The sequence below is a fragment of the Eschrichtius robustus genome, chromosome 1 (genome assembly GCF_028021215.1).
Source record: "Eschrichtius robustus isolate mEscRob2 chromosome 1, mEscRob2.pri, whole genome shotgun sequence".
Classification (NCBI taxonomy): Eukaryota; Metazoa; Chordata; class Mammalia; order Artiodactyla; family Eschrichtiidae; genus Eschrichtius; species Eschrichtius robustus.
Genome location: NC_090824.1, coordinates 180,609,378 through 180,853,994, shown reverse-complemented (window position 1 = coordinate 180,853,994; position 244,617 = coordinate 180,609,378). Strand labels below are relative to the sequence as shown.

The 244,617-nt window shown below is 41.0% G+C and overlaps 4 protein-coding genes, 1 non-coding gene and 1 pseudogene across 10 annotated transcripts; 1 reads left to right on the top strand and 5 right to left on the bottom strand.

The window, feature by feature from the left end:
• Positions 1-42,541: 42,541 nt before the first annotated feature.
• Positions 42,542-42,614, bottom strand: TRNAR-UCU (transfer RNA arginine (anticodon UCU)). The gene has a single exon. It is a non-coding gene; the product is annotated as a tRNA-Arg (tRNA).
• Positions 42,615-45,990: 3,376 nt separating this feature from the next.
• CDC123 (cell division cycle 123) lies at positions 45,991-103,055 on the bottom strand. The gene is made up of 13 exons (XM_068560269.1): positions 102,940-103,055; positions 98,209-98,280; positions 91,860-91,917; positions 91,573-91,605; positions 85,427-85,522; positions 82,382-82,488; positions 69,208-69,256; positions 65,877-65,952; positions 64,331-64,453; positions 63,417-63,445; positions 50,378-50,503; positions 47,036-47,173; positions 45,991-46,241 (listed from the first exon to the last, which is right to left on the bottom strand). Exons 1-13 carry the CDS (start codon positions 103,011-103,013, stop codon positions 46,215-46,217), a joined length of 1,008 nt encoding a protein of 335 aa, XP_068416370.1. The 5' UTR covers positions 103,014-103,055; the 3' UTR covers positions 45,991-46,214.
• A 105-nt stretch (positions 103,056-103,160) lies between these two features.
• NUDT5 (nudix hydrolase 5) lies at positions 103,161-128,809 on the top strand. 5 transcript variants are annotated; one of them, XM_068560230.1, is made up of 10 exons: positions 103,732-104,058; positions 113,388-113,471; positions 114,909-114,976; positions 118,857-118,906; positions 120,182-120,289; positions 121,712-121,807; positions 122,427-122,528; positions 123,981-123,989; positions 124,120-124,173; positions 126,291-128,809. In XM_068560230.1, exons 1-10 carry the CDS (start codon positions 104,035-104,037, stop codon positions 126,398-126,400), a joined length of 705 nt encoding a protein of 234 aa, XP_068416331.1. In that variant the 5' UTR covers positions 103,732-104,034; the 3' UTR covers positions 126,401-128,809. The 5 variants fall into 5 exon arrangements, with proteins under 5 accessions (XP_068416359.1, XP_068416339.1, XP_068416349.1 ...); XM_068560258.1 differs by lacking the exons at positions 103,732-104,058; positions 124,120-124,173 and adding an exon at positions 103,161-103,349 and having other exon boundaries at positions 123,981-124,067; XM_068560238.1 differs by lacking the exons at positions 103,732-104,058; positions 124,120-124,173 and adding an exon at positions 103,379-103,556 and having other exon boundaries at positions 123,981-124,067.
• Positions 128,810-128,880: 71 nt separating this feature from the next.
• On the bottom strand, positions 128,881-163,413 carry SEC61A2 (SEC61 translocon subunit alpha 2). Of its 2 annotated transcripts, none has more exons than XM_068560196.1 (12): positions 163,295-163,413; positions 161,098-161,165; positions 159,942-160,007; positions 153,406-153,484; positions 149,376-149,507; positions 149,141-149,250; positions 144,782-144,935; positions 143,634-143,794; positions 143,118-143,315; positions 132,716-132,907; positions 132,158-132,234; positions 128,881-129,944 (listed from the first exon to the last, which is right to left on the bottom strand). In XM_068560196.1, the coding sequence occupies exons 1-12, from the start codon at positions 163,299-163,301 to the stop codon at positions 129,758-129,760; spliced, it is 1,431 nt and encodes a 476-aa protein (XP_068416297.1). In that variant the 5' UTR covers positions 163,302-163,413; the 3' UTR covers positions 128,881-129,757. The 2 variants fall into 2 exon arrangements, with proteins under 2 accessions (XP_068416297.1, XP_068416306.1); XM_068560205.1 differs by lacking the exon at positions 163,295-163,413 and adding an exon at positions 163,060-163,140.
• Positions 163,414-166,234: 2,821 nt separating this feature from the next.
• LOC137761487 (large ribosomal subunit protein uL22-like) lies at positions 166,235-166,788 on the bottom strand (annotated as a pseudogene).
• Positions 166,789-168,689: 1,901 nt separating this feature from the next.
• On the bottom strand, positions 168,690-220,491 carry DHTKD1 (dehydrogenase E1 and transketolase domain containing 1). Its single transcript, XM_068560182.1, has 17 exons — positions 220,235-220,491; positions 205,948-206,103; positions 204,360-204,571; positions 203,401-203,595; positions 199,178-199,447; positions 194,634-194,805; positions 193,245-193,443; positions 190,505-190,817; positions 189,481-189,565; positions 188,861-189,000; positions 182,797-182,947; positions 182,311-182,417; positions 176,907-177,071; positions 173,723-173,805; positions 173,208-173,377; positions 171,061-171,146; positions 168,690-170,222 (listed from the first exon to the last, which is right to left on the bottom strand). Exons 1-17 carry the CDS (start codon positions 220,389-220,391, stop codon positions 170,118-170,120), a joined length of 2,766 nt encoding a protein of 921 aa, XP_068416283.1. The 5' UTR covers positions 220,392-220,491; the 3' UTR covers positions 168,690-170,117.
• Positions 220,492-244,617: the final 24,126 nt, after the last annotated feature.

The window sequence follows — 244,617 nt, the reverse complement described above, 5'->3', positions numbered from 1 at the left end:
CTCAATCTGTTTTTTCTCACCTTGATTCTCAGGCTCCCAAGCTGCAGTCTCATCCCTCCACACCCTGGCAAAATGCAAATTAATTTTCCATGTTAGCCTGAAGAAGACGAGTAAATCCCACGAATAATGGATTCCATAGCAAACAGGAATTTTTTTAAGTTGCTTGTTGTTTGGATTAGCCCTATAGGCATCCCGTTTATCCCTGTAAAGGACTGCAAGGCAGCTATAGGCAAGAGAGCCTAGTGGTTAGGAAAATAGGCTTTGGTGCTAGATAGAACTGGGTTTCAACCTCAGCTCTGCCTATGGCTGAACTTCCCTGAGCCATAGTTATCTCACCTGTGAAACTGGGGAAAATGTATATAAAGAGCTGGGCCCACTTCCCAGGACACAGAAGAGACTCATGAAATAAGAGCTATTATAATCATCAACAATAAAGAATTCCTTCTAAATAGGCACTAAACAAAAATAGGTAACTAGTAAGGACCTACTATATAGCACAGAGAACTCTGCTCAATACTCTGTAATGACCTACATGGGAACAGAATCTAAAAAAGAGTGGATATACGTATATGTATAACTGATTCACTTTGCTGTACACCTGAAACTAACACAACATGGTAAACAAGTAGACTCCGATAAAAAGTAAAAAAAACAGGAACTAAACAGAAAAGAGACAGAAAAGAGGAGATCACTAGTCCATCTTCCTGCTGCTAACATGTGAAAAGAGCCTAGAAAATGTATTCCTGCAAGTGACAAGTAAGAGTTAAAATATTTGATAACCCAACGATCCATTCTGTAAATGAGACCTCCCCCACGGGAGCCAGCACTTGAAACAGCACGGCTGACTCTGGAGAGTTATGTGTAGGAAGCTACTGGAAACCAGGCCAGTCCATGTGGATTGTCCAAAAGCATAAAGTCATTGCTGGAAGACTGCCAGACCCACTGACTTAGAAGAATGACACCCCGGATGTGTGGAAAATGAGCATCTGAGTTAAAGCTCTGGGTGAGGGCGGGGATGACTACCTTTCAACACAGCTCACCCCAAACAGACAGCCAGGGGCCCCACTCCCCACCCCATTACCAGCAGCCTGGACTTGACAAAGGAATGTCATTCCAAAAGTTCATGGATAGGTTGGCTTTTGGAACTCAAAACACACATTTCTCAAAAAAAGGTGGTACAAATAGTTGTTAGATTTTTTTTTTCTGATCAGCTCCATGAAAGACTCCACAGTTAAAGGTGGCACTGGAGGGGTACCCCAAAGCCTGACCCCCGAGGCCAATGGCTTACTTTATTAGCTGCGACAGCTAGACAGACAAATAAAGCATCCCCTGCCTCAGTTTCTCATATGTAAATTAGAAATAATAATACTTCTCTCTTGTTGCATAGTTGCAAGGATGAAGTAAGTGAATGCTTATAAAGCATTTAGATCATACCTGGTACATAACAGGTGTTCAATTAACATTAGCTGTCATTATTTTTACCATGAAGGCTATGAGGTCTCAAAGTAGGATACCCAGGCACAGTGGGGAATTTCAGCCTCCAAAAAGAGTGAGGAATTGCACAAGAGCCCCATGGCAAAGAGAAAGGACTTGGGGGAACCAGCTCAGAAGGCAGCTGTTCACTGAGCACCTAGTATGTTCCAGGCAGGGTGTGACAAGATTTACATGCACCATCTATTACTCCCCCCAACATGGCTTTAAGCAAATTATTAATGCGATCACTATCACCTCGAGTCTGTTCATGAGGAAACTGGGACAAAGGAATTCTTTGAACACCACTGGGCTCATTCCATTTTCCTACCATTACATCTCTTCCATTGCCTCCCTTCCAGTGCCCTGCCCAGAAAATGTGAGTAGCCTTTGTAAGAAGAATGTTTCTCAGTAGTTTTCATGTTAAGAGAAAGGCCAACAACCTTCACGCACCTTAAGAGAAAAAGGCTGAAAATATGAGCTTCAATGATCATCCTCCTCTCACTCTCCGAGAAATGTTCATTCCCTAGAGCATATATGTAGCGTCTCTTGGGAAGGGGTCTATTTTGCCCTCTTCTTTACTAGAACATTCTCTGCACACTGCAACTCTGTCTCATTAGTTCCTAGGTCCATTTGCAGTACCAAAAGCAGTGGGAACTATGTTGAGGCCACAGGTGGGGTAAACTGTGAAGTGGGAAGTGGACACTGAAATCTCTTTTGCTTGTGAAAACTGGGTCTACTTCTACTTACAAAGACAATTCAGGAAAGAAGAAGCTTTCATATCACAGGTTTTTCAAGGGAATAATCATCAATTATTGCTATATTAAGAGGCAAGATATAAACCTGGTCAATGCTGAACCACTGCTGGGACAGAGGTAGAAAGGGACACCTATAGGTGTTCACCACGATTTTTTTAGCAATCAGGGCTGGAAAGTTCAGCCAAGAACAGTTGAATGGAGTTGGGGTGGAGAGATGGGCAAGAGCATCTGAGCATGGAGGAAAAATCCCATCAACTGCAGGGGAAGCCGAAGAACTAGGCTCAGCCAACCCCTTGGGGTTTAGTGTCAGCAAGAATCTCACCGATCAAAGAAGAGAGAGAGGGTAATGACAAAGGAGCAGCAAATCCATTGAGACTAAAAAGGGTGAAATCCAAAAAGTTAAGAAAGTAAAAATCCTAGCTTTTTTTGGTGTCACACAGGACATCTGGTTTACCTAAGTTAGCAATTATTTATTGAACACCAACCAAGTGCCGAGCACTTGGAGTGTTAGGAAGAGTTTATTGGCTGTAAACACTGTGATTCACTGAAACATCATCACCCTGGAACAGAGACAGAATCTTCTTCACTGGCTAGAACAACTTATTTCAAAGTCAAGTTCTGCTTAGAAACAGAGAGGTGCCCTTTCCAGTCAAAGTTTCTCCAGAGTCAAAGACTTTGCTGTGGGGATTGCAGTCTCAAAACTACAGATTCTGAGGGGATTCAAATGTTGACAAATGGATATATCTTGCTCCTAATGAATATATTATTACTCTTTTCGAGGTTTAATTTGCCTCTTAATAGTTTCCAGTTTTGTCCGTTGCCATGGTTGCAAAGAAAACATCTTTAAATCCTTGAGAATCAAATTAAACTCAAGTCAGGAAACTTTTTCCTGCTTAACATCATAAGAACATTTGTCAGGGAAGCGCCCTGGCACTCAGTGAGAACACCCCGTCATAAATCGGAGAATTTTCTCGAGGCACATTACCATATGTTGGACAATAAAATCTCTACCCTTTGCAGGCTGTTTATTTTTCTTAAGAAAAATTCTCCATTCTTACATGGACTTTACAAAACCTACAACTGATTTTGCAGGCATAAGTGCACCAAAAGTCCTATGTATAATACTAACAAAAGGGGGTTTTTTTCCAGTAGAAAGAGCATATCAAATATGCACCAAGTTCATTTAGGATCATTTCTATTGGCAAAACACTCTATATTAAATGTAATATAATTAATAAATAAAAATCTTTTGTTAAAGAAAATTTGTATTTAAATATTCAACATCTCAAGATTACTCTATCAAATCACTTCATAGCATCATCAGCTAGCATTTGGGTGAGGAAGGGGCAATAATAAGGTGTAATCCTTGCCCTCAAGGATCTAAATTCTGTACTTGGAACCCAAGCTATTTTAATGAATACGGTAAAATAATACACAGCTTAATTTTTAAAACTTCCTAGGATTAGTCTTATTAATAAAACAAACAGGAGGCTTACTTGCTTAAAATTGTATTTGTTCTGATCCTTCAAGAAGTTGTCCAAATGGATCCACTGGGCATGCTGTTTGGTTGGATTTTTGAGTAGATAATTCATCCATTTATCTACTCAACATTTATTGAGTCTTTATTATGGACAAGGGACCACACTGAATGCTGAAGATTTCACAGCAAACGAGTCATCCTATGGCTTGTTCCGATGAGGGGTTGTGCCAGCCTTCTTGGTAATGAGGGTAGGGGTAATAACATGAGAGCTAAACATTGAACGTTAGGAGAATTTCCCTTCTCTTCACCTTAGAGTCAACCATGGGTATGCAAGATGCTCAGGTGCCTGAGATGGGACAGAAATGAGACCATTTCCTTTCATATCAGCTTCCCCAGCCTTCTTTGACAGAACCTCTGAACGCTGAAAGGAGCTGGTCCTGCCACTGCCTTTAAAAGCTCCACGTTTCCTCCTGGTGTCTCCACGCAGTGCAATCCCTCTCTGAAGACCAAACGCCCCTTGATGAAGTCTGATGCAGACCAAGTTTAAGGTTTGGAGCCTTCCAAAGAGAGTAGTGTCCCTTTGGGAGGGGCAGAAATATCCTGAAGGGGCTGCTCCTGGAGACGGGAGGCTGCCCTGGTTCAGCCCAGTGCTTTGTGCTGCCGGGTGTCGGTCCTCTTCACCACCAAGCCCAATAGCGCTGGAACATTCTAGAGCACGTTGTACTTACGAGGCCCCTCCTCTAAAAGTAAATTGGCTACTTACTCTCCTTCAAGGGCAGTGAAAGAGAGGTCCTGAAGGGAAGCTGCGGATGTAAATGACTGCCTGTCTTAGGACGCGTGTTTGTTACTACCCTCCCACTGGAGCTTTCAGCAGAAGCCCTAAGCTGCATATTATCAATTCCATGCAGCTGATGGTACTGAGTACCTACTGTGTGCAGGAAGTGTACTAGGGGACTGACAGATACAGAGCCCCCGATTAGGGGTGGGGAAAATAATCAGGGGAAATTTGTATGGGTTCTGTAATATGAGTATATGCCAAGTTCTGTGGGAGCACAGAGGAGTGAGACCTTTCGAACAGGTCTTAAAAAGTAAGTGAGGGACTTCCCTAGTAGCACAGTGGTTAAGAATCCGCCTGCCAATGCAGGGGACACGGGTTCGATCCCTGGTCCGGGAAGATCCTACACGTCGCGGAGCAACTAAGCCTGTGTGCCACAACTATTGAGCCTGCACTCTAGAGCCCACGAGCCACAGCTACTGAGCCCGCATGCCACAGCTACTGAAGCCTGCGCACCTAGAGCCCTGCTCCGCAACAAGAGAAGCCACTGCAGTGAGAAGCCCGCGCACCGCAATGAAGAGTAGCCCCTGTTCGCCTCAACTAGAGAAAGCCCGCGCGCAGCAACGAAGACCCAATGCAGCCAAAAAAAAAAAAAGAATAAATAAAAGGTAAGTGAGAATCCCATAGGCGGGGGTTAAGGTGGCAACATTCCAGGCAGAAGGAACATCAAGAGCAAAGAACAAAGATGAGAATGAGCATGACACTGGGGGGAACCTCAAATGTCTACAGCCTTAGTCCATTCAGGCTGTTACAACAGAATAACATGGACTGGGCAGCTTAACAACAGAAATTTACTTCTCACAGTTCTGGAGGCTAGAAGTTCAAGACCAGGGATCCAGCAGATTCTGTGTCTGGTGAGGACCCACTTCCTGGTTCATAGATGGCCATCTTCTCACTCTGTCCCCACGTGGTAGAGGGGCAAGGGAGCTCTCTGGGGTCTCTTATAAGGGCACTAATCCCATCATGAGGGCTCCACCCTCATGACCTAATCACCTCACAAGGACCCAATCTTCTAACACCATCACATTGGGGGTTAGGTTTCAACATATGAATTTTGGGGGGACACAGACATCCCATCTGTAGCTTACTGTGACCATGTATAATGTGCTGGGGGGACATTGTAAGAGATGAGAGTAAGAAAGAAGATGATGACAGATTACAAGGCTCTGTGTATGTCATGCTAAGGAAGGATTACAAATGGGGAAACTGAGGTTTGTAGTCATTACATTTATCACCTAAGGTCACTCTCACAAGAACAGGGTTTGGGGAAGAAATCTACCTTTCTCTTTCCTACTAGAGCAGGAATGAGGAAAGAGGAAATACCCAGAGGCAGAAGAGATTGAAGTCTTCAGTGATGAGCTATGTGGTCACCCCTTGCCCCTGCAGCCTGCTCCTTGCCCCCCTAGACTGAGAGCAGAACCGTCTTTGGGAGGTTCTTGTTCACACACAGCCCAGCTCCATCACCAGAATGGCTGGAAATCCAGCTGCTTCTCACCATGGACCCCATGTAGCTAAGCTGGTTCACAGGTTAAAGCCCATCTGTATCACCTACATCACTGACCTTCCACCTTGGGATCTGGGAGGCCCTCTCAGTAGGGAGGTGGCAGCATGCTCTGCATGCCTTTGCAGGCTGGGACCAAAGAGAAGTACTCCCTCTGTGCTAGCCCTCATTCTGGGAAAATGAACTCTTATCAGAATTACAGAAATTGTTCTCCAATCCTTAGGATCTCAACCACATTTACAACTGAGTTGTAGTTAGTAGCCCACGTGGCCTGGTGAGACCCTCGAGAACAGTCGAGCGTGATGGATTAGTGAGGTCAAACAAGAAGTCAGAACTCAAGTAGGGTTTATATGTGGGTCCCTTCCATAAGCAAAATTCTTCTTGGTTTTACCAATACAGCTCTACAGTATCTGTGACCACCAAGCCACCTCCTGCCCCAGATTGTTGAAAACACAGTGTTCAAATCTTAACTCCATCTCTGCTTCTGTAACTTTAAACAGATTACTAACTACGTGTTCTTGGGCAAGCACATACCCTTTCTGAACCCAACAGGAGGATGCTAGGACTCACCTTCAGTGGTTTCGTCAGGACCACATGAAATGATTTAGACAGAATAACTTTTAAAATGTCAAACATGCTGTAAAATGTTACTTATTATAATTAATAATAATTAATTATTATTGCCTTTGGCTCAAATCTCAGACACCTAGTGTTTTCAGTTTTGTGTGAAGGAAAGGACCCATTTTCATGCTCACTGGTGGAGCCTAGAAACAGTACAGAAAAGCTTGTTTCTGATTAATTGTCCCAATCTCACATCGGATGGCATTGTCACAGGTTTTTTTGGCAGAACTTCTGAATCCAAAGCTCAATTCAGCATAAACAAAGACCTGGCTCTGACCCAGTGTGCAAATTAATGAATTAATTTTTCCCCATCCATTAACCTTGGGCCTGAAGCAGTGACTTAGTGTTGGAGGAATCAAGAATTCTCAAGCTACTTTAGATGTTTTGAGGACCAGCAGAAAAAAAGCTGGTAGCCCTTGGTCTCCTGAAAATGGAGTGGCCAAAATGACCATGACCGCACTGCTATCTGGCCACCTTACTTTGTCTAGTCTTCCAGCAGGTTCTACAGATCAAAATGATGAGAGAAAAAAGGACACAGAGAAAAAAACGCAAATGAGAGAGAGAGAGAGAGAGAGATGCTATTGGTCTCATTATATTCTGGATACAGGTAACTCTATTATAATACTTCATTTTAAGTATTCTCTTTCCAGATAGGTGTTCCCCTCCTCCATCCTTCCTCCCTTACCTTTCTCAGGCTTTTTTTTCTTTTGTAATGTGGTTAAAAAAAAAAAAAAAACATAACATGAAACTGACCATCTTAACCATTTTTAAGTGCACAGTTCAGTAGCATGAGATATATTCACATTGTCGTGCAACAAATCTCCAGAACGTTTTCATCTTGCAAGACTGAAACTCTATACCCATTAAACAACTCCCCATTTCCCATCCCCCACTTCACAGACTTTTAAATCTCTAACACTTCCTTGCAACCATTTTGTTTTTTAAGATATCTTCCACCAATAGACCACTCTGGCCTTTTTTTTTTTTTTTTTTTTTTTGGCCTTTTTTAAGATACCACAGCTGGCCTTGTGATAATTGCCTTATAGTTCTAAAATCATGTCTGTTTGACTCAAAAACTAAACAAGCATTTCTTTCAGTGGTGAAGCTTTCTCTTTTGGGGAAGACAGAGGGTCAGCTGACATCTGTGTCGGCGTGTAAAACTGAGCCCCTCCAAGACGAGAGGGCCATTACTGGCGCTCAGGGGAGGCAGGTCTTGAGCACAGCTCTTTGCCGATTTCTAACAGACATTATTCAAAATGAAAATATTAAAAGGGAGGGGCCCTCTGGTCAGATTGACTGAGAAAACTTGGATGACTCAAAGTTGAAAGGGACTCTTTACTGGGAAATAGCTCAGAGCCTTGGCCATGCCAATGAGGTGGGCAGCATTTCACAGGGCACTTCAGACTCATGGTGTCTTGCTAGGGGTCTACAGAGGAGTTTGCCCACCCCCATGAGAGCGAGGTGATAGGCACAGAGCTCATGAGCTGGGCAGAATTTGGTGGCTCTTCTTTGGGTGAGGAAGGATCGCACTTTCTCCTGGGACATTTGCACACCTAGGAAACTGCATTTGCCAGAAAAAGCCACAGAGACCAGTCTCATTGTGAGTAGGGAGTGTAAAAGTTAGACTTGCCCAGTTTTAGAAATCTACCCTATCTTTCCCCTTGTCAGACAAAGAGCAGCCAAAACAGAGCACTGTGTCTACAGTAGGTGCCCATAGGTGCTGTTTGTTTTAGCTCAGGCTGCCATCACAAAACACCATTGACTGGGTGGCTTAAACAACAGACATGTACTTCCCACAGTTCTAGAAGCTGGGAAGTCCAAGACCAAGGTGGGGGCCACTTAGGTTCTGTATGAGAGCTCTCCTCCTGGCTTGCAGATGACCACCTTCTCACTGTGTCCTCACATGACCTTTCCTGGGTGTGTGCAGGTGGAGATCTCTCTCTCTCTCTCTTTCCCCCATCCCCCATCCAGCCCCCAGTCCTTCCTCTTCTTGTAAGGCCACTAACTGCATCATGAGGGCCCCACCCTCATGACCTCATCTAATCCTCCTTCTAACTCAGTCTAACCCACCTTCATGACTTCACCGCATTACCTCCCACAGGTTCCACCTCCAACTACCATCCTATTGGGAGTCAGGGCTTCCACCTGTGAATGTAAGGGGGCATGAGCATTCAGTCCATGACAGTGTTGATGGCTTTATTGGCGGTATGGTCAGCCCTATGCTGATGAAGGTAGGATGGAAGGGAACTTGAAGTTAAAAGACAAAAGAAACGGTGGGAAAACTGTGTTATGAAGTCCTTTACTAGGCTACAGCTTTGGATATACCAAGAGATAAATTATGTCCCTTGTTAGTATAATGATATCTAACAGATCTCTCTCTGTTTCATCTATTTTTTGCTTTGTTACACATTGTGTACTTCCAAAAAGGACTTAAGTCACCTTACAATAAAAGCTGAGACACCAGAAACTATGGAGAAAAAGGCAGTCGTAGTTATACCAGGAACCCAGGGTGGGCAAGTATTGTTATTAAACACTAAATTTAGTCCATTCTGACATCTTAGGGGCTAAAAAAATGTGATGGCTCCCTCTTCAGATACTGAAGAAAGAAGACGTTTTCCCCCACTAAAATTAAACTCTAAAAGGAATTTATTGTTAAACCTAAGTATGAGCAGAAACATACATTTACTTCATGTGACTGGATCTTGTAATTGGCCTTTGATAAAAGGCAAGGGCATGGAATATTGATTTGCAGCTGAGTGAGGAGGAGTCTACAGGACTGAATATACTTGTGTCTGACGACCAACCTTAGCACAAGGGTGAGAGTTAAAGGAGGCAAGACCAGGGTCTCCAAGTATGTCCCCCTCACCCCCACCCCAACCCTCCAGAACCTGCTTCACATTCAGCTGAAGTGCTGATAAAATGTAGATTCTGGGATGGACGCAGACCTACTGAATCAGACTATTGAGAGGAAAGGGTAGAAATCAACATTGTTGAAACTCCCTCGGTGGTTCTCATGCCACTAAACTTTGAGACACCGTGATCTAGAAAAGGATGTGTGTGTGTGACCGCACAAGCATTTTCTTTCATATTGTCTGCATTGCTAGATAGAAAGAGTTCCCTATTCTTTAGTTTCCTGATGCCAGAATTGACACAGCAGTGTGAAAATTAAGGGGTCTGACATATATTCTCTTTCTCAAAGAAAAGCCACTGCTCCCAAAGCAGCAGGACCCCCATTTTTCTGAACAAAGAACTGTGAGCCTGCCTAAAACCTCTCATGAGCATCTAGTTACAGCCCAGTGTCATGCATCATCAAATACAGAAGAGATGATGTAGCCTTACATCTCAGACAGGTGTTAGTGGTCCACTGCCATGATCACAAAATGATTTCATGGAGTGTCCAACATATACCTAATATTGAGGGGCAATTCCTCCAGTGTGCCCATCATAATAAACAGGTGAGATGGGGTGAGGAATAGCAGCTTTAAAAGAAAATTTGATTGTGAAAGCAACCACTGAGACTTGCGTGATGAAAGAGCTGATGGCTAAATAGTCAGGAGCGTGGTGAGCCAGTCATTAAACTGTTAGTAACTTGAAATCTGCCGCGGAAACCAGCAAATGCTACAAATCAGGCTCATTTTGCCCTTTGGAGAGCTGGTTTACCAGTGGACCGCAAGTGCGGACTGAGGCGTGGATCTGAAACACGCAGAGCAGTCATGTCACTTTCCTGAAACCCGTGACAAGGAGACTCACTTGTCCTTCCCGCAAGGTCACTCTCTCTCTTGTCCCTTGCCCAGCATTAACTCGGGCAACCATCTGTGTTGGAGGTGGCAATTTCCCAGGCAGTCAGGGGCAACGTAATTCTACTTAGATAGGCTCGATGGAGTTGCTTTTTAAGACTTGCTAAAAACAAAGAAAGAAAAAAGCAACCCTTCTGTTGATAAATTTCTTTCATTAAGAACAATGCTCTTTTTGCACCATTAGGGATAAATTTTAAAAGCAAACAACTAGAAAAATGAACTTGTTGATTCCAATTTATACCAAGGTGGGACTGACTGATACCACATCTTTTCCTGAGTGCAGGCTTGTAGAGGAAAAGGATGTGAAATGCAGTCAAGTTTGGGGGGTGAAGAAAGTGAGGAGCAGAATGGACAGTTGGAAGCAAAATACTGCAGAGCAGGTGTGCTGGGATGTGGGTTAAATGTGTCTGGCTGCTTCGTTATGTCCAGAGCATGTCCTGTGGAGAAGCTTTTCTTCAGGGCACAGAAGCACAAATCAGACACTGATTCCCACAGCTCTGCACCCTTCTACACTGTCTCAAGAGGGTGATGCCTGTCACAGTTTTCTCTCTTGGGACTGAAAACCAATACTGGGCTATTCTGTAAACTTGGATCTAGTTGTTACTGCTATAAAAACATTAGTTTGTATCAAAGTAAGAATATGTCAGATACAGTAAGAATGTATCAGATTAAAAATGAATAGTTTATTGTTGGCAAGAATCTTAGGAATGGACACTTACAGAGAGCATTTTGGCAATCTGTAGGACAACTCTTTTTTTAAATGCTTATTTATTAATTTTTATTATTATTATTTTTATTGGGGTATAGTTGCTTTACACTGTTGTGTAAGTTTCTGCTGTACAGCAAAGTGAATCAGTTATATGTATACATATATCCCCTCTTTTTTGGATTTCCTTCCCATTTAGGTCACCACAGAGCATTAAGTAGAGTTCCCTGTGCTATACAGCAGGTTCTCATTAGTTATCTGTTTGATACATATTAGTGTATATATGTCAATCCCCAAATCCCAATTCATCCCACCCCTCCTTTCCCCCCTTGGTGTCCATATGTTTGTTCTCTATGTCTGTGTCTATTTCTGCCTTGCAAACAGGTTCATCTGTACCATTTTTCCAGCTTCCACGTGTATGCATTAACAAACTATATTTGTTTTTCTCTTTCTGACTTACTTCACTCTTAATAGAATGCGTACTCTGACCTAGTAAGTCCGCTCATAAGGATTTAATCCTAAGAAGATCATCACACTAGTATCCAAAGATGTCTGTATGTAAAGCATGTTCACTGAAGCTTTATTTATAGAAAAAATGTATGATCCTAAAAAATATCAATTGACAAAAATGGTTAAAACATTATGGTACCTCCAAAGGAATTATTATTAGCCATTAAAAATGAAGATATAGGGACTTCCCTGGTGGTGCAGTGGTTAAGAATCCGTCTGCCAACGCAGGGGACACGAGTTCGATCCCTGGTCTGGAAAGATCCCACATGCCATGGAGCAACTAAGCCCATGCGCCGCAACTACTGAGCCTACGCTCTAGAACCCATGAGCCACAACTACTGAAGCCCGCGTGCCTAGAGCCCGTGCTCCGCAACAAGAGAAGCCACAGCAATGAGAAGCCTGTGCGCCACAACGAAGAGTAGCCCCCGCTCACCACAACTAGAGAAAGCCTGCGCGCAGCAACAAAGACCCAACACAGCCAAAAATAAATAAATAATAAATAATAAATTAATTTTTAAAAATGAAGATATAGATGATTATGTGAAAATAGGATTAAAATATATTGAAGAGTGAAAAACTTTATAACATATTTATTGTGATACCACTCATAAGTTTACATGTCTGTGTATATACATTCATGGAACAAAAAAACTGGAATGCATCTGGCAAAAGAGTAAGTGTGGTTATGTCTGGATAATGTGATTCCAACTGAATGCTTTCTTTTTGTTATCTACGTGTTGAATATTTGTGAATTTATCATGTTATCTGCATAACAAAAGTAATATAGCTTTTAATGCATCTTCACCAATGCAAAAGAAAATGCGGGGCAAGAGCAATCTTTGTTTATGACTGATTGTGGTTTTCAATTTTGTCCTTGTCAAACAAAGGTGTGTGCAGATGTACACACACCAAAGTTGGTCGAGAAAGAGTACCAGTTTCTGGGGTGCCCAGATTTTTAACTTTCTGTTTGTGTCCTCATCCATTAGCCCACGCACCTTCTATATTGGCGAGAGCATTCCGCCTTCGTTCATGGGTAAGAGAGGCGATGTTATCTGAAGGGTCAGCTAAATACATAAGACAGTAATGGACCACAGGTGTGGTCCCAACGAATGGACTGGAAATGGCCAAGTGAAAAAAAGCCAGGCTCCCTAAGAAAGTCAAACTCTCTTTAACTCCCTTCTCTTTGTGCATCTTCTTTCCTCCCCTTTCAGCGTGTTTTAATTAACTTATTCCTCTTGTTTCTTTACTTATGCCCCCCAACGGACAAAGCACTGAAATTTAAGGAGCAAGAATAATAAAAACGCCCCCTCCCCACACTCCGCTTTCATTCTCCTGCCCTTTTTTTTAAAAAAAAAGTCTTTATTGAATTTGCTACAACATTGCCTCTGTTCTATGTTTTGGTTCTTTGGCCTTGAGGCATGTGGGATCCCAGCTCCCCAACCAGGAATCGAACCCGCACCCCCTGCAATGGTAGGCAAAGTCTTAACCACTGGACTGCCAGAGAAGTCCCCTCTTACCCTATTTGAACAGTTGTCTTTAACTTAGAACAGCACTCGTAGCAGGATGGAGCTGCTGCCCCTGGGGTGAGTGCGCCATCTAAGATGGTAAGAGGCATATATATGGTGGTCAGAACGATGAACACCATACCCAGCTGGTGTTCCCTGGAACACAGCTGGGAACCCCTCGATTCAGTTCATCAATACCTAACATACGAAATCTCTACTCAGGCAAACAACGATTCAGTATGTTCATTTTCCCTGCGACCAACCCTAAGCTGGCGGCTCTCATGGAGAATCCAAAGGAGGTTGACCTCAAGCTTCTTTCTTCCATGGAACGAGCCAGCTAGAGAGCCCATCAGTAAAAACCACAAGACAGTGTATATTTAGCCACTAAATTAGCAGCAGAGCCTACAAATATTGGAGCTGGGGAAATAGAGTCTAGTGTGACATGGTATAATCCGGGAGGGGGTTCCAGATCAGGAAAGATGGATGGTTTGACTTGGGGAAGAGAGAGGCATGATAGGGAGGCAAACAGGCTGAGTAGGGCATGGCAGTGAGCAAGAGGGTGGTGTGAGCTGGGAGACTGCCTGGAAGAGGCAGCGTTGGTGTTGGTAGGAATTCAGAGATGAGGCTGGAAAGGTGGGATTGGATCAAATTAAAGAAGGAGGTTAAAAGTCTGGGAAACAGCCCAGGCCTGAGGGTGTGGAAAAAGGCAGACTTCACAGGGCAGGCAGGAGTGAGAGCTTGAGCAAGAGAGTAATGCAATGAAAGCACTGCTCCACCACGTAGCAAGAATGTCTCCACAAGGCGCCAAGCACAGGAATCCCTAGGAAACCAGTAAACACATGAGAGCGTGTTCTCTCTCTCTCCCGCACAAGCCCACGTTCCTTGTTTTACCAAACCTACTGTGGTTTCAAACCATCTAAAACAAAGACTCTTTTTACCTTAACCATTCACCAGCGTTCCTTTTTTTCAATCCACATGTGTTTGTTTGCAATTGCTTGACAGAAGTTGGCTCCATTTCCCTCTGGCCAGAGAAATACCTCCGTTGTTTTCTCTTGTTAGGAAACGAAACGGTTGGGCTTCGTGTACTCCCAAGCTTACACATGCTGTGTGCTCCAAGCCAGGTCAGCCAAACCTTCCTGATTGCTCCTAGAACTACTCACCCAGCCCCTCCTAGAGGCTGGGTGACCACACTCAGGGCACCACTGAGGCAGTGGGCTCCACGAGAGGCTAATGGGATAAACCTGAACTCCTAATGGGACAAACCAATGCCAAACCTCTATCCATACCGAAGCCAGCGTGACTGCAGCACAGCCCTCTTGAGGCACTTTGGCCTTCAGAGAACCAAAGAAGCTGCTTGGTTTGGAGAGAAATGACCTGGAGAAAATCCTAGTCTGACTCCTAGGCCATATGGTTCTTCCCTCAATCCTCTACTTCTCAAAACAGCCCAAATATCATCCAAAGAAATGCCACCCACTCTTTTGAGTGACCACTTTCCGAAGACCAAAATAGACCCTAGTTTCTGTTTCTAAGAGTAAAAGCAAAACATTCCTCTATATGGCTTTACTGTTGTCTCCGGTCCCCCACCCCAGGCCCCGTTCCCTGTTCCTGCTCTGTTGTATCACACTCCTCCGCACCAGTTCTCAGTCTTGAGTGTGCATTGTAATCACCTGGACCTGCCGAGCTTGTTAAACCTACAGTCCTAGGCCCCAGCCCCAGGCTTTCTGATTCAGCAGGTCTCAGGTGGAGCCAAAACTTTGCATTGGTGATGTATTTCTAGTGCTACCAATTTTCTCTGCTGTTTGACGTTCTCCATCCATGCTTCTATACACAGACACTCTTTCCAGTTCAAAGGTACCTTCCTCCTGAGATAGGGGAACAAAAAGGACTGCAAAGATGAAGTCCTTTTTGGGTGCGTACGTGGCAGTTGGCTGGTTGCATTAGCAAGGGAAATCACCCAGGCAAAACTGCTCAGAGGTAAAGGGGGTACTCAGTCAGCAGAACTTTGAGGTGAAAGAGTTAAAAATTTGGTCCCCAGCACCAGTGCTTGAGTCTGAGGACCAACACATTATAATCATAAAATCTCCAAATCTGAGAGTTGGAAGACACCTATTCTAATCCCTCATGTTAAATATGAGGAAAATTTTGAGGTTCAGAAAAGTTAAGTAACTTGTCCAAGACCCTGGAGCTAATGAGTAGCAGGAATGGGATTAAAACCCAGATTTTATGGCTTTTGTCTTTGTTTTTTGGGGGGTTTTTTTTGGCTGCACCACACGGGTTCTTAGTTCGGCAGTGGAAGTGTGGAGTCCTAACCACTGGACCACCAAGGAATTCCCCAGATTTTATGACTTTTGAAAATCACTTCAACTTGTTTAATGTTAAAAAAATGAGAGGAAAGAAGTTCTGCTACCAGTAAGTTGCATGGAACTCAGCCTTCTGCCAGAGAATAAACTCAGAGAAAAGAAAAGTTACCAGACAGGAACAGGTATAGGAAAAGGTGTACCCATTGGCAAAGGAACAAAGACAGCTAATAAAAGTAGACCTGCAGATGACCTATTTATTGGAATTTGCAAACAAATATGGTAAAAGTTGTGAAGGAAAAGATAGCTACAAAGAGGAAAGAAATGGTGAATTTAAAGAGCAATATACGGGCCTCCCTGGTGGTGCAGTGGTTAAGAATCTGACTGCCAATGCAGGCGACATGGGTTCGAGCCCTGGTCCAGGAAGATCCCATGTGCTGCGTAGCAACTAAGCCTGTGTGCCACAACTACTGAAGCCCATGCTCCGTAACAGGAGAAGCCACCACAATGAGAAGCCCGTGCACCGCAACGAAGAGTAGCCCCCGCTCACCGCAACTAGAGAAAGCCCGTGAGCAGCAACGAAGACCCAATGCAGCCAAAAATAATTAAAAAATTAATTAAAAAAAAGCAATACAGACACTCTAAAAACAGAACCAAATGGAAACCCCAGAACAGAAAAATATATCTGAAATAAAATTTTATCACATGGGATTAATAGGAGAGTGTTCACTGTGGAAGAATCAGTGAACCTAGACAGATAAGCAGAAATATTCTAAACGAAACAACAAAGAAAAAAGATTGGGGGAGAAAGATGGCCTGTGGGACTGCAACAAATAGTCTGACATAAACCCTGTTAATTACCCTATGGCATTGCAAATTAAAAGTACAGACCAATATCCTTCAAGAACAAAGATGCAAATATTGACAAGATATTAACAAAGTAAATATATATACATATACATATATATTGGCTTAGAGCAAATATATATACAATAATATATCATAACCTAATGGGGTTTATTCCAAGAATGCAAAGTTGATTTAATATTTGAAAATCAATTAAAGTATTTCACCACATTAACAGAATAAAATATGAAAACTCATACGGCTGTCTATGTGGATGCAGAAGAAGCATTTGACAAATTTCAACATCCATTCATGACAAAAACATCATACTTAAGGTCGAAATATTGTCTGTCTTCTCTCTAAGCTTGAGAACAAGGCAAGAATGTCTGATTTCACTACTTCAACATTGTACTTGAGTTCTAGCCTGTGCAATAAGGCATTACTTAATGCCTTATTAATTAGCCAATTAAATGGAAAGATATGTCATATCCATGTTCGGAACACTCAGTTTATTTAGATGTTAATCTTTCCCAAAGTGATCCAGAGATTCAACATGATCCCAATCCAAATCCCTCTAGGCTTTTCTGGTAGAAATTAGCAAGCTGATTCTAAAATATGAAGACATAGAACAGCCAAAATGATCTTGAAAAAAAGAAGTACTGGTTTAGAAGGGTTACACTACCTAACATCAAGACGTACTACTATAAAGCTACAAGACAGTGTGGTATTGGGGCAAAGATAGACAAATACATCAGTGGAACAGAATAGGGAGTCCAGAAATTGTGTGTGTGTGTGTGTGTGTAAAATGCGATCAATTGATTTTCGACAAAGGTGCCCAAGTAATTCAGTGGGGAAATTAATTTCAACACATCTTGCTGGAACTACTGAATATCCATATGGAAAAGAATATACCTTGACCCTGCTCATACCACATGCAAAAATTTTATTTGAGCTGGATCTTAGAACTAAAAGTAAAAGCTAAAACTATAAGGCTCCTAGAAGAAAACATAGGGGAATATATATGTTCATGACTTTGGAAGTAGGCAACAATTTTCTTAGGACACAAAAAGTATTAACCATGAAAGAAAAGATTGATAAACTGGAAATATTGAAAAGGCAAGCCATAGGCTGGGAGAAATACACAATACACACATCTGACAGGGGTCTTATGTTCAGAATATATAACGTGCTTCTATAAACCAAAAAGACAACCCAATTTTTATTTATTATTATTATTATTTTTTTTTTTTTGCCACACCACGTGGCATGTGGGATCGTAGTTCCCCAACCAGGGATCGAACCCATGCCCCCTGCAGTGGAAGCGCGGAGCCCTAACCATTGGACCGCCAAGGAATTCCCAATAACCCAATTTTTAAATGGACAAAGATTTTAACAGACGTGTCACAAAATACGCTCTACAAATTGCCACTAAGCACATAGAAAAGTGCTCAAAATCATTAGTCAATAGGAAAATGCTAATTAAAACCAGCATACATGCTACTTTATATCCATTAACAATTAAAATGAAAAAGACTGACCATATTAAATGTTAGCAAGAAGGTGAGGCAATTGGAATTTTCTTGCAGTGTTAGTGAGAGAGTTTAAAATGGTACAACCACTTTGGATAACAGCTTAGCAGTTATCCAAATCCAGTTTTTAATAAGGTTAAACATACACCTACCATATAATCCACCAATTCTACTCCTAGGAATTTACCCCACAAAAATGAAAGCGTAGGTCATTGGCAAGATGAGAGAGAGAGAGAGAGGTTTAGTTGGTATATCTGGGATGGATTCCAAACTGGAGGGGGTGGAGGTCTGAGTGGGAGGTGAAGAGATGGTGAAACGGCAATAGCTGGAGTGGGGGGGAGGGGATAAGGGTTTTTGTTTGTTTATTTGTTTGTTTGTTATGAAACAGCCTGGAGTATGTTAGGCATCTAATCACACCAAAAATCAATATAAATTCCAAATAGTGCTGTTTAACCACACAGAAAGATTACAGGAAAATAAATTAAAATATTTTTGAAATATCTGGAGAAGAGTTTGGAAGAGAGAACTTTGTCTAGAAGCAGTATATTACATTAAAAAGTTAGAAATGGCTATACCTGACTAGATAAACTTTTGAAAATATGTCAAAATGAATAAAACAAAGTGCAAACAGACCAGGAAAAATATTTGCACCAAATCTGACAAAGGGTTAATATCTTTCTTACTAGTATGAGAAAAGTCCTTATTGATTTTTTTAAAAATGTCTCCAATGAATAAATGGAAAAAGTATATAAACCTATGACTCAAAGAACTATAGCAGCTGGACAAATACATGAAGTAATGTTTAATTGTTCAAATAATAAAACAAGTTAAAATACTAAATTTTGGGGAGGGGGAGATGGGGAGGAAAGGATTGGGAGTTTGGGATTAGCAGAGGCAAACTATTATATATAGAATGGATAAACAACAGGTCCTACTGCAGAGCACAGGGAACTATATTCAATATCCTGTAATAAACTATATTGGAAAAGAAAGAAAACTAAACTAAATTTTCATTTTACTACTAAATTAGTGAAACAAAATTTTTAATTAACATAACTAATGCTGGCAAGGATATAAGTTTATAGATAGATGGATAAAAAATATATATCTAGGGCTTCCCTGGTGGTGCAGTGGTTGAGAATCTGCCTGCCAATGCAGGGGACACGGGTTCGAGCCCTGGTCTGGGAAGATCCCACATGCCGCGGAGCAACTAGGCCCGTGAGCCACAACTACTGAGCCTGCGCGTCTGGAGCCTGTGCTCCGCAACAAGAGAGGCCGCGATAGAGAGAGCCCCGCGCACCGCGATGAAGAGTGGCCCCCGCTTGCCGCAACTAGAGAAAGCCCTCGAACAGAAACGAAGACCCAACAGAGCCGTAAATAAATAAATAAATAAATTTTAAAAAAAATATACCTATAATTTATATATTATAAAGTGGCATAATTTTTTCAAAGTCATTTTGGCAGAAGGCATCAACTGTCATCAAAATGTCCACACTCTTTGACTCTGTTGTTCAGTGTCAACAACATTATACTGCAGATGGTCTGGGGATAAAGCTGTTCGGTTGTAGGGTGAGTTATAATAACAAAAGAAAATAAAAGGAAGCAATTTAAATGTCCAACTAGCAAGAGGAGTGCCCTGGAATCAGATCTGGACCAAACCCCAGCTCTGCCACTCACAGGCTGTGCTACCAAACTCTCTCTAAAACTCCTCATCTGAAAAAAAAGGGTAAGTAATATCACCCATCATTCTATAGCTGTGGGGAATAAATGAGATAAACATTAAAAGCTCAGGGCATTCAGCTTAGCATATAATAAACATAACACGTTAGATATTATTTTTCCTTCCACGTGACAAAATACCATTTAGCTGCAAGAAGCCAAGAGTGTGAAATAAAAGTTGGAAGAAAATATTTAGCAAAATGCATATGATACACTCAGTTGGAAAAATAATCCAATTACACACATTATATTGGCACTGCAACTGTCATAAACCATCCATCTCTAATAAACTATATGTGCCTGCAGGGAGCCTAGAAGGTATTAAACAGGCTTGAAAAAGTCACTGATAAGATTATGGATAAGTTATTTTTTTTGCATTTTCCTACAAACCTGTAATACTATTTTCGTACATAAAAATAAACTCACAAAGGAGGAAATATCCTCTATCAGACTAATTTTTGAATCGGAAACCAAGACAGGCGAAGGCAGTCTGCCTGGGCGGCCAGGTCCTTTCCTTGCCTGTTGCCCTTGACTGTCATCTGGTCATGCGGGCCAGTCTCCTCTTGGTGTTGACTTCGTGATGCTCATATGGGCGGCCTCTCTGACTCCTATCTGAAAGGCTCCATCCTTTCTAGCTTTCTCACTGAATAGATGGGCACCAACACCTGTGTCTCTACTGTCCCCACTCTTACAGACTACTTTCCTCATTGCACCTCACAAGCCAGTACACAAAAAAGTGGCAGATCTTCTTCAACCCTCGTGGACAAGAAAAGCTATATTTTCCAGGTCAAGTGCTGCCTGGAAGCCTCTTCCCTACTATTCAAAAGCCCTAATCCAAACAATTAAGTAGGGCTTTGCTGTTTAACTGCTTGGTGCCCTGTGCATTGCTTCTGTCTAAACGATACCAAGTTTGTGGTAGGGCCATAAATACTTCAAGCAGTAGAGTGCTTGGGGCCAAAATTGAGTCCCCAGTTCAAACTCGGCCACTGTTTGTGGAAGAGGCTCTTCTATTAATGTTTCAATGTAGGTAGCTCATGGTAGTTGCAAACTACATCCTGTTTAGTGTAGACTCGAATTATAGCAAATGAAAACAGGGATGCTATTCACCTCGGCAGCTGAGGCATAATGCAGTCCACAAACATTTTATTTAGCATTTATTGAGCATCTACTGTGTGCCAGGCATTGCACTAAGCACTGCAGACAAATTTTCGTGGTTGAAAAGAACTTAAAGTTCATGCATTCCAACTGTCCAGTAGGTTCTTGGATCTGATTTACACTATCTCCACTCAGAATAACTCTTAGGAAGAGCTCAGGGGTTTGCAAGGCTGCCCATCCCACTTTTGGTCAGCTCACTTTTTGGCAGGTTCTCCCTGGGGTTATTTCATAATTCATCAGTTATGCAGAGGGAACTATCACCATCTATCACCTCTTGCTAAGAACGTGAATTACTCCTGTCCCTTGTACCAGCATCTAAGTGTCCCAGCCATCTCTTACCCTGTGACTCAGCAAAATAGCAGATGGTTTGTTAGACCTGGAAGTTGACAATTCACCCAACAGGTGTTCTGTATCCTGACACTAATCAGAAATAGGTCGTTTCCAGGTGAGTTAACATGGTGTCTTGGTGCTAGATTTTAGACATCTAGCTGATGTTCAGCCCATACAATTAGGGCCCAACAGGAACAAATTAATCTTTCAGGATCTCGGATGAGTCACAAATTCCATAAAAGGCCTGCTTCCAGGCCCTGGTACTAAAGATTAATAGCTTTTCACCCTGACTATAAGCATTTGATCCTCTTGAGACAGACGCATTCTCAGAGGGAGTTCTGACCAAGAGTTCTGACCCCACCCTGGTTATGAGGAAATGCTTTGCCTAAGAAGCAGAAGTTAATAGGGGTGGAAAGGCTTGATGGCTGAAGGAAATGGCCTGAGAGAAAAATCTTATTTGAATTTTTAAAACTTAAAATAATTATGCTAGAAGATGATAAAGCAATGTGTTCAAAACATTTATGGGAAATGGCTCTGAATTTAGAGTTCTCTGCTTGCTCAAATTATCAATCAGATGTGAGGAACAAAAAGACACTCTTGGGCATGCATGCAGGAGCTCAGAAGGCTTACTGCGCATGTCTCCACCATGAAGAGATCACTCAGAAACTACTCTGGCAAAAGAAAAGAGGAATTTAAGAAAGGGAAAGAAATGGGATAGAAGAAACAGGGGCTGCTAAATATGGCCAAGAATATGTACCCTTAGGCTGGACAATTCAGAGAGCCTTCTCTCAAGCAGTGAAATTCTAGAACCAAAAGACTGAAATTCTGTTTCCATAGGTCCATTCACACTTTGAGAGGACCCTTCTTGAATAACTCAAAGCTCTCTAAAAATAGGTTTCTCCATTGAGCCTGGCCTTTGATCCATCTCATCTTCCTCCTCAGTGACTAACTCACTTAAGCATCCACAATAGTGTTCCACTGGAGTCGACACAAGCAATGTCCCACCCCTGGCCTGGCAGTTTTCCAAGTGATCCACCTCTGATCATCTTGTAGGGGATTTCCTACTGCAAGAAAGGAAGGACGGCTGAGTTCGAAGTTCTTGAGTCTGTCTGTGGTGGCTAAATTTCTGAGGCCAAAATCAGGACATAAGACTTGAGGGTCAAGTTAAAATATACTTACCTGAACAGAATGGACAGAATATTTAAAACCAGAAAATTTGGGATATACAGCTCTCATTATTGTCCCAAGATGCTTGTCTGAGAGACAAGGCAGGTGTGAAAAGCTGAGGCCCTGACCCAGCGGGCACTCAGATAATAATCCTGTAACTTGAACCTCTCCTTACGCTTCTCTTTGAGGAGTGCTCCCAGGGACCCTCTCTCACCTGGGCAGGGGGAAGACATTTGGTGCTTTAACAGGCTTATACCTGGGCACTCCTTTAAATCCACAGTCTTTAGGGATTTGTTTGATGATTATGAGAGCCTGTTGGTTGGGGGATAGGGGAGAGATAGAAGGAGAAAGTATCTGATAACTCAGTCTTTTCTCTTTTGTCCCTAAAAACAGGCCCCATGCTGTGTATCCCACTTAGCAAACAAGTTTTTCACTTGGAAGGCAGTTAGGCAGATTGCCGTTGTTACTCTAGCATGACCTCTGGAGTGGCTGGGCCAGGGCTGGGGGTCATAACTTCGCCTTACACCACTTATCAAAGTGTTTCTTCCTACTCCTTAGAACATCCTACTTCAGAACAGTTCTGAAAAATATGACTTTCCATCTCATTACTTTTCCATATGTCAGTGTTTCTTAGCAATGGATGCCCCTAAGAACCACATGAGCTAACTGGTCTACCCCTCAACGCCCTCCGAACACAAGCCCTGAGGAAATACTACAACTCTAGGAATGTGTATCAGAAGATGAACCTCTGGGCCTACCTCCTGTCTCCAGGGCTCCTGCAAAGGACCCACAGGTCTTGGCCACCAGAATGCTCCAGTGCCAGCTGAGAGAGAAGATAAGAACTAGGAGTCCTCCCTTTCCTCTGGAGGTTGTGTCATATTTGGTGAACTCTGCCGCAAGAGGGGAATAAAGGCTGGGAAGGCTCGCTTCCCCACAAAGATTGTTTCACACCCGGTAGACGCATGCCCCAAATCCAGAGAGGCAGTAGGCACTTTGCAAATATCTACCTAGCTACATGGCAACAGGGGAGTAGTAGTTAAAGTTCTATTTAACTTCAAGGACACACGCCCTGCACTTCATTCTCTCCTCACACGTAAAAAAGGCTACATCTTTTCCCTTGACTATCTTTCCAAGTGTTAAAAACCATGTGAAGGTTGGACCCCTTTAATTTCCAAATCATCCAGTTATCCAGGATTTGAACATCCAATGGAGATGTTTGCTTTCACACAAGAAGGGAATGGCTGCCACTCGGCCTTGGAGTTCAGACTCATCCTTGCATTATCGGAAAGGAGAATCACAAGCACTGCAGACTTTTCTAGATCTGCTGCTGATCTTCTACAGATAAATTAAGGACACCAAGTGTTTGGTGCTTACAGAAATCCACGACAACAAAACATGATAGAGAAAGGAACCGGAACATAACCTTCCTGCATTTTCCGTCAGGAGCTGAGGGGAAAACTTAAATGCCTTCTGAGACCCACCTAACTAAGTCACCTTCCCCTCAAAATATGTAACTGTGGGCTTGGTGTCGTGGCAATAGCATGTTGCCAGAAAAGCTTGTTGAAAGGTAGAGCTCATATGAAGAACAAGGGGAAGACCTTAGTCACTAAAAACTCACATAGCAAGACAAGCATTTGCCTCTGTGTAAACAGCATTCTCAGATGTGCCATATGCCACAGCTCTTATGTATAATATAAGGGCCTCGTGTAAGATGAACGGTACCCACAGGGGAAAACATTTTATTAAGTGGCACTTGCATGGTGCCATCTTGTGGTGAATCCCTTCAGCAACTTGAAAGAAACAGGAAGCCCATTTTTCTCACTTTATTAATTTTGTGAAGTGCAGTATTTAGACTATTTTTGACAAGTTTAAGAATACCTTGAGCTTCTACTTTCTAATAATAAAAAAGAGTTCAGCATACATTTTCCATTGGATCTAAGAGTGAATAAATATTGATTGAGATTTCCCCATCCCAAAGTCAGTGATTGTAAAATCCAGGAAACAGATACACACTACTATATACAAAATAGATAAACAACAAGGACCTACTGTATAGCACAGGGAACTAGATTCAGTATCTTGTAATAACCTATAATGGAAAAGAATCTGAAAAAGAATAAATATACATACATATATACAAAGAACTGAATCACTTTGCTGTATGCTTGAAACAAACATAACATTGTAAATCAACTATACTCCAATAAAAAATAAATATATAAAAAGTAAAAAATAAAATCCAGGAAATTTTTTGAGGAAGAAATTTGACTGTTTCACAGAAAATTATTTTTTAACGACAGTTACTTATTTATTTATTTATTTATTTATTTTTGGCTGCATTGGGTCTTCGTTGTTGCACACGGTCTTGCTCTAGTTGCAGCGAGCGGGGGCTATTCTTTGTTGCGGTGCACGGGCTTCTCATTGCAGTGGCTTCTCTCGTTGCCGAGCACAGGTTCCAGACGCGCAGGCTCAGTAATTGTGGCTTACGGGCCCAGGTGCTCCGCGGCATGTGGAATCTTCCCAGACCAGGGCTCAAACCCCTGTCCCCTGCGTTGGCAGGTGGATTCTTAACCACGGTGCCACCAGGGAAGCCTGACAGTTACTGTTTTATTTGAGAAAAAAACTTCATCCCGAGGTTCAGGCTCTAGATTAAGTTGTACTATCTCATTTCCAAACAATTTCAAAGATAAGGGGATTTTTCTAGATATGGTCATTGATGGATTGGTTTGAAACAACCTGAAAGGAAATTAATGGCCAGAGCACATGGACTCTGTATTTTTCTATTTTCCTTTTTCAACTCGAGAAAGGGTTAACCAGTGGTGTCTCCCTAAAATTTACATGTAAATGATGCAGGGCCTCCTGTTCACTTATGAAAACTTCACACAATTGAATGTGCACCTGCAGAACCAGAACTGAAACCAAGGTTCCCTAATTTCTAGGCTCATGGTCTTCACTGTAGATCTCAGGGCTCTGCTTAGATAGTGAACCCACACTGGTTAGGAGTGGTGTGAAGTTCTGCATTTTGTGTGGTGATGAAATCAGAGTTGCGGATCTGTGGCTAGGTAGTTGTGGGGAGACATCTGAGCAAGACGGCCAGACTGGTCAAGCTGGAGACTGGAAAAGCTCCAGGCCACATTCAGGATTCTTTATGCTGCCAGCCCAGCCTTACAGCAAACACCGCCCCCCCAAACCCACCAGCCTGTAAGACTCCCCACGCCACCAAAATCTTCTTCAGTCCTGCACTTCATGGTGATACCACAGTGCCAAGTTCACAGCAGGCACTCAGTGAATGCTCTTCACAGGTTACTGATGACATATCTCATCATGATGAATATCAGAAGACCCCCAATGCCTGAAACATATTGGCCATGAAATAAATACTGGGTTGACTGAATTTTTTTAAAAAATTTAAATCAGAATTCTCTCTGAAGTCACTATGGAGAACAGTATACAGGTTCCTTAAAAAACTAAAAATAGAGTTACGATATGATCCAGCAATTCCACTCCTGGCCATATAGCGGGAGAAAACCACAGTTCGAAAAGATACATGCACCCCAATGTTTATAGCAGCACTATTTACAATAGCCAAGACATGGAAGCAACCTAAATGTCCATCGACAGATGAATGGATAAAGAAGATGTGGTGTATATACACAACGGAATATTATTCAGTCATAAAAAAATAATGAAATAATGTCATTTGCAGCAACATGGATGGACCTAGAGATTATCATACTAAGTGAAGTAAGTCAGACAGACGTATAATATCACTTACATGTGTAGTCTAAAAAAGTGATATAGGGGCTTCCCTGGTGGCACAGTGGTTAAGAATCCACCTGCCAGTGCAGGGGACACGGGTTCGAGACCTGGTCCGGGAAGATCCCACATGCCGCGGAGCAACTAAGCCAGTGCGCCACAACTACTGAGCCTGTGCTCTAGAGCCTGCGAGCCACAACTACTGAGCCCGTGCGCCTAGAGCCCGTGCTCTGAAACAATGAGAATCCACCGCAATGAGAAGCCCGCGCACGGCAACAAAGCGTAGCCCCCGCTCACCGCAACTAGAGAAAGCACAGCAACGAAGACCCAATGCGCCCCAAAAATAAATAAATAAAATAAATAAATTTATTAAAAAAAAAAAGTGATATAAATAAACTTTATCTCGAGCAGAAATAGACTCACAGACATAGAAAGCAAACTTGCGGTTACCAAAGGGGAAAGAGAGGGGGAGGGATAAATTAGGAATATGGGATTAACAGATACACACTACTGTATATAAAATAAACAACAAGGAACTACTGTATAGCACAGGAAACAACTATACTCAATATCTTATAATAATCTATAATGGAAAAGAATCTGAAAAAGAATATGTAGGTGTGTATATATGTGTGTGTGTGTGTATAACTGAATCACTTTGCTGTACACCTGAAACTAACACAACATTGTAAATCAACTATACTTCAATTTACAAAAAAAAGAGAAGTCTCACTTGCCCAAACTCTGAGTTCTTTTGTTCAGATTAAGATTAAACACACATTTATTGACTGCCCATTGGTATGGTCCAGGCATGGTGATATATATGCTCATTGTGGCTAAATCTGTACAGCCAGCCTGGCTGACTGAGGCCATCCTTTGGTAAACATGGATCGCTGTGGTGGGAAGTCCCTCTACTGGAAGAAATAAGCAGGGATGGGTGAGAATTATCTCAATTAGCTTCCAGGGAATTGGGGGGTGAGGGTGCCTGAAAATGATGTTGGGGGTCAGGAGGGCATCTAACTCAGCTCTCTGGAAGCCAGGTGCTGGGCACAGCTTGAAAGGCAGGACAGAGAAAGCCACAGACAACGCCATCGGCCAGGTGGGAGTTGGAAGGAGGATGTGGTTGGAAGTTGGCCATCAGATTCCAGGAAGGGAGGACCATCAAAGGAAGCTGCAGGGAGCCCAGGAGCAGAAATCATTTTGGTGAGAGTCTTAAAGTGGAATAAAGGAGAAAACAGGAGATGGGAGATCGACTAGATCGATGAGTTTGAGGATTGTGTAGCTCCCCTTCCTGTCCTTCCTCCCCAATTTCACTGCTCACTCACGGAGGGGACAGATTAAGGGTCTAAAATGAGAAATGTTCATTTTTATTGGTCTTAAGAGCCAACATAAAATGTTAAAAGGAAAATAAAATTAACACACGTGACTAAGGGGAGGAGGGGTATGATGGTGACCAAGTATGGATTTCAGTGATCCATTTCCTTCTTTTCTGTTACCAAAATACTACGGCGACATGTCTGTGACGCACTAACCTGGAAGGAAGGGAAGAGATCCGAGAAGATACAGATACAGATGAAAGGAGAGATGCCTAGGGCACAATTAGGCGGTGAGAGGCAAGCTGGAGAAGGGAAAACAGATTTGGGAGAAGTCGTAGAAATAGTTGCAAGGCCCTAGAGAGGAGTTGAAAGCGGCACTTATGAAGTCATTTTGGGGGAGGAGTGAGACAGCCATGCGGGAGGACAAGGGGGAAGGCAGGAGGTGTGGGGGGAGGATGGGCAGGCAGGGAAATTATGGTGGGGAGGGCACCATCGCACCCCCGAGGGAATCCTGACCCTCCGAGGAGACCCGTTCCAACTGCCCCACCTCCAAATGCCCCTCCTTTAACTGCAGGCAGGGTCCTTGCTGCCACCCTCTTCATCAGGTCAAGGATTAAGTCAAAAACTCAGCTTCAGATGGAGTAGCTGCAGCTAAAACAGATGACACCCCATAAGAGGAAAAATATAAGGACTCTGCTTCTTACTCTCCCACCTTCATTCCCCCCAGAGAGAACATCCATTATCCTGGGGGCATCTCGAATAACAAACTTGGAGGAAAGACAAAAGGGAAAACAGAAGCAATGCAGATGTTTTTCTAAGAGGTGAATTTCCCATGAGGTGACAGTTACTCCTTTCTCTGCTGCCCACAACCCACCATGTATAACATATTTCCTGCTGGTGTGGTGGCAGGGAAGCCTCTTGAGATGGAGGGCTGGCTCTCCCTGGTCTGTTGAGGTCAAGGCCACTGGGTCTGAGCATCCTTTGGGAAGTTCCTTCTCTGTGGCCTCCCCACTTCCTCCACCCAACCCTCTAATTCCACTCTGATGGAAACACACACCAAGGTATACAAAGAGAGAGCACAAGTAATACAAGTGGTCTGTCTATAGCTGCTTCTTGTGCAAATGTCCACAGATATGAAAGAATAATATTCAGGAAAAATTATGGAGAGGATGACAAAGTAAGGAGTCAATGAACTTCAGGATAAATATATCCAATCTGAAGAATAGAAAGAAAATGTGTTTTCTTAAAAATGAACAAGACCACACAAGCCATAGAATAATAACAGAAGGTTTTAAATCTGTGTCATTGGAGTCCAGAGGAAGAGATTGGTACAGGAAATATTGAAAAAAATGACCCCGAATTCCCCAAATTTGGTGGAAGATATAAATTGGCAGATTCAAGAAGCTCAGTGAACCCCCAACAATAAGTTCAAAGAAAAGCACACGCAGACACTGAAACTCAAACTGCTGAAAGCCAAAAAAGGAAAACTAAAACAATTTCAAAAGCAGCTAGTGAGGGACTTCCCTGGCGGTCCAGTGGTTAAGACCCTGCACTTCCACTTCAGGGGGCCTGGGTTCAATCCCTAGTTGGGAAACTAAGATCCTATATGTCATGTGGTGTGACAAAAAAAAAAAAAGGCAGCTAGTGAAAACCACCTTACCTATCAGAGAACAATGACTGGAATTACTGCAGAGTTCACCTCAGGGACTATAGAGACCCAGAAGACAGTGGAAGGGCATCCTAAAACTTCTAAAAGGAGAGAACTCTCAATCCAAAATTTCTTATCCCATAAAAATATTCCTCAGGAGTGAAGGCAAAATGAAGATGAAGAAAAACTAAAAGAACTGCTAAAGGAAGTTCTTCAGACTGAAGGGAAATTATACCAGAGGGAAACTTGAACCTTCAAGCACAAAAGAAGACCTACAGATATGGCTGGTATCTGGGTCAACATGATTCAGGTTGGCTACTTCCATATGCGATCCACAGAAGCCTTCCCCCTTCTCCCAGGTATAGTTGTATGTGCACATCTATCTCTTCATCAGGATGTATTTCTCCAAGGTCTGCAAATGCTTTTTGATTATTCTCGTATTCACCAACAGTGGCTCCCATTGTTCTGTGTGTGTGATGTAGGAAATTGGTTCAAAGGCTCAGGAACCATAATATCTGGATTCAAAGCCTACAACTTCTACTTACTAGTAGGGTGTTCTTCAGCCAGTCACTTAACCTCTTTGTGCCTCAGTGCTCTTATCTTTAAAATGGGAGGATAATGTATTTCCCTTACATGTTATCATGAAGATTAAATTAGTTAATGCAAACAGAGTCATTAAATGTCCAGACATTCTCTATTATACAAATTTCACAATATAAATCCCGAAAGATAATGTTCTCTCCTGATAAATTAGTATGATCGCTTTCGTTTGATAATAAAAATTGTGTTCCGTGGTTTGCCACCCAGGCTGCATACCAGAATCACCTGAGGCAGGTTTTAACCCCTTTCTGTCCTAGGGCCTTACTTTGTACCAATTAAGTCAGAATCCTGGGGAATGGGACTCAGGCTTGATAGTTTTTTGAAAGTTCTCCAGGAGATTTTAATGTACACGTAGGCCTGAGAATCCCTGCTATAGTTTATCATTTTACCCTTTTAAAAATATCTTGACTTCTGAGAAATTCAAAGCCAAATTCCTTATGATACTTAGCCAAGATTTTTTATATTGATTATTCCTCATCCTCCGTGGTTTAGTATTTTCCATGTGACTTTTTAATTGTCATCAAACATGCCTTATGGAAAAAAAAAAAGTGTCTTATAAGTCACCTCAAATCATTTTTGGAAACAGGTAGAGAATAAGCTCTAATTTTTAAAAAAGGTCATCCATGATTTCATGGACATCCTTCTAAAACTTACTTGTTTTTTAACTCTGTCAATTCTTTGGGCAACAGTTTCCATAAATTTATTCTTGGGTGTGTGAAGTTGTGCTCACTTTTAACTTTTAGGTTCAAAAACGAATTTCCTTTGGGCTTGAAATGATGGACCCTAGTTCTAATGTTCCCGGATTTAGAAAATAACTGCTGTATTCGCTTTCTATTGCTATGTAAAACATTGCCAACAAATTTATGGCTCAAACCAACACACAGTTGTTTTGTCTGTTTCTGAAGGTCACAGGTACCGTCTGGCTTCTCTGCGCGGGGCCTCGGGAGGCTGAGATCCAGGTGCCGGCTGCGCTGCTTCTCACCTGGAGGCTTGGGCTGGAGAAGGCTCAGCTTCCGAGTGGTGCCGCGTCTCCGGAGTTCATGGCGGCTCCAACTTCAAGGCCAGCAACAGAGACAGAGATCCTGCTGCTTCGAGTCTCTCCCTTCAGGAAAGGCCCACACCTTCTTGTGAAGGGCTCCCCTGAACTGTGCACACAGCACCCCCCCAAGTGTAGTTGTGCGGGTGTGCATTTGTGTGTTTCTAATACCCTTTGGGACAACGTCCCAGCATTTATTAGTGAGTGCATCATGATGTCACCTATGGTGGTCTCTGACTCTGTTAACAAGTGGTGGGACTTCCCTGGTGGCACAGTGGTTAAGAATCCGCCTGCCAATGCAGGAGACACAGGTTTGAGCCCTGGTCCGAGAAGATCCCACATGCCGCGGAGCAACTAAGCCCGTGTGCCACAGCTACTGAGCCTGCGCTCTAGAGCCCACGAGCCACAACTACTGAGCCCGTTCGCCTAGAACCCGTGCTCTGCAACAAGAGAAGCCATTGCATGAGAAGCCGCACACCGCGACGAAGAGTAGCCCCCGCTCACTGCAACTAGAGAAAAGCCCGCGTGCAGCAACGAAGACCCAACGCAGCATAAATAAATGAATAAATAAATAAATAAATTTATTAAAAATAAATAAAGATTGTGCTACATTCCTTTAACCACAAAAAGTGGTATCTGACAGCTCAGAGCTTGTTAAGTATAATTTAGGTTATATTGTCTAAGCTTGGGATTTTAATTTGCCCACACCTTTACTTCACAACCCTCTCCAGGTGATGAGAATGTGTAACCAGGGCTGAGAACGGCTGGTTTCAATGGATGAATGAACTAAAGGAGGACTTCCCAGGTGAGGAGGAGGAAGAGAGGCGAGGGGCATGAAGGCAAGAATAACCGGGTATATCTGAAGGACTGTGAGAAGACTGACCGGCCTGGAGCTGTGGATGTGTTTTAGAAGTAAAGGAAAATAAGGTCACAGAGGTCAGAGTGAAATTACTATAAGGCTTGTGGAAGCTGTATACAGACAGGAAAGACAGGAGGGATGTAGACACCAAGTCAGCAAGCTCAGCTAGTTGGTTATTACTGAAAAATAGGTATAAGATGAGGACTTTGCCAAGTGGTGGCACTGAAACAGAAATGCAGAAATGGGCGTCAGGATTGGGAAGGAAGGATTGGGAGGACTTGCTAAATGGATAAGTTGAAAAGAGATATCCGTAAGGGAGATTAAGGAAAAGGTTGAGCTATAAATGATTCCAAGGTTTCAAAGCTGATGGTCTAGGAATACACTATTAACAAAAAATAAATGAAGACAAGAAATTGCTGGTGTGGAGTAAAGAGCATGAATTTGTCTAGGTCATGGGCTTCTCTATGAAATTCTAACCTTCTAAAGTCAGGGATAACACCTCATTTATTCACACTTAGCATGATGTCTTGTGATAACAGCTGCTCCATGCACTTTGGTCGGCTAGAGTTAAATGAGGTGGAATTGGAACACCTAAGTAGACATCCAGGTATGAAACTGAATGTGACAGAGAAGAGAAATTAACAAGGAAGAGATGAGTAGGAACTGAGGCTTTGCGCACGGCAGAGCCCTCTGGGAGACGTCCTGGATATCTAATAAGGATTTTAAGCATCTCTGCAGAACAACCCCATCCTGCATCCTCTTTCTCTTCCCCGCGGCTCGCCCATTGTAAGAGACACCTGCTGGTTTCATCATCCAGCATTCACTCCCTTTGCTGGTTCCTCAATTTCCCTTTGGAGAACTTCCCCCTCCCAGGGCACGCAGTCTGGTTGGGACTGTCAATCTCCGTGCCCTGCCCACTCCAGCTAGGGTGTCAAACCACTCACTACATAAATATTGGGCCAGTGCATTATATTCAACCTCCTCTTCCTGGAGGCCTTCCTGGACCACTGCACCATCCGTCCCCCTCCTCCTTTCAATGTCTACAGAGCTATAGCTCACATTGTTCAGACTAGCAGCAGTTGCCCTTTGACCTAAGCTAGGCCAATCAGACTCTCTATTCTGGGATTCTGAGCCTCCAGCGGAGTAACCAGCTCAGGAGCCAGAACCTCCTTGGTGGCTGACTCCTGGTGACACTATCCATTGGGTCTCTGAAATTGCTGGGGTCTCTGTCCTCTCTGTGGCCTGCCTACTCAGCTTTGCCGTGAATTATCCTTCCATTACATCCCCTTTCCTGTAGTTAACCAGAGTTAGTTTCTGTTGTTTGCTACTAAACCTTCTTAACTGATTGACCGCATTCCTTCCCATTATTCAAATTTTGCACAGCTTTGCTTTGTGTTCAAAATCCAGAAGTGAGCGTATCCTATCCTGTGGACTTTCTCCCTCCTTTTCTAAGGCTCATCCCAGGGATTCTCATTTTCATTTCAAAGAAGACAACTTCGTGACAACAAATGCTGATGGGAAACAGCCAGCTGACATCCTTGCACCTTCCAATTCTCATACCTACTGACTCATCGAGAGAGGTGCCTGTGAGCCTTCTGCCCTGGACTGGATCTTAAGGTGTCTGTTTAAAATTCTGTCTCTCTTCCTACTCCATTTATTTCTCCAACTCTAAATCCCCTCCCAATCCATGTCAGATGCCCTTCAAGAGTATTTGAGAATATGCTTCTCTGTCCCTTCTTTCCTGTGTCTCTACCCAATGTCCTCTTTCTTTGAGTGACCACTTTTTTAAAAATAACTAAAAACTGCAGTGCTCTCAGTATAACCAATATGCATACAGGAGGCTCTGCTTCTTTCATATGTGAGAGAAACAGATATAGATTCTGGCTGTGGAAGTTTGGGCTTCCATTGGACCCAGAGATCAACGCGTTTTACTACACTCAAAACAAACAGCCCTCACAGCGATAATGTTACTTGGTATTTATGCAACACTTTTCATCTCCAAGCAATTCATAGACATGAATTAGCTGTCAGTTCTTCCCACAAGAATAAGTGTGTGATGCTGGACCCGGTTCTGTCCTGTTCCTCAGACCTAAACAAAGGGCCCTGCCTATAAACTGTGGCTGAGCGAGATGACTTCTCACGAGGAAAAGAGGGGAAAGGCGGGGAATGAAAAGAGTAAGAAAGAAAAAAAGACCTACCATTCATCTAGTGAATATTTTGAGTCTGGGATGACAGTTTGAAGAAAAACACTCCAGGGTTCTGGCTCCATTTCCATTTATCACACTTTATGACTCCACAGAGGAGTTTCCACAGAGGCTAGGTCATCCCCAGCCATCCCTCAAGCTGTGGTCTTACATGTTTGATGATTCTTCCTTTGTGTTACCGGCCCACTACCTGATACCAAATTCAAGTGTTGCCTCACTTATCAAAGCAAATCAATTTTAAACTAACACATGTAACGTGTGTTTGTGTGTGCGTACATACACATACACACATAACATCTGTACCCTTTTCCCTCTGTTCTCCACACCCCCACTGCCCATTCTTATTCCAGGCCAAGGATTGGGGAGGGAGGTAAAGAAGGAACCTTGCCTATTAGCCCAATGTTTTGCAATGATGTGACTGGAAAGAACTCAATGAGATTAGGGACCGGCTTACTCCTTTTCAAGAAACCCTGCCGTCAAAAGGAAGACGAGCCTTCACCTGCTCAGAGAAATGGCTGGCTGAACTTCTTCACAGTGAGGCACCCTGTGAACTGCAAATAAATGCAGGGCGTGAAGGCAGAAGCCAAAGCCTTTCCACGGCTTTGCACACAGGTCTTCCTTAAAGATCACTCTATCTCAGAGTTTTGTCATGCACAAAGGATCCTCTTGTGCCCCGATTCTCCCATCTCAACCAATAATCACTCATGTCTGAGTCAGGGAAATCTGACACAGCAAGTACAATCCCTTCAACAAGCCCCCTTCTCTCACCTCTCAAATGTCACCCTGGTAATAGATGGAGCTGTGTGGCATTAAAGAAAACAGATATGCAACAAACCATGTTTAGGACTGGTCATCTGGTGGGTAGGTATTTGCGTAATGGGACAAAATGGGAGGATTTTTCTTTTTAGTGTAGAGTCTTGTTCTCATAAACTCAATAAATTATATTAAAACAACTTTTAATTTATAAAATTTCTAAAGAATTTAAAAACGTTTTACATGTTATAAAACCAACTATAAATCAAGGCATATCTTGACTGTTGTCTGTCAACACATAATGTGTATCCACATATCTTAGACATTCTACTTGTGTGTGCGTGTGTGTGTCTATTTCACCACTGGATTGTAAATCTCCTCAAGGTCAGGGACTATTGCCTCCTACCCACCCAGGGCTTTCAGAAACCTAAACTAAAGGAATCAAAGAATCAGGAGATGAGGAAATCAGAGGAAAAAAATAGAGCAACCTAAGACTCAAAAACAGGTGAAATTTCTAAAATACTGTGCTGCTGCTGGGGCTCCTTCCCAGCAGCCTCGGAGATGCATTGCGGTTATTATATTCCAGGGTGGAGAAGGACAAGAAGAGTGTACCCTCCCATCAACACATAAGCTTTCAGGGATTTTTTTTTTTCAGATGTGTAGTTATCTTCCTCAAAATGTAATGAAAGCTGAGTGATCTTTCAGAGTCCTTGTCGAGCAAGACCACCAGGGCACAATGCCCAGCCATGCGGCTCCGCTCCTGCTTTAGTAGAAGAGACCCCATTAACCAAAAGCTCAATGAGGGCACAGGATAAAAACGCACACGTGGAACCGTGAGCGTCATCACGGAACTGCAGAACCTGCAGCACAAAGCAGAGGGCGTGCGGGGGAGCCCGGAGCAGGGGCACATGCTCTCTGGCAGGCTCTCCCAGGCCACAGGGAAGAATGGTTGGCCTCTCAGAATTCCACTGCGGAACTAAAGCAAACCAACGTGACCGGCTTAAGCGGGTGGTGACTAGAATGGTGAGAGAATCATTAACTCTTGAAATGGGACAATGAAAGGAACCTGTTCTCTAAGTAGGAAGGAGGTTGCAAGTCTTATTTTCTATGCTTCCAAATTTGTTCCTGTACTTGGTCTCCAGTTCCCAAAAATAGGAACCACTTGGATCCATGGCCTCCAGCAGAATTTCTCAAGAAGGCTATATATAGTTTACTTGTAAGGAAAACTGAAAGGGCCACAGATTAAATGAATACAGTCCACATAAACCCTCATAGATTTCAGGTTATTCTTCTGTGGTTTTTGAAGTCTTCTGAGGTTTTTGATATATAGGGTGAAAAGCATAAGCTTTGAGCTTGGACGTATCTGGGTTTGAACCCCACCTCTGTAATTTACTGTTTGTTATCTAGAGCAAATTAACTGAGCTGCAAATTCATCTTCTATAAAATGGGGGAAATTATTGCTTAATTCATATAGCTATAGAATTAAGAGTCAGGTAACTTACATCAAGCAGTTGGCATTCCCTATCCTACGATTTTTGTATTACCAGGTTGGTCATTTCTTGTGTCTCCTGAATGGATGAATTTTTTTCAGTCCCCAATCTAATTCCTGATATACTGGATTTATTTTCAACTAAGCATTTACCTGCAGGCTGCTCCCTCCTGGTCCCAGGTCAAGTAGAGTGGCTCTGGAAAGGCATGCATTGTATCTCGGGCAGGAAGAGTGAGCCTTGGGGGGACTGTTGGTTCCACTACAGGCAATGCTGTGGCAGAGCAAAGGCCAGGTATGCAGGTAGGATGGGGAAATAAACACAGAGGGATCTCCCATTAAAACCCTCCCCACTAACACAGAGGAAAAGCAGAAGGCAGAAAACACTGTTCTATCACAGAGGTGGACAGCTCACTGAAATCACAGCACGGTAATGATACAGTGTCGTAGGTAAGAGTTTATATTCACCAAGCATTCACTATGAGGCCAGGAACTGTCCTACACTGACTTTTGGCAGCAGCCCTGTGACACAGGGACTATCGCCATCTCTGCTTTACAGATGAGGAAACACAGGGACAGAGGGATGCAATACCTTACCCAGGACAAAGCCAGTCCTAATGCAGGCTGCCTGGCTCTGGGGTCCACGTGAGAAGGCTATGCTGAGAGGCAACAGCAACAGAAGAGCCACCTTTTCCACTTAAAAGCAAAACCAAACCAAACCAGAACTACCTCCAAAGAGATTATCATTCGGAGTGTTTGGACACATAAGGAAGGCAGCGAATCCCAGGCAGTGGTCCTGTCTGTGCCTGCCTGGGACGGAGACCCTGCTTGCTGTGCTGGGAAGGGGAAGGGGAGGGAGGTGTGTCTGAAAAGATGAAAGGCAGACAGGCAGAACAGACTGAGGTTCCATAGAATTGTTTTAGAACAAGCAGGCAGAAGTAATTAGTTGGGGTTTATTCCCAGTTGAAAGGGGAGTACATGTTCCATCATGAAGGCTGTGGGATAAGATATTAGCAACAGGCTTTGGATGGTTTGGTTCAGTTAAAGAAAGACAAGAGCTCTTTTCTTTTCTTTTTCTTTTTTGGCCGCGTCTCGCAGCTCGTGGGATCCTAGTTCCCCGACCAGGGATCGAACCCTCGCCCTTGGTAGTGAGAGCTCAGAGTCCTAACCACTGGACTGCCAGGGAATTCCTGACAAGAGCTCTTTAATAACATTTTCAAATAGTGATTCCATAATGTGAATAGGAAGGACAGATTAACGCATGTAACTGAGTGCTGTGTTAGTCGAATTGTGGACGTTGAGAGTGATGCGTTAGTTTTGGTGACGCTGCTGTGCTGGAAAGCGTCTGGGGGACTCGTTTGAATTGCTTCTACGTCACAACCCGTCCCCGATGTGAAATCACATTCATTCGGCCCCGAGAGGCGCCACACCAACTGCTGTGAGAGCAAAGCTAGGACACCAGTCTTGCCCCCCAAAGTTCACTACTAGCAGACTGATGACGGCACCAACATCCTTAACCACTAAGTTCTAAGTGTAAAAGCGACAGTAACACCGAAGTGCTGTGAACATCCCAGCACAGAAAGGACTCTGTGCCACTGGAGCCAGCCTTGAAGGCTGGCTTTTAACAACCAGAAGATGGGTTGGGGGGGAGCAGGAGTGAAGGGGCAGAGCACAGTCAGAGGAACAGGTGAGAAAGATAAAGATATCCTCGGCTCCCACAAGTGACCGAGGTCGCCTGCAGAACAGTATGTGCTGGTGGGAACGGAACTGGGCCGTAGAGACAGAGTTGGGGCTACGCTGCTCTGGGCTTTGAACGCCTATCTGAGAAGTCGGCACATCAACTTCTAAGAAATGGGAAACCTCTGAGAGGCTTTAAGCGTTAGAATGACCGGAAATGTGCTTCGGGAAGATTAAAGTCCCAGTGGCACATAAAATGGATTAAGACTTCTTGAAGCTGACATCTGAATTTTGGAAGAATTCTGAACCAAGTCTGATGAATAAGAAAGAAAAATGATATGGAAGTGTGTATCAGTCTCAATCAAAACACAAGGTACTGAATAAAATAGGATAGATAGATTAGAAAACAATCTATAGATAGATTGTAAGATAGATTTTCTTCTGTGGCTTACAAATGGATCTGAAGGCACTTCCAAGAAGATTCAAGAAACATGAAGTTTGGAGTGGTGGCAACATCACAAAAATAAGTGTATGGTCATCCCTAAAGCACCTGCTTTCAAGGGTAACACCCATTCCAGTGCATAATCAGTTTGCCCCTTTTAAAACAATCGGAATTAGTCACAGTTACTCCTGAAATAATCCATCACCAGAACTAGCTTCTGTAAGTACAAGGGGACCTTCTTCTCTAGTACGTGGTGTCTTCTGATGTGTCAACATGGCAAGCAAGGGCCCATCCCCAGTTATTCAAATGCTAACCTAGGTCCTGCTGTGAAGGGAATTTTGTAGATGCAATGAAAGTCCCCATCTGTTAAATCTAAGGGAGAGCTCCCTGTAGGTTGTTTGGCCTGAGGCAACCCAACACTGGAGCCTACCTGGGCTCTTTGGTGGGGCTAACGGCAGATGCTGAGAAGGCTCATGCCAAGGAGCTCTTCCCAGAGCTTCTGCAGCCAGTGTCCTTGTCCTCACGGTGAGATACAGCCACCTCCTGCCCCTGCAGGAGACCCTCCAACACTAGCAGGAACTTTTCTTTTTCTGAAACCTTTGGGCAAACGGAGCCTATAAAGTAAAGAAAGGAGGGCCCTGCTCACTGGCTTTTGCCATACAACCCAACAAAATGAAATCATAGAGTCTGAAGTTCGGGATAAATATGGTCACGTCAAGATGGTGTTGTCTCCAAACTCCAAGCTGATGAAAAAAATGATACCCTATTGGAGCCCACTGTAATTAACTCTTGGACAGCATTTACATTATAAACCTAAGTTTTAAGAGGTTTGTTACTCAGCTGTAAAATTTTGCTCTAGGCTATGGCTTGGACATAGGCAATTTCAGCTTGAAAGAGGTTTTAAAAATAAAAGGACATTTTTTTCCATTGGGCAAGTGAAGTGTGGTTTTAAGAGGAATGAAATATCTACTACGCTCAGGCACTCTTTGCAACTCTATTTTTTCTTCAAGTGGTCTTGATTTCTAAGAAATGAAACCTAGTCTGTCTGCGTATTTTTAAACCAGATGTTTAAATTATCGAATGTTTGGTGGACTCTTGGAATTAAGGAAATACGTTTTGAGAGTCACAGCTCAATAAGAAGGAATCAAAATGTCCTTCGCTATTCTTTATGTGCAGAACGAGGGTGGGACAGGATTCTGTTCTTTGAAGGTCCTCAGTCTGTTGCACATTGTTTAAAAGGTGGGTTACAAAAGAAGAAAGCTAAATTGAACAACAGAAAACCTATTCACTATTTGTAGGCTTTCACTGAAAATTTCTGGAGTTTCTAAAATGTCTCTGTCATAAGTACGTGTTAAAATAAATGTTGGTCAATTTCATGACAAAAATCTATCAATTAATCAATCAATCAATCAATCTAAGGGAGAGTATCCTGGTGGGCCTGACTTCATCAGCTGGAGGGCTTTGACAGCAGGGCTGAGCCTTTCCCGAGAGAAAGACACTGAATTCCACCTGTGGACAAAGAGCTTCGTCCCGTGCCTGGAGTCCCAGGCTGCCCTAACGCTTCAGACTTGTGCAGCCAGCTCACCTCAACTGAGTAAGTCAATCCCATGTAATAAATCCCTTATTTACACACACACACAGGTGTGTATAACAAGTGTACATATATACATATATATGTCATAGGGCAATTTTATATATACACATATATGTACGTACATGACTCATACTAGTTCTGCTTTTCTGGTGGAATTCTAACACTCAGTTTACTTTGTTTATGAGAGCTGACAATCTGAGGGGAATGTACTATAAATTAATTAATTACAGAAACAACACTGTTGGAAACTACTTGAGTTAAAAGGGAAGCTGTGTGCATTACTTCTGTGAGGCACACTACACACTATGAAATGGCTCCACTCTTACAAGTGCAGAAGCTTTGGCTCCTAATCTGATCCCACACAGCTTTATTGTGGGGGTCTTAATCTGAGGTCTAAGACCCCTTGAAACTGTGTGTAAAGATTTTCCTCAGGTGAGCCTATATCTTTTACCGGATTCTCAAAGAAATCCATTTCTCCTCATGCTTATTTGGAAGATTGTTATGTTATTTACACTCAGTTCCCCAATGACTGCTTGTTCACACAATATGAATGGGCAGTTGACTCCCCAGCTGCTTGCCTTGTTCTGAAATTAGTGCTGACATTTTACAGACTTTTTTCAAGGTGGGGAGAACCACTTGCAACTAGTAGGGGAAATTCAGTTTAAGTCTTTCCTTGATTAAAAATCTATTAAGTAGGGCTTCCCTGGTGGCACAGTGGTTGAGAATCTGCCTGCCAATGCAGGGGACACGGGTTCGAGCCCTGGTTTGGGAAGATCCCACATGCTGGGATCTTCCAACTAGGCCCGTGAGCCACAACTACTGAGCCTGCGCATCTGGAGCCTGTGCTCCGCAACAAGAGAGGCTGCGATAGTAAGAGGCCCGTGCACCACGATGAAGAGTGGCCCCTGCTTGCCACAACTAGCGAAAGTCCTCGCACAGAAACGAAGACCCAACACAGCCAAAAAAAAAAAAAAAAAAAGTCTGTAAGTACACGTTGAGATAGTCCACCTAAGAACTCTACCCATTAAATGTGAGTGTCCACAGATGTAGAGAACAGACATATGGACACCAAGGGGGGAAAACTGCAGTGGGGTGGGTATGGTGGTGTGCTGAATTGGGCGATTGGGATTGACATGTATACACTGATGTGTATAAATTGATGACTAATAAGAACCTGCAGTATAAAAAAACAAACAAAACAACTAATACTAACCTTTCATTGGGTTATTTGTATGGAAATATGTTAATATAAATGTTTCAGACATTACATGAAATTTCTAAAAATCTTGTATGTTCTGGTATAATGTTATAAGTCATAATCCTAGTTATTACTTTAAAATGTATATCTCAGAAATAACTAATTTTCTTGTCAACTGCATTATTATGAACTTTCATCAAATCTTTAACCGTGGTCATTTTTAAGTCTTTTGTCATTTACAGGCAGTTCTGGGTGTACTCTGACGCTTTTGCAAATATGTTCCTATAAAAGGGTTTCATCTTCAAGAAATTCATGGAAAAGACTCTGACAAGTACAGGTTTCTGGTAACTGACTGTACTGCTGAACTGAATAAGCATTTTCAGAACTCTAATGAAAAACTGATGAACTCATAAAAGTGCTAACAAACAATCAAGATAAAAAAAAAATTAATTACATGGGACTGAGTGAACTGATGAGGATGAGTATAATTTTTGTGACTTTCTGTTTGAATTAAAAAAAAAAAAATCCCACAAGGACTCAGAGGCAAAGAATATACAAATCAATTTTCACTGCAAAGTAAAGGAGCTGTTACAGTGGAGGATTACTGGACTGAATGTCAATATTATGACATAGTATGAGTGTGTTTCGTGTTTGGTAATTGCAGTCATTGTTGCTTTTGTTGTGGTCATCCATGTACAAAAAAAAAAAAAAAGGTATGGCTGATACCTACCCACTGTGTTTTGGCAAAAATTAGGGAAAATCATGGAAAACAGACTTTTATTTGGGGTCCAGAGTATTGACATGACTTAACAAATGCTAGCACATGTTATTTTGGTTTTAACCATCTCTTCAAATGCTTATATATTATCTATCTAACCAGATAATAATTTCCATGAAGGTATGGACTAGATCGTACAAAAAATCAAATAAAAAATGCTATTAGTTATTTTAAGAAAAAAAAAAATGTGAGTGTCCAACAGTCAAAAAAATCAGTGATGCAGAAAACACAATTTAAGTCATCTTAGTTCATACTGAGACTTTAACAAAATTAAATGATCAATTAAAGAATCTCAAAATAATTATATTGCTAAATAGTAACTTCTGTGGTGCGAAGAGAGATTTGTACTTTATACATAAAAATCAGTAAGAATAACCGGTCTAAATTCACATTAAACGCCCTACATTAGGTCTTTCAACAAATTAAAAGATTTCAACCCGTAATATGTAAGAACTTTTTTTGTTGCCTTATCTTTTTTTGGCTGTGTCGGGTCTTTGTTGCTGTGTGCGGGCTTTCTCTAGCTGTGGCAAGCGGGGGTTACTCTTTGTTGCGGTGCACGGGCTTCTCATTGCAGTGGCTTCTCTTGCTGCCGAGCACGGGCTCTAGGTGCACTGGCTTCAGTAGTTGTGGCATGCAGGCTTCAGTAGTTGTGGCTCGTGGCTCTAGAGTGCGGGCTCAGTAGCTGTGGCGCACGGCCTTAGTTGCTTCGCGGCATGTGGGATCTTCCAGGATCAGGGCTCGAACCTGTGTCCGTTGCACTGGCAGGCGGGTTCTTAACCACTGCGCCACCAGGGAAGCCTGCCTTATCTAACTTCTTAGCAGTGTCCCACATAGCTGGACATAATGCTATCCCCTGGCTTTCTTTCCCAGTTTGCCAGGCCTTTTGATCTGCTCCTACTGTTCCACAGAAGTTCTAATTGTTTTTTGGGGTTTTTTTTGGCCGCACCGGGTGGCTTGTGGGATATTAGTTCCCCGACCAGGGATTGAACCTGGGCCCACGGCAGTAGAAGTGCCGAGTTCTAACCACTGGACCACCAGGGAATTCCCCAAGTTCTAATTGTTAAATCCAACTGTCTCTCGACATCTTTACTTGGTAAGTCACTGGAATCTCAAATTCTTCATGTCCAAGACGGAAGTCTTGATTTCCCTCCCTAACCTGGTTCCCTTTTATTCCTTCTCATGCTTAGAAAACTGCCTCACCTCCACCCGCAGCTCACACCCTCCTTCTCCTTCACGCCCTACATCCCATCTGGGCTTCCCCTTGGCTAATCTTTGCACCTCATGTCCTCACAACGCCTTCCCCTGCAGTGGGGGCCACCCTGACCACCACGAGTCACTGTCTCCTAACTGATCGCTCTGCTTCCCACACAGAAACCAGCATAATACCTCAAAGCCCTAAATTAGATTACGTCTCTCCTTTGCATAAACCTCCCAATGGCCTCCCGCCTCACCTGAGAATGAAATCCCAACATCTCACCTGGACGAGGCCCTGACCGCTCTTCCCGCACCCACAGAGGTCTTCAAGTTGCTGCAACTCATCAAACCCTCCTTCTTTACGTACGAGTCTATCATGGCGTCCTGTATCCTGTTAGGTCTCTGAAGGCAGGATGCTTAACATGTACACACAGCATCTAACACTGTCCTGGACCCGAAAAATGTCTGCTGGATGAACAAGTCACTGCCTCAGCACCTTTATCTTAATGTTCCACCTCTGTTAATTTTTCTGTCTATACGTATTTAGAAGTGTCATTTTATTTTGGTTTCCCTGGTTAAAAAAAAAAAGACACATTTGAATGCATTCTCTCTTCAGGTAATTAATGCCAGACTCACTGCCTAAGCTCATGACATGGGGCATTTAGCTGCTGCTTCAACCACTTTTTTGTTACTAGGTCTTATACTGCCATTCCTCAAGCCTCTTCTTAATGTGTATACATAACAGACCTGCAGTGCATATGGAGGGTGAGCTTATCACTATTTCTTTTTTTAGAACACTTACTGAAACTGTTTTCTATGAGCCAAGACAACACATGAATAAAACGTTTAAATAGGAATTCCGTCTTTAAAATGTTTAAAGATGGCTAAGTCTCCTCTCAAGATCAGCCTAGTTAATACAAACATGAAATTGAATTAAATCTTTCAGTTATTTCTTCATTTAACTTCTCTATATTTAGTATCTTTTTATTTAATTCCTCTGCACAGAGATGTGTGAAATGAATTTGTACTTACTTTTACTTAAAAAACAATTCTTTCTGAAAATTTTATTATTAAAATAATAATTTGTCCTGGTTGAAACTTATCTACAAAAAATATTAGGCTAAAAATCCTTAGAGAGCAGCATTAGACTAGAGGTTCTTTTGTGGTTCTGATTCGGCTACAATTTTGGACAAGTCTTAACTTTTGTGAGCAGTTTTCTGTAAAAAAAAAAAAGGGAGGGAAAAAGAGGAAAGGGAAGGAGGGAAAAAGGAAAAGAAACTGGGCTGAATGATCTCTGAAGTCCCTTTCCACTCAAAATTTTCTTGGTTCTGTTAAGAAAGAATCTGCCTTTAATCTACAGAGGTCTGCAAAGCAGAATGGTAATAATAGCTGCCATTTTTGGGGGGCTTGCGTACGATGCACTACATGAAAAGCTTTACATCTCATTTAATAGAGGCATGAGTTTATGATTATTATTCTCCCAATTTATAGGTAAGAAAACAAATTTAAGCCGAAGAACTCCGTCACACAAGCTTTGTTTGCTTTTTAACAGACATGATCCTCAATTTCCAAAAAAAAAAAAAAAAGCTGAGTAGATGGGAAAGATCTATGAACACAGAAAATGCAAATCAAAATGACACTTCTTTAAACAGAACTTTTGGCAAAGTCTGCTGTTTGGGAAGCCTGTGCTACATGCCACTGCCTGCAGGACAAAGTAAACATGTTTATCCCAACCTGTCAGAATCAAGGTCTGTAATGTCTTCTCTTCCGAAGGCAGGATTTCAGAACCAGACTAAGGAATCACACGTGCATCCACTCTCTAAATTCAAGCGCAAACCTGAGGTACCTCAAAGAAAGAATAGATAAAGCCAACATAATAAAAGGATAATTCGAAAACTAATCTTTAGGCAGGCATAAATGACATCTGAATTAGGAGAATATTTCCTGCATGTTATCCTATATTTAATATTAACACCAGGATAATCAACTAGAATTAAATATACTACAGAAACAATGTACCAAAATCACATTTTTAAAAGGGAAGTGTGAGTTCAACTCAATCATACCCTCAGGAAAATTAAAGTAAAAATTTAATGAGTTTTACACCAAGAATTGTCCTTTTTATAAACTGTTTGCTAAATTTTGCTTGAGTCTTTTTATTATACATAGTCTGAACTTTTTCAATTGGTATCAAATACGTTTCCTTTTTTTGACTGGTGAAGTGTCATCTTGGCGAACCAGCTTCGGAGCTAAGATGAAATCAACTCACAACGATAAATCCCTCCATTATGAGTTAACAGAAGCCCATGAGCAGTTTAAAAAACAAAAATATTTTTGAAGCACTTATACCTCAAACAGTTGGCCTCAGAAATGGCATTTGATACACTTGATCTTTGTATTTTGTATTCTAAACGCTAATATCAAGTGACTGTAATAGAGAAACCACACAGCAAGCTAGAATTCGAAATAACCTAACGAGAAATGATATCTTTCATCACTACACGTAATCTGCCTTAACCTCACAGAAAGGGGAGATTTTGCCCCACTTCTCTCTGTTATCTTTCTATGGGAGCACATGCTCTCTGACGTTGAGAAACATACCTCCGACTAGTAAAATATTCTTTGATACCACATTAGATAGATACCCTAGGAAACTGTAACGTCTGTTTCCTTAAATTGCTCCGTGATGTAAAATACCACATAAAGAGCACTTAGCAGAGTGTCTTAGCATTTAGAAAGTGCTGAGTAAATCAGGTATCACTGATATATCATCAGTCAGGACACTGAAGAATAACTACTAAAACGGTGGCCTAAAAAAAGTGAATCTACCTCCCACCAAATTCCAATAATCGTTTAAAAGGCTGAATTATATCCGTGATAGTTTTAGGGATACATATTAAGGTACTATACTGAAATTCATGGTTGACAGTTTGAGAAGTCTGTGTTATTTTAACTATACCCAAACCAAAGCTCAACTGATAGAAAAATTACATGAAAATCCTCAAAGTAGGAAAAGTATTTTCTATAGTAATATAAGGTTCTATTTTTTCAATGGGAAAAGTAATGATAAAGAAAGAACCCATTTCTGTATAACAAATATAAACTTGCCCAGCTACCTGCCAGGTATAAAAAAAAAATAGCACAAGGAACAGAGATAAATATAAATAGACTGAGCCTAAAGAACAAGGTATTTCATAGAAAGTATTTTATCATCAGAACAGGATGGTTTCCTATGTTTAAGATCTATTTATTGTGTTATTTTTACAAGTAGCAAAGTCCCTCCATTTCCCCCAGTTTTATACATGAATATAAAAAGCCACTGACTTCCACGCTGCCCCCCTCCCCCTCCCCTGCTGACTGGGTTAATAGGAGGTTGTGGACTATGTACGGCCTCCAGAAGCAGCGGTGGTTTCCTGTGTGACTTGACCTTGAACTCTAGCATGCTAATCAGTCATCCTCTTGCTGATTCCTTTTCTGTCAAAGGAAACCAAGATGCATTAAAACAGCACATTCTAATTGGGATATTTGTTTAGCCAAGATCGCTTTTTCTGTCAGCAAGTATAATTTTCTAGAGACCCCTAGCAAAAGATGTGGTTGAAAATTATCATGGAAAAAAAACATGCCTTATGTAGTTCATTAAAGTAGTTTATCACTTTGGCTCCTGGGCACATTATCCTCAAGATATTTGAACATTTTCTTCTCTTTCTTCTTTACGTACAAATATTCCCACCCAGAAACACACACAAATACAAATACTCACCTTCCCCCTGGAGTACCCATCGGAGAGAGCTGATCTGCTCTCAGCCCTATAACAGTATACAGTTGACCATTGAACAACATGGGTTTGAACTTCACAGGCCACTTACATGTGGATTTTCTTCGGTAGTAAATACTATGGTACTGAGGACCCACCGTCGGTTGAATCCGTGGATGCAGAACCGTGGATACGAAGGGCTCATTATAAATTATATGTGGATTTTCCCCTGGTTGTTTAAGGGTCAACTATACATACTTCTTCAAGATTACAAGTATTATGAAAATTACTCAAGCATACACATATAAAAACAGTTTCTGTCATTTTAATCAATAAATTAACCTTTCAGCTTACTTGACATTATGTCATTATAAAATGACCTCACTCAGTAATCCTGGCCCATTAATTCCCAATCATCAAATAAAAGTCTACATGGTATATGACTAAAATGAAATGTTAAAGAGTCAACCTGAAAGCAGAGCTGGCCAGCCTACTAAGTACACAGAAACTTTACCAGTTTAAGAAAATCGATGAGTTTGTGAGCGTCCTCCCCGGTGGAGAGGTCCACAAAGTCCTTGGGCAGCCGGTAGCTCAGGTAGGGACTCGGCTGAACTGTGACCTCGCTGTTGGTGCAACGGAAGGCCGGAGCATCCTTTACGGAGGAAAAGAAAAAGGAAAGTCCTGTTTTAAGTCTATTCTTCAAACTGAAAAAGATGCTGGCGTAGCAATTCCAACTCCATGTCCTCTTCTGTACTACGTAGGGAAGAAAATCAGGTTCTGAAGTAACAGAAAGCACCAAGGTTTTTAAAATAACTCCCCATGTTCACAAGAAAATACGCATCTAAGGCGTGTGAAGACAGAGCCCCCGCGGGGGGCGAGGTGGCCCCTGAGTGCTGGGTGTGCAGCCAGCGTGGCCACGAAGGGCTGCGGGTCTCTCCCGGCCTGAGGCTGCCTCGCGTGGTCCCACACGGGCCAGCACGCTTTATAAACACTGTCACTTTCCACAGGTGCACTGCTGGAAATACCGCCTTAGAGAACAGAGTTAACAGTAAGGGCAAGCGAGTGCTCCGAACCCCTAACACTGCTGTGCCTTTCTCACGTCATTTTACATACTTATTTGTAGATTCCTCTCAGCACCTATGTAAAACTGCAAATTCAAGGATCATATTTAACAGGTCTTCACATTCTTTACTGTACATGCTTAGAGTCTTGCATAGAATATTCACAAGTTGCCTGGCGCTGAAAAGGATTTCAGAGTCAGAGGCCTTGTGTTTGGGCTTCATGGGTGGCAGAGACCTAGGTGAGGGATGGATGGTGTCCAGCAGGTGGAGACAGGCCGGGAACTTGGATGGAACAGGACCGTGGAGCCCTAGAAAGCAGGCCATACCTTATGACAGACAGACCAGCCATCTGACAAGTACTCATGAAACACCAACTGTCTGCTGGACCTTGTTCTAGGGGTGGGAGAAAAACTGGAAAACAAGATGGCAGACAGCCACCAAGCAAGCAAATAACAAATTAACAAGCTTGTTCCAGAGACTAAAAAGTGTTATAAAAACAAAAGAGCAGGGCACTATGGTAAGAGGAGAACCATGTAGGCTCCTCTTCAGAGGGGGGGCCAGGTGGGACCTTGCTAAGGAGGGGACGTCTGGACTGAGAACTGAGAAGCAGGATGAAAGCAGCCTCGTGAGGCCTGGGAGTGAACACGGCTTTGGGGGCAGTGGAAACGACCAGTGCTAAGACCTGAAGGCCGGGCAGGGCTCTGTGGCTTCGAGGAACGAAAGGAAGGCAGGTCTCTGTGCGGCGGAGGACAGACAGGAAGTGATCCTGGGGAAAGGCAGGGGCCGGCTCCTGTTGCCCTTCTGGCATCCCCAACCTCCGATATGAGGCTGTTTACATTAAGAAGAAAGAAAGGGAGGGAGGGAGGGAAGGAAGAATGAATGAATTCGGATCATACAGTGAATCTTGTGCAAACTGTTTCTATCCAATAACTCTGTCCCTCATATTTAAAAATAACCTTGTGCCAAATCTTCTTCCTTGACGCTCAGATTTAATGGCCCACAACTCTTAAGATGCCAGCAGGAATAAGATCCCTTCATTCACTAATACGATCAACCTTAGCTGTGCCTGGCACTGTGCACAGCCCCACAGACACATGGAGAACAGGGATCCCATGAATGGGCTCGGAAACCTACAGCCCGAGGCAGGAGGCAGGCAAGTCCGCAGGCAAGGCCCACACAGCAGGGCAAGCGCCTTGATGTGGAAAACAGGGACCACAGTCAGATCTAGAAAAACAGGGCCCAGGACGGCCCGGGACAGAGTAAGGATGAAAAGGACTATTTCAGAGACAGACAGAAGGAAAGATGTTCACACGGAGGGCAAGGCAGCAGCCGGAGAAGCAGGAAGAAAGCCGGGAGGCAAGCAGGCGTCACGGAAACCAGGGGAAAGGGTGTGACAGGAACAAGAGGTGACAGCTCAGATGCGGCCCAGCGTTAAGGAAGAGCGGGGCCGTGCACTGCTCGCTGGAATTCCTGACACATTGGTGGAGCTCTCACCACAGGCAGTTTCTTTGGAACCGGGGGCGGGGGGTGGAGGGGTGGATGAGCCGAGGAGGCCCGGGCGGCAAGGGGCGTGGGGAGCGGTGGCCACAGGACAAGCGAGTGGCCCGACAGCAGGAGAGGCACTTGCAGGACCCCACTTCCAAAATAATGTGTGCACGCGCATGTGTATACACACAAAAATTGCCCAGAAAACCTTAACAGAGCCGGTAAGAATGGCCATTTCTAGGTAGTAGGATTTCAAGTCTCACCTCTTTCTAATTCTGTGTGATTTTAAACAACCGTGTGAAATAAAACTACTTTGTAAAAGACAGAAAACACTCAGGAGAGAGAACGAAATGAAGAGCTCCATGGACAGAACTGTAGACGCAGAGCACTCTCATTGACTTTAGAAAGCCTCGTGTGTATGTGTGCAGGCAGGTTCCACACCAGAATATTAACAGTGGTTCTCGAGGAGGTGGGATTATGGGTGACTTCAGAATTTCCTTTAAAAATGAGCAGGCATTACAGGGCTGAGGGAGGTCTTGCTTTCTAAGACAGGAGGCGTCAGAACACGGTTACCTGCTTACAGAGAAAGGAAGAGACTGGAAAAAGGAAAGAAGACAGACGGTAGCCCCAGGAACCTGGAGAGACGCAGGGGCAGAGATGTGACTCGGGAGGAAGGATGCAGGTTAAGTCTGTAGGTTTGACGACAGTTAAACGGAGTGAGTTCTCAGCGATGGATTCTCTTTTCCTAAGAGGGAAGACACAAAAGCAGCTGCTGAGGACAGGAGTGATGGACGGAAGCTCTGAGGAGCGTGCAGTGGGTGGAACGGCCACTGGGGACAGCAGGAGGGGACGCTGGCGAGGGCGACAGAGCCTGCGGTGAGACCCACGGGAAGCCAGGGGTGGTGACCGGGACGAGCCCCCTCCCCACCCCGTCTGCGCATCTGGGCTACATCCCTCTAACCATGTGCGGCAGCCCGGGGCCGGGACCAGAATAAACAGATGCGTGACCTGACCCACGGTCCGGATTCTCAGATGGGCAGGACAGAGGAGCCAAGAAAAAGAAAAATAACCAGAAAAGAAACTATCAGATGATCATCTTCACTTTAGACAAAGGGAAGTGAAGAAATCAAAGCGCACACCCTTTTTCTAATACAACTATTTTGTGAAAGACAGAAAACATTCACGAGAGAGTACGAAACAAAGAACTCAGCAAAGCATCTATGAGTAAATCTGTGTCAGCGCCTGGAGAACCAGCGAGCAGTTCCTCAGTGGACTGACAGGTTTCCTGGGGATCTTTCTGATCATCTTACCTGCTCCAGGGCTTCTTCACTAAAATCACCCTTTAAGTTTCTTCCAGATAACAGTTCGTCCCAAGTAAACAGCAGCGCGTCTGTGACTTCACCAAATGGATTAAAATCAATCAGCCACACCTTCCCCTGCAGTACAGAAAGAAAGATCAATAAGCATAAAATAAAACAAAGTCTGTAATCTGCCTTATCAGAAAGATCATCTTATTCTACCCAAAAGGTCATCGTAAAAATCATATCACTTCTTTCAAAAGACAGTTTCCTCCAGGCCCCATCTGAGAAGGGGCCGCCTGTCTAAGTGGTGCAGGCACAGTGCCAAAGGGAAGGCCGCCAGTACAGGCGGAGGAGAGACCCTGAAAGGAAAGCCCGACGAAGACATATATGTCGACTTCCGCCTCCAATCACATGAGAATTTTATGTCAAAAACCCAAGCAGGGAAAGGAAAATCTCACAAAATGGTTCCACCGAAGTAGCATGACTGGAATGTTCTCAAGGGTGACTTCAATGATCTTTCATGAAGAGGCCAGCAGTTCTCAGCACCATCCCTGAGCCCTGAGAGGCTTCTGCAAAGGCTTGTTTTTTATAAACACACGAAAGACATAAGAAAATGCTCAGCTGTCTTTCATTTCAGTGTAATAACTGTTTTCTCTGCATGATAGAGCTTGAAGGCACATGAAAGGGAGATGAAAAAAAGAAATCAACCTTTAAAAGAAACAGCCATCTTCTCCTACTCTGACAGTAGCGATGGCCAAAGTGATAGGTTCCAGCCTCAGGGAAAGGACACCTCTGACCCAGTCAGACAGAGTCTGCACCTTGGTATAAAGTGGCAGAGCACTGACGTGAAGGAGCTGGAGAATCTGTGAAATCCTGCCAGGAGATTAAAGCCAACACATTTGATCACGGAGACGTTATGTGACATTTTACTAGATAAATGTTTCGTTGAAAATTTTATCTTTGCTCCTTTTGATTTTTCTCACTGAGACATTTATTTAATTGTACCGTTTTGTTGTTGGTAGTTTTTTCTGTAAACATGTAGCAATCGTGTCTTGATCAGCCATGCATGTGTAAAATTAAAAAGGAACTGGACTGCTAAGCCAGCATTACTAATATCTAGCACTGTCTCTCATCTGTGTTAAAGGAAAAGTTTAAGAAAGATGAAACATCTTCCTAGGACTGGCTGCAAACTAGAAACCTCTAATAAGAGGCAAAGAACTACTACAGGAACTTTCTACCATATACCATTGACTAAGTTTCCTGGTTTCTACAATCCCCAGGAGAAATCCTGCAAATCCTTCTTGCCACTTGACTTGTATCCTCACTTCAATTTGGTGCCCACTCGTACCTTCTCTGACTACGTGAAATAATGTCAGCCATCAATCAACTCCTTGGTATGCTTTCAGCTTTGCTTTTTCAGCGATTACTCAGATGTCTCTGATATACTGTATGTTATTTTAACAAAATGAGTACTTTCTAAAATTCAAACCCTTTCGACTTGAGATTTTATAACCAGTAAAACTATCTCCTAATTAAAAGAAAGAAAAAAAAAACTTTCACACCTGTTAGCATCAGAATATTTAGCTCTGTAAACTAAAAATATGCCACATTGTAAAAAACAAATAAAATCACCACTGTGAGGACTGATAGCTGGCAGAATTTGTTCTGTAGTTCAGAAGCCATCCTCTAGTTTAAAGAAAAATAAGCCAGCTGTAATCAGGCATAAACTATCAAGATGAGGATTTCAAACCTATAACATGTTTTTCATGTCACACCTCAGGAACAAGACATCCTGAGAAATTCTGCTTTTAGGCAACCCATCAGACAAGCGTGGTCACACTGACCTTCCTAATATCAACCAACTGTCCACCGCCCCCATCCACCCAACTAAATCTCTATGCACCAAACACTGTGCCAGGCATGAGGGCATAAATCAGTAACACAGAGTCTATTCCTTGAAAGAGTTCAGTCCAGACCAGGACATGCACACATGTGCACACACCAGTATACGGATTGTTCACCATAGCACAGTGTGTAAAAGACTAGAAACAAGCTAAGCATTCATCCATAGGGAAGTGACTCATCAAACTAGATAGTAGATCCACATAATGAAATACTATGCCTTGTAAGAAAATGGAAAGCTCTCCAAGATACACTGTTTTTAAAAAGTATAAAAAGCAAGGTGCAAGTGTATATCATATGCTAACTCTTGCGTAAGAAAGATGGAAAAAAATAAGTATCTTGCTTGTTTTTGCATCAAGAAATACTGGAAGGATACATAAGAAACTAACACCAAAGGAGTGCAGAGGAGCAAGGTTAAGAATCAGACCTTCTATGTATATTTTCACACTAATGACATTAACAAGCTTAATCTAACAAATATCTAAAGAATACTTAGCACATTAGAAATTGTACTTTCTTTCTCAATCACTCGTAAGACAGAAATAAAAAAGTAACGAGACTGCAGATCCATTCTCAACAATATCAAAGATACAAGATGATATTCATCCCCAAAAGCAATGAAATTAATAACAAGACAATAACCATAGCAAAAAAAATACACAGGGGGACCTGAATCATTTTTCAAGTACCTAAAGTAGTTATTCTAAATTCTAGTCGTGCATTATCATCACGTAAGAAGCTTCTTAAAATACACATTCCAAGGCCTTGTCCCAGACCTACTGGATGGGGGCGCTGTAGCTCTGACGTACCGGGCAGGTAGAAGCTCTCAGCGCTGAGTCCACCTGCCCAGTCGCTGTCAGAACGTGGACACATCAGAGTGTCACCAAGCCTAGACACACTCTGATTATTCCTCAGATCAGACACCAACATAAAAGAAGAGTTAGGGCTTCCCTGGTGGCGCTGTGGTTAAAAATCCGCCTGTCAATGCAGGGGACACGAGTTCGATCCCTGGTCCGGGAAGATCCCATGTGCAGTACCGCAGAACAACTAAGCCCGTGCGCCACAACTACTGAGCCTGCACTCTAGAGCCTGCGAGCCACAACTACTGAGCCTGCGTGCCACAACTACTGAAGCCCACGCGCCTAGAGCCTGTGCTCCGCAACAAGAGAAGCCACCGCCATGAGAAGCCCGCGCACTGCAACGAAGAGTAGCCCCTGCTCACCGCGACTAGAGAAAGCTCCCGTGCAGCAACGAAGACCCAACACAGCCAAAAATAATAAATAAATAAAAATTAAAAAAAAAAGAAGAGTTAGCTTTCTCACAAGAGTAGCCATAAAATTATATATTCAAGACAATGTCTAAGAAACGGTGATACAAGTGCCACTGAATGAATGCAAATGAGTTTTACATCATGGCTGACATCTCTTCTCAGAAACCGTCAGGATGTTTACACTGGCGTGTTTTCCACTTTAAAAGCACGCAAACTGCTTTCAGTTCTGTCAGATCACAGTCATAATTACTGACGTCCATGTCCAACTTCACTTAAGACATTTATATAGCTGTTTCACCAAGTCACACATGTGCACGGACCTGCCAGCCCTACTGAACCACAGCAGACCTGGACATGTGCCAGGGAAATACTGAGACACCCTGGCAAACCCCAAATTTTCAAATGCCATTAAATATAACTGCATTAGAACAAAATTGCTTCAGACTGAATATCTGAACAATGGGAACAAATAACACACAACTCACAGGGTGGTATGGACTAAGGGAGATGCTGAATTAAATGAGAATAAAGCTCTTCTGAGCCGCACATTCAGGGCAATGGGCTAGGTTCCCTCCCTCCCTCACTGATTCCATCCTGCTCGCTACCAGGCCAATCCTGGAACGCTTAAGTCTCGAAGATAAGCTCCTTAACGGTCGAGAGATCATCTGGTTGGAAGCTGCTTGTTAGAAGCCCAGCATCTAACACAGGACAGGCTCTCGATAAACAGTGGTGCGTGACTGACTGGATGTGGCCGGAGTCCGGCTTTAGAACAGAGCCACGGGCGCCCACCAGCTCAGGTTCCTACCCATTCTACTGTGCCAGCTCCCCGTCGTTTCTCTAAGATTTGTTTCCACTAAGCTGAAACTCTGCCAGGTGACATCCCTCCTTTGTACCACATCTCAGTTCATGGCTCCTCTTCCTAACTCTTAACAGATGCCATCACCCGTGAAGACAGACACGTGGGAGAGACCTTCAAGATGGCGGAAGAGTAAGACGCGGAGATCACCTTCCTCCCCACAAATACATCAGAAATACATCTACATGTGGAACAACTCCTGCAGAACACCTACTGAACAATGGCAAAAGACCTCAGACCTCCCAAAAGGCAAGAAACTGCCCAAGTACCTGGGTAGGGCAAAAGAAAAAAGAAAAAACAGAGACAAAAGAATAGGGACGGAAAAAAAAAAAAAGAAAAAAAAGAAAAGAATAGGGACGGGACCTGCACCAGTGGGAGGGAGCTGTGAAGGAGGAAAGGTTTCCACACACTAGGAAGCCCCTTCGCGGGCGGAGACTGCAGGTGGCGGCGGGGGGAAGCTTCGGAGCCACGGAGGAGAGCGCAGCCACAGGGGTGCGGAGGGCAAAGCAGAGAGATTCCCGCACAGAGGATCGGTGCCGAGCAGCACTCACCAGCCCGAGAGGCTTGTCTGCTCACCCGCCGGGGCGGGCGGGGCTGGGAGCTGAGGCTCGGGCTTCAGTCAGATCGCAGGGAGAGGACTGGGGTTGGCGGCGTGAACACAGCCTGAAGGGGCTAGTGCGCCACAGCTAGCCGGGAGGGAGTCCGGAAAAAGGTATGGACCTGCCGAAGAGGCAAGAGACTTTTTCTTGACTCTTTGTTTCATGGTGCGCGAGGAGAGGGGATTAAGAGCGCCGCCTAAATGAGCTCCAGAGGCGGGCGCGAGCCGCGGCGATCAGCGCGGACCCCAGAGACGGGTGGGAGACGCTAAGGCTGCTGCTGCCGCCACCAAGAAGCCTGTGTGCAAGAACAGGTCACTATCCACACCGCCCCTTCCGGGAGCCTGTGCAGCCTGCCACTGCCAGGGTCCCGTGACCCAGGGACAACTTCCCTGGGAGAACACACGGCGTGCCTCAGGCTGTTGCAACGTCACGCCGGCCTCTGCCGCTGCAGGCTCGCCCCGCATCCGTACCCCTCCCTCCCCCTGGCCTGAGTGAGCCAGAGTCCCTCAATCAGCTGCTCCTTTAACCCCATCCTGTCTGAGCCAAGAACAGAAGCCCTCAGGCGACCTACACGCAGAGGCAGGGCCAGATCCAAAGCTGAACCCCGGGAGCTGCGCAAACGAAGAGAAAGGGAAATTTTTCCGAGCAGCCTCAGAAGCAGCGGATTAAATCCCCACAATCAACTTGATGTACCTGCATCTGTGGAATACCTGAATAGACAACGAACCATCCCAAATTGAGGAGGTGGACTTTGGGACCAACGATATATATGTATTTTTTCCCTTTTTCTCTTTTTGTGACTGTGTATGTGTGTGCTTCTGTGTGTGATTTTGTCTGTATAGCTCTGCTTTTACCATTTGTCCAAGGGTTCTGTCTGTCCATTTTTTTTTTTTTTACTTTAAAAAATTTTTCTCTTAATAATTATTTCCTATTTTAATTATTTTATTTTATTTTACTTTATTTTATCTTCTTCTTTCTTTCTTTCCTTTTTTCCTCCCTTTTATTCTGATCTGTGTGGAGGACAGGCTCTTGGTGCTCCAGCCAGGCGTCAGGGCTATGCCACTGAGGTGGGAGAGTCAAGTTCAGGACACCGGTCCACAAGAGACCTCCCAGCTCCACGTAATATCAAACGGCGAAAATCTCCCAGAGATCTCCATCTCAATGCCAAGACCCAGCTCCACTCAACGGCCAGCAAGCTACAGTGCTGGACACCCTATGCCAAACAACTAGCAAGACAGGAACACAACCCCATCCATTAACATAGAGACTGCCTAAAATCATAATAAGGCCACAGACACCCCAAAACACACCACCAGACGTGGACCTGCCCAACAGAAAGACAAGATCCAGCCTCATCCACCAGAACACAGGCACTAGTCCCCTCCACCAGGAAGCTTACACAACCCACTGAGCCAACCTTAGCCACTGGGGACAGACACCAAAAACAACGGGAACTACGAACCTGCAGCCTGCAAAAAGGAGACCCCAAACACAGTAAGTTAAGCAAAATGAGAAGACAGAGAAATACATAGCAGATGAAGGAGCAAGGTAAAAACCCACCAGACCAAACAAATAAAGAGGAAATAGGCAGTCTACCTGAAAAAGAATTCAGAGTAATGACAGTAAAGATGATCCAAAATCCTGGAAATAGAATGGAGAAAATACAAGAAACATTTAACAAGGACCTAGAAGAACTAAAGAGCAAACAGTGATGAACAACACAATAAATGAAATTAAAAATTCTCTAGAAGGGATCAATAGCAGAATAACTGAGGCAGAAGAACGGATAAGTGACCTGGAAGATAAAATAGTGGAAATAACTACTGCAGAGCAGGATAAAGAAAAAAGAATGAAAAGAATTGAGGACAGTCTCAGAGACCTCTGGGACAACATTAAACGCACCAACATTCGAATTATAGGGGTCCCAGAAGAAGAAGAGAAAAAGAAGGACTGAGAAAATATTTGAAGAGATTATAGTTGAAAACTTCCCTAATATGGGAAAGGAAATAGTTAATCAAGGCCAGGAAGCACAGAGAGTCCCATACAAGATAAATACAAGGAGAAACACACGAAAACACATATTAATCAAACTATCAAAAATTAAATACAAGGAAAAAATATTAAAAGCAGCAAGGGAAAAGCAACAAATAACACATAAGGAAATCCCCATAAGGTTAACAGCTGATCTTTCAGCAGAAACTCTGCAAGCCAGAAGGGAGTGGCAGGACATATTTCAAGTGATGAAAGGGAAAAACCTATAACCAAGATTACTCTACCCAGCAAGGATCTCATTCAGATTTGACAGAGAAATTAAAACCTTTACAGACAAGCAAAAGCTAAGAGAATTCAGCACCACCAAACCAGCTTTACAACAAATGCTAAAGGAACTTCTCTAGGCAGGAAACACAAGAGAAGGAAAAGACCTACAAAAATAAACCCAAAACAATTAAGAAAATGGTAATAGGAAGATACATATCGATAATTACCTTAAATGTAAATGGATTAAATGCTCCAACCAAAAGACATAGACTGGCTGAATGGATACAAAAACAAGACCCGTATATATGCTGTCTACAAGAGACCCACTTTAGACCTAGGGACACATACCGACTGAAAGTGAGGGGATGGGAAAAGATATTCCATGCAAATGGAAATCAAAAGAAAGCTGGAGTAGCAATTCTCATATCAGACAAAATAGACTTTAAAACAAAGACTATTACAAGAGACAAAGGAGGACACTACATAATGATCAAGGGATCAATCCAAAAAGAAGATATAACAACTGTAAATATTTATGCACCCAACATAGGAGCACCTCAATACATAAGGCAAATACTAACAGCCATAAAAGGGGAAATCGACAGTAACACAATCAGTGTAGGGGACTTTAACACCCCACTTTCACCAATGGACAGATCATCAAAAATGAAAATAAATAAGGAAACACAAACTTTAAATGATACATTAAACAAGATGGACTTAATTGATATTTATAGGACATTCTATCCAAAAACAACAGAATACACATTCTTCTCAAGTGCTCATGGAACATTCTCCAGGATAGATCATATCTTGGGTTACAAATCAAGCCTTGGTAAATTTAAGAAAATTGAAATCGTATCAAATATCTTTTCTGAGCACAACGCTATGAGACTAGATATCAATTACAGGAAAAAATCTGTAAGAAATACAAACACATGGAGGCTAAACAACACACTACTTAATAACCAAGAGCTCACTGAAGAAATCAAAGAGGAAATCAAAAAATACCTAGAAACAAATGACAATGAAAACACGACAACCCAAAACCTATGGGATGCAGCAAAAGCAGTTCTAAGAGGGAAGTTTATAGCAATAAATCCTACCTTAAGAAACAAGAAACATCTCAAATAAACAACCTAACCTTACACCTAAAGCAATTAGAGAAAGAAGAACAAAAAAACCCCAAAGTAAGCAGAAGGAAAGAAATCATAAAGATCAGATCAGAAATAAATGAAAAAGAAATGAAGGAAACGATAGCAAAGATCAATAAAATTAAAAGCTGGTTTTTTGAGAAGATAAACAAAATTGATAAACCATTAGCCAGACTTATCAAGAAAAAAAAGGGAGAAGACTCAAATCAATAGAATTAGAAATGAAAAAGGAGAAGTAACAACTGACACTGAAGAAATACAAAAGATCATGAGAGATTACTACAAGCAACTGTATGCCAATAAAATGGACAACCTGGAAGAAATGGACAAATTCTTAGAAATGCACAAACTTCCAGGACTGAACCAGGAAGAAATAGAAAATATGAACAGACCAATCACAAGCACTGAAATTGAAACTGTGATTAAAAATCTTCCAACAGGGCTTCCCTGGTGGCGCAGTGGTTGAAAATCCGCCTGCCGATGCAGGGGACACGGGTTCGAGCCCTGGTCTGGGAAGATCCCACATGCCACGGAGCAACTGGGCCCGTGAGCCACAACTCCTGAGCCTGCGCGTCTGGAGCCTGTGCTCTGCAACAAGAGAGGCCGCGATAATGAGAGGCCCGCGCACCGTGATGAAGAGTGGCCCCCACTTGCCACAGCTAGAGAAAGCCCTCGCACAGAAACGAAGACCCAACACAGCCAAAAATAAATAAATAAATAAATAAATAAATAAAAATTAAAAAAAAAAAAAGAAGTACATTGAGAACATTAAATGTTAAGAAGAAAAAAAAAAAAATCTTCCAACAAACAAGAGCCCAGGACTGGATGGCTTCATTGGCGAATTCTATCAAACATTTAGAAAAGAGCTAACACCTATCCTTCTCAAACTCTTCCAAAATATTGCAGAGGAAGGAACACTCCCAAACTCATTCTATGAGGCCACCATGACTCTGATACCAAATCCAGACAAAGATGTCACAAAGAAAGAAAACTATAGGCCAATATCACTGAGGAACACAGATGCAAAAATCCTCAACAAAATACTAGCAAACAGCATCCAACAGCACATTAAAAGGATCATACACTATGATCAAGTGGGGTTTATCCCAGGAATGCAAGGATTCTTTAATATATGCAAATCAATCAACGTGATACACCATATTAACAAATTGAAGGAGAAAAAACATATGATCATCTCAATAGATGCAGAGAAAGCTTTTGACAAAATTCAACACCCATTTATGATAAAAACCCTCCAGAAAGTCGGGATAGAGGGAACTTTCCTCAACATAATAAAGGCCATATATGACAAACCCACAGCCAACATCATTCTCAATGGTGAAAAACTGAAACCATTTCCACTAAGATCAGGAACAAGACAAGGTTGCCCACTCTCACCACTATTATTCAACACAGTTTTGGAAGTTTTAGCCACAGCAATCAGAGAAGAAAAAGAAATAAAAGGAATCCAAACCGGAAAAGAAGAAGTAAAGCTGTCACTGTTTGCAGATGACATGATACTATACATAGAAAATCCTAAAGATGCTACCAGAAAACTACTAGAGCTAATCAATGAATTTGGTAAAGTAGCAGGATACAAAATGAATGCACAGAAATCTCTTGCATTCCTATACACTAATGATGAAAAATCTGAAAGTGAAATTAAGAAAATACTCCCATTTACCATTGCAACAAAAAGAAAAAAATATCTAGGAGTAAAGCTACCTAAGGAGACAAAAGACCTGTAGGCAGAAAATTATAAGACACTGATGAAAGAAATTAAAGATGATACAAATAGATGGAGAGATATACCATGTTCTTGGATTGGAAGAATCAACATTGTGAAAATGATTCTACTACCCAAAGCAATCTACAGATTCAATGCAATCCCTACCAAACTGCCACTGCATTTTTCACAGAACTAGAGCAAAAAATTTCACAATTTGTATGGAAACACAAAAGACCCCGAATAGCCAAAGCAATCTTGAGAAAGAAAAACGGACCTGGAGGAATCAGGCTCCCTGACTTCAGACTATATTACAAAGCTACAGTAATCAAGACAGTATGGTACTGGCACAAAAACAGAGCTATAGGTCAATGGAACAGTGTAGAAAGCCCAGAGATAAACCCATGCACATATGGTCACCTTATCTTTGATAAAGGAGGCAAGAATATACAGTGGAGAAAAGACAGCCTCTTCAATAAGTGGTGCTGGGAAAACTGGAAGCTACATGTAAAAGAATTAAATTAGAACACTCCCTAACACAATACACAAAAATAAACTCAAAATGGATTAAAGACCTAAATGTAAGGCCAGATACCATCAAACTCTTAGAGGAAAACATAGGCAGAACACTCTATGACATAAATCACAGCAAGATCCTTTTTGACCCACCTCCTAGAGAAATGGAAATAAAAACAAAAATAAATAAATGGGACCTAATCAAACTTAAAAGCTTTTGCACAGCAAAGGAAACCATAAACAAGAAGAAAAGACAACCCTCAGAATGGGAGAAAATATTTGCAAATGAAGCACCTGACAAAGGATTAATCTCCAAAATTTACAAGGAGCTCATGCAGCTCAACATTAAAAAAACAAACAACCCAATCCAAAAATGGGCAGAAGACCTAAATAGACATTTCTCCGAAGAAGATATACAGATTGCCAACAGAAACATGAAAGAATGCTCAACATCATTAATCATTAGAGAAATGCAAATCAAAACTACAATGAGGTATCATCTCACACCATTCAGAATGGCCATCATCAATAAATTTACAACCAATAAATGCTGGAGAGGGTGTGGAGAAAAGGGAACCCTCTTGCACTGTTGGTGGGAATGTAAATTGATACAGCCACTAAGGAGAACAGTATGGACGTTCCTTAAAAAACTAAAACTAGTACTACCATACGACCCAGCAATCCCACTACTGGGCATATATGCTGAGAAAACCATAATTCAAAAAGAGTCATGTAGATGAGGATGATTATAATTTTTGTGACTTTCTGTTTGAATAAAAAAAAAAAAAACCCACAAGGACTCAGAGGCAAAAAATATACAAATCAGTTTTCACTGCAAAGTAAAGGAGGTGTTACAGTGCAGGAATACTGGACTGAATGTCAGTATTATGACATAGTATGAGTGTGTTTCGTGTTTGGTAATTGCAATCATTGTTGCTTTTGTTGTGGTCATCCATTTACAATGCTTGGCGTCAGTTTATATATCTCTTATAAAAATAAAATACAGTGTGTGTGTGTGAGTTGTGAGCAAAAAAAAAAAAGAAAGCAGATCCACATGAAAATGAAGTTTAAATGATGACCAAATGGTTTGTTTAAGGTACTGGCCAATTGTGCATTATTTTGTTACTCTTTGTGTGCATTAATGTATTTGTGTCAAATTTAAAAAAGAAAAATAAAAAAACCTAATAGTACTACTACTATACTATATACTATATAAATACATGTTTTATATATTAAATATAATATATATTTAATATGCATTAATAAGTACAAATATGATATAAATATATAATACATATTTTATAGGAAAAAAAAAAAAGAGTCATGTACCAAAATGTTCATTGCAGCTCTATTTACAAGCGCCAGGACATGGAAGCAACCAAAGTATCCATCAACAGATGAATGGAAAAAGATGTGGCACATATATACAATGGAATATTACTCAGCCATAAAAAGGAACGAAACTGAGTTATTTGTAGTGAGGTGGATGGACCTAGAGACTGTCATACAGAGTGAAGTAAGTCAGAAAGAGAAAAACAAATACCGTATGCTAACACATATATATGGAATCTTAAAAAAAAAAAAAAAATGGTCGTGAAGAACCTAGGCACAAGATGGGAATAAAGATGCAGACCTACTAGACAATGGACTTGAGGATACGGGGAGGGGGAAGGGTAAGCTGGGACAAAGTGAGAGAGTGGCATGGACATATATACATTACCAATCGTAAAATAGATAGCTAGTGGGAAGCAGCCGCATAGCACAGGGAGATCAGCTCCGTGCTTTGTGACCACCTAGAGGGGTGGGATAGGGAGGGTGGGAGGGAGGGAGATGCAAGAGGGAAGAGATATGGGGACATATGTATAACTGATTCACTTCGTTATAAAGCAGAAACTAACACACCATTGTAAAGCAATTATATTCCAATAAAGATGTTAAAAAAAAAAAGACAGACATGAAAACAGAGTAAGTGATGCCTTTGGCTTGATAGAGATGAGTAAACAGTTAACACTTATTTTGGGATATGACCATATGGGCCTCTCCTTTTGTCCAAAAAATGATTCAAAGGTATCACAAGCATCACTACAATGAGGCATTAGGAGCATGGAGAGGGAAGAAGATAAATGTGAGAGACATTTAAGAAACACAGGGGTCTCATGTTTAGAAAACACAACTGCTGTCCTCTGAACAGCTAAGTCAGTGAGCACTGTCACAGGACACCTAATGACCCAAATTTCTCTGAAAAGACTGCATGTCTTGATAGTGAAATCTCTGCTGCAGGATTTACTAGGTCAGGTTTTTGTTTTCTTTTTCATTACAGAAGTTTCCATCACTTCAAGGTTACAGAATAAATACAAACTACTCGAATCCTCATCTTCAGTCTAAAGATGCAAGTGACTCGAATCATGCTAAGGGCCTTTCAGGTGACTGAAAACAATAACTGTCTAAATATCCAATGACAAATTCCTGGCCACACCGAAGAGTACAAACTCAACTATCTTAAGTAGACCCAGGCCCCCGACAAAAGGGGAAAGGAGGACACAGGGTGGCCTTAGCCATCTGTTAAATTAATAATCCTTGAATTTGTGACACATAACAACGGAAGATATCATGTCTCCTAGTGTTAAGGATATTTTAAGGGGAGATTCTTGGCCATGGTGAATTTCAAGCACCTTAGCTGATTTGAGAAAATATGTGTTGAACGGTGAGCCCTTCCATAGAGAATGCCTATGTATTTAAAGCATATCAAATGTCATTTTTACTTACCCTACTGTCTCTATATATATCGAATACAACTGCAAAGGAGAAAAAACTTGAAGTTAGTAACAAACTTCTACTTTCACGATCTACGCCTCCTTTTGAAACTTAAAATGTGTTTTATTATTAGTTACTCAAAGGACTTCCTGCTTCTACATCTCAAAACTTCAAACATAAAACAGTATCCTGCAATGTTTTACTTATATAATTTTGTTTTCCTTTTCTTTATCCTCAGCCGTAATCCCTTCTGTTTAAAAATTCAAACCAAACACCAACATCGTCTCAACCAGTTCACAATTAGAGACAGGTTATCTGTATCAGAGAAAAGAACATCAGTCACTAACTGCTTGATGGGGAATAAAATGGGTAAAATCTTCAGTAGGAAAGCACACTATCTAGCCATGCTTAGGGCATGATTCATCTTTTTTAAAAGTCAAAACCTGCCACAGACCCCAGGCTTGGCAAGTAGAAAAACAGAAACCATAGCAGATATAATTTGACAATGCATGAAAACTGTCTCATACACAATACTTTCAATTCTTACTTTCAACTCTTAAAAACAACTCACAAATATTTACTTTGTAACTGGTGCTATCTGATCATTCAAATAAAATCTAGAAAGGTAGATCAGTCAACTAGCTAATTTAGTCCTAATAACAGAAGCATGTGGTTCTCTGTAGATAGACCCTTTGAAATGTATAATAAAATATCTCAAATGACAAGAGAGATAACCATCTCAGTATTAAAAAGGGACTCTGGTTAAATAAGATAAAATTAACATGCAAACCCATCAGCAATACCATCATATAATAAAATGCTTAAAATACAGTATTTTGAATCCAGTTTTAAAATATGTACCACCGTGAAATAAGGTTCAGTAACATTACGCATTTCATTTCACTGGGTCAATAAAAAATACTCACAGTCTTCATCTAAGAATTTATACTGTATGTGCTTCTTGAAAAAGTCTTGTATGCATCTGCAAATCTCTTCCTTTTGTTTAGAAATATGATCATAATATTGTGTGTAGTCCCTTTGAGAAATACCTGACAAGAAAATATTTTATATTTCATTATTACACAATATTCTTTTCAAAAACACCAAAATGTGATTTAAACCTCTTTTTGAGGAAACCATTAAAGTAGATCGAATGACTATGGCATCATACATTAGTCAGCATTTTATATAGTTATAAAGCTTATCAGCTGTAAAGGTTCAAATGGCTAGGTGAACCCTAAAATTCCATATTGCCATGCATTCTTACTTTAGAAACAGTAGTTATTTTTACTTAGTACAATGGGAAGAATTCAAAGTCATAAAAATGTTTCTTATGTAAAAAATGAAAGAAGCAATTTAAAACCTACCCACATAGTCAACTGCTTCTTCTTTGATTTTTCCAATGAACTGTCTAAAAATTGGCATTCTTTTCCACTTTCTTTGGGAAAATGTAAAATACCCCTCACCATACGTCTTCCATAATCATACTGCACTTCACGGTCTATTTTCCTTGTTCATACGTGCTATCCTGCCTTCACAAGCCTGATGTTTCAAGCCATGGAAAAGTAAACATTCCTTTCTTCAGAGTGACTTGCTGACATTATTCCAAAAACACTAAAGGGAGTATTGTAAGAACTCCTTTAATCTGCTCTAGACCTAAGAAAAAGTTCTCTGCTCTGAAAGAAGGGCTTCCAACCAATTTCTTAATCACATGCCAATATGACTCCCTTCTTTAACTGTACTTAATACTGCAGTGTTTCTTTCAGGGATATATAACAATATTATACAATAAATTCAAACAACCCCAGTGTATTTCAGGTAAGTTAAACGTCGACAACACATTCAATAAATAAATAGTGTTGATCTGATTCTGTTCAAATCACACTTTTCTTGGTTGAAGATCAACTCTACCTCATGGAAAATGTGCTTAGACAAAATAAGAGCAAATTATCTACAATATTTAGCTTGAATAAATCATAGCAGACAAAATAATAACCTCAGAGGAAAGAAAATGGGTGGCTTTTAAAGCAATGTACTTCTTTGCATATTTTCTCTTACTAGAATAATAAACAGTGCTTCAATAATAGAAATAAATGTTCAAAAACTGGGCTTTTTACGCTGCTTAAAATAAGCAGTGTATTGCTAGTAATACTTAGGAAAGCCCCAGAGAGAAAGCAGGTAGTATTACACATATCCTGAGAACAGTAAAGGCCACCACTTTCATCTCTGGAATCCAGATTGACGTGATTCAGCAACAAGACTATTTTCTGTGGAAACAGAATCTGGCCTCAAGACCCTTGTCAATACAGCATTCCAGAGAGTCAGTGCCAACTGGTTAGAGGTAGCATCTGAGATAAAAACTGATTGTTACCCTTGTCTTAATTAGTAAGTAATTTATTTCCATCAAAAGCTTGTCTTCTTTTAACAATTACTTTCAAAGGTTTAAAAAAACAAAAAAAACAAAAACCTCACCAATAAGCTTATTTTCCTTGACAAAACATCGGAACTCAGCACCAGGAATTAATTCACACCATTTTCGAAGAACAAGCTGTAGACAAAGGAAAAAAGGAACACAACTATGTAACAAGAGAATATCTACTAGTCTAATAAACAATTTTATGTTGAGACTATGTCTTAACAATTGCCATTATCAAGTGTTTTTTTTTTTAAAAAGGCATCATAAAACATTCCTGACATGATATGTAGGGAACAGAGCTGTGATCTATTAGTCTAACAGAATAGGGGAAATTGTATTAAAACTCTTTATGACAAAACGCGCCTTTGTCATTTATTTACCATTTTGGGAGTTCTGACATAACATACAACTCAAAGGATGATATAGTCACATCTTATCATCGTTGGGCCATAAATTTCCCTATAATTCATATGTTCCTCACTCCTTTAAGAACATCAAAAAGTAAAATAATTTCCAAGTTATCTACCTTAAGCATCATTCTGTAATACTCTGATAAAATTATTACGGCTTATCACAAAGACTCACTAAAACCCTTTCACGATTTTCCCATTATTTTAAAGTAATACAATTCTACTAATGGCCCAATTCATAAATGGGTCTTATTACTATAACTTATTATTTAATATGTGCAAATTCTCATATTGTTGTAATTTATAAATAGTACAGTTGACAAATGTATGCTTCTGAGTCTGGTTTTAAAATGTTCTTTGGAAAAAACTAGTCCTGTCCTTTTGAAGTATTAATTGTAATCAATGGCTAGAGCCCCAAACTCCCGAATCCTGGCATACACCTCTTTGCCCCTCAAGACCTAGGAGATGGGACTTGAATTACTCTAGGCCCAATTCCAGGAATCCCCCCAGTGGGCTCTGTACCTTCCCATGCCACCCAGTTTCTTGTACATAACATTCGAAAGTAAGCCCACACCCCATGTTGTACTAGGATAATCTGACACAAGTCTCTCTTCTAAGGGTGAGGAGCTGGGTCTTATTCATCTTTGCGTTCTCAGCACAGGTATGTAATACCTAGCAGGTGCCTAGGAAATGTCTGTCAAGTGAAACATGGAACGGCAAATATTTAAGATAAGCAACCACTAAAAATCATGATATAAAAAAAATTTAATGAACTGTGAAAATGCTTATACTATGTCATACGTGAAAAAAAAAGTGGCACATAAAGCATCTTATGGAGAGTGTATATGCGCACAGGTGCGCACGCGCACACACACACACATACACACACACAAATATCTCAAGAAAGGGAAGTTAAAGGTCAAAATGCTAATAATACTGAGGATATCTGGGTGGTAGGATCCTCATATTTTCTCGTATTTTTAAATTTTTGATAGTAGGTTGCTTTCCTTAAAAAAAAAAAAACAAAACTGTACTGCTGAAATATGTCTTAGAAATTTGAAGTGCGCTGATTCCAATTTTCATTATTGTGAGCTCTTGGTCAAGCTCTGTATGTGCCACCTTTTTAAATTTTTATTTATTTATTTTTATTTTTGGCTGTGTTGGGTCTTCGTTTCGTGCGGGGGCTCTCTCTAGCTGTGGCAAGCGGGGGCCACTCCTCATCGCGGTGCGCAGGCCTCTCACTATCGCGGCATCTCTTGTTGCGGAGCACAGGCTCCAGACGCGCAGGCTCAGTAATTGTGGCTCACGGGCCCAGCCGCTCCGCGGCACGTGGGATCCTCCCAGACCAGGGCTCGAACCCGTGTCCCCTGCATTAGCAGGCAGACTCCCAACCACTGTGCCACCAGGGAAGCCCCTGTGCCACCTTTTTAAAAAGAACCTAATTATTAGAAGAACCCCACACTAAAAAATTACACTGTCGTTACCTATTAAAAGCTGATACTGGCAAATATATTTTCTGACAGCTACAGTAATTTTTATGTAAGCAACAAATAAATCCGCAATTATTGCAAACTGTCATTAAGTTTTCGGAAAATTTGCATTATCTATTGAAATAACGTTTTGGACAGGTAATACAAACACTGTACTTGATTTTTTAAAAAAGGTAAAAGGTGAGTCTTCCCCCCAAACAGTCTCTCTGTCCTCCTCCTCACAGGCAACCAGTGCTGACAATTTCTCATACATCTTTCCAGAAGTATTCTATGAATACATGAGCATATAGTAGGTACCTTTTTAAATACACACAGATGCAAGCACACAATACATAGGATTTTGCTTGCCACTTTTTTCATTTTAATTACTCTCACTTTCCTGGGCTTTTAAAACTGGGTTTTAAACCCTATGCACTAACATGATGATGGCATATTCCCCAAAAAGCAATAAAAGAGCAAACTGCCGGTGAAATCAATCTCGGGGATAGATGATGACATTACAACAAACATGACGCCGCAGGGCAAGACTAGGAAAACAATCTTTTGCATTTTTGTGTTTCTAGCACAAATAAGATATAGCAGGTGCTTGATAGATGTTTGTTCAGTGAAACAAGATATGAATGTATTACATACACATGAATAATGTTATAAAAAATGTTTAATGACCTGGGAAAATGCTAATATATTACATACCCCTCACAAATGGTATGTAAAGATCTCAATTACAAGTGCTAAAAGATGGAGGAATTGTTTGGTGGCTTGGTGAAGAGTAAATTACCTGTTCACAGAAGATATGCCAATATATACACTCAACATACTAAGAATTACTTGGTACAGTGAGTCAGTGGACAACTTTTGAAAGCATGTGTATATACAAGTGACTGGAAGCAAATAGATGACGAAGAAATTAAACTAACGACAACATCCAAGAACACTGCCCACTTCAGGGGTGTGTGTGTGTGTGTGTGTTGTGTATACCTTCAAACCAGGAAAATATGGGTTTGCTATTGGGGGGCGGGGGAGGGAGTTGCTATGTTTAAACTCTTATTACTATTTCTAATAAAGTTTTCCGCTGTCCTTTTGTTCTTACTTCTATATGTAATCTGTAAAATGAGAGAACCATAGAAAAAATAAATAAAAATGGTAAAATGGTGGTGACTACTTTTCCTTGTAAATCAGGTTAAAAAGCTTAAACAGGTTAAGCTGGATGGTGAGTATGAAGGTGTTTGCTTCATTTCAAAATATGTATAATATTCCATAGTATGTACATACTGTGTATATACTGTATGTGTATGTATATGTACATAATACATGTATTTTATGTGTATATTTCATAAATTTAAAACTTCAATGGCTCTAGGTTCCCAGAGAAATTAGTCCAAAAATTTGATTCATTTCACTTAAGAATAAATAGAAATTCTCAATACATCTTCATCTAGAACTATCAATTTTATTCAAGATTTAAAAAAAAAAAAAAAGATTCTTACCTCATATTCCATACACGGATCTGGGGAATCATCAGTACAATGAATAAACCTTTGAGGGCAAGAAAGGCAATTGAATCTTTATTTTATGGTGTCAGTTTATGCATACACATTACTTATATTTACTTATATTTAAAGTGGGAGTAAGGTTTTACTAAAAGCATCCAGAAACAGGAGACTAATTCAAATTCAATGAACATTTATAAAGCACTGTTCAGTGTCAGGCGTTAGCCTAGGCACCCTGAAATGTTATTTGTTATTTCATTTGTTCTCAAAACAACCATATGAGCTACTACAATCTCCATTTTTCTGTTAAAAAAAAAGGGCTAAAACTAAGAAAAGAGCACATTTAGTGACCAAGCAGGAATATAACGCAAACCAACTCTAGATTCCAAATGAGGGTGAGATGGCACTGTTGTTTTATAATTCTCACCGTGTTCTTCATGGCTGAACCAGAAGTCTAGTTCTCTGCTGACATTAACTCTGCCACCTAAAGCCACAAAAAGTTCATCTAACCCTTCTCCCACATCCCATTTAAAAATAGCTGATAGAAGAATTATTCATTCCTCCATTAAATATATTGCTTCCTCCTCCAAAAATCCTCAGTTTCATGGACAATTTTTCACATCCTTTATTAAACACCCACCTATGCCAAGGGCTGGCGAGGCACTGGAATGCCAAAATGACTGAGAGTCCCTTGTCCTTTAGTCTGGTGAGGAAAGCCTAACAAGTACCCAGAGAATTTCAAAACACTGAAAATAAAAATACTGTGATGGCACAAAGGAAACACTGATTAGCTCTTCATGTTTGGGGGGAGGGGAGCTGATAGTCAAGAAGGCTTCATTTGACATGAAGAGAAGGGTCTGCGTTTGAGGCAAAGGGAGAGAAGTGACAACTACACACAGGACTACTGGAGGTCCGTACTGATGGGTGTGGAGGGAAGAACTGCCAAAAGATGTGGCTGGAGAGAAATTCTGCACAAGGAGGACTATCCAGATCATGAAGGGTCTTGCCTGCCTACGCAGAGAGGTTGTGATTTATTATACAGACAATGGGGAGCTAAAAACGTTTCTAAACATGTGAGGGAGATCATTGCACTTAGGCTTTAAAAATATCACGGGTGGCAATGGTGCTGGAGAGCCTGGGGGAATGGGTGGCAGGTTGGGAGGCTGAGAGCCCAGTTAGAAGGCTCATTGCAACAGCCCCAGGGGGAGATGAGGGGCCAACTAATGCGAAGGCAGAGGAGAGGGAGAGGAGAAGCTCTATATAAAGATATGTAGGAGACAAAGTCAAGGCTACTTGGTGCCTGATTGAAAGCGCAGGATGAGGGAGAAAGAGGCCAGATGACTGGGGTGGCTGCTTGATGACTCACTGGATAGTGATGCAAACACCATTCACTTAGAAGGAAGAGCAGGAGATGTGGGTGAGGAAAACATGGGAGATAACTATGTTTGGGTGTGTAGCGTTGGAGAAATCCTGGGAGAACCACAGAGCATGTCTAGTAAGCAACTGGAACAAGGAAACTCAAGAGTGGGTGGAGGTGAAAATAATTATCTGGAAGTAATCGTCCTATTGGTATAAGAGCTAACGTCAAGGATGGAGACAGAAGCGATCAGTCAGCTCATTCAGATAGAATCCTGGGGAATACCAACAATTCAAGAAGAAGCAAAACAGGTGGTCGAGACATTTTGATGAAAAAAATACACAAGCAAAACAAAAAATAGTTTTAAAGAGGTCCTAAGCAATTTACAAGTAGAATTAAATTTGAAAAGCTTTTAAATTTCCCTGAATGTTTAATTAGGTTGGAATTCTCTGCAATCATTTACGATTTATACTACAAACAATAACAACACAAATAAGGTGGCTGGCTAAAATCCTCAGAAAATAAGAACTTTTATTGCCACTAACAGTTGGGCACCAATGGATATAATCTGAATGACAAAGAAAGATACACACAGGGAGCTTTGTTAAAAGGCAGTGGGCTTTCTCCGTATTAGTGAACAGGCACCAAGTGAAGCATGTAAATCTGCTATCTCATTTCATCCTTGCAATAATCCTATGAGAAAGTGCTATTATTATTATCCACATTCATCACACAAGGAAACCTAGGCTCCGAATGTTGAGAAATGAAGTCAGTGGTGGGAGGGCACTAAACCACGTGTGGAACTGCTCCTCTCAGAGGTGGAGGTTCTAGAGCTGTTATCGCTCTCAGATTTCAGAGAAACCACAAATACCAAATGGATCCAGAGAAATACATATGTCCTGGATCATCTCCTTTAATAGTTCTACATAATATATTCTTTATTTTATTTTTTTTCAATTTTTTTACAATTAATTAATTTATTTATTTTTGACTGCATTGGGTCTTCGTTGCTGCGCACGGGCTTTTCTCTAGTTGCGGTGAGCAGGGGCTACTCTTTGTTGTGGTGCGCGGGCTTCTCTTGTTGCGGAGCATGGGCTCTAGGCACACGAGCTTCAGTAGTTGTGGCACACGGGCTCAGTAGTTGTGGCTCGTGGGCTCTAGAGCGCAGGTTTAGTAGTTGTAGCGCATGGGCTTAGTTGCTCCGCGGCATGTGGGATCTTCCTGGACCAGGGCTCTAACCCCTGTCCCCTGCATTGGCAGGTGGATTCTTAACCACTGCGCCACCAGGGAAGTCCTGTTCTTCTTTAGTGTAAAAGAGTCCCTCACCTTTTTTTTTCTGGTTTAACAGCCTAAATATTTTAAGTAGCAAAAAACACTAATTCATTTATGAATTCTATTATAAAAATTCATTTTATCCTTAAAACATTTTTCCTCAACTCCTTTCTAAATTCTAAATGAAAAGATGAAAAGTGTGTCAAAAATCCAGACAGTGTTATGAGGAATAAAAAATTGTGTGGTAAAAGAATTTTTCACAAGCGAGAAAAGTGTTCACAATACAGTATACTTTTAAATAATAAAAAAGGTCACAAAACTACACAGTACAAGCTCATATTTTAAACATACATGAGAAAACACAATACAATGTTAATTATTGGAATGTTAACAATGACTCTTTCCCAGCAGTGACTGTTCATTTCTTCTGCTGCTTTTCTGCAGTATTTCTAACATTATGTTTATCACATTAAATATATATTACTTTAACTTTTAATTTTGAGGAATTAAAAAACACATAAAAGTACAAAGTGGGGACTTCCCTGGTGGTGCAGTGGTTAAGAATCCACTTGCCAAGGCAGGGGACACGGGTTCGAGCCCTGGTCTGGGAAGATCCCACATGCCGCGGAGCAACTAAGCCCGTGCGCCACAACTACTGAGCCTGCACTCTAGACCCTGCATGCCACAACTACTGAAGCCCGCGCGCCTAGAGCCCGTGCTCTGCAACAAGAGAAGCCACCCAATGAGAAGCCCACGCACCACAACGAGGAGTAGCCCCCGCTCGCCACAACTAGAGAAAGCCCGCACGCAGCAACGAAGACTCAACGCAGCCAAAAAAAAAAAGGACAAAGTGTACATATAGTGCTTTTATAATAAGAAACCAAGTTTACTTTAAAAGTTAATATTTTACATTGTGCAATGTATACAAAATATCAAATTATGTTGTATACCTGAAACTAATATATACTGTTAGGCCAATTATACAATTTTTTAAAAAGTTAGGACTTCCCTGGTGGCGGAGTGGTTAAGAATCCACCTGCCAAGGCAGGGGACACAGGTTCGAGCCCTGGTCCAGGAAGATCCCACATGACGCGGAGCAACTAAGCCTGTGCGCCACAACTACTGAGCCTGCGCTTTAGAGCCCGCGAGCCACAACTACTGCAGCCCACGCGCCTAGAGCCCGTGCTCCGCAACAAGAGAAGCCACCGCAATGAGAAGCCCGCGCACCGCAATGAAAAGTAGCCCCCACTCGCCACAACGACAGAAAGCCTGCAACGAAGACCCAATGCAGCCAAAAAATAAATTAAAAACAAAAAAGTTAATATTTTAGCTTTCAACTAACCAGTAATTCTTATCATGATAAAACTGAACTGCCTATCTTTTTTTTTAATTTAAATGTATCTAAAATATACAAGGGAGGGCTTCCCTGGTGGCGCAGTGGTTAAGAATCCGCCTGCCAGTGCAGGGGACTCGGGTTCGAGCTCCGGTCCGGGAAGATCCCACATGCCGCGGAGCAAGTAAGTCCGTGTGCCACAACTACTGAGCTACTGAGCCTGTGCTCTAGAGCCCACAAGCCACAACTACTGAGCCCCTGTGCCACAACTACTGAAGCCCACACACCTAGAGCCCATGCTCCGCAAGAAGAGAAGCCACCGCAATGAGAAGCCTGCACACCGCAACAAAGAGTAGCCCCAGCTCACCACAACCAGAGAAAAGCCCGCGCCCAGCAACAAAGACCCAACACAGCCAAAAATAAAATAAATCAAACAAATAAATTAAATTAAAAAAATATATATATATATACAAGGGAGATGGGAAGAGAGAAATGACAAAGGAATTCGAATAAACAAACACTTCCAAAACACAGGTCTTCATTATCTAAATTTTTTAATGCTTCTATATTCCTACAAATATTGATTTCAACCCTTGGTTAATCCTCATTTGCTACTTTAAAATAGGTATACATTTTAATACACATTTGCATTCTACCATCCCATAACATTATTTTTTAAGTGGTGATTGGTTTAACATTTAACGTTAGTTAAAAACCTTGACTAGTTTCAGAAGGTAGATGTGAGAACATATGTGCTACATGAGATTACTGTACAAGGCTTTTTCTTATTAAGATGATTAATCAGATGGCCAAGTACAGCCTCTGAAAGGAGAGGAAAGTGCAGAGCCATCTAATTAAGACTGAATGTGAAGGTCAACAACATTTTTAGGAGCTCAGCTGAAATACTGCAAAAAACATTGTGTATGAATATTTAAATTACATTTATATTCTGGAGGAAGTAGGTTTAAAAAGCAAAAATGTGTTAAGATATTTAGAGTATTAACAACACTTGAATGCTTACAAATCCTTATATAAATTAACGGTTCAAAAATTCCAGGTTACATCAAAAAAGGAAAAAGAAAGAAATCCTTAAATCAAGACTTCTTACCACATTGAAAATACTAGTAGAAACAATACTAGCAGAAAATATGAGTATCCTAACAGAAATTATAAAATATCTTCAGTCATATCAAATATAAAAATGTTTGTATTATTCCCTTAACTGACTGAACCAAGGACACAGATGATCCAAACACTTGCATCTGCAATGGAGAAAAAAAAGCTGATTCTCTCATTTCCAAAAATAACACTTTCTTAATTGCTAAAAGAAAGCAGGACCTCAGAGAGGTAACAGCAAGTCACTGATCAAGGAAAGCAATTTACAGAGAAAGAATACTGAATTGTTAAGTCTACTTTAGCTTTTGTTTCTATGAACACATAATTTAAAAGTCATGGTAAGAACTAGTATAAATTCTCAAATCCCAACGCAGCATATAATATAAAATTATAATACATGTTATAATTTATGAGCCAAAGCAAGAAATATGTCACAATACCTAACACTTCTCCTGTGTTAACGAACACATTTAAATAACACTTGGAAAATTTGCCTGAATTATGAAATAATATGAAATCATTTGTGATCACCTTGGAATTTGGGCAACTGTTAGAGAATTCCTCAAGTTATAAACCGAAATTAGTCTAGGTCCAGATTGATAAGTGTCCCATACAGGTGAGAAACAATACAGGCATCTGCACTGTTCTATATCTACCTCCACCCTCCAGGACCCAGGCCCTTCCCAGCAGAGGTAGGACTAGATGAAATAATATTCCTGTTGAGAAACCTGCTGACAGTTTTACTGCTGTTTCTTTCCACAAAATTTGCCTTTGCTCTCTGGTTGTTTTTAAGAACTCCTTTTGTCTCTGGTGTTCTGCAGTTATACTATGATATGTTTTCTATTGGGACACTAGTGTTTATTGAATATGAATTTGTGTTTTTTTATTCATTCTTGAATATTCCCAACTACTTTTTCTTTAAATATGCCTCTCCCTCCTCATTTTCTCTATTCTTCCCTCCTAGAGCTTCTATTCTATATGTTAAACATTCTCATTTTATCCAATATGTCTCTTAATTCCGTAATTGCAATTCATTAATTCTCTATCCGGCATTTTGGGTAATTTTATCTCATTCAAATAACTATCTTCTTCAACTATGCCTTATTTACATAGGTAAATGCATTTTTAATTTTAATAAGCACGCTTTCCATTTCTAGAACTTTTGTTTGCTTCTTTTTTCCTAGTAACTTGTTCTACAAGTTTCAATTCTTTTTCAAGAGTTTAATCAATTAAAAGTCTTCCATTTCATTATCTTTTAGACTTCTGTTATTTCAAATGCATACAGTTCTACTCCTCTTGCCCACTGTCTGATCTTCAAGCAAGATGTGCTGCTTCCTTGCGTGTTCTGTCAGTTTTCTTGTGAGTGCTTATTTGGTGGGGCCTATTTTTTCTATGGGGCTCCCATGAGGCCTGGGTTGTGGAATTCTTTCCAGAGTACTTTGTATATGCATCTTTCAGGTGCCTCAGGGTAAAACCAGTCCAGGAGTGATATTTATGTTAATTTCTTAGTTTGGGAGTTCTCAAACCATGCAAATGATTTGAATTTTGTACTCCAAGTTCATTGCACGATACAGCCTGAGGTTTTAACTTTTTAAAATTAAAAACCCAAAGCCCAAGCAGTTTCAAGTCCTGTTTCCTTATCTCTTTGCCAATGGATGGACTTTTTTCTTTTTTACTGAAGGTGCAAAAGTCTCTTTCCTAAAGCCTCACTTTATTTTGGCTTAAGGCTTGGGCTCCTAACCGTATAAAGGCATTAAAACTTATGTTCTTTATCAGTTCTGACAATCACCCCTAAAGGCTTATCTACCTAACCCTCTGGTTCTCAATTCTCTTTACATTTCTTGCATTGGGTTTGCCTTTTGTTTCTTGTGAATTCAACTACATATTTAAATTTCTGTGTTATAGTTCATATTTTACCTAGCGTGTCTAGGTATCTGTAACAAAAGATTTTTCAAATTTTCTTAGTCTGCCACTTAGCTAAAGCCAAATATTAATGATCAGTTTCTTCTAGTTCTTTTATAATTACAAATAGGAACATTTTGAATTTCATTTGAAGATCTCTGACACCTTGAACAGTCTAGTTATAATTAGTACTTAAGAGCCATTTTCATGTACACATATAAGCATATCGGTTTTCTTTTAAATCCCACTTCTGAAATTTTCTCCTGGGTTAGTAAGTATTTTATACTAATTTGGAAGATTTCTTTGACTGAAATTTTCAACAAGGTACCAAGAGAAAGCAGTATTAAATCAAAGTCATTGACTGACAGTCTACGTAGAATATATTGGATTATAAACTCCTAATTCTTGGCAGATAATTACAGTTCCTCCAGCTAGCCATTAAAACTTCAAAATAGGGCTTCCCTGGTGGTGCAGTGGTTGAGAATCCGCCTGCCAATGCAGGCGAACCCATTCGAGCCCTGGTCCGGGAAGATCCCACATGCTGTGGAGCAACTAAGTCCATGCGCCACAAGTACTGAGCCTGCACTCTAGAGCCTGCGAGCCACAACTACTGAGCCCGTGTGCCACAACTACTGAAGCCCACGCTCCTAGAGCCCATGCTCTGCAACAAGACAAGCCACCGCAATGAGAAGCCCGCGCACCGCAACAAGGAGTAGCCCCTACTCGCCGCAACTAGAGAAAGCCCGCGTACAGCAAAGAAGATTCAACACAGCCAAAAATAAGAAGAAAAATAAAAAAACTTCAAAATAAACACAGGTATTATTGGGACTTCACTGGTGGTCCACTGGGTAAGACTCTGCACTTGGGGAACTAAGATCCCACATGCCAAGTGGTGTGGAAAAAAACAAAAACAAAAAACCCACAGGTGTTATTAAATAATTAATGTCATATAATCTACAGTGTGAATTACAAAATAAAAGTATTCTCAGGTACAATCACAGTAAAGACTGAAAAAAGCAAAAAACAAATAACCAAAGGCCTACTCTGTTGAAAGCTACTATGAAATTATGCCAGTACATTTTTAATATATTTTGCAGTGAACCAGTTAACAGGAATTTTGGAGACCGATGTGTTAGATACAAAGTTTTAGAAAGAAGAAGAAAAGAAAGAAAGGGGAAAAAAAGATCCTAACCTAAAACTGTAAGAACTGTGCTTAACTGCCACTGACGACTGACAGGAATGTCATCTTTCTTGTCTTTCTTTTATTTCTACCCAAGCTACTTTCCAAGTCATTCCTTCAACTTAAACTTCAGGTTGCATGTCCTACCAGCCAAATGGTCTTACTATAAATAGGCACATTCATGATGCCCTAAACATGTCTTAAGATGGACATACTCTTTTCTGTGAACTTCTTAACTGTGATCAACACATAGCTTTTATCATGATGTTCCAACTATTTCACACGTTGAAAGAGAACAAATGCGATACGTTCAATGGTAAGGATGCCCGTGTGTGGAACTAGGGGAATGCAGACAATGAGAAAACTATGGATGTAGTATATGCTTTGTTACAAGGAAAGAAGGATACGTGTATCTGATTCGCTGTGCTACAATTAAGAAATACACTGAACTAGAAAGAGCTCCATGGAAGTAGAATCAAGAGACTGCTCTAGTGGAGAACATTGAAGTTAAAGATGAATCTTATTTGTTACGGGTGAGGTGTTAGATTCTGGCATTGGAGGAACAGACTTACAATGCTACCAACTCAAATGGTGTGAGTTCTCTAGTGCGGGCCAGTCAACGTGGCAGGAATGGGGGAAAGAGAAATCACAGTATTAGTACACTCGGAGAGTAATAACTACGTGAACTGACTCTAGACAACTTAGGTACTGCCTAAATCCACTGACTAAGATCACAATTTGATCATTCCTATAAGAAAAAACATCATCATTAAACCTTTATAAGGTGGCAGTACACAAAATCACAATGCTTTAAAGTGGCAGACTCTTTACTGCCTAGCTATTTACTAGGGCACATCCTCATTCGTAAGCTTTCCTAAAACGTTGGAAGGTTACGGTATTATACCTCACAGAAAACAACTCTTAAGTATATAAGGAAAAAAAATTAGGTCAAGGGCAGAAATAAAAAAGAAAAACATGGCACCCAGGGAATATTAAGCATCAAAGTTCTGGTTCTGAAGATTTTATTGCTCATTAGGATCCAAAATGAGAGTTCAGGTACACAGATTCCATTTCTTTAGATCTCACTGGTGGTGGAAAAGGAAAGATAAAAAATGATACTAAATTAAGGGTGATTGGGTGAGTTCATTCGAACTTTCATAGAATTCTTCAAAAAGATAAAATATGCTATCTAAAATTATAACAATCTAACAAAACATTGTAAATCAGCTACACTTCAATTTAAAAAAATACAATAAAATTATAACAATCTAAAGTGGAAAAACTGTCACCTAAATAAATGGGCCTTAAAAATCACAAGGAATAGGTTCTGTTAGGTCCAACTTAGGTAGAACATTTTACTTCTGAAACTGTTTGCTGCTGAATTTTAGGATTAATAACCAGTTGTGTGATAATCTTAAGAACAAAATGTATAAGAATTGTGCTGATCGTAACTGTGGTTGAATTACTAAGACAAGTAAACTCTCCTGACCTCTAGTAACTCTAACTTCCTTAGTCATGAGCCTCTCAGAGAAACAATTAATGGATTAATTCTCGCACTCAGCCCTTTCTTCTAAATGCCAATCGAATACCAGATTTTTTTTTTTCTGGCCTTGGCCTACTGAAGTGACACCTAATCAATAAAATAATCAATGAAAGCAGCCTTCTGACTCAACAAGTCTAATTACATAGAAAGTTTATCTGGGCAAAATAATTCACTCAGCAAGTATAATGCAGACAGATTATGCTAACGGTGTCAATATTTCAATTTCCACTTTTTGAAGCTTCTTGTGTACAGTAACCATTTGACAAACAAAGAATAAGAGTACTTACTAGTCTGTGTCAAATTACAACTGTGGCAGACAGTACTGGTGGTCTACCCTCTAGCTATTCCCAACCTTCATCCTTGCCAACAAAACTGTGACTGTTCAGAGGAGGACCAGTGGACCTGCGGAATCCCAGGGATGCACACGCACATCTAAGCGCACAGCCCTCAAGGCGTGGGCCTGCACCCGCAGCATCAGGGTCACCTGGGAACAGGTTGGAAATTATATTCTTGGGCCCCACTCCCCGCCTAGTGAATCAGAAACTCTGGGGGTGGGGACCAGCAAGCCGTGTTTTACCAAGTTCTCCAGGTGACTCTAATCCGAGCTAAAGTTGGAGAGCCTCTGCTCTAAACCAATCATGGCGTCTCTGTTCCCTCTGCCAACTACTGGATGAGGCTGAGTAACTGTGTGACCGTGAGCCTATCAGGAAGTCTCCTGGGAAGCTTCCAGAACGCTTTACTTGCTCACAGACAGAGAAGAATGAGAGGAATTAGATGCACCCCCTCCTATTTTTGACTAAGATATAGTCATCTTCATGCCATACCTGCAAAATACCAGCCACCTTGTAACCATTAGGTGATAAACCCAAATACCAAGCCAGTAAGCCAAGGATGACAGAGAGAAAGACTGAAAGAACCTGGTCCCTGGTGACCCTGAGGAGCTGCCACTTAACCATGATAGATGGAAATAGCCCATCACAAGGCTCCTTGTTAAATAACGGATTTTTAAAAACCCTGTGTGTGAACTCCTTTCGGTTGGCCCTCTGTTAACCTGTAATCCTAACTATAACATCTTTGTTTGCAAGCTCTTGCAAGAGTATAACATAATTTTCATAATATTACATAATTTTACGTACATAATTATATGCTATAATATTCTATCTTTTATTATATTCTATAATATTTTACTTTGAAGCATTTAGAAAAGAAGGAATTTATAACTTTAAGTGAAAATACAGAGAACATTTAGAATGACGTTACTGAAATTATATTCTGGTTTTGGTTCTATTAACTAGTTGATGGGAACAAACTACTGAGCAGATTCAGGCCTCAATTTTCTAACTGACAGAAGAGTCAAATTAAATCACTGATAAGATCCTGTCCAATTTAAAGTATTGTATTCTTAATCTTTAAGGGGTACAGAAAGGCCTCTGTGACAAAAGTTCATCTTTCATTAAAGACCCAATCAATAGGGATTTTTCTGTAGTGACAAGACTTATTGTTACGCAACTGACTACCGACAAAGATTTCCACAAAAGGTGACTGTGAGTACCACCCGTCTGAAAGGCTGCAAGCTCAGGGCTTGGCGTTTGTCCTGCCAACTCCCAATTATTTACATGAGGAGAAGGATGGTATTCTGTGGATAAACACTCCTAATCCAAGGCCTCAAATGTACTTGCTGATTTAACTTCTTCCCCATGCAAAAGTCAAAAAATACAAAACGCAAAATGACTGACTGGTATTTCTAACCTTCACTGGAATCGTGGCTAAATTCATGTAAGACAAAGAGGGATAGGTGGGCTAAGAGGAGCCAGCAGGTCGCTAGGCGGCAAAGATGATTTAAAAACCATCAACCACAGAGAATTAGAAGTGATTTATAATTTTTGGAGAGGAAATGTCCTTATATACTCACTGCAACTAATATCAAAGGTGCGTAAAAACCCATATCCAATGAATTAACAGGTACAGAGTATTTTAATGTAATATATTCCAAGGCCTCTTTACAAAAGCATTCAATATCAAAAAGCTCTACAGTGGCAAAAAAAAGAGAGAACCACGACTTCCTCTAATCAGAGGGTATCTCCCAGAACGAAACTGCTGCTGCATTATTACTAAAGCAAACACCTCACGACCCCTGTGCCAACACAACCATAAAAGGCTGACATCTAAATGTCAGAACAACATAAAGCTTTTTCTGTAAGTGAACCAGAAAAACCAATACAGGTAAAGTCCTTTTATGATAAACTGGCAATACGATCACACTCATTTATTATTACTTAACTTCGTTTTCTTAAATTAATTTAATACTAACACCATATGCCCAAGCAGCAGAACCAGATGCAAAAGCAATGATGCACAACTGACCTGTGGGGAATGTGTTTTCTTTACGCCAGGCTCCTCTCCAGAAAAGGATCTGAGGCTGCAAGGGGATGAATGAGCGGGGCAGACTGAACTAGATGGATGGGGAAGAAGGGGCACGCACACACGATGTATGTATGTATTCACCTGTGTACCTGCTTAGTTTCTAGATGTTTTCATATGCTTTGTTTTAGAGATCAGATTAAAGGTTAGTTTAATGGAGATTCCGGATTTAAAACGGGGTAGGATAAGAAATCTAGAAGAATAACTGCTGTTTGATGACAGAACAAAAGAAGCATAAAGAGATCGCCTAGAGCACAGCAGGGCAGGTGGGCTGTCTGCCTACGATGAAGGATTAGTTACAGAGTAACTAGCACAGGGAAGAAAACAGCAAGTCTACGTCTAGGAATTTATCCTAAGGAAAAAAATCAGGAAAGCACGCAAAGACTTAGCTCAAGGATATTCGCTGCAGGACTAAGAAGAAGAGAAAAGAGACGAATAAGAAGAGAGAACTGGTGAAATAAATGATGCTGTAGCTGTCCAGTGGAATACTCTGAAGCAAGTTTAAAATAATGATGTGTTTAATATTTAATGACACACAAAGATGTTTGATATATACTGATTAAGGGCAAAAGCAGCCTCATAAACAATATGAACTATATGATCCCATTTTTGCTTTAAAAAACTGGAATACAGTTAGAGACAGGTGTATCTATACTATACCTATGCACAGACAGAATCCTGGAAGTATATAAAACCAACTGTGGCGAGATCATGAATGCTTTTACATTTCCTGTTTTTGTTTAGCTATAGTCCCCACTTTTATTTTTCTATGATAAGCATATATTAGCTTTATAATAAGAAAAAAATTACCACCATATTTACTGGGCAGATACACAGAAAGCCCTTGATATTTAGGGATATTCATTGTATAGCATTAGCTGTCAATGGAAAAGAAAGGTTTGCTTTAATAGGTCGTTTGAGAAAATGAAACAGCCTTGGTATGTGGATCTGTTGTTTACAATAGTACTAGAACTAATGGAATTTCATCTGTAGAAAAACTCACAAGTACTGAAACTACTGACATAAGAGAACAGGAGACATACTTACGGTTGGGTGAAGTCACGAGTGATGAAATCAGAACTCTTGAACAGTAGGAAGATGTCGCTGAGCGTTTTACATTTCAGAGAACTATTCATTGCTATCCAGTACGCATCCTAAATAATAGAGCACATGCTACTTAGTATATATTCCAAGTTAGTTGCTATGAATGAAGTTCGAGCCTATAGCCAAAATCAACAATGCATATAACCTGAAGGGGCTGAAGAAAAAAGTCAGGTAAGAAATTTTAGCTATACTGTCAAACGTCAAGTTACACTTCTAAACAAGGCACAGCGTCACCACTGCATGTCGGACACTCAGTTTTGAACCAAGATGTTCAGGTTCTCACCTTTTAGCTCAGGCCCAAGCACTGCCCTAAGTCTTCCTCACTGATGATGAAAGAAGGGGATAAAGAGATATCAGAAATGCTGACACTTCAGCTAGAAGATTCAGGCATAAAAAAACAGCCTGACCAGCTACTAAGAATATAGAGAACCTTCCTTTCTTCCTGTTTCTGGGGAGAGACGGCTGGAACCCTGAAGTTGGATGACTGCAACAGTTAAGACCCATGTCTATCAAATCTGGGAGGGAGGAGGTGACATATTCTGAACCATCACAATTTTAAATGGTGACAGCCTCAAATATATACACCCAAAAAAAGTAAGAAGAGCAGACACAGGAGGCACAAACCTCAGTGAAATATGCCTAAAAATGATAGAATAATTAAGTAGTTTAAAAAACGTACTTCTCCCATAGACAGATCAGACACAGGACAGTAACTGAGAAAACTAATGATTGCAAACAAAATGTCCAGTTATCCACACTGTATGAAAGAAAGCACTGGAACACAGTCGGCACTCAATAAATAAAAAATAAATGAACAAAGGAATAACTTAAAATCACAAATAATCTATCCATTTTAACTGGAAAGCCTCAAGCCAGATCAGTAGTCAAGAACAACTCAAATTACTGCTCATAGATAAACTAAAAATGAGTTTCAATAACTTCTTTATAATAACTTCTTTAAAATTTCTCCCAATGGAAAAGGATGATGAACTTCTGGTTAAAGGTGGTATACTGAACACACAAATTTAACTTCACTAAAACAACAGTATATACATAGAAAACCATGCAACTGAATAAACAAGACAGTTATTAACGCCAGGGAAAACAAAATGTTGAATAAGAAAACACAAGCAATGTATGGTATATTATCAGATGTGTATGTAGTGTTTGCATAAACATAGTATGAGAAACACTAAATACTGGCCTAATCAAAGTATGCCATTCTGATGATGAGGACAGTGGAACAGAAAGCAGTGGGGACAGGGCTTCCCTGGTGGCTCAGTGGTTAAGAATCCGCCTGCCAATGCAGGGGACATGGGTTCGAGCCCTGGTCCGGGAAGATCCCACATGACGTGGAGCAACTAAGCCCATGCGCCACAACTACTGAGCCTGTGCTCTAGAGCCCGCGAGCCACACCTACTGAGCCTGCGCACCTAGAGCCTGTGCTACACAACGAGAAGCCACTGAAATAAGAAGCCCGTGCACCACAACGGAGAGTAGCCCCCGCTCAATGCAACTAGAGAAAGCCCGAGCAGCAACGAAGACCCAATGCAGCCAAAAATAAATAAATAAATAAATAGATAGATAAGGTAGATAGATAGATAAATAAATAAATAAATAAAGTAGTGGGGACAGGAGATGAAACAGAGCTGAACCTTTCTGTTCTAAAGCAGGAAGTCAGTAATAAACACCTAAGACAGAAGAACAGAGAAGTAGAGGAAAAATAACAGAAGAAGGCACTAAAATATTTGAAAACAGCTGCCTCTGAGCAGTGGAAAATAGTGAAGCAAAATGGGTGTCAGAACTGGCTGATTTCTGTAGCAAGCTTCCAGATCTTCTGAAAATTTAAACTATGTATATGTAATACAATGGAATATTACTCAGCCATAAAAAGGAATGAAATAGGGTCATTTGTAGAGACGTGGATGGACCTAGAGAGTGTCATACAGAGTGAAGTAAGTCAGAAAGAGAAAAACAAATATCATATATTAATGCATATATGTGGAATCTAGAAAAATGGTATAGATGACCTTATTTGCAAAGCAGAAATAGAGACACAGATGTAGAGAAAGGGGGAAACGGGTGGCGTGGGATGAATTGGGAGATTGGGATTGACACATATACACTACTGATACTATGTATAAAATAGACAACTGATGGGAACATACTGTATAGCACAGGGAACTCTACTTAATGCACTGTGGTGATCTGAATGGGAGGGGAATCCAAAAGGGAGGGGATACATGTATATGTATGGCTGATTCATTTTGCTGTGCAGTAGAAGCTAACACAACATTGTAAAGCAACTATACTCCAATAAAAATTAATAAAAAAAGCTATGTATATGTGTCACTAATTTTAATAAGTAAAAACAAAAATTAGATTAAGTACAACTTATCATTCATATTAGAATAAGAAAAGATAAGCACATGAGATGATTTTTTGAAAATGCAGATAAGTCTTGATTCCTTAAATGAGCCTTGCTGACATAAAACTGTTTTCTACTGGAGTAGAAAAAATAACGAATTTTCCTCCAGACCTTAACTTTAAAAAAAATCTTGTCAATGAAATGTTGAAATGATAAAACACAATTTAAGAAAACGTCAGGTGATCTGTCAAACCGCTCTGTTTCTAGATCCTACGACATTTTAATTTTTATTACCTTTCAACAGAGAAAAATTTCTCTGTCAGACTGAACAGGTGAAGTTTTGAAAAGGGTAGAGAAAGGCTTTTCTCAGATTTCTAGCGCAATCAGCAACACAAGAGGTTGAAACTGTCAATTGGCAAAATATACAGTACTTCACAGACCCAGGGAGGTGTACTGCAAAATCAGGAAAATAAAATAACAGGGGGAAAATAAAAATAAATTCCACGGTATTTTCCCTAGAATTAGGAATATAATCAGACCCTCTGTGAGGATATAAAGCGAAATGGAATAGCAAAAGAAAGAGTATTCACACAGTGAGAGATTTACTGATGTGTTCCTACCCTTGGGGCACTCCAGTTAAGCTTCGGAAATACACTGCCCCCCAGGGAATTGATAGCTTCTTGGACTTTAGTGGCGAACTCAGGAAATTCTGGTGCCTACAGAGAGAAAGAAGAAATCATTTGCGCAAGTCAGTATCATCACAACAAACATAGAAAACAAGATCAAAATCTCAAAGTTCAACACTTCAGGGTGTAAAAAATAATTTAGAATACAAATTACTATCAGAATTTCTGAACTCAGCTAAAAAAAAATCAATGATCAAATAGCATTTATCTGAAAAGGAAAAAAAAATAACAAGTGCCAATAGCACTTTCCAAAACAATCAAGACCTAGAAAGCTGAAGAGACAGATGTTACAAGGCACCTGGGGATGTGAGGAAGGAATGAATGGTTCTCTTAGCACCTACATAAAACCAGTATCTATTAAATGAAAAGAGACGGATGGAATATCACCTGTGCATATACTCCAATTCTCAGAAGTAATACCTCGCATTTAAGGGCCAGAAGCCTTTCCATTTGCAGGAAAAGATTCTTGGGCATTTCCCCAAAAGGCTTCATGAGAATAAGAAATAAATTATGTGGTTAACTGTATTTAAACGCTGCTATTTCCGGATAAGTTTTAATATAAACAAAATTTAAAAATAGGACCTTGGTGAAGTTAAATGTTCTTTCCTTTCTGGTTGATTTTAAAATGTGTTTTTTTTTATTTTTATTTTTTACAAATTTATTTATTTATTTATTTATTTATTTTTGGCTGCATTGGGTCTTCGTTACTGCGCGCGGGCTTTCTCCAGTTGCAGAGAGCGGGGGCTACTCTTCGTTGCAGTGTGTGGGCTTCTCGTTGCAGTGGCTTCTCTTGTTGCAGAGCACAGGCTCTAGGCACGTGGGCTTCAGTAGCTGTGGCACATGGGCTCAGTAGTTGTGGCTCACGGGCTCTAGAGCGCAGGCTCAGTAGTTGTGGTGCACGGGCTTAGTTGCTCCGCGGCATGTGGGATCTTCCCGGACCAGGGCTCGAACCCGTGTCCCCTCATTGGCAGGCGGATTCTTAACCACTGTGCCACCAGGGAAGTCCCTAAAATGTGTATTTTATATTGGTGAGTAACCAAAACATTCTAAGTGTTGTTTCAACCAGGAAGTAAGCAGAAATACAGTGGTGACAGAACGTAAACGTAATTACAATTATGCTCTCCCTCGAGCCTTCTGTCACCATCAGGAGCACATGGACATAAAGTAGAGAAAAGGGGAGTAAGAGAGATGGAAGTGGGGCCTGCAGGAGAGACTAGGATACAAAAACACTAACACTGATGCTCTGCAGTCACTTTTTCCCTTTATATTTGCTGCCCCCTACTGGGCAACTGCAAATACTGAAAAAGTCCAGTCATGACAAGTTCTTCCACAAGGGGAAAAAAAGTTACAATAGGTCTAGAATAAGCTAAGGGAGTGGGAGGTACAAACTACTGGGTGTAAGAGAGGCTACAAGGATATATTATTGTACAACACGGGGAATGATGCATTATTTTGTAAAACTGTAAATGGAGTATAACCTTTAAAAATTGTATAAAAATTTTTTAAATTAAAAAAAGAAATGATTATTATTGTTTCAAGTCACAAAGTTTTAGGATGACTTGTTATTCAGCAATAAATAATCAAATACCAAAAAAGAAAAATGGCTTATGCTGATCCCCAAGATCTAATCCAGTTATGACAGAGAAAAAACTATGACTCAAGTCACAGAGACACAGACCAAAAAATGAAAGTTAAAAAAAAAAAAAGGTAACATATTCTCCAGACAAGATACCAGCTTTAAGCAACAGGCTAGTGAGTGCAGGGAGAGATCAAGGGCAGGTTGGACTTCCTTTCTTTCTGCTGCAGGTGTACGTGACCTCTGCACTGGTCAGCAGCTTCTTTCCGTTAGTTATCTGACAGCCTGCCACCGTCTCCATCCTCTGTTATTCTTCTTCTGCTTAGATACGTGAAACTAAACTGCAGCCATTTAGAGAGGTTTACAAAACGAATAACAGCCTTGAGTCCTTTATCTTCCATTCGTCTCTCCCTCATTTCTGTTAAGGCAGTAATTTCCTTAGAATCCCCTAAAATTGCTGGTTTGGCTCCCCTAGAGCTCTATCCATAAAAAGTCATCTAAGATCTGCATTAGCAATATTTTTGATAAATGGCACAGCTACACAAATTGTACAATATGAGGGGTTCGATCTTCAAAGACAAAACAATTTAATTTTCCTACCCCATAAAACTTCACATATAAGGATTGCTTTATATTTCTGAATTACATTTTTTCTTTACCATATAAGTTACAGGTGTACAATACAGTGATTCACAATTTTTAAAGGTTATACTTCATTTATAGTTATTGTAAAGTATTGGCTATTCTGTATCATTGATACATTTTAAAAGAGGCAATCGATTCCCTCAAATCCTCCAATTATTCAACTTTAAGAAATCCTGCCATAAGGATACTAAAACAAATTTAAATGATAAAAAGTTTATGTACTGCACAGAAAAATCTGTGCTTTCAGTGAAAGACTATGTATTCTACACATACAGCACTTTCCGGGTTACCTGATTCTAGCTGGGTCTGCAAGCTAGTTTACAACTTGGTGAATTATAGGTAAGTGAAAACAATGTGAAGTATTTCTTACAGACGTGAAAATTCTATCCTGTCTGGTGGAAATCAGCTATCTTCCCTCCCACGTATTCATCTCAATACTCCTAATCTATAAATGTGTCTGTCCTTTGGGTTCTCTTTTGAGACAGTTATAACATCTGCCTGGTTCCCTCATGAGTTAAATACAGCCTTCAACGTGTGCTAAGTCATTATTCTACTTTTTCCTGAAAATTATCTTTTAACAGATTTAACTAGTAATAGGGTTCTTTTAAGCTCACAGTTCAAGTCGATTTTAAATTCGCGGAACACCTCAGTTGTCTGAGAAAAGGTTCCTGTTTTAAGTCGGATAAAATCCACATTTTAAATCATATCCATGGACTTTCTATGATCCAAACTCACCTATCTTTCCAACTTTACCCACCACAGCCCCCCTGTATCACACCCATCAGAAAGGTTATTTCTTTAAAAAAATGTTTTAATCGTGAAATAAATGTTTTAAATATACAAAAAATATATACCTGGATCCATACATTCAACAATTTGGCATGTCTGATCCAGACCTTTAAGTTTCTTAAGGAAAAAACATCACAGATACTAATGAAGTTCCTAATCTCCTTGCTCTCCTCCCTAATGCTTCCCTCTCCCCACAGGCAACCAGCATTACAAGAGTGGGCACATTCTTCTACAGTCCTGATGTTATACTATGTGTGCCTGTCCATAAAACATAACATTTAAAAAATTTAAAGTAACTGTTGTCACTTGATATGTATACTTTTGGCAACCTGCTCTTTGAAATTCACCATTCTGCCTTTGGAATTAACCCATCTTGATTACTTGGTTCCGTTTTTAATTCGGCATTTCTGTCACTACACTAATTACTAATTACTTGCAGTGGTAATTTTCCCACCTTGGGTCCTGGCTCACATTCCTCTTCTGAGAATGCTCTTCTGCCCTGAAAGCTCCCCTGCCCAACATCTAGCTCTCCCCAGTGAAACCCAATCACTGTTTAATTTTTTATTTTGAAATAATTTCAGACTTTCAGAAGCATTAAAAGAAGAGTAACAAGAATTTCCACACACTCTTCACTCAGGCACTTTACCACATTACTTTATCATTCTCCCCCTCAACTCCCTTTCTATATATAGGTAGGCAGGGTTGGGTGTGTGTGTGTGTGTGTGTGTGTGTGTGTGTGTGTGTGTGTGTGTGTGTGTGTGTGTGTGTGTGTGTGTGTGTGTGTGTAAAGCAGTAACTTTTTTTTACATAACCCAGGAGGTAACGTGGATACAATACCATTGGCAGCGACTCTATGTAATTTCCAAAACGTTGAGTTTGCTGGCTGTTTCCTCATGACTGGGTTCAGGTTGTGCATTGCTGGCAGGTGATGTGTCCTTCTGTGCCTTGTACGAGGAGACAGGCGATGTAGGTCTGTCCCATCACTGAGAAGGTTAACTTTGGTCACACTGGTGCCTGCTCTTTCCACTGGGAAGGTACTATTTTTCTCTTTACAACTAGTAAGTAATTTTGGTGGACATAACTTTGAGAATACTCAAGTATCCTCATCAAATATTCACACATGAGTTTTAACATCTATTCCATCAATTACTACTATAATGGTTGCAAATGGTGATTTCCAATTCTATCATTCCTTCTACAATTATTAGTTGGTGTCTTTTCTACTATAAAGAAGGGCTTTCTCTTCTGCTCCATTTATTTAATTTAATCTTTTGTTTATGTCAGTATGGGACCATGGATTCTAATTTTAGTCAATGGTTATACTCCATTACTATTATGGTTTTGTTACGATGTTCACGTATGTGGCCAGTGGGAGCCCATTCAGGCTAACTTCTGGGTCCTTTGTGTCATGACCCATCATTCTTACTTTCTGACACAAGTTGCTGCAGGCTCATCTTTACCATGCCACCCCCATTCTTTAATCTCTCCAAGGAGTTTCAACTCCTTTTAGTGGAGAATGCTATTTAGACACCAAGATCAGGGCACTAGGTGTGCTCACTGCCACCATGATGTCATTATGTCACTTTTAGAGCTAAGCAGTTTGGTAAATACACACACACACATTATTAATTTCTGTATCTATCTATCTATATTAAAAAAACATGAGTTGATACTGATCATCCTTACACTTAGCGTCCAGGCCAAATATCACTTCTCCCTTGAATTATTTCTAGATGCCCTTGGTGGTAACCGTCCTCTCTTTTTGACAGCACTTTGTCATCACCCCCAAATTGGGGTATCTTTCCCCACTGGTTTATATACTCCCTAACGTCAGGAATCAAATCATAATCATCTTTGTTTACTTCATAGAACCCACTACAGGGCACTGAATATGGGCAAAAGCTAAGATGTATGCTGAACTGAACAGAATTTTCATAAAAGCAGAGGAACTGACCTGAGCGATATCCAGAGTAAAATAAAACATGTAAACTTGCCTTTTCTGCATGTGTGGGCACACTTTTTATACCTAAGGAAATGTTTAGGCACCTGCACTTTTTTTCCCTTCTACCCTGGACATCATATCTCTTCCATTAAAATAAACAGAAATATCTCCTTATTTAGAATTGCATTAGAATATACCCTCCTCTAAAACTAGTTTCCTTTATTGTGCCTTTACATTTATTTGTAAGCAATTTTACAGAAATCTTTCGCTTTTATCTCAAAGTATGAGAAGCTTCATTTGCCTCCCATATTTTTAGAAATACTCTCATTCCTTTAAAAAAATTTTTGTTAAAACATATTTTAAGTTGAATTTGACAACACTCTTAGCCTGAAAGACTAAAACATGCTCAGTCAACTTCTACAGGGACTTCCCTGGTGGCACAGTGGTTAAGAATCCACCTGCCAATGCAGGGGACAGGGGTTAGAGCCCTGGTCCGGGAAGATCCCACATGCTGCGGAGCAACTAAGCCCGTGCACCACAGCTACTGAGCCTGCGCTCTAGAGCCCACGAGCCACAACTACTGAGCCCACGTGCCACAGTTACTGAAGCCCACGTGCCTAGAGCCCGTGCTCCGCAACAAGAGAAGCCACCGCAATGAGAAGCCCGCACACCGCAACGAAGAGTAGCCCCCGCTTGCCACAACTAGAGAAAGCCCACGTGCAGCAACGAAGACCCAATGCAACCAAATATAAATAAATTAAATTTTAAAAACTAAAAATAAAAAAATCAAAGGGAGGGGCTTCCCTCACGGTCCGGTGGTTAAGACCCCGTCCTTCCAATGCAGGGGGCACGGGTTCGATCCCTGGTCGGGGAACCAAGATCCCACATGCCATATGGCATGGCCAAAAAATAAAATAAAGGTGTATTTTTTAAAAAACTGAAAGTAAAAATAAAAGGGAAAAAAGGATGCGCCATGTTTGCCTGTAAACAGTGATTTAAGTTATTTTTCAAAATAATAAATAAAAGCTTGAAAAGGTGAGTAAATGGGGATTTAGAGTGATCTGTGTTGAAACCCGGAAGCACCCCAGGGGGCAGCACGAGGTGGTCCCCACACCTCAAGGCTCTTACCGTAAGCGTGGCCGTGTTCTCGTCGTCCGACCACTGCATGGAGAGGAGGACAGAAACAGACGTTAAATGTGGATAGTGTACTGGGCTTCCAAAAAGCAGTGCTCCATCTAAAAATCACCCATACACAAGAGATAGCTTTTCCTGAACACAAAGTATGTGTCCAAGTGAAATTTTCATGTAATTTCTCACTTGACTGAATCTATGCTAAGATCTCAAAGCCAGAACCCTTTCAGAGATCATTTCGATTAGAACACGCTGCGCAATAGTTTATATTATTTTGAACCAACCTGTATTTCTTCTGCTTCATTATCACTGTCTGGCTGAGAACATGTTGGCGGATCTTCCCTGGAAGAACATAAAACGAAAATTGAGCAAGAGAAAGCTTTGGTGCTGTGCAGTCATAATTGCAGGTGTGCTGAGTATATATATTAAAAAAACAGATAGCCTTAGAATTGGAGGATAATGTTAGGAAAAGTTCACTTTTTGAGACAGAAACTAATAAAAACCAACATGAAATTAACGAGAGTACACGCCCTGTAAGAGACGGCGGAATAAAAACTTCCTGCCCTCTTCTCAGAAATCACTAGAAACAAGGAAAAGAAAAACTCAAACTCCACCTGTGAGGACACTAGGAATCCAGTCTCAATCCCGATATAAGAGAAAGTGCTGCCCAAGACAAGGAAGATCAGACGGGGTGAAGGAGCCACAGAAGGAATTGCTGGAGGAGCCGTCCGGGCAACTGCTGGACACCCTGCGGGCACAGCCCCAAATCTCTTGTCTACACAGCGAAAACAGCGCGTGTGGGCTGGTGGCAGGAGTCACCCTGGATCTGGACTGGCACCACTGGAGGCCATGGGGGAGGAAGAGAAAGAAAGACTCAGACACGCTGTCTTAGAAGGAGCCAGTGGGCAAAGTGGGTGTTGAAAAGGGCCATTAACAGCCAATCCTTACCGCCTGGGGCGAAGCAAGGGCTGAAAGACTGCAGAGGGAGCGACACTGCCCGGGCCCCTCCTCAACACTCAACGACAAACAACTGGCCTATGAAGAACTCACTCACGTCACTGAAACCGAATACTAATCAGAATAAGAACCGGCAGAGGATCTATACCAGGAAACTACAAGAAAAAAGGAAAAGGGAGGTTTCTGGTTGACCATGGGCATTTATCCATCCCTATGCTCCCTCTTGAAATGCTACTAAAATGATTTAAAAGATCCCAAGGGAAAAAGCACCAGAGAGGAGACAACTGCAGAGAAGAGACAACAAAAGTCTGGAAAACAGAAAGCCAGTGGGGGGGGGTACCCAGTGGGCAACAGGCAGACCCTGGAGCCATCACACATGATGGGACCACAGCTCCGACTTCAAAAGGGGTGACCTGAGTAAAGTCCATGAAGGGGGCAGGGAGACATGCCGAGTTGTCCTCAGCTGGCACACCCCAGCAACTCACCCTCCTCCATGGACCAAACAGGATAAGGGCCCCGGTCCTTAACGCCCCAGAGGAATATGGGGGTGAAATGCTAGAATACGACGAAGTCATAAGTGGAAGTTGTGTTAACAGTGAGGCCTCTAGTCTCCTTCCTCCCCCATTACAGACAGATTAGAGGATTCGTCTCTGTAGACACCGGAAAACCCCAGGGGAAAGACTCACAAATAACTGTCATCTGGGAATCTTCCATCAATAGCTGCCGATTGCTGGCACTCTTAGTCAACAAGCCCCTCCCGGGTACACAAAGTTTCTGCGTGTGTGTGTGTGTGTGTGTCCATCCCTCACTCTTAAATATGAATAAAGGCCTAGAATCATGAGAAAACTAAAGAAAGGCTCCAAGATGACAAAAGAGTTTTTAGAAAGAGAGAGAAAAGGTACATGGATGAAATAAAGACAATACAGGAACCAGATGAAAAATAATTTTTTAAATCATAAATATCCTCAAAGATAAAAGATACTGCATTCATGAGAGGAGGCCAGAGGACAAGGTTGAACTTGTTGAAACTGAAAACGTGGTAGCCAAAATTTAAAAATTCAACAGAATCAATGGCAAAATCAAGGAAATTTTCCAGAAAGTAAAACTAAGAAGACAAAGAGACAATAGGGAAGAAATGATAAAATTCAGAGAATTAATTCAGTAGACCCAGCCTCTAAATAATAGGAGTTCCAGAAAGAGAAGCAAGAAAATAAGAGGAAATTATCAAAGATATAATATTTTTAACTGTTCCAAAACTAAAAATCATAAGTCTCTAGAACGAAAGAGCCCACCAAGTACACATCACAATGAATGGGAAAAACAAAAACAAGAAACTCTGATGATGTATTTACAAAGATGGCCACAACAATTCTTCCCACCTTGACATGCCCCTTTGCAGGGTGACTTTGCCACTCTTCCCATCAAGAAATGGCATCTGTTTTCCCGCCCCTTTAATTCAAACTGGCTTCAAGACTCATCGTGACCAACAAAATGTAGCACAAGGGACACCACGTGATGCTGAGCCTAGGTGTCAAGTCTTTACAGCTTCCGTGCCCCCGTTTTTGGAATGTTGCCACCACCACGTAAAGGAGCTGAGTCTGAGGCTGAGAAATCACACGGAAAGAGAAGCCCAGGTGACAGTCAGCATCCGCTGCCAGACATGAGTGAGGCATCTTAAAACCATCCAGTTAGCTCGAGCCACCAGACAACTACAGCTGCAAGAGCGACCTCAGCAAGACCAACAGACTTGCCCAGTGTTGAGCATTACAGAGGCTCTGAGATTTTACCCCACCTGCAAGCTAACAAGTTAGCCTGCCAGAGTTCATGGACTATGGCAGAAGACAGGGGACTCCTGGGTCAGAAACAAAGGACTCTCACTCACAGTACAAAGCATGAGCTCCATCTTCGAATCAGTTCCCTCTGGCCCCTCAAGCCCTGTGGGAGGTCAAGGAGTGACCCAGGTTTGTGTTACAATTGAGGAACCCTGAACTTAGAGAAACTCATCTTTTACAATGAGCTGCAGGTAAACCTGGCCGGTCTTTGCCCCAAGGGGAGACACTGTCTTTATCTGTACTAGACAGTAACAAGCCTGCTCTCTGCTAGGGAGAGACACTATCTCTATCTTCCAAGGCCATCTGCTGCATAAACGTCTTCGAAAAGACAATCAGGAACAAAAGGTGTCAGTGCCTCTGCTCAAAAGACATGCAGAGACCCAAGGAGAAGTGTCTCTCAACACCCAGCTGAGCAAACATTGACACATAAAATGGTCACGTTTTAAGTCACTAACTTTAGGCAATACAGATGACTATCATGAAATAACAACACAAAAGGTACTCAATGAACTTGAAAATGCATTTATCACTCTAAAACACCACTTTTGATTTTTGTTAGTATAACAAAATACATTTTAAAAAAACATATTTGTAATCGGTGTATTCATACAGTTCTTTAGAAAAACTTATTGCAATTCCTACCATGAGATGTGTCACTGAAATGGAAAAGATAATGGAGTGTATACACTGGCAAGTTCACCAGACTTGCTTTCCAAGGTAAACCTCTAAATACTGAGGACTGAGTTGATGTTAATATTTAGAAGTATTCTCTGTTTTCTATATCACAGCTAGCACTGAGCTGGTACCTAAATGCCGTGGGAAACACGAGAGCACTGGCTTTGGAGGCAGACACACATTGTCAGAATATGTCAGTTCTGCCACTGTTAGTCTCGAGCGTGGCACCAGAATCCCATCTATAAAACCAGGATGACAGTAGCTACTCTGCAGAGTTGTGAAGATTCAAAACATGAACGAATCTAACATGTGTTTTATAATTGGCATCTATTGTCATTCTCCTTAAGGGAGACCATCAGGAAAGAAAGAACTCTCGGGCCAAAAGGGGACAGTGAGGACTGGCACTTACTTGGGAGCACTGAGTCAAACCACCTGAATCCGACCCAACCTGTGAGCCCAGGTCAGGCACTACCTCTTCTGTACAAACTCCCTGCATCACCCCAGCTTACAGTGATTATTTCAACTCCAAAAACATGGTTTAACAGAATACTGGGTGCTTTTATTCCAAAAACGGACACCTATTTATTTACATCTTTGACTTGGCGACTAACTAAGCCTGGACTCCCAAGGCAGGATGTCCCACCCATCTTTGTTTGTTTGTTTGTTTTAAATGGAAAGTTTATTTGCTCAGTACACCAGACACCCATCTTGTTATCCCAGTAGCATGCTCAGCACCCAACTCACGGTAGGCACCCAATAACGTGCCATGAAAACGAATCACTGTCTACACCAGAAATGCGTGTTACCAGCCTCCTTTCCCACACCAACTGCAGGCAGTGATAACCAAACCAAGCACGTCAAGATCTTCCATGCCTCAGAGCCCTCCTTAATGCTGCTCCCTCAGCCTTGAAGATTCTTCCCTCTGCCCTTCAACTGACTGCTTTCCACCCAAACTTCCTATCTGAGAGGCTCGTAAGTTACCTCTTCAGGGTATTCCCTGACCCTCCCTGAAATCCTCAGCCCCAGCCCACTCCCAGTAATTTAATACGTCAGTGACCACCCCATTTCCTTCACAGCCCTTACCACAATTTTCACTTATATATTTACTGGTGTGTTTGTTTAATGTTCGGACTGAGATTAATGATGATGGTGAGAACAGTTAGTATTTCTTAAGAGCATACAATGTACTAGGCATTATTATATTTATAAACATTAAATATTTATGGCTAAACATTTTATGCATTATCTCCTTTTATCCCTGCAACAACCCTATTTACAGAAGAGGAAACTGAGGCACAGAGAGCTAGAAATGAGCAAAGATAGGATTTGGCCCTAGGCAATGTGACTAACAGACCAGCACTGTGCTATTTGACTCCCATAAAATACAAAGTTGAACTGTCAGCTCCAAAAAGGCAGGGTCTCTACCTGATTTGTGCATTACTGGAGAGCAGAGTGAAGTGCTGTGTGCTGTATCGCGCTGTTTAAGTGTTTAACAGGCTTGCCTCTGCCAGAAGCTCACGCACACATCTGGCCAACGAAAAATATCACAGGAGCTCTTCCACAAGCTCAGAGTACTGAAATCTACCCAGGACTTTCTAACATCGGGAGGCATTTTCTTTACACTCCCATTTATGTAAGCTTATTAAGTGTTCTATATTTAAAAATAATAAAGTTACGTCTGTAAATATCCCAAGGTTGAGACTCACCTACCTATTCTGTTTCCTTATCCTGCAATTATTCCAAGTCAATGAGGCTCTAAATTAATAATTTTCAGGTTATTAAGGGGTTGAGAATACCAAAAACAGAACTATAATCTAGAAAGCTACACAGAAGATCCATCAGACAAAAAAATATATATGTATGTACGTGTGTGTGTGTGTACATATACATACACACACACACATATACACACACACACACATATATACATATACATACACACACACACATACATATGTATGGTAAAATTAGTGTTACTGAAAACACACACAATTCTAATTCTATTTCTGAGTTCATTTACTGAAGAAACGTTCATCAAGCACCTCTTGTGTATCAGGCACTGTTCCAAGAGCTGGGAACACAACTGTCCAAGTCCCTGTTCTCATGAAGACTGTATTCTAATAGAACCACTAAGGGAATGATGTCAGATGGAAAGAAGTATTATGCTGAAAAATAAAGTGAGGCTAGGAGATAAAAAGTGGTGCACCAAAATGTGGTAATCCATACAATGGAGCAGTATTTAGCCTTGAAAAGGAAGATAATTCTCACACATACTGTAACATGGATGAACCTTAGGACATTATGCTGAGGGAAATAAGCCAGCCGCAGGAGGACAGGTGCTGTGTGATTCCTCTTATATGAGGTATTCAGAGAAGTCAAATTCACAGGCACGGGAAATAGAATGGTGGTTGCCAGGGGCTGGTGGAAGGGGGCGATGGGGAGTCAGTGTGTAATTGGTACAGAGTTTCAGTTTTACAAGATGGCAAGAGTTCTGCAGATGAATGGTGGTGATGGTTGCACAACATTATAACTGTACTTAATACCACTAAACTGTACACTTAAAAATAGTTAATATAGTAAATTTTATGTTATGTGTATTTTATCTCAATAAAAAAAATATTTTTTAATAATTCTAAGGGAAAATTATTTCCAACCTAGAATGCTATAAAAAAAAAAGAGTGACGTATCAGCAAGGGTTACCATTAAGCTACTTCAGAAAGGAAAGAGAAGGATGAACACTTAGAAAACATGACTTCTGAGCAGAGACCTGAATGAAAAAATAGGAATGACATTAAAGTATATGATTCTTAAACTTTTTCCAGTTTGCCCTAAAAACACTGAAGCACGGTACTTTCCTTTATAAACAGAGGAACTACTTGAACAAAAGGAATAGTTATCATACACATTTTCTAAAAGTAGAGATGAAAGGAATTACTCGATTTCACAACTTGTAATTATTAGAAGAGGAAGTACTCAATTTTGAAAATCTTATCAATTGAGCATTACAAGGAATACAGGACACAGATCAGCACATAATTTTAACTAGGGAAAAACGGGAGAGAATGGGGCCAAAGTTAATGTACTTACTTTACATGGTAATCGCTGAGATTTAATCATTACAAATTTCTTTACGCTAAAAGTTAAAGAACTTTTTTCTGATATGCCTTACCTTCCTGACACCACCAGAGTTCCATCATCAAGTAAATAATCCTTCACATTCTGAGGAAGTGGAAGAATTACACTAAAAAAAAAAAAAACAAAAAATAAAATGCACAGACCAAAAAAAAGGGCATCAATTTAAAAGACCAACCATAAGCAGAGAAAAAAAGTTCAAAACTCAATTTCTGATTTACTTGTTCCCTTTATTTTAATATGAAGTGGGAAATGTTAATGATGGACATTTGGTAGCAGCAGACTGGAAATTAGGATAATATGAATAAATAATGTGGTAAACTAAATTAGGTGCATATAATTACCCCCACTGTCTCAGTGATAAAGAAACAAAAATCAGCCAAATCCAAAGAACTGGACTGAAATCACAGTATGAAAGCAACAAGCTCAGAAGAATTCTGAGTACAAGGGTTATGTGCCTTTAAGAAATTAGAGCCCTGCAGGTATTTGCAGCAACACAGGAAATGAGCAAACAAATCAGAAGATGAGCAGCACCTGACCACCTTCTAAGATACGGGGAGGAAGCAGGCTTAAGATGTGGAAACCGTTCTTTGGTTGGCAATGAGTGTGTAAGGCTAAGAATTCACGGTATGTTTGGATGTGCATTCTATTCACCTGATCACCAGAGTACACAGCTGCTTACCTGGGCATGCTTCAGTTGAATTGGTTTCAGACAATCATAATTAAGGAATGGCAAAGCCTATGTGAGAAAACTAGAAAGCTGCATGGGAAGGCATCAAATGCCTAAATAAATAAATGAATAACCTTTACTCTTTATATTTGATATACAAGCCTCATTTACCATCATCTTGATGTCTATTTAATAATCACTGATCATGTTATAAACATTCACTTGTGTTACTGTTTATTAAATACGTTTTTTTCCTTTGGGGAAAAAAAAAAGGGATGGCAAAGCCATACTTGACATCACTTGAAAAAACGTATGGGATAATTTGGTTTTTTATTCTGTAATAATCATCAAAAATCCTGGCACAGATACCTAAAATGCCATTACTTTGATCTTGAGGCATATATTTTTTAACAACTGAAAATGATTATGGCCTGCTTTCAGAGAGACCATCATTGACTTATAATAGTATGCTTCATTATTTATTGAATAAGTTTTTTGGCACATTACAGATGGATTTTGTGCACTGGAATGATTATTCATGAGCTACTTCAGTTTTAGAAATTAATATCTGATTTATCAAAATTACAATTTCACATTCAAAAGTCTACTTCTTCTTCAGGCTTTTAAGTTCAACTACCAAATCTTATTCTTCTATTTGGAAATCTGCTAAATTTTAATGAAATTTCAAGTGAGTCTTTGAAACTTAAAAGTTGCTTTAAATTTTTTAACTCTTGTAAAAATAATCTATTCAACTTTCTTTTTAAATATGTCAATTGTCTAATTACAGGTAAGCCTTTCCAAGTATTTAACTCTTACAAAACCAGTGAATTAAACTGTAAGTACAGTGACTCTAAGGTTCTTGCAAACATTCCAATTGAAATTGAAAAACTTAAAAAATTTTCTTATATATTTTAACGTATCACAATTCTAAAACAATTGAAAAACTTAAAAATTTTTCTTATACCTTTTAACGTATCAGAATTCTAAACCAATTACACAATTTAAATTGGAAACACAAGGCTAACTTGTTATACATATGCCAATTGTTCTCAAAAAGGCAAATTCTTAAGGATATTAAATAAACTTAACAGGAGAAAAAACCCTCAAGTTTGAATTATTTCATCACCTCTATATATAATTCTAGCTCTTCCTGGGGTTAAAGATACTTACCCAACAATGTCATCCCAAGAGAATTAGACATGACCTTCCTAAGAGAATTTCAAGTTTACCTTCTCATGGGCCTGAGACTGAGAAATATCGGCAGGGATGCTGGTTCCTAGACGTCTAGGGTGATTTTCCTGACCACAATAAGAGCAGAGAGAGCCCTCTTCTAGGTCAGTAACATCTCTGAGTCCCCAAATCGATGATTTCCAAGTCCACGTCCCTTGTTTCTGAGTTACACTAATTCTCAACTCTGATGTGAATCCTGACTTTCCCTCCAGGTTGCATCATCCCTTGACTGGATTTGAAACATCTATTTACTGTTTGATTCCATTGTGAATTCTCTGCATATTTTTCCTATTTGGAGGGTCTACAACTCTCACATGTATGAGCCTCACCGAATTAGATTCTGCATAATTCTCATGAGTCCCTGAGCCCTGCTGTCACAGTTCTAAAGTCGCCCTAATGACGTGACCTTGCATTGTTACCTAAGTCACGGAGGAATCCTAGATGACTCCATTAAGAACTGAACGCCTAAGAGTGGGAAAAGATACAAAAGAAAAAAAAAAATCACAGTACAATATGATAAGTGCTGTACCAAGTGCAGATGTACCAAAGGCCACCAAAATTCTGAAGCAACGGGAACCATGCCTGAGAGACTGAGGCCATAAACAAGTCATGGCCACGCGTACTTGACCGAAAGCTACTGAGGCTGTCGGAAAAGAGCTTAAATCAGTCACTGAAATCCACGATGCAGGCAAGACTCCATGAGGCCCGAACGAAAGATGTAAAAGATTTAATGACAAAGTACCTATCCCATCAAGTCGATATAATTCTATACACAAAGACAAGCTAATCTAATGGAATGGGGGTTGAAGGGGCCTTTAAAAGATTATTTATAACTTTCATATTTGAAGAAAGAAACATTTAGAAAGGAGAGTGGATGGCCCAAAGTCATCTAGCTACTTATTCTTAAGCCTGAGTCAAAGTTCTAGAACATGTCAAAAAATGATTCTATATTCTTTACTCCATAATCATCTCTGAACCTTGATTAATAAACACCAAACAATAAGGCTGAGTCAATAACCAGAATATGGTTTCTCAGCATTAAAGGTGACAATGACAATGACAAACCTAACACAACTCCACCAGAATGACCTGGGTCGTGGAGGGACATCCTGCCATATGTTGGGTTCCAGTGATGACACCACAGAACTAACTAGAGTTATAGTTCAAAGACAGAAGAGAGAATACTTTCAGGCAACACAGCTTAGTTGTAGACTGGTAAAAACAAAAATCCCACCCTTTGGTTTATTTTCCACTCCCAGCTTCACATGAATGGTACACATTTTAAGTGAACTAAAATTATTTTGCTTCAATGGAGCTTTGATTAAATCAAAAACATTAACAATGAGCAGCTTTTTGTGCTATATGCCAGAAACAGTGGTAAGCATTTTTAATGCTTTATCTCATTTAATTCTCATGACAATCCTACTATTTTCTCAATTTTCCAGATGGGGCTTAGAGAGATTAAGCGATTTGCACAAGATGCTGGTGGAACCAAAATTCCAAGCTAGACAGATGGCCCTGACTCTGGAGTCCAATTCTTAACCATTATACTTTACTGCTGAAGGCAAAGAAAAACTCCACCAGAGGTGACGAAAGGTGCCTGCACACAAAGCACATGGCAGTTTCGAGTGAACTCCGTGTGAAAATGTCTGACAGGTTCACAAATATACCTTCTATCACACCAATACAAAATAAATAATTCTAGCATCATCTCAGACCCTAAGCCTCTTTCAATTATGCAAGATAATGAAGGACTGGCACATCATATAAGAAGATAAAGTCCACTGCTGCTGTTGAAGCTCTTCCTTCTGTTTTGGTGTGACTTCAACCATCTTCAAATGCAAAGCTCATCCTCCTTCGAGTTGCTCTAACCTCCATTACACCCTGGATAACTGGGAGCTGATTCTATGTATGAATAACAGGATGGAAAAGAACAGTCTTTTGAATAATCTCCTTGGGCTCGTCCAAACACTCAGGATCTCAAAAGTTTCCCTCTCTGTATTCACACTCTCTGCACCGAGAATGAAAAGGGAAGATGCATATCTAAAAAAGTGGCAATCTAGGCTTAAAGGGGGAGCGCCAAAAGACAGAAAATCCTACCCGTGGATACACAGCTCTTTGATCTATCCGCCTTAGTGTGGGAAAGCCTACCCTTGCATCATGCTCCAGATGTCACTACTGCTTTTGAACATTTGGGGATATTCTCCAAAGCTGCCTTGCCTACATTACCTCGAATGACCGGGTGAAGGATGAAACAGTTAATCCTCTGCTTGCCCTGCAAACCGGTCATAGATTCCTTGTTGTGGGCCAGAGAACTAGAAAACAAATCCTGTTCCACTTCTCTTCCAGATGGCTTCCATCCCTAACAACACATAAGTATACTTTACTAATGCTTTCCATCTACACTATCATGTTGGAACTTCACAATGGAATTTGAGGTTGGGTCTGTATCATTGTTCTCATTTGATAGTGACCAAAAACTATCAAGTCCCCCAGCGGGTTAGTCAGTGGCAAAGCCCAGACTACCCAGTTCTGCTGATCATCTCCCCCCACTGGCAATTCTAAAGGCAGTGAAGGTGAACTCCCAAGCCTAAACTAGCTTCATCTGCTCCTCAGCCCGCCTCTGACCTTCACTGAGCCACGACACTGCCCTTCTACCTCCCCAGCGCCCTCCTTGACGCACAACAGGGGGCACAGCAAACATGGATCGACTTCATTCATCTCCCCACCCGAAATACCACTAGGAAGTCGAAATCTCGGCCCTGGCGCTCTCATCCAGGCCTGCAGTTTTTTTATGGAGCTGGGAGTCGCCCCAAATGTCGCAATCCCCTTTTGCCCATTGCCCCGGCGTAACCCCTCTCGTCTCACCTCTTGATGGTGAGGCTTCTGAACAGTGGATACCACGCGGAGAACTGACAGTGCAGCACATGCTCCTTCTTCATCCTCCAGCCACCCCCGCCGCCGCCGCCGCCGCCGCCGCCGCCGCCGCCGCCTCTCCCTCTCCTCCCAGCACCCTCCCGGAACCCTGGTCTCCCGTCCCGGAAGTGCCCGCCGAGCTGGTTTGGTTAAAGGACACTTCCGGTCTATTAAGCAAGGAGGAAGGAGCGAAGAAGGAGCGGAGAGAAAGAATCTTGGGGCGTGCTTTTTTAGTGTACACTCACACACACACACGCACACACACAGAGTTCTGTCCACGGGAGAGGAATTCCAGAACTGTTGAGACGAGGATTGTAAATGCAGGGCTCCTCTTCTCGCCTAGCCGCGCACTGCCCCGGAAGGTAATCCTCTGCGGCTAGGTCACCAGCGGGGCTGCTACGGGTGCCGCGAGGGGGCGAGCGCGCACCCTCTCTCATCACCGCGAGGCGTGCCTGCGGCTTCCGCAGTAGCCCCGCATCTCCTGAGACTGCTACCTTGGACCCGTGCTTTCTCCTTTCCTCCCCCTTCCTAAAGGAGTACCCATCCCTTCGCCCCACGCCTGGGAGTAGGTAACTCGGCGCGGGCCAATCACGTGCAGGGTCTCTTTGGCGGGGGAGGGAGGGAGCACACCTGGAGCATGCCGGCAGCGGAGCGCGTCTCCCCGGCTGCGAGCCCAGCTCGCGTCCCGCGAGGCGCGGAAAGGAGGGCAGGTTCAGAGGCAAACCAGGAACTGGGGTGGAAGAGCTGGGCTACTCGGGGTACTACAGAAAGTAGGAAACATCAGAGTGAAATGTTAGCGTGAGTGCAGTGGTGGAGGCATCTGCAAAGGGAGGCATGGCCCCGCTTCTCTGGTGGGGGAGCGTTGTGAGAGAGAGGGAACGAGCCCGTCTGTACGGTCCTGGGGAGTTGGACTTTGGAGGTGGTAGAGGAGGTAGATTTGGGAGAACAGAGGAAAGGAGAGGTGTCGCCTTTGAGCGTCAAGTTCATTTATTCTAGCCTCTCAAAAGTAGCAGCTTGCAAAAACACAGCCAGATCGTGTCCGTACCCATGCCATGCTGGATTCTCAAGACTGTAAGGAATGCTAGTCGAATTTGTTCTACCATTCTTTTTCCCTCTTCTTCGTCCGTCCCCTATCACCCTATCGTCTGTTTTCCCTACTCCTTTCGTGAGGGCGTATCAGATGGCGGTCAGAAAGTAGAGTAACGAAAAAGTTCACTTTTTTTTATTTCTTTAAATGAATGAAAAGAGAAATGACTAGGTGCTGAGAAACGCCTTTTAAACCTAGCCTTGCTTCTTACAGTTACGTGCCTTGGGCTTGTCCCAGGCACCTTTGCCTAAGGGCGCACATTTCGGATAGCTCCTTAAAATTGCACATTCTTACTGGCTCATCTTAAGTCGTTTTAAATTAGAAAGAGGTGAGAACCCCACCGATTACAAGCCTCTTTAGAAAGGTATTCATTCGTATAATTACAGGATTCTCTGCCCATTAGGCGTTTGAACCCCGCCCCGCCTCCCCCCCCCCCCCCCCACCGGGAATATGCGTTGTTTCCTGTTTTGTTTTGCTCAAAAAGTGTTCCTAAGTGGTTTAATTGGGAACAGTGCTTTTAAACATACATTTTCAAAGCGGAGGTAAATGGAGTGTGCCGTTGCAGAGTATGTTGGGGCAGGGGCGGCGGTAGTGGGTCGGTAGCACTTCTGAGATCCACGATTACGCAATCCTTTCTGTTTTGAGGGGGAAAAGAAGCAATATTCCATAGATGCTGGGAGAATGGTGCCAGGCTGCCAGATCTAAGAGAGACTTGATACCGGATGGAGTGGTCACTCAAATGTTTGTTTTTGATGTGACCTAGAAATAAACAAGTTGCAGCTGAAGGCAATGTTAGCACTGATGGGGTTAATTTGGGTAAGGTATTTTCTGTTGAAGATAGGAATTAATAGATGTATAGGAGAAAGTGGAAACTGGGAACGTAGTCAGTCTGGGAGGAAGCCCAGGAAACTTGCGTGTAGAGGTTGAGGTGAGAATTGCAGTTATTTGTAAAGAAGCAGCTAAGTTTGTAAACTTAAATATAGACACTACAGGGAAGGGATTTGATGCAGATGTCTTTTATTCAGGCTATATACTTTAGAAGTGCTGACATTTTAGTATTACTCACAGCTGATTTTAAGTAACTTGTTACACATTTAACCAGCATAGAATAAATTGACATTACAAATAGACACTCCAGTATTTTGAATGGGTACAGCTAAATTCGCTTTCATTATTAGCCACCATGTTTACCTTTTCTTCATTTAGCCATCAACTGTTTATATTCATCAAGTTTCTTCAATGAAACCTTTACAACAGTGGAAATAGTTGCTTTTTCTCGTGAGGGCCAAAAAAAATATCTGTAGCCAAAGTGATAGGGGGGTAATTGAGCAATTCCAAATTAAATAATGAAAAAACATTTCCTTCTCTGAATCCATAATTAATATTGTAGATTAGTGTTTCCAACTGCCTGTTGGTTTTCTCCACTTGGGATATCTTACCAACATCTCAAACTCAGTGTTTCCAAGTTTGAACACTGCACCACCCCTTTCTCCCAGTTTCCTTTAAGATCATCTCCTTGGAATTAGCTTTGGAAACCCCTTCCCCAGAAACTGTTTTAGGAAAAGTAAAAAAGTCTCATCTGCAAGGAATTAAATCTGCTTGCTCCTGGTCCACCCTCGTCCAAACCTATGTTATCTCTTTCCTGGGCAATTACAAGAGGTTCTTTACTGGTCTTATTACTCTGTGGCTGTAACCAATTAACTTTTCCAAGGGGTAATTACAATCAGTTCACTCTTGCTCAACCAGAACTAAAGGTAATGATTTAATTAATGTAAATCACTTGGTTAATGATCATAAATCACCAAGTATAATTTCAGTAAAATGTCAGTCCCTCCCTGCCCATACAACCCCTACACCTACAAGAAAAGAAAAGAAAAAAGAAAGCTTTCAGTGGCTTTGCATCATTAACAAAGTAACTTCAGGAAGTTATGTGAGAATAATTGTCAGCAAAGAAAAGCTCACTTAAAGTGAATCCATTTGATGTGGATACCAAAATTTTACCATAGATGGTACAAAAGAAGACTGATCAAAATATTATCTTTAAAAAAACTAAAATTTTTGAAGCTTTATGATTTTAACCAAGATTATTAAATATAACAAAACTAATTGATACTTTGTTCATTATAAATCAAGTGGCTTTTCTGTGTAATTTTTCTGAAAGAATTTAGAATAGCATTTTAGACATGCCTATTAACACAATCGTTATTTTTTGCAAATATTGATCTCCCACTTAATTTCTTTCAAGTTGCCTTGTTGATTTCTCTATTCAATTATTAAACTGTTCCAACTGCCTGACTTTCATTTGTCAATCAGAAGTTTTTGCTTACGATTTGAGCTCCTACATCTTTGGTTGAGTATAGATGGTGTTTACAATACTCAGCTATTAGCTGGGAGAGATTAACCAGTGTGTGATTTCTTGCTCTGATTTTTGCTTCACTTTGCAAGCTCAGCAAGCTGCAGGGACTCGGGTATGGTAATAAGTGAATGATGGGAGCCTGGGCGCAAACTCTGCAGCCTGACTTTTGCAATTCTCAGTTTAACTTCTTGAATCTTACTCCCACTTAACTTGAATCCAGCTGTTGTTCCTAATACTCAAATACACAAGTTTGTGAAAAGGTGATCGTTTATCTTCCTCCCTTCAGTGGATAATTGTACGTGTTAAACCCAGAGGAACGTGCCTAGCAGCAGGAGTTTGTGGCCTGCCGGTTAAGGTTGTTGAGTGCTTTGTTTGCCAGCAAATTTGGGGGAAAGGGGCGGGCATCCAGCCGAATCTGTGTAAGCCTGTGGAAATGTGTTTGTTAATTGTTAACATCATCCATTATTTGTGGGGTTTGTTTGGGGTTGGTTTTTTTTTTTTTTTTTTGGAGGGCGTAGGGAGGGAAAGGTTGAGAGCCCCAGGGCTTGCCAAAGTCTCCTGTAATTTCTCAACCCTTCTCCCAGTTAGTATCTCTGCTTTTGTTCGTGTGGTTCCTTCTACTCAGAATGCTTGCCCTGCCTTCTTGGTCTCTAAATCATATCTTAGTATCAAACTGCCTTTTAATAGTAGCTTTTTAAAAGTCTTTTCTATTTTCCCTGCCTCCCAAGTGGATGTGATTTGTGCCTCATTTAAAACACCTTGGTATTGCATTATCTTTCTAGCAGGCATTTGCCCTTCTGGTTATTTGCATATAAGGTCCCCAGGGCAGGAATAGTGGTCACTTTGCACTTGCTGTATACTTGAACTTTTGAACTGCCCATGCTCACAAAGCTAGTTAGACGCTGCTGCCTGCCAGTACAGGAATTCAAAGAATCCTGTGACATTTTCCTTCACTGGAGTTTTTTGTGCCCTGGAAAAATCACACATCTGACACATCATAGACCTTCTCTGCTCAAACCAAAGTAGGTTAAAACAGATTATGTGAATTAGAACACTCAGCGTTATGTACATGGGGGTTTTTGTGGGGTTTTTTACGTATAACATACACCTATTAGCAAAATGTAGATGACCTTAAGTTCTAGCTAATGAAGTGGATAAAATTCAAATTAAACTTTACTTTTAAATCTCGAAATAGCATGGGGTCGGCTTAGGAAAGCTCTATCACAGTGGTGTTGGAGGCAAGCACGCAGCTGGGCGTGGAGAGCTCTGGTCTCTGAAGAGCGGTGCTGGTGACCAGCCCCGCACCGCACTATTTAGCTTCTGTTTCTGAAATGGCGCTAAGAATAATATTCTTTTTCTGTTTCAGTAATATCTTTGACCTGCTTTCACAATCCTGAACATTTTGGGAATCGCGTGGTAAAGAATAGACTTCTGAAATCACTCTTTCATCCCATTTTTGTTTTTAACACAGTCAACAGATTGCCAGAGAATACTGTTCCCCTTGGGGCTGATTGCATTCCAAGTAATTACCCTCGAGAGGCCCAGCCATGTTAGCCACTTTTTTCCTTCTTTTTTTGTAATTTATGTCTGGAGCTTGTTTTTTGTTTTTCTAGACCTCTAACATTTTAGCTTAAACATTTTAAAATACAGTCTGTTTGAAACAACTGCTTATAAATAGTTTAGCATTTGCCAACTGAGGGTCGATTTTTGATTACTGGGACTGTTTTGTACTTGAGTTTAGCTAACTTAGTTAGATGAAGAGGGGTGGATGAGGAACCATCCTTCAGAATAGGGCTTTTTCACCTTTTTTAGCCCATCAACAATCCCTTTGAAAATCTGAGGGCAGCTGTAAAGAGAAACATTAGGGGACCCAACAGATAACATAAATGCCTTAAAGTGTCATGTAAATCTGAAGGAACTAGATGCCCCTTTGCCCCTAAAGATACTCACGTGGGGGTCGGGGGAGGACCTCTTCTTCTAAATTAGGTGTTACTGACATTTTGTCTCCTGGGAATCCAGATTATGAATTTTTTCATAGAGGAAAATAAAGGTTATGTAGCTCCGCCTATCTGCTGTTCTGGTGGCACGTGTACTTTTAAGGACTGCAGTTCTCTGCTTTTAAGAAGTTTGGGTCAGACGGAGATCAGCTCGGTGCTTAGTGTCTACCTAGAGGGGTGGGATAGGGAGAGTGGGAGGGAGACGCAAGAGGGAGGGGATATGGGGATATATGTATATGTATGGCTGATTCACTTCGTTGTAGAGCAGAGGCTAACACACCATTGTAGAGCAATTATACTCCAGTAAAGATGTTTAAAAAAAAAAAAGAAGTTTGGGTCAGAACGTCACTTTAAAGGAGGTAGAAATTTTTACTTAATCCAAGTGTTTTGTACCATTCTAGAAAGATTCTATGTTGTGCACTAAATGAGGTTGCTTGGTTGCCTGAGAGTTACTTTCTCTGAAATGTCAGAACTAAAAGTGGAGGAAACTTTCCTTCTCTGACGTATATGTTGTTAATAGAAGGGAATGGAAATCTAGAAGATAAAAATCTAGGTGGATAAAGTTCTTTTCTCTGGGTGTAGAACACTCAGGTGGAGACGGGCAGCCAGCTGTTGATGTAACTAACCTATGGTTCGTTTTCATCCGGGGCAGCACGCTACTGTGATTGCTTGTAACAATGTAAACTGTTTGTCTGATGTAAACCAATGCCGGTTAAAAGTTTACCTAATAAATTACCATCTGGGGTACTTTCAGAGGAATAGCTGCCTGTTTTCTTATGCTGTATGCATATAATTCATATGCTGACTGTCTCTAAATATCTAAACATACATGTAGCTTACTACTTTATTACTTTCATGCCTCTGTTCAACTGTCACCAAATTAAAGAGGCCTTTCCTGATCACTCTGTATAGATTAGCACCCTTCCCCCCCTTCACTCTTCTTCAATGAGTGTGAAGATGTATAGGCATTTCTTTCTCTCGTCCTCATTAAGTGGTTATTTTTATTTCTTTAGCATATAGTCATCTTTCCTTACCTAAGGCCTCAAATTTCACTTCTTTGCCAGAGTAATTTCTAGGTTGGCCCACAAAATACTGTGCAAGCAACAATGTTCATAATGTTTTAATAATATAGCATAAATACGTACTGAGCATCAGACAAAATGTGCACCCAGCAGACAGTAAAATGGTTGCGTGGTATAGCAGTGCAGTGTTGTTGAGTCCAGAGCAGAACTCTGCAAACTAGTCTTCTGGGCTTTGTCAGCCTTTGGACCCAGGGTGCCAGTCAACAACCCAACTATCCTACACACTTACCTGTTGGGGATTTTAAGACTGCAAAGGTGGTGGTTGTTAATTGAGATGTAATTCACAGACCATAAAATTCACCTTCATGATTATAAAATTCAGAAGGTTTTGTATATTCACAAGATGTGCCACCATCACTATTTAGTTCCAGAACATTTTCATCAAAAGGAATCCCATACCCTAGTCCCTCCTTCCCCCAGTCACCTGGCAACCACTAATCTGCTTGCTGTGTTATGGATTTCTCTCTTCTGGATATTTCATATAAATGGAATCATACAATATTTGGCCTTTTGTGGCTGGCTTCTTTCATTTAGCATGTTTCCAAGGTTCATCCATGTTGTAGCATGTATCAGTACTTCATTCCTTTTTATGGCTGAATAATATTCTGTTGTATGGAAAGACTACATTTTATTTATTCATCAATTGATAGATATTTAGGTTGTTTCCACTTTGGAGCTATTATGAATAATACTGCTGTGAACATTTGTGTACAAGTTTTTGTGTGAGCCTATGTGTCACTTCTCTTGGTTATATACCTATGAGTGAAATTATTGGGTCATATGGGAACTCTGTGGTTAACCTTCTAAGGAACTGTTTTCCAAAGCAGCTACACTGTTTTACATTCCTACCAGCAATGTATGAGGGTCCTAGTTTCTTCACATCCTCACCAACACTTGTTATTATCTCTTTTATTATAATCATCATAGCGGGAGTGAAGTGGTATCTCATTGTGGTGTTGATTTACATTTCCCTGATGGCTAATGATGTTGAGCATATTTTCACGTGCTTATTGGCCATTTGTATACACTTCTTTGGAGAAATGTGTGTTCAGATCCTTTGCCTATTTTTAATTAGGCTATTGTCTTTTAATTATTGTAAGAGTTTTTTACATATTTCACATACAAGTCTTCTATCAGATTTGCAAACTTTTTTCCCATTCTGTGGGTTGTCTTTCTACTACCTTGATGGTATCCTTTGAAGCACAAAAGTTTTACACTTTGATGAAATACAGTTTATCTGTTTTTTCTTTGGTTACTTGAGCTTTAGGTGTCGTATCTAAGAGACAATTGACTAATCCAAGATCATGAAGATTTAAAGTTATGTTTTCTTCTCAGAGTTTTATAGTTTTCGCTCTTACAATTAGGGCTTTGATCCATTTTGAGTTAATTTTTGTAGATGGTATTAGGTAGAGGTTCATTTTTATTCTTATCTATGTGGATATCTAGTCCCAGAACAATTTGTTAAAAAGACTGTTCTTTTCCTCCATTGAATTCTCTTGGCCCTCTTGTTGAAAATCAGTTCACCGTATATCTGTGGGTTTAATTCTGGACTCTCAATTCTATCCATCTATATATAGCCTATGCTTGTGCCAGTACCCACACCATCTTGATTACTGTGGCTTTTATAGTAAGTTTTGAAATCAGAAAGTGTGAATCTTTTAACTTTGTGCCAAGATAATTTTGAAATTGAGTTTAACTTAATTAGATAAAGACCAGTAGACGAGGAACTCTTCTTCAGAACAAGCCTAAGCAGGCCCCACACCGACCTGATTCTTAGGAACAGGTTGGCTCTCTAGACTTAGCCAGCCAGTTGCACTCTTTTCCTTCATTCATTTATTCATCAGTGATTTTAGGGAGTTTTTATAGTAACATAACTGTGAGCAATGTTGAAAGTTGGACAATGTAAAGAAAAATCTAGTGTCTGGGAGATAGTTTTGGACATCATTTCATCCCAAGTGGGAGACATTAAGGTTTTTAACCAGAGCAGGGATAGTAGGGGTAGGACACTTTCAGGAAGTGTTAGAGGTAGAATTTCGAGGACTTGTGATCGATGAGTTATGGTTGGTAAAGGAGTTTAGGAATCGGAGATACTTGTATTTCCAGCTTGCGGATGATGTGTGGGAGTAGATAGTGATGGCCTGAATAAAGATACACAGTAGTGTCATCTGGTCTTTCAAGAAGTCCCGCAAGCTTGGAGCAGAGAACAGGATTATGAGAAGGTTTATTTAAGTTTTGTTTTGTTGGTTGTGTTTTAGGGAAACTTGCTGTTTAATTATCACTTTAGGTCCCAGAAGAAACAGAGCAGACACTTTTCCTTCTAAGATGGTAAGAGAGTTGATGTTTGATGGTTTCTATTTTCCCTGGAGCTAAAGTTAGGAGGTGGGGTAGGTTAGGAACTGTGGAACTTCAGGGTAGTGAAGGGTTGGAATAGCCACTGAGAAATGTAGATAAAATAACAAGGAAACAGAAAATAGGAATGAAAAAGACAAGACAGAGGATCGATTCAGGAAGTCCAACAGCTAAGTATTATTTCCTGAAAGAGAGAAGAGAGAAAACAGAGGGGAGGAAATTATCGGTGAAATAGTTGAGGAAGCACAGAATGAAGTTTCCAGATTGAAAGGACCCACTTGAATCCCCTAAAATAACACCAACATCACCGTGAAGACGTAAATAACTGCAGGTTTCCAGAGAAAGAACACCGGTCACTTGGAAAGGATCTAGACTCAGAGTGACTCCAAATCTCTTAGCAGCAGCCAGTTTGCTTCTTTTTTTATATATATTTATATAAATTCATTTATTTTATTTATTATTTATTTTTGGCTGCGTTGGGTCTTCGTTGCTGCGCGCGGGCTTTCTCTAGTTGCGGTGAACAGGGGCTACTCTTCGCTGCGGTGTGTGGGCCTCTCATTGAGGTGGCTTCTCTTGTTGCAGAGCATGGGCTCTAGGTGTGCGGGCTTCAGTAGTTGTGGCTTGCGGGCTCTAGAGCGCAGGCTCAGTAGTTGTGGTGCACGGGCTTAGTTGCTCCGCGGCATGTGGGATCCTCCTGGACCAGGGCTCGAACCCGTGTCCCATGCACTGGCAGGCGGATTCTTAACCACTGCACCACCAGGGAAGCCCCAGTTTGCTTCTTAGAAGCAAGACACTGAACAGTGTCTCCAAACTGCTGACAGAAAATGATTTTCAACTCATAATTGTATATACAGCCAGATTATCAATCAACTTTGAGGGTAGAAGAAAGATTTTCAGACATTCAGGGTACAGAATTGAGGGAACATGCCAGGAGAAAGTAGTAGCCCATGGCCCCCGGGATGGGGCCTGCCCTTTCCTAACAGATCTTGCTTCTAGTTCACTCATTATGTGCAGCTGTGACGTTGACACATGTTAAAACTTTGGATGGGCCACTGAACTGTTCAGTTTTAAATTATTAGAATGGTATATCCATTTAACACACACACACAAAGATAAATGGGAGGGAGAAGCAGCCAGCCAACAACTCAAAGTTTCGCTGGAAAGGGTTGATAAGGGACAGCAGTTGAGGGGCGGGCGTTGGGAATGGTGTACAATCTTTGTACTGTTTCCCCTTGGAAAGCGTTTTAAAGATGGAGTCAGAACATCTCAGGCTGTGTCTAAGGGCCAGGTCTGTGAGCGTCAGGACGTGGGTTGGTCTCACCGGGACGCTTCCCATTCTTTCCTGGCTGTTCCCGAGGCCTTGCATTTCCTGTTCCACCTGAGGCAGCTCTCCCCAATCTTCACGTGAGAAACTCAAGCTTTGATGATACAAGTTTTTCCGCCATTTAAGTACTTTGACCAGTGACCTATGGACAAATGTGTAATTCAGAAAAATTAATGTAGCCTAAACACATCTCATTCTCTTACAGCCTGGGGACTATAAAGTGAAAATGGCACAACAAGAACCAGCAGAGTCTTCTCAAAATACCAAGCAGTCCATTATTTCAGAGGAGGTATACATTGTTTTTACTTCCCTTCTCCTTTGCCATATTAAGCTGAGTTTGAAAGAAATGTATAGACTATTTGCTGTTTCAAATGATTGTTTTTCATTCTTTAAGACAGGTTTTAAACACTGTTCCCGCTCCCTTTTTAGGACTTTTGCTTTTGTGTGGGAGCAGTGGTGTATCATTCTTAATTATATGTATTAGTGAAATTGAGGCTGTTTTTGAAGTGAGTTTTGACTGTTGATTTTAAAAATTCTCAATTTTTATTTATTTTTTTAATTTATTTTTTATTGAAGTAGAGTTGATTTACAGTGTCGTGTTAATTTCTGCTGTACAGCAAAGTGACTCAGTTATACACATATATACATTCTCTTTTATGTTCTCTTCCAGTATGGTTTATCCCAGGACATTGAATATAGTTCCCTGTGCTATACAGTAGGACCTTATTGTTTCAATTTTTATTAAAAGTTTCTCTGGTTAGAAGAAAATAAATCATATGTGAGTTTTAGGGCTTAGACATTTCATCCCTAGGTATCACATCTTGGTTAGCTATTTGTGGTCTCAATATGTGTGTTTAAGAAGAATGAAAACCTAAGTTGTTAGTTGGGGTCTAAATTCCAGAACTAATATATGTCTTGTGTGTTATCCAGTTTACCTTTTAAAAAGTCTCTTCCTACAGGAACCATTGCAGTGGATAAACTTTAAATCCTTCATCTTTGGAACTCTGAGCTTGACACCTTTCTGGAATTCTTTTTGATTTAAAAATCTTTCTGTGTTATCTGTGAACAGATCTGCTGATAATTATTAGGTTGCTGCTGGCGACAAGTGACAGATAAGAATAGTAAGAAAAAGGCTACTTACTGCTTTATGTACACAGTGCACCTTTGCGCTCAGTCAGTATAGTCTGTAGGTAAGTTAGTCCTGGTAACCTAACCTCAGCATCCAGGCAAAACGATGCTGGGTGCCCCTCAGACTGGGTGGTAAACCCATGTGTCATTATGGGAAATGTAGTCATTGGCCGTGGTATCCCTGTATTCAGCTTTGCTGTGTAGTCATTGACAGTCAGATGCCACTGAGTTTTCACATCCTAAACGCACGCACGTGACTGGCACCCAGATCAGAGGAGAGAAGGTTAGGAGCATCCCAATAAACCCCTCCCTCCCTCCCTCGTGCTCCCTTCTAGGTGCCCCCGTCCTCCCCTCTCCCAAGAATTTGCCAACTCTCATTTCTTTTCACCTCTTCAGTCCTACCTCCAAAACTCCACAGAGCAGCAGGCCCACCATCAGAAAAACAACTTTCAATTCGTTAGACACAAAGAAAACTTGGACACAAATTTTGGGGAAGGAAGCATGATCATTGAGAGCCACAAAAAGTTTGAAAGGAAAAAGAACTAAATAAAAAACAGCTCAGCTTGAAAGTTTCCCGACTTACTATCTGATCTTTTAGTTAATTTCAGAAGGAAAATGGGTCAAGCTTGAAAAAACAACTTACAGAGATCCTACTGGTAAAACAAGGTAAAGTATTTTTTTCTTCTTTTTGTAAAATGCTGAGGATTTGGGTTCTCAGGGTCTCTAGTGTTTGGCATAAACTTTGATATTTTCCTCACTGTAAACTCTGTCTTAAGTAAAGAATCTAGTTAAGCTGTTTTAACACCATTCTCCCAAGAAGATTAGGGTGAACCTAAAACTTTTGGGCCAAGCCTAATTTAAGCTGATAAAGCAGCAGAATAATTAACAGTACAGGTGACTTCCTTCTATTAAACCAGTTTTTATCTCTGAATTAGAATTTAAGAGAAAATGCTACTGGGTTTGAGGTAAAACTTACAGGCTTATACCTTGCTCATGGAAATGAAAATTAGGGGGAAAGAAGTTTTGTAAAGCATTTCACACTGTGTACCAGTCGCCGTAAAGACATATGTGGGTGAGGGCCGGGAGGGAGTTCCTGGGGCCTGGCGCCTGTGGTGTCTAAGACTATGCTAAGAAAACTATTTGGAATCAGATTTATGCATGAAAAATGTTCATCATAAATTTAAAAGACAAATAAATTGAAATTAACCTAAGCATCTTAAAAACAGAGAAATAATTGTTATAGTGTATTCATTTGGCAAAATCTACGCAGCCATCTCCACAGCAGATCATGAAGACAACCTAGCGGTATCAGAAAAGTTAATAAGCTGATAACAAAATAGGATATTGGATATATGGGGTTTTTTTGTTTTGTTTTTTTTTTAAACAGTACCAGAGATTTTTTTTTTTAAAGTTGCTTTCTTATTTATTTATTTATTTATTTTTGGCTGTGTTGGGTCTTCGTTTCTGTGCGAGGGCTTTCTCCAGTTGCGGCAAGCGGGGGCCACTCTTCATCGTGGTGTGCGGGCCTCTCACTATTGTGGCCTCTCTTGTTGCGGAGCACAGGCTCCAGATGCACAGGCTCAGTAGTTGTGGCTCACGGGCCTAGTTGCTCCACGGCACGTGGGATCTTCCCAGACAAGGGCTCGAACCCGTGTCCCCTGCGTCGGCGGGCAGATTCTCAACCACTGCGCCACCAGGGAAGCCCCCGGATATATGGTTTTTAAACTCTGCCAAATAATGTGTAAGAAAAGGCTAGAAGGAAAACTGTAGTAAAATATTAATGGCAGCTATGTGACTAGCCTTTTTCTTCTATTTTCCAACTTTTCTGTTTAGTAATTTTGTATATTATAAATAACAGAAAAAAATGTGCTAAACGTTTACTTATGAAATACAAAAAGGAGCAAAACAGAATGAGAAAATAGGAAAATATAACTAAATTTAGTATCCAGGTTATGTGATATAAATTCATTAACATAAAAACTCTATTTGCTAAGTGATCAAATAAGAATAAAGTTTCTTCGTAAGGAAATAAATACATCTATCGTCAGTGTGAAAGTACGTGAACTTGCCAGTGATTTAAACAACTTTTGACTATATCTACTAAAGTAGCAAAAAACAGTAATAAGGTTCAATGTTGGAGAGCCATCGGGAACACTAAGATATTCATAGCACTGGTAAACCCAAAGTAAGAAAGCTAAGTACACTACGCCCCATCCACAGAGCGGGAGGGGTACCTGTTACCTGCAGTGAGCTGGGTGTGGTGAGGCCCGAGACTTGGGGAACACGACAGGTGCACACGTACTTACACTTGTGAAAACGTAGCCAGAGCTTAGAGCCCAACCTACCATGATACAGCTTGGTTCTCCTTCCTGTCGAGTTAAGTTTATAACACAAAATAGAGCCCTTAACACTGGTTAGTGTGAAGAGTACGTGTTGGTTGGGGCCCATGTGGCTGTGCACCTGCCCCTGTCCTCTCTTCCTTCCAGCACTTCTTCATCAGGGATGTGCCTCGTAATCACTTGGGGATTTGTTTCCAAATACTCAGGATTCGGTCTCACCTTCGGAGAGTCTGCTTCAGTAGTCGGGAGTGGCCTCAGGTCTCCCAGACTCCACACTGTGTGGCCTGTTTACAGCATGGTCTTCTGCATCCGTCCATACGTAGGGCTGCCCTGCAGCCTCCGGAGAGCGCCTGTGTGAAACATTAACATTGCATACCCGAATGTCAAGCTTCGAAGAATGAATCTCAGTACTTTACAGTAGGCTATGACTTATAAATGTATAAACTATTGCATGTACAGAAGAGTTAAATTGCAGCTAGAAAATCCTTTGTTCCATTGTCTCATTCATGGAAGAGGGTATGGAATTGATTTGGGGAGAGTAAAGATGTGCCGGCTATGTGCCCCTGTATCGACATTCAGGAGAGAGCTGAACTCACCCTCTGTCGCCCTGCCTACCTCTTGGAGTTGGTTGACCAGAGGGAAGAAAGTAAAACAGGCTTTCCTTATAACAAAGACTAAAAATGGACTAACTCAACCAGAATCAGAATTCTAAAGCTACAAGAGGCTTTTAAGACAACAATCAGATGGACGTCTCTCCTCTCTGAGTCCCTCTGAGATGACTGGAGCTCTCAGGGGGCGCTCTTGTTCTACTGTTTCTTATAAATACGTACCTATTTTATGGCTCCATACTGCTTATTTACTTCATCGTAACCACTATAATGATGCTCCTCTTTTTGCTTCCTTTATTCCTAGTGTGTTGGGGATGGGACCTTCAGTGCTTTTCCCAGCACTGTCTTCTTCAGTCTTTAGGACTCTAACCGTAGGAGGCAGCAGAGAGAACTGGGCCAGAAGGTGTTTTGTCACTTGCGAGTTATTGACTGATCAGAATGGCTTGTTGGTTGGCTTCTTGCTACTAACAGGAATGTGGGCAGCTGTGAGTCGTCCTGGTAGTCTGGTTGATTTTCATAGGTTCATTTTTGACATATTTGCCCTTTAGAATTTGGGTGCAATACTAAAAGACCTACAGTTTACAGAAAGTTTTTTTTTTTTTTAACTTGATTAAATTCTGACACTTTTTAATAGAAATGTGGCAAGGTCCAAGCTTCAAGGACAACCAGATAAAAAGTACGAGGTTTCCTCCAAGGAGTACCTCTTATACTCAGTCTCACCGTAGGGAGACAGATGTCGGATGTGGATGCTTTCTTTCTCCGGAGCCACCCAGATGTCTTCCTTCTTTTAAATCAAAATTGTTTGCTTCTTTACCCCCATCTCTAACCGCTGCTTTTTTCTGTTGAAGGGCTAAGAGAGTGAGGAGGAAATTCCCTCATACGCCCTTCCCCCTTTAAACAACATGGTGTTCCAGTAACTGGATCGTCAGTACTGGGTTCCCTGAAACAAATAGCTAGTCAGGAATAAAGCTGTAAGGGGGGGTCAGGAGCCGCTCACCCCACTTGTTCTTCTAGGGACCATTTTCCCTTTAGACAGGATCTCACACATGCAAAGCAGAGTACTTATTTAAATTTATTAATTCCTCAATTAATAAACAGGAAGGTCCTACTTTCATAAATTGTGTAGTTGAGGTGACAGCTTTTAAAATCTAAACTATAAATAACCGTCTCAATGGTTTACATTATGCAGGATATCCTTTGGAATTTGCACAGGGGCTGGATTTGCACTGACTGATTAGTAGCCTTTAAAGCTGTGATCGCCAGCTGTGCTGCTCTCGCAAATTTATGATCCAAACTGAAGTGTTTTGAGTAAATGATTTGAAAGCTGATTTGAAAGGCAGCTCCGGTGATGAGCAGGCCCTCTATTTAGATGTAGAGAGTTAGATGTAGGAGGCAGTGGTTTTCTCTGATAATTTTTAGAAGCTGTGGGAAAGCACGGTTGGCTCTTTTTTTGATACAGATCTTTATTGCGTGGTGTTCCTGGCCGCTATCTTTAGCTCATTTGCATGCTTTGCACCTGTAAGGTGCTGGTTATACACACAAAACCTAAGAAGTCTCCTCTTCAGTAATGCTTTTGTTTTTTCTTGTCTGCCTGAACAGAACTTGGGAAACTGTGAAGCGGACAACGAGGAAAGGCCAGTCGGCTGATGGTATGAGTGCAAACCTGTTAGAACTCTCCCGAAAGGAAGTCCCACACAGGACTAGGAGACTGGGGGTAGGAGGGTTTTTTACTGTAACCAAGACCTCAGAGCAGGGTTATCTTCAAGTATGATCTTTTATCTTTAACTCTGGCGTTCTATTTTGCAACACTATGTAACTAAATCAAGCTTTCTTTATAAATAACTTCCGGTTCCTGTTACCTAAGCTCAGAACAGTGTTTTTGAGGGGAAGATGTCATCATACTTAAGGCCAAACATAAGTCAGTGTAATTTGAAGCCACATACTGTATCTAGATGTGTTATGACTTCTAGAAATCTTTTGCGTTCTGGTCAGAGGATCTGGGTGAGAGCCTTTCGTTTGGAAAACTTATTTGGCATGACTTGGCGCTTTCCGACCACTTGCTTTTATAAGTTGATGAGGAAACGACTTAGGAAAAGACTGTTCATTCAGTTCACTTTCCCTTCCAGGCATGAATGCTTTGACTGCAAAGATCCCAGAAACAGTCCTGAAAACCACCTCTGGTCTAGGGGAAGTTGGGCAATAGGTCTTTCTTGTTTTTCCCTTGTATTTTTCCATTTTGTTCTGTGTTCTGTTTTTCCTGGAAGTAGAGCAGCTGCCGCAGCTGCTGTGTTTTCCTACCGGGAAAGCGAGAGGAGCCGAGTGGTCCTCCTGAGCAGTTGTGTTTTCCAGAATCCAGTGGTTTTTGGTTTGGGTTTGGTTTGAAGGCCAAGTAAACTTGGGAGAAAGGGTCTTTTATCCTAAAACAATGAAGTTCAGTCTAGTTAGCATATACGACAAACATTGGAACTTACTTGATTTATTGCTTAAAGGAAATCCAAGAGCACAGAGATCAGTGTAGCTTCAGCAGCGGCCTGGCTGCAGCAGGGCGAGAAATGATGCCTGTAGAGGTTCGTGTAGACCAAAATTTGTCCTGGACCCTGGGCTAAATGTTTACTTCTAGTTTCAATTTTATTTTAAAGAAATTGTGGCAATAAAAACAAGCTTTTTATAAAAAGACAAATTAAGTAACATGGAAGTGTGATTATTTTTTCCTTGCTTTTTTTTTAACGAGAATAACTTCCAAAGTTAACTGCCAGTATTGTAGCTTAAATTAACTTCCTATTGCTAATGGCAAATACAAGACAGATTTCAGCTGCAGCATTTCTTAAAATGTGGGCTTTTATCAATAGTTAGATTGCTGTAAACAAATTCCTGGCGTTCCTGGCCTTTCATTGGCGTTTCCTGGTTTTATTTCCTGCTGGCAGGTGTGGCGGTCATCCCCTTGCTGCAAAGAACCCTTCACTATGAATGCATCATTCTGGTGAAGCAGTTCCGACCCCCAATGGGGGGCTACTGCCTAGAATTCCCCGCCGGTGAGTAACTGAACACTGGGGAGTAGAATGGCCCCTCAGGGACTATTGGACTGAGCCAGGGCAGAGCCTGAGAACGGCAGAGCTTAGACATTGAACACCTGTTCATCTGTCCATGCAGTGTTAAGTAAAACAAAACCACTTCTGCAGTGAGGCACTCCAGGCCACACTCCAGTGATCCGCTAACCCATAGCGGTATCACAGCTCACCTTTCCAGGCCACCTGCCCTCCTCTTTGCAGCGTTCTTTCTAGCCTCTTGTGAGTCATTGCTTTTTCCTAATTTGTCAAGGTAATTCGTTTTCCATCACTAATGACCTGCCTCTGGTGAATTTACGGTAATAACTAGGCCCGGCTCTTAACTCCAGAAACTGTGAATGGGAAAGAACCATGATCCTCCTGTATGTATACAGGCCAAGGAAATCATCTTAATTTCAACTAGAATATTTTTTCAGTTGTACAGGAAGTATCTAGAATTGAATGCAGTGCATCCTTATAGGACTTAATTGGCTTGTTCCCATCTGAAGAGGTTAGATCTCAGTTATCATTAGTGGTTTAAGTTCTGTATTTTCAGAGTCCATCCCATAGTAACACATAAGTAACAGCTTTATTTTCTTTCTCATTTCCTTGCCATTTCACTGAAGAAATTAATAACTTTAAAAGTAATTGAGGGCTTCCCTGGTGGTCCAGTGGTTAAGACTCTGAGCTTCCACTGCAGGGGGCGCCGGTTCAATCCCTGGTCGGGAAACTAAGATCCCACAGGCGGCGTGGTGTGGCCCAAAAAAACAAAAGTGATTGAATAGCCCACTTTTCACTTTTTCTTTGCATCCTGTAAATTCCTTTCAGGAGAAAGGATCTGCGATGCTGCTGGCCTCCTCCCACTCGGCCCGTTTACTCCTTCCTCACAGTGAACTAGTGTTACCCACAGTCCCCTCCCCCCTACTTCCCTCCTTTCCGATCTTCTCCCTCCCAGGTGACATTTATCCTAGCATTGCATTACAGGGCCCTCCATATGGCCCTGAGGGAGGAAGGCAAGATGGGAAACACTGTCCCCAACTCGCATGTGAGGAAACAAAAAAAAGCACAGGCTTCCTGTGCTGTAGTCACATGACTAGTCCAAAACTGGGGCCAGTTGGCCACCACCAAGCCACTTACCCGCCCAGGAGATCCGTGCTGTACAACAACCTTGATGCTGAGATGCTCACAAAAACATCTAGGTCTAAACACGAGGAACACAACCTACTAAATCTGCCCAGGGGTGTTCTTTTGCCTTTAATTTTTCTATAAAAGATCAAAACCTGAATCAGTTTTATCTGCACGCCCACTTTTCCCAAACCTCTTGCTTGATTATTCACACGTGGCTCGGCAGCTTGTGTGTTAGAAGAAGGGGGCTCCCTGTCCCACCTCTCACATGACTGGGACTTGCAGGTCTCATCGATGAGAACGAAAGCCCAGAAGCAGCTGCTCTTCGGGAGCTCGAGGAAGAAACTGGCTACAAGGGCGACGTTGCTGAATGTTCCCCAGGTTCGTGCTGCTTCCCATGTGTGTGCTCATGTGTTCGTGCTGCTTCCCATGTGTGTGCTCTTGAAAATTAGCCAAGCAGTTGATTGTTCTGGATGTGAAAGGGCTGATTCTTTGGGTGTTCTTGATGGTCAGGGATTTATTTATTAGCTAATTCACTGAAGAGAAATCCTCGATGAGGGCTGGTCACCTGAGAATGAACCTCCCTGCCCCATGAGAGCACGGCTGAGCATAAAGGACTGAAGTTGGAGAAGAATTATGAAATCAGGGTGCCTTTCAGGGTTCCCACATTCTAAGCGTTATTACTTACTCATCTCATCCGTATGCTGTGCTCCTCACTAGAAGACTTTCTTGATGTGGTGAAAGGATTTTACCGCATCTAACCCCTCAGATTTACCAAACTTTCCTCAGGAACTCTGGGGAAAATATGAGTACTAACTACACATGTGCTCTGCAGGCCTACAGCGTATATACTAAGGGAATAGGAGAAACCAGTTCCACTGCATAACTTCTACATGAACTATGAGTTACAAGCCCACTCTTCCTCTAAAGACATTTAAGTGATGAAACGAATGACACCTGAGTAGTGTCTGGAAAGGTGATCTGCTGCTTCTCTCCCCAGCTGTCTGTATGGATCCAGGCTTGTCAAACTGTACCACACATATCGTAACCGTAACTATCAATGGAGACGATGCTGAAAACGTAAGGCCTAAGCCAAAGCCAGGTAAGCATGTGTTGGCTACATTTACAGTGGTTGCATTGCATTAAATTTCTTTTAACTTGCTACTAGTTTGATTTTTGTTAATAGAATAATGGTCTTTCAGAGATGCTTCATTGGTACTCTTGGCTATTTTCCTAATCTTATGTATTTCAGCATTTTTCTCTTAGCGCTTCATTGATTTTTATGCTTTCTTTATAAAAAATGTGCAATTACAAATTTCCATACTTTCTATATGGAGTTTATTCCCGCTTAGTAATAAGCTACAGGCCTTAAATCGTAAACAGTGAAAATCTTCAAAATCACTCTGATTTCTGTCTCTATCAATATTGTAAGAATGGCAGAAGTGCTACAGCACAGTGCCATATTAACTGTTTTTGTTGAGTTCCATATTTAGTGAAGCTTTGGGGAAATTCTTTGCTCCACATTTCTTAGCAAGTTTGGATTCAGAGGCTTTAATGCCTCTGTCGGTTCCGTGTGCTCTCGCAGCCCCACTAGAAGGTGGTGGAGACACAGACACCACCGTAAATCATGTGTTAGAGTGGAGGTCTTCCATTTCCCATCCCTTTTAGTTGTTCCTGAGTGTTCCAGTTTCCCACTGCAGCTAATTTTAAATGCCCAGTTTTCAAACTAGCGAATATAACATGCTGAGGAAGAGTTTGGCAGTTCCTCAGAGAGCTAAACATGGAATTAGCAGGTGACCCAGCAATTCCACTCCTAGGTAAATACCCAGAATTGAAAGCAGGGCCTCAAACAAATACTTGGACGCCAGTGTTCATTCAGCATCATTCACAATACCCAAAAGGTGGAACAACCCAAGTGTCCATTAACAGATGGATAAACAAAATGTGGCCTATTCTTACAATGGAATATTACTCAGCCATAAAGCAACGAGGCATGCTGATACATGAAGCTTGAAAACATCTTGGTCAGTGAAATTAAGCCAGACACAGGAGGGCAAATATTGTGTGATTCCACAAATGTGAGATACCTAAAATCGCTACATTCATAGAGACAGAAGGTAGAATAGAGGTCACCGAGGATAGGGAATTCTTGTTCAGCAGGTACCACCTTTCTGTTTTGGATGATGAAAAAGTTCCGGAGCTGCGTAGTGCTGATGATTGCACAACAATGTGACTGTATTTAATGCCACTGAATTTGTACCTTCAAAAATGGTTGAATTGGTAAATTTTATGTTATGTATATTTTAACAAAGTTTAAAAATACATATATGCATATCACAGAATATGCTTTAAACTTGGCCATTAAAACATTTGATTTGGAGAACAATAACTTTGTACTGTTGGACTTATTTTACCACATGTATAAATTAAATTAGTAGAGACCCAGGTTTCTGTTAAACTCTTATAGCCTTTTTGATAACGTCTTGCACAAAAGCCTTGCAGTGTTTGACCATTCCGGGCCTTGCTGAGATGTCCCCCTTCTGTTTGTTTTCAGGAGATGGAGGTACGTGTCCTGCTCGGGGGCTGGCCTTGAGTGCCATGTGGTGCAGCGGGAGCGGCCGTGGCACTGTGAATTGCTCAGGTGGGCTCGCCTGGTGTCCGGCTTTATTTTCATTTGCACTTTGTTTGTTTAGAATTTGTGGAAGTGATTTCCTTACCAAAGAATGACCTGCTGAAGAGACTTGATGGTAAGCATTCTTGATTACCCCACTTTCTCTGTTTTCCCCATCCCCACCAACGGGGTACTAAATATAATTCTATTTCTTTCTCTTCTTCCTCATTAAACTCAAATACCTAGAAACTGTTATAAGACTGCAGTTGACCTACATAATAAGTTTCCTTTCCAGGTGGCATAGAGTTTGAAAATAAGAGCAAAACATTCCATGTCAAGTGAAAGCTTTCATTAGGGGCTTTTTTAACCCTACAGAACAGTCAAGATATAGGCCTGCTGATTAGCCAAAACTATTCTATACCTTAAATCTTTAACCCCTGCCATGCAAAGGTATAGTAAATAATCTCTTAACTGATCCTCAAATATGCCAGTATGTTGGACGGTTCTTTGTGTGGGGTCTAAGTTAAAGGAGATTTTAACAAACATTCAGGCATCTAATATATACGCAGTGTGATAAGCTGATATAATGAACTAACTAGCAGCGTGCCCCTTAGTAAACTACTTGTCATGTAGCTACATGTGGTTCCTGGTCAGCCCGTCTCATAGGACTTTGTAAAAATTAGTAAGGTTCCATGGACCAATGTCCTCCGGTAACCCTACACGAGGAGATACTGCAAAAGACGTGGCAGGGCCTTCGGGGGCTCCTCTGCCAGCTGGGTTCGTCTCCAGTCACTCACGACAAAGAAGTGGGTGATCTCCTAATTTGAATACTGTTAAGTTTTTATTTCAAAAATTAACTTGAAGCATTGTTTGACCTGAAGCTTTGGGAGCAGTCTCTTCCTTCCTCCCGTGAGTACCAGTGGCGTACAGTTTTATTTCTGACGTCTGTGTTTGAAAAGTCAAGGGGATCTTTCAAAAACTGCTGGGATTTCAGGTTCCCAGACAGCCTCCATCCCTACGTTACCTTTTTATAGACCAGACCTAAGGTAGAAACCACCTTAGGATCCCAGAGTCAGAGTTAGAAGTGCTCGTCGTGAGGAGATGCAGTGATTTATGAGGTGTTTACTCGGGGAGAGCCGTGGCCACTCGTCACAGCACAACTCTGAGGCCGACAGGCCTGGCTGGATTGAGGCTCAGCCAACTGTGTGTTAGTTACAGCTCAGAACAGGTTCCTAGCTCTTCTCATTAAACGGGAACAGTAGGACAGCCCCTACCTCTGAGGAGGCAGGAGTAAAATTAAATGGGAAAATGGTGACACACAAATGCTTGAAGGTTATGTGCTATTGTTTTTATTTTTTGTATTAGAAAAATGTCCTTTTAAAAATAATTCCTTCCTTCTCCTTTCCAGTAACTTCCCTTCCAGCCTTAAAAGGGGGAAAATAGTGAGGGAGGTAGAAGGATCTGTATATATAGGAAGAGGGAGGGGCAAAGAACCAGTGTTCCTGGCTTTACTAGTATCACAATATAGTAATCAAAATATTTATTCCACATGTACCATTTGAGAAGTGAGTAGGAAGGCACGTGGAGTTCAGTTTGCTAGGAAGAATGGCTTTCAGCACTCGCCCAGCACCTGCTGGCACAGATGAGCAGGACAGAACCCTGCCTTTGAGGGTCAAACCGACTCTGAGCTTGTTCCTTAACAAGTGGCTGGGAAACAAGGGGCGGATTGGAAATCTGGGGGCTTCCACCTGAGTAAAACAGAAGTTCTCATGAAAGACCCTTGTGGTCAGATTCAGAGACCTCATTCCAGTCCCTCCGAGCACACAGCTTAACTTGCACATGGAACGTGTGTGTCCCTGACAGTGGAGAGGATGCATGAATCATCATTACTGTGTAGTTTCAGCGCAACAAAGCCCTGTAGTGAGCGATCTATGAAGTAACAGTTGGATCTATAAACTTAAAGCTTTGCTGTTTAAAACATAGAATCATCACCTGGTATATGTGCTCTTCTGTCTTTAACTTTTTCTTGTTCTTATATCATGCTGGAAACGTAGTCCTGCTTTTACATCCTTTATTCTTCTGCTAGAGTAAGATCCTTGAAGGCAGGAAACGTCTTGTTCATCACTATACCACCAGCATCTAGCACAGGAACTGGCACATAGTAGCCGCTCAGTAAACACTGATTGGCTGATAAGGGGTATTATTATCCGTTATCAACTTCATTATCTGACTTGTATTCTTCGCCTCCTCTAGCTCTGGTAGCTGATGAACATCTGACAGTGGACGCCAGAGTCTATTCCTACGCTCTGGCGCTGAAACATGCAAACACGAAGCCGTTTGAAGTGCCCTTCCTGAAGTTTTAAGGCCAAAGGACAGTCGCCGTGTTTCTGTAACCAGGACACAGGCCTCCATCATTAAGACTTTGTATTCAGCTTAGTTGCAATGGAAATTTGAAATTAGTTTTTTCATAAAATAAAAGCACAGAATGCATGTGGTGGTATGGAATTGTAATTACAGGTAGATTATAGCCTTCATTTAAATGCTAGACTCCAGCTAATATTAAAGAAGAACAACATAAATGCAGGTAATGTTTAATACAGCTTTCAAAAAAGAAAGCTCAGCTGTTAACTTTTCTACTCTAATCCAGGAGATACGGTATTTTCATAGGAAAATAGCCCTGAATTCCAATTAGGTCAACTCTTCCCAACCCCCACTAAAAAATATGTGGCGAGGTATGCAAACAACTGTTTACGGCATTAGAGTTTTTTTTAAAAGACAGACCTATGTAGGGACTTTCTTGGCCTCTCCTAATTATCTGCTATACGGAATTCATCTGCATAGCAGAGGATATAAAAGAGAATAACATTCGTAATAAGCAAATGTTTCCAGTTAGGTAGTGTCCTTATAGCCATCTAACTACTGGAGGGTGACCAGCTGTTATGTAATGAAAAACGGTCGATTCATTCACGTACCAAGGTTCAGAGGCTAATGAAAATACAGGGCCCTTCCCTCAAGCACGTGTATATACTTCAGAATCTCATTTCCTATCCTTACCTCAAAAAGTACTTGAAGTTTCTAAAAACCAAACCCATAGTAATAAGATTTACATGGTTTGGGGCATTGTCTTGGTGTTGAACTGTGAGTGTAGCCAGCACAGTTAGCAAGTACCAGAAACCCAATACAAGCTTCTTTAAAGGAAAATATGGATTGTTTCTGGCTCATGCCATGCCCAAACCTCCCCTGCCCCCAATCCTCAAGGTCCACTGGTGTCATTGGCCATTTTCTTACCTCTTGAGCTTGGCTGTTGTGTGGACTTCTGTAGCCTCAGAGGCCCCAGGATTACTGCTTCTTTCTTTGGTGTAGAAGTCTCTGGATGGTTCTCATTGGCTACCCCTAAGTCATGTTTCCAGCCCTGGACCAGGGGTTCGCCAGGCCCCTCAGATCCAGATAAGATCAGGGGACTAATGCCAAAAGGGCTGCAGTACAGTTTGCTTGTCTGCAGGTTCACTGTCTTACCTAGAGATATTTTTATGAGCAAAAATAGATCTTTATATTGTACTTCCTAAAAAGAATGGAAAGAATCATGCAACTAGAGAACTGTATAGATGAAGTCTACTCTCCCTGTGAATACTATGAAAATTCAGCCCCAACTAGTTGCTCTAATAGTAGCCTTCCCCTGTGCCTCTTAAATCCTTATTTTTAGTTATGGGCATCATGATTCTCCAGGGACTGTAATCCTCTTCCCTGAGCACTCAAGGCCCTCGTTACTGCTCTTCATCAAAATCAAGAGACGCCAAGGCATACAGAGAATGCACAGGCTCAAGCACACAGACTGGTCTCCAAACAGCCTCCAACTCTTGCAAAACCACTCCCCATGCCAACTGATAAAGCTACTCAAATGCTGATGGAGGACAGAGGTTTGTAACCCCTGCGTGTCCTTTCTGCCTTCTTCTTTTCCTAAGAGTGCAGTTCAGAAGAGACACCTAAATCCTAGAACATCCCCTAATGCAGTTTATGTTCTCTGTAAATATCAAAGGCTATGCTTTGGAAATTCTGTCAGTTTGAGAACTGGCAGTCTGGGTGTTTTCACTGGCTGGCCCTATTAGTGTATCATCAGTATTTAAACGTTGAAGGTTTATTAGTATTTTTTTGAAGGTTTATTATTAAAAGCTGTATTTCCACCTTCTTTGGGGAAAAATAGCTGTAACACTGGGTTGTATTTCCATGGTAACAGTGGTCTGAGGCCCTCAGGAGATGCTCTCCAGTGGACATGGCTACCCTCCTGCCTGCCTGTATTCTCTCTGCCTTCCTCCTGAAATTAGTTGGTTTTGTGATCCTAAGCTAAATAAGATACACTTCCTGCAGTAAGAAAGTAAACAATGATAGAAAACCATATGAATGAGAAGGACTTCTTTGAAAAATTAAGTTTGATCTTTTTGGGCAATAAAGCACATACTTTGAAAAATGAATTAGGGAATTCCCTGGCGGTCCAGTGGTTAGGACTCTGTGCTTTCACTACAAAGGATTCCTGGTCGGGGAGCTAAGATCCCATAAGCCACGCAGCACAGCACCGCCCCCCCAAAAAGAATTATTTATAAAGAACTGTGCTATTTCAAAAGGAGGCTGGGATATTGTTTGTGACCATTTTTTTTTTCTGGTCTTTCCAAATGTTAGTCACAAAATTGAGTACCCTTTTGTTGGCCACTGTCCCTCAATATTTTTAGAATTAAACTAATACATTTGCAATAGGTATCTCAGGATGAATTTTGTATGAATATAATGAACCTATATAATCTTAGAAATCATTTAATACCAGATTTTATTTTTCCAACACAACCAAAAGTTTTATTAAATAAAATTTTATTGTCTACTGTTTACACTCATGTTGCTGCTATAAAGTACAACAACATACAGATTCCTAGCATGAATTATTCATTGTTCACCCCCACTGAACTACAGACATTGCTTGAGAATTAGATCTTTGCTTTAGGGATTTAAAAAAAAAAAAAATTGGGGCATAGTATCTTGAAGAGTATTCTCAAGTGACGTGTTGGAATTCGAAGGCATAGCCAACACGGTAAAACAGCACCAACTGTGCTGTCCCTGGGAGGAAAGGGGAATGGAAAACAAACAGGCAGAGTAATTATAAGCAGTTGTTTCTGGTGCCAGATTTGACTCTGAAAGCTTGATTCTGCTTATCTGGGCTAAGTGGCTGCTTTGAGGGGGAACAAATAAAACGGGGGAGGGTGGGAATGTGGATACTATGAGATAAAAAAGTATAAAAAGTAATTATGTCTAAAATATAGATTAGATATAAATGATCCAGAACTCATTAAATAAGCTCAAAAATACTGGAAAGTGGCAATTTGAACTACATTTATTTTTAAACAAGTGGGGGGAATACTGAGTGTCTTGAATGTTGTGTGCAAGACTGATCCACGTCACCGTCACAACCAAACATGGCAAGGCGGGTACATTGGTTTCCAGCATCACAGGCAACACTGCATGTAGGTTTTTTAATGAATAATGTAAACTTTAGTGTTAAGGCAGCTGGTACTAATGCTGCACACAGGCTTAGCTCCGTGCCCATTTCAGGAATGAGATGGTCAACACTTGAAAACAAACTGTGAGAGAAGAAAAGGGGAGCCAGCATTATCTGACAAAAACAATGAGTCAAAATATTTTCCCTTTCACACACACAAAAAGAAATACTGGAACATTTAGAAAAACAAAGCACCCATCCCGCCAACTTCAGCCTGTTCCTTAACAAATATTTCAAAATACTGATAAATAATGGTGACTGCAAGCAGAATTCCAGTGCCCGAGCCAATGGCCCCGAGGAAGTCGGCCAACACCGACAGGGCGCCGATGCACAAGCCCCCAAACGCAGCCGCCGTGGGGATGTACCTGGAAGACAAAACCCCGAGTCAGGCAGGGGAGGCCCACGGGAAGGGGCAGCAGGGGGCAGCAGTAACAGGCGGAAGAAAATTAAACTAACGTGCCAGGGAACTGTCCGCAGTACTGACGGTTCGTCCAGGGCTGTGCACAGGTATGTGTTGATGAAAATGATGAAAGGAGTGATCTGACTCCCTGATTTCAAGAAACCAGTTAATAGCCAAGAAAGGCAATACATGATTTTTACAGCAGAAGAGGAGATACCTCAACTGTGATTTAAGTATTGGAATGTTTAATATTGTTTGTAAGTGGGTAACCTTTAGCTCCCTCTTGTAGATGAAGAGTAAATATCAAAATGCTTTCTAAGTATCAAATTTATGTGACAAGATTTGGATGACCCTATTCAACAGTAATTCAACCTTGGCCACGTGTTAGTATCACCTGGAGAACTGTTAAAAATAATGGGATTGTATTTAAAATACTCCGGAGGGGAAAAAAAGATGGGGGTGAGGGACCATGGATGGGGAAGACAGTAGATGAAACAAGAATGGGAGAAGGGTAACGACTAAAGCTGGATACAGTTGGACGCAGAGGTTCATTATACCACTCTGCAATCTATTCCATGTTGTAAATAAAAACTTTAAAATACCAATGCCTTTTCAACAAATCGTTCTGGAACACTTGGCTATCCACATGGAAAAGAAGGAATCTGGACCCCTATCTCACATGAAACAAAAATGAGCTCAGAGTGGTCACAGACCTAAACATAAGAGGATTAATCTTTGTGACCCTGGCTTCTTAGATACAACACCAAAAGCAGCACAAAGAAACCAAAGGAGAAATAGAAAAACTGAACATCAAAATTAAAAACTTGTGCATCAAAGGACACCATCAAGAAAGTGAAAAGACAACCCACAGAATGGGACAAAATATTTGCAAATCATTTACCTGACGAGATACATCGAAAATATTTTTTTTAACCTTATAAACAGTAACAAAAAGACAACCCAATTAGAAATTTTAAATGAGCAAAAGAGACATTTCTCCAAAGAACATATTCGAATGGCTAATTAACACATGAAAAGATGCTTAACATCATTACTCATCAGGGAGAAGCAAATCAAAACCACAATGAAGAGGGAAAAACCACAATGAGATACCACTTCATAGCAACTAGGTGGCTAAAATCAAAACAAGAACTAGTGCTGGTGAGGACGTGCAGCAGCTCCAGACACCGCGCCTGGATGCAGAACGGGGCGGCTGCTCCTGAGAAGGGCTGGCAGTTCCTCAACACGTTCAACACAGTTACTACCCAACCCAATAGTTCCACTCTGAGAGAAGTGAAAACATACGTCCACACAAGACCTGAACAGGTACGTTCACAACAGCATTATTCATGACAGCCAAAAAGTGGAAACAACCAAAATTTCCATTAACTGATGAATGGACAGACAAAACGTGGTACATCCATACAAGGGAATATTATTCACGAATAATGAATGAACCCCAAAAACATTATGCTACGTGAAAAAGATGTTCACAAAGGATCGCATATAACTCCATTCATATGAAATGTCCAGAACAGGCAAATCTACAGACACTAGATAAAAAGCCTGGGGCTGGGAGGTGGGAGGGTGGGTAGGAATGGAGAATAACTAATAGGTACAAGGCTTCTTTCCAGGTGATGAAAATGTTTTAAAAATTATATTGTAATGATTACACACTCAGAATATACTAAAAACAAACTGAAAAACAAAACCCCACTAAACTGTATATTTCAAATGAGTAAATTACATGATATGTGAATTATATCTCAATAAACTGTTATCAAAAAAACAAAAAACTGATGCCTGGGACCCACCGCAGACCAAATAAATCACAATTCCTAGAGGCGGGATATCAGTATTTTTTAAAAGCTCCCAGGTGATTTTAAGTGCAGCCAGACGAGGACCTCTGACCTACAGCATTTTAACACTGGGCTGAGCAGTGAAGGGAACATAATTTCAATTAAAATAATAATTTAGGTGTCAATTCTGATGTGGAGAACAATTCACTTTTGTGTTAAATTTTGGTTCTTTTGTGTTAAGTAGAAGAAAAATGCTTCAAATATGAATTTAAATAACATCTGAGAACAAATGATAGATTGAAAAACCAAGAACACGTGTGTGTATGTAACACATATTCTCTCTCTCCTATCAAAGACTGAGTCTAATGGCCTTCCTTACCTATTAAGCTCGTGAACCATAGAGGTATCCCTGTGGCCCCTCATTACCATTTGCTGTTCTTTAAGCTGTTTAGCTACCTGCGAAGAGAAAAACAACTTTTAAAATCAAACTCCAACTATTTCACTGTTTACTACTAGGTTCTGTGTGAAGTGCTCTCCACACACTAACAAGTAAAATACGGGAAGACTGAAGTAGACACTGTCATATCATAATATTCCCTGAGGCTACAATGCTGCACAACCACATTAGCCATACCTTAAGCCAGGGTTTCTCAATCTTTCCTTAATTATCACCTCCCTAAAGAGAAATTAAATACTAAGGAATAAGACTTTGTCGGGTAGGGTTGAGCTTTGGATGGTCACAAACCATTGTAAAACCTAAGAATTTTTCACTTTCCAGGAACTACCTGTAGTTTTTAACTCCCTGGGGATGACATTACCTCATTAAGAATGTATGAATTTGAGTTTAAATTACAAAAGTAATAAAGTATCAATTACCATTTGACACCTAAAAATTATGAATTTTTTTTTTTCATTTTCAAATAAACCAAATACTTACATCTTTGGCTGAGGAACCAGACACCTCTATCCACGTCTTAGAAAAGAATGCACATGATCCCAACATGAAGATGATATAAACAACCACATGGACAGGATCCTCAAATATGGCGCCCATGGACTCAGGCGGGGAAAGGTAGTAACAGAGGCCCCCCACTGGGTAAGAACGAGCAGGTCCTCCCCCACTGACGTCCTATAGAACAAGAATAAAAAGCACAAATGGTCACATTTCTGTGACTTTTCAAACTCCTCAAAAATTATGACGATGTTTTAAGTTCAAAGCACCTACAGCTAATGATTCTATGTAACTTAAAGGATTTACTTTTGTGTCTGATATCTTCACTCTTACAAAATTATATAGTGAGCAAAAAAAAAATTTATATAGTGAGTGTCTATTACATAAAAGACATTGTGAATATATTAACAAGAGCAATTTTTAAAAAACATTATAATACTTCTATAAGAATCTTCCTTCTCTTCCTGAAGACAGGAATAGATCACATGGATCTCTGGTAACATTTATAGTCAGAAATTTTCTGAACTATGTAAGAGTACATACATATTCTTTCACTTCAAGGTATGCTATTAAGAATGCAATCAACTGAAATATTAACAGAAGACTAACGACTCACTGCCTAAACTTTATATGATTTGTATATTGTAAAGAGTAGTCTTTTAATAAGTATAAAGGGATTTTTTTATCCACACAAACATTTAAGAATTTTTATAGTAAAAGAAATGGGAGAAGAAGAGGATGGAGATATGTAAGATGGCGGAAGAGTAAGACGCGGAGATCACCTTGCTTCCCACAGATACAGTAGAAATACATCTACACGTGGAACTGCTCCTACAGAACACCCACTGAACGCTGGCAGAAAACGTCAGACCTCCCAAAAGGCAAGAAACTCCCCCCGTACTTGGGTAGGGCAAAAGAAAAAAGAAATAACAGAGACAAAAGAATAGGGACAGCACCTGCACCAGTGGGAGGGAGCTGTGAAGGAGGAAAGATTTCCACGCACTAGGAAGCCCCATCGCGGGCGGAGACTGCGGGTGGCGGAGGGGGAAGCTTCGGAGCCACGGAGGAGAGCGCAGCCACAGGGGTGTGGAGGGCAAAGCGGAGAGACTCCCGCACGGAGGCTCGGCACCGAGCAGCACTCACCAGCCCGAGAGGCTTGTCTGCTCACCTGCCGGGGCGGGCGGGGCTGGGAGCTGAGGCTCGGACTTTGGTCGGATTGCAGGGAGAGGACTGGGGTTGGCGGCGTGAACACAGCCTGAAGGGGTTAGTGCACCACAGCTAGCTGGGAGGGAGGCCGGGAAAAAGTCTGCAGCTGCCGAAGAGGCAAGAGACTTTTTCTTCCCTCTTTGTTTCCTGGTGCGCGAGGAGAGGGGATTCAGAGCGCCGCCTAAACGAACTTCAGAGGCGGGCGCGAGCCGCGGCTATCAGCACGGATCCCACAGCAACAGGGGCGCAGAGGAAAAAACGGAGAGATTCCCGCACAGAGGCTCGGCGCCGAGCAGCGCTCACCAGCCCGAGAGGCTTGTCTGCTCACCCGCCGGGGTGGGCGGGGCTGGGAGCTGAGGCTCGGACTTTGGTCGGATCACAGGGAGAGGACTGGGGTTGGCGGCGTGAACACAGCCTGAAGGGGTTAGCGCACCACAGCTGGCTGGGAGGGAGACCGGGAAAAAGTCTGCAGCTGCCGAAGAGGCAAGAGACTTTTTCTTCCCTCTGTGTTTCACGGCGCGCAAGGAGAGGGGATTCAGAGCGCCGCCTAAACGAACTCCAGAGACTGGCGCGAGCCGCGGCTATCAGCGCGGACACCAGAGACGGGCGTGAGATGCTGGGGCTGCTGCTGCCGCCTCCAAAAATCCTGTGTGCGAGCACAGGTCACTCTCCACACCGCCCCTCCCGGGAGCCTGTGCACCCTGCCACTGCCAGGGTCCCGTGACCCAGGGACAACTTCCCCGGGAGAACGCACTGCGCGCCTCAGGCTGGTGCAACGTCACGCCGGCCTCTGACTCCGCAGGCTCGCCCCGCCTCCTCTGTACCCCTCCCTCCCCGCGGCCTGGGTGAGCCAGAGCCCCTGAAGCAGCTGCTCCTTTAACCCCGTCCTGTCTGGGCGGGGAACAGACGCCCTCAGGCGACCTACACGCAGAGGCAGGTCCAAATCCAAAGCTGAACCCCAGGAGCTGTGCGAACAGAGAAGAGAAGGGGAAATCTCTCCCAGCAGCCTCAGAAGCAGCGGATTAAAACTCCACAAACAACTTGATGTGCCTGCATCTGTTGAATACCTGAATAGACAACGAATCATCCCAAATTCAGGAGGTGGACTTTGGGAGCAGGATATATTAATTTTTCCCCTTTTCCTTTTTTTGTGAGTGTATATGTATATGCTTCTGGGTGAGATTTTGTCTGTATAGCTTTGCTTTATAATAGCTTTATTTTACTTCACTATATTATAGCCTCTTTCTTTCTTTCTTTTTATTTTTTCTCCCTTTTACTCTGAGCCGTGTGGACGAAAGGCTCTTGGTGCTCCAGCCAGGCATCAGGGCCGTACCACTGAAGTGGGAGAGCCAACTTCAGGACACTGGTCCACAAGAGACCTCCCAGCTCCACGTAATACCAAACGGCAAAAATCTCTCAGAGATCTCCATCTCAACATCAAGACCCAGCATCACTCAATGACCAGCAAGCTACAGTGCTGAACACCCTATGCCAAACAACTAGCAAGACAGGAACACAGCCCCATCCATTAGCAGAGAGGCTGCCTAAAATCATAATAAGGCCACAGACACCCCAAAACACACCACCAGACGTGGACGTGCCCACCAGAAAGACAAGATCCAGCCTCATCCACCAGAACTCAGGCACTAGTTCCCTCCACCAGGAAGCCTACACAACCCACTGAACCAACCTTAGCCACTGGGGACAGATACCAAAAACAACGGGAACTACGAACCTGCAGCCTGTGAAAAGGAGACCCCAAACACAGTAAGATAAGCAAAATGAGACGACAGAAAAACACACAGCAGATGAAGGAGCAGGGTCAAAACACACCAGACTTAACAAATGAAGAGGAAATAGGTAGTCTACCTGAAAAAGAATTCAGAATAATGATAGTAAGGATGATCCAAAATCTTGGAAACAGAATAGACAAAATGCAAGAAACATTTAACAAGGACGTAGAAGAACTAAAGAGGAACCAAGCAATGATGAAAAACACAATAAATGAAATTAAAAATACTCTAGATGGGATCAATAGCAGAATAACTGAGGCAGAAGAAAGGATAAGTGACCTGGAAGATAAAAGGGTGGAAATAACTACTGCAGAGCAGGATAAAGAAAAAAGAATGAAAAGAACTGAGGACAGTCTCAGAGACCTCTGGGACAACATTAAACGCACCAACATTCGAATTATAGGGGTCCCAGAAGAAGAAGAGAAAAAGAAAGGGACTGAGAAAATATTTGAAGAGATTATAGTTGAAAACTTCCCTAATATGGGAAAGGAAATAGTTAATCAAGTCCTGGAAGCACAGAGAGTCCCATACAGGATAAACCCAAGGAGAAACACGCCAAGACACATATTAATCAAACTGTCAAAAATTAAATATAAGGAATACATATTAAAGGCAGCAAGGGAAAAACAACAAATAACACACAAGGGAATCCCCATAAGGTTAACATCTGATCTTTCAGCAGAAACTCTGCAAGCCAGAAGGGAGTGGCAGGATATACTTAAAGTGAGGAAGGAGAAAAACCTACAACCAAGATTACTCTACCCAGCAAGGATCTCATTCAGATGTGATGGAGAAATTAAAACCTTTACAGACAAGCAAAAGCTGAGAGAGTTCAGCACCACCAAACCAGCTTTACAACAAATGCTAAAGGAACTTCTCTAGGCAAGAAACACAAGAGAAGGAAAACACCTACAATAACAAACCCAAAACATTTAAGAAAATGGGAATAGGAACATACATATCGATAATTACCTTGAATGTAAATGGATTAAATGCTCCCACCAAAAGACACAGGCTGGCTGAATGGATACAAAAACAAGACCCATATATATGCTGTCTACAAGAGACCCACTTCAGACCTAGAGACACATACAGACTGAAAGTGAGGGGATGGAAAAAGATATTCCATGCAAATGGAAATCAAAAGAAAGCTGGAGTAGCAATTCTCATATCAGACAAAATAGACTTTAAAATAAAGACTACTACAAGAGACAAAGAAGGACACTATATAATGATCAAGGGATCGATCCAAAAGGAAGGTATAACAATTGTAAATATTTATGCACCCAACATAGGAGCACCTCAATACATAAGGCAAATACTAACAGCCATAAAAGGGGAAATCGACAGCAACACAATCATAGTAGGGGACTTTAACACCCCACTTTCACCAATGGACAGATCATCCAAAATGAAAATAAATAAGGAAACACAAGCTTTAAATGATACATTAAACAAGATGGACTTAATTGATATTTATAGGACATTCCTCCCCAAAACAACAGAATACACATTTTTCTCAAGTGCTCATGGAACATTCTCCAGGATAGATCATATCTTGGGTCACAAATCAAGCCTTGGTAAATTTAAGAAAATTGAAATCGTATCAAGTATCTTTTCCGACCACAACGCTATGAGACTAGATATCAATTACAGGAAAAGATCTGTAAAACATACAAACACATGGAGGCTACACAATACACTACTTAATAACGAAGTGATCACTGAAGAAATCAAAGGGGAAATCAAAAAATACCTAGAAACAAATGACAATGGAGATACGACGACCCAAAACCTATGGGACGCAGCAAAAGCAGTGCTAAGAGGGAAGTTTATAGCAATACAAGCCTACCTCAAGAAACAGGAAACATCTCGAATAAACAACCTAACCTTGCACCTAAAGCAATTAGAGAAAGAAGAACAAAAAAATCCCAAAGCCAGCAGAAGGAAAGAAATCATAAAGATTAGGTCAGAAATAAATGAAAAAGAAATGAAGGAAACAATAGCAAAAATCAATGAAACTAAAAGCTGGTTCTTTGAGAAGATAAACAAAATTGATAAACCATTAGCCAGACTCATCAAGAGAAAAAGGGAGAAGACTCAAATCAACAGAATTAGAAATGAAAAAGGAGAAGTAACCACTGACACTGCAGAAATACAAACGATCATGAGAGATTACTACAAGCCACTCTATGCCAATAAAATGGACAACCTGGAAGAAATGGACAGATTCTTAGAAATGCACAAACTGCCGAGACTGAACCAGGAAGAAATAGAAAATATGAACAGACCAATCACAAGCACTGAAATTGAAACTGTGATTAAAAACCTTCCAACAAACAAAAGCCCAGGACCAGGTGGCTTCACAGGCGAATTCTATCAAACATTTAGAGAAGAGCTAACACCTATCCTTCTCAAACTCTTCCAAAATATTGCAGGGGGAGGAACACTCCCAAACTCATTCTACGAGGCCACCATCACCCTGATACGAAAACCAGACAAAGATGTCACAAAGAAAGAAAACTACAGGCCAATATCACTGATGAACATAGATGCAAAAATCCTCAACAAAATACTAGCAAACAGAATCCAACAGCACATTAAAAGGATCATACACCATGATCAAGTGGGGTTTATCCCAGGAATGCAAGGATTCTTCAACATACGCAAGTCAATCAATGTGATACACCATATTAACAAATTGAAGGAGAAAAACCATATGATCATCTCAATAGATGCAGAGAAAGCTTTCGACAAAATTCAACACCCATTTATGATAAAAGCCCTGCAGAAAGTAGGCATAGAGGGAACTTTCCTCAACATAATAAAGGCCATATATGACAAACCCACAGCCAACATTGTCCTCAATGGTGAAAAACTGAAACCATTTCCACTAAGATCAGGAACAAGACAAGGTTGCCCACTCTCACCACTATTATTCAACATAGTTTTGGAAGTGTTAGCCACAGCAATCACAGAAGACAAAGAAATAAAAGGAATCCAAATCGGAAAAGAAGAAGTAAAGCTGTCACTATTTGCAGATGACATGATACTATACATAGAGAATCCTAAAGATGCTACCAGAAAACTCCTAGAGCTAATCCATGAATTTGGTAAAGTAGCAGGATACAAAATTAATGCACAGAAATCTCTTGCATTTCTATACACTAATGACGAAAAATCTGAAAGTGAAATTAAGAAAACACTCCCGTTTACCATTGCAACAAAAAGAATAAAATATCTAGGAATAAACCTACCTAAGGAGACAAAAGACCTGTATGCAGAAAATTATAAGACATTGATGAAAGAAATTAAAGATGATACAAATAGATGGAGAGATATACCATGTTCCTGGATTGGAAGAATCAACATTGTGAAAATGACTCTACTACCCAAAGCAATCTACAGATTCCATGCAATCCCTATCAAACTGCTAGTGGCATTTTTCACAGAACTAGAACAAAAAATTTCACAATTTGTATGGAAACACAAAAGACCCCGAATAGCCAAAGCAATCTTGAGAACGAAAAATGGAGCTGGGGGAATCAGGCTCCCTGACTTCAGACTATATTACAAAGCTTCAGTAATCAAGACAGTTTGGTACTGGCACAAAAACAGAAATATAGATCAATGGAACAGGATAGAAAGCCCAGAGATAAACCCACACACATATGGTCACCTTATCTTTGATAAAGGAGGCAAGCACATACAGTGGAGAAAAGACAGCCTCTTCAATAAGTGGTGCTGGGAAAATTGGACAGCTACATGTAAAAGTATGAAATTAGAACACTCCCTGACACCATGCACAAAAATAAACTCAAAATGGATTAAAGACCTAAGTGTAAGGGCAGACACTATCAAACTCTTAGAGGAAAACATAGGCAGAACACTCTATGACATACATCACAGCAAGATTCTTTTTGACCCAGCTCCCAGAGAAATGGAAATAAGAACACAAATAAACAAATGGGACCTAATGAAACTTAAAAGCTTTTGCACAGCAAAGGAAACCATAAACAAGACCAAAAGACAACCATCAGAATGGGAGAAAATATTTGCAAGTGAAGCAACTGACAAAGGATTAATCTCCAAGATTTACAAGCAGCTCATGCAGCTCAATAACAAAAAAACGAACAACCCAATCCAAAAATGGGCAGAAGACCTAAACAGACATTTCTCCAAAGAAGATATACAGATGGCCTACAGACACATGAAAGAATGCTCAACATCATTAATCATTAGAGAAATGCAAATCAAAACTACAATGAGATATCATCTGACACCGGTCAGAATGGCCATCATCAAAAAATCTAGAAACAATAAATGCTGGAGAGGGTGTGGAGGAAAGGGAACACTCTTGCACTGTTGGTGGGAATGTAAATTGATACAGCCACTATGGAGAACAGTATGGAGGTTCCTTAAAAAACTACAAATAGAACTACCATACGACCCAGCAATCCCACTACTGGGCATATACCCTGAGAAAACCATAGGTCAAAAAGAGTCATGTACCAAAATGTTCATTGCAGCTCTATTTACAATAGCCAGGACATGGAAGCAACCTAAATGTCCATCGACAGATGAGTGGATAAAGAAGATGTGGCACATATATACAATGGAATATTACTCAGCCATAAAAAGAAATGAAATGGAGGTATTTGTAATGAGGTGGATGGAGTTAGAGTCTGTCATACAGAGTGAAGTAAGTCAGAAAGAGAAAAACAAATACAGTATGCTAACACATATATACGGAATCTAAGGAAAAAAAGAAGGCCATGAAGAACCTAGTGGCAAGACGGGAATAAAGACACAGACCTACTAGAGAATAGACTTGAGGATATGGGGAGGGGGTGGGGTGAGATGTGACAGGGTAAGAGAGTGTCATGGACATATATACACTACCAAATGTAAAATAGATAACTAGTGGGAAGCAGCCGCATAGCACAGGGAGATCAGCTCGGTGCTTTGTGACCACCTAGAGGGGTGGGATGGGGAGGGTGGGAGGGAGGGAGATGCAAGAGGGAAGAGAAATGGGAACATATTGTATATGTATAACTGATTCACTTTGTTATAAAGCAGAAGCTAACACACTATTGTAAGGCAATTATACTTCAATAAAGATGTTTAAAAAAAAAAAAAAAGAAATGGGAATAGCATGTATTTGCTCATATTAAATAAAAGTTCTGGGCATAGAGGGTGGGAAAGCAATTTTTGGATGCATTGATTAAAATGTCTGGTTCCTGAATTTACGATTTCCAAATGATTCATTTACTGTGCCCCTAGAATCACTGATTCCAAATCAAAAGCCCTGACAAATTAAACTTCCCATTAGCTCTCCCACTTAAAAAAAAAATCTCATTAAGATCACAACACAATCTATACAACCACTCAGTGCATTTATTACTGTGAAATTATCATAGTAATAATGACTGCCAGACTATTAGCTCATGAGGGGAGGGACAGTACCTCCCCTTACCACAGGCAATCCAATTTCTGTTAAATGAATGGAAAAGGAGTCCAGCTGACCCTTGAACAACGAGGGGGTTAGGGCACCGACGCTCCATGAAGTCGAAATCCACATATAAGTTGTTACCCTTCTGCGTATACGGCTCCTCCGTATCCGTGGTTCTGCATTGCAGGATTCAACCCGCTGCAGACCGTGCAGTACTGAAGTGTTTACTATTGAAAAAAACCTGCGTCTAAATGAACCCGTATAGCTCAAACCCATGTTCAAGGGTCAACTATTCCGGATAAAGGGAATCATACTTCCTTCAACTGCCTTTCAAGAATTACTGTCTCATCCTATTAAACTTTACATTTTAAAAAATGGCCTTCAGTAAAAGCAGAAAGATACGTCACTACAACTTACAATACAAAAGGTAGCACGTTAAGACAAATGCATGGAATAAGCACCATATTTCAGGAATGACTGTAAAAAAAATAATTCTTTGGGGGAATACAAATTCTAGAACTACATATTCTGAAAACAATAAAGGCTCTTACTCTTCTCTAATTCTGTAGTTTTAAGGGGGAAAAAATACTCCTTGGTCAGGTGAAAATTTAAACCAGTCAAAATTCAATCCTGGGGCTTCCCTGGTGGCGCAGTGGTTGAGAATCTGCCTGCCAATGCAGGGGATATGGGTTCGAGCCCTGGTCTGGGAAGATCCCACATGCCGCGGAGCAACTAGGCCCGTGAGCCACAATTACTGAGCCTGCGCGTCTGGAGCCTGTGCTCCGCAACAAGAGAGGCCGCGATAGTGAGAGGCCCACGCACCGCGATGAAGAGTGGCCCCCACTTGCCGCAACTAGAGAAAGCCCTCACACAGAAACGAAAACCCAACACAGCAATAAATAAATAAATAAATAATTCCCATTTAAAAAAACAAACAAAAACTAACAAAAACAAACAAAAACACATAGTTTCCTTTAAAAAAAAAAAAAATTCAATCCTGGACTTCCCTGGTGGCCCAGTGGTTAAGAATCTGCCTGCCAATGCATGGGAGACGAGTTTGATCCCTGGTCCGGGAAGATCCCACATGCCGCGGAGCAACTAAGCCCGTGCGCCACAACTACTGAGCCTACACTCTAGAGCTCACGCGCCGCAACTACTGAAGCCCGCACGCTCTAGGGCCCACGTGCCACAACTACTGAGCCGCGTGCTGCAACTACTGAAGCCGGTGGACCTAGAGCCCGGGCTCCGCAACAAAAGAAGCCACTGCAATGAGAAGCCCGCGCACCGCAACTAGAGAAAGCCCATCCCGCGCGCAGCAACGAAGACCCAACGCAGCCAAAAAAAAAAAAATTCAATCCTACAATAACTCACACCTCAATCACAATGTGGCTGGATTGCTTTAGAAGGAGCTATGATGAAAATCTAAAAGAGGAAGGCAGAATTTACTGGATTCCATTTCTAGCAACTGTTCTCTCTTCAATATAGTTATGACGTGCCTTTCTTATTTACTGCCATTTGGGCCATGAAAAATGGCAGGGGAGGCAGGAGAGGATGATTTCAGTATCCTATATAATCCGTAAATAGCTTCTTTGAAAAAAACATTATTCCAGACAATAGTGGAATAAGATTACAAAACAGGGAATCACTTTCATAAGAGCAACTGTGATTTTAACCTAAAAGATCACTCAAACGAGATGTGAAAATGCTGCCTAGACGTAACATAGTACAAAGTACTCAGCCAATCTTAGTTTTACAATGCTTACAGTTTTACAACTCTTCCAAATAGATGATAAACTGTGCTACAGGTAAATGAATCTGGAAATGTTATATATAGCAACTGCTTCAATTATGGCTCATCTCTTTCAGTTAAAAATATAAGCATGAAATGCAAATTACAATAAATTTGAATACTTAGAATAAATAATGAAATACTCACAGCCCACTGTCCTAGTAAATTTACTAAAAAGTTGCCACTAAATCGAACTGACAGCATCTGGGAAATAACATACAGGTTGGACACCAGGGCCGACTGCAGGATGATGGGGATGTTGGAGGTGTAGAAGAGCTTGATGGGGTAGCTGCTGTACTGCCCTCGGTACCGGGCCGACTTAATGGGCAGGTCCACACGAAATCCCTGAAAAAGGAAGCTTAGGAGTAAGGCGGAGGGGCTGCACGTACCACGACTCCAGACGAGGCAAACAGTCACAGGAGGGACTATGCAAAGACAATGCTAACAAACTTTCCCTTCCACAGAGACACACAGAAATAGAAATCCTTTTCTATTTCATAATCGCTAATATTTTACACCTCAGAGTCTAAACGATGGAATTATTTGCCTAACTAGATTTTGAAACACTGACTTAGCTGCTAACATTTCAAATGGTATTCTCCTCTTTAAGAGCAAAATAAAAATCCACACTCCACTTAACTTCAGCGAAGAAAGTATACTTACCTGAAAATATATAACAACAGCAAACACGAAAACTGTAGCAATGAGGTTCATGAGATTGGGTAAATTCTGACGATAGAAAGCCTCCCTTAGAGCTCGAACTTTGTCTGTCCTGGTGGCCAGTAAATGAAAGAGAGCTATGACTGCACCCTCAAACTCGGTACCTGATAAATCAAGATAGAAATCGGCTGTAGCTTCATTACCCAAAGTTGTCCCAAAAGTCAAAACAAATAACCTTGAAGCTCCAGTACAAGGCAGAAAATATGAGTCAAAATAATTCATCTATGTTTACTTTATGATACAGCCATGTGTGGAGCTTCTAAAAAATATTTACATCATTGAGGCAAATATGTCTTTTTTTTTTTCATAAATCTGAAGTTTTCTCAAGAGAGTATTCTTGATGAAAACAGACAAAGTAGAATAAACCAAAGCAAATATTTAGTTCATGATGATTTGCCTCACTTTTACTTTAGGGAAGGGAAAAGAACATTCGGAGGTGGGGTGGGGGGAGATGGGGAAAAGAAGCAGCAAAGCAGAATAAAGATGTCAGAGTTGAAAGACAGACATTACTCTACCAAGCTTGCCTTTAATTCATTTTACTAAGTATATTAATAAACCATCACTGCTATTTTCTTAAGGCTGGGACCAGGTTAGATGTTAACCATTACAAATCTTGGATGGCATTTGAGAGAAGTGGAGATGGGTAAGGGGAAACACAATGAAATATTTCATAATTTAGGTGCTATTACAAAGCCAAGGAGAACAGCAGCAAAAGTACTAGTACTCCCTGATGATGCAATAAATAATGTTTTTTTTATCTGAAATCCACTACCTTTTTATCCCTCTAGGAATGCTGAAATCAGTCAAAATCAATGACTTCTGCAACAATGGCTTAGGCAAATAAATTTTTTTAAATGTTTGCAACCACTGAAATTTTAAATGAGCAGAGGCTAAATTTTAGATACTATTCGTTCTGAAGCAACAGTTCATACTCCACCAATCTCTGCTTATTAGCTTTGGAACACCTGACACCCGCTGTCACCTGGGACAGCAAACCAGGGCGTCTGTCGGCACATCCTGCTCCACCACCTCGTGCTCCTCTCCGCACACACCCAGCCAAACCCGTGCAGTTGCGTCCCTGTGCGTTGTACCTCTGCCAGTGTTAATGGTAGTGGGACTAAAGGCCTTCCAGACAATGGTTTCACAGATGTTGGTGGCAATAAAGAGGGAAATCCCAGACCCCAAGCCGTAACCCTTCTGTAGCAGCTCATCTAACAGCAGCACAATCAAACCAGCAACAAACAACTGTGGGGAAAGAAATGCAAGTAAGCTGAAGCAAGAATAAACTCAGAAAGGGGCAGTGAACACCACTGACTACTTTCAAAGTACAGGCATTTTCAACACTAAAACCTAGTCGATGCAGTATCACTATTATGACACCCTGCATCTAACCCGATTTAGTTTCATCAGAAGCCAATTCTGCAAATGAGAGGATTGGAAATGTTGTTACATTATAAAGCAGACATTTTGACTTTTAAAGTATATTTATATTTCTCTTATAATGTTTAAATAAGGCCTATTGAAAAGCACCCTAAAACAAAAATGTTCACAGTTGTAGCATTTATGACAGCAAGAAACTGAAAAGCATTCCAAATAGCTTCAAGTAAGTAAAAGACCAAATGAATTACGATACAGTAACAAGATGCAATTTTATAGGCCATTAAAGGAGAAGCATGTGAACTATGCTGATACATTTTTAAGTATTACAGATTTTATATATGTGTATTATATATAATATAAAATATACAACAGAATAAGTCAAAAAGTAGAGCACAAATATGTACACAGATTATAACAATGTAAAAATGCATTCAATACATACAGTGACAAAAACTTAATGTAAATCTGAAAACAATTAAGGGTTCACCGGGTTCTTAAGTTCATGATTTTTTTTTAAAAAAAAGAAAGCATACTAACTTTATGTGAAATTGAAAATTCTTAATTTTCCTGTTGGAGAACACATCAGTAAAAGTATGTATCAATTAGAAATAATCCATAGCTTTGCAAGTGACCTCTCTGGTCATGTGACTCCTTCCCCACACTTCAGTAACCTAACCAAGGGGGGAAGAAAATGTGCTTCTAGGCCCCCAATCTCACACCTGTCCCCACTTCAAAGACACCCTCCTACAGACGTGAGGAGATGCCCCTCCACTCCTCCCAGCTCTGAAGCCTCCCACCCTCGTTCCTTACTCAGTTCACCCAATATCCCTGTTAAGAAAGAGAAAACTACAGTATACCATTTGAAGCATGCTTACCTTACAGTGTTTTTTCTTTTCCTTAACTGTCATTTCAATGGCTGTACAGAGCCTAACTTGTCTGTTTACAATCTTTAAGTTTGAATTTCAATGGACTGTAAAAAAGGTAAAATTCTCAAAACTTCTAAGAGAGCTCACAAATTCTTTACTGTTTGAAAACCAAGTTTACCAATTTGACAAGATAAAAGACAAGTTAGGACTTAGCTACTGAGACTTTATTTTGACCACAGTTATGTAATAAGTACATACTCCCCATGAGAAATACAGAAGCCCACCCTCTACAGGGCATGACAGCTGTCCACAAACCATCAGCCAACCAGACAGTGTTATCATGGACTTCTAATTAAATGACCTGTCCAAGGTCACACAGGCAGCTCTGAAACAACGATAATTCTCCAAACCCCTGTTCACACCAATGTCCATCAGACTAGAGGGTGATTCATTTATATCTGGTGAAAATCAAACTCGTGCTTCTCTAACTGGACAAAGGAATTACAGAGAAACCTAAATGAGAAATGGTTTCTATAACTAAAGGAATAAAAGATGGTAAAAAGCATGCATGCCTATGCGGAGAATGAGAAATCAGAAACTGACAGCATCTCATTGACTGTAACAGTAGATAAAAAAACTGAATACTAATTGCATGCTCTTCTAGAATGTTCAATACATATGAATCTCTAAAGTATGTATAAAAATAACACTTTAACATTTCAACCTTGCTCATGCGTGCACGCACACACACACAACTCAGTTTGACAAAATAATACTTACCTCTACTATGTGCCATGCGCACTGATACTCTCTACTCTTTTTTAAAATTTTAGTCAAGACCCACTATTTAGATTCCAAAACTCACTAGTGAAAAAACACTGACCATGTGAATGAAACAAGAATAATTAAGGTGAGAAATACCTTACATAACAGCATGCAAACAGTTTCCAAAATCTCTAGGTGGAAACACACTGATCTAATCACATCTCTTTAGCAAATCTACACATTTTCAATGTTAGCAAAGCCTTAAAAAGACGCAATGGGTCACTACCCACCTATGATCAAACGTGAAAAATTTCTCTATACATTAACACTAGAAGGATTAACCACAAGACAAATATTTGTGCACCAGAATTTATGTAAACAACTTAGTATATACCCACTTCACTTGTTTCGTTCCAGGAATTTAACTATTCCTTGATTTCTGGTACTGAAAAAAAATTAAAATAGCTTAACTCCAATTTTTATCAATTCAAATCCATAACTGACTTCATAAGAAGTCAATACTTTCACTAACTAACCCAGAACTGGTCAGCTGAGGTTCCTTAAGAATATAAATACGCCCTTACTAAAATACTAGAAAAATTTTACTGATGCATAATGTTCTAAGAGCTAGATGCCAATTTTGAGTGTCTTTTAGAAAGCAGGGTTATGCTAACTATGGGTCATAAAGCAAATGCTGTAAAGAAACAAAATAAGGCAAAAGTTGGTGTATCAGTATCCTCACGCCAAAGAACTGAAAGATACTAAAACCAGTTTTCAGAGGATCTTCTTTCCCATCCACTGCAACTCTTCTTCCTCTAATTCCTCGGGGTTATAAATTTGCCAGTCAAGGTGTTTTTTATTTTTTTATAATTTTCTTACTTTTTCTTTTTGGCCACACTACGCAGCCTGTGAAACTTCCCTGACCAGGGATCAAACCCGTGTGCCCTGCAGTGGAAGCACGGAGTCTTAACCACTGGACCACCAGGGAAGTCCCAAGGTGTTTTTTAAATGGAGAAATAATGACAAAGTTATCCTTTAAAGAAGTGTACCTTATACCAAATGGGAACTCACTGGGGCTCAGAAAACTACCTAATAGTCCATTAAAGATTCCTCCCCTGGTTAAAAGATGAAATATTTCCATTTCATTAGAAAAGCCCTGTGATGTGTGTTAGTGATGCCCAATAAATACCTCAACAATCCCATTCTCCGTGTTCTGAATCATACTCACTAAACAATCTTCTTACTATGATTTGTTTCCTATATAAGATTTCCTATAAAAAAAAAAAGATGGTCAAGCATGCCAATCCGAAATGGTCGTATTTCTCAATGTATATATATACTAATAAACTGGTGTTTTAGTTTTATTTTAAACTATTTTTCTGACTTTGATCCTTTTGACCATTAAAAAAATTTTTTTCCTAAATTAATCCTAATTTCGTAGAGTGAACAAGAGGCATCTCAAGATAACCAGGACTCTAGACGTTCAGTGTTTAACTTAAGCAAGCTTCTTTTCAAAATCCAGTAAATTAAAAAAAAAAAAAAAAAAAAAAAAAATCCAGTAAATAACTATTATATAACTTAAGTACAGTCCATTCCTGGGTAACTTCTCTAAAGGATTTTTAAGGACTACATTAGAGAAATATCTTCCAAACTTTACACATTTTAAGATACTTAGTAGAGGGAATATCATGTTGGCCTTTAAAAATTCCATTCCAAAATATCCATTTAAAAAATCCATAGGATATATATATGTGTGTTTATACGGTATTTCACTTACTGTAAGATACTATTATTTGTAATGCTGTTATGTGTGCCATTAAGAAAGAAAAAAATAATTCAATTAAACTATGACACAATAACCTATTACAAAGAATTTTTTATTTTCTGCTTATAAAAAAGTTTAGACTTAGACATAGATGTTTATCATCTAACTTGCTCTTTCTGTGCCTCTGTTTATACACAATAACTCTTCATTTCAATAACAAATCACAGCAGACTGTTGGAAGACATTTTAAACAGCAGTTAAACTCAACAACATGTTATATCAACAATGCATATAACCAAGTGATATAAGGACGATATAAACAGCTTTGACCAAGTTGACGTACACATGCAGGCAATGCCTACCATCACGACTGCCACCTGGCTGACTGCACGTGTGACCGCATCAACTCTAAGAAAACATCCTGATTTCAGAGACATCAAAATGTGAAAAATGTGCATCTTAGAATCAGTGAAATACAGTTGATTGATCCATAATTCTTTATTAGACATCTACAGGGCTATTACAATAAATTTTAATTTTTAACATCAACACAACTTATACATGTCACTTCGATAAAGTAAGAAAATGAGTATGTCAACCACCTAAAGAATTGTTTCAAAAGAAAAAAAGGAACAAACTTTTTTGTTATCCATATGAAAAATTGGATTTCTTACCTGAATGATGATAAGGAGACAGATTCCAGCACCCATTTCAGCGGGATCCCCATACATGCCCGTCATGACATACACAATGGCTTGCCCAATGGTAATGATCATACCAAATACTGACAAAAATTGGGGGAAAAGGAGTACATGCTTATAACCAAAGACAAAAAAGACTAGAAAAACATCTTTGCCACAAAATTCTCAAATTTGGAAAAGGCTCTTTATTAATTGTATTGATGCTCACGTTTCTGGGCTCCATTGAATAGGGCTCTATCTTTGGGTGTATCTCCAACTTCAATGATTTTGGCTCCAGCTAACAACTGCATAATCAAACCAGATGTTACAATTGGGGAGATACCCAATTCCATTAACGTTCCTGTAAAGGAAGGGGAAAAAAGTAAATAATCTTTACGATATCCAATGCAGATTAATTTAGAAGAGTCCCAGTCCTTAATTATGTCTATAAAATACATGTTAAGTTAACAAGCAAATTTTCATTTCCTAAACATTAACTGCTAAAAAAACCCTCTCATTTATTAACACAACCTCACAACAATGCATTGAATCAAAATTACTATAAATACTACCAAAATGTAAATTTCTGTGAATTCTAAACTTAACTTGTTAAAGAAATCCTTTGAAAGAAATTGTCCAAGATTTCTGTCCAAATCACTATTTTTAAAATTTACACTAAACATTTTAACACAGGATTTTAAAAGCTCAAAAATTAAATAACAAGTTAATAAAAAGATGATATTTAAGAATATCTGTGACTCTCCTAATTCAAAATATAAAATTATATATAAAGTCATCAAAATCAATGTTGTAGAATATTGAGTGGCATGAAAAATGTTAATGACATAGTGGATAGGAAAAATATTCAAAAATAGCGTGTACAGTTTGATTTCATTTAATATTTAAGTGGAAAATCATTTCCTGTTATTGTAGTCTGGTTATCAAGATGTTTCTATTGTTAATGAACTTATCTATGAAGCAGACTCACAGACATAGAGAACAGACTTGTGGTTGCCAAGGGGGAGGGGGTTGGGAAAGGGACGGATTGGGAGTTTGGGATTAGCAGATGCAAACTATTATATAGAGAATGGATAAACAACAAGGTCCTACTGTATAGCACAGGGAACTATATTCAATATCCTGTCATAAACCATAATGGAAACGAATATGAAAAAGAATGTATATATGTATAACTGAATCACTTTCCTGTACAGCGGAAATTAACACAACATTGTAAATCAACTATACTTGAATAAAATAAATTTTAAAAAAAGATGGCATCTTAAATGGATTCTTCATGTTTTCTCAGATACTTCCTCAATGGTAAAAGATAAAAATATGTCTTATCGTTAAAGATAGTAGGCAGGTAGGTAGATTTCTTTTTATATCAAATCACCAAAATTTAAAACTGTCAAATGGATCTAGTCCAAAAATTAATCCAGTCAAGCTTTAATGAACATTTCATTTAGGAAATATGGCACTTCCACTCAGTAGGGAAAAGAAGGATAAATGGACCTTGGCAAATAACTGGCCATTTATAGAAAATTAAGCCTAGATTCCTTATCTCATGACTTACATTAAAATAAAGGCCACAGATTTAGAAAATATAACCATAAAAGACAAAATACAAAAGTACCAGAAGTGAGTATGTTTATAATCTTGGAAAAAAAAAGCCTTTCTAAGCCTTTCTATAACAAAATACATAAGGCCACAGGCAAAAAGATGGACGACAACAACTATGAAACCTCCACGTGGCAAAAGACAGGGTAATAGTTAAAAGAAAAATGTTCGAACACAAGTAACAAAGAGCTCGTATGTCTAAAGGGCAAAGAATTCTTACAAATGAATTTTAAAATGAACAAACAGCAGGGAAATAAGTCAGAGAAAGACAAATACTATATGATATCACTTATAAGTGCAATCTAAAAAATACAACAAACTAGTGAATATAACAAGAAAAGAAGCGGGCTCACGGATACAGAGAACAAACTAGAGGTTACCAGTGGGGGTGGGCGGGGGCAATACAGGGTGGGGAGTGGGAGGTTAAAACTAATGGGTATAAGACAGCCTCAAGGGTGTGTTGTACAACACAGGGAATATAGCCCCCCCCCAAAAAAATAGAAAAATAAAAAAGATAAATGGCATGGCCACTCCCAATAATGCTCTTTTCTCAGGAAAATACCAACAACATAGGAGGAAACCCCAGCACCCAAATCTGTACTATGTAACCCTGAAACTGTAACCAAAGCTGGCTGGGTCTGGTGGAAATCCTGGTAATTTGTAATTCTGAACTGAGAACTGAAGAACCCAGGAGTTGCTGAAGCTAGATCACAAAGACAAGGTTCCCTGTCCCTGCTGCTGAGGTCTGAAAGCTGGTTCTCTCTCCACAAGGCTTAGTTGTTCTACCTCCTCTTTGGGTTCCAAAAAATGACTAGTATCCTTCCAGTAAATTCCATTTTTGTGTTTAAACCAGTCAGTAATTTCCTATGACTTATAACAAGTCCACTCATAGAAGAAATACAAATATTCAATAAAAATATAAGATGATGTTCAAGCTCACCAACACATAAAGAAAAACAAATTAAATAACAGATACCAATTTTTACCTGTCTAACACAAAGACTAAAGGACAAATATTATCCACTGTTGGAAGAGAAATGGTCATTCTCATACACCATAGCAGAATGTGTAAAATAATTCAAAGCTTTTGGAAGACAATTTAACAGTATCTATCAAAAATTTAAGTGTACATTCCTTGTAAACAAACAGTTAAACTTCTAGAAATTCATTCTATTAAAAACTTACAGAAGAATGTGATAGTAGTCATGGTAGCATTGATTATAATGATATAAAATTGGGAAAAAAACTACATGTATGACAGCAGATCCTACAGGCCTTAGGGTCATACCTAAAACACACTGCTTACTGTCTACAAGCCTCATAATCTGGCTCTTGGATTCATCTGCAGCATCATGTCCTACCACGTTTCCCCTTCCCTTTTTTCTTCCAATCACACCATCCTCCTCATTGTTCTTGGAACACATTAAGCATACTCGCACCTCAGGGCCTTTGCACTTGCTATTCCCTAGAAGGTTCCTCCCCCAGATCTTCACACGGCCTTCTCTCATGTCCTGCAGGTCTCTGCTCAAATGTCCCTTCCCCCTCCCAAGATACAGTTCATGTAGAGTCTACCTCCCCAAATAGAGTAACATAAACTCCACAACAACAGCATCACTGTCTTGATCACTGCTCTAATCTCAGCACCTAGCACAAAGCTCCACTCATAGGAAGAACTCAATAAATACCTGAATGAATGATTAAAGAAATCATGGCACATCCATATAATGGAATAGTATATGGCCATTTAATGAAATAGGTCATCCAAGATATTAAGTAAACACACCAAGTAGCAGAATAGTTATATAGTAGATCTTATTTTTCAGTTTTTAAAAAAAGTATATAAATTCATATATATGAATATATATTCAGATAAAAGGTCTAGATGGTTATTCACCAATCTGTTTTCTTCCCAGGAGTTACCCCTGAGAAGCGAGACCTTCATTTTCAGCTTTATACAAATCTGAAATGTTGGTGCATTTTTTTATAACAAACAAATGTTACTTTTTTGATGTAGGAAAAAACCCACCCCAAAAGCCCCTCCTGATCCAGGCCCTCCCTATCTCTCAGCCTCACTGACCAGCATCCCCCACCCGAATCCCCGGCCTGCACCCCGTGTCTTCATGCATGTGTGCTGTGACTCAGGCTTCCCTCTCCCGACAGTCCACAGGCTGAATTCCAACCCAAATGCTCTCCCAGCATCATCTCCTCCCTGGCACTGCAGATCAGTCTTTCAGTCCCATGAGAAACTCAAGAATACACTTCAGAGAGTCCAGGAAATCTCCTGAGATTTTATGAAAAATCTGCACGTGTGAATGTACGTGCATTTTTCTAGGGAGAGTACAGATAAATTTAATTAGATTCTCAAAGGAAACACGACCCACAAAAGGATGGAGAACCAAAGCTCTAGACAATGCTAATCACTCCATTCTGTCGTAACTCTATACTCTGTACATACTTCTATTATTACAATAAATACACAGTTTTGTAATTATCTTCATGTTTGTCTCTTCTCCTAGGCAATGAGTTTCTTTTACCATATACTGCCCCTCCCCATAGACATCAAAAAATAGTTGTTTCCACATTTTCACATCTATTTGATGTCAGTACTAACATGGAAGCAAAAGAAAAGCAGCATATACCTCTGTTGGATGCAAGAATAACTCTCATCCAGTAGAAAGGATCTGCAGAATCTGATGACATGATTCCAAATAGTGGTATCTATAAGATTACATAAAATATTTTATTAAAATGTATTATATAAATTAAGTTTGAATTTAATTTATAATGCATTCACTTAATATTTGCAATAGTTAAAAAAAAACCACTACTTCTCATGTTCAATAACAAAACAAGCATACCTTAAAAGTAAAGTTCTTTAATGAAAGTAAAAACAATGGGAATCATTACCTACAACATTTCACTAGTAAATATTCCTATCAGTATGGAGATTTGTTGCACAACAATGTGAATATATGTAACACTACTGAACTGCACACTTAAAAATGGTTAAGTTGATAAATTTTATGTTTTTGCAATGAAAGAAAATGCTCCTATCAGTACAGGATATATCTACCACATCACAGAATAATCTTGGAAAGCTATGGGTACTAGTGACAGCCACGGCCATACTCCAAATGTAAGACTGAAGATGAGATATACAGTAGAATACTACGCAGCCATTAAAAATTACACTATGAAGCTTGTAACAGTATGAGGATGTGCTTATGTTGTAATATTAAGTATAAAACAATGGCTCTCAAACTGGGGCAACTTTGCCCCCCCAGGGGACATCTGGCAATATAGGAAGACACTTTTGGTTGTCCCAACTTGAGGGGGGTGCTACTGGCATTAGTGGGTAGAGGTCAGAGATGCTGAACATCCTACAATGTATAGGACAGTCCCCCACTGCAAAGAATTATCCAGCCTAAACTTCAGTGCCATTGTTGAGAAAACCTAGTATAAAAAGAATGGTATGAAATTGTATAAATAAAGTAAAAGATCAACATTGTAAAAATATGCATAGAAGAAAAAACTAGGTGTAAATATTTTTTAAAATCTTGAACAGTGATTATTCACAGGTGATGGGATTATTGTTGATTTTTTTCTTCTTTATTCTTTTCAGCATTTATCATATTTTCTATAATGAACACATAATACTTTTTAATCATAAAAAAAAAAACCTTAACTTCAGAATGCTTCCTATTATACGACCCATGTTTAGAACACAGCACTTGGCCATAACCCCTCCCTCACCATGTGGGAGAAAAATACACTTCCAATTTCAAAAACCTTCCCTATATGAAGTTGATTTAAAAAAAAAAAAAAAGTTCCAAAAGATGTTGCCAGCAATCTTAAACAGGTCATCTGGTCAACCTAAACCTCTTTGGACATCTGAATATATTAGCTGGGTTAGCAAAAGAAAGAAGCACAATATTTTGTGTGCACCCTATAGATGCAAACACTCTTCAGCTAATGTGAGAGATGGGGAGAAAGGAAGTTATTGAATAAAAACCAATCAACACTACAGGACAGTCCATATCACAATATTCCCTAAGTGGGGGAGAGACCAATCAATCAAATTACTTTCCTTAATTGAGTCTTGTAGAGATAGCCATTACCTCCATGATTAGATGCTTTGCAGGGTAACAAACAAGAAAGTCAGCCAACCATCCCTAAGTAATGGTATTCCCTCCGTTCCCATAGTCAACAGGATTAAACTCAGTGTCTAACTTTACTCCTCTTAGTAAATTCCATAGTTACAGGACCACGTCCAACAAGCGCAGCAACAGGAGCTATTTTCTAGGACTCTCAAAGTTGCAGAGGTTCAGGCTTTGCCCTATATTACATAAAATAATCAGTTTCAACTTCACAAAATACAGTATACACTTCAGAGAAACAAGCATTTCATGCTTGAATGGAAACCCTGAACCAATCAGATGGACAAATAGAAAATTAGTAGTAGGGATCTCCAAAGGCAGTGGGCACTGAAACCAAGCAAGATATTTCTGGGCTAAAATGGCAAGCCGTGATCAAGTTACAGAATTTCCCTCCCCAATACATAAGAAAACACATTTTTCAAAACATGTAAAATAGTAAAAGAATTTAAAAATCTAAAGGAAAAAAATCTATAAAGCAGCCAAACAAGAAAGAGAATCATAAACTTGATGGTCATGGGCGGGGAGAAAACAACAGACAATTGAGGAATAGGGACTCAGCATGAAACTGCTCCAACCATCACAAAGGGAAGGCCACAGAATCCCCAGAATCCCCACAACACTCCAAATCTGGAGAAGAGCGGGCTGCACAGATACCCTAATCTTTCCTGCCTCCTTTGGCAGCTGAGAGGAAATGGATGAGAGAAGCCAGGAACGGGGCTTTCCCTGGTGCAATTGACAATTACAGGGCTACACTGAATCAGGAACTGGGGAGCGATCTGAGGTCAGCAATGGAATAAAGCCCTCCTCAGTCAGGTGGTGAGGACCCTCACAAGACACATAACAAAAGTCTAGCAAGAGAGCAGAGCCCAGGTGGCATTTATGGCACTTCTCTCAGCTGGTCTCACCTCCCACCATTCCCTCAAGCTAAAAAAACACTATGGAGAACACGAGACCCCAAACCCTTCAACTGTGGCTGGGAGGGGAAAACTGTGGCTCTCTCTGTTTGAGATTCAGTGGAAAGAGAATCAAGAAATCACCAGCCCTGGGCCAAACTGCCTAAGCGTGAGAAAGACAAAAAGGTACAGCTTGACAACCATGTAAACACATTACAGAAAAAAAAATAATGAAGTAACATAAAATGCATAAATTAATTTATGGCATGAAACAGTCATGAGAAATGTCACACTTTAAGAAATGTAACTCAAGTTATGTTTTCTTCTTCTTGGGTTTTCTTGGGTTCCAGCTGCAAAGCTGCAAATATTTACTATCTGGCCCTTTACAGAATAAATGTTTGCAGACCCTTGGATTAGAAGATTCAATATTGTTAAGATGGTAATGCTCTCTAAATTGACCTATATATACAAAGCAATAAAAATCATAATGCCAGGAGGCTTTCTTAAAGAAAATGACAAGCTGATTCTAAAATTCAGATGGAAATATGAGTGACCTAGAATAGACAAAATCATTTTGAAAAGAACAAAGTTGGATGACTTTTACAACCTAATTACAGGACTCAGTTTAAAGCTACATTAATCAAAAGAGTTATGGTTTACCATAACGATGGAATATCATCAATGGAACAGAACTGAGAGTACAAAAATAGATCCACGCTTATATGGCTAACTGATTTTCAACAAAGATGCCAAAGTAATTCAATGGAGAAACGAGAGCCTTTTCAACAACTGGTTATGCATGTAGAAAAAAATGAACCCTAACCTTACCTCACGTCATACACGAAAATTAACTTGGAATAGATCATAGACCAAAACATACAAGCTAAAACTGTAAAATATTTAGAAGAATACAGGAGAAAATCTTCACAACCTTAAAACAGGCAAACATTTCTTAGATAGGAAACAAAAACCATGAGCAATCAAAGAGAAAGATAAAATGAACTTCATCAAAATTAAAAACTTCTGCTCTTCAAAAGATATTAAGAAAATGAAAAGGCAAGCCATAGACTATGAGAAAATATTCACAATACATATATCTCATGAAGGACTTGTATCCAGAAAATATTTTAAAATGCATATAATTCACCAATCAGACAAAAATGCAATTTTTTTTAATGGGCAAAATATTTGGGGAAAAAACACTTTACAAAAGATAAATACCCAATAAGCATATGAGAAAGCTGCTCAGTATCATTTACCAGGGAAATACAAGTTAAAACCTCACCATGGAGAAAAGAGAACCTTCCTACACTTTGATGGAAATGGAAAACAGGAGGGTCCTTAAAAAACTAAAAATAGAGCTACCATAAAATCCAGCAATCTCACTCCTAGGTATATGACCAGAGAAAACTCTAATTCAAAAAGATACATGCACCCCAATGTTGACAGCAGCATGATTTACAACAGCCAAGACATGGAAGCAACCTAAGTGTCCATCAGCAGGCGAATGGTTTAAGATGTGGGTGGGTGTGTACAATGGAATATTACTCAGCCATAAAAAAGAATGGAATATTGGCATTTGCAGCAACATGAATGGACCTAGACAATATTATACTTAGTGAATTAAGTCAGAGAAAGACAAATATCATTTATACGTGGAATCTAAAAAATAACATAAATGAATCTATAAACAAAAGAGAAACAGACTAACAGACATAGAAAATAAACTTTATGGTTACCAAAGAGAGAGGGGGGAGGGATAAATTAGAAGTATGGGATTAACAGATACAAATTGCTATACATAAAATAGATAAGCAACAAGGATTTACTGTATAGCACAGGAAGCTATATTCAATACCTTATAATAACCTATAATAGAAAATAATCTGAAAAAAAATATATATATATAACTGAATCGCTTTGCTGTACACCTGAAACTAACACAATATTATAAATCAACTATACTTCAATCAAAATAAAAACAAAAAAACCTCATCCATTAGAATGGCTAATATTAAAATGCTGAACAATGCCAAGAATAAACAACGATGCAGAGCAACCAGAACTCCTATACGGCACGGCTGATGGGACCACTTGGAAAAGAGTTAGTTTCTCACAAAGTTGAACATACATTTACCATAAACCTTAGCAATTCTACTCATAGGTATTCACCCAAGAGAAATGAAAACAAATATCCACAGAAAGTCTTGTACGGGAATGTTCATAGCAACTTTGTTATAGCCAAAATCTGGAAACAACCCGAATGTCCAACAACAGGTGACAAGATGAACAAACTGTGATACAATCAACATGGATACAGTCAACACCATGGATGAATCTCAAAAAGCTGATGAAGAAGTTAGACACTGTATCACTCCATTTACATGAAATTCTAGAAAAGACAAATCAAATTATAGAAATAGCAGATCAGTGGTTGCCTGAGGATGGGGTGAGGTGGGAATCGACTAAGAAAGAGTACAAGAAACATTCTGGAGTAACAGAAATGTTCTATACCCGCTGAGGTAGTAGGTATGTAGATGTATACATTTGTCAAAATTCTTTAAAATGTACACTTAAAAATGAGTATATTTGCTGTACATAAATTATACCTTTAAAAAGTTGATTTTTTTTTTTTTGATGGAGGGGAGGGGAATTTCCAAGATGTTAAAACAAGATGGTAGGAATATGGATGATTCTTCTTTTTTTCTACTTGTCTGTAGTTTTCAAAAGTTCACTCTCCCTGACCAAGCAAAAGAATTTTCAACAAAGTATAATAGTAAAATATTTTAATGATCAAATAGTTTCACTTTTCAAAAAAATATATTTGGCTTTTCCCCAGATTATGGACTTTATTTGTTCTACTCCTTCCCCATGTAATTTTTTTAAACTTTCTTATATATATATATTGGTACTTTTCAAACCCTCAAAGAACTTTACTTAAATTATCTAATTTAATCCTCACAATACAATAACCCTGTGACATGGGCAGGTCACATTTTATCCTCATTTTATGAACTTAATCTCTGTAAAATTTTACTAAAAAGCATCATTGAACTTTATCAATTTATACACACAGAATATCCCTAGGAGTCTAGAATTTGGCTTTTGGGGATTTTTTAATTAATACATACTATTTACAACATGATTAAAAGCAAACAAAGTGGAAAAAATTTGCCCTATACGTGTCAAAGATTTAACACTTTTATATATAAAAACCTGTCATAAGTCAATTTCAAAAAAAAAAAAAAAAAAAAATCTCAAGAAAAAAATAGGTAAAGATCATTAACTGAAAAGTTAAGGGGAAAGAAGAAAATACGTTCAAACCCACTAGTAAACCAAAAGAAATACACGGTAGAAGAAGATAACCATTTTCACTATCAACTCAGATTAATGATGAGTTGATTAATGATGATGCTCCTATTTACAAAAGCAACCTAAATGTCCATTGACAGATGAATGGATAAAGAAGACGTGGGGGGTGTGTGTGTGTGTATATTATACACACACACACACACACACATATGAACATATATACTATGGAATATTACCCAGCCATAAAAAAGAATGAAATGATGCCATCTGCAGCGACATGGATGGACACAGAGATTATCATACTAAGTGAAGTAAGTCAGAAAGAGAAAGACAAATACCATATGATATCACTTATATGTGGAATCTAAAATATAACACAAATGAACTTATTTATGGAACAGAAACAGACTCACAGATATAGAGAACAGACCTGTGGTTGCCAAGGGCGGGGGGAGAGGATGGATTGGGAGTTTAGGGTTAGCAGATACAAACTATTATATACATAATGGATAAACAACAAGGTCCTACTGTATAGCACAGGGAACTATATTCAGTATCCTGGAATAAACCATACTGGAAAAGAATATGAAAAAAAAATATGTATATGTATAATGAATCACTTTGCCGTACACCAGAAACTAAGATAACACTGTAAATCAACTACACTTCAATAAAAAATAATTTTTAAAAAATGATGATGCTCAAAATAATTCAGTATATTTACTATTTGAACTAAAATAAGTTTCTCAAATTCTAACCAACCAAGACCTTAGAATAACAGTACAGACGTTTGTTTAATGTTTGGTTACATACCTGACAACATACTAAGAAGATGAAGAGAGTTATAGCAGTCCATAGTACCTTCTCTCTAAACTGGATCTGTGCAAGAAAACAAAGAATGATCAGTCAAAACTAAGAAATAGCAAACATAAAGAAAACTCCGTATTAAAGCTTAACCAGCATTCCCCATCATGACATGCTCCTATTATTTACTCTTAAAATACTCTCGCCCTAGTTAGTAGCAGCTAAAGCAAACAGCTAAACTTCTCAAACATCTTTCTTTACTTTTTTGAGAATTAAGTACAACTTAAATACAGGCTGGCCTCAAGGCATTGTACCACATTAACTGAGACTGAAAAGGACGAAAAGACACAGATCTAATATGCACACATTTCAGTTAACACTGTATTGTGCAAAGCTAGGACTGCCTGTAATATTATTCTGTGAATGTTTCATAGAATATGAAAAGCTAAAGTTTCTTGGGATGCCTTACATGTAACTGGAACAACTATTTTTATAACCTCAAAGCAATAAAAAAAGAAATATACGTCTAAATAAAACAGTGAGTTTAACAGAAGTCTTACTTAGCTCTTTTTAGCCCCTATTCTGGTTAGTTCCATGCAAAATTGAACATACAGTAAAAGAGGAATGTCTGGGAACTGACCAGTTTGGGATTAACAATATTTCTGGAATTGAAATGCCTCAGTTCCAAAAGCGTACAATGATGGAAGAACAATTAGATGTGGTCAATATCTTCCGAATGCGTTTCTGTGATTTTTTTCTTTGCATTGAACGAATCAAGAAATGGGAGGTATATACCTGCACAGTTGCAATCCATTTATGTGAAACAGTTGTACTCATCAAAACTGACCCAACAGACTGGGTCATTCCTAGTGCGGTAGACCACAATGGACAGGAGAATACTATATCTTATAACACACAGACCAAAGAAACACTTGGTTTGGAAACGTTACAACTTAAAGAACAGTCATTTTTGAAACCATGAGATAAACTAGATTTAAAAGGTCTACACTAGTTTTATTCACTTTGTGCCTCTTGCAAGGAGAAGGAACAGGTAATATTTTTCCAATTACAACCAGAAAAAGGTTGGGGAAAATAAATCAATTTAGATAGTTTAACAGAATAAGTCATTTAGCTACCCTCTATATTACTAAAATATTATACTTACTTTCCTTTCAGGTTTCTGAATTTCTGGTAGAACTGCACAGAAAGGTTTGATAACTTCTAAAAATTTAACTGTTAAAAAATAAAAAAAGAATAAATGTCCCTATTACAAAGTTTTTAAAAAGAGGTGTATCTTTTCACAGAATCAAATACAAATGTTTTCTTTTAATGGCAATCCATCCCACCCACACCCCCCAAAATGAATTAATCATAATGCTCTCCATTTCAAATACATAAGGGAAGAGAAATAATTCACGGGACAAAGGGGCCCAAAAGGTTTAAGGGCTGGTCAGCAGAAGCAAAGTAATACAAATATCCTTGTACCACAATTTTGCTTCCTCATGCTTGAATCCCACCCCTTCTACATATACAGAAAAGGAATAATTCAGTGAGCACCACTACATCAAAAAGAGCAAATGCAGTCTACTCACAAGACCATGCATTACAGAAGGAAATAGGACATATCAGAGAAGGAAAGTACAACAGGAAATGGGCTGTAACTGCAGGACTGACTTAATTTGGGACTGAAAAATGCTGAAATGCATAAATGAGAAAGATCACAGAACAACCTTCTATAGGTAGGTTTTCAAAGTACTGTATACAATCTCTACTTCATTTCACTAAGTCGTTATTCATTGCTTGGTCGCTCTCCCACAAAAGGATCTCAAAGTACTTGTGTATGTACAATCATCAGCCCAGAGAATGACAACTACATTTCATTAGAAAGTACTGTTTTCCCAGACAACTCGTAATATTGAAAAGATAAACCAAGGTTCTTTAAGGATAGGCACTCTCTTCTGGCACGGCTTAAGTCAAAGTCCTGCCAAAGAACTGAAGGATGAAGATGATAATCTCTCAGTCTCTGCCAGCGTCTATAATGTACAGAAACACAAAAAGCCACAACTAGGTGTTAGTTGTGATCATCTTCCCTTACGAACACTGGATTCTGTATATATGAACATCAGGATATTATTTTTAAACTGACATGGGTAATTACACTTCAGCAGTTAGCCAAAAGTTGACCACACTGTATTTTTTTTCTTTTTTTTTAAATTTATTTTATTGAAGTATAGTTGATCTGACTATACTATCTTTTTATGAAACCTCTCAAAATGATGGCAGCCACTGATGTTTGACAGAATTCAGAAATTCTCATGGGCAGATGTTTGTTACCCAAGTACCATTTCAGACGATCTGGAAAGCAAATCTGAATTATGAAAGTGTTCATCTCTAATGTAAAACCAATGTCAATCACATCGGGAAACTTCCTAGAATCCCTTTATCCCTTCTCCTTCCCACTTCCACCCAAGCTACCCTCCCTGATCTCTTGGCTTACGATCATCTGTGTTGGAGTATTCATGTAAAAAGCAATACTTTTTTGTCTGCCACTTGTCTATTCTTGTGCTGCAGAATTTAACCCATTATACTGCTAATTCAAGACCAAGGGTCTTCTCTACTTCCTTTCCAGCTTCCCCCAAATGTCCACTAGTTAGCTAGCTGGCCAGTGGGTGCACAGCTTGGGTTTGCGGGAATCCATTCATACAACAGTCACCCCAACAGCTATGTAAGTATATCTGTGAAAGTTCCTGGTGTTGAGGGTTTGGGAGAGGGCCCTCAAAAGATCCCCATTATGCAAGGCCTTGTCCCTAAGGCTTATACAACCTGAGACACGCTGAGTTTTCAGTACACGCTACAGAATGACTGAAATGAAAATTTTAAGGAAAACTTTATGCCACCAATCGCCTCCTTTCCTCCCCGAAACTACACGCCATGCATCACTTTTTAAAAAATGAAACAAGTCAGGGACCTTCATTCATCACAACTAACATGCTAAGGAACGGTGATTTGAGACTAAAAATATGAGTTTCCTAAGCTCCTGAAAAATTAAAAGTGGTCCTGGTTCCCTAACTCCCCGCCCCCAAAACCAATGGCCTCTCCGCGCCGTGCGCCGCTCCTCGCCACCCACCGAGATGCGCAGACCCCGGACCGCCGGGTCCCGGCCCCGCAGCCGGCCCGGGCGAGGCCTCGCACGGCTGGAGGAGCCTCCGCGGAGTCCCCCGGCTCGCGCCCTCCTCAGCGGCCCGGCGCACCCCGCGCCTCCCCGGCCCGCGGGCTAAGCGACCCCGGGCGGTCGCCTGCCCCACCGCCCGCGGCCCGTCGGCACCCGCGCCCCCGGCGAGGGCCTCGCCGCCGCTACTCACTGCCCATGGCGGCGGCTAGAGCGGCCCAGCGGCGCCCTGCGACCTCGGCGCGGCCTTCGCTCGGGTCGCGCTGATCGGGCCTCAGCCCCCGTTCCCGACGCGCTCCGGCCCGCCCCGCGCAGGCTCCGCCCCGGTCCACGTGACCCGCGCGCCCACCCCGCCAGGCCCTGCCAGGCCCCGCCCCCCGACAACAGCTTGGCCGTTGGCCGCCGGCGCAGCTGACGTCCGCCGCGTTGCCATGGCCACCGCCGGCTCTCCCGTGGGCGTCCTCCCGTGGGTGCCGGGAGCTGGGAGCCTCTGTGAGGCCAGGGCCGCCAGGGTCTTTCCGCTCTGAGTACCTCTCCGAGCTCAGTGTCCAACAAGGGCCGTCTCCTCGACCGCGGCTCCCGGGCGCCCCGCGGGGCAGTTCAGGACCCAGCCAGAGCGGCCACCCCAGCAGCGCGGTCCGGGGTTCGATCTCCAGGACTGGGGCTGAGAACGCCCCCAGAGCCGGCGTGACCCAAACAACCTTTTTATTTTGCTTCCATCTTATTGGAACCACTAGGAAGTTTTCAGAAATTTGTGACTCTTTGTCTATAGTTAATAGCTTCTGAACTCTCCACTATCTAGTACTTTTTTTTTTTTTTGGCCTCGCGGAGCAGCTGGCGGCATCTTAGTTCCCCCACCAGGGATTGAACCCGCGCCCTCGGCAGTGAAAGCGGGGAGTCCTAACCACTGGACCGCGGGGGAATTCCCTCCACTGTCTACCACTCACGCTCCTTTAGCTTCTCCGAAATACATCAGGATTTTGTCCCTCTGGACTAGTCTCTTTTGTCTCCTCTTGGACGGCGTAGTGTAAGGGAACGCATGCAGTCTTAGGAATCTAATGGCCGTACATTAGATTCCTAATTCCTAATGTATTAGGCCGTACATTTTAGTCCCTCCTACTTCTTAATGGTTTTGGGCAATTAATTTTTCTGAGCTACGTCAGGAAAATAAGGATAATGATAGCCACCGCCTACAGGTGTGAAAACTAAATGAACGAAGAGATTGACACATGGAAGGCCCTCAAATTTATTTTCCTTACTCAAATTTTAAACCCCTGCAATATAACTTCTGCTCTAACAACTGCTGAAACAAGCTATTTCAAAGGACACTTAATGACTTATAATCACCAAATCCAATGATCTGTTCTAATGCTTAGATGTATGTCTAAAAAAGAAGCAAAGTACACACACACACACACACACACACAGCCTCCCCTTGACCACACTCTAGCCAGGCTCCTCTGAGCCCTTTCTCCACTAGGCCTTACCTTACCTTTATAGGCCTTTCTCCACTAGGCCTATAAAGAGGTGGAACAAGCACCACACAGTTCCACCCTATGCTGTCCATAGCCCCCTTAAAATATCTGCCTGGGAAAGCTCAAGGCCGCCAAAAGAATTTACCGTTTCTTCCAGCCAACACTTGAAGGCAGAATCTCTGGCTCCCAGCCTCTGTGGAAGGATAGGAGCTTAACTTCCATTAGCACCAGTTAACAAACCTGGATGGGTTTCACATGGACCAAACCTTCCAGCTTTTTTCACTTAATTTTTCACTTTCCTGACTCTACTGAGCCTCCACTCACCGCCCTCTTCCTATCCTCTCACTCTCCTCTTAAAAGGCCAGTCACTTTTGTCCAAATCGAAGTTGGGTTTAATTCACACTGGATTCTTTCCCTAATACAATACATAGTATATTACTGAATAAAATCTGTCCTTAGCACTTTAGTGTCCAGCTGTGTTTGTCTTTAAACAAAGTTATGTACATACACATACACGCACATACATATATATATATGGCATATATATATGGCAATTTAGGCTGGGCTTGCATGAGTCTCTGCTCCACTTGGGGTCATCTGCAACAGGTCCAAGGCTGGGGACTTGAATTATCAGAAGGTGCTCTCACTCACAAGTCTGGCATTTGATGCTGGCTGTCAGCTAAGACCTCAGCAGAAGCTGTCAGCTGCAACATCTCCACGTGGCTTCTCCATGTGGCCTGGGCTTCCCCACAACATGGCAGCTGGTTACCAAGGCATGTCCTTGGAAGTGACCCAGCATCACTTTCAGTGCATTGCATTTATAGAGGCAGCCACAAAGTCTTGCTCAACTTCAAGAGGGAAGGGAAATAGACTCCACCTCCAGGTGGGGATGTGGTAAGATTCTGGAAGAGCTTGTGGGACACAAAATACGGCTCTGGCCTTTTGGAAAATGCAGTCTGCCATAATCATCACTGCACATCCTGTGACTTCATTCTTCTCTCATTCTACTTTGTTTTAGTCATTTTCATACTTGCCTAATCTCCCCTAGTACACCATAAACTTCTGGATAGCAGGGAGGGTCTTATTTAATTTTTGTATCATTTTCAGTTACCTGCAAGTGTTTGACTTAAATACAGTTTTGACACTAGATTGTGAACTAATTTTGTGAATCCTTTCTTTTTTTTTTTAATAAATTTATTTATTTATTTTTGGCTGCTTTGGGTTTTCCTTGCTGCGCCCAGGCTTTCTCTAGTTGTGGCGAGCGGGGGCTACTCTTTGTTGTGGTGCGCGGGCTTCTCATTTCGGTGGCTTCTCTTGTTGTGGAGCACAGGCTCTAGGCACACGGGCTTCAGTAGTTGTGGCACGCAGGCTCAGTAGTTGTGGCTCGCGGGCTCTAGAGCGCAGGCTCAGTAGTTGTGGCGCACGGGCTTAGTTGCTCCGCGGCATGTGGGATCTTCCCTGACCAGGGCTTGAACCTGTGTCCCCTGCATTGGCAGGTGTACTCCCAACCACTGCGCCACCAGGGAAGTCCCTGTGAATCCTTTCAATGAAGATGAACTAAATTGAAAATCTAATTGACAGAAGGAGAAGAGTGGCCTGTACCTCTCTCTCTTTTTTTTTTTTCTTTAACTTTTATTTGCATTTATTATTTGCAGCATTTATTCCCGGGCCATAAGTTTTTGTTTCTTCAGTTTCTTCTGGGATATATTTTTCTTCTGGGCAACCTCCTCTTCTGGTTTAGGAACAATCTGTTCTTTTTCAGTAAGGATCATCTCAATGTGGCAGGGAGAGCTCATGTATGGTTGATCCAACCATGAGCTCTGTAAGTCCTGCACCACATCGTTGGGGCTTTGTTCGCCTGGATTTGCTCGATGACCAGAGAATCTACATCTAAGCCCTTAAGTTCAGCTTTACTCTCTGCATTTTTGAGCATGTGCAGTAAAAATTCAGCACTCTTTTTGGGCCACCGACCCTGGGTCCAGCCCCACTCTTTGGCCTGGGCACACCTACCAACTCCACCATTGTAACAACAGAATGGCACACATTGCTTCTTTAAAGTGGCATCCTTCAGATACTTGGTGGCTTTTCGGATATGCATACCCTTAATGGCCTGGGCAGTTTCACGAACGTTCTTAAAGTGAACATGAAGTTTTGAACCTCTTGACTTGCATGATTTTGTGGGGTTTTCTGGGTCAAGTGAATAGTGAACCATTTTTAGAGGTCACCTCAGGCCCCTTACCAGAAAAGTTCTCTCTTTACTACCTGTCTCTGGGACAGCTCTCTGGTTCAAGGAAAAGCCTGGGAACAAGCTGGGAATATACCCTAGATAACTTTTGTGAATTCCCTTTCCAAGATTCTTCAGTCTTTCTGCTACTACTTGCCACTCAAGACTTTTCCTTGCATAACCACAAGACGCCACCTAATCTACATCTATCAGGAATATCACTCTATCATGACCTTCCACCTTGTTTTAAGCACATTCAGCAAGACTCTCTCTCTGCACGTAAAATACTTTGTCTTCTCAGATTATTAGTCCATCGAGGACAGTGGGCAACCCATTTTCTCTAAATTTCATGTGTTTCTAATGTCCAGAACAATGCCATATATGCAACACGTGTTCAATAAACTATTTATTGAGGAAATACCATTCTACTCCTACAGGATCATTTCTTATCTTTGTTCCATTATAGCTGGTTCTTCATATGAGTCAGAGAAGACACAGGGAAACAACACTAAAGTAGTATACCTTTATTAAAAGTTTGCTAAAATTAACTGATTTTGCAACTGGCCGTGTGGAACTAACAGTCTGCTTTAGATTGTGCTTTATCAGATTTAAATACAAACATGACAGTGAATTACTACTTCCATAGAATAATTTAGGAATTGTCTACTTGTGTAATCGTGTGTTACAAATATTGAGGATTTAAACATTTTGTCCAAATTTTCCAAAAATTTAATAGTTTTATCCTGAATCCTCTGAGAAGCTGAAAAATGTAAACCAAATATCCAAGTACATCTAAGAGAAATTAGGTAAAGCTTTTGGAACCTCAACACCCAAGTCTTGATTCTTTCTTTCTTTCCTTCTTTCTTTAAATCTAAGTATAGTTGATTTACAATGTTTCAGGTGTACAGCAAAGTGATTCAATATCATATATACATACATATATATATTCTTTTTCAGATTCGTTTCCATTATGGTTTATTATAGGATATTGAATACAGTTCCCTGTGCTATAGAGCAGGACCTTGTTGTTTATCTATTTTATATATAGTAGTGTATATCCATTAATCCCAAGCTCCTAATTTATCTCTCCCCCACCCCCTTTCCCCTTTGGTAACCATAAATTTGTTTTCCAGGTCTGTGAGTCTGTTTCTGTTTTGTAAATAAGTTCATTTGTATCATATTTTAATTCCACATATAAGTGATATCGTATGGTATTTGTCTTTCTCTGGCCAAAAGTCTTGATTCTTAATCTATGACTTCCTTCCTTTGTAACCCTTAATTGCTAAAACCATATTTCTTCAATTTTGCAAAAGTGATACTATTTCTATTGCCAGCCGAGGAATTTTTTTAAATAATAAAACTTCAAAGGTAATACAGTCAGCCCGAAAACGGCTATACTTTAGATAGAATATTTTTGCTTACAGTATGTGTATGGAAAATATAGGAAAACTGAGCAAAATTGTTCTTATAAAAAAGAAAACTTGGGGGACTTCCCCAGCGGTCCAGTGGTTCAGACTCTGTGCTTCTAGCATAGATTTATATTAATGGGATATTAATACCACATTATCAATTTTTAAAATATTTTACTTTATTACTGATATAATATATTTATCCCGTTCTTTATTATGTGAGTATTTGATTTGGAATTCTTCAAATGGCCTCTTCCTGCAAGGTAATTCAAAATGCTGATCCACGTTGCAGTGGTGATTGAGAGTAAGGTTAAGATACAGAAGACATTTCACGGCTCAAGTTGGAGATGTAACAGGAAACAGACTCGTGAGGTGTAAAGTTAGAAATCTGGAGAGATCTCAACTAAAAAAAAATCTGGTTTTCCATCTCATTTTGTGCTCAGACTTTTGAAATGTTTTAACTCAAGAAACAGAGAGATCTGAAAAACAAATGACACTGTGCTTTTATTTTCTTTCTAGTTCAATATACAACACTGATAACCGTTCTCATTAAACAGACCTTTGTAATTTTACTGGTTGACATGCGTGGCACTAAGTTACATGATTTATAAGGCTTGCACTAAGTTACATGATTTATAAGGCTTGGCGAAGGAAGAAAGCATTCACGTGTATAGGAATAAAAGGGATGTGGATATTACAGAAACGGTAAATCAGTACACTAATGTACACGTTTAAGATGTGAATCACAAATCTACTGCTGTGGCCAGAACAACCTATACATTGATTCTGAAAGACATTAAAAGTTGCCAGTAAAAGTGGAGAGGGTGTTACAGGGCCCCAGTACTTCCCCCATTTCTGAGAAAAACAGTGTCCCAGCATGAGAATGGTACATGGTAGTGCTCTGCAGCACCAAGCCATGTAAATGTACACAGTTTGCTGATATTTAGTTATACTTCCAGTTATAAGCTTAATTTCAGAATAAGGGAGTGGGTTGGTGACCTCTAGAAATCCAGAAAGTGCCTGATGTTGGGAAGTTCCCGCTATCAAAGTTAAAGTGATCCTTAAGTATCACAAATTAACATCATATGACAGCAGGGATTTTTAGAGGCAAGGCTGATGATCAACCAGGGGCTGAAATCCCCATATCAGACACCCAGAGTTAATTAAAAATATTAAGGTATCGCGGCAAGAACAATTTAAGGAAAAAAAAAAAGATACTATGGCAAAGTAGACCACAAATCAATTTCATCGTAACTATAACTCAGCTTAATAATACTGTGCTAAAGGATCATACACCTGGAGGTTTATATTTAATAAGACCTATATTTAAGGATAATGGGTAAAATAGTGATCTTGAAGAACACAAATCAGGAATAATACAGTTTTGCTATAGTGTTTGGTGAAACACTTTTCACAGTGGCTGGAAAGCATACCAGAGATGACATAAATTGAAAATATAGGTAGTCAAGGACTTTGAATAAAAAAGGGAAAATTCATGAAAGTCACATGCGTCAAGAAAATAGGGAGGTAATGTTGAGGTAATCCCTATGCAGCTATAAGTTCAGACTCAAGAACTTTTCCTGGGTATATCCAGTTAACTAGAAAGAGTCGAGTCTGGAAACATCCGGATAAGGACCTAGCTCTACAACCCACACAGGTCTAACAAAATATAACACTATGGTACTTTTAAGGACGAAAGTGACTTGTGGGATTCACGTCTTGATGAACAATTCCTTTGGCTGTTCCATGTATTCTAGATTAACCTCTCCTCTGTCCTCATCAATCCCAACATCTTCGAGGAATACATTCTTTTTGTGGCACCTAATGGAAGGAGGAGAGGGTGGAGGAGGCAAGCCTTTCTTTTTATGGCAGTTTTCTTACAAGGAAGTAGTGTTTCTTCGAAGGGCATCATTGGGTGAAGGTCTTGGCGAGGACTTCTTCATGCTGCTGTAGATGAATGCTGCCGATTCCTACAGCAGGTACCGGCAACGCGGGTCGGCTCACCAGACGGAGCTAGCATTGGAGCAGAAAAGAAATACAATGACATTTGGACTAGATCAGAGCTCTGCTTAGCTCGCCCAGGGACGTGCATGTATTTCTCTGTTAAAGTTGTTTAACTAGAAATCACCTTTTTGGAAAATAATGTGTTACATAAAATAGATTGCAGGGAGATCTATGTCACAACTGAAAACTAAATTCCAGGCATGATAAGGTGAGACATATTCTGGAATCTGTCCTATTCTTAGGACAGATTGGTTGGTTTTAGCTGTAGAGTTGGTTTTAGCTGTAGAGTTTCCTAAATTAGAACTATTTCCAGGTGAAAATGATTTGAGTGCCGTAAACTGGTATCAAGTGACCTGAGTTTTAATCAAAGCAGAATAGAAAGATAAACAGAAGCACAACTGTTCTTCTCCTTGTTTTCCTCTTCCTAAAACATAACAAAGAATTTGGCCTCCGACGACATCTGCCAGCTTTGCAGGTGGGCCTGGAATAAGTGTGACTGTAAAACCAGCCGGCTCATCGCTCTCCTCCCCCGGGGCGTGGATACCGGCCTTTGGGACAAGAATGCTGAGTAGGCTTATGGAAAGGTAGGCGACAGGTAGGTCTTCTACCTTTTCGAGTATAATCATTGTTTTTGTTTTTTTTTTTAACATGATACTAGTAGGTACACATATACAGCTTGCTAAACACTCAGCAGTTTAGTCTGAAACAGGAGCCTAAAACTAGGTTTTATATTTTAGTTTATCTTTAGAAGCTTTGGACTGATAATAGGGGATAAACCTATTTGTTGGCACTCCAATAGGAGAAAAGGGACACACACACAACACTGCAAAAGAGAAAGAGCTGTCACCTTGCAGGCCAGTTGCTTTTCAAACCTTGGAGAAACAAAAAACCAAGGACCCATGTTCTGAGGCTCCTCCTGACTCCAAATAAAATCTATGAAAGAAGAAAGTTCATCTCAGTACCTCACGTAAATATATACAGCATACTACACACACAGACACACTATATATGTATGTGTGTGCACATACATACACATACGTATACTATACATGTTATGTATGTATATATACACATATACACACATAGTTACATATATATACATATACATATATATACATACACACACACATATATCCTCAAGTAAATATATACAGCATACTACACACACAGACACACTATATATGTATGTGTGTGCACATACATACACATACGTATACTATACATGTTATATATGTATATATACACATATACATACATAGTTACATATATATACATATACATATATACACACACACACATATATCCTCAAGTAAATATATTATTACCTTTCCAGTGTAAAGGAAAGGTACATAGTTACATATATACATATACATATATATACATACACACACATACACACACACACATATATCCTCAAGTAAATATATTATTACCTTTCCAGTGTAAAGGAAAGGTACATAGTTACATATATACATATACATATATATACATACACACACACACACACACACACATATATCCTCAAGTAAATATATTATTACCTTTCCAATATGGCACAGTGTTGTCTTTTTTTTTTGAGAAATGCATAGTCATGTGTCCATCACCACAATCATGATACAGAACAATTCTCTAAACCCCAAATAGTCCCTCATCCTGCCCCTTTGTGCTCAGCTCTTCCTCCCACCCCCAACCTCTGGCAACCACTGATCTTTTCTCTATCCCCGAAGTTTTGCCTTTTCCAGAGCATCAGGTAAGTGGAATCACACAGTACACAGCCTTTTGGTTTTGGCTTCTGTGAATTAGCAAAATCCATCAGTGATTCTGCAGATAGCAATAGTTCACTCTCTTTTATTGTTAAGGAGCATGATATTGTAGGGATGCACAATGAGATTGTTTCTTCATTCACCAGTTGAAGGATGTTTTGGTTGCTTCCAGCTTGGGGCAATTATGAATAAAGCCACTATAAATATTCTCATATGGATTTTTCCTTTCTCTTGAGTAAATACCTAGGAGTGGGACTGCTGGGTGGTAAGGAAACTCTGGGTGTAACTGCAAGAGAAACTGACAAAACTGTTTTCCAGAGTGGCTGTACGAGTTTGCATTCCCACCAGCAGTGAATGAGGGTCCCGGTTGCTCTGCATCCTGATCAGTCCTTGATATTGTTTTGTTTTCATTTTAGCCATTCTAATAGGTATGTGGCCATATCTCATTTTGGCTTAATTTGCATTTCCCTATCACTAATCATGTTGATGATCTTCTCATATGGGTATTTGCCATCTGGTTCTTTGGTAAAATGACTGGTCAATTCTTTTGCACCTTTTGAAAAACTGGATTATACGTTTTCTCACTGTTGAGTTTTCAGAGCTTTTTAAACAGTCTGGAGAGTCCTTTGTCAGATATGGTTTTACAGATATTTTCTCCCAGTTTGTGGCTTCTCTTTTTTATATTCTTTGCAGTGCCTTTCGCAGTGCAAAAGTTTTTCATTTTGGTAAAATCTACTTTTTCTTTTCTGGAACGTGCTTTTGGTGTTACGTCTAAGAACTTCTTGCCTAACCCAAGGTCAGGAAGATTTTCATCCACTTCCTTCTAGAAGTTTTATAGTTTTACATTGAGGTCTATGATCAACTTTGAGTTAATTTCTGTATAAGGTGCACATAGATATCTAATCATGCCAGCCCCATCTGTTGAAAAGGCTTATCTTTTACAATTATACCGGATGTATCATAAACGACTGTATAGCACTGATTCCCTCCAAACTCAAGAAATCCGCTGTCTTATACGAAAGCGGGGGCGAGTGAAAGGGACACCCAAAGGGACACCAAAAAAGACATGGAGACATTGGTTTCAGTTGTATTACTTTCATATCTCCAGATTCCATGAGATTCAACTTTCTAATAACTCTCACTGCTCCCGTACCATCTTTTTATTTGAGATAGTTCAAATAGGTTTCAGGTAACTTAAAACCAAAAAAGCCTAATAAGAAGGACCCTTTACCTCTAACATGTTTGTATTTGCTCATCTCTTCCTGCAGCGAATCCAGTGGGAAAGGGCAGAGCTCTTCCATTCGGATGATAGCAAAGTCATGCTTCCTGGCCTCCAAAGATTCTCTTTGTTTCAGCAGGGCATAGAAATGTTTGCCACAGCAGAACACTAAACTCTTAACCCTGTTGGGTAGAAAAGGGACAGTGAGGCGGGGGAGAAATATCTTAAAGTAAGAACTGTGGCAGAAGAAAGGGGGAGACCACAGAGATTTAAATGCTTCACCACTGAAGCAGCGGGGGCGTTGTAGTGGGTTCAGTCATGCTGTGCCCTGGCCAACCTTCTTGAGCAACATATGCCTCCAAAATTCACTCTTCTGTGCATATTCTAACTCCTACCCCGTGAACTTAAAGGACTTATATAAGGATAGAGAAGATTTGGGTCGCTTGGTTCACTTAACATGAACTAGTTTTTCCCACTCACTACAAATCTACTGCAGAGTATGAAAACAGAGCTCCACATCAGATTACTTTTTTGGATCCACAGATGAATCACCAATGACTGGTTTGAAGGCTGTTCCTGGTGCCATTTCTTGAAGAGTTGACACAGCTGCCTAAGGAGGGGGAGGGGGAGAAAAAAGCCACAAATCTATCAACCAAGGGAAAGGACCTGAAGATGCTTTTACATATCAGGGATCTTTCCCAAGAACTAGTATCAAAATTCTCTCCTGGGACTATAAGTAAACATATGTACTAATAAACAAAATATCTTTCCCAAAAGTATCTGTTCTGTATACTTCAGAATAAAATTATTTTTCTGAGGTTACATAAGATTGCCTTTTGTCTGGTGCCACAATAAATTTTAACAGTCAAAATTTCAGTGTGTGGGACTTCCCTGGTGGCACAGCGGTTGAGAATCTGCTTGCCAGTGCAAGGGACACGGGTTCGAGCCCTGGTCCGGGAAGATCCCACATGCTGCGGAGCAACTAAGCCCGTGAACCACAACTACTGAGCCTGTGCTCTAGAGCCCAAGAGCCACAACTACTGAGCCCACGTGCCTAGAGCCCGTGCTCCGCAACAAGATCAGCCACCGCAATTAGAAGCCTGTGCACTGCAACGAAGACCCAACACAGCCAAAAAAAAAAAAAATTGCAGTGTGATGACTCAACTTTATTATCAATAAAAACTACACCTTAACTTTTTGGAATCAGAAACAACATTTTATAGAATTTGTATTGTGAACCGGAATAGCTGCGTTAGGGCAATTATTTCTGTCTTTAGGATTTTTACTATAATTTATAAACGAAACAGAACAAGTAGGAACCACATATGAATATTTCCACGATGAAAAGAAATTTTATTACTGAGCCCAATTTAAAAAAATACTTGGGAATTCCCTGGCAGTCCAGTGGTGAGGACTCAGTGCTTTCACTGCTGAGGGCCCAGGTTCAATCCCTGGTCGGGGAACAAAGATCCTACAAGCTGCGTGGTGCGGCAAATAAATACTTGTTGCAAAGAACTTAAAGTAGAAAACTGATGAAGCCAAGGTGAGGGATTTGATCCCTTTTGCTATCACCTAGTTAGTTTCCCTATAGTCTAGTCCCAAATGGGTATATGACATTTAGACTAGGCCATTGAGGGCAGCCATACTGATGCTGGAATACTGTATATAACCTAAAAAATTAATATTAGCTATTCAGCTATGCTTATTAGTAAATAATGTGTGATAGAGGCAATCTTTCTCCCTTCTGAACCAGAGCCTTTTGTCAGTCCCCACTTCCTACAGCAGGAATCAAAAGGTTCAGAGTTCAGAGTTCAGAGTTAGGTGGGAAACTGGGGTGGGATTTTGGTACCACTTGACAGACAAACTCCCTGTACCCCTGAGTCATGTTTGCTACATGGCAAGTCATCTCTGAGTGGGCCATGGATAGAGAAGGCTGGCTATTTATATTCTGCTAGATCACTTGTACCAATAATCCAATTTTCAGGAAGAAATCAGAATTCAATACTGGTTGTACTGACTTTCCATTAACAAAAGGACTTACATGTTTAATGAAAATATTTGACTACTTAATAAGAGTAGTTTTTCACTTGAAAGTCTATAAGATAGCTGTTGATATTTTTTAAGCTCCCCAAGGAAGGCTTCACTTATTTAATAAGTTGTATATTAGACTTGGGGAGAGGGGTGGAGCATTAGGGCCAGAAAATGAACTCATTTTCAGTTTCAAACAGCAAAAGAAATTCTCAACAAAACTTCTAATAGTTCACTCAATACCTAATAATATACATGCATTATATTTAATATCATTGTACTCCTTTTAGTTATGATTGAGAGAGCAGGTGACAACGTTAGGGATACAATGAAAGTTGGGTTCAAGAATCCCAGATCAGGACTTCCCTGGTGTTCCAGTGGTTAAGACTCTGCCTTCCAATGCAGGGGGCATGGGTTCGATCCCTGGTCAGGGAACTAGATCCCACATGCCGCAACTAAGACCCAGAGCAAAATTATAGTAACTTTACATTTTGACTTGGCTCCTTTCACATTGCTGTTTCAAAATATCGGTGTCAAGACAGCCCCATCAGAAAGATGGTATAAAGGGACTGAATTTGTTTGTCTTGAATGTCCCATGATGCTCATGAAACCATCTCAAAATTCACAAGGTTGTTCACAGAGAGAATAAGCAGACCAAACAAATGAACTTTCAGCCACTGGTGAAAGAACTTGAAGTGCATTTCCTCATTATTGACCCCTGAGGCTGGGGTGAGATAGGTGAGGGGCCTGGAGAGCAAAATTTAAGGGGGCGCTCACTCTGGGATCACTCAAGTACCCTTGACCGACTGTGAGAACAAGGGTCACCTTACTCCCCTCCAAATGCTAGAAACTCCAAAAAAGGCAACCGGTGAAGGCAAATCACTGGCAGCTTCCCTCAACACCCCTCACTTCCAAATACACGTTCTCTAACCTTTGTGAGAAGCACAAGATCATCTCAAACAGCCAAGTCCTAAACGACTTAGTTCACCTCAGCAGTGGCATCCAAATAAATGCAAAGGTTTTTCGAATGTTAATCCTAATTCAGACTCTCATACAAAACTGAAAAAAATTATAGCAGGTGGGATAAATATATGCTTAGCAGTGTTTCTTATCTTGAACTCTGCCACTTGAAAACTAGCATATTTGTGTGATTTAAAAAAACATGTGCGCTTAACACTTAGTTCCGGTAAACCAAGAGAAAATATACTCCTGTAAAGCCAGGTAGTGATAAGCTATATTGTTACAGTGTTTGAAATGGAGTCTACCGGTGATAAATCATTTAACAGAAAAAGTCTAAATAAAAGTCAATGAATAAAACCACTCATTTTCATCAAAGTACTTTCAATTCCCAACTTGCAACTATCAACACAGCAGTGCTGAGACCATTTGGACTCTGAAACTTTTCCTAAAAGATTATTTCTGCTCAGACTGGGATGGCAGGGTTATAATATTTGCTATGCCTGTCCTTCATGACAATGAAACTGAGAGCGACTTAGATTTCTAGTTATTCTTGAAAGGTTAAAAAAAAGAGAGAAAGAGAGAGACAAAGCAGCATGGCCAACTAAAACCAAAGAGATGCTTCTGCCATTTGCATCTACAATCAGATACAGAAAAGAGATGAAAATGCAGGGGGAAAAAAAATGACAGGAGGAAAAAGACTAACAACCAGCTTTTTCTACTTACAGGGAGTCTGAGCAACATCTTCGGAGAAGCAAGGATGAGGGGCTTCCTGAAGTTCCGGACCATCTGTCTCCGTAGCAGGTGAAAGTACTGGGCGGGCGTGGAGGGGTGAGCCATGCACATGTTCACGGTATCCCCGTCCACGCCCTCCTCCACGCTGTCACACATCTGGGAGGGAAGTGAGAGGAAGGAGCAGACAGTCGGGTCATCTCACACCATCCTAAGGGCCCAGGCTATCCTAAGGGGGACACGGGGCTCTCGATGAGCAGGAGAAGGGATGTGTCTCTTCATTATAGAAAAAGCCCAGAAGGTAAATTTATGATCTGTGAAGAATTCACCAGAGGAGAAGCCTGATGGCTCCCCATTGGCCAAGTCTGTGTGTTTTAATGTGGTTCTTTCCAAACACAGCTGACTGCAGGAAGCATGTGGAGGTGGGGACCTCCCTGGTGGTCCAGTGGTTGGGACTTGTAGCTTTCACTGCCAAGGGCCCGAGTTCTATCCCTGGTCAGGGAACTAAGATCCCACAAGCCGTGTGGCATGACCAAAAAAAATTAAAATTAAAAATTAAAAAAAAAGAAGCATCTGGAGGAGACTTTTTGAAAAATACAGATGCTGATGACCGTGGAGTGAAGATGTTGGAAGGATGCACGATCCGAATCTCACTCTCCTGATGGAATAAATGTAAGTATAGTTTGTTTTAGAGACAAGAACAAGAGAAGCTAACAAGGTTGAAAAATTGAGGGCAAGGAATGAAATCTCAGAAGATCCTGCTGGGACAGAAACTTGAGGCATGGCTCCTAACCCTGATCAAGAAGCAGTACAGAGGAAAGTAAGTGAGTTGACAAAATCCTGAGATTTTTACTGGGCTCCTCCAATTTGGTGACAGGGTGTGAGTGGCACCCTGGGGAAATAAAGGCAAAATCTAGGGCTGAAGCCCCTGCAGAATTCAGTGGAGGCAGATGGGGCTGCCAGGCTTGCCGCTTCCAGCGCCAGGACATGCCAAGGAAAGAGAGGCCCATGGAAGGGATACACAGCCCTGACCAGGGAGTGGACTCTTGTATGGGCTTAGCTATTGAATCTCAGAAGGGACACCGGAATTTAGCAAGAAAAACCCTCTGTCCAGCAGAGCTATGTCCTCCCGCGCCATGTCCTCAGGCTTCATGTACTGGAGACTATTCTCAGCTGTTGTTCTAAGAAGGTAAATTGGTACCAAATGGGAAGGAAAATTAAGGGGAATTCACCCACACCCCCTCAGGGAAACTATAAGGTTTTTGAAGGATTGCCCTAAATAATCAAAGACAAGATGAAATAAAATGATATAGCAACAATGTAAATATTATACAGCCCCTTATAACTTCTTATAAGGGGTGGGGGGCACAAAAAGAAAGGAACATAGCAGGCAAAAGGCAGCCAATTTTAACAAAAGACATAAGTATTGGCAAGGATGTGGAGAAAAGGGAGCCCTTGTACACTGTTGGCAGGAAAGTAAATTGGTATAGTCACTACAGAAAACAGCATGGAGGCTCCTTAAAAAATCAATAATGGAATTACTGTATGAGCCAGAAATCCCACTTCTGAGTATTTAACCAAAATAACTGAAATCAGGATCTCAAAGAGGTATTAGCACTCCCATGTTCATTGCAACACTACTCATGATAGCCAAGATGTGGAAACAACCTAAATGTTCATCTACGGATGAATGGATAAAGGAAATGTGGTATGTCGTATATAGGTATATTTACCTATATATGTAATATTACTCAGCCTATTCAAGGAAGGAAATCCTGCAATTTGCAGTAACACAGATGAGCTTTGAGGACATTATGCTAAGTGAAATACAGATACTGCACAATTGCAGTTATATGAACAATCTAAAATAGTCAAACTCATAGAAGCAGAAAGCAGAGCAGTGGCTGCCAGGGTCGGGGAAGGGGAAATGGAGAGTTGCTAGTCAAGGGGTATAAGGTTTCAGTTATGTAAGATGAATAAGTTCTAGAGATCTGCTGTACAACATAGTAGCTACAGTCAACAGTATTGCAATGCACACTTAAAAATCTGTTAAGAGGGTAGGCCTCATGTTAAGTGTTCTTACCACAATTTTAAAAAACAACAATGTTTTAACGGGCAGATAGTCTTAAAGATAACACAATAGAATTAGATAAGAAAAGTGAGTGCAATGCCAAGAAAACCAAGCGAGAACCAAACTCTACCATTACAAACCTAATAAATAAATAAGAAACATCAAGAAGCAGAACAGACAGGACAAAAAAGAAATGGCATGAACAAAGAGCTTGAGATAATCACAATGAAAGAAGATGAAGTAAGCAAGTGCTTATATAAACAGCAAACACTCTTCACTTTACATATCGATATTAATTCTTTTGCAGGGCTAAAAATAAAATTAGTAGTGTAAACAAAGAGCTTGAGGTAATCCCAGTGCAAGCACAGGAAATGATAATAATAAAAATAATAAACAGCAAACATATAAATGTCGATTACTGTTCTAAGCATTTACATATATTGACTCTTTACGCCTCATAGTAATCCTATGAAGTAGGTCTGAGAAAATTATTAACGTGGACTTGGTAATTTTAATGCATATGCAGATGATCCTTTCAAAACCCTGGCAACTTGGTTCCTTGAACTCCTGTCCTCCAATCACTCTGTCCTCCATCCTACCTCAACAACCCATTTCCATGGCTACATCCTGGTTTCAATGACAGGGATCTCTCCATAAGCTCTACTTTATCCATTCCACTCTGACCACCACTTCCTACCTTTCTAGCTCAATTCCCTTTAACACTTTGACTCCATCAATCCTTCAGCCTCATCAATACCACCAACATACTGATCCTATCACCTTTTCACTGGCCTTCACCCTTCACATCTCCTCCCTCCTCCTTACTTAAGCTAAATTCCATAGTCAATCATTACAATCATTCTTTGGCATACACCCTTAACTCCCTTGACATTTTTTCACTCCAAACCAGAAGCCGAGTTAATCTCAACTTTCCATCTGTCCCATTTCTGCACCTATGCAGGGAATGAAGCTGGAGAAAACACACAATCACACTCATGGATCTCACTTTAAAATCTTGACCAAGAATCTTAAGTCGACCCTCAATGCTCTTAGACTATTATCTTCTATTTCCCTAATTCACTCATTCTCCTCCTCTTCCAGATGACTATTTCACAGCTTTAACCCAGGATCTCCTACTCCATCATCATTCTCAGCTAATGACCCAAGAGTATGTCCTCAGACCTTCACCACAACATCTACCATGTTCTATCATCTGCACCGTATTCTCTGCCTCTGGTTATTACCATAGATGAACCTGCCATGCTGCTGTCTAGAGCTGATCCAATCCCTTGTGCAGTGGACACCAGCCCATCCTGGTCTCTCAAGGCAATCACTCCAGTCATTCTACTCTCTCTCCTACGTCAATATTTTCTTCTCTACTGGATCATTCCTATCAGCATACAAACATGCTGTTATTTCTCCTATCTTTAAAACAAAAGCAAAAAGAACGTCTCTTGGTGCAAATTTCCCACTTCCCTGTTCTATTTGCAGCAAAACTTTTCAAAAGAGTTAAACTTTCCTCCTTCCATATATTCCTAATACCACTCCACCTAAACAAACCGCAGTTACCAACCACCAAATGAACCCTTTATTGCTAAATCCAACGGCTAATTCTCAGTCCTATCCTGATTGGCCTTGATACGTCCTCCTTCTTAACATGTATCCTTCACTTGCTTTCTAGGACCTTCCTCCAGCCTCACTGGTTGCTCCTTCTCAGCCTCCTGTGTTCTCCTTCCCTGCAGCCCCTAACTGCTGGTCTATCCCAGGGCTCAGTTTGGGGGCAACTTCTCTTCTCTAACTGTACTCATTCTTTTGATAATTTCATCCAGTCTCATGACTTTAAATATCATCTAGAAACTGATGACTCCCAAACTGTATCTCTTGCATGCTCGTTTCCTATATTTCTTTGAAAAACTGTAGTTTTGTATTTCACAGCTAGTTCTTTAATTTACCTCCAATTTATTTCTGTAATCTAATTTTTATGAAATGATTTCTCTGTCATTATCTACCAACCAACCAGTTATATCCATTTATCTAGCTACTGTTCTATCTACCTATCCAGTAATCTATCACCTTTCTATATATTTTATCTGCCTGTATGCTAAGATAATTAATGATATTCATGTACTTAGGGTGATGTGTACTGATGTCTCCATTTAATTTCAAATGCATCCAAAAATTATATGGATTTATGGATAGACAGAGGGATGGCAGATGAATAGAAACATGATAAAACAAATATAATAAAATATTAATGGTATAATGTAGCAAGTGGGCATATGAATACTCTCTGTAAAGTTTTTTCAACTTTTCTGTATGTTTGAAATTTTTCATAATAAGATATTAGAAATGCATAAAGAGGCATTGGTAATGATTCTTACAAAAGATAACAATGGTAATTTCTGGGTTGTTGTTTAACATTTTTTAATGGTCACGAATCATTTTATAAAAATACTATCACTAGGGCTTCCCTGGTGGCGCAGTGGTTAAGAATCTGCCTGCCAATGCAGGGGACACGGGTTCGAGCCCTGGTCTGGGAAGATCCCACTTGCCGCGGAGCAACTAAGCCCGTGAGCCACAACTACTGAGCCTGTGCGTATGGAGCCTGTGCTCCGCAACAGGAGAGGCCACGACAGTGAGAGGCCTGCGCATTGCGATGAAGGGTGGCCCCCGCTCGCCGCAACTGGAGAAAGCCCTCGCACAGAAATGAAGACCCAACACAGCCAAAAATAAATAAATAAATAAATAAATTTATTTAAAAAAAAAAAAATACTATCACTACTTAGATCTGGGGTTGGTCCCTGTATCTCTGTTTATAAAAAGCCCCTAGATGACTCCGATGATCAGCTTGACTCAGAAACTACCGATATTTGCCGCATAAGAAGCACTTTCAGGGACTTCCCTGAGTGGTCCAGTGGGAAAGACTCCACACTCCCAATTCAGGGGGCCCAGGTTCCATCCCTGGTCGGGGAACTAGATCCCGCACGCATGCCATAACTGAGCCCGCATGCTGCAACTAAAGATCCTGCATGCTGCAACTAAAAATTCCGCATGCTGCGACTAACTCCCGGCACAGCCTAAATAAATAAATATTAAAAAAAGAAAAAAAGAAGCACTTTCATTGCCGTAAAACCGTGACACTAACATGCTTGAGGCATCACATTTCCAAGGAATATTGATTGACATTGCATTAAATCTGTTTCATTCAAATACTACAATGTCTTATAGTCCAAGGTTCACATTAGGTATTTGCAGGAGGCAGTTCTATTTCAAAGCACCTAGAAAGCAGGGAAACATTTTGTGGAATCCAGAAGGCAGTGGACATACCTGCAAGAAACGCTCTATTCGACAAGATGAGTGCTCTGGTCCAGCCCCGTCGTACCCGTGAGGAAGGAGGACCACGATGCCGCTTTGGAGGAGCCACTTGGCCTCACCTGCAAAGCAGCAGTGGGAGTAAGAACGCTACAACGCAGGTGCAGGACAGCCCGGGGCGACTGGGCAGTGAGACACATGTTAGTTTGTTGCTGGACCCCCAAAACCATTTTCATTGCACCATTCACTACAGCTAAGCACATTCCCCAGGAGACACAGCCCTCCTGCTGACAGAGGACTTACATGCTCTTCCTGGCAGCTTATTTAACTGCCTGATAGCTGCCATGCCCCAGTGGATGACAGAACAGGCTCCCAACTCTCGGAGTGGGGGGATGCCGTGGTACACAGGAGTCTCATAAGCAGTTATGGCCCCTTTTCCGTCATTTGTCCCCGTGAGGCTGATGCCACACGTCCACTACACACCCATAGGCCAACACCAACCTCCAGAGATGAACGTGTCAAAGATGATCTGAGCACCGTTGAAGAAGTCGCCAAACTGAGCCTCCCAGAGGGGCAGTAGGTTAGGGCTTTCGATGCTCATCCCATACTCAAATCCCAAGACGGCCTCTTCCGACAGTGGGCTGTTGCTTACCTAGGGCAAAGGAGGAGAACAGAACCGTCATGCAGGGGAGATGGGATGTGAATCTGTAAAGGTAAAGCATCATATTGGTACCAACTGCTCAAAAGGGAGGAGGGCCGTGAGGGCAGCTGTGCTTTCATTCATCCCCGCATCCCTTTGGGAGAGGACATCTCCTGCTCTCCATGAGTGATGTGTGTGGGAAAAGTTGGGGCAAACAGAGGAAGACATACAAAAGGTTGGAATATGGGCATTAAAGATTTTCTTGAAGGAGAAGCAAAATTAACTTCTCAGATGCCCCACCTTTGAAGCTGAGAGTAAAACGGTGTCATAAGAGCTTTTTAAAAAATGTCACAAAACAAAGTGGGGGGGAGGGACTTCCCTGGTGGTCCAGTGGTTAAAAATCTGCCATCCAATGCAGGGGACGTGGGTTCGATCCCTAGTCGGAGAACTAAGATCCCACACGCCGTAGGGCAACTAAGCCCTCGTGCCGCAACTACTGAGCCTGTGCTCTAGAGCCCACGCTCCACAACTAGAGAGAAGCCCGCGCGCTGTAACGAAGAGCCCATGTGCTGCAACTAAGACCTGATGCAGTCAAAAATAAATAAATAAATATTTTAAAAAATCTAGAAAAATGGTATAGATGATCTTATCTGCAAAGCAGAAATAGAGACATAGACGTAGAGAACAAATGTATGGATACCAGGGGGGAAAGAGGTGGAGAGGGAGGAATTGGGAGACTGGGATTGACACATATACATTATTGGTACTATGTATAAAATAGACAACTAATGAGAACATACTGCATAGCACAGGGAACTCTACCTAATGCACTGTGGTAACCTAAATGGGAGGGAGGTCCAAAAGGGAGGGGATATCTGTATGTGTGTGGCTGATTCATTTTCTTGTGCAGTGGAGGCTAACACAACATTGTAAAGCAACCATACTCCAATAAAAATTAATTAAAAACAAACAAACAAACAAACAAAGGGGGGGAAAGTTACTTGAAAAAGGCCTACCTTTCGGAATCCATTTTTCTAATATCCTGTTTGCATGATAAAGCAAAAGAATCATCACCATATGTTAAGATTAAAAAAGCAGAACATAAAATTACATCTCTGAAGAGGCTAAAGAGATGTGACAGTTCAAGGCAGCACAACTCTGAACTGGGTTTGTGGACCAGATGTCTTCATGTCTCAGTGTTAACTTCCTGACTTGGATGGTTGCATTGGGGTAATGTAGGAGAACGACCTAGTTTGTAGGAAATACACACGTAGGGCATCAGGCTGGCAACCTGATGTTTCCATCTGGATGGCTCGAATGTCTCAGAATGAGAAAAAGTTCCTTTTGCATTATACATCCAACTTTTTTGTAATTTTGTGTTTGTTTCAACATTTTTCTAAAAAAATTTTTTTGTTACTTTTTTTTTTTTTTTTGGCCATGCTGCGAGGCATATGGGATCTTCCCCAACCAGGGATCAAACCCACGTCCCCTGCAGTGGCAGCACGGAGTCCTAACCACTGAACCACCAGGGAAGTCCTTAAGTTACATATCTATAGAATAGTACTTGGCAACAAAAAGGGATAAAATACTGACACATGCTACAACATGGATGGACCTTGAAAACACAATGCTAAGTGAAAGAAGCCAGTCATAAGAAGCCACATATTTATGAGTCTGTTTATATAAAAAGGCCAAAATAGATAAATCAATATAAACAGAAAGTAGATTAGTGGTTTTCAGGGGCTGAGGGAAGGAAGGAATGGGGTGTGACTGCTAATAAGTATGGTTTTCCTTTAGGGGAGATGAAAATGTTCTAAAATTAGATAATGGTGATGGTTGCACCACTGCATACACTGAAAACCACTTAATTGTATACATTGAAATGTTGAATTCTATGAGTTTTATCTCAATAAAGCTTTTAATAAAAAAAAAACTCTGGAAAAAAATTTCATCTCTACTATGATTACAACCATAAAAATGCGTAATTTATACGGATAAGCACTCAATGACAACAACAAAAAATGAAAACAGATAATGTATTAGTATGGCAGGATTATGCGTAGTTTACCTTTCCTGATTTCTATTTGATTTCAATTATGATCTTTATAAGACATTAACTTGAAAAGAGACACTATATTTCTCAGATCCATGAGTCTGTTGTCAACGGGATTTGAACTGAGTGCTTTACTTGCACCTCTGCGTCTTCACCTCATTCCCCATCTCTCTTCCTACCCAAGGCTGACACACCCACTCATATTCTAATCCAAACCTTTTCTCTGCTTCTTCACTCGGCTCATCACCAAACTCCTTTTTTCTGAACCTCTCCTCACTGGCTTTCTCCTCTCAGCAAATGAACAATCAAAAGCTTAAAAAAAAACCAAGAAAGGACCTCCCTGGGGGTCCAGTGGTTAAGACTCTGTGCTCCCAATGCAGGGGGCACGGGTTCGATCCCTGGTCGGGGAACTAAGATACCGCATGCCACACGGTGCGGCCAAAAAAATAAATTTAAAAAAAAAAAAACAAAACAAGGAATATTCCCCTGGCCAGTGCTCTCTGGCTCCTGCTTCCTTTAACAGTCAGGCTTCTAGAAAGAATTATCTAATCTAGTTGTCTCTACCTCCTGAACCCCTGTCTACCCTTCAACTAGTACAATCTAGCTTCTGCTCTCCTCACTCCACAGAAATAGCTCTAGAGGAGGTCAACCTTGACCTTCCAGTTGCTAAATCCAATGGCCATGTTATTCTTCCTCTTTTCAGATTCCTCCCTCCTTAAGTTCGATGACACAGGGACTCTAAGTTCTCCTCCTGCCTTTCTGGATGCTCTTTTGGGAAAATGCTTCCTCTGCCAGCCCTTTAAAAGTTGTTTTTCCGGGCTTCCCTGGTGGTGCATTGGTTGAGAATCCGCCTGCCAATGCAGGGGACACGGGTTCGAGCCCTGGTCTGGGAAGATCCCACATGCCGCAGAGCAACTGGGCCCGTGAGCCACAACTACTGAGCCTGCGTGTCTGGAGCCTGTGCTCCGCAACAAGAGAGGCCGCGACAGTGACAGACGCGCGCACCGCAATGAAGAGTGGCCCCCACTTGCCACTACTAGAGAAAGCCCTCGCACAGAAACGAAGACCCAACACAGCCAAAAATAATAACAAAATAAAAAATAAATAAATAAATAGTCACTCACCAATTTAAAAATAATAATAATAAAAAAATAAATAAAAATTTAAAAAAAATTTTTTTAAATTTTTAAAAAGTTGTTTTTCCCAGGACCCTATCTGTTATTCTGCTCTCTCTCAGAGAGATTCTCCCACCCCTGTGGTTTCAAACACTCCTGCACCCTGATGACTTCCAAATAGACATCCAAGACCAGATTCCTTCATTAACTCCAGACATACATATCTAATTACCTGAAATATCTATGTCAAAGTTTAATGTCCAAAACTTAGTCCATCATCTTTCCTTACCACACCTGTTCCTCTCTCTTACTCTTTATTTGGGTAAATGCCATCATCATATGCCAGCTCTCCTAGTCAGGGAGCTAGGAGATAACCAGGACTGGTCTTCTTCACTCCCTACACCTACCACTGAGTCCGATAGCTGTTGTTTTCTGACTAGTTCTCAAGTCTTGGCCCCATATCCCCTCTGCGCTGCTATTGCCCTAATTCACAGCTCCAGGATTTCCTGCCTAGATGACTGAGAAGCCTCCTTAGAAATTGTCCTAGGTGTCACCCTTCTTCAACTCAGGCTTCCAAAGTATCATCAGGAGTGCTCTTTCTAACATGGAAAACTGATCACCTGTTCAAAATTCCTCCATGGTTTCTCTTTACATAACACTCAAAGTCTTTCACAACGTGGGTAGTCCTGACTGGCCTGTCTCTTCTTTTACTTCTGTATCCACTTTGCAGCTTAAACTCCAGTCACATGAAGCTATATGTAGTTCCCTGAGCATGAGGTCAGGGCCTCTTACTTCACAGCTTATGTATGCACTACTGTGTTCACCTACATTTACTAGACTAGGCAATTCCAAATGTCCCTCAAGTCCCAGGTCAAATCTGGCCTCCTCTCTAAAGCTCTTCCTTTTAATCCCCAAGTAAACTAGCTGCCCCTTCTCCTATGCATCTATTGTACTTCATATACTTGTATACCCTTATCGACATTAATTTGTTGAATCTATTAATGCTTTCATTTATTCCAAAAATTATTTAAGATGACCTGTAAATATAGATAATACACAACATGATAGTTTAAACGTAAGTGGACAGGGAAGTCCCTGGTGGTCCTGTGGTTAGGACATCATGCTTCTTTTGCAGGGGGCATGGGTTCAATCCCTGGTCGGGGAACTAAGATCCCACATGCCGCGCTGTGCAGCCAAAAAAAAAAGTAGGTGGACAGAAAGAAAATAAATAGATTGACACACCCAACAGGGTTGGGGAAAACATACAACCTGGTAACCTGCTTTCTTGAGGCTGCCATGGCCTCTACCCCTTCCCAGAAGCCATTATTGATAAGGGAAGGTTGATCGGTTGCAGAATTTTCGATGTACACACAATAAAGACAAGCCACTGCTCAGGGAACTACGACTACTCTCAATACCAAGATCAAGCAGGAGTCCCCCCCAGGGTCTTCATATAAAGGACAAAGTGTTAGATAATAAATGAAATCTTTGACAGCATCCCCATAACAGATGTCAGACGTTTACTTGGGGCTTTCTAAATAGCAATATTCAAAATTAATTGATACTATATATCAAATCACAAATCAATAAAAGACATTGGGTGGGGAAAATACGAAATGTTTCAGTATCTAGGTCACCAGTCTAGATACTGATCAAGGAGGGGATTTTAGACTAACTTAAAGAAAAGATGAGCTGCATGTCCTTTAAGTAATTATCCTGGAAGCTTGCTTTTGACAAAGTGAATTTTTTAAAAAAATATTGAGTATTGGGCTTCCCTGGTGGCACAGCAGTTAAGAATCCGCCTGCCAATGCAGGGGACATGGGTTCGAGCCCTGGTCCGGGAAGGTCCCACATGCAGCGGAGCAACTAAGCCTGTGGGCCACAACTACTGAGCCTGCGCTCTAGAGCCCGTGAGCCACAACTACTGAGCCCACGTGCCACAACTACTGAAGCCTGCACGCCTAGAGCCCATGCTCCGCAACAAGAGAAGCCACCGCAATGAGAAGCCCGCGTACCACAACAAAGAGTAGCCCCTGCTTGCCACAACTAGAGAAAGCCCGCATGCAGCAACAAAGACCCAACACAGCCAAAAATAAATAAATAAAATAAATACATTTATTGAAAAAAAAAAAAGAGTATCAGTGAACCCAATACTCTCAAACAAATGGCTAGAGTAGGAAAAAAGATGACACACCACTAATTGCACCTTAAAGGATAATTTCATAAACTCCATGTGCCAGGCACTATGCTAGTTGTTGGAGAAACAAAAATGAAAAGACCCAGGCCCTGCTCTTGACTCTAATGAATCTAACTCAGCAACTGGCACAGAGAAATACATGGCAATGGATACATTCATCAAGCCCGCTAAACCCTAGGGAATAAAGTAACCTTAAGTCAGTGGGTTTTTTTTTTTTAAGTTGGCAAGAAATGCTGGCTTATTATCCACATCTTCGACTCACTTTAATGAATTCAGCAACGAGCAGGTTATATAATCAATTTTGGATTGGCAAAATGAACACCCATTTGACATTTACATGATTACAGATAAGTAGCCAGAGTAAAACAGCTCTAGTCTACTCGCTAGTCTGTTACTTCCACTCCAAGTGCATAGACTGGCATTGTCTACCCAGTCGGCATACCTTTATTTCAAAACGGACTGAACCCAAAGTTTCCGACATCTGTTTCTAGTTGGTCTAAGAAGCCTGTAGCTATAATCACCAGCACCTGAGGTTTATACTAGATAATAAAACAGCCTACCTCTAGAAACCCCTTTTGATCAGGGTCCATATGGTTCAGGGGGATATAGGTGTCATCGGTCTTCTGGCAAACAACCATTGCGTGCCTCTGGCTAAAAGTTCCACGGCCAACATCTTGGCCACTCAGACGGACATTAAAACCTTAAAGCAAGCAAGAAGGAAAAGAAAAAAACCAGATTCCCATGAATAACCTAAGTAATAATAAGACCTGTAAGGCCTGGTGACCCTGAATTCTTATACATCGGCTCATCCTGAGAACTGTCCTTAGGACAATAGATTATCCTTCTTAAAATATACCTGTCCTATATTCAAAACTCCATAGTCTAATTAAGAATGAAGAGTCATCATTTGTCCTACACTTTTTAAAGGAAAATATCTTTCCAATACATCCAGCACGGAGTCCTTTGTTTCCATAGTCTGTTCGCTGATGAAGATTGTCAACATGACTTATACCAAGATTAAATAATGTTTTCAGGTAAGAAAAGTTAACACGTTTGAGAACCTCTCTAGTCAATAAAAACAATACAAGGTAGTTGTAACTCAAAACTGCAGGCGTCACATATAAGAAATGTCATATAAAGCACCCCCTACCCGTTGTGCAGCTACACAGAAATGTCTTACCTTCAGCAAGTAATGAGCCTAGGGCAAGAGCTTCTGCTGTGGCCCAGTCTAACTTTGTTCCATCCATCACTTTCTCCACTCTGGACTGTAAAATTGAACGGGAGGGGAAAAGAAACTTTTAAGAGTTCCCATCCTTTTTCACACTGAGTTCAAAAAATGTAAGGCAACAATGGTTAAGAATCAAAAACATAACATTAAGTACAACAGATACTGCAGAAGGAAACATCGGAGTATGACAACAAGTACATGACATTTGAAAGCAGGCAAAACAAACAGGCACTCTGGTGAGTAGTTAACGCGGCAGATGGATGGGAGGAGGAGACATCAGGGAGGGGGAGAGAGGAACGGCACTGGTAACATTCTATGTCTTCAGCCTGATGGTGAGTACACAGATTGTTTTAATACTCTCTACACCTATAACAGAAACTTACAAACAAAGTTAGTGTTTTAAAAATAATCCAGAGTTCATCGTGTCTTCATCCAAGTTCAAGAAAGATGAAGACCTATATCTCCTTGCTCTCCTCCTGCTTTTAGCGCTGAAAGTCCCACGTTCCAGGAAACCACAGGCAAACCATGACAGTTTGTCAATCCATCCTTAACATGAGACAACATGTAGAACCTCAACATGCTTAAGGGTGTAAATGGTTGCCTTTCGGGAGGACGTGTGCTGATTTTTATTTATTTTATTTAAGCCAAACCCCGACCACCTTCCTCAAAATGAAAGTGTCTTCTGCTCACTGCTCAGAAAAACCATAAAGGGCATTCCTGTATGGCTGTGTTTTTAATAATGTGCATGCAGTACCTGTATATATAATGTATTAATGAATGACTGAAAGAATAAGTGGAGGAAAAATAGAAGTAGACAAAATTTGAGTTAATTGACGAGCAGTACCAAAACACCGCTAGGATTGGTTCACAATAAATATTTGCCAAGTGCATTAGCCAACCAACAAGACCAGACCAACACCAATTCCTTGCTGTGAGAGATGGACAAACAATACCCAGAGATTCCCGGGCTCCCTACCTGCACGTGCATCTTCAGAAGGTGACTGTGCATTTGGAGCTCCTCCGGCACCTCCACAGACTTCCTGCCAATAAACCGCAGGAGGTCAAGGGGCACACCTGTGTTCCAGGTGGTGATGCAAGCTTCTGGCTGAACCAGGCCCTGCCAGTGGGCCTGCAGGTTCGTGGCAGGGGGGCTGTAGTGCGCCATGTTAGTTAAATGGCCATTTAACTTCGCGTAGTAGGAGGCTTTGATCTCCGATACCTCCTCCTGGGTCATGAGTCCATTGGCCATAAGGTACTCTGCATACATGTCGGGGATGCTCTTCCGGGCTCTATCCAAGGAAAAGGGAAACAAAAATCAATATGATTTGTAAAAATCAAAGAGACAGATACAGGAATTCCCTGGCGGTCCAGTGGTTAAGACTCGGGCTCTCACTGTCGTGGACCCGGATTCGATCCCTGGTCGGGGAACTAAGATCCCACAAGCCATGCAATGCGGCCAAAAAAAAAAAAAAAAAAAAAAGGAGAGACAGAAACAGTTATTGTCAAAGGTATTCTGGAGTGTCATCGCTATAAAAATGCACACGGGAAATGTTTTGGGACTAGATAGAGGGGGTGCTTGTACAACATTGGGAATGCACTAATTCACACTGAATCGTTCACTTTAAAATGGTCCATTTTAGGGAATTCCCTGGCGGTCCAGTGGTTAAGACTCCACACTTCCACTGCAGGGGGCACGGGTTCGATCCCTGGTCGGGGAGCTAAGATCTCACGTGCCCCGTGGTGTAGCCAAAAAATAAAAGGTCCATTTTATGTCATGTGACTTTCAACTCCAATAAATTTGTTTTTTAAAGGCAGTGGTGAGTAACCACCTCTTCCAGGCAAGCAAGTGAAAACAAGCAAGTGAAATTTATCTTTTTTTTTCTTTTTTAAAATTTATTTATTTATTTGTTTTTGGCTGCGTTGGGTTGCGTTGCTGTGTGCGGGCCTTCTCTAGTTGCAGTGAGCGGGGGCTACTCTTTGTTGCGGTGCGCGGGCTTCTCATCCCAGTGGCTTCTCTTGTTGCGGAGCACGGGCTCTAGGAGCATGGGCTTGAGTAGTTGTGGTACACGGGCTTCAGTAGTTGTGGCTCTAGAGCGCAGGCTCAGTAGTTGTGGTGCATGGGCTTAGTTGCTCCACTGCATGTGGGCTCTTCCTGGACCAGGGCTCAAACCCGTGTCCCCTGCATTGGCAGGTGGATTCTTAACCACTGCGCCACCAGGGAAGCCCACAAATTTATCTTTATAAGCTTTTGTCTACAGTCAGGCAGAAGTAATGAGTAGTAGAGTTTTCTTACAAACTGTTAATTCTGGACAGTTATTTACAAGGCTGACTTATATTGTCTACCTATTCTGCATCCCTTTACTTCAGAAAGGATTGAACCTAAAGTTGCCGACATCTGTTTCAGGTTGCTTGAAGAAGCCTGTAACTATTCAGCATCTGGGTTTTACAACAATAGAAATAACGATGATGCTACTCTGCATTCGCTTAATACTTTAAACTTCCAAGTCTGGTCACATTGATCATCACATGAAAAAAGTGAGAGGTAGACAGGATATATTTTTAAAAGCAGGGTCCTGAGTCACATCAAGTCATTCAGGTGCTAAGTTCAAGGCTAAATGGAGAAACCAGATTTGTTCTTCCAAGGGCAGTCTGCTACCTACGACCAGAAAGGCCCATAAAATGTCACCAAGTTTATTCCTCTGTTTTAATTTATGTCTATGAGGAAATAAAGCAGGAAAGAGGGATCTACTTTACTTTCTAGCATCTGAAAAGGAAATCCTGGGACTTCCCTGGTGGTCCAGTGGCTAAGACTCTGTCTTCCCAATGCAGGGGGCCCGGGTTCGATCCCTGGTCCGGGAACTAGATCCTGCGTGCCACAACCAAGACCCGGTGCAGCCAAATAAATAAATACATAAATAAATAGGAAATCCCAAAGTAACACACTTCTCTCCATCACGTGAACCTTCTGACTTGGCACTGTCCCACGGAAATATAACGCAAGCCAATGTGTAATTTCAAATTTCCCTGTGGTCACGTTAGAAAAGGTGCAAGAGGTGGAATTAATTTTAATCATATATTGATTTAACTCAATATACCTAAAATATTGTCCCTTCAATACCTCATCAATATAAAAATTATTATCGAGATCATTTACACTCTTTTTTTCACACTAAGTCTTTGAAATCTGGTGTATATGTTACACTCCCAGCACATCTCCTTCAGGAGTTGGCACATTTCAAGTGTCCAACAGCCATTTATGGCTCGAGGCTTCCACACTGGACAGTGCAGTTCTGAACTTCGTTAAAATCCATCATGTAACCTCTTGCCAAGGCACAAAGTAGGTCCACGTCTATAGTTTGCAGAAGTGAATCATGGAGGTTCTGTTTCTGCTCCTGTCAATGTCGCACTGAGCAGCTTCGGGCAAGGCTCTGCCTACGTCTTCTGTTCAGTCCTCCCTCTGCTAGGTGAGGGGGTGAAGTCGCCCTTTGTCTATTCATTGAGGAAATATGTAGAGTTGGAAGAACATGGGGCGCTTTCCTGAGACGCAAAGGATGACCATCCCAGTGTGCCCAGGTCTGTCCCAGTTTGAGCATTGAAAGTTTCATGTCCCAGGCACACTGGGAAAGCTGGTTGCCCTACCGGAGAGTGTCTAACACAAATAATAATGTGAGCACTGTGGGGAAAGGGGCACATCGCATGACGGTTCATCCTTGTACCTGATGATCTGGTACATGAGCGGGTTGGTGAAGAAGGGCTCATCCAGCTCGTTGTGGCCCCACTGCCTGTAGCACAACAAGTCAACAATCACATCCTTCCGGAATTGGCGCTGGTATTCAAATGCCACTCGCGTGGCCCGGACCACTTCCTCTGGGCTGTCTCCATTGACGTGGATGATGGCGCAGCCCACAAGCTTCCCTGAGGCAGAGAAGCTGGAGATGAGGCCGGCTAGTCAACCCATGAACCTACCCCCAAGTCCTGTTGCCCGCATGGGGAGACAGCCCTTGTCCTTAGGGGTAGTTTGGCTTGGGTGTTAAGAACCTGCACTTTGGGAGTTCCCTGGTGGCCTAGTGGTTAGGACTCTGGGCTTTCACTTCCATGACCTGGGTTCAATCCCAGGCCGGGGAACTGAGTTCCTGTAAGCCACATGGTGCGGCAAAAAAAAAAAACCCCGCACTTTATGAAAAAAAAAAAAAGAACCTGCACTTTAGAGGCGAGGTGACAAGCATGAGTTCAAGTCCCAGCTCTTTGTGATCCTGGTAAAGTTATGAATCTCAGTCTCCTTGTCTGTAACATTGGGATAATAGCTCTTACCTCTTAGTGATGTCCTAAGGAGGCAATGAGTTAATGCATATAAAGTGCTTAACAGAGCCTGGTACATCATAACTGATACTTATTTGTTATTATCATCATGACTATTATCTTTCTTCCTGAGATAAAAGGGTCATTAAAGGATGTATCCGAGAAAAAAATGGATTTTCTCCAAAGAGAAGATTGAGAATGAATTTTCAAATCTCTACCTAACTAATTACAAAAAATTCATATAGGTAGCCCCAAAAGGCATCCAGGCCAGGCTCTGGATGTAAAAACAGAGCAGTTCTTACCATCTAACAGTTCTGGAAATTCTGTGAAATAGGGAATGAATAATAAAAAGCCCTGTGTTTCTTTTAATACTACTAGTTTCCACAGGTTAAAACAAGCTGACTTTGCTTCTGATTTCCAACCAGACCACTTGGCCAAGTTTACTGGTTGAACATACCCTTTTTGACTGTAATCTTGCGTACTCCAAATCTGAATATCCTAAAGACAATTGCTCTAGCTGTACTAATTGTGTTATCTCTGGATTCCAGCAGATCATTCAACTAGATACTTAAGCATTTTGAGATTGCACCCTCTAAATTCTACTCTTGTTTTATTTCCTTGGATTTTAAGATCACACTCAGACTTTTAAAGGAATATTAACAACACTGTTGGTGACCACTGACCATATCTGATCCAAAATTTAAAATGGGACCAGCAGTGAGGCTCACTGTTCTGAGTGAACTAGAAGTTTCTCCAGGAATTCCTTGTCTGACTCCACAGCGTCAACTCCTCCCTGTGTTACATACCGATGTCACTACAGTATAAGGAAGACCTTCCTCTTTCTGCAGGAGTGGTGTAACCCAGCTGGTTATTGACAATCAAATGGACACTCCCACCAATTCTGAAATGCGGGATATTAGACAGCGTAAATGTTTCAGGAACAATCCCTTGACCACAGAAAGAAGCATCACCGTGAACCTAGATCACGGGGGAGAAAAAAAGAAAATGAACGTAAGCGATGGAGAAATTTAGGTTTCCAAATAGTAACAGGAATAAAAACAACCATGCTCTCACTGCTCCCCTACCCTCCTAAAAATCTGCCAGTTATAGGATTTCCTAGAATGGTTAGGCTGATCTCAGGCAGCTTTCAAAGATGCTAAATCAGCCCTTTTCCTCCTGCAGCCACCACCAGTTGACCTATTCCTTCCGCCCCACATCATCACCTATACCCATCACTTCTCACATCCCCATCAACACGCTAGTGTTCACAGCAGCACCACAGAAGGAAGGGCGATTGGAGGTGTAGAAGGAAAATCAACTCTAGTAAAGCAATCATGAAAACAGCCTGCAAGACACTAAGACCAATGCACAGCTTCGAACTCTCACTCTTCCCCAATCATTTTCCCCCAAAAACGAGACCGCGTATAGCTCACGTCACCTCATTCTCACTGGGTGCATTAGCCACCACTGCGGCTAACATAAAAGAGAATGATGTGACAGCAAAGACAGGAGCATGGGCGGTGAAGTATATCATACACAAGTGAAAGGAGGCTTTGGGGAAAGAGCAAAATACTATTATAAGAGAATCTCTGAAATGTGCTATTCTTCCAGAACTTCTGAAGTCTGCTAGATCATAATAGCACAAAACCTGACAACAAGGTCCTACCGTATAGCACAGGGAACTATATTCAATATCCTGTGATAAACCATAATGGAAAAGAATGTATACATATGTGTATAAGTGAATCACTTTGCTTACAGCAGAAATTAACACAACATTGTAAGTCAACTATACTTCAATAAAAAATAAATTAGTTAAAAAAAACTGGTAAACGGAAGGTGGTAGAAAAGGGGGTAAATTTTTTTTAGAAAAGTTGAAAGCAAATAATGAGGGAATTGCAGACCTTAGGAGAAAGTATGAGCTCCACTGACTTCATGCTGTATAAAAGGCTGTTATATCAATAAGGTATATGTTGTACACCTTAAATTTACATGATGTTATATGACAAATACATTTTAATTAAAAAGTTACTAAATAAAAGGCTACTATCATAAACAGCCAAAATGCTCAGCTAAAGAATAGAATGATCTGATATGTGGAATTCCCTGGTGGTCCAGTGGTTAGGACTCGGCGCTTTCACTGCTATGGCCCGGGTTCAATCCCTGACGGGGGAACTAAGATCCTGAAAGCTGCACAGCATGGCCAAATAAATAAATAAATTAATTAATTAAATAAAATGACCTGATATGGTAACCATTGTGGCTCTAATAATAGCAGAAATAAAAGACCTAAATATGAATGAAGAAAGAATACTTGGGCTTCCCTGGTGGCACAGTGGTTAAGAATCCGCCTGCCAATGCAGGCGGGGACACGGGTTCGAGCCCTGGTCCGGGAAGATCCCACGTGCCGCAGAGCAACTAAGCCCGTGCACCACAGCTACTGAGCCTGCGCTCTAGAGCCCTCGAGCCACAACTACTGAAGCCCGAGTGCCTGGAGCCCGTGCTCCGCAACAAGAGAAGCCACCGCAATGAGAAGCCCGTGCACCGCAACGAAGAGTAGCCCCCGCTCGCCGCAACTAGAGAAAGCCTGCACGCAGCAATGAAGACGCAACACAGCCAAAAATAAATAAATAAAATAAATAAATAAAAGAAAGAATCCTTGGAAGCAGATTTTTTTAATGACAGTGAAGACATCCTAAAAGAGTAATTTGTATATAGGTAGAACATTTTGGCTAAGAAAGGAAGCACTGCTTTGCTTAGCAAAATCTCCAGCCCACACCTTCCCATTGCTAGGGCCTACAGGGATGACTGACGTTTTGGAGTATCCAAACGTAGTGATAACATACCCTTACATCACCTCCACAACGCTATGTACATTATCTCCATTGATCCATTCAACAATCAGGTGTAGGGGCCAGGTAAGGGAATCGCCACTGTTCTTTTCACAGATGAGAAAACCAAGGTTCAGAAAGAGTATGTATTTCACGTGCCTAGGACTAGACCTTCCGTGATGCCTCCATTTTTTTTTGGCCATGCTGCGTGGCACACGGGATCTTACTTCCCAAACCAGGGATGGAACCCGTGCCCCCTGCATTGGAAGTGTGGAGTCTTAACCACTGGACTGCCAGGGAAGTCCTGATGCCTCCATTTTTTTGACTTATTTCCCCACCCCTCCAAGCCCTTCGCCTGGGCTAAGGAGCTTACTATGTTCTCATTTCATCCTCAGAACACTATATGGAATGTAACATACTCCCATTGACCTCTGAGATTCAGAGAACCTGAGGAACAGAACCAAGCACGCCAAGCTAGAAGGCAGCAAAGCCAGGATCTGAACTCAGTGCTTCTTGGTTCCAGAATCCTTGTCTTTTCTACACCAGGCTACACTGGCAAGTCCAACCCTCAGCCGCACGGTGGTCCACACAGGGTCAAGGGGTTCCTAGCATCTGAACACTCCACACCCTTTGGCCTCCTTGCTGATGGGACTTCTTGTGGGGTAATGGTGTAAAAGGAGACCAGTAAAGCAAGGAAGAGAGCTGGGTGTCTCTTCCACTCCTTTACAAAAGCGTTTACAGGAGAGGCATTGCTGAGAACATAACATCTGTTCATAACTTGCGTCGTTTTATCATAGTCTTAGGGTTCTTGGCACTAAAGCCATGTGTCATCTGCTAATTTTATTTCCTGTCTTAAAAGAGAAAACACTCCATGATGCCCATAAAGCTTTGCAGGAGTCGGGTCCATAAGCCCCAAGGAATGCTGGGGGCAGTGGAAACTGCTCAGCCAAACACAGCAGGGGGCTTGGACACACACAGAGGATCACATATGACAATCCACTTCCACCACATTCAGGACCAAGATGAACAGAAGACAGACAGCAGAAGTAGTATCCAGAATCTCACCACCATGATTTTATAGACTCCAAATTTCAAGTTCCCACAATAAATTAGAATTTTGAACTTGAGTGAGGCAAGACCCAGGCAGACACAGCAGGGCAAAATGTTTTGGGAACACAAAGTAGAGAAAAGAGGGCAGTTTCTTATCACTTTAAAGAAAATGCCACTTTCACCTCTTACTTCAGAAATCAGTCTTAAGATCAGCTTAATGTACTGGGAAAATGTGAATGACTGAAATATTTTAGAGTCTCATGAATTCAAGTGAAAGGTGAAGAGAATGTCTGGCTAATGATTTGAAGATTTCTATTTAGAAATACTATAACATAATCAAATCCAATTCTGCTTACTCCCAATTTATTTACTACAAGTTTCTGGCCCATGGAAAATTAACAATAAGATAATGTGGTTATTTGTATATGTAGCCAAATATTCTACTGCCTTGTAGATTTACTTATTTCTGTTGGGTTTGAAGACTCAGTTACTGATATCCAGGATTAATTAGTAGTTATCCAGTAGTTAAAGGTTCATATTTATTTTTTTACTTTTTTGGCGTGGTATGTGGGATCTTAGTGCCCCAACCAGGGACCGAACCCTCACGGCCTGCAGTGGAAGCGCAGAGTCTTAACCACTGGACCACCAGGGAAGTCCCTAAACACTCATATTTAAATGAATACTTGCAGAAGAAAAATGTGACCCACAATCTAAACCTCTAAAATATACCTGTAGGCCTACCAAAAAGTGGGGGGCAGAGGAAGCAATACATTATATAATTTGTATTGTTTGCCTTAATGCCAAAGACCTTCATTGGAAAACAAACAAGCAAGCAAATAAAATAAATCCAGACTCTTGCAGCCTCGTTAGACAGACGGATACCACGTCGTTTCCAAGAGGGTTATAATTTCAGAGAAGTAATGACATCTGTCTTCTTAACAGTAGCAGGTATGCCGGTCTATATCCCCTTAATTAATTCATAACTCAAGAAAGGAAAAACACAGTGAAGACCTCCATCAGTTGCCTTGAGGGGGAAGGGATAAATTGGGAGATTGGGATTGACATATACACACTACTATACATAAAATAGTTAACTAATAAGAACCTACTGTATTGTAATGACCTATATGGGAATAGAATCTAAAAAGAGTGAATATATGTATATGTATAACTGACTCACTTTGCTGTACACCTGAAACTAACACAACACTGTAAATCAACTATACTCCAATAAAAAAATTAATTAAAACTTTTTTTAAAAATCAGTCAAAACTAAAAGTCAGTTGCCTTGAGACTACACCTCACATCTGCTATTAATTTTTTAAAGAACCCCCAAAATCTTCTTTTCCCAAAAGTTCATCTCAGTTTCATCGGGAACATCTGCCATCTCCTGTCATAACTACCAACCTAGACATTCTTACTTCCTGGTCGTTCCAACCTCAGGCCTCACTTCCTGAGGCTACCAGTACCTGTAAGCAAATGACCTTGTCCCCAGGCTGAGCCGACCCGTCTGGAGAGTAGTCCCCATCCCGCCTGGACTGCTGTCTCCCGCGAGTCTTCCCAACAGCCACGGGGTTAACGGCTTCCAGGTGTGAGGGGTTGGGCAGCATCGTCACGTGGAGGGGATGGTGCGCGCCGAAGTCCAGGTCAACCGAGGACGTCAGGTGAGACAGGACATCGCCAGCGGCTGAGACATTTTCCGGAAATTCACTTAAGCCTCGCATTTTACGGAACATCAGCTATGCCGAATAAACGTACAAGAAAAAATGGGAAGAGGTGGTTCGTTTAAAATCACACAATAGGGACTTCCCTGGTGGCACAGTGGTTAAGAATCCTCCTGCCAATGCAGGGGACACGGGTTCGAGCCCTGGTCCGGGAAGATCCCACATGCCGCAGAGCAACTAAGCCTGTGCGTCACAACTACTGAGCCTGCGCTCTAGAGCCCGTGAGCCACAATTACTGAGCCCATGTGCCACAACTACTGAAGCCCATGCACCTAAAGCCCATGCTCCGCAACAAGAGAAGCCACTGCAACGGGAAGCCCACGCACCGCAATGAAGAGTAGCCCCCCATCGCAGCAACTAGAGAAAGCCCACAGGCAGCAACGAAGACCCAACGCAGCCAAAAATTAAATAAATAAATAAATAAATAAAGATAAGCACACACTTGTAACTGCTCGAATGCACAGAACTATCTGGAGATGTTCAGTCATATGAAGTTCCAACACTTTCAGAAGAGTCTAGCCTGATGCAGATGGTAAGATACCTCTGCCTTGCAATAAGCAAAATATTTTTTCTTAAATACACCTGTTAGTATGTATTTTCCAAAAGAATTTGTATTATTCTTGTTAAAGATAGAGAGAAAATAAGAATTTAATCCCATTTAGTCAGGGGATGACATACACTGCTTAGCGCAAGTGGCATCTTAAAAACTATATTGTCCAATTCTCAAAGGACTTCTCTGCATACATTCTGTCACCTCATCTTCACAGTCTTCTATGACATAGATGTTACTATCCATTTTAAAAACGAACAAGCTAAAAAACTAAAAACAGAGTTGCTAGAGTTGCCATATGATCCATATATCCAGAGAAAACTCTAATTCGAAAAGGTACACGCACCCCAACGTTCATTGCAGCCCTATTTACGATAGCTAATATACAGAAGCAACCTAAGCGTCCATTGACAGATGAATGGATAAAGAACATATGGTGTGTGTGCACACACACACACTGGAATATTACTCAGCCATAAAAAAGAACAAAATAATGCCATTTGCAGCAACATGGATGGACCTAGAGATTATCATACTAAGTGAAATAAGTCAGACAGAAAAAGACAAATATCATATGATATCACTTATGTGTGGAATCTAAAAAAATGATACAGGAATTCCCTGGCAGTCCAGTCATTAGGACTCTGCTCTTTCACTGCCAAGGGCCCAGGTTCAGTCCCTGTGAACTAAGATCCTGCAAGCCACGCAGCGCAGCCAAAAAAAAAAAAAGAAAAGGAAAAAAAATGATACAAATGAACTTATTTACAAAACAGAAACAGACTCACAGACATAGAAAACAATCTTATGGTTACCAAAGGGGAAGGGGAGGGATAAATTAGGAGTTGAGATTAAAAAAAAAAAAAAATGAATGAGCAAGAGAAATTAACTAGATGGTTTAAAGGTCCTCGGCTACAAATCTGGGTCTCAAACCAAAGTATTTACCAAAAACAGCATGTTATTCTCTACTGGCCAAATGGTTTGAATGACCCCAAAGCTTCTCCAGTTCACAAAAGCTTCTTATTGCCCTATCTGCAAATAGGAGCATACAAACTCACACAGTATAGGGATGGATGTGTTTCTCACAAATATGATCATTGATAATCATTTCTGTGTCTTTCTGTAATTGTTTTGTCTGGGATATTTTAGGAATGCAATTTTTTGGTTTAAGAACTTCTGCAGGGGAATTCCCTGGCGGTCCAGTGGTTAGGACTCTGCGCTTTCACTGCCGAGGGCGCAGAATCCATCCCTGGTCAGGGAACTAAGATCCTGCAAGCTGCATGGAGCGGGCCAAAAAAAAAAGAGAGAGAATTTCTGCAGGTATCTAAGCACATGTCTCCATCTGTCCATTACTTTATTCTGTCGAATTCTACCTTTTCTAAGGTGTCTCTTCAAAGCTGGTTATCAGTCTCTTAGCATCAGAAACACTGAGGTATGAATAATAAAGGTAAAGCTTGGCCCCTAGACATGACATCACATATATTTTTTTCATTAAAAAATTTTTTTTAGAATTCAGGTATAGTTGATTTACAATATTATATAAATTTCAGGTGTACAACATAGTGATTCAAAATTTTTAGAGATTATACTGTTTATAGTTATTATAAAATACTGGCTATATTCTCTGTGTTGTACAATATATCCGTGTAGCTTATTTATTTTTTACAAAGTAGTTTGTATCTCTCAATCCCCTACCCCTATACTGCCCTTCCCCCCTTCCCTCTCCCCACGGTAACCACTAGTTTGTTCTCTTAGTGAGTCTGTTTCTTTTTTGTTATAGTCATTAGTTTGTTTTATTTTTTAGATTCCACATATAAGTGACAACATACAGTATTTATCTTTGTGTGGCTTATTTCACTAAGCACAATACCCTGCAAGTCCATCCATGTTGTTTCAAATGGCAAATTTTCATTCTTTTTTATGGCTGAGTAGTATTCCATTGTGTGTGTGTGTGTGTGTGTGTGTGTGTGTGTGTGTGTGTGTTTGTGTACCACATCTTCTTTATCCATTCATCTGCTGATGGACACTTAGGCTGCTTCTGTATCTTGGCTATTGTAAATAATACTGCTATGAACATTGGGGTGCATATATCTTTTCAAATTAGTGTTTTCATTTTCTTCAGATATATACCCAGGAATGGAATTTCTGGGTTATATGGTGGTTCTAGTTCTAGTTTTTTGAGGAACCTCCATACTGTTTTCCACAGTGGCTGCACCAATTTACATTCCCACCAACAGCGTACTAGGGTCCCCATGTGTTTTTTCTAATATTCTCAAGGATAACACATCCTCCCATAGGCTCCGTTAACTCCACCTAACTTTGAAAGGTCCTTTAACGTTTATAATTATTTTTAATCTCCTGGCTAAGAATAGTAATGAGGTTTATCCACGCGTAATGGCTACAACCTTATCAGACATGAGTCTCTCTGATGCTCCCTGACATCGAATCTTCCGTCCTGACCCTCAAGTCTTTCGAGACTTACAGAGCAGCTGAGTTGGACAGAACAGGAACACCAAGATCCAATAACCTATAAAACCACTCACTTAGAGGGGTCTCTTGAGATAACAATGTGTTATTAGTTTCATACAATCTATTAACTATAAACTGCGAATATGTGGAAGGTAAAAATAACTTTTTGTAAGGTAAAATTGTATCAAATTGCACAGATCTTTGTGTTTGTTTGAATGATTTTTATGAAATAGGGGAAGCATGCTTCGAAAAACAGAATTTATCTGTTCGCATCATCCATAGGAAACTAACTTTTAACTTCCCTGAGTGAAGAACCTCTGTAAGTTGATACAGAAAATCAACCTAAATGCCAGGTCCAGGGACTTCACTGGTGGTCCAGTGGTTGAGACTCTGTGCTTCCACAGCAGGGGGCGTGGGTTTGATCCCCGGTTGGGGAACTAAGATCTCACATTCCATGTGGCACGGCCAAAAGAATAAACAAACAAAAGGAAAAAGAACAGGGCCATCCAACAGCAACAGGTTTCATCAATTAACTAAGCTGAAGTAAGTCAGAAAGAGATAAACAAATATAGTATATTAACACATATATGTGGAATCTAGAGAAACAGTACAGATGCACCAGTTTGCAAGGCAGAAATAGAGACACATATGTAGAGAACAAACGTATGGACACCAAGGGGGGAAAGTGGCAGGGGGCGGGGGGGGAATGAATTGAGAGACTGGGACTGACATATATACACTAATATGTATAAAATAGATAACTGATAAGAACCTGCCGTATAAAAATAAACAAATAAAATAAAATTCAAATCAAAAAAAAAATTAACTAAGCTGTCTCCTGGACAAATGGCTCATATGCTTAGTCGGTTTTCTAAAAGCAGTTATTACCATTGGTTTTATTCTTTTACAGTCAATTGTACATGAATAGTGGAAAACATAGAAAGTCTTTTACCTCTGGAGGGAACTGCAGAAGGCCTGTCAGTAAGTTCAGCCTCCCTCTATGTGGCATCCCAATAATGACATCCGTTACCCCGCTGTAGGCCGCCATTTTCAGCAGCTCGTAGAAAAAGCCCATCATGCTTTCAGCTCCTTCGCCTCCGTATCGCTTCACCGTGGCAAACTTGGTGGCCAAAAAGTGGTCAAGCTCCTATGGAACACCACGTCAGACGCATTAGTTACAGGACAGCCAACTACCTGGGTCAAAGTCAAACACGTTTAAGAAGACCCCACACTACTTCAAGCAGCTGCAACAGGGTTCCTTCACTACAGACCGCAGAGATGCACAGAAGTCACCCAGAGCCAGGCAGGAAAGCCCTGCTGAGGACACCAGACAGCAGTAGGGACGCAGAGAGAACAACCTGAGCGGTAGAAGAACTCACCCCAACGGGAATCCCCTCAGAATGCCGGGCCTTTCCCATGACGTGAGTTTTAGTACAGGGCTCTACAATAGCATTTCATCTGGGCTGCAAACTAGCCAACCACCCACGTTATTGGGAACAGGTTTCTTGTCATCTTGATATGCCCGAGTCCTGATCACAGCCCTGACAGACAGTCAATCCTGTTCATCTGTACTGAGAGCCTCTTCCACATACAGTTCCTTTTTTTCTATCACTTCAGGTAATAAAAAGAGAAATAAGACCTTAAGGGTTTTGCAGGCTTCTATAGAGGGAATAGATAAATACATAAAACATATTGACTCTGAGAAGAACCAATAGCTCTGTTGTTTGGCGATCTACTTTTTTCTACCTAGCATAAAGTGGTATGTGTTACACTGCCCCTTGTGTTGAGGCCATGGGGTAAATGGGGCTACATTCAGAGAGTTCATGTCTTAACTCCCTCTCTTCAATATTTATATGTCTTTGTAGAAAATGAGTCAACCTATTTCTTTGATATTAGCTGCTACTTTTATACCTGAGATTCTAGCATTAGTTTTGACAGATGTTTTCGCTCTTCTGTGGTAAATGCCTCCTTTTTCAGTTCCTCAAACCGCTTGGCAAACCATTCTTTCTCCTCCTGGCTCTGAAGTTGGGAGGTTTCAATAGAAATCTGCCCACAGTAGATCTGGTTGAGATAGGCTACGACTTCCTCGAGAGAGGCCTCCTCCTTCCCCATGTTCAGTAATCCTATGAAATGGAATCAAAGGGATCGTTTTAAAGAATAATCAACCATGTAACTAATTATAGAACATACCAAGATCCTTATTTGAATTCAGAGCATTTCATTCCAAGTAACTTGGGTTATCTAGATTTTTCTAAAGGCAAAACTAAAAATATGATCAATGGCCATAAGGTACTAAAAGGAGAGGGAATAAAAATCTTTCTTCTCTCGAACAGAACCATGATGCATTATGCCAAATTTTGATTCTATAGTCATTTCGAACTAAATTGTGAACTTACCTTTCATCTGCTTTCTAGCTACAAATCACATGTACTACCTTTATCTGAAATATCTACCAAAACGTTCAAGTCTTATTAATATCTATAAAGCAATGCCTATTATTGAACAGTTGGTCTTAATGTGAATTAATATTGATAGCAATGCAACATTCTGAGGTAAAAGGAAATCTCCCTGAATCTTAGCCAGAGAAAAGAAAGGTTTGTAGTATGTGATTGGCCCAGCACCAAATCAATTATCAGTCATTTGCCTAAGCCTACAATATAAATTTAACAAACCAACATTTTCTTTATATCGTGTATGGTTTCTTACAATAAACGTCAGATCTTTGACATTGATTGAGCAAAGCTGTGATGAACATGGGAGTGCAGATATCTCTTTAAGATAATGATTTCAATTCCTTTAGATTTATACCCAGACATGGAATTGCTGGATCATATGGTAGTTCTATTTTTAATTTTTTGAGGATCCTCCATTCTATTTTCCATAGTGGCTGCACCAACTTGCATTCCTACCAACAGTGCACAAGAGTTCCCTTTTCTCTACATCCTCACCGACACTTGTATCTTTGGGTTTTTTTTTTTAATTGAAGTATAGTTGATTTACAATGTTGTGTTAATTTCTGCTGTACAGCAAAGTGATTCAGTTATACATATATATACATTCTTTTTCATTTTCTTTTCCATTATGGTTTATCACAGGATACTGAATATAGTTCCCTGTGCTTGACAGTAGGACCGTGTTGTTTATCCATCTTTGGGGTTTTTTTTTGACAATAGCCATTGTAACAGGTGTGAGGTGATAGCTCATTGTGGTTTTGATTTGCATTTCCCTGATACTTAGTGATGCGGAGCACCTTTTCCTGTACCCTTTGGCCATTGTATATATGATTTGAATAAGAGGAAACGGGCCCTATCAGAAGACCATTCTAGAACCCCAACACTGCTCCTCCCAGACAGTGTTCGAATGTGCCCCTCACTGTCTCCTCACACCTGTGGACGCCTCAGCTCCAGCGGGCATGTGGGTCCTTCAGGAACAGAGAAAGGAGCCCCACCTCACTGGCAGTTAACTGTCACGTGGATAGTCCATTGTTGATGGGCTTTACCTGCGGTATTAAAGGGTCCCTGCAGGGTCTGCACGAGGGCTTGGATTTCAGGCACGTTCTCCTGCAGGGCTTGGCCAGTGAAGAGGGGGTTGATTTTGGCAGCTTTATGGCCATGCTCACAATACACCGTCACCAACCTGGCAAGGCCATGGTCCACTAATTCAGGGGGAAAAAACAATAGAACAACATAGTTTAGGAAATGCCCACAGGCTGCAAAATCAGTTTTTCAAAGAAGCCTCTGTGGCCTTGGACAGTTTTCAACACATGGCTCCTACCCACCACAGCTGCCAGTGGTTTTCAGGATTAAAGACTAACAGACTCCAGGAAAACACACTTATTTCCTTAAATTTATCTCCTGAGAGCGAAAGTCACTGAAAAATACAGAAAGGAAACAGAACTATAAGTGCACATTTGTGAAACTAATTATGCATGAGGATAGATATTAAAAGGAAACACCCCAAATTGAAAATAACTGTTAAAATGCTGAGATCATGGATAATTATAGTCCTCTTAATTATTATTTGAGATTTTTTATATCGTACATTAGAAATACAATTTGAACTACAAAATCAATGTTTCATTTCCTTCCTTATTTTATTTCTTTTTTTAATAAATTTATTTATTTTATTTTTGGCTGTGTTGGGTCTTTGTTGCTGCACACGGGCTTTCTCTAGCTGCGGTGCGCGGGCTTCTCATTGCAGTGGCTTCTCTTGTTGCGGAGCACGGGCTCTAGGCGTGTGGGATTCAGTAGTTGTGTTAGGCGGGCTCAGTAGTTGTGGCTCGCGGGTTCTAAAGCACAGGCTCAGTAGTTGTGGCGCACGGGCTTAGTTGCTCTGAGGCATGTGGGAACTTCCCGGAACAGGGATGGAACCCGTGTCCCCTACATTGGCAGGCGGATTCTTAACCACTGCGCTACCAGGGAAGTCCCATCCTTCCTTATTTCTTAAAGACCCCAGGTACATACACTCATGAAATTGTACGCTAGGAAAAGACCTTAGAAATTATCTTGTTACTCACATAATGAAAAAATTTTTTAAATCCCGTTTGTACAGCCTTAAATGAGTAATTCCCCAGTCTCTACTCAAGGGGGAATCATTATCTTTCAATGAATCCAATTCTATCTTAATGATTTTATATTGAGCCAGAAGCTGCTTTTCTTCCCTTTCCCACATGAAAGCCCTTCTAAAATTTGGAAGAAAATCCTTCAAGCCCACAATCGATTAACCTTCAGTTCATCAAGGTGGTCTTATACAAATCAAGCACAAATCTCTGAAGATGAGCAAATCCACTATGAAGGGCACACATTTTCTGAACATTACAGAAATTTGCATTTTTATTTTCAGAACCAAAAGAAAATTGTTAGCATATTTTGAAATACTTAATGACCATTTTATGAACATGTGTTGCCATACAATGATTTCAGAGCTACATGTTTATGTGCTGGGGTTTGTATTCAGGGTACTGCACAGTGTACCTCTTGTCACAGGCTTAGAGGAAAGAACTGAGGTGTGTTGAACATGCATTCAGTATTCACACGAATATGTAGGATGTGTTGGCACAAATCCAACAGTTAAGAGGATCCACACTACGTCTAATAAACTCATCAAACAATCCCAGTAAATGAACTGATTTCAAGCTGGAGGAGTCATATATAATTTTGCTATAGTCTCTATTCTGGTTATGAAGTAGGACACCTTCATATTTCTGGCTAAAATACAGACAGATATATCTGTCTAAAGCATTGTCCCTGTTGGTCACTCCTCTTTAAAAACAGTTGCTTCCCTGGGCTCTCTGGCATTGCAAGATCCTGGGTTTCCTCCTAACTCGCTGGCTACTCAACCTCCACCACTTTTCCTGGGCGAGAAGGGGGTTAGGGGATCCTCCTCTTTGTCCACCTCTAAACTATTGGTTCTCCCCAGGTGTGCGCAGGGTCTTCTTCTCAATCTACTTTCTCTCTAGGTGATCTCATCCACGACTCCCAATATCATCTGCAAAACTACATCCTTAGTGGGGTAAGTCCAATGGTAAATACATAGGGTTATCATCACCATTCTCACCACAATCTACTAGCCCTCTTTTTTTTAATGCTTTATCTTTATTTTTTTTAAGTTTTGGCCATGCCACGCAGCACGTGGGATCTTAGTTCCCTGACCGGGGATTGAACCTACGCCCCCTGCATTAGAAGCACAGAGTCTTAACCACTGGACCACCAGGGAAGTCCTCTACTAGCCCTCTTTTGAAAACATTCTCTTTAGTGAACCACATCAGCTCAGGGATCACTGCTTCAACTTCTAACTGAAATTTCTAACTGAAAAGCCAAGTTTTTAATGATACTCTAGAACACTGACGGGGGAGTTGGCACAAAAGGATGCTGCTCACCCCATAGAACGTGTGGCACCTACTATTCTGGAAGAGCCAGAGCGAGAGGACTAGTCCCCTCCCACCTTGGGGCACATCCTCCATCCATCCTGACCATCTGTTTTCTCCCAGACCCTCATTTCACTGCTCTGGTTTCTTCTACCAGACCCAGTCCCATATCTCTTCCCTCTCTGTCTCCCAGATCCTTCCATTATGACCTCTGGAATTCTGTTCCATGCTTAACAGATCTCCCTACCTTCTTCACCTCTTCCCTAAACATTGCTTATACTCCTGTCGTCACGGGAATCTGCTTTCCCCTGAGGACACCAGTGGAAGGTGAAGTTGCTCATCACCCACACACACATCCCTCCGGTACTGAAGGTGGAGTCAATGCCTCCTCATTCCTCACTGACGTTTCCCTGTAGCTAGTCCTCTAACTCTCTACAAACCCCCAGTCCTCTGAGGGACATGCCACGGTGTTGATAACTAATCCCCACTGGCCAGAAGTCATCACAAGATAATGCTGTAGGAGAATGCTTACTGGAAAAGCGTCAGTTTGTTTAGATGAAAAAAGACTAAAAGACACTGTATATAGCATAAGCCTGATTTTTGTTAAAATGTGTGTATAATATATATTTCATTATATAGTATATCTAGCATATTAGTATCTATATACTTCATATATGTCTCTGCATTTGCATGTATATATTCCACATATATAAAGGAAATAGACCAAAAACTTAGTGATGATCCTATGTCAAAATTCCTAATTTTGGGACTTCCCTGGTGGCACAGTGGTTAAGAATCCGCCTGCCAATGCAGGGGACACGGGTTCGAGCCCTGGTCCGGGATGATCCCACATGCCACAGAGCAACTAAGCCCGTGTGCCACAACTACTGAGCCTGTGCTCTAGAGCCCTCAAGCCACAACTACTGAAGCCCTTGAGCCTAGAGCCCATACTCTAGGGTTTCTCATACTCCGCAATGAGAAGCCTGTGCCCCACAACAAAGAGTAGCCCCGTCTCGCCGCAGCTAGAGAGAAAGCCCACGCACAGCAATGCAGACCCAATGCAGACAAAAAAAAAAAAAAAAAAAAATTCCCGATTTTTTTCTTGCTTACCATAGTTTCTAAGTTTTCTGTAATGAACATGTCCAGTAGAGCTCTTTATTTATTTATTTATTTTGGCCACGCCATGAGGCTTATGGGATCTTAGTTCCCCGACCAGGAATCAAACCCAGGCCCAAGGCAGTGAAAGCACTGAGTCCTAATCTCTGGACCTCCAGGAAATTCCCAGAGCTCTTTAAATTGTATCCATTTAACTGACTTAAATACACCCTGAAAGCTTCTGATGATCAGATTCTCTCCACTGCCCTCACCAGTTGACTATATGCTTGTAAGAGTCAATTATATTTGTTCCTAAGGCTGTTGCTATGGGGAAAAGTAAACATTAGGGGAGACATTATAAAAATCTAGGAGATTCTGCATTCACATTGCTTTCATAAGTGCTCTTCACTTTAAAGATTTGCATATACAAAACCAAAAATAAACATACTTGAGTTAAAATACGTAAAGCATCTCTCATTTCGTTATGATAATCCTTGATTTAATGACTTTTTGTTAAATTAACTGACCAAGTTTCAGTGTCAAATGCATTGAATAAAATTGCTTCAGCTGGATTACTTTGGTAGCAAATAATGAAATTAAAAGATTTAAATGGATGCGATCACAGCAATAGAATACATATCTTCTTCACAAAAAACTCCCTGTTATTGTATAAATCAAAGGATTACTGTAAGAGAAAAATGAATCCCTTCACCTGAGGCATAATACTGACCAAATGACTCAGTGCTCACGATATCTATGAAAGTTCAGAGGAATTTAATTGGATGTTTAAATTCCTAAGAAGCCAGAGAGAATAGGGCAAACGACAGAAGCAGATATATACGCTCTTCTTCCAAATAAAATGGAAAATACTGGAGGCGTGCTTCTGGCTCAGGAGAATGGCACATAGTAGATGCTCAAGAGATATTTGTTATTACTTGAATGAATGAAGTCCTGATATTCACTGTATTGTAATGGCATCACAGAACCCTCCCGATCAAAGGTTTCCAGAGCCCTCAAACATGCCGTACGAGGGCTGCAGTGGATCCCTCCTGATCACTTTGGGTCCTTCTCTTCTGAGAACTGCACCCTCCCATCCCAGAGGGTGGGTTCCAGGGCCATGTCTCTATTGCTCTACTTTGCCTGCCAAAGAGTCAATGGATTCCAAAGACACCTGAGTCAAGGTGGGTCAGATTCAATCTTCCCAGAATTTGAGGCTTGAAATTAAGAGATATGAGAAGAGTGAGCGTGAGACTGCTATCCTTAGAAAAGCCTGCTTGCAAGGTTTATGCTCTTGGTTGCTGCCTGGGAACTTGAATTTCAGGAATGGCCTCACCTGTCCCTAACTGATAAGGGTGATCCACTGTGCCTCGACTGTTTGGGAGAACAAGGTAGTTTAGGCTGAACACCTGTTTCCCTTCTAGGAGTCTGGGATTTTGGCACATGCAGAGGGTGCTTACATGAACCTCTCCCAATAAAAACTCTGGGTGCCGAGTCTCTAATAGGATTCCCTGTGCAGGAACATTGCACATATGTTACTGTGTTTCTTGAAGAGGAGTGCATTCCGTGTGACCCCTCATGGGAGAAAACAGAAGGAAGCCTGCACAAAGGGCCCTCCAGACTCTTCCTGTGCCTTTTCCATTATGGTCCAGCTGTGCGTCCTTACCACATCACTGCAATAAACCTTAGCCATGAGTACAACTATAGACTGAGTGCCATGAGTCCCTTCTGGAGAATCTCTAAATGTGGGGTGGTCTTGAGAACCCCCAACACACATTATGTGTGACACAGGAGCTAAGTACCTTAACAGCTGTTCCTTATGGGGCCTCACACAGCCTCTGCCAATATTCCCAGAGTTAGCTTTGGTTCACTCCCTTCTTGATTACTTGAAACATTTTTCAGCTCTAGAAGATACCCCTGTACCCTTCAAATAAAGTCCCCTCTTTGCTTAAGATAGCCAGAGTTGGTTTCTGCTGCTTGTGACCAAAAGAACCTTAGCTAAAACAAGAGTAAAAAAACATTATGAGGGACTTCCCTGGCGGTCCAGTGGTTAAGACTCTGTGCTTACAATGCAGGGGGTGCGGGTTCAATCCCTGGTCAGGGAACTAAGATCCCACGTGCCGTGCAGCCAAAACAAACAAATAAAAAACATTTTGATAGGGATATCTACATCACTTTATTCTCTGCTGTAAGCAAACACGGTGGGGGCACTGGATAGTGTTGAATAGTATTTTATTTTCAGAAAGAAATGTGTTCATATTAACCAGCATAAAGTACACTGACAGATAACCTAAACTAAACTTAGTACTTCAACTGGAAGTCAATACAGTTCTCTTTCATCATCTGGTCATAAACAGCCTCCCCCGAAAATATCTAGATCCAATCCACAGCCTCTTTGCATTCAAGTCAGCATATGCTTAGAGCAAGTGGGAACATTGGCTATCTATAAAAACACTGAAGACTCCAAGAAAGAGAACTCCATAATTGGAGTCCCATAAGCCCTATTTTTTTTTTTTTTTTTTGGCCGCGCCGTGGGGCATGTGGGATCTTAGTTCCCTGACCAGGGATCGAAACCATGTCCCTTGCAGTGGAAGCGTGGAGTCTTAACCACTGGACCGCCAGGGAAGTCCCCTCTTAAGCCCTATTAAAATGAGACGGGGACTTCCCTGGTGGCACAGTGGTTAAGAATCCAACTGCCAATGCAGGGGACACAGGTTCGATCCATGGTCCTGGAAGATCCCACATGCCGAAGAACAACTAAGCCCGTGCTCCCCAATTACTGAGCCTGCGCTCTAGAGCCCGTGAGCCACAACTACTGAGCCTGCACACCACAGCTACTGAAGCCCACGCGCCCTAGAGCTCGTGCTCCGCAACAAGAGAAACCACTGCAATGAGAAGCCCGCACGCTGCAACTAGAGAAAGCCCGCGCACAGCAATGAAGACTCAACGCAGCCAAATACATAAATAAATAAATAAACAACAGAAATTTATAGGAAAAAAAAATGAGACAGCTGCCACCGGCTTCAACTTAGGAACTTCACAGATAACCATATCAAAAGGCAAGACTTGGTACCAGAATACTATTATTATGAATTCTGTACAACAAACTCATACCTAGGCCATGCAGCTGAGTTCATTTTACATCCTATCTTCTCTTCCCATCTCAAACATGATATCTTTATAAGCTAAATTTATTTTGCCAGATAGTTCTTTCTTGCAAAAAACCAAACTTTAAATAGAAACCTTATTCTGGTCCTTTCCTTTTTTTCTGAGATTCCTTTCTTAAATCATTGCCGAGATAGGTAAGCAACGGTCACAGATTGATAATAAATGATAGTGACCATTTATTGAGTACTAACTTGTGCTACACATTGTGTTGGATTTTTCACATACGTCATCTTATCTAATCCTTGTAACAGCTCTGAAATAGGTGCCCTTATCTGCAGAAGAGTTAACTGAGGCCCAAACACGTTAAGTGACTTGCAGAAGGTGACACTGGTAATGAAGAAGCTGGAATTGGAACTATTTGTACTCAAGTGTGCTTGATTTTAATCCAGTGTTTTACCCACTATACCATAACAAAAATTGAAAAGGAAAGTCCAGGGCCTACAGCAAACAGGATGAGATAACTAGAAGTCATTGAAACATTTAAAAACTCATCTAAATTTTTTTGAAAATCTCTAATGCAATAAGATTTTCCCCAACTGTTTTTCCTATACCTCCAGTAAAGGCTCCTATTATTTCTTGTCTCTTCTTCTTTTTTTTTTTGGCCGCGCCACGCTGCTTGTGAGATCTTAGTTCCCGGACCTGGGACCGAACCCAGGCCCCAGCAGTGAAAGTGCCGAGTCCTAACAACTGGACTGCCAGGGAATTCCCAAGGCTCCTATTATTTCTAATATGCAACATACCTGCAACCTCACTTCAACTACTAAAGCTGATCGATCGCCAAGATCAGTAACCACTAAACACTGTTTGGAATCTTACAGCTCCCATCTCCTAATGGTCTCTAAATTCTGCCATTTTTTAATAACCCAAATCCTTCATAATGAAATTTATGCCTATGAATCACTGGTCCTAAGCTGTTGCATTTCTATATAATAACAACGAACTATCAGAAAGAGCAATTAAGGAAACAACCCCATTTAGCGTCATACCAAAAAGAATAAAATACCTAGGAATAAATCTACCTAAGGAGGTAAAAAACATATACTCGGAAAAGTATAAGACACTGATGAGAGAAATGGAAGATGACACAAACAGATGGAAAGATATACCATGGCCTTGGACTGGAAGAATTAATATTGTTAAAATGACCATACTTCCCAAGACAATCTACAGATTCAGTGCAATTCCTACCAAAATACCAATGGCTTTTTTCACAGAACTAGAACAAATAATTCTAAAATGTATATGGAAACCCACCTCCATTTTAAATTAGGATTGTTGATAAATAAATTCAAGTTTACTTGGAAGTTGAGGTATGCAGAGGTTAAAGTACAAGCTGTTTTACTAATAGCCAGCTACAAAGGACACTCATCACAGGTCAAATTTTAACTAGTGAAACCGCTGCCATCCAAAAAGGTTGCTACAAGCAAATCCAATATCTCTTCAAAGCCTTACTACAGTGAAAATCTTAGTAAATGAAGTAGTCATCCTATGCAGGCATTGATATTTGGCCAAGATAAACATATTAAGAAAAAAGGCTGATGAAGGTCAAAGAGGAGGAGGGAGGCACCATAACTTTGACCATACCTCCTCCCATTTCTCTATGTCACCTTGGATGTGGGAGGATGCTTTGTGTCCATTTTCAGTAGGGTTTGTCCTTCGATTCATTTTGCCAGTACCAAACGTTAATGTGCATGATCCATCCCACAAACTCAGTCATTCCTCTCAACAAAGATGGCACCTTTTAGGACAACTGGCAGGCATTATGAAAAAGACTCAAGCCGGGACTTAGCTGGCAGTCCAGTGCTTCAGACTCTGTGCTCCCAATGCAGTGGGCACCTCCCAAAGCAGGGGGCATGGGTTTGATCCTCGGTCGGGGAACTAAGATCCTGCATGCTGCACAGCGAGGCCAAAAAAAAAAAAAAGACTAAAGCCAATTAAACTGTGTCCTTGGCCTCATCAGCCTCCTATAATTAATAGAACAGACCATAAGCACACAGTTAAACAGAATTTAAGGAAAAACCCAATGAATCTTAATTGTCTTCATCAGCAAAAAAAAAGTTATTCCTTCTTCTAGAACACGGTAATACAGTATATTACCCTATACACAAAGTGCTTCTTTTCTTAGTTCTTGGTGTTACGGTTGTACGTGCAAAATTCAAATGTACTAAATGTCACAAAGAAATTGCATATACAGAACCCTATTTCCACTTCTTAGTAGGAATCAATCATTTAATAAGTATTTAGTTAAGTGTAGAGCTGAAAGGAATATAAGACAAGGCCTTTACTAGGCAGGATCTTACAATGTAAATGAGAAGATGATCCCCGCACAAAACTGCACACAATTAGAAAAAGTTTAATACAGTCCAAGGGGTGGGCCCGATACTGAGAGTTAAGGGAATTCAGATTAGGATAGCCTGGAGTTGTCTGGAAAGATGTCACGGAGGACTTGGGAATGGAGCTGGACTGTGGAGAATGAGTAAGAAGTGGAAAGGCACAGAGTGAAGAAGAGATTTGGAAAGTGGGGGAATTTATGTTGGAAAGATGTAAGAAAGAAGGCAGAACAGGTCAAGAAACATGAAGGGCATTGAGTAGCAACCTAAAGAACCTGGATTTTATTTTGAGAGGCAAAGTAGAGCCTTTGGAGACCTGAGTAAGAAAGTGACTCAGTTAAACCAATGTTTTAGAAAGACTGGACTAAGCTGGAAGGGAACTAGGCTATAAGTTATAATACCAGCTAGGCTAGCAGTTTCACCTCTTTGAAGTCATGGATCTCTTTGAGAATGTGATGAAAGCTATGGGCCCTCGGCCTAGAAACAGACACAGACATAGAGTTGTGCAAAGTACACAGACCCCCTGAAACCTTCTCATAGGGATCCATGGACCCAGGTTAAGAACCCTTGAATTCAACATTTTTTTTTTGGTAGCAGGCCAGAATTAAACACCTAGACTAGGATCCTAGTTAGTGAAAATATGAAGAAAGCAAGGCTTTGAGAAATAGAGTGCTCAAAATGTGACAGAAAGTACAAGGTGAAAAAGTTGCTTGCCCCAGATTTTTAAAGTACATCTTCAGCAGAGACTATTATAACCCCCAACATCCATTTTCCCTTCTCTTTTATGGTAACAGATAGTTGAGTATATGACCACCCAGAATAAGGATACCCTTTCCAGCCTTCCCTGCAGCCAGGGTGGCCATATGACTATGTTCTGGCCAATGAGAGGACAGTAGAAGTGATGTTGCAACTTCTGGGTCTTACCCTTAAAGAGATGGTGTTCTCTTCCCCTCCCCCTTTTCCTCCCTCTTGCTGGCCAGTATGTGGTTATAGTGGTGAGCTATCCTGGACCAGAGTTGAAAGCAACACCCGCAGGGTGGCGAGGAAACAACGTAGAAGAAACTTGAACCCCTACAGCTTTGCAGAGCAGAGCTGTCATACCAGCTCAGACTTCTACTTACTTTATTCAACCCACTGTTATTCCAGGTCTCTGGCACAGCCCCTGAACACATCCTATCCAATATTGAATTTGCTACCGGAGGTGGGTTGCTGCCATAACAGAACCTAAAATGTATACGACACTGGCTTAGCAGTCAGGTGGTGGGTACCAAGGACCCAGGTATTTCAGACTAGAAAGCTGAAACAGTGTTATGTTATCTGCCAAAACATTTGCTAAAACTGTCACTTGCGATATCTTGAAAGGTAGGCTGCATGCCCATGGAGCCTGTAGCTCAGTAGTCTGTGTTCATTGTTTCTTGTCACTTTCAGGAAAGCCCCAGAAGAAAGGTGAGGTCAAGGAGCTAGTTCATCAGCAAGAAGAGATGGAGGGAAATTCACTCCACTACTGGGAGGTTTTCTCCATCTGTGGCCTCAGTACCTAGAGGGCAGACCCAGCCAAGGTTTGAAAGGTAGAAGCAATTAGTAAAGGTAGTTCTGAAGAGGCTGTGTTAGCCGGAGATAGGAGAAAAGATGAAACCCCTTTTTAAGTACCTTCTAGTAAGCATTATCTGTTAGATGATGAAAGCCAGCTGAGCCTTTAATATCACACAAAGGGTTTTGCCTTCCCACTACAGCATATTAGTTGAGATGGTCTCAAAATAAACACCATTAAATTTAGGGAGTCGAATGGGTAGAAGCAGTAAATAAAAGACCAGGGTTTTCAGGCTTAAAAACTAGGCCCGGATGAGCTCTTTGTCTGTGGGCAACTTCCTCATGGAATGACTAGAAGCAAAAAGCCAAAAAGCAAAAAGCCAAAAGACTGCAGTCCTAGGAATTTTATTTAAGAAACTGAACTGCTGGGCTTCCCTGGTGGCGCAGTGGTTAAGAATCCGCCTGCCAATGCAGAGGACACGGGTTCGAGCCCTGGTCCGGGAAGATCCCACGTGCCGTGGAGCAACTAAGCCCGTGCGCCACAACTACTGAGCCTGTGCTCTAGAGCCCGTGAGCCACAACTACCGAAGCCCGTGCGCCTAGAGCCCGTTCTCCGCAACAAGAGAAGGCACCGCAATGAGAAGACCACGTACCACAACGAAGAGCAGCTCCCGCTCACCGGAACTAGAGAAAGTCCACGCGCAGCAATGAAGACCCAATGCAGCCAAAAATAAATAAATAGAATAAATAAATTTTAAAAAACCTGAACTGCCAAAGAAATCCCAACTCCAAATCTTAAAAAATGGTACAACTGAACTTATTTACAAAACAGAGATAGAGTCACAGATGTAGAAAACAAACCTAGGATTACCAAGGGGGAAATGGGGGCGGGGGGAGAGGATAAATTGGGAGATTGGGACTGACATCTATACACTACTATATATAAAATAGATAACTAATAAGAACCCGCTGTACAGCACAGGGAACTCTACTCAATACTCTGTAGTGACCTATATGGGAAAAGAATCTAAAAAAGAGTGGATATATGTATATGTATAACTGGTTCACTTTGCTGTACAGCAGAAAGTAACACAACATTGTAAATCAACTATACTCCACTAAAAATTAATTTAAAAAATAAAAAATACAAATAAATAAAATAAAAAACTGAACTGCCAAAGAAATCCCAACTCTGGCCAGAAAAAAAAAAAAATCTGTAATTAATGACTACCTAAAGTAACTATCAGGTTCCTAACCTTATCAAAATAAAGTGGACCATGAAAGGTGTGCAGCCCCCAAGGAGGGCACACTCCCCAATGCCCTCAGAAGATACAGGTTAAAGAAGAACCCATAAGGCAAGACCAGGGGAAGGGATGGGGGCAGAGTTGAGGGGCCAGATAATCTAGTGAACTTACCACTCAGCCACATCAAGGGGCTTTATCATTCCTACCCAATAGGACTTGATAACTGGTCTGAACCAGTGGCTGCTATAGATTCCTCATTCTTTCCTTTTGTGGATGGGCGTTTCCTTTGTACATCGAATGTGTATATATTCAGGATGGATGGCAGTTCATAAAATTCCAGACTCCAAGGAGCCACAGCCAGACCTGCTGGAGAGGACTGCACATTCTCCAGAGATAATGGACTTTGAGCTGGATTCAGGAATTGAATGGAGGAGGGAGGAAGTGAGTACATTCTATGTGTGGGAAGAAAAGCTTAGGATATTTGAATGGCCAAAGGGGCCGAGTGTGGTGATTACTAATTATTTTCCAACATCTATTTTCCTCTTCTCTCTCAAAATAATTTTTAGCTGGAAGGTAGCCATCCTGAATAAAGACTATGCTTTCCAGTCTCCCTTGCAGTTGACCAAGCTCTTTGGACGTGAGCTATATGCAATCTCCTTCCCCATTCTCCCACACAGCCTAGTAGGAGTAGTATCTATAAAAAGAGTTTTTACAAAATGATGTGATAAGTTCTGAAACAGAAAACAGAAAGAACTGTCACAGATCTACATGGAATGATAATTTTGAAGAAAGTTACAAAACGGCCCACTTGCCTTTAAGTTTTATTCGGAGTATTAAAAAAAGATATAAGGAAAAAATTCCTTAAGTCAGATCCCATAACTGCAACAAACAACTATTTCTCAGTATTGATTTCACTCTATCCTCTCAGTACAACACAATATTGTACCCTTAGCCTGCAGTTCTAACTCAATACTGAACTTTCAAACTTCACCAAGGATCCCACAATACAGCAAGTTCATTGCTAGGAGGGGTGGGGAGGCACAAGTTGGTGATGAGGGAAGAGAGAAGATTATATACAGATAAAATCAACTCCAGAGATATTTTTTCAAACCACACCAGCCCAAAGCTCCCTGGATGATTTGGATACAGTCTTGCCATTGAGAACCACCAGCCCAGACTTTTCCCAGGCAAAGATTAATTCTCCACTGCCAGGCTGTTAATAGGAATCAAACAGAGACCCAACAGTGAGGGAAAACCTCAAATAAGATCACAATAATTGCACACTGAGCACACACTAGTAAGTTCTTAATTGAAGAAGAGATTGTCAAATACATCTTACACATACATCCCTTATGACTATAGCAGTGTTTGGCCACGGTGGCCACGGACGTCCTGCTAGAGAATCACCTAGAGTGACATAAAAATACAAATTCCTGAACCTCATTGCAGGCCACTGAATGAGAACTAGGGTGGGGTTTAGGGGAGGGGAGAAGGAGGCTGGCCTGGGAGCTAGCATTTTAACATCACGCAGAGTGATCTGAATGCACACTTCAGTTTGAGGACAATTGGCATGTAAAATTCTGGGCACTCAATTTGCCAAGTGAAATAAGATACCTATAGTCTTACTCTCAAGGGATTAGCAACCTAGCTGGCCAAAATCCTGTCCCTAAAGAAACCCGCTGGACTCAAGAAGGAGAATCAGTTTTATTCTAAATGTCCCCTGAGATCAAAAGCAAAATATTGAGGTTCCAATGTGTAATGTACTGCTCAGAGGTCAGGTGCTTAGATGATGAAGGGGCTCCTAATTGTTAATCCAATAACTGGATCAAAGATGCCAAATGACCTTCCTCTAATAATCGATCTGTGTTCATCTTCTATTCTGTGAGGATGAATAAAGATACAATAACTTAAAAAAAAAAAAAAAGATACAATAACTTTGGAGCATAAACCAAATACTCAAAATTCGTCTCTTGCACATGAGGATGCAACAGAGCGTCCAAAAACTGACATTCGTGTCTCCTAATACATTAAAACCCGAGTAACACGTTTCTAAATTCAGCAAAGAGTTCTAAACTCTGAAATTAAAGAGGCTACACAGAGGAGACAAATGGATAATAAATACCATGCTGTGGTCCAAGACCATCTGCTAACTGCCCTCTTCACCCTAGTCACAGCCGCGATCCCCACACATCCCGGCTCACACCAGCTTCGGAGACGGCCCTGGAAATGTATCCTTGGGTGAACTCCAGGAGCTGAGATATCTTAGAACTTTTCTTTTCCTGCAGCCCCGACTCTGCAAAGAGCTAAGTTCTCACACGTTTTACGACCAAGGAATGGAAAAGACAAGAGCTCACAAAACCATTCTGTGACCCCGACCCTGACAATATGCACGCCTGTCCGCCTCTGCTCCCTCGCCTCACCTTCCTCCCCACCCTCCTACTCTCACACTGAGGCCCCTAGAAGCCCCAACTATCAAAAGCACCCTATCCCAGGCCAGGCAGGAAGGCCCCCTGCCTCCCCAGGCCCCACGCCCACCGCCCGGGCCCAATCCCTGACCTGGGGGGCGCGCCAGGCCGCCCTGGGGCTCCCGGCTCTCGGGCTTCCTCGGCGGGTAGCCGTAGACACCCCTCTCTGTCTGGTAGCCGCGCCGGAGGAGGAGCGGAGGGGCCCGACCGAGGCCCAGTCTTGCTGCTGCCACAGTGGCCAAGGCCATGTCCCGCCAGGCCCCCCGGGCCCAGAGACTTCTGCGGGAGATCTAGGGGTCGCGTCCACAGGGAGGTAGCTCCTGGAACCCCCCGCGTGGGAGGCGAGAGGAGGGAGTGGGTAGGCGAGGGGAAGCCCCGCCTTCGAGACAACGCCCCCAGTCCTGATTGGCCAGGGCCGGCCCTCGGAGCCAATCTAGATCAGCGGCCTTCAAAGCGAAGCCACGCCCCGGGATCCGCTGGGACTCGCGCGGTCCTAGAGGCTGAGGGTAGCCCTGGATTTGGGAAAACGGGGAGTGTTGAGCACAGCGTTACCGGCTTTCTGGTATAAACCTTGATATACCTGTATATGCTGCGGTCTCCCACCAGGAGTGATCACCCACCACCCCTCTCCTGGAAGCCCCAGAGCACAACCTCACACACACGATGCAGTCTCCTACAGAAAGGAAAAATTAGCGACAGGGTGCATGAAAAATGGCTGGGACTCAAACCAAGGGACTTGGTTTGAAGGAAAGGTCATAGGAAGTAACCAGAAAATCAACATCCCCCCTCCATTTGCATTTTTGTAAGAAACATTGAGGGAGAAAGAATAAAATAGGGGAGAAGGAGCTTGTACGAAAGCGATAGAATAGGAGTGAAGAGAAAGTGGACGTGGAAGATTTCATGTGGAGTGAGGTAAATGTGCAAGGTGAGGGGCACAGCAAGGAGAGGGGCAAGCATGAGCACAGAAGCCTGGGAGAGGCTGCAAGGCATTGCAAGTGATTCCAAGAGGCCGGCGAATTGGGTGTGTATTGAGAGATGGGAGTGGAAAGGTAGATACAGAATAACTGGCTGATTAAAAGAGCTTTCAGTAAAAAAGAAGGAAGTAGTTACGAGATCAATGTCCCTTTATATCCCAGAGAAGGGGATCTCCAATCTCCCACAGTGACAAGGTTAGCCTTGGACTGGAGCAAGGGCACTTCATAGAATATAAAAGTAGGAAAGGCAGAGCATAAGCGTATCTATTTCGGTAGGCTGATAGATTTGATCATGGAACGATGATGAAGTTTTTTTCTGCTTCTATTTTTTTTTTGGTGAAATATTAAGCAAGATGAACAGCAGAAAGTGGGAGTGAAAAGACATGGGAGGACGTCTGAAAGGGATAAAAAGGTATGAAGCAGTGGGATGGGAAAGTGAACAGACCCAGAAATGTCATGATTTGGGGGATGCCAAGAGCCCACTGAGGCTTGTGGTTATGGACCTGACTCAGACAAGACAGAGTGATTGTAAGTTTTTCTCCAGATATGTTCAACTCCTTTTGCAGGTGCAGGGTAGGCAGGAGTTGTATTTAACTAAGGATGGATTTTTGCCTGGCAGGTATGATGGAGTGATGGGGCAAGGGAGAATTCATAGCATTTGCAATACATAGCAATTGAAATGTTGATTGGATCAGGGGACTGAATGTACCAGGGGTAAAAGAGTGCATAGTTGGAGTGGGGATTCTTATGTAGGTGAACTGGTGGTCTCACTGACTGACATTTGAAGTTGGGACTTTGGGTGGAAGGCAAAAATTGGAATCAATTTCTTTTCTTTTTTTTTTTTTTGGCCGCGTGGCATGCAGGATCTTAGTTTCCCTACCAGGGATCCAACCCGTGCCCCCTGCAGTGGAAGCACAGAGTCCTAATCACTGGACTGCCAGGGAAGTCCCTGGAATAAATTTCTTGAGGCCTGTGGACCTTGGATAAGAATTCTTGATGTGGATTGGCAAAGTTCATAATGTTTCAAAAAGTTTGCTGGGCCACTGTTTTGGTAAATATATGAGAAATAGGCACTCTTATACATTGCTAGTGGAAATTTAAAATGATACAAACTCTATAGAAGGAAAACTGTCAATATCTTATAAAATTAGAAATGCACATTTCATTTAACCCAGTGATTCCGCTTCTAGGAATTTGAAAGTCTAGGATAGACTTTCATACACACACTCGAACACAATTATGTGTGTACAAGAATATTCACTGTTGTATTGTCTATAACTTAAATTTTAAAAGATTGTGAGTATCCTAAATATCAAAAAATAAGAGATTAAATAAATTATACTACTTCCTTACAACAGACTACTATAGAGTCATAAAAAAGAATGAAGCAGCTCATTATGCCTTGAATTGGAACAATTCCTAAGATATATTTTTAAGTGAAAAAAGCAAGAGCAGAGAGCAGTATGCATAGAATGCTTACATTAGAGCATTAAAATATATAGACTTTAAAAATTTGTGGGACTTCCCTGGTGGCGCAGTGGTTAAGAATCCGCCTGCCAGTGCAGGGGACACGGGTTCGGGCCCTGGTCCAGGAAGATCCCACATGCCATGGAGCAACTAAGCCCGTGCACCACAACTAGAGAGCCTGCACTCTAGAGCCCGCGAGCCACAACTACTGAGCCACAACTTCAGTGCCACAACTACTGAAGCCCGCATGCCTAGAGCCCGTGCTCCGCAACAAGAGAAGCCACCGCAATGAGAAGCCTGCGCACCACAACAAAGAGTAGCCCCACTCACCGCAACTAGAGAAAGCCCGTGTGCAGCAATGAAGACCCAATGCAGCCAAAAATTAATTAATTAATTAATTAAAAAAAAATTTGTAAAGGTAACTATACACACGTATATGTGTGTGTATAAATATGTATTTCTTTATGCATAGAGCAACTCTTGAAGAAGATGCTGGAAATTATTGCCTCTGAGGAGGGGAATTGTTAGGCTGGGGACAGGGGAGGGAAGAAGTTTTACTTCTCACTTTTGTAATTTTTTAACTTTGCGACATTTGTGTTTTTCAAAACATAAGTTAAAAATCACTATTTAATTTTTTTTCAAAACTTTGTATCTCCTACCCAGGATTTAATATTTTCAATACTTCCCTTTGGAATGGAAGCTATTGCAATCTCTTTTTAAAGAGGTCTTGAGGTTTTGAGCTGCAGCACCCATGAGAAATGGGCATCAAAAGACATGCACAAGAATGTTCATAACAGCTTTATTATAAATAAATAAGTATTTATTATATTGTTTATTTACAATATAATAAAACAATTTTTAAGTATCAACATTGAAACAGATAAATAAAATTGTGGATATCAACACTTTCAATGCAGTCCTTCCATCCAGAAGGCACTCAATAAATATTGCTGAAAGAAGGAAAAAAAGAGGAAAGGAAGAAAAAAAAATGAAAGAAGAAAATATTTTCTCGCTCTGCCTCCCTAAAGTCTACAAGCAGTGGCCAGTCAGTGGTAATAAGCTCTCCTAATAACCAGATTGTGGTCTCTAAATATCATTTTTTACACTAAAATGAGAAATGGCTGATACCATATCAAACCTGATCACAGGACAAGTGTGAGGAGGAATGAAAGTGCCCACTGAATTTTGCAATACGAGAGCATAAGTGACTTTACCAAAAGCAGTTTTCACTGTGTAGTAGGTGCAGAAACCAGACCAGAGTGAGAGGAGAAGGGAATAGAAGGTGAGGAAGTGGAGATGGTGAGGGCAGACAATTGTTTTGAGAAACTTCACTATGAAAGGGAGTAGAGTGAATTATATAGCTGATGTGATGAGTGAGGTATTTTTGTTTCTTTACATTATTTATTTATTTATTTATTTAGCTGCACCATGTGGCTTGCTGGATCTTAGTTCCCCAACCAGGGGACCAGGGATTGAACCCAGGCCCCTGGCAGTGGAAGCAGAGGGTCCTAACCACTGGACAGCCAGGGAATTCCCTCTTTACATTCTTAACAAGAGAGAGTCCAGAATATGTTTGAAAGATGTTACAAAATATTAAGTTGAAAATACAGGAGAGAGGGATAAGCCCACGGAATGAAGTCCATGCAGAGGGGGGGAGGGGACAGAATCCAGAGCGCAGGTGGTGCTAGCAAGGAGAAAAGTCATTCTCCATCAATTCACATGGAAGGAAGAGAAGATGGGGCAAAAGTAGTCAGAGTTGTGGACCGGTGATGGAGTTTCTTCTATGTGAACTACGAGTCTGGATAATTTCCCCAAAAGAATTACCTGAGAAGGTGCTGGGCAGTGGGAAGACGAGTCAGAGTTGAGAAAGGTGGAGACAGTATGAAATTGTTACCCAGGAAAGTAGCAGAAAGTAGAAGATTGTCTTTAAAGTTTTGAAGTTCACCCGGTTGAGGTTGGTGGCCATGAATATAGAGAGATACCAATTTCTGCTGTTTTGTGATTTTTCTCCTGCCTTGGTACTGAGAAATTCAGGATGATAACTGGATTCATTCAGGGCTGAAGTTTTTCCAGGCAGATGTGATAGAAAGGTCAAGAGGCAAAGACATTTAAGATGTTGGTTAGTGGACGATTGAAATAATAAAACATGGGCTCTAGGCTACCATTTTTTAAATGCTATCAAACATAAGAATGGGCTGTTGACAAAAGAAAGGGGCCAGTGGGTTGGCAGTTCCAATGAGGTTGAAGACTAGGTAAACTGGGGGTGCTTGAGAATCACATCTGGAACAGAAGGTTGTAGACAGAAAACAGAATGTTTGAAGTGATCATTGTAGCAGTGATGCAAATTTTGATAATGACCAGCTCGTTGGCTAAAGTGGAGTGGGGAAGAGTGTCATCAGAGGTGAGAAGGTCAAGGAACTGAGACAACAGGTTTTTAGACGAGTTGCCATAAGGACATTAATATCTCCTTGGAAATGGCAGGACTCGGAGTAGAGGAAGACTCCTAGTCGTAGGTTAGAGTTTTCAGTGAATTAAGAGAAGTGACTAGGAAGTTGACAGATGATGCTGAGAAGGGGCAGAGGTGTGGCACATCCCTAATGCATGGATTCAAATCAGCAGGGAAATTTGCAAAAAAGGAGGAAGCAACTGGGAATAAAGATACAGATCCCATCTTTGGATCTTAAATACAACCAAAATCATTCTCAAATACGTTCACTCTCCATCTATTGCCTGTCTCGGCCATCAGCACCCCTCTCCAGGAGTTCCACAGTAGCTTCCTAAATTGTCTTCTTGTCTTGGGTCTTTCCTTGCTTTGCTGTGCTCCTCTCACACTGAGTCAGAGTTATTTTTATAAATTAATAACAGATTCACATCACTATTGCCTGAAACCTTTTTATGACTCTCTGTTCTTCTCTGTTTCTTTTTTTTTTTTTTAATAAATTTATTTATTTATTTTTGGCTGCGTTGGGTCTTCGTTGCTGTGTGCGGGCTTTTCTCTAGTTGCCGTGAGCAGGGGCTACTCTTTGTTGTTGTGCGTGGGCTTCTCCTTGCAGTGGCTTCTCTTGTTGTGGGGCACGGGCTCAGTAATTGTGGCTCACAGTCCCTAGAGCACAGGCTCAGTAGTTGTGGCTCAAGGGCTTAGTTGCTCCACGGCATGTGGGATCTTCCCGGACCAGGGATTGAACCCTTGTTCCCTGCATTGGCAGGTGGATTCTTAACCACTGTGCCACCAGGGAAGTCCTCTGTTCTTCTTTGGATAAAGTCTGAATGTCTCATTATGGCTAAAAAGTTCTTTATAGATCACCAACCTTGACTCATTTTTTATTCATTTATTTATTTTAAAAATATTTATTTACGTATTTTGGCTGCGCTGGGTCTCAGTTGCGGCCTGCAGGATCTTTTAGTTATAACAGCATGTGGGATCTAGTTCCCCAGACCAGGGATCGAACCTGGGCCCCCTGCATTGGGAGCACGGAGTCTTACCCACTGGACCACCAGAGAAGTCCCTAGACTCATTTTTTAAAACTCTCATCTTTCCATTTTCCAGCCAGAAACTTCAATGTGCCAGACTTTCACACACAAACCCTTTTTCCTTTGTAATCTCATTCACACTCAGGACTTTAACTAGCAATAAAAAAGGAATGACACCAAATACAAATCACCAGCATAATCTCTCTTCTGGACCCAGGATCCACATATGTGGAATACTGCTTACCCGACATTTTCACTCTTGTGTGTCATTATGAACTCATGATATACTAAACTCCATGATATATTAAAATATGATCATTTTGCAAACTGGTGACCCACAAGTCCCATCTAAACTGCTGATATGGGGAATTCCCTGTTGGTGCAGTGGTCAGGACTCGGTGCTTTCACTGCCGAGGGCGCGGGTTCAGTCCCTGGTTGGGGAAATAAGATCACACAAGTTGTGTGGCACCGCCAAAAATAAAAAAAAATAAACGGCCGATATATGCTTTGTTTGCCATCAGAGTGTCTTAATTTTTTTTTAATTGGATGCTTTTATTAAAAATGTGGAAGATTGCATATTCAAGTCCAGATTTGTGGTTTTTCTTAGAAAGCTGAAAGATCTGGCCACACTGGACCCACTGTCCTCCATGGCAGGAATCAGCATGACCTGAGTGGTGGCTGGCCTCTCTAGATGGGGCGTATGGGTGCCAGTTTTCAGACACCATCACTCTTCCTTTATGTGGTCTGCTTGCCGGGACCTATAGCCACTTGTGTTTGCAACCCCTAGTCTGCTGTGGTTTGTCTGCCTGCCTCTTCTTCCACCCTTAATTAGAACCACACTTCCTGTGGTTCTCGATATGCACCAGCGATACTATTTTCAGTTCCTCAAACATCCATACTTTTCCTACTTCAGGATTTTCACACAAGCTATGCTCTCTTCCAGGAAGGCTCTTCTTCCTCCCCACCCACAACAACACATATACCTGGATGATTCCTACCCTCCTTCTCCACTGGACTTGGAATTACTTCCTGAAAAAAAAAAAGAAAGTGTTCCTGGCCTCCTTGGTTAATTTAGTTCTACTCTATGCCCTCATAGTACTCCACAAATTTCCTTATTATATTAGTACAATTTTGTTAAGTGTTTTCTGAGTACCAGATATGTCATAATTATAGTTATCTAAATTTTTGCCCACTTAGAGGATTTCAATGACTCTTTCTCTACCCTCCCAAGCATAACTAAATAATTGATTAAATTTGTGTAAATTAAATGTGAGTATGATATGACTCCTTTGTGGGTGGTCCTCCCACTAAATTGTAAACAACAAGAGTGTGGGATTATGTCTGTCTACGGCATTGTTCTATCCCCAGCACCTAATTTACTGTTGAACACCCAGTAATTTAACAGTAGGTAATGAGTAAAAAATGTTGAGTACATGAATTAATGAAAGAAGAAGAATATAGGATAAAGGGATTGGATATGAAAACTAAGGGGAGGTGGGGAGATGAAGACCTCCTGGCTTCTGAGTTGAGCCACTGTATGGTTGGTGGTGCCATTAACGGATAAAGGTGCACTGGACAAACAGAAGGCTGTGAGGCAGGATTAGTTCCATTTTGGACAAACCAATATTGAATGTTTATGAGACTCCTGAGTACAGGTATCTGGCACATAATTAAACATATGTGTCTAGAACTCAGAAAAGTCTTTAAAGTGGATAGTATCTTTATTTTGCAGAGTTGAGGTCAGACAGACCCCAGGCACACACAACTAATAAGCAACAGAGATAGGACCTAAATCCTGTTTGTTAGGCCTGAGATTAATACTAACCAATTTTTCAGGCCTAAGGTTTAATACTATCCATTCTCTTCCTTATTGCTATGACACTTGTTGTATTATAAAGAACACTATTCATTTTAGAGATCTGTCCTTCTAAAATATTCATTCTTAACAGAGCTTATAATAAAATAACATATTTTAAATTACAATCTTCAATTTCTACTCACCAGTTCTTAAACTGAGGAAAATAACTCACCCTTAGACTTGGGTGCCAGTATAAAATTGTATAATGCTTTTCTGCCAGAATGTGTTTTCAAAGGATAAAGAACAGTGTGGCCTAGCAGAAAAAAATACGAGCTCTGGGCCAGAGAGATCTGGATTTGAATCCAGGCCCTGCCACTTACTACTGTAGGAGAGGAGAAAACTTATTCTCTATCTACTCATCATCTGCTTCTGGGGGACTGTGAATTAAACTGAGAAAAGATATAATAACATGAGAAAAGGCATATATTTCTTTATTGGTGTTAATACTTTTTGTACATGGGGGCTTCACAGAAAAGAATGAGAACCCAGAGGAGTGACTAGACTTGGGGCCTCATATACCGTTTTAACAAAGAGTGATATATTATGGAGAAGTGACTAGGCAAAGGAAAAGGGATCTGTGCTCCTAGGAATGGTACATTGTGAAAGGTGACTATGAAAAGTGTTGTAGATAAGGGTTATTTGGTACGGTTTGTTATGCAGATTCAATTCCTCTCTGGTAGTAAGAATCATTCCCCTCTTACTGGTGTGGGAGTTGGGAAGTTTATGTCATCTTTACAAATGGGACTCTATGTCATCTTTACAAAGGGAAATTTGTTTCTCAATTGCCTTCAGCTTAAAATAATTAATATGCCAAAGTGGCATATTTGGGGTGGCATGCCCTGATCCCCTTTACTACATAAGCCTTAGGCAGATTCCTTTAACTCTTAATCCATATACTTACCTGTAAAGTATTTAAGTATTTGTGTAAAATACATAAAGTCCATGACTAGAACATAGTAGATGCTTAATAAGTGGTAGCTATCACTATTATTATTATTATTATTATTAGAGTAAGAAAGTGATTGAGAAGATAGAGTTATATATGATGCTGAAGTGAGGTGGAAGTTAAAATTGTCAGAGCTAAAGTTAAGGTTCAATGAGGTTAGGATACAGGATAGAGTCTTCTACATGGACAATGAAATGGCCTAGAATAATAGTGGGGCTTTCATGCAATTTTGTCATTATCAGTTTCTGCCTGTCTTTCTTGAGGCCAGAAATAGTGCTTTATTCATTTTTCTACTTTATTTCCAAAACAGTGATTGATACATAGTAACACTTTCAAAATTGGATGTATGTCACTGTCCAGAGAATGAGAAGACAAGACACAGATGGAAGGAAATATTTGCAAAAGACATATCTGACCATAATGATGGATAAATGTCATTATACATCTGTTCATACCCACAGAATGTACGGCACCACAGGTTAACTTTAATGTAAACTATGGACTTTGGGTGATTATGATGTGTCAGTGTAGGTTCATCAGCCACAGCAAATGTCTAACTCAGGTGAGGGATGTTGATAACGGGGGAGGCTGCTGTGCATGTGTCGGGCCACGGAGTACGTTAGGAGATCCTGTACCTTCCCCTCAATTTTGCTGTGAACCTTCAACTGCTCTAAAAATATAAAGTCTTAAAAAAGAGACATATCTTTTTTTAAATTTATTTTATTGAAGTATAGTTGATTTACAATGTTGTGTTAATTTCTACTGTACAGCAAAGTGATTCAGTTATACACATATATATATTCTTTTTCATATTCTTTTCCATTATAGTTTATCACAAGATATTGAATATAGTTCCCTGTGCTGGACAGTAGGACCTTGTTGTTTATCCATTCTCTATATAATAGTTTGCATCTGCTAATCTCAAACTCCCAATCCATCCCTCCCCCACCCCTCCCCCTTGGCAACCACAAGTCTGTTCTCTTTGTCTGCGAGTCTCTTTCTGTTTTGTAGATAAATTCATTTGTGTCATATTTTAGAGTCCACATATAAGTGATATCATATGGTATTTGTCTTTCAAAAAAAGAGACATATCTGATAAAGGATTGGTATCCAAAATATACAAAGAACTCTTAAACATAACAATAAGAAAACAAACAACCTGATTTGTAAAATGGGCCAAAGACCCTAACAGATACCTCACCAAAGAAGATATACAGATGGCAAATAAGCATATGAAAAAATACTCCATATCATATGTCATTTGGGAAATACAAATTAAAACAACAATGAGAGGTTGGTGACCATATGGAGATGTGGGGAGGATGGAGGTCACGGAAGCTCCTGGTCCTTTACCAGTACTCTGCCCTAGGCATCTCTTCCATCTATCTGTTCCTGAGTTATATCCTTTTATAACAAACCAGTGATATAGTAAGAAAAAAAAATGAGACACCACTACACACATAAAGAATGGCCAAAACGTAAAATACTGACAATACCAAATGCTGGAAAGGATTTGGAGCATCAGGAACTCTCATACATTGTTGGTGGGGATGCAAGATGGTACAACCACTTTGAAAGTCAGTCTGGCAGTTTCTTACAAAACTAAAGATACTCTTACATATGATCCAGAAATCACACACATTGGTATTTTCCCAAATGAGTTGAAACTTTAGGCCTACTCAAACACCAGCACATGGATGTTTATAGCAGCTTTGTTCATAACTGCTAAACTTGTACACAATCCGGATGTCCTTCAGTAGATGAATGGATAAATAAACTGTGGTACATCCAGACAATGGAATATTATTCAGCACTAAAAAGAGTGAGTTATCAAGCCATGAAAAGCCATGGAGGAAACATAAATGCATATTACAAAGTGGAAGAAGCCAGTCTGAAAGGGTCACATAATGTATGATTCCAACTATATGGCATTCTGGAAAAGGCAAACTGGAGACAATAAAAAGATCAGTGGTTGCCAGGGGTTGAGGGGAGGGAGGGATGAATAGGCAGAGCACAGAGGATTTTTAAGGCAAGGAAAGTACTCTGTATGATATACTACAAAGATGGTTACGTGTAAGAATACAGAAACAAGAGTGAACCCTAATGTAAACCATGGACTTTGGGTGATGATGGCGTATCAACATAGGTTCATCATCTATAACAAATGCTCCACCCTGGTGGGGATGTTGATAATGGGGGAGGTCGTGCATATGTGGGAAGAAGGCAGTATATGAGAAAAGTTTTTATCTTCTTCTCAGTTTGCTGTGAAGTTAAAACTGCTCTAAAAAATAAAGTCTCAAAAAAATTAGATGTGGGACTTCCCTAGTGGTCCAGTGGTAAGCCTCCGCGCTCCCAATGCAGGGGGCCCAGGTTCGATCCTTGGTCAGGGAACTAGATCCCACATGCCACAGCTAAAAGATCCTGCGTGCCACAACTAAGACCAGGTGCAGCCAAATAAATATATAAATATATAAATATTTTTTAAAAAATAGATGTATGCATGGATGAATGAATGAATGAATGAAAACAAACTGTGTGGTTAATTCAGGAATCTGTTGAAGTCAAGTGGGGTTAAAAAAAAAAGTGTTTATGAAGAAGAAGACTATAGGCCAGATTTAAAGTCTGAAATATGTCATACTTACAAAATATATTTGTTTAACTATATGTATAAAACATGTAATGTAGGGAATTCCCTGGCCGTGCAGTGTTTAGGACTCTGCGCTTCCGCTGCAGGGGGCATGGGTTTGGTCCCTGGTCAGGGAACAAAGATCCCGCATGCCGTGAAGCCAAAAAAAAAAACAAAAAAAACACGTAATGTTATAATAATGATTATCATCTACTAGTTATCTATTGTTGTATAACACATTACCTCACAACTTAATGGCTTGAAATGACAAACATATATTACCTCACAGTTTTTGTAGGTCAGTAATCCAGACACAGCTTAGCTCAGGGCCTCAGGCTCAAGGCATCTCACAAGGTTGCAGTCAGGCTGCAGGCTGAGATTATGATCTCATCTGAAAGCTCAAGCAGGGGTGAATCAACTTTCATTCCATTCATTTGTTTGTTGGCAGGACTAAGTTCCTCACTGGCCATTGGCCAGAAGCCTCCCTCAATTCTCTGCCCTGTGGGCCTCTCCAAGGGTAGCTTACAACATGGCAGTCAATTGTCCTCAGGGAGAGGTATGGAGAGATGAACCACAGTATTTCTGTAAACTAATATTGGTATTAACACCCCATCACCTCTGCTGTATTATATTCACTAGAAGTTAGTCACTAAATCCAGCCTACACTCAAGGGGAGAGCTTTACACAAGGGCGTAAATACCAGGAGGAAGGGATCCTTGAGGACCTTTTTATTTAATTAATTAATTAATTAATTAATTAATTATTTTAAGGAAGGAAATTCTGTTTTTTTCAAATTTTTATTTATTTTATTTTTGGCTGCATTGGGTCTTCATTGTTGTGCACGGGCTTTTCTCTAGTTGTGGAGAGCGGGGCCTACTCTTTGTTGCAGTGCACGGGCTTCTCATTGCAGTGGCTTCTCTTGTGGAGCATGGGCTCTAGGCAAGCAGGCTTCAGTAGTTGCGGCACGCAGGCTCAGTAGTTGTGGCTCACGGGCTCTAGAGCACAGGCTCAGTACTTGTGGCATGCAGGCTTAGTTGCTCCGTGGCATGTGGGACCTTCCCGGACCAGGGCTCGAACCCGTGTCCCCTGAGTTAGCAGGTGGATTTTTAACCACTGCGCCACCAGGGAAGCCCCTGAGGACCATTTTGGAGGCCACCTACCATACCCACATGACCATTTCTAGAAATGTTTGACTGAAGTATATGCAGTGTTCATCCTCTTGGCCTATCAGTCATGAACTCTCTCATGTAACTCTTCCATGGGATGCTATGACACTCTGCCCAAAGGATTACAACTATGGTTATTAGCTTATTATTCTTCTTAAATTGATATTAAATGTTGGGTATGAGACCATTAATACAAAGTGACATCCTGTTTATTTTATTTTATCTTTTTTAAAGTTTTTCCTTTTTTTTTTGGCCGTTCCACGCACTGCTTGTGGGATCTTGGTTCTCTGACCAGGGATCAAACCTGTGCCCCCTGCAGTGGAAGCACAGAATCCTAACCACTGGACTGCCAGGGAATTCCCATGACATCTCTGTTTATTTTATTTTTTAATTAATTTTTTATTGGAGTATAACTGATTTACAATGATGTGCTAGTTTCTGCTGTACAGCAAAGTGAGTCAGTTTATACATACATATAAATCCACTCTTTTTTATATTCTATTCCCATATAGGTCATTACAGAATATTGAGTAGAGTTCCGTGTGCTCTACAGTAGGTTCTTATTAGGTATCTATTTCTATATACAGTAGTGTGGATATGTCAATCCCAATCTCCCAATTTATCCCCCCCCAACCCCTGACATCCCTGTTTAAATGAGTCTTTCCTTAAGTTGGATGAAAGAGGGTAAAACACAACGGAATGGCTGTTTCTACAGCTTCCATGGGGAAAAGGTAGGGAAGTATAATGTATATAGTATCACGTCTGCAGTGTAGAACATTCCAGAAGACAAATAAGCTAGAAATGACACTCACTGCTTTACATTTCCCTTAGCAACTGACACAAGAAGTGAGGTGATGCCAGAGGACGCTCTGAGTAATACCTTTATTCTCTCCAGCTATATTTCTCAATGTGACAATATTGTCCTGGGTTATGAAGGCAACCACTTTTCTTTTGAATACTTAAACACTTGGAAGCCATGACGAAGTGTGATGCCAAAATTAAATTAAAATAATGAAGTTAGGGATCATAATGTCTAATGTACTCATTTTTTAAATGAAGCATCTGAGTCACAGACAGGTTACAAACCACTTACCCTAGTTTACTGCATTCCATGGACATTAGTGGGGTCGTAAGACCAGACCCAGTTCTCTTCCCTTTGCACTTTCATTGGTATGTTTGACACAGGCAGAGATTTTTTTTTTTATTATCATTATATGTATTGGTTGGTCTTGTTAGGACTAGATTATAAAATTATGTCTTTTCTTATTCTATATTCTGATTGTGTAAAAAGGGACATTTGTATTAACATGTGCATGGTATTCAGTTCTATAAGGTGGAGAAACCACCCTAGAATAAGAGGAAATATTACATAAGACTGTGAACTTTGGGATCAGATAGTCCAGAATTGAGGTTCTATTTAGTAGCTGTGTCATCCTGGGCACATTATTAAACTATGTTAAGCCCTAGTTTCCCCATTTATAAAAACAAGAAAAACAGTGTCTCTCAAAAAGAATCATTGGATGGATTAATGCCTGATATACATTAAGAAAGAAGTGTCTGTTTATTTCTCTCCATTCATCCATTTAATCACCCAGTGTTAAAAACTTGAATTACCTTTAATGGAAATCACAAAAAGGGACATGTAATCCTATATTTGGACTGTTAAGAGTTGGTATATTGGGCTTCCCTGGTGGCGCAGTGGTTGAGAATCTGCCTGCCAATGCAGGGGACACGGGTTCGAGCCCTGGTCTGGGAAGGTCCCACATGCCGCGGAGCAACTAAGCCCGTGAGCCACAACTACTGAGCCTGTGCGTCTGGAGCCTGTGCCCCGCAACAAGAGAGGCCGCGACAGTGAGAGGCCCGCGCACCGCGATGAAGAGTGACCCCCACTTGCCGCAACTAGAGAAAGCCCTCGCTCAGAAACGAAGACCCAACACAGCCAAACATAAATAAATAAATAAAAAAAAAAAAAAAAAAAAAAGAGTTGGTATATTGCTTGGTAAATAAAAATGAAATTCCAGTCTTTAAAATAGTCTGTTCTTTTCACTCTAGTTTAATCCTACACATTCCTGAATAAGTACACAGGTTTTTCTCTCTCTTCCAAGAAAGTGTTTGTGAGAAAGGAAAATTTTTTCCCTCTGCCCTTTTAGATTTAACACCTGGGGTGTGTGAATTAAACTGACAACAGACAGATTAACAGGGGGAAAAGGTATATAAATTTAATTGATGTTTTTAATTTTGCATGCATGGGGCTACACAGAAAAGAAGTGAAAACCTAATGAAACAGACTCAGAAGCTTATATACCATTTTAACAAAGGGTGACTAGACATAAAAAAAAAGGGGGGGGGTGTGGACTTCTAGGGGCAGAAAGTTGTAGGAAGGCAAATATATGGGATAACAAATGGAACCCCTTTAAGACATATTACCTATATAAATAACCTATATAAGGGTTATTTGAATAAAGCTTGTTTGTGCAGACTCATCTTGGTGTTGGCTTTCCATCTTCTTCAGATCCATAAATCTCCCAGGGAGGGTATTTATGGCAGTTCTTATTTCTCAGAAGTTTCTGCTTTTAGTCGGATAAAGAGAGCTCCAAGAAGTTTTCTTTCTGCATCTGTTGATTCCCAATTGCCTTCAGCTCAAAATAATCCATATGCCAAAGTGGCATATTTTGAGGTGGTATATTCTAATCCCTTTCATATTCATCACTTTTAATTCTTCTATCAAAATGTGATTGTGAAAAAATAAAAAATGTGGTTGTGGTCCCAGGACACAAAGACTAATAAGCTACCAATCATAGCCTCAAGGAGCTCACAGTCTTAATGGGAAAACAAATATAAACAAATTACTTCAATATAATATCGTGAGTGTTGCAATTGAGTTGTTCAGAGGCTGCTATGGGAACCCAGGTAGGGAGAGAGACATAATCTGATATATGTGGGGTGGTGGTGATAAGAAATGGCTTCCCCAAGGAAATAATGCTTGAGCGACCAGTGTGAAAACAGTCATGGGAGAAAGAGCATTCTAGGCAAAGTCATAATATGTGCACCAAGGGAAGAGGGGGGTCCAGTACACGCAGGTTATTAACTATGGCTAGAACTGAGACCTGTGGGGAATCAGCAGGAAATGAGACTAGATATACAGGCAAGAGCTATTGTATTAAAGGCTCCTGCTTAAGACTGAATTTTACCTTGTAAGTGAGTGGCTTCTAAAGTGGCTTGGCACTAGGGGGTGTGCAAGATGATCCATTTAGGCCAAAATATTAGAACTTGTTTTTTTAAATTTCTTCTACTTTGGGGTATGTAGTATAATGTATAAATTTGTGTAGTATTACATATATACACAGTTTATATCTAAGTAAATAGACATGGGTTGGGAGTATCTGCCCTCCTCCCCTCCCCATAGGGTTGTATGACCAAAGAAGTTTGGAGACTATTGCCATTAAAGGGTGTTTTGCACGGGAGTTAAACAATTAGATTTGTGTTTGAAACAATGCTCTCTAAGGTCAGGAGGGGGCAAGATTGGAAGCAATTAAGGAGAAGAAGAGATGGTTGCCAATGGTGTGGGTTTGAGTTGCTGTGGGCCTGAACTAAGGCTATGGCAGTGGGAGAGGACCGAGGCAAGATCTTTTTAAGACATACTGATTGCATTTGGATAAGAGACGGTGAGTTGGGACTAAGAAACTATTGCGGGGACTTCCCTGGCGGTCCATTTGTTAAGACTTTGCCTTCCAGTGCAGGGGGTGCAGGTTTGATCCCTGGTCGAGGAGCTAAGATCCCACATGCCTTGCAGCCAAAAAAACAAAACATAAAACAGAAGCAATAGTGTAACAAATTCAATAAAGACTAAAAAAATGATCCACATTAAAAAAATTTAAAAAAAAAAGAAACGATTGGGGAGGAATAACTTTTCCTCTATCCTCTTATGTTCTTTAATTGGGAGTGTGCAGATTAAACTAAGGAAAGACAGATTAACAGGAGAAAAGGCATACAATTTTCACTTATATTTATGTGCATAAGAGTTCGCAGAAAAGAAGTGAAACACAAAGAAGCAGTTAGACTTGGGGCTTAGGTACCAACCTAACAAAGGAAAGTGGGCTTGGGTTTCAAGGGATGACAAATTGTGGGATGTCACCAGGAAATGTATGGGGGAACTAATGGAAGATAAGGATTATTTCAGTAAGATCTGTTTATGCAAACCCATCTGGGTGTTGTCTCTACATTTCTGGTGATGAGTCATTTCCTACTTCTTGATGCTGGGGTTGAGGTTGGGGGTAGACACTTTCACAAAGGGAAATCCATGTCTTGCATTTAGGCAGATAAGCAGAGTCCTAGAGAACTCTTCCTGCATCTGTTGATTCTCAATTGCCTTCTGCTGAAAATAATCCTTATGATGAAGACATATTTTGGGGGTGGCCTGTCTGATCCTCTTTAGCACCATTAACTGAAAGAATAAAAATAGAAAAAGAAGTAGATGGGATTGGAGGCCAATATTAAGTTCAGTTTTGGACATATTAGTTTTGAAGTATATGTGGTATATTTCATCACAGTTATCCCACTGCAAAGACTTAGAAATATAAGGAATTAAAGAACTGAGATCACGTAGATGACATAGGGTTAGCTTTCTCACCACTTACCCATTAGTTCTCCTAAAGAATACTGAAAATGGTTATTCTGCTGGACAAATAGAAGTGAAACCAGAATTAGAGGTGATACTTACAAACCTCTGTCATTATTGGTTATGATAGCTGAGAACACAATTCCTTTTTTCTCCTTTTTGTTTTTTCTCAGTTTTACTGAGGTATAATTGAAAAAATTGCAAGAAAAGTAAAATGTGCAGCGTGGTGATTTGACTTTTCCCCTTTCTTTTAAATCTTCATTTTAGAGTTCACTGTCTTAGCAGGATAAGTAATGCGGGAGTAAAAACTCCCAGGTGCACTGGTTTCACACCAGTGGGAGGGCAAAGAAAGGGCCATTGAAGCACTATTTACTCAAATTGAAAGCCATTTAGTTGATAGTGTTTATTGTTTCCAAAATGATTTAGTAATAGCTAACACTTACAGAGCATAAACTATGAACACTGTGTTAAGTGCTTTTATTTAAATCACCTCAATTACTGTTCACAAAACTCTAGAAAAAAGTACTGTTATCACTATTTTCAAGAATAAAAAGATGTGAATTTTGAATAGCTAGTAAATGTTGGGCCTAGAATTTGGACTCATGTAGTCTGGCTTCAGAGATGCATGTTTCTTGCTTCCCTTTATGGCTTCCACACCAGTTCTCTTCCGTGCTTTCAAGAGCCTTGGCCCCTTTGGGCTTGCTTCTTCTGCCTACGCCTCCTGCTACCGCAATTCTTCAGAACCACTTTCTTACGTCCTTGTCTGTCCCCATTAATTCACCGAAGTCAAGCTCTTTTGTTACTGTTTTCTTTACAACCTGTACTCCTGTCAATCCGTTAACCCCATCCACCGTCAGGCACATACCTCCTCTCCCTTAACCTCCCTCTGCACCCAGCTTAGATCCCAAGATCCCTCTTTATAATCATTCTTTTGCAAACACCCAAATTCCAGTAGTTGTCTCTTTCTCTTTCATTACTCTCAAGGAAAAAAAAAAAAAAAAAAGCCACAACCCTGATTAAATCTAATTGTCCATCTCTTCTGGAGAAATTGGCATATGTAGGCTGGATGGTTTTACTTTAAATTCACGACCACAAACCTCAACTGGCTCTGCAGGCAATCTCCATTGCTTTCACACTTTGTAGGGCCCTCCCAGGTACAAAAGCCTTTTAGACCTTCCCCTGAGTCCCAAAGGGCAGATTTAAACAGTTACTAATTACGGGAGTAAGGGAATGCAGAAACAAAGGAAAGACAGTCAAGAAAGGATAGCGCACTTTCTGACTTACTTCACTCAGTCAGAAAGAGAAAAACAAATACAATATGCTAACACATATATATGGAATCTAAGGGGGGAAAAAAAAAAGAAAAGGTCATGAAGAACCTAGTGGTAAGACGGGAATAAAGACACAGATCTACTAGAGAATGGACTTGAGGATATGGGGAGGGGGAAGGGTAAGCTGTGACAAAGTGAGAGCTTGGCATGGACATATATACACTACCAAACGTAAAATAGATAGCTAGTGGGAAGCAGCCGCATAGCACGAGGAGATCAGCTCAGTGCTTTGTGACCGCCTAGAGGGGTGGGATAGGGAGGGTGGGAGGGAGGGAGATGCAAGAGGGAAGAGATATGGGAACATATGTATATGTATAACTGATTCACTTTGTTATAAAGCAGAAACTAACAAAAAAATAAAATAAAATAAACAGAGAGGCGGTAAACGTTAAAAAAAAAAAAAAAAAGAAATGGTAGCGCAGCCCCAGGGGCAGGGGCCTGGTTTCTCCTCAAGGAATATACACAACAACCTGATATAAATATCTGAGTTCTTCTACAGGAACTAAGGCCCCCACCCAGCTGGAGGATGGTAACTTCAGGCTGAGTGTAAACACTTGGATACCAGGATGGTTGGAACCAGAAGGCAGATTCCTGGAATACCACCCTGTTACCTCACCACCAACCAGTCAGAGGATCATCCCACACCCTGCAGCCCTCCCCCCAAATTTTGCCTATAAAAACTCTTCCCTGAGGGAATTCCCTCGTGGTCCAGTGGTTAGGACTCCGTGTTTCCACTGCTGGGGGCCCGGCTTCCATCGCTGGTCAGGGAACTAAAATCCCACAAGCTGTTCAGTGCAGCCAAAAAAAGAAACCAAACAAACAAAAAAACTCTCTATGCCAAAGACCATTGGGGAGTTTGAACTTTTTTAGCAGGAGCATCCTGTTCTCCTTGCTCAGCCCTTGCGATAAAACTTTCTCTGCTCCAAACTTGACGTTTCTGTTTGGTCTCACTGTGTGTCAGGCACATGAACTTGGCTCTGAAACACTATTTTCTCCTCTTTTTAAACCTCCCACAATGTCTCCCTCAACCTACTCTTAGATGATGAGCTTGCCTCAAATTTCATTGAGAAAATGGGATGATCAAGGAGGAAGTCCTTCATGGACCACCCCCTAAATCTACAAGCCTATCTGTACACGTATCCATCGTCTTTGTCTTCTCTTAGTATCATGCAGAAATGCCCCTGCTTCTATCAAAGGCACTCTTTCCACTTGTACTTTATTTTTAAAAAATTTTCTGGCCTCACCACATGACACCTTAGTTCCCCTGACCAGGGATCAAACCTGTGTCTCCTGCAGTGGAAGTGTGGAATCTTAACCACTGGACCACCAGGGAAGTCCCTCCACTTGTACTTTGGATACCATTCCTTTCCATCACAAAGATTTTGCTCCTTTGTTATCTTTTTTTTCTCTCTCTTGCATCCCCAATATTTCCCTCCCTATTGTATCATTCCCATTAGTATACATTCTCTGTATCTTTCGTTAAGAAATACAAAAACAATATAAAAGATACAAAAACAAAATCCTCCCTGACTTCATATTCTCCCACAGTTATAGTTTTCTATCGCTCTTCACAATAAAATGTCTCAAATACCTGTCTTCACTTTTTCCATCTCCAGCTTAGTCTTGAACTATTCCAATCTGTCCCCCCTACTTCACTGAACTGCCTCCGACAAAGTCAATATTGAGCCCCATGGTGTCAATCCAGTGAGCTCTTTTCTGTCTTGATGTTACCTGTTCTCTCAGTAACACTTGAGACAGTTAACCACTTTTCCTTTCCTGGAGCGTCTCTTTTTTTGGCTTTTATAACACTATACCCTCCAGCTTTCCCCTCTCCTCACCCAGTCACCTTTTTAGGGACCTAACCTCTACATTTGGAAGTTTTTCAGGGCTTTGTCCTGGACCTTCTTCTCTTATTACATTTTCTTTGATCTCGTTCTTTCTTATGACTTTATTTATTTACTGGCCACACCGCATGGCATGCGGGATCTTAGTTCCCTGACCAGGGATGAAACCTGTGCCCCCTGCAGTGGAGGCACAGAGTCCTAACCACTGGACCACCAGGGGATTCTCCCTTTCTTATGACTGTAAATATTAGCTATGTTGATGGTGCTCAAATTATCATCTTTGTGCCAGTACACTTCTCTGAGCTCCAACTGCCCATTTGATATCTGTATTTGGATAACTCAGATCATCTAATTCTTCAGGTTTTAGCCTGAACTTTGCATCATTAAAGAAGCCTTTCCTGACCACTGTAACAGAAGCCACCTTATTCTCTCTCTCCAGTTCCTCACCATTATATTTCTATTATTTCTTTTTTTTTTTTAATATTTATTGATTTATTATTTATTTATTTTGGCCATGCCAGGTCTTAGTTGAAGCACACGGGATCTTTAGTTGCGGCATACGGGCTTCTTAGTTGCGGCATGCAAACTCTTAGTTGTGGCCTGCATGCGTGATGTAGTTCCCTGACCAGGGATTGAACCCAGGCCCCCTGCACTGGGAGCACGGAGTCTTACCCACTGGACCACCAGGGAAGTCCTTTCCCTGTTATTTCCTTTGTAGCATTTATTCTATTTAATTTTTTTGTTTACTATCTATCTTGTGCATTGGATTATAACTTCATTTATTTGACTTTCACTATTTGCTATGCAGTATTTTAAGCACTTTATAAGTCTTATGATCTAATTTGCTTTTTTGACTAACCATGTTTATCAAAAACTAAAAAAAAAAAAGAGTAACCTCACATTGCTTCACTTTTATTTTGGTGAAATTAATAGAAGCCAGTGTTAGTAAACTGATTTTCAACCTTACAGTTTCATGAGAAATTTCAATATGGTTTGCTGACTAGTATCATGTTCCATATACTTTATACTTACATTTGCTTAAATACACTTAGGTTTCTTTTCTTTTTTATAAATTTATTTATTTTATTTACTTTTGGCTGCGTTGGGTCCTCATTGCTGCATGCGGGCTTTCTCCAGTGGTGGGGTGCGGGGGCTACTCTTCGTTGCGGTGCACGGGCTTCTCATCGCAGTGGCTTCTCTTGTTGCGGAGCACGGGCTCTAGGTGTGCGGCCTTCAGTAGTTGTGGCACGTGGGCTCAGTAGTTGTGGCTTGCAGGCTCTAGAGTGCAGGCTCAGTAGTTGTGGTGCATGGGCTTAGTTGCTCTGTGGCATGTGGGATTTTCCCGGACCAGGGCTCAAACCGGTGTCCCCTGCATTGGCAGGCAGATTCTTAACCACTGTGCCACCAGGGAAGCCCCTAGGCTTTTTACTGAATGGATATATTTCGACACATTCATTTTAGAGACTAAGTAGAGAGACAAATAAAGTTTGAAAAATTTCTGCCAGAAATATAACATGAAGAGGTGGGTGCCTAAAGGAACAGGTAGCTTACATGGATGGACCTAGAGATTATCATACTAAGTGAAGTAGGTCAGAAGAGAAATACAAATACCATATGATATCACTTATATGTGGAATCTAAAATATGACACAAGTGAACTTATCTATGAAACAGAAACAGGCTCACAGAGAACAGACTTGTGGTTGCCAAGGGGGAAAGGGAGTTGGGGAGGGATGGATTGGGAGTTTGGGATTAGCAGATGCAAACTATTATATATAGGATGAATAAACAAGGTCCTAATGTATAGCACAGGGAACTATATCCAATCTCCTGTAATAAACCATAATGGAAAAGAAAAAATAACAGGTGTAAAATGTGGGGGGAAAAAAAAAAAACAGGTACCTTAAACTAGCTTAAATTAGTCAAACTAGACATTGGCATATAAAAGACAGAGCTGCATTTGTTCAAGGTACAGCACACCCCCAGCAGAGCACCATGCTGTCTCTCTCACATGCATGATGTCTGTTTTTTTTAAACTCAGGGTTTGTCCTGCCCTATAAATTATAATCTCTTTCCTTTGCCTTAACTTTCTTCTGTGAAGCAGCGTTATAACTAGGTTTTAAGTAGAAAAAAAGTATGTAAATAAATAAGTATATATATATATTTATATATAAGTATATGTATATATACTTATGTATAAGTACATATATATACATATGTATATATCAGTTTTTTCTTTCTTTCTTCTTTCTGCACCCGCGGCTTGTGGGAATCTTAGTTCTCAGCTAGGGATTGAACCTGGGCCCTCAGCAGTGAAAAGTGTGGAGTCCTAACCACCGGACCGTCAGGGAATTCCCCTCTTTTTTCATGTAGTATAATCTGTCAAGTGAAGCAGGCAAAATGGAGAAGAATGGACATTTCTGAGAATCTTCTCAAATAATGAAATTTCTAGATAAACACTTAAATGCTTAATATAATGTAGTTTCAGGAAATAGTGAAGTTTGAATTATTATCAGAATGCAAAAATGATGGCTTCTTCAGGGCAATGTATTCTTTCCAGTCAGAGATTCAATGATATCCCCACATCAGAAGGTTTTCGGTGGCTTGCTTGACATCTTCCTTTGGAAAGAAAATGATTGGCAGCATTTTCAGTCTATGTAAAAATGTGCATTAAGGCAGCGGGATATAGCAAAAAGAGCTTGAGTTTTGGAGTTAGTGTTCAGTATGATAGTAGGTAATATATTTACTAGTTTAGTGATCTTGAATAAATTACTTAATATTTCTGTGACTCAGTTTCTATATTTACCTACAGGATTATTGTGATTATTAAAATAACAAATGTAAAATAGCAAATGCTTGATAAAATGCTCTCCTTTTTTGATCCCTGTATTCACATGATTTCTTTTTAACACCTGATTTCTTTTTAACACCTAATGAAAGGCAAAGGATTGAGGAGAAGGATTTATTTATCAGTAGCATAGGTGAATCTTAAGGTAATCAGACAAAATGAGAAAAAAAATTTTGATGAGAACTTGGTGGCTATTGCTAGTATGGTGTTTTAGGACACTTCTCTCATAGTTGTTCATCAATGGTACAAAATAGCAGTATTTGTCTTTCTTTCTCTTTCACTACCCTTTAAATGATGGGCCTATTGGTAGTTTTTTTTTTTCTAAGTACAGGAGGCATCAACACTCAGTTTGGAAGCACAACTTGTGTGCTAAGAATAAATGGTAAGTGGAAGCAACCTAATTGGTTGCCACCAACAGATGAATGGAGAAAGATGTGGTATATACATACAATGGAATACTACTCAGCCATAAAAAAAGAACGAAATTTTGCCATTTGCAAAAACACAATGGACTTGGAGGGTTGTTTTTTTTTTTAAAGGAATTCCTTTATTTTTTATTATCACTTTTTATTTATTTATTTTATTTTTGGCTGTGTTGGGTCTTCGTTTCTTTGCGAGGGCTTTCTCTAGTTGTGGGAAGCGGGGGCCACTCTTCATCGCAGTGCGCGGGCCTCTCACTATTGCGGCCTCTCTTGTTGAGGAGCACAGGCTCCAGATGCGCAGGCTCAGTAGTTGTGGCTCACGGGCCTAGTTGCTCCGCGGCATGTGGGATTTTCCCAGACCAGGGCTCGAACCCGTGTCCCCTGCATTGGCAGGCAGATTCTCAACCACTGCGCCACCAGGGAAGCCCGAGTTGGAGGGTTTTATGCTTAGTGAAATAAGTCAGACAGAGAAGGACAAATACTGTAGGTTATCACTTGTATGTGGAATCTAAAAAAGAAAACAAACTAGTGAATTTAACAAAAGAGAAACAGACTCACAGAAAACAAACTAGTGGTTACCAGTAGGGCAAGGGGGGCCAGGGGGAGGGGCAAGGTAGGGGTAAGTGATTAAGAGGTATAAATTCGATGTACAATAAATAAGTTACAAGGATATATTGTACAGCACAGGGAATACGGCCAACATTTTGTAATAATTATTAATGGAATACAATCTTTAAAAATTGTGAATCACTATGTTGTACACCCGAATCTTATATAACACTGTACATCAACTATACCTCAACAATTTTAAAAAAAAGAATAAACGGTAAGTAAAAAACAGTAAATAGAGGCAAAGGGCAAAAGCAACACAAGTGAACCTAGACCTGCGTCAAGGATTTGAGG

Excerpts from the sequence above, each read along its gene's own strand:
- NUDT5 (XM_068560220.1), top strand. The coding sequence starts at position 104,035 with ATGCCATGCTGGATTCTCAAGACT. Across the intron at positions 113,472-114,908 it reads AGTCCATTATTTCAGAGGAG|TTAATTTCAGAAGGAAAATG; the intron begins GTATACATTGTT and ends CTGATCTTTTAG. Across the intron at positions 118,907-120,181 it reads GAAAGGCCAGTCGGCTGATG|GTGTGGCGGTCATCCCCTTG; the intron begins GTATGAGTGCAA and ends TCCTGCTGGCAG.
- SEC61A2 (XM_068560196.1), bottom strand. Across the intron at positions 160,008-161,097 it reads TTCAGAAACCTGAAAGGAAA|ATCCAGTTTAGAGAGAAGGT; the intron begins GTAAGTATAATA and ends TTTCTTGCACAG. Across the intron at positions 129,945-132,157 it reads ATGGTTCACGAGCTTAATAG|GTACATCCCCACGGCGGCTG; the intron begins GTAAGGAAGGCC and ends TTTGTCTTCCAG.
- CDC123 (XM_068560269.1), bottom strand. The coding sequence starts at position 103,013 with ATGAAGAAGGAGCATGTGCTGCACTGTCAGTTCTCCGCGTGGTATCCA. Across the intron at positions 98,281-102,939 it reads AGAAGCCTCACCATCAAGAG|TGTAATTCTTCCACTTCCTC; the intron begins GTGAGACGAGAG and ends TTTTTTTTTTAG. Across the intron at positions 63,446-64,330 it reads TAAATTCTTAGATGAAGACT|TTGTATTCGATATATATAGA; the intron begins GTGAGTATTTTT and ends TCTCCTTTGCAG.
- DHTKD1 (XM_068560182.1), bottom strand. The coding sequence starts at position 220,391 with ATGGCCTTGGCCACTGTGGCAGCAGCAAGACTGGGCCTCGGTCGGGCC. Across the intron at positions 182,418-182,796 it reads TGACACGTTCATCTCTGGAG|GTGAGGCCAAGTGGCTCCTC; the intron begins GTTGGTGTTGGC and ends GCTGCTTTGCAG. Across the intron at positions 177,072-182,310 it reads GAATAGAGCGTTTCTTGCAG|ATGTGTGACAGCGTGGAGGA; the intron begins GTATGTCCACTG and ends CTTCCCTCCCAG.